Source organism: Abramis brama (genome assembly GCF_963993115.1).
Source record: "Abramis brama genome assembly, chromosome: 2".
Lineage (NCBI taxonomy): Eukaryota > Metazoa > Chordata > Actinopteri > Cypriniformes > Leuciscidae > Abramis > Abramis brama.
In genome coordinates, this window is record NC_139964.1 from 35,146,747 (window position 1) to 35,408,865 (window position 262,119).

The window sequence follows — 262,119 nt, forward strand, 5'->3', positions numbered from 1 at the left end:
GCAGTCTCCTCCTAGCCATAAGAACTATGTTATAAGTATAAAATGCTACAAAACGAACAGTATCATCATTATTCTTAAACAGTTTAAAAGACAATTTACTTCCTGCAACTCTTGCAAATCAGCCATTATTTCATCGATGTCAAGTTCTAATTCCTTTTCCATGTCCAAATCATTGGAGGCCGTTATTAAAGAATGCTTACCCCGGGTTTTTCTGAAGCGGAAGATCGTCATTGTTTTATAGCAGTGCATTAAATATATTTGTTGTCTTCACATTTGCTCAAATATCAAAAGAAAAACTCTACAGTAGTGTTTTCGCAACTTTAAAAAGAGGGGGGGAGGGGCTTTACCGTCACTCACAGACACTTTTTTTTTAAACACCCTCACAGCAGCATTTACAAATTTTTTTGTGCGTGTGTAGTTTGATGCAAATGTAATATAATACAAAGTAGGCTATGTTATAAATGTGGGAAAAAAAGAAAATATAAAAAACTTTGCAGGATTTACGATGCTGATCGTAGCTATACTCATCAAAGTCCGTGAATATTTACATTTGCTTACATTCACTGATAATATACAAATATGCTGAGATCAATTACATTTGAGCAGTTCGCCTCTATAGGCTATTTGTAATTAAGTTCAAAATCTCCCAGTTTTAATTGCAGAGAAGCAAGCTTACTGAAAACAAAAGAACAGATCAATTGAGATTATGGGGTCAATATAACATTTTATGTACCAGGGTTAATTGAAGCTGGGAGTCCACTGCCCACTCGTAAACTTGCTGTACGTTTCACCGAGTACATAACAATCACCTGACTGAAACGTAAAGTCGTAACGTTCAGGCAAAATTTGTTCTTAATGCTTTCGATATCTTATTTTATATTCGGCTTACAGTTAACTCATAACTTACTCGGTAGACACCAGAGACACATAGCTATACAAATGAATAAAATTGGGCTCGCCGTTCAAAAATAGTTTGCCAACTAGTTTTGTGGGGTTTGGTACGTAATCAACACGGCCATTATTGCGCGATTCCCTGCCGTTCAATTTCAGTAAAACACAGAAAACTAAAACATACAAATGCATTTTTTTTAGAATTAATTGTTCCATTTGCGAGGCAATGCCATACTCTTTCGGTAAACACGTAAGTTACCTCGGCGACTCTTTCGGTAAACACGTAAGTTAAGTTACCTCGGCGAAGTGCGATCCAGAGCCTATGCTCATCGGACGTCTATCCTCAGTCACGCAGCCTTGGCACCTCAGAAGAGTGTAAATAATTCCTAATTGATATTAAAATGAATGTGTCTACATCGGAGTCCTCACATATTGGAGATTGTCGCTTTTATAACCTTTAATAAACACGCATCTGGAGCAGAGAATAATTGATACCACTTAGCGCCTCCAGTGGACGTTTCACCCGAAAAGTGCAGTGAAACGTACCTGGAGGTACGTTTTTCAGGTTTTGCAAAAATGTAGCCAGAGTAACGTATTTCCAATGAGCCTGGGTCACCAAATATATTAAAAGATCATCCTTTAAAAAAGAAAGGGGGAGAAATAGGACAAAAGCATTTCAACCTTTAAAAATAAAATTGTCTTCAGAAGTCTGATGTCATAACTACAGGTGGCCCAACGGTTCAGGTTTACATCAGACTACTGCCTCTTTTCCTTTGGGTTCTCTGAAATCTGAAAAAGAAAGCATGATGTTACTCGAGAACAAGTCAGTTCAGTTGCCACATTCAAGAATGTTAATATACTAAACACAATATGATTCACTTTTTAAAAAAAGTGTGGGGGGGGGGTACTTTTTTTTTATTGTCCATCTTCGTCGGCCTTCATTCCTACTAAAGGAGCAATGTGCTCTGCATGCAAGCACTGACGGATGCAAGACATGGGCTATGTTTGCAGTGTAACTTTCTTGCTCATGTTCATGTCTCCTGCACTTCAAGAAATGTGTAAAATGACGTTAGAACTTTATTCAGGAAATTCGTAATAAACTTTACTAAAGCAATGTGCATTTTTTAAGTATGTAGATGCACCATTGTTTGAAACTGTGCTAGAGAAGTCAAGTAAGTATGTCAGGTGCTTCAACAAACAAGACTTCTGTATTAGGATACACCTATGTTTTCTCTCTAATGAGGAAGCGTTACACTACTGAGAAGTGCGCATGCAAAACCAAAATGGGTGTTTACTAATCAGTGGCCAATTTCAAACTACAATTAATGTTTTTTCAACCATTTTTCAACAGACTTGCTAAACCACTCTACCCCTAAACCAAGCCCCCAGTGGATTAGAGCAAATCAGGTAAAGCGGTTGAAAATGCCCATTGTGAATAGTTGCACTGCGAAGTAAATATAACTCTTTTCTTTCTAAGAATATTTCAAGACAACTCATGTATATCAGACAAAGGCAGTTTGAAATAGGTGATAAACCCCAAAAACTACTTGCACGACAATTAAAGCATTCTCAGGCAACTCGTGCAATACATAAAATAAAATCTGATAATGGGAAGATAATTGTTGATCCTTTGGAAATTAATCGTTGCTTCGCTGATTTCTATAGAGAAGTTTATGAATCAAAATGTGATACGAGCCTGGAAGCAAAAGAAGAATTTTTTTCTGATTTGGACCTTCCCATTCTTAGCACTGAAGCAAAACAATTTTTAGACAAAGAGATCACGCTGGAAGAAATAAATGAAGTAATATCTCAGTTACCTAATAATAAATCTGCAGGACCTGATGGCTTTAGTGCTGAATTCTTTAAAAAATTTAGGAATAATCTTGTACCTTTAATCCAAAGATTGATTAAAAATGCAACAACAGATTGTAAATTTCCACCAACAATGTACAGAGCGAGCATAATATTAATTCCAAAACCAGGACGGGATAAATTGCAGATGTCTTCCTATCGACCGATTTCCCTTATTCCCATTGAATCTAAGATTATAAGCAAAATTCTTGCAAATAGGTTGAAGAAGTACATTTGTTCAATAATTCATCAAGACCAGACTGGTTTTATGCCCAATAGGCATATATATTTCAATTTGAGACGGCTGTTTAGCATAATTTATAACAAGAAAAACTTAAAGACATGTGTAATTTCACTAGACGCTCAACGAGCATTTGACCAATTAGAGTGGAAATATATGATTGCTGTTTTAAAGAAATTTGGATTCGGTTCAGAATTTGTTAAATGGATTGAAACTATTTATGCGCATCCAGTAGCTTCTGTTATTACTAACCAAGACATTTCAAACTCATTTCAGTTATCTCGTGGCACACGACAGGGATGCCCTCTATCTCCTTTTTTGTTTGCCATATCGATGGAACCTTTGGCAGCAAGGATCAGGCAACATCTTAACATAGCGCCTATAATGATCGAGGGCAGACCCCAACATCTTTCACTGTATGCAGACGATGTTCTACTGTACATTTCTAAACCTGAAATGTCTATTCCACCATTACTTGAGCTTATTGAAAAATTTGGCTGTTTCTCTGGATTCACAATAAATTGGGAAAAAAGCGAATTAATGCCAGTCTCTGACGATCTAGATACAAATTTTTTAGCCAGCACCAAATTTAAAATTGCAAACAACTCCTTTAAATATTTGGGTCTGATGATCACTAAAAATCCTGAAATGTTATTAAAACTGAATTGGAAAAAGAAAATTGATCAGCTTAAAGATAATGTAATTTTTTGGAAGACTCTCCCCATGTCCATGGTAGGCAGGATAAATGCTATAAAAATGGTTGTACTTCCAAGATTTTTGTATGTATTTCAATGTATTCCTTTCTTTATCCCCCTTTATCATTTTAAACAGTTAGAATCTATTATAACCAGCTTCATTTGGGCCAACAAGACAGCCAGGATCAACAAGAAACATCTAAACAAACTTAAGGATCAAGGAGGGTTTGGGCTTCCCAATTTTAAATATTATTATTGGGCAGCTATATATTATTATTATTATTGGGCAGTAATAAATATTATTATTGGGCAGCCAGAATGGTTAGCAATTGAAGAAGCCTGTTGTAATAAGACTTCATTACCGGCTCTGCTTAATAGTCCCATTAAAATTGATGTCAAGAGTATCAACGGAAGCATAGTTATTTCTAATCTAATCAAGGTGTGGAAACAAATTAAAGTATATTTGAAAATTCCAGATATATATCTGGACACTCCTATTTGTAATAATCATGCTTTTCCTCCGGGGTTACACGATAAGCTGTTTTTTCAATGGAAACACATGGGTATAGTAACAATTCAAGATCTTTATAGGGAAGGTACATTCAGCTCTTTTGAACAGCTAAAACAAAACTATGCTATTGTTTCTGCACATTTTTTCCGTTACTTGCAAGTTAGAGATTTTTTTAGAAAGTACATTCCAAACTTTGAAATTTTGAATTTGAATCCCACTTTAGAGAGAATTGTTAATGTTAACCCTGGTATGAGTAGTAGTGTGTCAAACTTTTACAAATTACTGCTAGAAAATGTGGACAATAACACAGAGAAAATAAAACAAGACTGGGAGGAGGAAATTGGTCTAAACATTCACGAAAACATGTGGGATGAGTGCTTGAGTAGCATACATGCACGTTCTTTGAACGCTAGACACAATCTGATTCAGTTCAAGATAATTCATAGGCTTCATTATTCTAGTCAAAACTTCATAAAATTTATCCCACGATTTCTCCACTCTGTAATAAGTGTAAAATGTCAGAAGGCACACTGTTTCATTCTTTATGGTCATGTAGTAAAATTCAACCATTTTGGAAATGTATATTTAAATTTCTTTCTGAAGCAAACTCTATTGATTTGGAGCCTGAGCCTTGCACTGGACTTTTAGTAGCAGAGAATGCTTCTTGCAATAAATATCAGACACGGGCCATTTCGCTGTGTATGATGCTTGCAAACAGACTTATTTTGCAGATGTGGAAAGCAGATTCTGTACCCACTTTTGAGATGTGGGCTATAGGGAGCTGGGAAATATGTTGCACTTGGAAGAACTGAGATTAAAAGACAAACTATCCATTTTCATTAAGATTTGGAAACCAATAAGAAAATTCTTAAAGGTGGACTGAACAAGCTTTATGTGTATTATTATTATTTTGTTTTTATTATTTTTGTTTTACAACTACTTTAATTTAAAAAAGCTGTCTGATTATACATTATTTTAATTTCTGTTGTTGTCGCTCACTAAGATAAAAGATTGTATATGTTCACTCTTTGCTCATGTACAAAAGGTTTTTGCTCATGTTTGTAGAGCATTTGAAGAAACCTTCTACAATCATTGCAATATGGGGAGGGGGGTGTTCTAATTCAAGTACTCAGCTCAATGTAGCATACTGCTTAGAAAGTATATTTAGATATTTACATGTAGTTACTATTTTGGTGTCATTGTGCATGTTTGTTGTCTTTAAGAAAATCAAAATAAAGGGATTAAAAAAAAGAAGAAAAGAAAATGCCCATTGTGGTTTGAAAACGCCCCACTGATAGAGAAACACCCACTAGTGTTCTGCAGAGACACATGCCTGAATGATCTTGTGCTCATCAACTACAAATCACTGTTAGTTCAATGTCACTGTCTCCACCCATGTCTGCTGTTGGCTTTCATCAAAATTTCAATGCTGATCCAACACACTTTAAACACTGAAATGTCAATCTCAACCAAAATTATGGTTTGGATCAAAACTCAACATTGTATCAATGTTCCCATGCTATCTGTGCGATTTATTTCAACACTTTACTTACTTTGAAAATTAATGTATGTTAGTAGATTTAGTAACAATAAATAAAATGCAAGTAAAAAGCATGCTAAAAACAGAAATACATTATATGCACCATTGTTTGAGACTCAGAGAGTTCATGCATGTCAAACACACAAGACTTCCGTATAGGATGCACCTTGTGTTTTATCTCTAATAAGGAAGCATCAATTAACTACTGAGAAGCCCACATGCAAAACCAAAATGGGCGTATACCAATTAGTGCCAATTTTCAAACTACAATTGGTGTTTTTCAACCATTTTTCAAAAGTCTTGCTAAAATCATGAGGGCCCACCCCTAAACCAAACCCCCAGTGTATTAGAGCAAATGAGGTAACACCATTGAAAGTGCCCATCATGAACTGAAACGCCCCACTGATTGGGAAACACCCAGTAGTGTTTTGCACAGATACATGCCTGCAAGATATTGTGCTCATAAACTAAGACTCACTGTTAGTTCAATGTCACTGTCTTCACCCATGTGTGCTGTTCCCTTTCATCAAAATTTCAATGCTGATCCAACACACTTTAAACATTGAAATTTTGATGTCAACCAAAATGATGGTTTGGATCAAAACTCAATATTGAATCAATGTTACCATGCTGTCTGGGATACCTTTTCAGTCAGGATTTCGTCCATCTCATGGCACTGAAACTGCTCTTCTTTGTGTGGTTAATGACATTCTTTTCCATACAGTGAAATGGCTGATAAACTGTCAAAGGGGGGAAAGGTGTGATAAATGCATTATACAAAAATTACATACAACTTGATATTTGTAGTTGATATTCACTGAAAATCTTGCTTGACTGCTTGGCTGTGGTCATTGTATTTAAAAGTATGGACCTTCTGCTATAAATAATACATACTGCATTCCACAGAATAAAGAAAGACTTGGATATGTATCACTGGCCAACTTTATTAGGTACACCTGTTCAACTGCTCATTAATACAAATATCTAATCAGCCAATCACATGGCAGAAACTCAATGCATTTAGACATGTAGACATGGTCAAGAAGATCTGCTGAAGTTCAAACTGGGCATCAGAATGAGGAAGAAATGTGATTTAAGTGACTTTTAATGTGGTTTAGTTGCTGGTGAGAGACGGGCTGGTCTGAGTATGCGCATGCGTACTCAGAATATTGGAATGCGCATGCGTATTGGAATGCGCATGCGTCGCGTTTGAACGCGTTGTTGTCTTTGGAGCTCCACCGATTTGATTTATAATTCTTGATTTTCTCTTTAAACTCACTTACAACGAACATTTTCTACCTTTCCTCACTGAGAAGCACTGCTGCTCAAACCTCATAGTTACAATGCTGACTGTTGAGCAGACGCGTCTCAAGCCTATTAGTGATCCAACGCCGGATACTCTTAAAGGTTACTCCTGGGGATCACGGCTGAACGCGTCTTCTCCACACTCACTTACAAACAAATTTTTTTGTTTTTCGCCTATCGTGCGTCTACTCTACACCCATACCACTAAAAAGACGGATTATATCTAAGACTTCAGCCATAAATTAGTATTAATATTGATAGCATCACTGGTAGCGTCGTTGCTAACTTAACGTTACTGTCCATCTGTTAAAATGGCGAATATATCAGATGTAAGTAGTCTACCTTTTGGTGCAGGTGAAGACACATTTGAACTGCACGCACTGCAGTCTGAGCTGGAAGCTGTTGAGAAACAGATCCACGACCTTTTAGTGAGACAAGCCGAGCTGATAGACCGGTGTTTAGCTCTTGAAACATCACGCGCCGATGCACACAAATCAGTTATTAACGTTACTAACCCGCTGACTCCGACCTCGTCTACTCCGTGCGTTTCTCAACATCGGTCCCGAGTGCCGAGGTCGCGATCAGCCATGGTCTCGTTCACTCCGGCTCCAACACGCCACCACGAAGCCTGGATGGTTCCGCAGCGGAAGACGCGAGTCAGGTCTAGACCAAGAAGACTCTCTCCGACCCTCCCGGTTTTCGAGATATCCACCCAAAATCGCTTCTCCCCTCTTCGCGAAACAGAACGCGATGCTGTGATCATCGCCGATTCCATCGTTCGGCACGTACACGCTACGTTAAGTAAAAGTAAGGTGCATAGTCACTGCTTTACTGGTGCTCCTGTTTCTGAAATCGCTGCTCGCGTTCCCGAGATTCTGAACAGTGACGAGTGCGTCGGAACTGTGGTCCTGCACGCGGGAGTGAACGACATCAGGCTGCGCCAGACGGAGGTTCTGAAGAAAGACTTCAGGAATCTGATCGATACGGTACGCAGCACTTCGCCTGAAACAACGATCATAGTGTCAGGACCGCTTCCCACGTACCGACTAGGACATGAAAAGTTTAGTAGATTATTAGCGCTAAATGAATGGTTAATGTCATGGTGCAATGAGCAGAAACTGCTCTTTGTAAATAATTGGAATCTGTTTTGGGAGCGTCCTAGGCTTTTCCGTGCTGATGGCTTACACCCAAGCAGATTCGGAGTGGATCTTCTGTCGGATAACATCTCCAAAATGTTAAATACCTTTTGACTAGTAACCAAAAGTCCAAATCATAGTCTCTGCTGCACCAATTTAACTGATATAAATACTAGTGTTGAACATTGCATAGAAACTGTGTCTATTCCTCGTTTAGTGAGATCAAATAATAAATCTACTGCAGGATCTAGGAAAAATCTAATTGTTATTAAACCAGAAAATGTTGCTATTAGTAAACAAAAACAATTTCTAAAGCTAGGTCTTCTAAACATTAGATCACTCACACCTAAGGCAGTTATTGTAAATGAAATAGTCACAGATAATAGCTTCGATGTACTTTGCCTTACTGAAACCTGGCTTAAACCAAATGATTATTTCGGTCTAAATGAGTCTACCCCAGCAGGATACTCCTATAAGCATGAGCCCCGTCTGATTGGTCGTGGCGGCGGTGTTGCAACAATCTATAGAGATATTCTCAATGTTACTCAGAAAACGGGCTATAAGTTTATTTCGTTTAAAGCACTTGTACTAAATGTTACGCTCTTAGATGTTGGAAAAACATCCCGATTATCTCTAGCCTTGGCTACCGTATATAGACCGCCTGGGCCTTACGCTGATTTCCTAAAAGAGTTTGCAGATTTTCTCTCAGACCTATTAGTCAATATCGATAAAGCATTAATTGTTGGAGATTTTAACATACACGTAGATAATCCAAATGATGCGTTAGGGGCTGCGTTTACAGATTTATTAAACTCCTTTGGGGTCAAGCAGAACGTTACCGGACCAATTCATCGTTTTAATCATACACTCGATTTAATTATATCACATGGAACCGATCCAACCGATATAGATATCATTCCAAAAAGTGACGATGTCACTGACCATTACATGGTAACTTGCATATTACGTACTCCTGTAATATATCATGCTGCGCCGCGTTATCGATTAGGCAGAACAATCCTTCCATCCACCATAGATCATTTTTCAAACTGCTTATCTGATCTGTCTCAGCTGCTCAGTGAACCCAAACAAACAGATGAACTAGAGGAATTAACTAGCACTATGAGCACCATTCTCTCTGGAAAATTGGATATTGTTGCACCCATTAGAATAAAAAAGGTCAGAGAGAAAAGTAAAGCACCATGGTACAACAATACTACGCATGTTCTAAAGAGAGAAACCCGTAATTTAGAGCGTAAATGGAAACAAACTAATTTAGAGGTCTTTAGAATCGCATGGAAAGACAGTATGTCACGTTATAAAAAGGCCCTAAAAGCGGCCAGGGCTGAGCATCTCCGCAAACTAATAGAAAACAACCAAAACAATCCTAGGTTTTTATTTAACACCGTGGCTAGACTAACAAATAAACAGATGTCACCTGAACAAAATATTCCGTTACAGTTTAGTAGTAATGATTTCATGAAGTTCTTCACTGAGAAAATAGAAAACATCAGAACCACAATTGTAAACGTTCAATCCTCAATCGCGCCTTATAATTCAGCCTCAATTATCACCCCGCAAGAACAATTACAGTGCTTTACAACTATAGAACAAAAAGAGTTAAATAAACTTATCACTTCATCTAAAACAACAACATGTTTAATTGATCCTATACCAACTAAACTACTGAAAGAAGTGTTACCTGTAGTGGAAGAGCCTCTCCTCAATATTATTAACTCATCTTTATCTTTAGGTCATGTTCCAAGAACATTTAAACTGGCAGTTATAAAACCTCTCATTAAGAAACCACAATTAGACCCGCATAATATAGCAAATTATAGACCCATTTCAAATCTTCCTTTTATGTCTAAAATACTAGAAAAAGTGGTGTCCGCTCAACTGGGCTCTTTCTTGCAAGAAAATGACATCTATGAAAAGTTTCAGTCAGGATTCAGGCCGCATCATAGCACTGAAACTCGTTAAAATCACAAATGATTTTCTTTTAGCTTCTGACCAAGGCTGTATCTCAATATTAGTTTTACTTGATCTTAGTGCTGCGTTCGATACTATAGATCACACAATACTCTTAGATCGACTACAAAATTATACTGGTGTTCAAGGACAAGCATTAAGCTGGTTCAGATCATACTTATCTGACCGCTACCATTTTGCCTATTTAAATGGAGAAAAATCGATCATTACTCCAGTAAACTATGGAGTGCCGCAGGGATCTGTGTTAGGCCCTCTGTTATTCTCAATATATATGCTGCCACTTGGAAATATTATAAGGAAACATGGAATTAGTTTCCATTGTTATGCTGATGACACTCAAATCTATATTTCATCACGGCCAGATGAAAACGCTAAATTATCCAAATTGACAGAGTGTGTTAAAGATATAAAAGATTGGATGACGCACAATTTTCTTTTATTAAATCTAGAGGTACTAATCATCGGATCAAAAAACCACCCACAAAACCTCTCACAATACAACTTTAACATAGTAGGATGTCCTGTTACTTTATCCTCTACAGTAAAAGACCTGGGTGTTATATTAGACTGCAACCTGTCTTTTGAAAATCATATTTCATATGTTACAAGAACAGCCTTTTTCCACCTTAGAAACATTGCTAAGTAACATGCTATCAGTTTGTGATGCAGAAAAGTTAGTTCATGCATTCATGACCTCGAGACTAGATTACTGTAATGCTTTATTAACTGGTTGTCCTGCATCCTCAATAAACAAGCTACAGTTAGTCCAAAATGCCACCGCTAGAGTTCTAACTAGATCAAGAAAATATGATCATATAACACCAATTTTATCATCACTACATTGGTTACCTATAAAGTTCCGTATTAATTACAAGGTATTGCTACTGACTTATAAAGCCCTAAACGGCTTAGCTCCAGTCTATATAACCGATCTTCTATCGCCCTATAATCCATCGCGCTCTTTAAGATCACTAAATTCAAGGCTTTTGGTCATACCTAGGATATCTAGGTCCACCAAAGGAGGGAGAGCATTTTCACATTTAGCTCCAAAACTCTGGAATAGTCTTCCTGATACTGTTCGTTGCTCAGACTCGCTCTCCCAGTTTAAAACTAGATTAAAGACGCATCTCTTCAGCCAGGCATTCATATAATACTTTTAATCTTACAGTTAAATCCGACCTCTAGTTCATAAACGCCAGAGGAGAACTGGCCCCCGACTGAGCCTGGGTTCTCCCAAGGTTTTTTTTTTCTCCATTAGGTCACCTGATGGAGTTTTTCGGTTCCTTGCCACTGTTGCCTTTGGCTTGCTCAGTTGGGGATATTTGGGGATATTTAATTTAATTAATCAATCAACAATACTATTGATCAGCATTACCAAACGTGGACGTTTTCCACTAGAAACAAACATTGATGTATTGTTTTAATTTAATACTGTGAAGCTGCTTTGATACAATCTGTATTGTGAAAAGCGCTATATAAATAAACTTGACTTGACTTGAGTATTTCAGAAACTGCTGATCTACTGGGATTCATGCACAACCATCTAGAGAATGGTCTGAAAAAGAGAAAATATCCAGTGAGGGAGAGTCAGAATGGCCAGACTGGTTCGAGCTTATTAAAGGCAACAGTAACTCAAATAACCACTCGTTACAACCAAAGTATTCAGAAGAGCATCTCTGAACGCACAACCTCGAACCTTGAAACAGATGGACTACAGCAGCAGAAGACACTCCTGTTAGCTAACAACAGGAAACTGAGAAAACAATTTGCACAGGCTTTTGCATAGATATCATATAAAGGCTAGATGTCTTAAGGCGGAGTCACTTCCGGCATCACCGGTGGCCATCTTGCCACAGGGAAGCTGTGAATTAAGATGAGTGATCAGCACGCACACAAATCCTCTTATCTCGCTGAAATCTTGACGGATTTACAAACGGTTTGGTTTCTTACAAACGTTATTAACGTGGTTATAATTCTTTCATATGGAAGTCCATTGTTATAATTATTCATATGTATGCAGTGTCATGACTACATCTCTGACGTTTATAACAAACCAAACCGTTTGAAAATCGGTAGAAAATTGAGCAAGTTATGGTTATTTAAAAGTACATGCACCATGTTGCTAGTGAGCGAGCACCCTGTGGCAAGATGGCCGCCGTGTGCGGACATCGACCTCCATTGGCCAGCAGCATGGACAAGACATCTAGCCTTTATTATATGATCTATGGGCTTTTGCACAATTTGCACATACTTCCTGGTTCTTATAATGTGACCATATTAGACCAGTTCTGTCAACACTACATTGGCTGCCTATTAAACATTGCATACATTTTTAAATATTGCTGATTACTTACAAAGCACTAAATGGTTTAGCTCCGCAGTACTTGAGCGAGCTCTTAACGCATTATAGTCCTTCACGTCTATTGCGATCTCAAAATTCCGGCCAGTTAATAATACCTAGAATATCAAAATCGACCGCTGGCGGTAGATCCTTTTCCTATTTAGCACCAAAACTTTGGAACAGTCTTCCTACCATTGTCCGGGAAGCAGACACACTCTGTCAGTTCAAAGCCAGATTAAAGACACATCTCTTTGACCTAGCATACACATAACACATTATAGACTTCTATAATTCAATATTAGGCTGCATAGATTAGGTCAGCTGGAACCGGGAACACTTCCCATAAATCCTGATGTACTCGTTACATCATGAGAAGAATGGCATCTATGCTAATTTTAGTGTCTTTGTTTATCCCGAGGTTTCCCTGTCGGATCCAGGCCGTATCCAGATCTGATGAAGGACCTTCGCCTGGACCCGATGACAACGCAGTGCTGAAGTGCCAACTAGTCTCTCCCTATGGAGGATCCCTTTACCACTCTACAGATAAAGCGTTTTCGGGAAATTCGTTTTGCGTACCTACCCCGAAGTGGCAAAATAAAATAAAATTCTGTATCAAAATTTATAAGGAAAGACCAGTACTTTGTTTAGGCTTGGTTTGTAGGGAATTACAAACCTGCGCACATATATTCAAACGCACATAACTATAGAACCAATTCTTAATGCGCATGTGAACGCCATCAGTGTTTCTCACAGGTTTGTGTTTAAAGTCTGTGTAGAGAGAATGGTGTCTTAGCGGCCCCTAATTTAATAACAAATGATCATTGCGACGAATCAATCAAAAATAACTTTAGATGAAAAATAACTTTATTAAAGAACCGCTATAAAGCCAAAACAATCTGTTACCATAAATTATGTTTATCTCTGTAAAGCTGCTTTGAAACAATCTACATTGTTAAAAGCGCTATATAAATGAAGTGGTTGGAGGGGGGCAGTAGAAATTAGTGAACGGATAGAGAATTGCGTCGCGTCTGAACGTGTTGTTATCTTTGGAGCTCTATCGATTTGATTTATAATTCTTGATTTTCTCTTTAAACGAACATTTTCTACTTTTCCTCACTGAGAAGCACTACTGCTCACACCTCATAGTTACAACGCGGACTGTTGAGCAGACGCGTCTCAAGCCTTTTTGTGATCCAACGCTGGATACTCTTATAGGTTACGTCCGTGGATCACGGCTGAACGCGTCTTCTCTACACTCATTTACAAACAAACATTCTTTTTCGCCTATCGTGCGTCTACTCTACACCCGCGCACCACTAAAAATACGGATTATATCCAAGACTTCAGTCATAAATTAGTATTAATATTGATAGCATCACTGGTAGCGTCGTTGCTAACTTACTGTACATCTGTTAAAATGGCGAATATATCAGATGTAAGTAGTCTACCTTTTGGTGCAGGTGAAGATACATTTGAACTGCACGCGTTGCAGTCTGAGCTGGAAGCTGTTGAGAAACAGATCCACGACCTTTTAGTAAGACAGGCCGAGCTGATAGAACGGCGTTTGGCTCTTGAAACATCACGCGCCGATGCACACAAATCAGTGACTAACGTTACTAACCTGCTGACTCCGACCTCGTCTACTCCGTGCGTTTCTCAACATCGGTCCCGAGCGCCGAGGTCGCGATCAGCCATGGTCTCGTTTCCTCCGGCTCCAACACGCCACCACGAAGCCTGGGTGGTTCCGCAGCGGAAGACGCGAGTCAGGCCCAGACCAAAACTCTCTCCGACCCTCCCGGTTTTCGAGCTATCCACACAGAACCGCTTCTCCCCTCTCCGCGAAACAGAACGCGATGCTTTGATCATCGGCGATTCCATCGTTCGGCACGTACATGCTACGTTAGGTAAAAGTAAGGTGCACAGTCACTGCTTTCCTGGTGCTCGTGTTTCTGAAATCGCTGCTGGTCCTGCACGCGGGAGTGAACGACATCAGGCTGCGTCAGATGGAGATTCTGAAAAAAGACTTCAGGAATCTGATCGATACGGTACGCAGCACATCGCCCGAAACAACGATTATTGTGTCAGGACCGCTTCCCACGTACCGACTAGGACATGAAAAGTTTAGTAGATTGTTCGTGCTAAATGAATGGTTAATGTCATGGTGCAGTGAGCAGAAACTGCTCTTTCTAAATAATTGGAATCTGTTTTGGGAGCGTCCTAGGCTTTTCCGTGCTGATGGCTTACACCCAAGCAGATTCGGAGCAGATCTTTTGTCGGATAACATCTCCAAAATGTTAAATACCTTTTGACTAGTAACCAAAAGTCCAAATCATAGTCTCTCCTGCACCAATTTAACTGATATAAATACTAGTGTTGAACATTGCATAGAAACTGTGTCTATTCCTCGTTTAGTGAGAGCAAATAATAAATCTACTGCAGGATCTAGGAACAATCTAATTGTTATTAAACCAGAAAATGTTGCTATTAGTAAACAAAAACAATTTTTAAAGCTAGGTCTTCTAAACATTAGATCACTCGCACCTAAGGCAGTTATTGTAAATGAAATAGTCACAGATAATAGCTTCGATGTACTTTGCCTTACTGAAACCTGGCTTAAACCAAATGATTATTTCGGTCTAAATGAGTCTACTCCATCTGGATACTCCTATAAGCATGAGCCCCGTCTGATTGGTCGTGGCGGCGGTGTTGCAACAATCTATAGAGATATTCTCAATGTTACTCAGAAAACGGGTTATAAGTTTATTTCGTTTGAAGTACTTGTACTAAATGTTACGCTCTTAGATGTTAGAAAAACATCCCTATTATCTCTAGCCTTGGCTACCGTATATAGACCGCCTGGGCCTTATGCTGATTTCCTAAAAGAGTTTGCAGATTTTCTCTCAGACCTATTAGTCAATGTCGATAAAGCATTAATTGTTGGAGATTTTAACATACATGTAGACAATCCAAATAATGCGTTAGGGGCTGCGTTTACAGATTTATTAAATTCCTTTGGGGTCAAGCAAAACGTCACCGGACCAACTCATCGTCTTAATCATACACTCGATTTAATTATATCATATGGAACCGATCCAACTGATATAGATATCATTCCACAAAGTGATGATGTCACTGACCATTACATGGTAACTTGCATATTACGTACTGCTGTAATATGTCATGCGGCGCCGCGTTATCAACCAGGCAGAACAATCCTTCCATCCACCATAGATCATTTCTCAAATTGCTTATCTAATCTGTCTCATCTGCTGCCTGAACCCAAACAAACAGATGAACTAGAAGAACTAACTAGTACTATGAGCACCATTCTCTCTAGAACATTGGATGTTGTTGCACCTATTAAATTAAAAAAGGTCAGAGAGAAAATTAAAGCACCATGGTACAACAATACTACGCATGTTCTAAAGAGAGAAACCCGTAATTTAGAGCGTAAATGGAAAAAAAACTAATTTAGAGGTCTTTAGAATCGCGTGGAAAGACAGTATGTCACGTTATAAAAAGGCCCTAAAAGCGGCCAGGGCTGAGCACCTCCGCAAACTAATAGAAAATAATCAAAATAATCCTAGGTTTTTATTTAACACCGTGGCTAGACTAACAAATAAACAGAAGTCACCCGAACAAAATATCCCGTTACAGTTCAGTAGTAATGATTTCATGAACTTCTTCACTGAGAAAATAGAAAGCATCAGAACCACAATTGTAAACGTTCAATCTTCAATCGCGCCTTATAATTCAGCCTCAATTATCACCCCTCAAGAACAATTACAATGCTTTACAACTATAGAACAAAAAGAGTTAAATAAACTTATCACTTCATCTAAAACAACAACATGTTTATTAGATCCTATACCAACTAAATTACTGAAAGAAGTGTTACCTGTAGTGGAAGAGCCTCTCCTCAATATTATTAACTCATCTTTATCTTTAGGTCATGTTCCTAGAACATTTAAACTGGCAGTTATAAAACCTCTCATTAAGAAACCACAATTAGATCTTAATAATCTAGCAAATTACAGACCCATTTCAAATCTTCCATTTATGTCTAAAATATTAGAAAAAGTGGTGTCCGCTCAACTGGGTTCTTTCTTACAAGAAAATGATATCTATGAAAAGTTTCAGTCTGGATTCAGACCGCATCACAGCACTGAAACTGCGCTCGTTAAAATCACAAATGATTTACTTTTAGCTTCTGACCAAGGCTGTTTCTCAATACTAGTTTTACTTGATCTAAGTGCTGCGTTCGATACTATAGATCACACAATACTCTTAGATCGACTACAAAATTATACTGGTGTTCAAGGACAAGCATTAAGCTGGTTCAAATCATACCTATCTGACCGCTACCATTTTGTCTCTTTAAATGGAGAAAAATCGATCATAACTCCAGTAAACTATGGAGTGCCGCAGGGATCTGTGTTAGGCCCTCTGTTATTCTCAATATATATGCTGCCACTTGGAAATATTATAAGGAAACATGGAATTAGTTTCCATTGTTATGCTGATGACACTCAAATATATATTTCATCACGGCCGGATGAAAACGCTAAATTATCCAAATTGACAGAATGTGTTAAAGATATAAAAGATTGGATGACGCGTAATTTTCTTTTATTAAATCCAGACAAGACAGAGGTAATACTTATCGGTTCAAAAAAACCGCCCACAAAACCTCTCACAATACAATTTTAACATCGTAGGATGTCCTGTTACTTTATCCTCTACAGTAAAAGACCTGGGTGTTATACTCGATTGCAACCTGTCTTTTGAAAATCATATTTCATATGTTACAAGAACAGCCTTTTTCCACCTTAGAAACATTGCTAAGCTACGTAATATGCTATCAGTTTCCGATGCAGAAAAGTTAGTTCATGCATTCATGACCTCGAGACTAGATTACTGTAATGCTTTATTAGCTGGTTGTCCTGCATCCTCAATAAACAAGCTACAGTTAGTCCAAAATGCAGCCGCTAGAGTTCTTACTAGATCAAGAAAATATGATCATATAACACCGATTTTATCATCACTGCATTGGTTACCTATAAAGTTCCGTATCAATTACAAGGTATTGCTACTGACTTATAAAGCCCTAAACGGCTTAGCTCCAGTCTATTTAACGGATCTTCTATCGCCCTATAATCCATCGCGCTCTTTAAGATCACTAAATTCGAGGCTTTTGGTCATACCTAGGATATCCAGATCCACCAAAGGAGGGAGAGCATTTTCACATTTAGCTCCGAAACTCTGGAATAGCCTTCCTGATACTGTTCGTTGCTCAGACTCGCTCTCCCAGTTTAAAACTAGATTAAAGACGCATCTCTTCAGCCAGGCATTCATATAACATTTTAAATCTTACTGTTCAAACTACAATCTGGCCTCTAGTTCATAAATGCCAGAGGAGAACTGGCCCCCGACTGAGCCTGGGTTCTCCCAAGGTTTTTTTTCTCCATTGGGTCACCTGATGGAGTTTTAGGACACCATTAGGTCACTTGATGGAGTTTTCGGTTCCTTGCCACTGTTGCCTTTGGCTTGCTCAGTTGGGGATATTTTGGGGATATTAATTTAATTTTATCAATCAATAAATTTACACTAGAAACAACCTTGTTGTGTTATTTTGGTTTAATGCTGTGAAGCTGCTTTGATGCAATCTGTATTGTGAAAAGCGCTATATAAATACACTTGACTTGACTTGACTTGACTTGACTAGAATGGACTGGACAGATGGAACAGTTCATGCTTTAAGTGGGCTGTTTGCCCAGCACAACAAATGTTTCAAGTGGTTTCACCAAATTCAACTGAAAATGCAACTTTTAATGACTTCTGCAGTCTCAATATTATGCAACCCCTTCATGGCAAGCATCTTTAGTACTTAGGAGAACACCCTTTTTCTGTTATGACTTGCTTCGACCGAGATGTTTAACCAGACACCAGCTTCTGTCAGGGTTTCTGAGGAAATGGAATCTCAGCCTATTCCTTAATGGCCTCCAGATCAGTAATATTCTCGGGTTTGCGTTGCAAATGCCTTCAAATCCCACCAGAGATTTTCTATGGGGTTCAAGTCAGGTGACTGTGATCATGGCCACTGTAAAATCTTCCAGGACTTCTTCTGCAACCAAGCCTTGGTGGAATTTGAGATATGCTTGGGATCATTGCCCTGTTGGAAGGTCCAGTGACACCCAAGCCCCAGCTTCATCACAGATGGCATGACGTTTTCTCCTAGGATTTCCTGATAAACAAAAATTAATCCATCTTGCCTTCCACATGCTGCAGGTTTCCAGTGACAGAGGATGCAAAGCAGCCCCAGTGCATCACTGAACCCCACCATGCTTAACTATAGGCAGAGTGTTATTTTCAGCACAAGCTTCATTCTTCTTCCTCCAGACATACCGCTGATCCATAGAGCCGAAAAGTTCCAGTTTAGTTTCACCGCTCCACAGAACAGAATCCCAAAACTTCTGTGGCTTATTTATGATTTTGAGCAAATTGGAGCCGACTTTTCTTGTGCTTTTGGGTCAGTAGTGGTGTACATCTTGGAGTTCTGGCATGGAAACCGCATGCGTTTAGTACACGCCTTACTGTGCAAGCTGAAACCTCTGCCTGTTGCCACCAAGTCTTGCTTCAGGTCTTTTGCAGTCACTCAAGGGATTTTCTGAACCTGCCTTGTCAGAAATCTGTCCGTTGATAACTTCCTTTTTCTGCCCCATCCAGGTAGTGTAACCACTGTTCCTTTAACTTTGAATATGCAAACTATGCTTTCAATGGTGTCTCTAGGAGCATTTTGTGCCTTAGCTATATTTTTGTAACCTCTTTGTTTGTGAAGGGCGATGATATCTTCTATTAACCTTTTGGACCATTCTTTTGACTTAGCCATATTTCTAACATGCAGTCAAACATGACTCAACAAACCTAGCAGTTCAGATATGTCATGTGTTCTAGCTCAAGCACATCTGGTGCAAGTAATGAAGCCCTTGATTAGTTGCATTGGATGTTCTTGAGACGGCACCTGTTTTGCAGATGTGTGCTAATGTGAGGGATTCTGTTCAGGAGGTTAAATAATTTTGAGACTGCAGAAATCAAAAGTTGCATTTTAAATTGAATTTGGGGAAACCACTTGAAACATTTGTTGTGTTGAGCTATTTCAGTAACCTGTGTTCGATTTGTTCATTGCAAACAGCTGAAAGTCTGTAAATTTAAACCTGATTTGCAATGGGAGTTAAATAATAATTAACTGTATATACATATAATAAAATAAACACCTCAAATTGAAACATGGAGTTCGTTTGATTTTGATTTTTTTTTTTTTTTTCTAAAAATGGATAAATATAATAAAGATTATCAAAGTTTGTTTGCAACTCAGTTTGTCTTGAAATTGTATCAGATCTATTTGATTCATATGAATGTAGTATTATGCAGACAAGAAAGAAAAATGTTGCAAATCATTTCAACCACTGGGTGGCGGTGTAATGTTATGTGATACACAGACTGTCTAAAACGCCTTTTACAAACCTCAAGATTGAAATAAGTTCAAATAACTGACATTAATTGCAAGTGAGACAATTTATTTAATTTTTGAAAAAACAGCATCACGTTAAAATAATTATCTTTTCATTTTAGGCAATTATATAAGCATATGTTGAACAAAGTAGCTTGCTAAAAAAAAAAATATAATATGCAATAATATAACTCATATGTGAGTTCCGGTTTATGTAAAGTTAAGTAAACAACTCTGGTATGCATTTTAACATAGGAATAGCTGCTTGAAATCTTCTAGATTACATGTTCATGTTGCAAAATGTACTACATCATTCAATGCAAACACAAAACAAGACAAGTTATTTAACAAATGACTTTATGTTTATGGTGCATAACAATAATGCTTCACAAAGTATAAATGTCATTGTCCTAAAGGTTACATTTTGAAAAGTTGCACATTAGGGTAACTGGGCCATAAAATACTATTTCGTTTAATGTGTGTTTAGAAGTCATTGCATATATTTGTAAAATTATTCTTTATATTGGTAACATAATGGTTCACAATTTCTTCCTATATTTGGACAGAAAAAAAAGTAATATTGTAGATCAGAAAACATTTCTTTTTCTTTTTTTTTCAACATCCATTTGTATTTTAGTCATACAGATATTTCACTAAACTAGTAAGAAATATGACAATCATAACTGTTAAAGTTTTAAAGCAAAATTAAATCCATGATAAAAAGACAAAGACTTCCATCATTTCTTATTTACAGTTAGACATGTCAAATAAGGTCACATAAAACTTTAATCTATGTTTGTCCTAATTGGGATGAAATGCTTTGCTTTACATTATTTCACAGCTCTGAGAAAGCTTTATAAAAATATTTTTACAGACGGATGGGATGAGAAAGAGAATGATAGGATGATTGTGTATTTGGTTGATGGACTCCATGTCATTACAGAGGGAATGCATCACGTAGAAAAACGTATAAAAGCAGAGATGCCCACAGAGGGAGGGACATGCTGATGAGGCGAGAGCCTGCGCTAGACTTCATGGTGTAACGGCACCTGCCCACATTCCCAACCTTGTCAACTGCGGACAAAGTTACGGAAGTTGAACAACAGGAGGACTCATATAGACCCATCACACTGTCTTCCACTTCCTTCTGGGTAAAATTTCCACTGCCTTGCTGGATGGAAATGCTCTTGATGCCTGTGCCTTTACCGTCTGTGATGTTGACAGACAGTTCCCAGTTTGATGAGCTGCAAGAGGAGGTGTTGCAAGTACCCTGTACATCGACAATTTCACATTTTGGAGGTGTCAAGTCAGTCACCTGGGCGGAACAGTAAAGGATGAGTTAAAACAACAGCTTACTGAAGAATAACTTGGCATATAAATAATATTATAGATCCTTCAGGAATCATTCTAATATGCTGATATGGTGCTCAAGACACATTTCTTATTATCAATGTTAAAAACAGTTGTGCTGCTTAATATTTTTGTGGATTCTTTGGTGCAAAGTTTAGCAAAGAAGTGTTTATTTTGAAATAGTAGTCTTTTTGTAACAATATAACACATTTTTTTCCACTTTTGATAAATTTAACGCTGCCTTGCTAAATAAAATAATTAATTTCTTTAAAAAAAAAAAAAAAACTGATTGCAAACTTGTTGGTGTATGGTATATTAAATATTGGTTAACCACAATTTGTTTTGTGTGGAGAATTATTGGCTGCCATTGAAATGTACAAATTTAGAGATCTAAATGTTCCCTGTTTCTATTCATTATGTTAAGTTAATCATTTAGAATTTTTTTGTGGGCCTTATAAATGTAATTGTTTGATCTTAAGAACTTTTTTGTTTGCTTTTGTACACAAATATTTTTTATTTAGTGTTGGGTTGCCACTACTGCAAAATCAGTAGAGAATTTGACTGTAATGACTTTTGGTTTGTTGGGGAAAAAAAATTCACATTATAAATATAGCCTTTCTGAAACCATGTGAGGTTACCTTGGAGAGAACAGAAAGGCGAATGACAGCATAGTTAGAATCACTTCCTCCAGGTCCCTCTGCCTCGATGGTTAGCGTAACATCTGTGCCTGAGACCGTATCAGCAGGAGGAGTGAGAGACACTGTCCCTTGAGCACTGCCGCCACTCTGCAGATTAAGCCTGCGATGACAAAGAAACAGAACTGTGGATCAGAGTTTTGCTCTTGATAAGAAAAGCAATAAAAACTTGTTCGTCAATCATCACTGAGTGATTTGAAAAGTAAGTGGAGAAATTACGTTGATGGATGTACGTTGATAGGGATGGTTTTGTCAGTCCTTGCAAGAATTGTGTAGGTACCGCTTGGTCCATTGGTTGTAATAGTAAAATTTAGTTTAAATACTTGTCCTGGCAGCATGGAGCTGTCCGCTATTGCCTATAGATGGAGAGGTAAAACAAAAGAAGATATTCAATTCCAGTAAATAGCATTATTATTAAAAAAGATTTGTTCAAACAACTAGAGTGATGCCTACTGCCTTCTAAAGGAAGTATTCTAACTTTTATGGAACTTTATAAGTGACCGATTTCCACACGAGAGACTCGACCACAATAGATTTCAATAGATTTTTTTATGTTAGCATGTTGCTAGGCTAACAAAACAGTTCTTAAAGTTGGCATGACACACAAGTTGCAATAGTCTTTTCTTCCCTATTGTGATGTATATCCGAGTAATTAGCAAACACCATCGCACACCTGCAGGTGATACCCAGCAAACACAGAACGTTGGCACAACGTACCCAACCTTCTAACAACGTTTTAACAACATGGAAAAAAGGTTGCTATAACTAAGTTGTGTGGTGAAGGTTGTTACAGCTTTGTCTCAGTGTTGACACTGAACCACCATTCAGGGCCATTGCTTAAGGTTGTGCCTAAAGCCTGGAACACACCAAGCCGACGGCAAAGAACAAGCGCTGATGAAAGCCGACTGTGTTGTCGCCTCGGGGTAAAAAGCATCACTTGAACACACAGTCTAGATACCCCTTTTCCACCAAAAAAGACCTGGTTCAGAACTGGTGCTGGTTCAAAGTTGGTTCAACTTGCGAACCTTCTCAGAACCTGTTTGTTTTTCCACTGACTAGAGAGCCCAGCGAACGATGTCGTTACGTCACTGTGTACGTTGCCATAGGCTACGTCTTAGCTTTCCTAGAAACGCTTGCGCCAACTTCAAGCATAACAATTACAATGGCGGACTACATCATCTTTCTGCAAATGTTTCTCCTGGCTTTGCGATCCTATATTGGGGTCAGAAGAAGACGTTTAGAAAACATTTGTGCTGCTCGTCTGGATTACTATAGACGGAGGTTACGTTCCAGAAATAGTAGTTCGACAATAACCCTGCCCCCAGCTCCCGACGTAAGCATGACGTGGTAAAAGAACGGTTCTAGTCCAGCAAAGAGTTGGTGCCGCTTTGGAACCAATTTTCCAGGCCGAGAACCGGTTCTTTGGCTGTCGAAACACAAAGAACTGGTTCGCGAGTAGGCACCGGCTCCGGTACAGCATACCCCTTTATAAACTGTATTTTTATTAAACCAGGGGCTATCAAAACAGCAGGCTTGTGCAAAATTCAGAATTTCAGAATTGGCCTCCATTCAATTCATGAATTGGAATTTGAATTGAATTTACTCCGCCCCACAGGACGTTGAATTGAATTTGAATTGGAATGACAGGAAGTGGAATTAAATTCATGGCAATTCAAAGAAATTCCACACAGTCACACAACAGAAAGAATGTGTTGAGTCTCGCATGCATTCAGTGTTAGGAAGGTTACTTTGGAAATGTTATTGCTTACTGTTATTAGTTACCCAATATAAATGTGGTTTGGATTACTTTATTTGGACTTTGCAACTTTATCAATGCAAAGCAATTTTGTTTTAAGTTGATTAGTAACTAATTGAATTAAACATTTTACCTCAGTAATACAACTAAATACAATTACAATAAACTAGTCTGTGACTAGAGATAATCTAGTCTGTGACTAGAGCTTTTAACATTTATTGCTGGGGGAAACATATCCTTTGAATGTAACCTGTACAAGTAGTTCAAACTAATATCATTTGAAGAGTTCAGATGCAAAAGCCTCTAAGTGCCATCTGAAATTTTCTTCTAAAATTATACATTTTATCAAGCTCGTATATTTAAGTTCAGTAATTTCACTTAAATGGCAATGAAAATTACCTATTAATTGTCATTTAAGTGAAATTACTGAACTACGAGCTTGATAAAAAATGATCATTCTAGAAGAAAATTTCAGATGGCACTTTTTGCATCTGAACTCTTCATTTATAATGCAATCATATCTGACATATACTGTAAAGCTTCATTGTTAAACACTTCACTTAAAATGTGTATATGAATTTCTTTGAATTTTTATTGAATTGCAATTCTGCTTCCTGTAATTCAAATTCGAATTGTAATTCTAGATCCTTTTTTTGACATCAATTCAAATTCAAGAATTGAATTGGAATTAAGGAGTCATTCTCAATTCATTTCTGAATTGTCCACAAGCCTGCAAAATAGCATACCCTTCACAAACACTGGTATGCTGTTTTTAACAAAGTAGGCTAAATTGACAGACCCCGCTATAAAACTCAACTTCCGGTATGCTATTCTGACAAAGTATGCTACATCGACAGAACACCGGCACCAGCACTGCCTTGGTGGAAAAGGGGTAAGAGAGAACTACAGCCGACTGTTAGCTAGAATGCGTGTAAATGAGACAACTATCTATTTCTGCAGATATATTTGTCTATATTCGTCATTCAAAAAGGGAAACCGCCGAGGACCAATTTCAGCCGACGGTGCGGAACACACTGAGGAAACGCCTCGGTTACGACTGTAACCTCAGTTCCCTGAAGAGGGAACGAGCGTTGCGTCGAGAATGACGCTATGGGGAACGCTTTGCGTGATGACGTCTTGAAGCACATGTAAAATCAGTCCAATGGTGTGGCGGAACGTCAGAGGCGGGTGACGTCACGTACCAGGAAGCTATAAAAGCCGGCCTGAAACAGAAAACGAAAGCTTCGTATAGTCTGAAGTCGTGCTGACAGGCATGAAGGAGATATGGCAGGGCGACGCAACGCTCGTTCCCTCTTCAGGGAACCGAGGTTACAGTCGTAACCGAGGCGTTCCCTTTCAAGGGAACTCGCGTTGCGTCGAGAATGACGCTATGGGGAACGTCTATACCAACGCCTCCATAGCTACAAATGTCTGTCCTGTGTGAAATCTGGAGAGCAGCACTAGGAAGACAAAACATGAGACCCTGGAGCAGAGTCTAGATCCAAAGAGTAGAACCTGACGAAGGTGTGCGGTGAGGACCAACCTGCCGCATCACAGACGTCCTGTAAGGACACTCCTGATATAAGGGCCTTAGAGGCCGCCATACTCCTAGTAGAGTGCGACTGGACAGCCAAAGGAGAAGGCTGCCCAGCCGCCTCATAAGCAAGTGAGATAGCCTCAACCACCCACTTGCTCATTCTTTGCTTAGACACTGGGCCTCCCTTGTTGGGGGACCCAAAGCATACAAACAATTGATCACTTTTACGCCACAGGGCAGCTCTGTGGACATAAGCGTCTAACGCCCGAACTGGGCAAAGCAAATTATTAGCCTCCTGGTCCGCATTCTGAAAGGGAGGAGGACAAAAGGCCTGCAGAACAATAGGTCTGGCCACATTAGCGGGGACCTTGGGGATATAACCCGGTCTCGGATGAAGAAAAGCTTTAACCATACCCGGTGCAAACTCTAAGCATGACGGAGCAACCGACAATGCTTGCAGATCCCCTATTCTCTTGAGAGAAGAAATAGCGAGAAGGAAAAGAGCTTTCAGAGTTAAGAACTTCTCAGGAACCTCCTCAATGGGCTCAAAGGGGGCCAGGGAAAGGCCTTGCAGCGCAACGGACAAATCCCAAGGTGGCACCCTAGAGCGAACTGCAGGCCTCAGCCTCCAAGTGCCACGAAGGAAACGAGATACCAAGGGGTCTTTCCCCACAGACATTCCACCCAAAGGAATGTGGTAAGCACCTATAGCCGCCACATAAACCTTTAAAGTGGACGGGGTCAGGCATGCAGTGAACCGGTCCTGCAGGAACTCCAGAACTGTACCAATTGGGCAGTTGACTGGATCCAACCGACGGTCACTACACCAAGAAGTGAATACTCTCCACTTCAGGGCATAAAGTTTCCTCGTGGAGGGAGCTCTGGACTGTAGAATGGTCTCAACAACCTCAGTTGAGAGACCTGACTCTATGAGCTGGGCCCCCTCAGAGGCCAAGCCCACAGGTTCCACAGTTCTGGTCGGGGGTGAAAAACCGAGCCCCCTGCTTGGGACAGAAGGTCCCTCCTGACAGGAAGCTCCAGAGGATGCCCGTCGAGGAGGGACACAAGATCGGGAAACCATACTCTGCCCGGCCAGCGCGGGGCTATCAGAAGCAGGCAAACCCGGTCCCTGCGAACTCTCTCCAGAACTCCCGGGAGCAGAGCAACTGGGGGAAAAGCGTACAGACGTAGCCTCGGCCACGTCTGTACCATAGCATCCAGTCCCAGAGGAGCTGGATGCGTGAGGGAGAACCAAAGTGGACAGTGAGACGTCTCTCGAGACGCAAACAGATCCACTTGTGCTCCATATCAGCTCCACCACCTCGGGGTGGAGCCTCCATTCCCCGGGCCTCGGCCCCTGTCTCGACAGAGTGTCTGCTCCTATATTCTGAACCCCGGGGATGTAGGCTGCCCTGAGTGACAGCAACTTCCCCTGGGACCACAAGAGGATATGGCGTGCCAGATTGGATAATGGGCACGAGCGCAAACCCCCTTGGTGGTTGATATAGGCGACTACCGACGTGTTGTCCGTATGCACTAACACATGGTGTCCCCTGAGATCTGTGATAAAGCTCCTCAGAGCCCGGAAGACAGCTAACATCTCTAGGCGATTGATATGCCAGGAACGATGATGGTCTTCCCACAGACCTTGAGATGAGCGACCCTCTAGGATCGCTCCCCAACCCGTGAGGGAAGCATCCGTCGTTAGCAGTTTGCGACGACAAGGAGCTCCCAACACTGGGCCCTGGGACAGGAACCAAGGTTTCTTCCACATAACCAAGGCACGTAGGCATCGCCGCGTGACCTTGATCGTGCGAAATGGGTTGCCCCTCGGGGAAAACCCCCTGGTCCTGAGCCACCACTGCAGGGGCCTCATGTGCAGTAGTCCAAAAGGTATCACGTTGGAAGCTGCTGCCATGAGACCCAACAGTCTCTGGAACTGTTTGACAGTGAGTAGCTGGCCTAGCTTTACACTTTTCACAGCTGCAAGGATGGATTCTATACGTGGCGGTGACAGGCGCGCCTGCATCGACACAGAATCCCAAACCACGTCTAAGAAAGTGGTCCTCTGTAGTGGAGAAAGCACACTCTTCTTGGCGTTCAACCGTAACCCCAACTCTTTCATATGGGCGAGAACGACATCTCGATGTCGAACCGCCAACTGATGCGACTGAGCTAAAATCAACCAATCGTCGATGTAGTTCATTATGCGAATGCCCTGGAGGCGCAGGGGCGCCAGAGCTGCATCCACGCATTTCGTGAAAGTGCGGGGTGATAAAGCTAGGCCGAATGGAAGAACTCGATATTGGTATGCTTTGCCCCCGAAAGCAAACCTCAGGAACTTCCAGTGACATGGACGGATGGAAATGTGGAAATATGCGTCCTTGAGATCTATCGTGACAAACCAGTCCTCGGACCTGATCTGTGGCACGATCTGTCTCAATGTTAACATTTTGAACTTGAGCTGCATGACTGACTCGTTCAGAACTCGAAGATCTAAAATGGGACGCAATCCCCCGTCCTTCTTTGGAACTATGAAGTACCGGCTGTAAAACCCGGTTTCCCTGCTGGAGGGAGGTACATATTCTATGGCCCCTTTCTCTAACAGAGTGTTTACTTCCTGTTCCATAACCAGAACCTGCTCGGGGCCCACCAGTGTGGGCAGGACCCCCATAAACCGAGGTGGGCGTTTCTTGAATTCTATCTGATACCCTTTTTCTACGGTCTGCAGGACCCAACGAGAAACATTCGACAGTAGCTTCCACGTTGTCAAAGATTCTACTAGAGGTACCAGCCTCTCGAGACTGGTTTCTGGATTTTGTTGTTGTTGAGTAGTCGGTTCGTCGCCCTGTAACGGCGCACCGGCAGGGAACGACTGAACAGACTGCTCTAACACCCTCCTCAGAGGGGGCAGGCATCCCGAGGCCACTACGTTTCCGGTTGGCAGAACGGTCCCCTGAGGGCACCGAAGAGAGACGGGCACCGTAAAAAGAGGTGTTAACCGCTCTGCTTCGGGGGGGACTACCCTCATTCGTCCTGAGCCCTCGGACATCAGGACTTTTTCCCAGCAGCCTTCTTGGCGGTAATAACGGTCCGCAGATCCGTTTTACCCCTCGAAGACTGCTGGGTTTGAGAGCGCCCTCCGTGTCCCCGAGATTTTTGTGGGGGAGCACGGGAGGAAACGCTCTGTTTCTGAGTGGCACGGTGCTCAGCGTTCTTTTTAGAGGAGTGAGGCTGCTCCCGCTCAGCAGCCTCATAGAAAGAACGGCGGGGGAGAAGTTTCTGAAGTGCAGCTGCCTGTTTTGAAGCTTCTTGTGATTTCGCTACAGCACTATTAACTGCATCTCCAAATAAACCTGCAGTGGAAACCGGAGCATCCAAAAGAACATGTTTTTCTTTGTCCTTTATATCACTTAGATTGAGCCACAGATGCCTCTCAGTGGCCACCAGGGCTGCCATAGAGCGGCCGATGGATTTAGCCGTCTCCTTGGTGGCCCTGAGAGACAAATCTGTGGCTCTACGCAGTTCGGATACAGTGTCTGGACCAATACCCCCGCCCTCCTCTAAATCACCCAATAATTCTGCCTGGTATTCTTGCATTAATGACATGGTGTGCAAACACGCTGCAGCTTGGCCGGCGGCGGCATAAGCTTTATGAACCAGGGAAGATGTAAACTTTACTGGCTTGGATGGTAGTGCAGGAGCCTTCAGGGAAGATGCCGTTGCTGGAGAGAGATAGCTCGCGAGCGTCTCTTCCACCTTCGGCATCTCCCCATAACCATGCTCTTTATAATTGTGAATGGTGGAATAGTGTGATGTTTGTGCAGTATACACTCTATATGACACTGGTTTCCCCCACGATCTCCACACCTCGGTATTAGTTTGAGCAGTTTGGGAAAAACGGAAGGCTTCTGCGCTGAGGCTGTGCACGAGATGGCAGGAATCGTCGAGCTTGCTTTTTGAACGAGCGCCCTGCCGATCCTCTGGCCACTCAACAGATAATCGCTCGACAGCTCTAGTAACAACATCGAGCAATTCCTCAAACGCATGAGACTGAGGTGGCGAATCCTCAGACTCACCGTCAATACTAACAACGTCCAACTCCTCAGAGCTGGACAATTGCAGTATTGGTGCCTCTATCGGGGGGGAAGAAACCGCAACGCGTGCTTCCACACCCTGATGAGAGGCACTGGATCTATCAGTAAGAGGCTGAGATAAGGCAGAGCCCGTCTCAACATCCACTGATAGATCCATTTGCGAACCCCAGGTCTGAGATCGACGCCGTGCCTCGGCAGCGGCGGGACCCGAGCCCTGGGGAACACGATCCTGGTTAAATAAAGCCAGGCGGGATCGGAGCGCCATAATTCTGAATATATATAGATAGAACAATATAGACAGACAACACCAAATAACGTGGACAGATTTCAACGCAGAGCGCGACTGAAGACTCAGAAAGCTTTCGTTTTCTGTTTCAGGCCGGCTTTTATAGCTTCCTGGTACGTGACGTCACCCGCCTCTGACGTTCCGCCACACCATTGGACTGATTTTACATGTGCTTCAAGACGGCATCACGCAAAGCGTTCCCCATAGCGTCATTCTCGACGCAACGCGAGTTCCCTTGAAAGGGAACTTAATCGGCCGACGCACAAAAACTGCCCAACGGTTGGCTTGGTGTGTTCCAGGCTTAAGATGTCTGGATAACCACTGGACGACATATTTAGTCTCTGCCCTGAAGCGCGAAAATCAGCCTTTTAAATTTCAACTGACCGTTGGGCTCATGTGTCGTCTCATTCTTCATCAAGCAAGGATACGTCAGAATTGCGTTTAATTTACCTCAGCCAAATAAGATACGTAATTATTCAAACACAACCTACAACTTTCTTGTCTAATGTGACATTTATTTGAACATCTTATGGTCAGGTATGACAAATATTTAACTTTATGCCAAAAGTATGAAGCCAAAATTATTTTAATGATGAGTAATTGATTTCAGCACTCCTTGAACAGCGCAGCCTAGGCCACTTGTTGCACATTAATTTTTGTGGAAACGCACAGAGAAAAATAAAAATGTTTGTAACTGCTCATTTGTCATTTTGTCATTTTTACTCTTCAAAGTGTACACTTGCAGGTGTTGATTATAATGAATTTACTGTTAGGCCCTGTAGTGTGCCGGAGAAAGCAGGCGGAAGCGAGGATCTATTAGCAGGGTTTTAATGAAGAAACACATAGTACAAATAATAAAGAACACGAAGGACAAAGAAACAAAACCACGAGAAGGACCGAACTAGAAGCACCCATACATGTACAACAACTGACAAGGTAACCAGTGAAACACAAGGGCTATAAATACACAGAGACAAACAAGCTTAACTAAGTAACAAGGGGGCGTGGTTAATAAGAAACACCTGGGGAGACTAATAAACAAGAAAGACTACAAAGGAGTGCAAAACATGGCACAGAACAGGAAATAACAAAAGTGCACATCAGACAAGGGAAACACAGGACAGGAATCATGACAGGCCCATACATAATAATGAGGATAATGCAAATTGTAGCCTCTTTTTCCTATTTGTAGTGGAGATGCTGTTGTAGCCCATCCACCTCAAGGTTGTGCGTGTTGTGGCTTCACAAATGCTTTGCTGCATACCTTGGTTGTAACGAGTGGTTATTTCAGTCAAAGTTGCTCTTCTATCAGCTTGAATCAGTCGGCCCATTCTCCTCTGACCTCTAGCATCAACAAGGCATTTTTGCCAACAGGACTGCCGCATACTGGATGTTTTTCCCTTTTCACACCATTCTTTGTAAACCCTAGAAATGGTTGTGCGTGAAAATCCCAGTAACTGAGCAGATTGTGAAATACTCAGACCGGCCCGTCTGGCACCAACAAGCATGCCACGCTCAAAATTGCTTAAATCACCTTTCTTTCCCATTCTGACATTCAGTTTGGAGTTCAGGAGATTGTCTTGACCAGGACCACACCCCTAAATGCACTGAAGCAACTGCCATGTGATTGGTTGATTAGATAATTGCATTAATGAGAAATTGAACAGGTGTTTCTAATAATCCTTTAGGTGAGTGTATATCTAGCATAAAAAAATTAATTTGTCAGAACGTCGTCTCTCAGTTGCTGAATGTTGCGCAACAATGTTTCTACAGCCCTGTCGCGTCTTACAATTCTACGTTATTACAATGTTGCGAGCACGTAGACAGCGACGTTGCCGTGGGTGAAATGCAACGTGCCACAGATGTTGCCACAATGTAAATGTGTTTGCTGGGTAGGTGCGTGGGGAAAAAAAGACCAAATACTGTAGGTCAAAAAATCTACAAAAAACAAGGAACACCTGCACACTATCAGTACTTGCAAATGAGCATCAAAATTTATTAGCACCATTTCCTAAAACTAGTGTGCGGGAGTTCCTTGTTTTTTTGTAGATGTATATCCGAGTGAAATGGCTTTTCGAACAAGAACAAATGTAGGGCAGGACTTGATCGCATCTGTGGATGTTTGTGGTTTGCTATAGCTATGATATGTCATGCCAGTAAACACGTCTTCAGGTTCAGAGAAGAGAAGAGAAGAGAAGAGAAGAGAAGAGAAGAGAAGAGAAGAGAAGAGAAGAGAAGAGAAGAGAAGAGAAGTTATTTTGATAAAAGATTACAAACGTAAAAAATAAAAAAAAATATGAAAAATCCACGCAATTATTAGTGAATGCAACCCAGTGTTTTCCACTCATCCACCATGGGTTTATTGGATTAATTTTTTTTTTTACTGAACTTGGTGCAATGCATTCTGGAAATATCATGCCATTCTCTGTGAAGAATATATGCAATAATTCCTTCAAATCTAGATGAAAAGAGTTATCTTAGGAGGCATCATATCTGAAGAGACTGTATCTACCTTTTGGTAAAGCTCACTAAGTTTTATGACAAGGGAATAGGGTTGGGTATTGGTTTTATCCGATACCAGTACCTACTCGGTATTTTTCAAACGGTTCCGGTGCTTAAACGGTTCTTGAAACGGTACTTAAGAAAACTAAACCGCACACACTTTATCAAAAAAATAATACCTCTGTGTGTGTGTGTGTGTGTGTGTGTGTGTGTGTGTGTGTGTGTGTGTGTGTGTGTGTGTGTGTGTGATTTTCTGAAAAAGATTTTCTGATTTCTGATTAAATGAAAAATTGTGCCGTTTAAAAGGCTACTTTTGTAGCCGAAAACACTTGAGTTAAGATCAAAATTTTGTCTTCTCATATTATGACTTTTACAAAACAGAGAAATGTCTGACACTGAGCAGAAATATTTAACACACACAGTATATCCTCATATAAATATACTTGATATTGATATACATCATACTTGATATGCAAGATTTGCAGTTGGCATTAAAATACTAGACTAACCCGAAGAGGAACACTGGCAGCTGAACTTGAGCGTGTCAGAGGTTTGGGTTCTAATCCGCATTCGTAGTTTTAAAAAAAATAATAATAATAATAATTTTTAAACCGATTATGCTCATCAGTAGTTGTATATCAAGCAGGGACACTTTGTGTCCATTATATTTTGTGATTTCACCAGAACGAATAGATATGAGGCGCCGTCTAGGGCTTAAATCAAACTTCATTCACGCACATATGAAACCCTTGCATTAAAGGAACACTCCACCGTTTTTTGAAATAGGGCTTATTCACCTTCTTTCCTACATTTAGATAGGTGGGCAAATGCATTTTTGTCTCAGTGCATGCGTTGTTTTAGTTTGACAGGGTCGGCGCTAGCTTAGCTTAGCATAATGAATGGAATCCTTTGTTGCCAGCTAGCATGTCCTGAGTAAAAGTGATATAAAAAAAAACCCCCACCTAATTACTTCTTGTGGCCTGCATATTCACAACGAGTACAAATAGCGATGCAGATTAACACTAGGCGATTTCCTAGGCAGATATTGACTTATATATTAAGGACTATATTAGGGGGAAGCAAAGGGCGAAGCACTGCTACTTGGGCGTGATATCTCTGCGCCCAAGTAGCAGTGCTTCGCCTGTGCTTCCCCCTAATATAGTCCCAGGTCAATATCTGCATAGGAAATCGCCTAGTGTTAATCTGTATCGCTATTTGTACTCGTTGTGAATATGCAGGCCACAAGAAGTAATTAGGTGGGTTTTTTTTTTTATATCACTTTTTTCTCAGGACATGCTAGCTGGCAACAAAGGATTCCATTCATTATGCTAAGCTAAGCTAGCGCTGACCCTGTTAAACTAAAACATTGCATGCACTGAGACAAAAATGCATTTGCCCACCTATCTAAATGTATGAAAGAAGGTGAATAAGCCCTATTTCAAAAAACGGTGGAGTGTTCCTTTAACATATACTAAGTAGTCACACATACATGTTATACTGCTGAATGCTCAAACTAATACATATGAAATCATAGACTGTAAAAAAATATGGACGTAGTGTCCGTGACATCACCCGTAGGTTTCTGAAGAGCATTTTTGAAGCCTAAAGTAGGCGGAGCCGGCCGTCGCCATCTTGGCCTTGCGTCACTCCCGGATAACAGAAAATGGGCAAAGAGGCGGGGCGTGACGGGCTTTGGTGGAGCTGAGGAACCTGGCCATAGATATGAGCCTGGCTATCTGAAATCACTAGCTCGAGCCTCGACGTGATCGAGTTAGCTGATTATGTAAAGCCAATTAAAAGTTCCTATTTTTGCCCTTCGAAATATTATAATAGTTAAAAGACATGGCTACAAGTGAGACTGTGTATTGTGATTCTGTACTATTCTGCTAGTTGAAAATGTATTATGCACTAATATTACTTCGAGAGTGTGTGTGTGACAGTGATTTATGTGCATACATGTCAGTCACTCTTTCTTATGGTCCGTCAGTGCGGCATCGCTCAAGTTCGTAGAGAGCTTATTCAGTCCATTTTAAATTCTGATTTTGGCCACCTCTCAAATGGGTTAAACCATAGATATATTGCCTTTGAAGTGCAAGTAAATGCGCTAGAAAATCCGCGCTCATTCATGTGCATTTATAGCATGGACGGAGAAAGCGCCGACGCCTGCAGGATTTCATCTGACGGCATAAACATATTATAATCCATCTGTTCCGTGAGAGCAGAACGAACGAGCCTTTATTGACGTTTTTAAATTTGAAAACTCCAAAAAGCAACGAAATTGTCAGACATCCATTAGTGCATGTTCACAGAGGAAAACAACTGAAATACAGCTCTGGTTGTTCTCTCGAACGATACTCGACGACAACGACGGAATCCAAAGCCGTGGGCGAAGTAATGGGTGTATTAAATTGTATGAAATAATCCCGAAAAAAAAGCACAAACACTGCAGAGAAGGCAAGTTCAGCAGCTAACATTTACTGAGGTGAAGTGACGGCTAGTAACAGCAGACAAACGGCTAGCATTGACATCAGCGACAACCCACCTGTCACTCAAGTGGCCACACCCTTAAATTTAAATATTAATCAACTAAACGGATGAGTTATAAAAAAAATGCACCCCCCTCACAGTTGTTATGAAGGGCAAAATTAGCTGTATAGACCAAAGCCACATAGAGATCCAGGCTGTAAACATGTTTTTTTCTGCTGTAAAGTTGGTAATTTTAACATGGGGGAGATACAGATTTGACTCACTTCTGCAGCCAGTCCAAGTGGCCAGTCAATGAATTGCAGTTTAACTCACTTCCGTGTTGGTTTCAAGAGAGAGACGGGGAGGTTGCCGCTTGTATGAAATGCACAACGTCACATCTAAAGCCGCTCACGCACACACACGCAAACTCGACACACACGAGACGCGCGGAACTCTCCGCGCACATACTCATCTGAGACGCGAGCACACACACAAACTCTCCGCGCACATACTCGTCTGAGACGCGAGCACACACACAAACTCTCCGCGCACATACTCGTCTGAGACGCGCGCACATAATCATATAGACGGCGCCTCATAAATAGATCCGCAACGTATTGAAGCGCGCGTCCGAGTGAAGACAGTGCGGTGTGCGCGAGCCACAAGAGAAAACACTGTATCCGCGCCACTGATCGCAGAGGCAACGAGCACTTTGATCACTTGATTTAAAAAACACATTTCAGCGCTAGATCGTCTCTTTGTTAACAAACAAACTAAATGAATGCTCTGCTGGTTAACTGGAGATGTTTTATTATTGGATCATTCGTGCCGCGAGATGTTTTATAGGGGGCGGTAAAAAACGTCAGGCACCGAAATCAGGCACCGAAAGTTCCGTTCTTATTCGGTCTCGTTACTACCGTTTACGTCGGAACCGGTTCCCTATTGAAACCGGGTTTCGGTACCCAACCCTACAAGGGAATGTCATAATAGATCAAATAACAGTTTCAAAAATAAGTGTCATGTTCCAAAAAAGAATGCAGTTTGTACCTTGACAGTGACTTTGGACTGAGACATCTGTGTGGTGGTCTGCCTCTGGAACAGCCTGGAGACAGTCTTGTCTTTTCCTTTCAGCAATACCACAAACTCTCCTTCTGGAACTTCTTTCACAGTAACTAGGAAATCTCCACCACCCATTTTCTCTATGATTCCATTAGACACTTTGACCCCAGACACCTCCATGAGAGCGACCTCATGCACCTCTAGAACATCTGGACCTTTCTCTCCAGTCAGTGTTAGTAGCAGCTTAACCGGTGAGCCTGAATAAAGAGCATATAATCTTTTAACACTGCCATTCATATAACTTTATAAGAATCGATTCATAGTTGAACACAACAGTGGTTCAAACCTGCTGATGGACGCCCATCAATGACAGCATATCCAGGATGAGGTCCTTTGAATTCCTCCACAAAGTCATAGATGAATGTATTCGCACTCTGACCTGAAGAATGCAGATTCTTTTCATTTTAATTTTAATTTTATTTTTTACTGTCTACATTACAAAGGCCTAAAGACAGGTTGGCAAAGACGTCAGTCTTTTGTTTTGCATTGGTTTATTAAATGTGTACATGATGGCTCACCAATCACTTTTATGGTGTAGGACTGAGTTGTCGTCATGTCAATGTGCCACAGGCCCATCTCATTTTCATTTAATTTGATCCGTTGCAGGTTTCCTACACTCTGAATTTTTCCCAGAGGTCCGTTGGAAACAGTGTTAGATTGAGAGACACCTGCAGCAAGTGCATTAAAATAGATAATAGTGGAAAAACTTACTTTTATATCTTATATTGAAGCTGGGCATAATAACAATCGACAATCAATCAAATGAGTACAGCACAATCTAATATAATCAATTCACAAGTTTTTCTAGTGTTACATTTTTTTTCATTTTTTTTTTTTTTTTTTTTTCAATAACTTCTAACATTTCACTCTGACATTGTTAGTTTTACTCTAGTTTTCAGATTTACTAGCTATTGCCGTCCTTAACATTAGGAGAGATTATATATAGTCAGTGCAACGTACTGTTGCTGCCACCACACTTTCATGAGACTAAACCAAATTTTCATTTCATCTTCTGTTACAGATTTCATGTTTAGAGTTGTTTGCAGCCTGGTAAAACTTGCATGACACTATGACTTATCCTGGACTAAGATGAAATGAAGATCATCTAAATTAGTTGGGATAGCTGAAATTCAAAATGTTTGACAGCTTGTCTTAATTTAACAGCTAATGGGGCCTGTAAATTGTAAAATAAATGTATTGTCAATTAGTTAATTATTAAATTTGCAATTTAAAGTGCCTCTGAATTTACCTGTTGGGCTGCGTAGGTTGAATGTGAGGCTATTTCCTGTTATGTAGATGGTAGTGTTGGACACAGACTCATCCAGTAGGAAGGAGAAACTCTCCAAACGTCCTGGATTACTGGAGCGCTGAAGAATTGTCACCTGACAGAAAAAGAAAGAGTGTGCAAACATTTGCAAGGAAAAAACTTAGGCTTTATTAATTTATACCAGTAAGCTGTTATAACTGTTTTGTTTGTGAGATGTTTACAATTCAAAATATTTGGATACAGTTCAAAATTGCTATAAAATGCTGATCATACCAGGGCTGAAGTGGAGGTATCAACGATGATATCAGTGGCTTGAGAGATGCTGGATTTGGAGACCTCAATGGCTTGACCTCCAGAGGCCAAGGCCACGTCATAATACACCTGAAACTCTGACGACGCCTTCAATGCCCTTCTCCTCCTACTTGATGCTGTCATTAAGAACGACACCTGAAAAGAGAGGGGGAGAGATGGAAAGGTGGGAATCTAATGGAGACCTGGTGAAAATGTTGATGGCAAAGACTGAAACTAAATCAATGTTAGAGAGATTACCGTAGACTTGGTGCTGCGGATGAGGGCTGTGATGGTTTTCTCCAGGTATGTATCCTTTGGTGGAGCGTCGGTGAACACATATATATGCGAGGAGGAGGGAGCGCCTGTCAGAGCCAACTGTGGGAGAGACAGAAGGTTAGAAAGGAGAAGATCCAGGTAGAGTGGTCAATCAAAACTGATTCCTTGTAATGTTCCTGCTAGTGTTTTGACCAAACTAAGAATGGATCTTAATACAGTCAGTTTAGTTGTGGATGAAGGTTCACAGATTATCTATAATATTCATTGTAATATTTAATATTCTAATATTAGTTCTAACTAGAGACTATTGTGGTTGCTAATCAGATGATTGAGCTGATTGGCTAAAAGGCCACACAAAACAGTACCTGAATTCCTGACAGGCACATTTCTGGGATGTCTGCTCCTCCAGCAGCTGTGAGCTTGGAGATCTCTGATTTCATTATATCTGGGTCCGTGGTTCTTATTAGTGGTCCAAAGTCTGCAAATACACACAAAATTCATACAAATAGTATCTGTAAAAAAAATATATCACTTTTGCCATAATAAGAGTAAAAAAGTACATCATTGCTCTTTTCCAAATAGTGAGCTACCTACAGTGGCAACAATTTAAGGCACTATATAGGCACATTATCAAAATGAAGGCTGTTCCAAAAAGTACTGGTTACACTTTAGTTTAGGGTCCAATTCTCACTTTTAACTTCTAAACTATTGGCTGTTTATTAGTACTTATAAAGGACATATTAAATGCATTATTCTGCATGAACATATTCTACATCGCTAAATCCTACCCAATACCTATACTTAGCAAGTACCTTACTAACTATCAATAGCAGTAATTAAGAGTTTATTGAGGCAAATGGCATAGATAATCGTGAGAACTGGACCCTAATCTTGTGACCAAAGTACCTAATTTTGGTCAAATTCTAAGGCAGAATTGCATGTTTTCTTCACTGAGAACAACAAACTCTGTGGGGAAAAACTGAAGATGACGAACAAATGATGCTATTAAAATAAACCTATTTTAAAGCTGCAGTCCGTAACTTTTGGTGCTCTAGAGGTTAATAAACAGAACTGCATACGTCTGTTTATGTCTATGACGAGTCACGCAAGTAGTGGGCTACTCGGCTACTTGGCCCCCACCGGTCTAAAATAGTCAAAATATAAACACTTATTATAGGTGTTCAGTAGTGATTCAGAATAAGACAAAAACACGTTTTGGAAAATGTATTCATGATGTACTCGCTTATTATATAAATTTAGTCAATTTTGAACACAAAAAAAGTTACGGACTGCAGCTATAAATTGCATTCAGTAATGAAAAGTTTCAATAAAACAGTTTAGTGTAATTAAAAAGGTTTATTTTTACCAAGTATTTCTATGTGCTATGTATTCCAATGCTTAATGGAAACCCTTTTTGCACTCACCTGGATCATTAAACGGCACCAGAATATATTCAGATGGTTCATCTTGAGTTCCTTTCTTACTGTCAATGATGTTGAAGGTAACTCTCTTGGCTTCTGCAATGTCGTTCGCCATACTGCCTGTGGTGTCAATCACAAAAACCAGCACTGCAGATCGTGCAATACCCATCAGTCTGATGGAGGAAAAAATTATTATTCTGGTTAATGGATTTTTAAATGTGAACATTAATGCATTCTCATTACATTTATAGTGATATACATTATTTAGACTTACAAATTAGGAATGCCACATACACCACCATTCAAAAGTTTGGGGTCGATCTTATCCATATGCTCAGCAAGGCTACATTTATTTGATCAAAATACAGTAAATACAGCACTATTTTGAAATATTATAACATTTTAAATTACTGTTATCTGTTTGAATATATTTTAAAATATAATTTATTGCTGTAATGGCAATGCTGATTTTTCAGCAGCCATTAGTCCAGTCTTTAGTGTCACATGATCCATCAGAAATCATCTTTGTAATTGTAAAAGTATTGTAGAGTAGAAAACAGGTTGTTAAGAGAACATGACATTTTGCTCCCAGCTTTGCAAGTAATGATATCTCTTAAATGTTTAAGAAAGTTTGTCTAAGGATATATAAGGAATTTATTCCCATACCGAAGGTAGTCCTTGTTTCCTACAGCTCCACGTATGTCCTCCAGCAGCTCCAGGGTGGCTTCAGATGCCAGGTTCACAGCATTATTGTGTAGATTAGTATTATGGGAAAGGGGTTCATCTTTACTGATCCCACCTCGAGGTTTCTTGGTACTGCTGAGATCAGTCTCCCCACCATGGCTACATTTACCTTTCACACAAGCATAAAAGACAAACAATGAAATTGTGCGACATAAGAATATTTTTTTACGTATTTTTCTCTCCTTTTTTAAAAAGTTTCTTAAGTGGGGAAATGCAGATGATATCTTATTTTATATCTGTCAAAGACATTTTGAATTGTCTGTTGATGTTTTTTCAAATTTGGTAAAAGTTAGAAATGTTTTGGTTAATACATCCTCTGCTTATGTAACCCCTCCTTGCTCCGCTTCGAGTGGATGGCGGGTACACTAACAAGGACATTAAAGACCGCAGTCTCTAGTGTCAGTTGCTAGTGCACCTCTTGAGATCAGGGGAGTGAGGTTTACCTGCACAGCTCTCTCTATCTGGCCTCCGTTACACTCACCCCCCTAAACCTCACTCCCATCCGAGTCAAGGTACCAATATAACCCCTCCAATCCTACTCGCCCCGCCCCGAGTGGAACTTGAACCGGCGTCTAAGGCATTGAAGGCGGGCACACTAACAAGGATGCTAAAGGCTCTAGTATCAGTTGCTAGTGCACCTCTTGAGATCAGGGGTGTGAGGTTTACCTGCACAGCAATATTTTTCAGGGCCCGTATTCATAAAGAATCTTAATGCAAAGAGTAGCTCCTAGTGACAAAATTCTAAGACAATTCTTAGAAATGTGGGCGTTTACTCTTAAAATTAAAGAAAACATCCTAGTAAAGAAAAAAGTAATTCAGGAAGCATCTTAACCCTTAAAAGAGGTTTTAAGGTTAAAATTGTTAGGAGCACGGACGAGGACTTTTAAGAGGCTTAAGAGTTTCTTTAGCAGAGGAGAAAATGGCAGAAAGACGAAGAGGGAGAAGAAATGTGTTGCAGACAATGGATGACAGTGAGTTAATAAGACGCTATAGATTAGATCGTGCAGGGATCATGTTTGTGACAGATCTTTTTAGAGACACGCTAATATCTCCAGAACAGCGCAGAAATGCCATAGCGCCAGAAATGAAAGTAATCACTACATTACGATATTTGGCAACTGGGAAAATTCCATGTTTGATACATTAAAACCAACATTCAAACCACCACTTAAATAGACATGCCAACAATCAGTGTAATTGGAAAGAGTGGAACAATTTTTATCATTCTAAGCAATCAAATACCTTATAGGAAATTAACAGCATGGAAAATAAAAAAAGGATTTATATACACATATAGGCCTATAATGTGTGTGTGTGTGTGTGTGTGTGTGTGTGTGTGTGACTCTGAGAGAACGGTCAAATAGGAAAAATTACACAAAGTGAAGGCTTAGAATATACCCTATACTTAAAATCACTTTTTTTTTTCCTTCTTGGACAACCAACCAATCACAGTCTTCAAAAGATTGTGTCATACATAGCAACGGGGTCAACCCCGCCTCCTCACTAAGATAAAAGTTTTTGTCTTTTCCTTACTCAGAGTTGCTCTCAGATCGGTCCCGAATCGCTTTTAAGCTAAGACTCCTACGTAAAAGTTTTTAAGCTAAATTAAGAGTTTTCTGAGAGGATTCTTAGAATCTTTATGAATACGGGCCCAGTTGTTTACACATAACAACCTAAAACCACTCATTCTAAGAAGCTGATAAAACACCAACATTTGTTGTAAGTTAATCTGTTAGAGCAGTGGAAGTAGTTACTAATACATTTTTACTTCACCTTACATTTTTACAGTATATATGCCCATTTCTGGTATAAACCTATGTATGTTTCCTCACCTTGAGGTTTGTCAGAGGAGAACAAGCCCATGTATCCTGAAGTGAGGTACTTCCCATTCAGAATAGCAGGCAGCAGCTGGTTTGGACAGGTACCACTGGCACAGTCACTGCATGTTGGCATTGCAACGTCTGCACATGAACAAATACATATCTACAGCAGTATACAACACACATAAATCACAAACATGCACTTAATTTACTTATGTGCTGTTTAGGAACAGTCAACAGATTAATCTCATACAATATGATATGTACTCTCTGGTGTAACCTGTTATTATCAGTTATGCACCAGGGGCCGTATTCACAAAGAATTTTAAGGCTAAAAGTAGCTCCTAACTGGCGAATTTAGGAGCAACTCCTAAAAATAATGGAGATAATAAGAGTCACTCATAATTTTAGGACTCCTAATTTTTTTGACTAAGAGTAATTCACGAAGCATTTTAGCCCTAAAAGTAGCATCTAAGCCTGGGACAGCTTAAAAGAATTCGAGAGGACTCCTAACTCACTAAAACCTATTCACAAACCGCTTTTTGTGGCATTTCACGTTGCGATGTTTTGAAATGCGTATGCGGCGGCTACAGGAGCTTCCAATCGCGAGGGAACAATTTTGCATTGTAGGCATAACTAGGGATGCAATAACGCCACCAACAACATCCAAAACTAGGCTACTCATTGCATGTAAACTAATGGTAACGTTTCATTGCGAATCAAATTAAAATGTTCTTCTCTTTGCAAACGTAGGCAGAGGCATATAGTGACAGATTAATTCAATAATGTTGCAAAGATATTGCATCAATCCATATGTTTCATTAGGCTACTAGGCTATTTGTTTTGCCTTACTTTTTATTCATTTAGGCTATTTATTCAGTTATTCATTATCTTCCTTGTGTAGCGCACGCATTCTCAGACCTGTCACTCATCATCGTAGGGGAGGTGTTTGGAATCATTCCCGCGTTACAATCATCAGCCAATCAAGGTGGTCACTTCAGTCAAGCTCGTGCATGAGTAATGACGTCATCCATAGCAACAAAGACTCACTCTTAGTTTAGTTGTCATTTTTCTTTACTAAGAGTAGGTCTGAAAGGCGTTGTGAATAACTTTTAAGAGAAAACTCCTAGCTAAAATCTTTTAGTGCTATTTAGGAGTACTCCTAGTGGTAAGATAAAATGCTTTGTGAATACGGCCCCTGGTCATCTGTTCACTTATCTCTAGTTTTCAATTTAAAAAAAATATTTTTAGGAGCTATTAGGCTACACATGAACATTGGACATGTCAACACTGAAAGAATGGTGTAATCACATTTAATTTCCACATACGAGTCTCTCTCATAAATCACACCCACTGGCTTTATCTACCTGCAATATTCTCAATGTTGAGATCCGGTCTGATGAGGTTGGCATATGGACTTTTGTTTCCTAATTCAACCCAGTTACTGTGGCTGTAAAAATCCTGAAAAAAAAGAATTAAGAATAATGGATAACATAATATTAATGCTATTAAAGCTTACGTTATATTTAAGCTTAATTATTTTTATATAATTTAGCTTGAAAACACATCTTTTAGAGAAAATTGTCACAACCAGCATCCAAACATTTCTTATAATAAATTGTAATAATGAAACCATTTTCTTGGTAATTAAGAAAAGTTAATGCTTTATTTTGTCTATGGTTCTATATGAAATGAGACTGTTTATGTTTGTGCGTTCCTGTATTTTTAATATAAGTATATGTAGACAAAATGTATTAACTGGATGTTTAACATAATATTAATATTGAAAGCTTAAGTTTTTTTATTTGCTAGAGAACATTTCTTTTAAAGAAACATGTGACAACCATAAACAAAAGCATTTCATATAATAACTGTAAATGTGTTGACAAATTGTTAATGAGTGAAACCATGTTCTTGAGCAATTTTGTAGCAATATGCTTGTCATAGTCACTGACTGTATCTCCCTCTCACCCACCTGCAGTGTGTGACACACTCGCCCTAGTGTTTCTCTGGCAGATTGAAGGTTGTCAGTGCGGACATTCGCTTTTATGGCTGCAGTTCCCTGAATGATGAGGTTGCGCCCCTCAGCGAAGGCCTCATTATTGAAGTGGTGTGGTGCACTGGCCATGAAATCACGGTCCACAAATCCATTCTGCATGTAGATCTGATTCAGTGCCGTACGGAACTTGGCACCCGAAACCTCACCTGTGGCCGTGCCCAGACACGCACGCAGCAGCTCTTCAGGTGATGAGCCCTGTGTTAAAGTGGAATCATTTTAATTCAATGTATCATCATTTTGAGTAAAATGATGACAAACATTTCTCAAAACAAAGCTATTGTTTGTCTTCAGAAGAATCTCACAATTTCTATGGTATGCTTTTTATTGCTTTTTATGCCCCTACACAAACTCACCGTTGGATTGAATTCTTTTCCTTCTGAATCAGCCACTGCTTTACACACCTCCTTGATTTTTTCCATCACAGCAGAACCAGTAATGATCACATGGGTGTTTCCGCTACCCCTGACTGACACAAAAGCCTGCACCCTGGACACTAGAGTGATCAGGGCCACAATGGGTACTAATGACTTCATGATCATCTGAGTCAAGAAGAATAAAATTCAGCAATTTAGTTATGTTTGCTGTGCAAAAAAAAAAAAAAAGCTTTTCAAAAAAAGAAAAATGAAGAAAAAAAACTTTAAAAAAGAAAGAAAAAAAAGGGGGAAAAAAACTTAACCAGTAGACAAATTTAAGGAAAAATAAATAATTCAAATCTTTAGAGAGAAGTGAGCGGAATTAAGTTAAAAATATTACAAAATATATATTTTGTAAACTGTTTATATATAGGCCCATATTATCTATTTATATTATATATTATTCTAATATTTATGATGGATACATTACCTATGCTAAGGCAATGTATCCATCATAAATAATAGAATAGAATAGAATAGAATAGAATAGAATAGAATAGAATGTATATAATAGACCTTATTTCTTACCTTCTACATTCAAGGTACCTTCAATCTGTCTCGGTTCCTCCTGTCTGTCCCTTGATAATGGATCCTTGTTAGGCTCTGATGACATATACATTATGTCTTATCTCACAGTGTACAGAAGTTGTCATGCAATTAGACCTCAGCAAATGATTAACCATTATGGAGGAAAAATATTATTAAGGCATGGCTGCCTTTAAAATATTGTATCACATCTCACACACAAAAAGAATCAATCATACGCCTTCATTAAATATAAAATCCCCCCAAAAATGTAAACATCTACAGCAGTAATAAAACTAACCTGATGCATACTGTTGAGTGAGGCTCCACTCCATAAAACCACATTTGACCATTCACATAAAAACTTCTACATTGCTTAATTTTTACTTTGCTTTATGATTTTACCAGTAAAGAGTTTATCATCATCTTTGGAAACAATATTCACATTCCACAATAGGACCACACCTGTTCTCGCACATTGAGGTCCCAGAAACTTCAGGAAGTTCTTCAGTAAATACAATTATTGACCGTATGGCATTACAGGTTCAATGAATGACCCTTATGCATTTATTATGTAATAAATTATTGTGACTAACTAATTAATAGTCGCATCAATATTTATTCTTGTATTATTCACTTCCTTTTATTTAAAGGTTTACCAACTAAATTTTCCCTCATTAAAAAAAAGTTTTACACATAAACAAACTGTACTTTTGGAAAATATTGAAAATAATTGTATGGAGCAAATTAATCATGACTAGCTTCTTTATAAAGTGGCATCAGTTACTTTTCTTTTTTTTTTAGGTGTCAGTATAATAGCAACTCATATATTTTTTCACACTAATATCCTTAAATATTTTGTGGATGCACTTCATACTTCAACTGAACTCCTTAACTGAATATTGACTTTTAGGAATTAAAAAGAAAAAAATCTTAAGGTGAAATTTACAATGTTCACTTTGCAATGTTGTCAACAAAACTGAATCATTTCACTTTCAAAAAATGTATTACATGGTTCTTGATCCACACAAGTATCTCCTTTTCTTTTATAAATTATAATATGTCAGTAAATATTGTCATGTTTTGCTGGTCAGTAAACACTAAGACAGAGAATTCAAAATATATATTCTTTAATTAACTGACACTCAGTCAGGAGAATACAGGAACAGGAACAGGAATAAAAGACTAACCAAACATGCAACATTAATGCAAGACAAAACGATGGTTTACTTAACGTAATCCCGGTTCTTTGATAACAGAGTGAGGCAGGGCCGGCCCGCGGCATAGGCGGAATAGGCAACCATAGGGGCGCCAAAATGAGTGAACGAGTGATTTTTTTTTAATTTTTTTTTTTTTACTAATACTATTTTAAAACCATACATTCTAAATACTACCAAATAAAGCAAAAAATAAAAATAAAAAAACTCCACAAAAGCTTAACTAAGTCCCCCGGCGCATCAATTTTCCCCTGCCCAGCGAGTGCTTGAAGTGCGTCAGGAACAGAGCGCGCGCGATCAGTTCGTTGTTGGTAATTTGTTGCGTAGCGTCGCCTCTCGCCACATCCAATGTAGACAGCACTGCTTTTGTTTGAGGGTGCTTTACACACTCAAGCACCCCCGTAGAAACGGGCCTGGCAGCTCGCGCCAGGTCTAGACACGGTGAAAGTTACCTGATTGTGACGGATGGCCGAATTTACACGACTCATTATAAATTAGCTATATAGTCTGCAATAGATACAGTGTCAAAAAGAAGAGAAGAGGATAAAAGGGGATAAAGACAAAGGTAAAGTGATGGAATGAATGAACAGTTTATCTAATTGCATAGTAGTAAGATACTATTTAATGGCAGTTATTTTTACCTTAAACTTTATGCTAGCAGTTGTTCTGAGTTCTCCAGAGGTCCCAGACAGTGTGATTTTGTAACAATCATGTCAGTTTTTTAGACGCAATGTTTTACTCTTTGTGCAGTTTTGGGGGGATATATGGCTTTTTTTGTGCCAAAATTAGTAATGATATTTATATACAGGTTTAATAAAATAGCAATGTTTTATGTAAAATTCACATTAAAGGAGACATTTCTCAGTTTCATTCATGGTGAAAACATGAAACGTGCCATAGTTTAGTGGAAGATTGCTACCATCAACTGGAAAACAAACACTTTTGCTAGTGCTCAATGAATAGTTTGTGCATGAATGACATTTGGACGATGACATCACTGTTTTATCCAGAGTGCTATATATAAATTAACTAAATTAATAACTTATTTACAACAAAATTAAACCATCACTGAACTTAAAGCTGGACTATGACACTGATCTGCTGTACAGGAGAAGCAAACTGTTTTGCGTTATTTTCCTGTTATCACTGTAAAGCTGCCTTGAAATAATCTGTATTATAAAAAGCGCTATATAAATAAAGGTGACTTGACTTGAATGCTATAATGCTCTTGCTATTTGTGTTTAGGCTGTAATGTCGTGTATAGCCTATATATAATGGTAAAAGACTGTAAAAATGCTACAGTGAAAAACTGTTAATTGGTTAACAGAAAGTTTCCGTACTATATACGGTAAATAACTGTGATAGATCTAATGGTACATTTGATGTAATGTTCTTCATTTTTTTCTAATCAGTTATGTACATTAGGGTTTTATGTTACATTTAATGTTGTTAAATTAATGTTTATTGCATTTTAAAAATTTCATGTGTGTTACCGTGATGGTGTTTAATGTTTGTGTGAATGACACTGTGCAGCTTCTATAGTATTAACTTTCTTGTGGAAGAGCTGCTTGTGATGAGCTTTGATTGATCATGTGACTCTCATCACTGCTGCGATTGGTGGTTATCAGTGTATTATGGTACAAAACAGATATTAATACTTCAATAGGACGGTAAATTCACATTATATCAGATAATAAAATACGGTTTATTACTGTAAATTTTAAGTTAAGTCTGTAAAACCAATAACGGGTTGCTACCGTATTTTTGACGGTAAAGTTCTGGCAACCACAGCTGCCGTTTTTTTTACCGTAAAAATCACGGTTAAATTTTTTACAGTGTATGGAAGCTCCTGTGACACCACGTCTGTCTTTGACGTCATTATAGAGAGATTAATTCCCGTTCCTAGGAGGGGAGTGTTGGTGAAACAATTCTGGTAATCAAAGAACCCAGAATTATGTAAAGTAACCCATTGTTCTCTTTCTAACTTCGCTCTGACTTTCACTATGGGAGATATAGACCACTCCCTGCAAAACATATGCTATACATAACAATTATATGGCATGTGATAAGGATGGCTCAGACACATTTAGTCTATAAAACAGCACAAATGTATGCGGCATAGCCCAACTTGCTGCCGCACAGATATCCTGAACCAAAACTCCTCTGAGTAAGGCACATGATGTAGCCATGCCCCTATTGGAGAGGTCCAGCATCTATCCAGTGGGACAGTGGCTTCCCTTTGTGAGGAGTAGCCTTAGGCACAAACAGCTGGTCATTCTTTCTGAAACCTGCTGTCCTCTCCATGTACACATGAAGCACCCTTACTGGACATAACAAATTCAATCTCTTATCCTCCGGAGAAGAGAACGGAGGAGAGTGGAAAGTTCCGTAGTTGGATATCTATATGCCGAGTCCACCACTTTAAGTACGAAAGCAGGGTTAGGGCAAAAAGAAACCAACCTGCAAACAAGACAGGCTGATTGACAGGGCCTGTAAGTCACTCACACGCTTTGCTGTCACCAGCGCTACAAGCAGTCCCGTCTTAAGAGAGACATTTCAATGCTAATGCTCTGGGAGTATATCACCTTTAGCTTGTGGCTTGGATGCAATAGAAATTATTTATTATGTATTCATATGTATTACATTATACATTATACATATGTATTATGTATGCAAATCCCTGCCATGCTGGTGGAGAGGGTGATCACAATGTTTGCTTGCTTGGTAAACAGAGGTTAAACGCTGCATCCTCTTGTTTCCTGAGGGTGCTGGTTTCTCTTATTTTCTCTGGTCCGAACAGGCCTTTAGTTAGGTTGTATGCTGCGTCTATCGCCCAATCCTGACAGGTATAGCCATAACACTCTCTCACCTGACATGGCCAGGCCCATAACTCGGCCAAAGCCCTGAATCGCTCCATGGGAAGAACGGAGAATTAGATCGTCCATAACACATATTTCGTGCTGGGTTCTGCACTCCTGTGTCTAACTGTCGCCCCATCTCCTCCAAAATCACTGCCTTGTACGTTGACAGTAAAGCCATTGTGTTCACCGAACACACTGACTGCGCCACATTGGCCGGGAGCTTGCTCTTAAAGGGGCTACACCAATGGCGAGATTTGCCAATTTGCTGCCGCTCGTTTACACACCTCGTGCAGGAAACTGTCTGCCTGAGAGGCCGAGTCCATCTTGCTAGGGCGTCCAGACTGTTGGACAGGGAAGGGAGTGTTGTCTTCCTCTTCCTCGTCATCCATGTCTAAGTCGAGGAGATCAGAGTTAGCATCACCCTCTGAGTCCTCGTCACCTGGTCCTTCCTCCTCCTGTGCGAGAAGGCCATCAAACAGAGGAGGCATATCCAGGGAGTCGGCTTCCATCACGTCCGCCCAGCTCATGGTAGCTGGCGTCAGTAGCCATGGATGGTCAGTAGCCATAGATTTCGTGGCAGCTCCGTACAGACATGGGCCTTATTGGTTAGCCACCACCACTCTCAGCCTTCTCTCCAAGATTTTCCTCAGCATTGATTAGGGCTGTAGTCAAGACCACCTTTGTCGAGTCCAAGACAAGTCCAAGACCAGGACTAGTCGAGTCCAAGTCAAGACCGAGTCCAAAGAGGTTCGAGTCCGAGTCAAGACCGAGTCCAAAAAGGTTAGAGTCCGAGTCAAGACCGAGTCCAGGACAGGAAAAAAAAAAGTCTGCTAAAAAAATATAGGCTAGCCTATAGAAATTAAATCATTATGTAATAATGAAATAATGAATAATTTTAATTTTATTTAAAATAATTGACTAATTCAAAGAACAACAACAAAAAAATAATTATATAGGCCTAAAGGAGCACACACATTCGTTTCGACTGTCTGATCAGCCTTACATTCTGTTCCTGTCAATCATACACGCGATGTCAACCAATTAAACTGCATGAGGGAGGGCCGAGCCAACTCACACACACACACACACACACACACACACACACAAGAGATGCGGATAAACCGCGGATCGGGCGGATGACGTGACGAAAAATAATATTTTAGCCTACCACTCGTGGAATAGGCAAAGAAAGAAAGGTAAGAAAAAAAGTCGGAAAACTTTGCCCATTAGATGTGCAAGGCAAGCAGGCTAGTTTTCGGGGTGTTATAGACAATTAAAAATATGAATATTCACGTTGCACTAGCGGTGGACTTTCAGCAAGTTTATTTAAACATTTATTTTTTATAGAGCCGTTTGTGAGTCAAAAGAGCCGGCTCTTTTCAGTGAGCTGAGTGAAACGAGCCGGCTCACGAAAAAGAGCCGAAATGCCCATAGTTATTAGGTGGCCAGTGTTTCACTTTCCCTCCAATAATATTTTGTTTTAATATCGCGGCGACGTATGTGTGATTACTGGGAACATAATAAAGACACCTGGACTCGGTCGAGACCAAAAGCCATATTTGGCAAGACCAGTGGCCGAGACTGAGACAAGTCCGAGTCCGAATACCAGCGAGTCCGAGACAAGTCCGAGACCATAGAAAAGCGGTCTCGAGTCCGGACTCGAGTCCAAGACCGGACTCGAGTACTACAGCCCTAGCATTGATGCACAGTGGACGGATGTTTGCGGTTCCGCAAGCGACATTTGAGCATGTTTTGGGCCCATATACATTATGCACATAGTGTGATGGTCCCTGCCCTAGATGGTTGCTCCACATGACGATGGACACGGGTGAGATACAGCCTCCCTGCTCTTCGACTCATAGAGAAAGAGTAATCCCATGACTCGTCACAACACGCTGGTCTAATGGTTCTTGTAGGGTAGTTACTCCTTTTAATGGCTCGCATTAACGCGTGAAGCCTGAAGTTGACTTGACGCCACTGAAAATCGTACCGTTGTTATTTAATACGAGATAGTCCAAACAGAATAGCTTGCCACTATTTAGAATTTTGCGATGTCACTCAACACAATCCAATCCACTGATGTCGTTTTCGGTGGTGTAATCCAATGGCGGTCCGCCTGTTGAACAATTTAGCGAAATCAGAAACAAAGTCAGATGAGCTGAGAGAGCTTGTAGTCCCTCGAGGGAAGAAAGCGCAAATTACTTCGATAGGGGTCAACATGAGTGATATAGGTGGGGGCGGAGCCTGATCACAGGTTGACCTGTCTGTCAAAGACAGACGTGGTGTCACAGGAGCTTCCGTAGTAAAGTTTTGACTCACAGTCCTGCAGTGTGACTTCTTCTACTACAACAACCGTCAAATTGTTTCCTTTTTACAAGACAAGCCATGACCAAAATTAATGTCAGAGATTTCTTTGTAGCCACCATTTCAGTGGTTTGTCACCATCACCATTTGTAATGCAGCTCACTGTCACTGAACATGTCATTGATTGATGATGTAAAACTTCGGACTTGTTTTTAAAGCGTCTTGACTGTTGTACAGTCTGACAATAATGACAACTGAGATCTTACAATGTGACATGGCTTACAGCCAGAATCATGTTCATACAGTCTTACATGCAGCAATCGTAAAGGGCTATTATAAATAGTATAGTGTGCACCCAGCTTAAGGGCTTAAATAGACAAGAAGAGGTAATGAGGTAATAAACATCACGGGAATGTAATCAGTAACTACGGGAACAAACGGGCACACACTAGGAAACCTGGGATGAGTCTCAATCAGCTCCCTAGTTCAGTAGTAAGGGCACTGCAGGGAGTCGACAACTTAAGGGCTGTTTCAATTAAATCACGAAACTTAAATCACGTGAGCCATAACACATAATAGATGTTTTTAAATATACAAACAATTATTTTATTATATTTCAGCATACATCGCTAGACATGCAATAAACATAATCTAGCTAAGATTTATAATAATTTGTTTACAGCTGAAATGTTGCGGGTATAAATAAAAAACAAACTATTATCATAATACGTTAAATGACATTACAAGTAATGTCAGAAAGATATCAGCTCTCAGTAGTGATGATGTTGTACAATGTCACATTGCCGGAAATGAGTCATCAGTGTCGCAAGTGTAGTGAGCCAGGATCCCTACTGTCTTTACTAGTGCCCGAATTCGTGAACACGATATACTGATTCCCCAGCTCGGGAGCTGATTGAGACGCACCCTAGGTCAACTTACTATGACATGGAACACAGGCAAACAGGAACAGGGAAAACAGAACCAAAACACAATGAGCATAGAAATGCATGTTACAATGACCATCCTGCTCAGTTTTTGTCTGTATTTAGTTAAACATTTCCATGTGTCTTCTTAATTATTTTATTTTTTCATTGCTCTGCCTGGAGCTTCAAAATGTCTTATAATACAATCCATATGCATTGTTTAGCACTGTTCATACATTTAAAAAGCACACACATTCTGAACAGCTGTGTCGTCTGAAGGAAAACAACAATTATAAACAGCAGAATGTCATGTGATAGAAAGACAGAAAGTAACACCTACTCCGTTCTACAGTTTTTATCGCTTCTTTGACACACCTTCAGTACAAAATGATGTACGAGACACAGGAATGACAAAGGCAGAGGTGAAAAAGAGTTCATAGAAGAAAGTAACTAATGGACAACTAAAGATCATCTGGAGAAAAGGCTCGGGAGTTTGAGTAAGCAAATTTCAAAAAAGGTATGTTTCATTTTAGTCTATCCAGGTTTACTCAGATACTGCTTTAAATGTGAGCATAGGGGATCTCTAGACAATAGTGGCAGAATAAAAGTCAGAAAAGTCAACCTGAAAAACTTGTTTTAAGATAATGTCATTGTCTTGCATTTTATGGTAAAATTAACAGGGAATCTTGAAAAGAGTCTTCAAATATAAAAAAGAATTACGAAAAATACACTGAATAGTTCTGATTTAAGATATTTTAGCTCTTGCTCTGTGTTGTGGTGTTTTTACATACAATACAGTTCAAAAGTTTGGGGTCTTTTTTGAAAGAAATTAAAACTTTTTTCTGCAAAGATGCTTTAAATTAACCAAAAAGACAGTAAAGATATTTACATTGTTAAAACAATATACAATAAGTGCTGTGTTTTTTTTGTTTGTTTTTTTTTCCAAAAAATCTGGAAAAAAATGTCAACATTGAAAATAAGTAATGTTTCTTGAGCACCAAATCAGCATAGAATGATTTTTGAAGGATCATGTAAAACTGGAGTATGCTGATAATGTGTGGCCTTTGTATAAAAGAACAGATCTCCGTTTCAATGGAAGTATAAGATGCTATTTGTAACATTCTTTAATCATGCTAGAGAACATGAACATCATATTTTACACAAACTTGTGAAGTTCGTGGAGCTTTTAAGTGCCTCCTTTTTCAACATTTTCATTTAAATTAGTACACATTACAAATTATACACGTTACAAATTATAATGAAAAAAAAAAATGAAGCAAAATAGAAGCATAATGGAAGCAGACTACAGTGATCTCAAATTGTTGGACCCCATTGTATGTCATAAACAAAACCCATTTTGACCAATTGCTTGTCTATACAATCACTGAATTCTTTCAGCTCTTTGATTCTTTGCTCTTCCCACAATCCTTGCCATGTTTTCTTGTTGTTGTTGGAGAGGGCAGGTAGTGACATGCTCAAGTGCCCTGCATGGCAAACTACTTTTTTCAAGAGAAAAATGAGATCCATTGTCAGTCATGAATGAAACTGAACATCAACACCAACATTCAAAAAAATAAGCTGTTGAATGAACTTAAAGCAGCACCAGGTAACTTTTCAACCTTCATAATATATTTCCAAGACTCTTGTGATGGTACATCGACTTACAATAGGTTGAATGACACGTCTGCCATAGCCTGACGGGGTCTGTATCGTTTTTAATCGTACTTTTAAAGGTGCCATGTGTCAGAATTGAGGTAAAAATATCCAAAAAATGAGCTACACGCATCAAAAGAATAAGAAGAAATAAGGGCGATGATGTCATTAAAATAATGACAAGTTATAGTGCTGCAGAGATATCAACCTGAATTAGCATTAGCATTATTAGCCACGGCCCGACACGTGTCGTAATACCAGTTTCGGCCATGGGAGGCGGTATGCGGGCAACATAACCACCAGTCAAACATGCAATACACGAATAACTCGCATGGCTTGTGGGCGTACTTGAACCTGATGTCAATCGTGTGGAAAGTAGCCTACTGCCCACTACTACATTCAAATAAAATCTGATAAAAAAAGGTAATGAACCAGAGTAAACATTGGCACTGCTTTCCATCGCTGGAGACAACTAATGGACATGAAAGAAATGAGGTTCGACTCCGAACTTGCAACATTTCTTTTGGATTGGTAAGTAAGATGCTGTTAGTATTTCGTTAGAAGTTTGTTTTATATGTTTGTGTAGTTTTTTCGGGAAGTTATAACATAGAAATGTATCGAAGGCTGTTCGATAAACGTATATATAACGTACATAAATATAGTATTGTAATAGTACACATATATAGCACAATCTCTATAGCTCTTTTTTTCTTGCCAACTACGTGACCTATATTATGTTTATTAAATGGCTTTCCTGAGGTAAATCTGACATAATTGTTCTCCAACTGTGTTATTGACCTCTTCACTGATAAAAAACACTGAATGGTCGATTATGTATGAGGAATACATTTTGGTAAGTTGTAGCCTACTGTATCTTTCAACAGTGTTCGTGTTTTTTTACTATTAGTAGAGATGATCGGTTCACGTGCGCTAGGGATCTGTCGTGTAACATTTACAAGCGCCAAAACGGTATTTATGTAATAAAATTGACAGAATCTGAGAGCTGAGATTTTTTTATATCATAACTAACCTGCTCTGTCTAGTCTGTCGGTATCCGTGTCCTCTTTGCTTCGCGATTTTTCTGTGCGTGAGAAAATTGATGTGTGGTGTGAGAGCGTGTGAAAAGTGTCAATTGCGTGTGTCTCACAGTTAATGCGTGAGAGTTGGAAGCTCTGGTTACATTGGCGCTAGCTTGGTAAACATCAGCGAATGCTGTCTGTCAAATTAATGTAATTCAAACTAACAATAAAAATGTAATATGAACAAAACGAATATGAACATATTCACTGGTAAAGGTGAAGGGGAGTAGCTTGAAGATGTCATATTCATACTCTAGAGTAGACCAACTCACTTTCTGGAGGTATACTGCCCCCATCTGGTATGGAATGTGGAGTATGAATTAATTTTTTTTGACACAAGGCACCTTTAAACTTCGGGGTTCGGGTAGTAACCCGGTCACAAACGGTCACAAAGTAGGCTACCTCACTTCCCCCAACACATCCTCACATGCTGTTGGACTTGTACGTATATTGCTTATATTGTATGTCACTCGGACAAGATTTCTCTCGTTGGTGTGAGCTAAAAAGCACATGGCGTTCTTGTTGATGGATTAGTAACTTAGACATCTTCGGAGGCTAGCTGTGCTTGTTCGATGTCCGACGATTGTAACGTGTTGTGTTTATTCCACAATCGAACTCGTGTAACTGTCTGTCACACGTTCTACCGTCCACAGCATTACTTGATAGACAAAAATAGTACAAGAATGAGCATCAAATAGAAACAACCCGCTTACGGGGTGTTCGAGGCGCACATACAATACAGACTGCCGACAGTTAAACAGGGCGCGCGCAGCTCTTAAAGGGGACACACCTTATTTACACTACATTACACCTTACACCTTATTTACACTCGTTACAGCCAGAGCCATAGAGAGAAAGACTTGCGACACTCCCATAGACCTCCGTTGTAAAAAATGGCGGCGCTTTTAACCGCCTACTTCCGGGATTTGAAGATCGGATTAGTTCCAAACACTGTCATTTGGGTGTTGGACACCATTCACTTACATTGCTGCACGTCGAGTTGTTCCAGAGTTAAGTTGCTGAAATATCGACCTCTTTTGAATTGTCAACTGTCTATATTGTATCAGAGGCCCTTTGCGATGCTTATACTGGTCTTCATTTGTACATGCACAGCGTAATTATTTATATTTTATGTTGGTTGTTTCAACCAATTTTCAAGCACTGCCTGCTAGCTATAGTTAGCTAGCGCGACTTCGTCAGCTGTGACTGTGACAGTAAGAGTTCGGTAATGAATCGCTGCCACCTTTATAGCAACTTTTATTTAATTTAATTTTTTGGGATACACTAACTTTTCATTATGTTTTATTGTCTTGAGTGAAGCGGCTTGTGAGAACAATGCTGGACCTCTCTAGGATTGTTTATGGCCATCACCAGTCCTGTCTGTTTCATGGATCACCTGCCCCTGGTTTTTGTTTTTCTTGTTCACACACACTCACACAAGCACACATTTTTGTTGTCTGTCATTGTTTAATAAAAAATATTTTATTTGAAAACCTTCATTTTGTTGTAAAGTTTTCTTTCATCGAAGCAGAGACCAGGAGACAGTTGGGATCGCGTTCAACGGAAGTTATTCTTTATTGAGAACTCTGTTGTACGTTGCTGTAGTACTTCCAACATGATCTGACTGAGGGAACTTTACATGGTATCTTATAGGCAATTCAGTGGGCTGTCCTTAAAGGTGCTGAACTTACACACAGCCTTAGAGATGACTACTGAATCTAATCATCTAAAGACAATAGAGGCAATTACCCCCAACTGAGATAATGGTACCCCCCAAATTGTATAAACAACACATGGTCACGAGAACTAAGACTAGGTAAACATTCACACATAGTTCAACTCTTAGTAGAAAGATCAAAGACTAACAAAACCCCTTCAAAGGAAACTGTTAAATCTAATCAGTAAATGGATGCCCTCATGTTCACCTTGAATGCCCAATACAGTATAGTTCACCTTAGTTTTTTATGTGATGTTATGTAAGGAAATAGGATAAGCAGATCTAAAACATATTTGAAATAGATTCTTAAAATTTGTTATTCTTCAGTCCCCCGTTTGAGAGTTCTTAAAAACTCTCACAAAATACAAATTTGGACACTTAAAAGTTCATTCTTGTAACTTGAAAAAGTTACAGGCACAAGCATGATCTGTGTTGTTCATCTGTAATTGCATGCTGACACAGAAACAAAACATGCAATTAGGGTCCGTGAAGTCCTTACGATCCTATCAACAGTTTCTGCCAGACCTGTTTTCTCTATTATAATTCACCCTATTGTCGTTAATGGCTCGAGCCAGTAGCCCCAAGACGCACCTTTTCTCTTTAATGGCTCTTTGAGTCCCAGTATCACTCAGACTGATGGGATCAGCACACGAATGAATCGTCTATGCAATTTGCAATGCAATAGACTGTTATGCTGACTGAATTAGGATTGGCCAGACATTCAGTCTAGGGTGTTTTACCTAAACCTGTATATTTCATTTGCATGCTTTGTTCAACCTCAATGTAAGTCCCTCCCTCTTGGAAGGTATGTAACCTACAATGTATAATGTTTGAGTTAGACTTGGAAGAACACTACAGACAACACACAGCGAAGATCCAAATAAATCACTTCTGCTTATCCCAACGTCTCCTGGTTTGCTTTGAAGAAAGAAAAACTTTACAACAATTTGTATCAGCCATGCTTAAATTCGTTTTTAATCTGTTATAGTTTTGATAATGTGTATGGCTTAATCTTAAAATAATATTCTTAGTCTTAACATGATCATGTTTCACGTTGTGGTCCTGGGGGTGGCCACTTTCATCAGAAGAAGTGAGCTAGCTTCTAAGCGAATTCTGAACGGACCGCCACGGCAGACCTCTTTGCGTGATCACGAAGGTAGGCTAATGGCTGAATCAAAATTTATAAGCAAAATCACGGGAATCAATAGCCTAATACAGCCCAGTTGTGCTAAAATAAATATCATGAGACGTCCATCATCAGATGAATGATATGGAAAAGTTAAGTTAGAGCCGCTAAAGCCAGTGCTACTACCCATGCGAACATGAACACTAAGCTTTTCCCTCCAAAAATATAGCCTAAAACTTATCTCCAAATGCAAAACTGACATTAACAAAATGCAATAATGCAATAACAGCTGAAAAAGTACTTGGGTGTGTGTTTTATTTTATATTTACCGTTCAATAATGCAATCGCTGCTGTCTGTCCCATAGAAGAACATGACAGCCAGCGTATGTTTTGGAACTATTGGGTCTTACATGAACCACGTGACAGCCATAGCGGCGACATCAAAGAGTGTCGCAACTCTTTCTCTCTATGGCTCTGGTTACAGCTTCCATCCGACTGAACAGGGACCGGTATACAGGGGGGAGGGGATCAGGCCGTGAGTGAAGAGACTGCTCTGCCTGAGTGGTATTTACGACAGTAACGTTAAATACAAGTAGTCCACAGCGACTCTAGGGGTCGTTGTTTGACCAAAACGGAATTCCTACCTAGTGGGGCTTTAATTAAATAAAGGAAAACTTTTCCACGAAAATGAATGACATTTTTCCAACAAAATCTAATTTGTTTGAAATGATTTGTTGTAATCTTGTTGTTTGAACTTAAATTCATTTAGTCATTCCTGCTAGAAAAAGTTTTGTCAGGTTGAATACATTTAATTTTTGCCCTGCCTAAAATCGCCAACATTATCATTTTAGCTAATTTGACTATACAGTTATTTCCAATGATAGAAGCTACTAGTGTTCAGTTTAATTAAAACCACTTTTTACAGAGTAATATTGCATATTACACTGTAAAACCCAACAAGTTAACTCAACTCAAACCGATTGAGGAAACTGACTGCGGCAAACCATACTCATATGTATTTATTTTTAAACTTAAATGGTTTGCCGCAATCAGTTTCCTCAATCGGTTTGAGTTGAGTTAACTTGTTGGGTTTTACAGTGTAATATGCAATGCATGCAGAGTGTACTGAGGCCCACAGCCCTAAACTAAACACAGTCGCCACTTTTCTGCATAATGGTAACCACAAAAAAAATCAAAAACATTACAGGAAGTCCTCTAAGTTTCTAACATTAGTGAATATTAAACAGTAACATTAACTAACAACATCTTTCCATTTACAGAAAAACACATAAAATAACACTTTAATCCCTAAATTTACCCTCCTAATGCAGTCCCTTGCAAAGCATGCTGGGAACTACAGATCCACTGCCCAGTTAGTTGTCAACAAAAATGATTCATGTAGTTTTCACACAAATTAATTAAGTAAACTTCAGTTTTAAATATATTAGGTTGATTGAACACAATTAAATTAAGTTGTGACAAAATATTAAACAATTGGGTTACTTTTGCTTATTTTAATTAATTAAATTTAACAAGAGGCAAAAATCATTTTTTTGAGTGAAGATTGTCCACATGCTCAAGTGCCCCGCATGGCAAGATACTTTTTCCAAGGAAAAAAATTAGGAAAGAATTAGATCCATTATCAGTAATGAATGAAACTTAAAGGGATAGTTCACCCAAAAATGAAAATGCTGTCATCATGTACTCTTCCTCAAGTTGTTCCAAACCTGTATGACTTTCTTTCTTCTGCTGAACACAAAAGAAGATATTTTAAAGACTGTAATTAAACAGTTGCTAGTCCCCATTGACTTCCATAGTATTTTTTTCCTACTATGGAAGTCAGTGGGGTCCATCAGTCGTTTGGTTACCGACTTTCTTCAAAATATCTTCTTTTGTGTTCAGCAGAAGAAAGAAAGACATACAGGTTTGGAACAACTTGAGGAAGAGTAAATGATGACAGCATTTTCATTTTTGGGTGAACTATCCCTTTAACACCAACACCAAGATTTTGCTGAGGAATAATAACAGACAACCCTTATAATGGATGATGCAGGATGAGTGTATGATCTCACACAGTCATCATTTCTACTAAACCATTAATTATCATGCAATTTATGACTGTTGCAAGAGTGAGAGACGCGCAGTTTCTGTTTAATACAGTAATACTGTAAGCCTACCAATGAATCTCGATCCCAGCAACACTATAAATGTGTTGTTAAAGCCTTTTTAATGTTTTTAGACACTGTGAACTAATGTAAAATTTATGTGTTTTAAATACTAAGCAAGAGAATGTGTGAATTTGTTGGTAAACATTTTGGTTAGACTTGGTCTGTATGTGGTTTTTGGACTCAAGAACAAGATAAAAACAAAATATTGATAAATGCTTTAACTCAAAACGCTTACGATCATCCACGCACATGCATAAACTGATAACAAAAAATGTACATACCTCACGATGATGTTATTTTAGAGAGGTCTTGGATGAAAGTGTTGTGAAGTCAAAATAGCGACAGCAGAAACCTCACAGACAGGACTAACACAGTTAAGAGACTAAGACGGTTCGTTAGATAGAGTTTGCTCATCTGATTATCATTATTCACCATAGCTTCCTATTTGCTTGATTTCACAATCTCTACTTCTTTCTTCCTCCTTTTTGAAATTGTTGGTAAATTTTCTGTTGTAAGAAATGTATAAACTCTTTTAGTGATCTGCATTGAACTTTGTGATCTACTTAGTTGACTTAATATTGTCACTGTCAAAGTTACTGGGGTTTTTTGGGGTTTTTTTGCACAAAATTAGAGTACCAAATCTGCATAAGAATTATTTCTGAAGGATCATGTGATGCTGAAGACTGGGTAATGATGCTGAAAATTCAGCTTTGCCATCACAGGAATGAATTACATTTTAAAATATATTAAAATAGAGCAGGTATTTAAAATTGCAAAAGTACGTCACTGTTTTACTGTATTTTTGTATCAAAAAATGCAGCCTTATTGAGCATAAGAGACTTCTTTTAAAAAAAAAAAATCAGATCAAACTATAAAGACCCCCGGTTGAAGACCCCCATCTTAGAATCCTACAGATGTTAAACTTTAAGAAAGAAACCCATTTCAAACACACAAGGTTTCATTTGTTGATCTATGTGCTTCATTTCAGTTGTCTGTAATAAAATATTTTTTTCTCTTTTTTGTGACAGCAATGACTTCCTCATTACCTCCTAATTCCTCCCAATCGTCCCCCTCAGAGCTCCACTGTCCCCTTCTGCAGAAAATGATCTCTCACACCCTGAACAATAACACTCAAGTGAACCTGGCGGCGGTGAGTGTGCATGGTGTGGTATCCACTTTGGGAATCCTGGAAAACGGACTGGTGCTTTGGGTCCTTGGTTGCCGTCTTCGTTGCAAGACGGTTGCGGCAGTATGGGTTCTCAATCTGGCACTGTCGGACTTCCTAACCACACTAACTTTGCCATTTTTCACTCATTACCTACTGATGGGCCACAGCTGGGAGTTGGGCAGCCCATTGTGTGCAGCCCATGCCTCCATATTTTTCCTCAACATGTTTGTTTCTGCCTTCCTACTAGCTGTGATATCGTTGGACCGTTGTTTGTTGGTGACTAAGCCGGTGTGGACTCAGAACCATCGCACTGTGTCGGGAGCATGGAAGATCTGCGGCCTAGGATGGGCATGGGCGGCGGTTAACACGTTTCCGTATTTCATGTTCCGATCCGTCGTGCTTAAGAAGGACGGCCGCAAACTTTGCTATCATGATTTTGCACTCTATTCCTCACAGAGCACGCTGCATACAGACTGTAAGGCGCGTCAGGAAGCGACGGCAGTGTCCAAAGTGTTGCTGGCGTTTGTCGTGCCACTGGTGGTCATTGCTGTCAGTTACGCTTTCTTTGTTATAGAGCTGCAGGCTCGCAGGAAGAGGCTCGAGAGTAGACGGAAGAGTGCGAGCAATGGCAAACAGAAATCTTTGAAATTCTTCCGCAGCCTGTCTTCACCAGTCAGACAAAACGGCGCTCGACTCTCGCAAGGTTTCACGAAAATGGTCGTCACGGTGATCGCAACCTTTGTTCTCTGCTGGCTGCCCTACCACGCTTTCTGCTTGCTGGAGGTGACGGCTCAGTACAAGACAGAGATTGTGGATCTGGTGGAGGTGTCCTTACCTTACGTAACAACGTTCACTTTCCTGAACTCTGTGTTGAATCCAATTATCTACACTTTTAGCTGTCCAAACTTCTGCAGTCGAATCCGCCAAAGTCTAGGGGCGCTTTTTGAGGGGCTGGTGGAGGAAGCTGGGCCATTAGTGCTGGTTACTGGAAGGATGAAGAAAAAAGATATCTCGTCTCCCACTTTACTCAGCTCTCCAACCCCTCCCAGAGTTCCCCGCATCCAGCATGACTCCCAGGGCTCCATCAACCTCTTCGGCTTTAAAAGCTGTCCCACAGATGAGATCGGGAAAGACAACAAAATGTAAATTTATCATTAGGAATAACATTACCTGGTACTGATGACTGATGTTTCTTCAATGTGGACTACGGTCTGCTAACTAGAGTTCACAATCATGGGATAGCCTTATAAGCCTTTATATTTTTCTGTGTCTCTTTCCTCCACTGGGTTTGATTTAAGCCATAGTCATGCTGGATTACCTCTGAGGTTGTTAGGTTGTAATATTAAAGAGTTCTTGGCACTGGAATAAAAGCAAAAATCCCTCAATCACAGATGAAGAAACATGGCCCATATTCCTGTCTCTGTTCTCTCACATTGCTCAGATTACTGACTACAATATATACACACAAGATTTATGCTCATTTTAAATCAGGCCACACATGGGTATGGAAGGTGTGTAAAACTGGACTGCAGTTTCCCTCAATATACATGAATATTAGCCACAAAGAGATTACATGAAACCTTAATATTTGTCTTGAAGCTTCTCATCAGAATATTTAGTGATGTCTGAACTAGTCATTTTATCAAGAAAAAAAAACTCTTAACTATAATACAGACTAGACACAAAACTTTTAATTATATACCTTTTTTGTCAGGATTTCGCCCATCTCATGGCACTGAAACTGCTCTTCTTTGTGTGGTTAATGACATTCTTCTGTCCATGGATTCATGGTTAATAAACATCTTGATGCTTCTCGATCTAAGCTCTGCATTTGGCACGGTCTGCCATGAAATACTTATCTCTCGCCTTTCTGATATTGGCATCACTGGTTCAGCTCTTTCCTCGCTCATTTCCTACATCAGTAACAGAAAGTATTATATCACTATACAAGGATATAAATCTGCCATTGCTCCGCTTTCACATGGGTCTCCCTCAAGGTTCAGTTCTTGGTCCACTATTATTCATAATTTATATATATCCACTTGGTGACATCATACGCATTTACCTGTTAATCTTTTCTATTTTTATACAAACTGTTATTACAAATTATATTATCAGCATAACAATTCAAGTAAAACAAAGTTAAAAAAATTACATGAATTTCAGAAATTCTTAGTTTTGGTATGTCATGTTTTGTAGATCACAAAATAAAATGTTTTAAAGAATGTTTATGTTGTTCTTTTCCATACAGTGAAATAGCTGATAAACTGTCAAAGGGGGGAAAGGTGTGATAAATGGATTATTAAAAAATTACATACAACTTGTATTTCACATTTGTATAGTATATGGACAGCAAAGAACAGACTGAAATTTAAGTTGATATTCACTGAAAATCTTGCTTGACTGCTTGGCTGTGGTCATTGTATTTAAAAGTATGGACCTTCTGCTATAAATAATACATACTGCATTCCACAGAATAAAGAAAGACTTGGATATGTATCACTGGCCAACTTTATTAGGTACACCTGTTCAACTGTTTATTAAAACAAATATCTAATCAGCCAATCACATGGCAGCAACTCAATGCATTTAGGCATGTAGACATGGTCAAGAAGATCTGCTGAAGTTCAAACTGGGCATCAGAATGAGGAAGAAATGTGATTTAAGTGACTTTTAATGTGGTTTAGTTATTGGTGAGAGACGGGCTGGTCTGAGTATTTCAGAAACTGCTGATCTACTGGGATTCATGCACAACCATCTAGAGAATGGTCTGAAAAAGAGAAAATATCCAGTGAGGGAGAGTCAGAATGGCCAGACTGGTTCGAGCTTATTTAAGGCAACAGTAACTCAAATAACCACTCGTTACAACCAAAGTATGCAGAAGAGCATCTCTGAACGCACAACCTCGAACCTTGAAAGAGATGGACTACAGCAGCAGAAGACACAGTCACTCCTGTTAGCTAACAACAGGAAACTGAGGCAACAATTTGCACAGGCTTTTGCACAATTTGCACATACTTCCTGGTTATTACCATGTAAGAATTGATAAATTAGGAAATGCCGGACAGTCTGTTTCGGGGGTGACCAGACCCTGAGAGGACAAAAGGACCTCTCTGGAGATTACCATTTGAACTGGCCCTCGTGCACCATTGAGACGAAAGTCTCACCTCCGAATCATCTTAATCTACATCTCTTTCCCTCTCCCCTCACCCCCTCTCTCTCATGCTCAGATGATCACCTGAATTCACCCAAGAAATGTATAGTTTAATGTGAATGATTATCTCAAGACAAATGGTCATCCTATAGGCTACTAAACCTAAACTAATCTTGACAAACTCTATATTGCATTTAAAAGCTTAAACTTTAACACCGATGGAATTAAATTAAGTAATTCAATTTAATTTGGTTTATTTAAGTTCCTCTGAAAAGTAAACCTCTAAAGTATTTGATATGCTATCTAGTCAAAAATTCGGGAAAATTAGCTGTAAGACGGTTAAGCTAGAAAATTTTGCTTGGTTATCCGTGGTTGGGGATATGGCAAGACTGCAAAAACGATGGCAGAGTAATCTCTAAAATATATCCAACACACGGAAGATTCGTTCTCAGAAGGAGACGAGGAAGTGAAACACAAGCGATACTTGATTGACAGGAGCTGTTAAATGTGCCGAGTCTGCAAAAACGATGGCAGAATAAACTCTAAAACATTGTAACACGCTGGAGTAATACAAGTATAAAAAGGCGCCGTTGTAACTAGTTATGATCGCGTGCATCCTGATTTTGACCGTAAAGCTGTTCAAATATTTGAGGATACTATTCTGAGCAAACTAACAGGAAACCATCAATAATTCTGTGAATTTTCAAATTTGAAATTGTGCTTAAAGGTAGGGTTGGCAGTTTTTTTCTAAAAAAATGTTTCCCAAGTTTGTTTAAACTTTCTTTATATACCAATACATAATTAAAATGTAAGTACTCTGAAAAAGAGAGTATAAAAATCGAGTGTCTGTAGTCCTCTCAGGGCGCAATAAACACAGCTACTTATTTCCATTCGGAACGAATGAAATGATTGGCTGGGCGACTGTCACTCTCCCTCGCTACCATGGCTACCACCCCTGCTGCTACAGGAGCTGCCCACATGCGCGCACCCGTTTGACTCGAGGAGGGGAAGAGGCATGGAGAGAGGCACGGAAGCTAGGAAGAATCACAATAATGGCAGAGAAAGAGCAGTCAAAATTCCCAGTACCTGCATATACAGTCAGCCAACACAAAAAAAAGGAACTAGTAAGGTAGAAAGGTAGGCTACTTGTCACCGGAGTGTAACGTTAGTCCTCATCAGAGCCAACAGTGCTTTCATCGTGGAAGCTCTTACATGCAAAACACCGTATATGTTATGAATCTTACACGAAATTCACCTTCATCACAGTGTAACTGATGGTAATGGGAAAATGTGTATTAATGCAACCTGTTTTTAGCTTTGCCTTATGTTACTAGCTCGTTACCGAATCAAACTCAATATATTTTAAACTTTACCAGTATCGATATGCTAGCTTGATAGTGAGTACTAACAGCCATGTTAGTTGTTTATATTCATAATGATAAAGTTAGGTATTTTATTACATGTGATTCTGACATGATGTTACTATATGCACTGCGCTGCTCTCCACTCGGCGCTGGCAAACGTCCTCCAGCTGAGCGGTCGGCATCTCGCGTTCATGTGTTTTGGGGGCGTGGCTTTGGAAGGAGCCCAGAAGGGAGGGGGTGGGAGTGAATGAAATAAGTAGCTGTGTTTATTGCAGCCCTGAGAGGACTAGAGACTCGATTTTCATACTCTCTTTTTCAGAGTACTTACATTTTAATTATGTATTGGTATATAAAGACAGTTTAAACAAATTTGGGAAAAAGTTTTTTAGAAAAATCCTGCCTACCCTGCCTTTAACACATCGTGCACATAGAACACAGTTTGGTCGTTTGTGCTACAACATGCACATAGGCTAATTTAAAGTTTATTCTTTAAACACAGGATTACTTTACTGTAAGTGTATTTGAAACACTTAAGCAAAGGTGATATAGATGTTGTATTCTATTGCTTTGCTGTGGGTGTATTTGGAACACTTAGGTAAAGGTTGTAGATGTTGTATTCTAGGCCATGTATCCTGTGTAAACTGAATTAAAGGGGGGGTGAAATGCTATTTCATGCATACTCAGTTTTTTACACTGTAAAAGAGTTGGATTCCCATGCTAAACATGGACAAAGTTTCAAAAATTAAGTTGTACCTTTGATGGAGTATTTCTGTGCCAAAAATACTCCTTCCGGTTTGTCACAAGTTTCGTAAAGTTTTTTTCGAGTATGGGCATGTGTGACGTCAGATGGGGCGGAATTTCCTTATACGGGTCCCAAGGGCACTTCTCCCGGAAGGGCGCGCGCGCACCCGTAGACCAGAGCGAGAGAGCGAAAGCTCGCTGCAGTCACAGGACTTTGTTTGTTCCCTGCATTTCGACGATGATTGTTTTATAAACAAGGCCCAGTTCGACGCCGGATTTGCAGATCATCTAATGCTTAAGGATGGAGCAGTCCCAACGATAAAGGTTCACGGTCGTGCGTTGGAACCGCAGGCGGTGAGTAGAACTGCTTCAAATGTCTGTGTGTTGTTTCCGGAAAGACTCGGTACAGCCTATCTTTCTTTTATAAATATAATAAAACTAAAGACTTTTTGGAGATATGAAGGATGCAATACTACTCTATAGGTACTCAAGATTAACATGAGATTGACTGAAACTGAGTGTTTCGCTCCACCGCTAACTTTAAAATGGCCATTTAAAAAGACTAAATAATAAGAAAAGGTATTTGAAACCTAGCAAAGAAAAAAGAGAAACAGCGAATGTACATCTTATCAGCCCTGAGCCAAAAAGCCTTTTCATATTCAAATGTATTGACATGATAACGAGCAGAGATTTGACCATGCGTTTAGCATGTGCTGGCGGTTCATTGAGTGTTAACAACAACAGAGTCCCTCGTTGGCTTTCAGCCTGACCTGTGTTGCACATACAATGCACTGGCCAGTACAGCTGCAACTACAGGGCCAAATTTAAAATAAATCATCTTTTGAAAAACGAACACTTTTAAATAAGTTGTTCCAGAGACTCTTCAGAGACCAGAAGCAATATAATTTTATTTATATTCTTAAATATAATGTAATTGTATTATAACTCGACTTATAATATACATTATATTATAATTGCCAAGCAGGGCATTAATTGGAAAAGTGTGACATTTCATTGGTGTGCTACCCAGTGCAAAAGGGGGAGGGGTGTGCTTTTATTTTTTCCCTTTAAAAAACACGGCTAGGAGTGTGGCACAGGTAATAGCACATATAACCATCCTTGACTGGGGTGCACCAACTGAATTGAATCTGATAAGAGAAGTAAATTTACAAGGAGGGTGTGCAAAGCTAACATCAGACAGAAGTACCACAGCCTTTTGCAGGTCACAAAAGATCTGCACTAACTAAATGTGCGAACGACACCATAGCAAATGCTAAGCAGGCAACCCACAGATCTGGCTGTAATGAGAACAACTTGAAGTAAAGCCATGAGCATTGACTCACTGGAACTCATGACACTATGAGTGATAAAACCTCTGATTAATCTCTAATGCTCAAAAGACACAGCAGACTGTGAAGGCTGAACTGCAAGAGCAGCTTCAGGTGTCACACAATGCACTGAAACAACAGCAATAATTCAGACCTGGTCAATGAAACTCAGTTTCATATGACAACTGGAATTAAAATTGCAATGGACATGATAATGGAGCAAGTAAAATAACTCCACATGTCTGAATTTGAAGTTGTTGAAAATATCAGAATTAACTGTGGTTCTCTCTGCATTTGCTTCTGTCTCAGGCTTACTTCTGCAAATTCCTCGGAAGACGGATGCCAGGAGGGGCAGGAGCCCACCTGGAGCAAATCCAGGACAGCGGAATTGTTAGAACATAACCTGAGACTCGAGAGATGGGTGAAAAGACACTTCAAGAGGCCATTCACATCTCACAATAGTACATCACTGCGTAAATATGGCCTCCCAGTATTGAACTGGAACTAAATTTGCAACACAATTGTTATAGATTATATTCCACCCATCTCCTAGACATGAACACTGAACACACATCTCCATCACTACACCCTCACAGCATCATCACCTGGAATAGATCAAGTCTATCCAGGCTGAACACTACACATCATAAGAAGATAAAGTTTGACATAGAGTCCAAAAGTGTCACTTCACTAAAGATCTAGTGTCCATCGTCACACTAACAGATCCAGATAGCTTCACACACATAGGATGGTAAAGCCGATCCCATGATCACGGTCTAACAGAGACACACATAGCATACGCTATTCACAACACACTGCCAACTCATGGGAAAACACTGTAATACACATATGAATGGCTACAGTCACAAGTCAATGATGCAAATTACAAAGCAGAGACAGACCTGCTATTAAATTTCAAAATGTTTAAACTTTCTGATTGTTATTAGAGTGGTTGGAAAATCAGAGGGCCCCTGATTTGTCAACACACCACTAATAACAGAAACATCATAAAAAACGGATAGATCTGAAGTGTGAGCACTTCAATCAATTACAAAATTTACAATTTAACCCTGTCATCGACTGTGACTTAGCCAGCACACACACACACACACACACAAACAAACACACACACACACAAAACTGTTGAAATGAATGAACAATCTCCATTCTTGTATGCCTAAACATGTTCCAAGTCACTTCTTAGATCTGCATAGGTGGCTTGCATTGGAAGATTCATGATATATACATGCATTTCTTCCTAATTTGAATATTATTATTACTGTTATTACAAGATTAATTGATGCATACCATTGATTTTATTATTTAGGTTACACCGACCTCTTGCTGCATTCCCTTTGAATAATTCAGACCAATAATATTTTAATTCCACTACCATTTAACATCAGGGGTAGTGAAGAATTGGATATTTAAAATGAGACCATTCTACATGACCTTGAGAAACACTTGAGACCAGATGTACCATTCGCACTTGCTGACATGAACATAATATTTTATATTGAACATGAACATGATATTTTATATTGAACATGACATGATTTTGTTTTGTTGCATTATGTGTTCCTATGCATTTCCCTACGACTTTAAGTTCACAATCGTGAAATGGACATTTAAGATGCTTTTCAGGTGTCTCACACAACCAAGGAGAACCCCTTCATCCACTGAGGTCTGCCCAGACAACCGCACCGCTGGAGGTGACAGGATTGGTCAAGAAGGGTCAGATTATCATCATGGGGAAGGTGCCAGAGAAGCAGGAGTTTCTCCATGAAGGAATGACACGTCAACTGAACAAGTCACAAAGGTCCAGATTGACTCTACGAACTTTGCTCACATCACAGGATCACATGAAGAAAACCTGAATGCATTCATCCACCTGCTGGACTCAAGCAACATACACCTGGTGAGAACAGGTGTTCTGCAGGTGAACACAGCCCTCTGCAAGCTTCTAAAGATGTTAACATTGCAAAGACAATTTTTGGGTTACATCTCAAGGATTACAACAAACGTTTATCAGTGACTCCATAAGGACCCATTTGAATTTGACCCACGGAGTCAAGGAGGGAAAACTGTAAGAACTGATAAATTAGGAAATGCCGGACAGTCTGTTTCGGGGGTGACCAGACCCTGAGAGGACAAAAGGACCTCTCTGGAGATTACCATTTGAACTGGCCCTCGTGCACCATTGAGACGAAAGTCTCACCTCCGAATCATCTTAATCTACATCTCTTTCCCTCTCCCCTCACCCCCTCTCTCTCATGCTCAGATGATCACCTGAATTCACCCAAGAAAATGTATAGTTTAATGTGAATGATTATCACAGAGTATTTTTCATGTTTGGTATCATTTAAAATGTCACAGTGCGACTGGTACAAATGTCTCATTTTCAATAAGTAAAACAAAAGGTAATAAGGTTTTTAAGAGTTTAAAGATAACTGACTCTCAGCCTCATGTATTTCTTAATGTTGGGTTGCATCTCTTCTCTTTATTCCAGAGCATTTGATGTTTTGTATCGATTATCTTTGAAATGATTATGAAATTGGCATGATACATTTACCTGACATAATAAATTGTTACATTTGATTATTCTAACTGACTTTGATATTATTTTCATTGAATAGTTAAACGGAATAGTCAAACATTCACTCATAATTAATGATCCACAGATATCATTAAAACCTTTTCATTTATGGAGTCAGATGAAATAACGAGAGAATACATATTCAAATGTATTGCATTTAATAAAAAAATACTTTGCCTGGAGAAAAGGACAGTAACACGTTAAGACCTTCCGCGCTGGTCGGACGCCGGACTTTGGGCCGATTGAGCGCGAGCTTACAACCAGAACCAGGAAGTATGACCATATTAGCCCAGTTCTGTCAACACACTGCATTCACTGTAAAAAGTTTAACTATTATTTACTAAATTTTTTTGGCGAAATAAAGTAAATCTGAGTAACTGCATCTGGTACATTAACAAATAAAATTTAGTAAAAATAATTTAACATTTAAACATTTAAAAAACAATATTTATGAGTAATATTAACTGTTTTTATTTATGAGTAATATTAACTTTTTTTATTTCCTCTAAACCTTTGTAAAATAGTAGCCTATTCAACCACCAGTATAGCCTACGTTACATGACATTGGCCTTTATTGTCGATGAGTACAGCAATACAGCACATTTTACACTGTTTTTAACATGTATACAATATTGCCTACATTTAAACTCATTTAACAAACATTTTAGAAGTAAAAATGAAACATTTAAACATTCAGGTAGCCTAATTCAAGTGTAATCAATTGGTCTGTTAGCCAATATCCACCGGATCAGCGCTGGTTCTCGTGCCAGAGACGGACTCGTGCTCTGCGGGTGAACTTCAAACTTCATACCGCCATCCTGCATTTCACTCATAGCCGAAAGATACTGCGAGCAACTGACTCCATAACCTGCCAATAAACAAACAGTGACAGTTCTGAGGACATTTTATCATCCAAATTAATTATATTCATTATCATTAGGAATAAAGTCGTGTGTTTATGCAAGGCGTTTCAATCACACGAAAAGACAGGCGCGACTCTCGTTTAGGTGTCACATTACGCCTCTGTATGTTGTTTTGCATTAAATAAAACGATTTAAAGCACAGTAATGATTTTATAGATAAAATAAAATATACACAAACCTGAATTTCACAGAGGAAATGCACCAAATCTGCGACGCTGAGAAGAGAACTGTTGTTCTGGAGACTGGAGAGAGTTCAAACCATAGATATCATATAATAAAGGCTAGATGTCTCGTGCGCGCTGCTGGCCAATGGAGGTCGACGTCCGCACACGGCGGCCATCTTACCACAGGGTGCTCGCTCACTCGTAACATGGTACATGTACTTTTAAATAACCATAACTTGCTCAATTTTCTACCGATTTTCAAACGGTTTGGTTTGTTATAAACGTCAGAGATGTAGTTATGATACTGCATACATATGAATAATTATAACAATGGACTTCCATATGAAAGAATTATAGCCACTTTAATAACGTTTGTAAGAAACCAAACCGTTTGTAAATCCGTCAAGATTTCAGCGAGATAAGAGGATTTGTGTGTGTGCTGATCACTCACCTTAATTCACAGCTTCCCTGTGGCAAGATGGCCGCTGGTGATGCCGGAAGTGACTCCGCCTTAAGACATCTAGCCTTTATAGAGAGCCTAAGTCCCTCCCCTTCCGGTTGACCACCGTGGGACCTTACTTCGGAAAAATATTGTATAGTAGTCAATGGTGCGAGACAACAAATATTTTGATCTCGTTTGAATTGTGCCCTGAATTACACATATGATGTTTGTCAATTTAAAATATACATTTTAAAGTCAAGAAAGTCGCAGTTTCATGTAAAACTGTTGAGGTATAAGACTGTGAAAATGTGTAATTACAGACACTACAAACCCAAAAGGCGCACGTGTGACGTCATACCTTTTCTCTCAATGAATGAAGCTAACTTTACTGAAGCTAACGTCTGTCTGTTTCTATAGTCTTACGTTATAATCGTAACGTTACGCCGTCATGCCTGAGTGTTTTGTACCAGACTGCACACATACGAGCAACGGATCTTATGACGTACATAGTGCGAGACGAGAGATGTAGTTCATTGAGCGATTTTCACATAAAACTAAATGTTACTCTTCTGTTTTATGACAAACTGCGACTTCCTTGACTTTCATAATTATCTTTTAAATTGACAAACATCATATGTGTAATTCAGGGCACAGTTCAGACGGAATAAAAAGATAAGTTGTCTCTCGCCATTGACTACCATACATATTTTTTCCGAAGTAAGGTCCCATGAGCCGGAAGCGGAGGGCAGGGACTTAGGCTCTCTATATGGATATCTATGGTTCAAACAGCCCGCGCTCACTCAACCAGTCAAGTTGTCGTCACGTCAGAGGGTGGGAGGGGAGCATTGTTTTAATTGAGTAAACTTACTCAATTTCTTAAGAGTGTGTTAAATATATTAATAATATTGTTTTGAATTAAGTAATATTTTTGTTTCTTGAAACAGATCAGTTTAATTAAACATTCTAAAATATTTTGATAGAAATTTCACAAATATATTAAGTGTATTATAAAGAAATAATTGGTTAGTCAAATACTAAATCATTTTATTGAAAAAAACATAAATATATCTGTAAATTTTAGATGAAATTAACTGTTGGATTTTTACTCAATTATTTTGGTATGTATAACTCAAACAATCAAGTAAACGATATTCAGAGATTTTATTAAGTTAATAAAGTTAAATATTTCTGTAATATTTACTACGCCACAGAATTATTTTTTAGAGTGTTGGCTGCCTATTAAACATCGCATAAATTTTAAAATATTGCTGATTACTTACAAAGCACTACATGGTGTAGCTCCGCAGTACTTGAGCGAGCTCTTAACGCATTATAGTCCTTCACGTCTATTGCGATCTCAAAATTCCGGCCAGTTAATAATACCTAGAATATCAAAATCGACCGCTGGCGGTAGATCCTTTTCCTATTTAGCACCAAAACATTGGAACAGTCTTCCTACCATTGTCCGGGAAGCAGACACACTCGGTCAGTTCAAAGCCAGATTAAAGACACATCTCTTTGACCTAGCATTCACATAACACATTATAGACTTCTATAATTCAATGTTAGGCTGCATAGATTAGGTCAGCCGGAACCGGGAACACTTCCCATAAATCCTGATGTACTCGTTACATCATGAGAAGAATGGGATCTACGCTAATTTTAGAGTCTTTGTTTATCCCGAGGTTTCCCCGCAGCCTGCTGGATCCAGGCCGTATCCAGATCTGACGAAGGACCTTCTCCTGGACCCGATGACAACGCAGTGCTGAAGTGCCAACTAGTCTCTCCCTATGGAGGATCCCTTTACCACTCTACAGATAAAGCGTTTTGGGTCTGGAAATTAAAGCTCATGGGTATGGAAGGTATGGAAAACTGGACTGCAGTTTCCCTCAATATACATGAATATTAGCCATAAAGAGATTACATGAAAACTTTAATATTTGTCTTGAAGTTTCTCATCAGAATATTTAGTGATGTGTCTGAACTAGTCATTTTATCAAGAAAAAAAAAGTTGGGATCGCGTTCAGCGGAAGTTATTCTTTATTGAGAACTCCGCTGTACGTTGTTGTAGTACTTCCAACATGATCTAACTCTAATACAGTATGCATTGTAGTTATATACATTCCAAGGGGGAGGGATTACATAGAGGTGGAGACTCTGAACAAAGCATGCAAATTAAGTATACAGGTTAAGGTAACACCCTAGACTGTGAGGGTCTGGCCAATCCTAATTCAATCAGCATAAGGCTCCAAGAGCCATTTGAGTCCGAAAGCCATTTGCAGAACAAAAGGTGAGATTCTCAGTGAATCATTTGTGTGCTAATCCCATCAGTCTGAGTGAAACTGGGGCTCGAAGAGCCATTAAAGACAATAAGGAGAGAACAGGAATTGCAACTTTGCTGAGATCTTAACCTTAAAAGATTCTTTACCATGATGTTATGTACGGAAGCATATTTGAAATAGTTTCTTAAATTTGTAACCCTTCAGTATATCTAATCAGCCAATCACATGGCAGCAACTCAATGCATTTAGGCATGTAGACATGGACAAGAAGATCTGCTGAAGTTCAAACTGGGCATCAGAATGAGGAAGAAATGTGATTTAAGTGACTTTTAATGTGGTTTAGTTGTTGGTGAGAGACGGGCTGGTCTGAGTATTTCAGAAACTGCTGATCTACTGGGATTCATGCACAATCATCTAGAGAATGGTCTGAAAAAGAGAAAATATCCAGTGAGGGAGAGTCAGAATGGCCAGACTGGTTTGAGCTTATTAAAGGCAACAGTAACTCAAATAACCACTCGTTACAACCAAAGTATTCAGAAGAGCATCTCTGAACGCACAACCTCGAACCTTGAAACAGATGGACTACAGCAGCAGAAGACACAGTCACTCCTGTTAGCTAACAACAGGAAACTGAGGCAACAATTTGCACAGGCTTTTGCACAATTTGCACATACTTCCTGGTTATTACCAGAGTATGACCATATTAGCCCATTCTGTCAACACTACATTGGCTGCCTATTAAACATTGCATAAATTTTAAAATATTGCCGATTACTTACAAAGCACTAAATGGTTTAGCTCCGCAATACTTGAGCGAGCTCTTAACGCATTATAGTCCTTCACGTCTATTGCGAACTCAAAATTCCGGCCAGTTAATAATACCTAGAATATCAAAATCGACCGCTGGCGGTAGATCCTTCTCCTATTTAGCACCAAAACTTTGGAACAGTCTTCCTACCATTGTCCGGGAAGCAGACACACTCTGTCAGTTCAAAGCCAGATTAAAGACACATCATACTATGTCACATCATACACATTATAGACTTCATACACCACATCATACACATTATAGACTTCTATAATTCAGTGTTAGGCACAATAGATTAGGTCAGCCGAAACCGGGAACACTTCCCATAAATCCTGATGTACTCGTTACATCATAAGAAGAATGGGATCTACGCTAATTTTAGTGTCTTTGTTTATCCCGAGGTTTTCCCGCAGCCTGCCGGATCCAGGCCGTATCCAGATCTGACGAAGGACCTTCTCCTGGACCCGATGACAACGCAGTGCTGAAGTGCCAACTAGTCTCTCCCTATATGGAGAATCCCTTTACCACTCTACAGATAAAGCGTTTTGGGTCTGGAAATTAAAGCTCATGGGTATGGAAGGTATGGAAAACTGGACTGCAGTTTCCCTCAATATACATGAATATTAGCCATAAAGAGATTACATGAAAACTTTAATATTTGTCTTGAAGTTTCTCATCAGAATATTTAGTGTTGTCTGAACAAAAAAACTCTTAACTATAATACAGACTAGACACAAAACTTTTAATTATATACCTTTTTTGTCAGGATTTCGCCCATCTCATGGCACTGAAACTGCTCTTCTTTGTGTGGTTAATGACATTCTTCTGTCCATGGATTCATGGTTGATAAACATCTTGATGCTTCTCGATCTAAGCTCTGCATTTGACACAGTCTGCCATGAAATACTTATCTCTCACCTTTCTGATATTGGCATCACTGGTTCAGCTCTTTCCTCGCTCATTTCCTACATCAGTAACAGAAAGTATTATATCACTATACAAGGATATAAATCTGTCACTGCTCCACTTTCACATGGGTCTCCCTCAAGGTTCAGTTCTTGGTCCACTATTATTCATAATTTATATATATATCCACTTGGTGACATCATACGCATTTACCTGTTAATCTTTTCTATTTTTATACAAACTATTATTACAAATTATATTATCAGCATAACAATTCAAGTAAAACAAAGTTTAAAAAATTACATGAATTTCAGAAATTCTTAGTTTTGGTATGTCATGTTTTGTAGATCACAAAATAAAATGTTTTAAAGAATGTTTATGTTGTTCTTTTCCATACAGTGAAATGGCTGATAAACTGTCAAAGGGGGGAAAGGTGTGATAAATGCATTATTAAAAAAATTACATACAACTTGTATTTCACATTTGTATAGTCTATGGAAGCCATATGACAGCAAAGAACAGACTGAAATTTAAGTTGATATTCACTGAAAATCTTGCTTGACTGCTTGGCTGTGGTCATTGTATTTAAAAGTATGGACCTTCTGCTATAAATAATACATACTGCATTCCACAGAATAAAGAAAGACTTGGATATGTATCACTGGCCAACTTTATTAGGTACACCTGTTCAACTGTTTATTAAAACAAATATCTAATCAGCCAATCACATGGCAGCAACTCAATGCATTTAGGCATGTAGACATGGTCAAGAAGATCTGCTGAAGTTCAAACTGGGCATCAGAATGAGGAAGAAATGTGATTTAAGTGACTTTTAATGTGGTTTAGTTGTTGGTGAGAGATGGGCTGCTCTGAGTATTTCAGAAACTGCTGATCTACTGGGATTCATGCACAACCATCTAGAGAATGGTCTGAAAAAGAGAAAATATCCAGTGAGGGAGAGTCAGAATGGCCAGACTGGTTCGAGCTTATTAAAGGCAACAGTAACTCAAATAACCACTTGTTACAACCAAAGTATTCAGAAGAGCATCTCTGAACGCACAACCTCGAACCTTGAAACAGATGGACTACAGCAGCAGAAGAGACAGTCACTCCTGTTAGCTAACAACAGGAAACTGAGGCAACAATTTGCACAGGCTTTTGCACAATTTGCACATACTTCCTGGTTCTTACCAGAGTATGACCATATTAGCCCATTCTGTCAACACTACATTGGCTGCCTATTAAACATCGCATAAATTTTAAAATATTGCTACAAAGCACTAAATGGTTTAGCTCCGCAGTACTTGAGCGAGCTCTTAACGCATTATAGTCCTTCACGTCTATTGCGATCTCAAAATTCCGGCCAGTTAATAATACCTAGAATATCAAAATCGACCGCTGGCGGTAGATCCTTCTCCTATTTAGCACCAAAGCTTTGGAACAGTCTTGTAGGGAATTACAAACCTGCGCACATATATTCAAACGCACATAACTATAGAACCAGTTCTTAATGCGCATGTGAACGCCATCAGCGTTTCTCACAGGTTTGCATTTAAAGTCTGTGTAGAGAGAATGGTGTCATCTTAGCGGCCCCTAATTTAATAACAAATGATCGTTGCGACGGAAGCGAATCAATCAAAAATAACTTTAGCTAGAAAATAACTTTATTAAAGAACCGCTATAAAGCCAAAACAATCTCTGTTACCCATAAATTATACGTTTATCTCTGTAAAGCTGCTTTGAAACAATCTACATTGTTAAAAGGGCTATATAAATGAGGATGACTTGACAGGCTCATCGTAATTGGACAATAGAAGATTGGTTTGAGTCTTGTTTTCTGCTGCGACACTTAGATGGTAGGGTCAGAATCTGGTGTAAACAACATGAAAGCATGGATCCATCCTGCCTTGTATCAGCGGTTCAGGCTGCTGCTGGTGTAATGGTGTGGAGGATATTTTCTTTGCACACTTTGGGCCTCTTAGTACCAATTGAACAATGTTTAAACACCACAGCCTACCTTAGTATTGTTGCTGACCATGCCCATCCCTTTATGACTAGTGTACCATCTTCTGATGGCTACTCCAGCAGGATAACGCACAACCCAGGCTCATTGGAAATACGTTACTCTGACTACATTTTTGCAAAACCTGAAATACGTACCTCCAGGCCCGACAGGCAGAAAGAATAGTGCTGTGATCACGAAAGATGCTTCACACTGAAATACATAAGTTTAAAAAACGTCCTGATATCACGAAAATAACTAAATAAACGTGTCCGTGTCACGAATCTAGACTAAATTACGTGACCATTTCACGAACTGCCATGAGACTGGGTTGTTGTGGCACCTTAAAAGCGTGGAAATAATTACTAATTTATATTAAAATGAGTGTATACTGAGAAGTCTGAACATAATTGACTCATATTTTCGCTTTTATAACCTTTTAATAAACACGCATCTGGAACGGAGAAAAATTGATACCCCTTAGCGCCTCTTGTGGACATTTCACCCGAAAAGTGCAGGGAAACGTACCTGGACGTACGTATTTCAGGTTTTGCAAAAATGTAGTCAGAGTAACGTATTTCCAATGAGCCTGGGTTGATAACGCACCATATCACAAATACATTTTGAGAAATGACAGCAGCCAGATTTCATTAGCAGCAGTTGTTGAGATCATGTGAGAGGGGGGTAGAGGGATAAGAATGGGTAGAGGGGGGTGGAGGGGGCAGTAGAAATTAGTGAACGGATAGAGAATGGAGTGGACAGATGGAACAGTTTCATGTTTTAAGCTGTAAAAGAGTGAGGTCTGTGCTGTAACTGTATGAAACAGATGCTCTTAGTGGTATTAAAACTCCATATATGCGTCACTAGCAGCTTGCGGCTACTCTGGGACAAAGGGAATGAGGGAACAAGCTGTTTTGAGCGTATGTGTTCACTATCTCATTGTCATAAAAAATATTATCATGCTTAGCAAAAACGCACATTCATAATATCTTATTCTTTACATTGGGGTAGCTGAAGTTTATTCTTCAATAAATTCAAAATTAAGTTTATTCAAATGTGCTATTATACTTCTTTTAAACTAAATATAAGAAAGTATTTCAGTCTTTTTATGTACTTCTCAAAAATATACATAAAAATTGCACTTGATTTATACTGACAGAAAAGTCTAAGTATATTTGGCCTACTCAATCCTTTGATCGAGATATACTTGTATAATTATAATATTATAATATTATATAATATACAAGTATTCTACATATACTTGGCTTGTTGTGTGTACTCTTTTGATTGAGTAGCCTATTAAATAGTATTAACATATAATTTTACATACTTTCTTGTCTAATAAACTTAGGCTACATTGTTTTAAAATATTTATTTAAAAAGAAAACAAATATGTTCCTAATCCTGAGTATCCGAATATTTGTGTAGGCTAGTCCACCGGTAGAGTAAATAATAATAATAATTTGTTACATTTATATAGTGCTTTTCTTTGCACTTAAAACGCTTTACATATTGAAGGTGGGAATCTCCTCAACCACCAATGTGCATCATGTGACAGCAGCCATATATGTATATGTATACATATAGCCTATATTTATATATATATACATATATTCAAAGGTTTGGGGTCAGTAAGATTTTTTATGTTTTTAAAATAAGTATCTTCTGCTCACCAAGGCTGCATTTATATTGTGAAATATTATGACAATTTAAAATGACTGTTTTCTATTTTAATATATTTTAAACTGTAATTTATTCCTGTGATCAAAGCTGAATTTTCAGCATCATTACTCCAGTCTTCAGTGTCACATGATCCTTCAGAAATCAGTCTATGATGATTTGATGCTCAAGAAACATTATTATTATCAATGTTGAAAACAGTTGTGTACAAATTTTTTTTTTAATTCTTGAATAGAAAGTTCAAAAGAACAGCAGTTATTTAAAATAGAATATTTTCTAACATTATAAATGTCTTTACTGTAACTTTTGATAAGTTTAACTCATCCTTGATGAATAAAAGTATTGATTTATTTTATTTATTTCCCCACAAAATAAAATTAAAATTCTTACTGACCCCAAACTTTTGAACGGTAGTGTTTAATGTAACAAAAGCTTTAGATTTCAGATAAATGCTGTTCTTTTGAACTTTCATCATCATCATGTCCATGTTAACTGGGGACGCGCGCGTGCACGTAGACAGTTTTACCCGGAGTTCCAACACTATCTCACGACCAATTCGTATGAATTCGTACGAATGATAAAAAGATGGCTAATTCGTACGAATTCATACGACCTCACTCGTACGAATTTGTACGATTTGTCTAAACCCACGTGATGGGTAGGTTTAGGGGCGTGGTCAGGGGTAGGTCATTCGTATGAATTCATACGAATTGGGCAATTCGTCAAATATGTACGATTTTGCAAAAATCGTACTAATTCGTACGAGTGAGGTCATATGAATTAGTACGAATTAGCCACCTCGTAGAATTTGTACGTTTTCCCGTGAGATCGGGTTGGGAGTTCCAGCAGATGTTAAACGGCGACAGATTCATGCCCTATTTCACGGATCACCGATTAAAAACGAATATTTCACCAGTTGTATTCACTCACTGGTATGCGAATAAAGCGCTTTGTTTTTGCAGTGTAGGCTATAATTCCTGCGTAGCTATTTGACGCAATTTCAAAGAAGTTTAACATACTATCTAGTGTCAAGCTCAGAAACCACGCCTATGGGGCATTCGGTTTCATTGGATGAACAGACTTGTCAGCGCACTTCAGAAGACGTGTAAGAATCTTCTTCTCAACATTAGTGTATCATATTTTCTGTAGTGTGTTGTCATCAGTTCTAATCACAAATAACAACAGATGTAGATTAAAGTAAAGTAGCAACCTTAAAGGCTACCTTAAAGAAACATAAATTGCATAGCCATTTAAATTTTTTTCAACAAGTTGCATTTATTGATCTCAGGGACGGACTGACAATCTGTGCATTCTGGAAAAGTCCAGAACGGCCGTCCAATTAACCGAGGGCCGTCAATAATAACCAACTGCAGAACCGCAGAACCATACGTCATAGCAGTGTGAGGACGACAGCGCCAGCCTAACAGTCTGATGCCGGAAGTGGGCGGGGTAAAAGCATCTAAGGGGTGGAGATGGGTAGGTTTAGGGGTAGGTTTAGGGATCAGGGGGTGGAGATGGGTAGGTTTAGGGGTCAGGGGGTGGAGATGGGTAGGTTTAGGTATGGTATATGTAAGGTGGATATGTATGGTATCCACTTCCGGCACCAGACTGTTGGGCTGGCGCTGTCGTCCTCACACTGCTATGACGTATGGTTCTGCGGTTCTGCAGTCAGACCTATCTCAGGGCCGTCGGCACAAAATAAAAAGTGTAATAAAGCAATATGAACAGCCAACAGCAGGGGCACTAATACGATCACTTATATGCTACGTGTAACAAAAAAAAAAAAAAAACTGAGGAAGAAGAGTCGGCCTACTAGCCACTGACAGAAAGTTAGTTTTACAAAAGGCTTACCTATAGCCTACTGCACTTTTAAATTTGCTTACATTATATTTGAATAGTTAAGTTATAGTAGCCTATAGCAGTGGTCTCCAACGTGGTGCCTGTGAGTTGCCCGCTAAACACATTCTATAAATAGCCCCAACTTGCCAATAGCGATCCACTGTAAATCGGGGCTCCAGACCTTGACTAAATGGTATCATTTTGCGACCTTTTTTCATGCCGGTGCAACTAAACATTTGCACCGGCATTACCCAACTCTCTTTGATTATACGCTGTCATTTGCGTTGCATAATAAGAACCATCAAATGGCATGTATAATGACAGTATAACTGTGCATGTGCAGTATGAGTGTCATCACTCTCGCTTGTTTCTGACTGGAGAAAAATGACATGTTGCAACCATCCCCTGTTGCAACTGTCCCCGGTCTTCCCTACTTCAAAGTCTATACTTTGTCAAAAATGTGCTACAAGTATTGGACAAGTAAACTATCAGTATATAAGTTCACTTGTAGTATAGTTGCAGACTTGCAGTACAAAAGAAAAACTTTTAAAATGTCCGACTAGTTGTGTAAGTACTGTTACACTTAGATATACATATTTATTTTTTGTAAGGGTATTAAATGCTTATTATTAAGCAGCCCAGAATGGCAATTGTTGGTTGTTGCACCAGCCTTTACAGCAACCAGATTACAGACTGAAAGCATTTCTAGCATCTCTTTGAATGTGACATATAATTCCTCGAGATCAGAACAAAATGAACCATGCAAATCATAGGAATCCGATTTTTTCTTCATTCTTCCCTTCTAATCTTACATAACATTACTGTTTACGTGTGGGCTATGCATGTCTAAGTACATGCCAAAAACCTTCACCACAGAAGCACTGTTGTGGAATGTGAGTCTTACCCCCTACTTACTGAAACTGCTGCTTGTCAGGACATCTGGTCTTTGATCAAGGACTGATTTCAGAAGATGCATCCTGTTGACAATAATGAACAATAAAAATGCAATTTTCAGAATTTGGCTGCATGGGCAGCAAATGGCACAGAACATAAAACATAAAATTATCTATGTAAAGTGGGGGGGGGGGGGGGGTTTATAAAGCAATTTCAGGTAAAATATGAAATTGTCATGAACTCAGATGTAAATATTAAACATATTTAAATAAACAATACATATATAAATACAATTAAAGATAATGTCATCATTTCCAAAAATGAATAATCATGAATTTACATATCTTGTAAAATTATTATTGTTTTTTAAAAAAATCCTCAACAATATTTTTAGAAGGTAAATTACTTAATTTAGAATGACCCATGTAGATGTGAAAATGTAAATAAATGGTTTTGGGTGGAAATAGACAACGCATTCTCATCCTAGGGCGTCATATACTGACGCTTTTGAAATTTCTTCAATATCCGACGCAAAGGGCACCCTTTAGCGTCAATATGAGACGCCGGTTATGGGTAGGTTTAGGTCTGGGGTAGGTTTAGGGTTAGACCGCTAGGAGGCGCCTCCTAGACTCATATTTATCTGCGTCTCATATTGACGCCTAAGGGTGCCCTGTGCGTCGGATATTGAAGAAATTTCAAAAGCGTCAGTATATGACGCCTTGGGATGAGAACGGGCTGAAATAGAGGATGGAAAATTATAGACCACGAACATGAACGTATAAGAGGATTTTGCGAGAGAGCAGGAAACAGGATAAAGGATTAAATCAGATGTAAACCAGGAAAAGAATGAGAGATAAAACATTTCTCCTTATCTACAGTCTAATCACACAATGCTGGTACATCAACCTACTGTCTGATGAAACAAAATGAATATAGTTGTTTTAGGAATAAAAAGAAATGCATTTTTTTTGCCTTCAAAATTGTGTCACATTTTTGTCACATTTTTTTTGCCTTCAAAATTGTGTCACAACACAAAAGGTGAGATTATGGTATAAAATAACACTGAATATGGATTATATGTTTGGAGAATCAGTTTTCATTTAACTAAAAAATAAATTGAAGCTATCAGAATCAAGTTGTCTCATGATGATATTTTCTTGTATTATTGCGCCTGGCAATGGGAAAATATTCACTATAATAATTTGATAGAGCATACAGCAAAGGGGGGAGGAGACAGAGAACCTACATATGAATGAGTGAGAGAGAGAGAGAGAGATTGAGGGACCGTATTAAAAAGAAACAGACTGATGGAGAATGAATGAAAGAGAAAAAACATGAGTGAGGGAGAGAGAGAGAGAGAGAGAGAGGAGGGGTGAGTGATGTTCAGATGAAACACTCAATGTAATTGAGAAACAGAATCTAAACAGACAGAGTGAGAGGCAGAAACACAGAGCCATAGAAAAGCATTAATGCTCATCAGTCGTCACAGAGAAAAATGTCTATGGAAGCAGGCAGCATGGAAACCATCGATGTTCCTCAGGACAAGATTGTCAAAAAGGTACGTGACCTTTGAGACTTATGCTAATATGGAGCACAACTGATTGAAAAAGTAGTAAATCTGGCAGAATGACATTACAGTATACTATGTGTAACAAACATTATATGTTAATGAAAAAGACAGGATTGAAGTAAATAGGGGAATGTAGGTCTATATTACACTTAGGATATGACTTTCTGTACAGGCATATACATTAAAGTTTTGACAACAAAAAAAAAAATTTTGAACACAATTGAACCATTATTACAAAAATGTATAATATATACACTATTATATAGATTGATCGAAGTATTAAATATACTACCAATAAAAATGTTGGGGTGAGTAAGTTTTTTTTAATATTTTTGAAAGAAGTCTATTATGCTCACCAAGGCTATTAGATCATAAATACAGTAAAACAATATTGAAATATTCTTAACATTTTAAATGACATCGCTTTTCTGTTATAATACCATGTGATGTCAAATTTGAATTTCCAGCATCATTACTCCAGTCTTCTGCGTCACGTGATCCTCCATATATCATTCTAATATGCAAATTCACAAAAAAGCACAACATATGCAACTATTGTTTGAGAAAACAAGCATGTGCGAAACTGTACTTGCCTCAAAACCTCACAGTTATTGGTTTATAGCCTGTGTTATAACTAGTCCCGGTCTCCACAAATCATAAATGGAGCTCAAATTCGATCACATGCTCTCTGATCAACTGCTCTTTTGCTCCATGTTAGGGGTCGTTTAGGAAGAACATTGAAAAGCTGAGGAGATGGAGCACTTCTTCGGGTGGCGGCAGCTTCAAACGCCCGCCCAAAACCAAAACCCTCAGTCTGAACTCGCCCACTGAACCCGAGGCCGAGCCCTTCAGAGTAGAGAAGGAGCGCAGGAAACTCAGACCCATTGTGGCATCTGTCTTTGGTCAGGTATGAACTTCTGTGTCACAGGAGCAGTTATTCATGTTTATGTGCTGTGCTGAGCTGAACTGAGCTCATATTCTTGATTTCAACAAACGTTTTGGTCTGCTGAACTCTGGCACAGTTAATTAAGGATGATATTATGTTCTTTCACTACAAAGGTAGTGAACATCAAGCAGGAGTTCATGCAAAAGTGGTACTTTATGAAGTGCTTATGATGCAATTTACACTTTTGAGCAACGCCACTTGAACTGAAAACTGTCATACAGTTAGTATACTAAAAAGAGGCACTGGGATTGTTAATGCATGGTGGGAAACAACATTAGCAATGAGACAATGCTGGAGGACGGTTTATCAGCACCTATGCTAATATTCATTCATGCTTTAACAGTGTTTGTTATGCTGATGGCGATGGATACTGTGTACACTGTCCAAAATCTGTTCATGTGTGCTTCAAAGTCTGGATTATGTGCCGTTTTGTGGTTGGCTCGTGCTTTCTCTTTAATGTTTGGTGTTAAACGCATGTCTTTCTGTCTGATATTAATTTTCAACAGAAATGTCACTTATTAGCTTGTATGGCCGCATAGTTTTTCCAGGTTGGACCTCAGAGTTTGCCCCCAAAAAAGAGCCTATATATGAGCCTATTTTCTTCTTATAAACAATTTTGCCCAGATCAAATTTGATGTCTGATAAATTGTACTCATTTGTATTTAATTACACTGAAAAAAAAATGATTAGTTGAATTTAATCCATTTTTTTATCGTAAGTGGTTGCACACAATTGATTTTAGCTACATTTAAACAAATGCATTAAGTTGAACTGAAATTGATTAAGCTCAACTGAATGCATTTGTTTAAATGTAGCTAAAATCAATTGGGTGCAACCACTTACGATAATTTTTTTTAATTAAATTCAACTAATCATTTTTTTCAGTGTACTTATTGGGAGCTAAAATATTTTAAGTGGTCAGGAGGAAGGAGAAGGCAGCAGAATAAACATTTCACTATTGAGGATCATTGCAACTTTATGCTGAAAATTGTCAAGTAACACATAATGGCTCCCTTCCTCATTCCCTCACATTTACTCTTTCCAGTCAGCAGTTCGTTCAATCTTAAACCTTTCACACAACAACCATAATCATAATAATCATTTTCATACAAACTCGCTGCTTTCAGGGGATTATGGGGCTGTGCTGGAGGAAAAGGTGAAAGTGTATTTGGTATTATCTATTATTCATCATACTTCATTCTTTAAAGCTTGTATTCCCAAACATAATGAATGCATTGCATACCAAACTAGCACAGCTTTCCATGAAATCCCTTTATCTCACCTTTCACTCATCCACTAAGCTTGAGTGTGATTAATCAAACTTGTCATGAAATCAGAATTTCTCTCACCCTTCAAATTCTCTAACTGAATTAAATTGACATACTAACATTAATAAATTAAGAATTTCAAAATTGTCATTAACCCTGGCAAAAATAACATTGTAAAACAAAAGAAATGACTAAAGGCCCCGATATACTAAAGGTTAGAAAATTCTTATAATGAAACTAAAAGTAACAACAATACACTAAATATGATCTTTTCGTGTTATTAATAATAATAATATATAATCTTATGAAGAAAAACATAAGTCTGAGCAAGGGTAACTCATCTACAGTGTAGAGATTGAATCTTGAATATCATCAAAGAAAAACAGCAACACTGGGATGGAGGAAAGGAGGAAGACTGAAAGGCTGGGAGAAGAGAGTGAGGGATGAAAGAAAAAGAATAGGACAGGATTATATGGGTGAGATTAACGACTCAAGAGATCAAATCTGAAAACTGATTCACACAAGAACTCTCTTGTGAACACTCCAGCTTTGGCCATCGTAATAACATATCAGACACTAGATGTGGTGACATAATATCACACACTAAACCTAAAGCATGTTCCTTTTGCTACAGGATTTAAAAAAAAAAAAAATTCATTTGTGTAAGCAACATTATACCAGATGTTGAAATCACAATGTCACTGCCATTTTGCTCCATCAAAATTCACATTTATGTACAAGCAATTTTTGTCCCATGGGGTGATATTACAACTACAGTTTTCAGCTTTTTAAAAATGAAAATCACATTAGTTATTTTTGCTTTTTTCAAGTGCTTTATATGTACACTTACCTGCTATACTTTATTAGGTACATCTGATCAACTGCTCATTAATGCGAATATCTAATCAGCCAATCACATGGCAGCTCAATGCATTTAGGAATGTAGACATGGGGTGCGTCTCAATCAGCTCCCGAGCACGTGAATCAGTAAATCGTTTTCACGAAATTCGGGCACTGGTAAGGACAGTAAGGACCCTGGCTCACCACACATTGGGGCACTGATGACTCTATTTCCAGCGATGTGACAACATCCTCATTGTACAACATCACTGGTGCTTATGAAGAACAGCAGAACTGATATATTTCTGACATACTTGTAATGTTATTTAAAGTGCACTATAATAAATAGTTTGCTTGTTACATATACCTGCTACATTTCAGCTGTGAATAAATAATAAATGTTATTATGTTCATTAACTGTCTAGTGATGCGTTTATGCTGAAATATATTGAAATAATGGTTTATATTTTTAAAAACACACGTGTCATATGTGTAGTGAGTTGGCTCACATGATTTAAGTTTTGCGCTTCAGAACTTCCGTTAAGGAAACATAGTGAGCATCAATGTTCCCTGGTTTTCAATGCTCCCTGGTGAACGTTTCTGTGCCCTGGAAGGATTCTGTGATTGAGACAGCCCTTAAAATGTCCGACTACCTGATCAATGCCCCGACTACTGAACTAGGGAGCTGATTGATTGAGATGCACCGATGGTCAAGAAGATCTGATGAAGTTCAAACTGGGCATCAGAATGGGGAAGAAAGGTGATTTAAGTGAATTTGAATGTGGCATGGTTGTGGGTGCCAGACGGGTTGGTCTGAGTATTTCAGAAACTGCTGATCTACTGGGATTTTCATGAAAAACCATCTCTAGGATTTTCAGAGAATGGTCTGAAAAAGAGTATATATCCAATGAGTGGCAGTTCTGTGGGCGGAAATGCTTTGTTGAGGAGTGGGCAGAGAATGGCCACACTGGTTTGAGCTGATTAAAGGCAACAGTAACTCAAATAGCATCTCTGACTGCACAAATTTGAACCTTGAAGCAGATGGTAAGCTACAGCAGCAGAAGACACACTGGTGTCACTCCTGTCAGCTAACAACAGGAAACTGAGGCGACAATTCACACGGGCACACCAAAATTGGACAATAGAAGATTGGAAAAAACATTGCCTGGTCTGATGAGTCTCTGCTGTGACATTCAGAATTTGGCATAAACAACATGAATGCATGGATCCATCCTGCCTTGTATCAGCGGTTCAGGCTACTGCTTGTGTAATGGTGTGGAAGATATTTTCTTTGCACACTTTGGGCCTCTTAGTACCAATTGAGCATCATTTAAACACCACAGCCTACCTGAGTATTGTTGCTGACCATGTCCATCCCTTTATAACCACAGTGTACCATCTTCTGATGGCTACTCCAGCAGAATAACGCACCATATCACAAAGCTCAAATCATCTTAAACTGGTTTCTTGAACATGACAATGAGTTCATGATACTCAAATGGCCTCCACAGTCACCAGATCTCAATCCAATAGAGCAGCTTTGGGATGTACTGGAATGGGAGATTCACATCATGAATGTGCAGCCAAAAAATCTGCAGCAACTGTGTGATGCTATCATGTCAATATGGACCAAAATCTCTGAGGAATGTTTCCAGCACCTTGTTGAATCTATGCCAGGAAGAATTAAGGCAGTCCTGAAGGCAAAAGGGGGTCAACCTAATCAACCTATACTAGCAAGATGTATCTATAAAGTGGCTGGTGAATGTATATTATAGTTTTATCCTCTTCCCAGACCCAGATTTGCAGTCTTAAACTACAAAAAATCAACATAAAATATTAATTCAAAATATTAATCACATATAAAAGTACATTATTCTTAATACAGTGAAAAATAATCATAAAATATTTCAATATATATTGTGTTACAACCGTCCCTCAAATGTGGTGTGCGCTGCTAAAGCCATGTGTGATAAAATAAGAAAAACTTGTATTATTGTGTGTCATCTCCACTCAATCTATAATTTTGTCAACTGAAAAGTATGACAAATTAATCAAATATGTCTGTGAATTTAAGACACATCACATGCTAACAGCTACACAAACATTTAGCTTTCAGTTGACATCCTTTTTCCTCTCTGCTTCTATGTCTCCCTGTTGTCTCTTCTCATGTTTTGGCCTTAATCCATCGATAGCCCGCCAATATACAGCAGACAACCCAAATCTCCTCTATAACTCATACACATATACACACAAATTACAGAAGACGAGACGCTCTACATTTCATCATAGGTCAGTTGTCTGGCTGTCTTGCAATAAAATCATTTAATCCACCAATCAGAGGCCAGGTCTCCATGGGTAACCCAATTAGGAGCCGCTCTGTACAGCGTAGCCAGCTGGTTCTTTATTACATGTTTTAAACTTCCAAATGAAATTTTGTTTACAACATTCCCTAAGCCATTATAGTAATTTACTATTATGATATTATTCTAAGCAATTTTTTGTAAAAAATAAAAATAGGTGTATTTTATTTACTGACATTGTAGATATGTCCAAAATAGTTACATACAAATATGATCATATAATAACAGAAAACTGATGCAAAAGTAACTTTTTTCAGAGAAATACATTATCGTTTGAACATTTAAACACAAACAGAGTAACAAATAATAAATGCTGTGTTGTGCAATACGTACAGTATGTGACATTTTGCTATCTTACGGTCATGTGCCACTAAGAAGAGACTAATCTGCATATGCGTGTAAGTGTGAGTAAATGGGACATACAGAAAGTGGGTGTTAGTGTGTTAATGTACAAGACACCACAGAGTGAGAAATCGTGTGCTGTGCAGATTCACCCCTGCTGATCCATTAATCTAAAAGTAGAGATGCATTAGTCCACTGATGATCAAAGTCAAATGAAGGTTTAGAGTCAGGAACATTCTTTGATGCACCCGTTTAAAAAGAGATGGACTGACTCTTTGACGTCAGTGCCGTTTGCATGCATGCATGCACATAAATGCATACATGTTCACCATCTGTTTTTTACAACTACAAGTGTGTTATGTCTCCACAACAGCTGTTGTTTCCAGATAGATGGAGGGAATGAGAATAGCAGACTGACTGGTATCTCTAGCCTGTTGCCTGTGCAAATAAATTCATGAACGTCAATAGGAAAGCTAAATGCTGCCGTTCCAATTGGATGGGTATATAACAGTCACATCATAATTCACAATTAATTGGTCTTCTCTGCTTTATTCAGGAACATTTACCAGACTTTTTCCTTAGAGACTGTGGGCTAGGGTGACTACCTGGTTATTGCTCTGTTGCAGGACGTAGATGTGATTTTGCGGGACACATGTTAGAGAGACAAATGTATTACTATTACACTATGAAAATATTGATTTGGAAAGACTATTTGCAATTTACATTGGATGATGACTAGTTTTAAATTGCCAATAAGCTTTGGTAATTGTGACCGGCTCTGTGACTGGCACTCATTTTGCCCAGCTTCGAGTGATACAATGTAATGTACTTTACAGCAGTGCTTCTCAAACCTGTACTGGCAAGTAAAAGAGCCAATCGCTGATTGGTAAAGTCATTGCGTTAGTGCTACTGCCATTAGAAGGTCAAAAAATATGCTTTTTTTAACGCTATTTGAGCATAAGAAACAACATTTATGGGACATTTCATGTCAGATTTTGCTGATTTGCTGTGAGTTTGGCAAGCAGTTTTTGAGATTTCAGGATTCCCCCATTTAAATAGGACTTGGTATTGGATGGCGTTCCAAATATGACCACTGAGTGAACAGACTTCCCTTGAAAGGGAATTTGAACGTAGGCAGCTGACTTGTTGCCTCGCAACAATGACTTTGCAGGCAGCGTTTGCGCATGAAGGTACTTCACGAAACTGATTTCAGACAGACTTCTGAGGCAGCGTAACAGTTCTACAGCAAAACAGAGAGAGCTTTGCTACTAAGCAAATTTATATTACAATAGTAATTTCTAATAGTAACCAAACTAAGAAATTACTATTAGTAATTTCTCTATAGAAATTACATCAAAAGTGGAAAATGTTGGTCAAAAACATACATTTACACACAAACTGACCACCAACCGCAACTTTCAGACACCATCTTTATTTTTTTAGCATGTCACGGAATGGAACGTACAGGATTGTGGGATATCAGAGGCAGGAAGGTTTACATAAATGCTGCCTTCAAAAATCGATCAGACGAAGGTATCACAGGAGACAGGAAGTGAAGCTAACACTGGATTTAGACGTGCCTTGATGCCTTCCTACCTTGGAATGCATCCTCTGAAGGCAGCATATTAAAGGGTCATCGGATGCCCATTTTCCACAAGTTAGTATGATTCTTTAGGGTCTTCATGTAAAGTTTGTAACATACTTTGGTTAAAATTCCTCAATGGTTGTGTGAAACAACACCCTATTTACCCTATTCACCCAACAATACTACACATGTTCTAAAGAGAGAAACCCGTAATTTAGAGCGTAAATGGAAACAAACTAATTTAGAGGTCTTTAGAATCGCATGGAAAGACAGTATGTCACGTTATAAAAAGGCCCTAAAAGCGGCCAGGGCTGAGCACCTCCGCAAACTAATAGAAAACAACCAAAACAATCCTAGGTTTTTATTTAACACCGTGGCTAGACTAAAAAATAAACAGATGTCACCTGAACAAAATATTCCGTTACAGTTTAGTAGTAATGATTTCATGAAGTTCTTCACTGAGAAAATAGAAAACATCAGAACCACAATTGTAAACGTTCAATCCTCAATCGCGCCTTATAATTCAGCCTCAATTATCACGACGCAAGAACAATTACAGTGCTTTACAACTATAGAACAAAAAGAGTTAAATAAACTTATCACTTCATCTAAAACAACAACATGTTTATTAGATCCTATACCCACTAAACTACTGAAAGAAGTGTTACGGTAACACTTTACAATAAGGTTCATTAGTTAACTACATTAGTTAACATTAACTAATAATGAACTGCACTTGTAATGAACAGCATTTGTTCATCTTTGTTAATGTTAATTTCAACATTTACTAATACTTTATTAAAATCTTGTTAACATTAGGTAATGCACTGTGAACTAACATGAACAAACAATGAACAGCTTTATTTTCATTAACTAACATTAACAAAGATTAACAAAAACAGTAGTAAATGTATTGCTCATTGTTAGTTCATGTTAGTTAATACATTTACTAATGTTTAATAAAGGAACCTTATTGTAAAGTGTTACCAGTGTTACCTATAGTGGAAGAGCCTCTCCTCAATATTATTAACTCATCTTTATCTTTAGGTCATGTTCCAAGAACATTTAAACTGGCAGTTATAAAACCTCTCATTAAGAAACCACAATTAAACCCACATAATATAGCAAATTATAGACCCATTTCAAATCTTCCTTTTATGTCTAAAATACTAGAAAAAGTTGTATCCGCCCAACTGGGCTCTTTCTTACAAGAAAATGACATCTATGAAAAGTTTCATTCTGGATTCAGACCGCATCATAGCACTGAAACTGCGCTCGTTAAAATCACAAATGATTTACTATTAGCTTCTGACCAAGGCTGTATCTCAATACTAGTTTTACTTGATCTTAGTGCTGCGTTCAATACTATAGATCACACAATACTCTTAGATCGACTACAAAATTATACTGGTGTTCAAGGACAAGCATAAAGCTGGTTCAGATCATACTTATTTGACCGCTACCATTTTGTCTATTTAAATGGAGAAAAATCGATCATAACTCCAGTAAACTATGGAGTGCCGCAGGGATCTGTGTTAGGCCCTCTGTTATTCTCAATATATATGCTGCCACTTGGAAATATTATAAGGAAACATGGAATTAGTTTCCATTGTTATGCTGATGACACTCAAATCTATATTTCATCACGGCCGGATGAAAACGCTAAATTATCCAAATTGACAGAGTGTGTTAAAGATATAAAAGATTGGATGACGCGCAATTTTCTTTTATTAAATCCAGAGGTATCCAAGACAGAGGTACTAATCATCGGTTCAAAAAACCGCCCACAAAACCTCTCACACTACAACTTTAACATAGTAGGATGTCCTGTTACTTTATCCTCTACAGTAAAAGACCTGGGTGTTATACTAGACTGCAACCTGTCTTTTGAAAATCATATTTCATATGTTACAAGAACAGCCTTTTTCCACCTTAGAAACATTGCTAAGCTACGTAACATGCTGTCAGTTTCTGATGCAGAAAAGTTAGTTCATGCATTCATGACCTCGAGACTAGATTACTGTAATGCTTTATTAGCCGGTTGTCCTGCATCCTTAATAAACAAGCTACAGTTAGTCAAAAATGCCGCCGCTAGAGTTCTTACTAGAACAAGAAAATATGATCATATAACACCAACTGTATCATCACTACATTGGTTACCTATAAAGTTCCGTTTTAATTACAAGGTATTGCTACTGACTTATAAAGCCCTAAACGGCTTAGCTCCAGTCTATTTAACGGATCTTCTATCGCCCTATAATCCATCACGCTCTTTAAGATCACTAAATTCGAGGCTTTTGGTCATACCTAGGATATCTAGGTCCACCAAAGGAGGGAGAGCATTTTCACATTTAGCTCCAAAACTCTGGAATAGTCTTCCTGATACTGTTCGTTGCTCAGACTCGCTCTCCCAGTTTAAAACTAGATTAAAGACACATCTCTTCAGCCAGGCATTCATATAATACTTTTAATCTTACAGTTAAATCCGACCTCTAGTTCAGTTCATAAACGCCAGAGGAGAACTGGCCCCCGACTGAGCCTGTGTTCTCCCAAGTTTTTTTTTTCTCCATTAGGTCACCTGATGGAGTTTTTCGGTTTCTTGCCACTGTTGCCTTTGGGTGTCGACACAATACACGTAAAGTGCTGCCTTGGCGGACACTATACAAATGGCTGAAGGCGGAAATATGCTAATACAGGACAGTCCGTCAGTTGTCGTGGGCGGAGCATGAGCAATATGACATCATATTGCTCAGAAAATCCAAATGGCTTGATTATTGAGAGTGTTTAGGCTTTTTGAGGATAAAAAAGTGAATGGATTTTTTGTTGTATTCGTTGTATGGTGGTTGTGTCCACACACATTTATATTAGGGTGACCATACGTCCTCTTTTTCCCGCAAAAAATGCGTCCGGACGGGATTTCTAGATCAACCAAAAAGTCCGGGATTCGGCTTTTGCTTACAGTCGCCATTTTTGCATTGCTTTAGGTCCCTAACTTATGGCTATGAAAAGAAACTGTGTCATGAAAAAGGTGTTAAAAGCTAAACTATTATTATATCTTATTCTATTGTTACGGGCCAAACGTTGAATGTAAAGGATGTATTACTTTATGTATTAAAGTACAATAGTTGCAAGGTTGCAAGTATTTTTTGATGCATTCAGTATTTTCAGTGTTAGGAGTTTCCCCAAAGCGTCAGCCAGTGACACAATGTCGAGAGACCTACCTCGAAAGGGAACTATTAGTGTATGGTGTGCATTATAAACAGTGTTAAAGGAGTTGCCACATATGCCAGGCACTGTCTCGTAGTACATGAGTGAATTTCCAAGAAGGCTTATCTGTAAATCAGTATGATCAATGATTGCAGTAGGTTTTATCTTATATGTTGTATACTGATTGATAACTATGCTTCCATACACAGATTAACTTTTCCTGATATCTTAAAATATTCAACTTTAGCACAGATAAACAGTAGCAGAGGGGAAAAAAGGATGTCAACCAAAGGCTAAATGTTTGAAATGCAGCAGAATAGACATTTTCATCATAACACATCTTCAACTGTGGACTAATAACAGTGTATATACATGCATCACAGGAAATATATGGAAAGAGGCGAATTGCATTTCTTCTCCGTTTATACATTTTATGGGCTAATTTCTGGACGAAAGCAAGTGACGTTGCGTCATTTGAATATTTATTGTGATTGGCCAGTTTCTGATGTGTGCACTTGTCGACTGCTTATCTTTTACAGTCTATGCTGCTTATCCTTCACTCCCTGTTCCAACTTCATTTAAAAATGCTAATATAATTAGTTTTATTTGTGTACATACACACAATTTGCATTTGTCTACAAAACAAATTTTAAGCATTTACGGACTAAGCCTTTAGAACAAAACAACAAAATAACAAACACACAGGAAGTCGGGTGAGTCCAAACTTTGTCTAGTTTTTCTAGGCCTATTTAAATCTGTTTTTTTTTTTAATACTGAATTGAATACTAAATTCACACAATTCTGTACATTTCTCCCCACAATCACCATGCAATTTCCGCATGGGTCTCTATCACAAAAATGCTTGTTTGGTGCCTCTTAGTGGTTATCTTTCCATAATGCAGCTGCTGAGGGTAAATACAAAGAGTTGTGAAGAAAGCTAAATATATTGCTCTGTTATTCTACTGGATGTTAAAGATTCCTCTTTTATAAATAGTTCATAAGTAATTCATATTTAAATCATTCATATATTCATACAAGGCCACGCTGCACAGTCCACTGTATTAACATTGCCCTCTTGTGCTTGTTTTATATCTATTTTAATAAACAATGTAATATTATTGAAATGCTATTCTGTTGTATAACATGACAGACTTTAATTTAATCTTGAAATATCTTAGTTACAGATAAATAAAGTGAGAAAGAAATACTAGCTTGGTATCTAAAGAGATTACATAATACTGCATGTGGGACTGAATACAGTAATACCTTTTGGTCTAAAAACTCATCTTACTTCTGGGTAGGAGAGGTGAAAAGGCCAAGAGATCTCTGAAAAAAAAAAAATGTTTTACGCTCACCTAGGCGTGTTTAAACCCATCTAACCCCATAGACAGGCATACTTTCTTTTCCACCAGTGTTCACTTTTAATGTTTATCATAACAAGTCTTTAAGTCACTGTATGTTTTTTTTTTTTTTATCTCCTTCTAATTCCAAGAATATGATTTTCACAATCTCACAAACTGTCTAAATATGTTCACCATGTTTCATTTCTGTAACGTTATATGAGTAGAATATAAGAGTAGAAACGATATATAATCACATTTTAGTAAGACATAAGTAAACATTTGAACGGCTTAAAGGGTTTTTTGTTGTTGTTGTTGTTGTTGTTGTTGTTGTTGTTTACATAGATATTCAGTTAGTTGAATACTTTCATTTAAAAGTGTAATTGACCCTTCTCAGGGAGTTTAATGGACAGGCGATCTGACCAATCATAATCCGCCATTTTTGTCCGACAAAGCAGTCAGGAGAATTAGTAGATTAACGTTGGAGGATTTGAACTTGAAAAACGGAGTGTACTGATGTCTTTCCGCAATTCATTCATCTTCATTCATGTTTATTTGATGCTATAAATTAACTAGAAGGAAGTGATGATCAGTTCACGAGCAGCTTTAACTGAGGGACTACAGCGATCTATCAGACACATTAAAGAGCCACAAAACAGTATTTATTGTTTAAATTTCTTTACAAAATGACCAAATTTGAAAGGTGAGACTTTGTTTCATATCAAAAGTTACCTGGTCTGTCCTGTCTGCCAGCGCATTGTCAGTGTCCTCTCTGCTCTGCGATGTATTTTTCGCTGCGTGAGAATATGGTGTGAACAGTGGTGTAGTCTAGTTTTTTGTAGTGCGTATACTGTAATATACCGCCTCATACTCACCCATCCCAGAGCGTCACCCCATAAGCACCACCACACTCACTAAGGCATACAGTATGCATCGACATGAAATTGAGAGCATTATGAAATATTAGGTGTTATCAACATGTCAATTTATTATAAGCAACACAAGACTTTAACAGCCAATGACATTTACAGCTGGACTGATTTTCTACTGTTTAGTGTTAATCACCATCTAATTTAGCCAGTTAAGAGCTACATTTAGCCTTAGGTGTTATATGAATATGGTCCCTGAAGCACAGGTTTTATCAGCTGACAATTTTCAAAAAAAAATAAAAAAATAAATAATGAAACATTATAGGCACAAATACAAATTTACCTTTAGAAATGGTGTTTTAAAAAAAAAAAAAGAAAAAAAAAAGGTGTTATTGTTTTGGCAAGTTTACTGTTTAAATTATAACATGTATGAAAACTTGTGTGATATTCCCTTAAAATAACGTTTTAATAGATTTTATTATTATTATTATTTTAAAATTCATTTTACTGTGCAATTTCTTTCTAATTTCTTTGAGTTAGACCAAACTTTTATTTTGGTGGGTTGTAGACATTTGAGTTTCTGTGTGTTTTAATAAACTATTATTATTATTATTATTATTATTATTATTATTATTATTATTATTAGGCCTACTTGAAGTATACTCTACTGTGCAATAGTAATATATTTCTGTTATAATTTCTTCAAGTTATACCGAACTTTTATTTTGACAGGTTGTTTTGAAGACATTACAGTTTCTATGTGTAGGCTATATGAAAACGAATGAATGACGATAGTTTTGTCAAATTAAATGGTGAAATTCTCGTGCATTGACTCTCATAGCAGCTCTGCGATGAAAGTGCACATGTGTATCCTATCCTACATCATGTCTCAATACAGTGAAACGCTGAAAACACCACGAGCGTGAGTCACGCGTGCTTCAGTGTGTGTGTGTGTGTGTGTGTGTGTGTGTGCGTAGTGGAGCACACATTGAGCGCTCATTCCCAGAGACGCGTAGGTAGAACAATTGCAGTCTCTTTTAACTTTAATAATCACAGACACTAGTCCATATCATATCCCTACTTTTGATTTATTAATTCAAAAATAGCCAAATTCCGTGATGACGTTCTGCTTAGCAAGCTCCATTTGTGACTGGATTCCGCGATTCGGTGTCGCTTCGCAAACACTGACGGGGTGAATTTATGAATGAAAGTGTGAAAGTTCTGACACAAAACGAAGTTGTTACGTATCCTCACGATTTTTTAAGTGGGTATACGGAAATCCTTGGCCTTTTCTAGTGGGTATACGGCGTATACCTGCGTATCACGTAGACTACACCACTGGGTGTGAACATGGTGTGGCGTGAGAGCGGCGTGGCTTGTCGGACACAGCAACAGTAGCCTAACTAAAGGGGGCGGGTCTTTGCGAACGGTCAATTCTGCAATTTCTCTCTCTCAAAAAAAATCCTATCGTCAATGGCGCACAATGAATTCTGGGGGTAAGCAAGGACTTCGAAGGATTCATCTGTTGTATCCTTCATTGCACAGGAAACGAAGGACGCATTTGAAGGAGCCTTTGAATTGGGACTGCCTTAGTTGCACTGCAGTGATGCAATCGGCCTTCAAATTTTAAATAGTGTAATTAATTAAAAGATCAACAATATTTAACTTTATTTGTTATAAATATTTATAAGGGGGTGCCCCCAAAATGTCTGTGCACGGCCCTGGTGACAACTACACTCCATCCCTATTGCTGTTTGCTATTATAGCCTTGTCATTTTCCTGTCATTTTTACAAACATGTAGGCTACAATAAGTACTGATTTGACTTCATCTACCCATCCATTTATCCTCTCTTCTGACCTCCAACCCCTGACGCTGTGGCTCATCGCCTTTCTTAAAACCATTAAAACCTGAGGCGAAAAACTCTGGCTTGCCTCCCATTCAGTATATCGCAATAACTTTTGTGCTTTGTTACTTGCGATATGAAACAAAGTCTCAGCTTTTGAATTCTGTAAATTTTATTAAGAAATTCAAACATTAAATACCATTTTGGCACTCTTTAATGTGGCATGACAGATCAGTCGTTTGAGCAAAGCGGCAATGTGGAGCCCTCGTGAACTGATTATCTTTTCCTCTGTACTATAATTACAGCACAAAATAAACATCAACTTCAAAAGGCATGTCGAAAGATATAGATTGAGTGAAATAATCATGTCTCATGTAATCGCTCAGTCAGTGTTTGAACCGTGGAAAGACATCAATAAAACAACTTGTAAACAATGTAACTTAATGTTCCATTTACCTCAGAAAAGCCACTCAATGTCCATTTAAATGTTTATATTTCAAAAAACAAATAGAAACATAATTGTTATTATTATAACATTATTATTATAAAAACCTCCTAATTTAATTTAAATGTAAGTAACCTATACAAATCAGTTAATTTTAACCTTTAATATTAATGTACAACTAGGGTTCCCTGTATAGTTTACAGCATTTTTTGCGATATTTTTTTTACCTTGAGGAATTTAATCGAATCACAAGCTTGTGAATTGAAATCGAATTGTGAAATTTGTCAATGCCTACTTTGCCTAATTTGTCAATGCCTACAACTGTTGCCTTTGGCTTGCTCAGTTGGGGATATTTGGGGATATTTAATTTAATTAATCAATCAACAATACTATTGATCAGCATTACCAAACGTGGACGTTTTCCACTAGAAACAAACATTGATGTATTATTTTAATTTAATACTGTGAAGCTGCTTTGATACAATCTGTATTGTGAAAAGTGCTATATAAATAAACTTGACTTGACTTAAAACCATGTGATACCTGCTCTCTACAATCTTTCTACAACCCTACATTCCCTTATCAGCACTGCCAGCTGCATTGCTCTCACCATGTAATCTGGAATGCAGCGGATTATGAAGACCTTTCCCACCCCTGCCTGGCCCACCATTCGTTTCTCTCTCTCTCTCTCTCTCTCTCTCTCTCTCTCTCTCTCTCTCTCTCTCTCTCTCTCTCTCTCTCTCTCTCTCTCTCTCTCTCTCTCTCTCTCTCTCTCTCTCTCCCCTCATCCCTCCATCCCTCCATCCCTTTCTATTTTGTACCGTGCCAGAACATTCACTTTCAGTGCGATTAGAGTCTGTCACTAGTCAAAATGAGGATGTGAAATAACATGGCAAGAGAAACAAAGGGGAGGAAAGAACATGCAGAGAGAGAGAAAATAGACAACAGCTGCAAGATTCGAGAGCATCAGGATTAGAGCACTCAGAAAATCCTGGAAATACCATTTCTGGCTGAGGGAGCAGGTCTCGCTGATCCCAAAACATGGCGTGACTGTTTTTAGTGGTTTTAACATCACTACCCATGTTAAAGCAACTCCGCCCCCACTTGGGATATTCTGATGACGGGATCGTATGTCACAAAGTTTATGTAATAGTCTGAGGACAGGAACCAAGAGTGAGTGATAAAGAGGGAGGGGGAGAGACAGAGGGAGGGACAGAGATGACAAGAAAGAGTTGGAGCAGAGAGAATTAGAGAAATACAAATGATGGGAGCAAAACCATCTAAAAGAAGCAGTATGAAGAAGGTAAGATATCTGTTTTTAATTGAGCTTTTAAAAAGGGTGTTGATGTTGAGGTTACTATTTTTTGGAAGTTGTAGTTTAGTAGACTGATTTAGAAAACTACTATTCATGCATATTTGGTCTTTGGCAGAAAGTATGTATAGGTATTGAAATAAACTGTGTGAATTCAGTAAAAAATACTTATAAGTGTACAAACTTAAAGGGACAGTTCACCGAACTTTAAAAGTTTTGGGTTGGTATAATATTTTTTTCTCTTATGCTCTTATGCTTATGCTTATTACTGCCATCTTCAGTGTCACATTTTGCTGATTTAGTGCTCAATAAACATTTCTTATTATTATCAATGTTGAAAACCGTCGTGGAGCCTAATATTTTTTTGGAAACCTTGATACATTTTTTTCAGGATTCTTTGATGAACAAAAACTTAAAAAGAACTATTCTAAATGTCTTTATTTTCATCATTGTGATCAATTTAATGCATCCTTCCTGAATAAAATTATTAATTTCTTTTTTTTTTTTTAAAAAAGCTTAATGACCCAAACTTTTGAACAAGCATGTCTATGAAATGATAAATTGAAAATATTCAGTCATTATTTCCTCACCTTCATGTTGTTTCAAACATGACTTTATTTCCTCCATGCATTTTTATAGCATGAATGTCCAAGCTGCACTATTACAATGAAAGTGAATGGTGACCATGGCTGTCAAGCTAGATTTTTAAGATTTTTCACACAAAGCAATCGCATTACTTCAGAAGACTTGTAACATAGATAGAGGAGCACACTTCATATGCAGCACATTTATGATTTTATGGTGCTGTTTTGAAGCTTGTCTGCTCCTGATCCCCATCCACTTTCATTAAACTTCTCCTTTTGTGTTCCACGGGAGAAAGACTGACATTTTTCGGAGAACTATCCCTTTAACTGATTCTTTAAAAAAAAAAGACATTAGTAATTTATAGTATAGACATCAGCAGGATGATTTTTGACAGATAATTTTACAACATACAGCAGTGTAACATTTTCAGCATTAGAACTTGTCAGACTGCGATTTTTTTTTTGTCTGGTGCGTAATGAAATGGTACCTTCCAAAGGGGGGCCCGCCCCTGGAAGGCAGTGGGCTGCCATTGGCAACCGCCATGTTACGAAACAGCGGTGATGCGGCAGCGGAGGATGAGGATGATGAAGAGTTGGGGGACGGGCAGCAGTTTGAGGAGCCGATAAATGCTCTGGTTCAGAACTGTACACTGCTACACAACATCGTGGGCCCTGCCTGCGTCTTTCTCCGACAGAGCTTCGCCCTGTCTCAAATCGTATGTACACACACTTACAAACGCACCTTTCTTAGACAGTGCATGGTGAGGACACAGAAAATCAGTGTCAGAATTCCATCAGGGAATCTCATTATTATTGTCTGTCTTTTCCATTTTCAGTCAAATACCCAATTCCTTCCCATTACTTCCATAATGACTCCATCTTCTCACATTTTAGAGGATGCCGTGCAATGTTGTCAGTGGAATAGCTACTTGTCCAAAAGAGAGTCAAAGTCAGGTTATGTTGCCAAGTCCTTCATGCAGCATTTTTAAGAATACATGGTCATAAATTTAAATGCACTTAAAAGTAAAACTTCACATTAGAGTGGCCATAGACATAAATGCAATTACAACATTACTCTCAAGTGTGAACCAGTCATTTTTAGATCGGAATGTCTTTAATATATAGAAGAGACATTTTGAAGGATATTTACTTTTGCCCTTTTTGAGCACTTGAACTTAACTGAGACTTGAGTGTTTGTAGACGTTCAAGAGGCTGGTGTGTCGACCTTGATATATTGCAATATTTAGGTGTTCATTTTTATTTTGATTTTAGGAAACTAACAAAGAATTGCTCTCCTCAAAAAATCGACTGTTTCTTGTTTTTCACGGCATGTCTCTTAGGTGTTGAGGACTAGTCAAATACTGTTAAAATCAGATAGTCTAAGACTTTTACTCAAGTCGTATTGGAATTGGTGACTTTTAACTTGTATTTAAGTAATTTTCACTGCAACGTATCTGTACTTTTACTCAAGCATGGTTTTCAGGTAGCCTACTCTTTACACCTCTGCCTGAATGTGAAGACCAGTGAAGTTGTTTTGGGCAAATGAAGAAATGAGTAGTTTTGAAGATTGTAATTTAGATCCTGTACCCGAAAGTATTGATTAATGGGAGTGAGACTGTGTAATATCCTTCTGCTGTCAATATATTACATTAGCATAATGTTCTTTTTTACTCATGGGACAATCTTGGTTAAACCTCTTATGTCTTTGCTGGACCAGAAAAAATCATTATGCATTATGCATGCCTGCATGCAAAGAGAGGTGAAATTTCAACAAAAAAAATATTTTAAAAAAAATTAACTACCAATGGCTGTTCTATCAGATCCTTTTGTTAGTCTGGTGGGGATGCGGATAAAAATACAAAAACACAAAGATAAAGATAAAAAGTAGTGTGTTGTTTCATAGTAGCTTAATGTTTCATATCAGTGTCTACATCTGTCTGATAATCCCAGAATCCTTTTTGTGTTTATAAAAACTGGGCAGGGTGTAAGCTGCAGAAATTGCTCCAAAGACAAAACCGATGGAAAATTTCCCCGAAATTGTTTGTGACACATTTTATTTATTTAGCTTAAGCCTTTTCCCCCAAATAATATCACTAAGTAATATATATTCTAAAGTCTTATCTGATTATAGTAGGCTGAGGATATGCAATGCTCAGTGAGGCTGTTGAACAGACCATGTAAAAACCATATGGTTGTTCCAATGAGTGAATACATACCTGATTTTCGCAAAAAATACAATGTGTACTCCATTTGTTGCCTGGCAACCCAGACCCTTGTAATCTGTTCACCATAGTGACCTTATCCTACTGCTGCTTTCATCATGCTTGCCAATTCATGGTAGTAATCAGCCTAAATACTCCCCAGCTGTGTGAATATGTTCTGGCTGGCCACTGCCAAAACACAGGCTCAGTCAATCAGATCAAAATCTAAATCACTCAACCATTTGTTATTATCTCACTTATGTAATGTGTAAATGTTGTTTCAGATGAGATTTCAATTGCTCTGCTTGTTCTTTTTTTTTTACTTGGAGTTATGCTGATAATGTTTTAATGACTGAGTTTCTCCATTTCCACGAATATCTGACGACACGCAATCCATGTGTGTGCTTTTCTGTCCTTAGATTACTTCAGATATAATCCATAATATCATAACACTGTGATTCTTGATCGGTTTTGATTCAGGATCTTAATATTATCAAGGGGTGATTACCAAAACTGCACAAAATTTACTAAGAAATTTACTAAAATCATAGACAAACATTATATTAAATCCATAATTATATCCTAAGCTGAAACAGTCCCATACTTGCGGGATTTTGTGGATTTTTTTCAGAAGGACATGTCATAATGGTCATTCAGGATCAGATGAAAAATTTCCTGGAAAAGATAAGAGAAAATGCTATACATTAACGTTATGTGTAAAGCTCATTTTAAATGTGGGCACTCCCATACCTGTGATGACCAGTAATCAGAGCCTCGTGTGTTCCATTCATTCATTCGTTCATGCAATGGTGTGCAGATGATCAGCGACAATGACAGGTGTGCGTGAGGCTACCTGGTACAATGTACTTTGAGTGACAGTTCAACAAGCACAGTCCAAATGCAAAGCAGATTATAGGAAAGATTATAATACAGGGTTCCCACACTGTCTAACCAGTTTTTCTAGGATCATTTTTGTGATGTGGATCCACAACATTGGATGAGAAAAATCATTGCGTGTGTGTGTGCCTGTCTACGTAATCAATGTGCAGTGTGTTTGTCCTAATAGTTTGTCTCTGTATGTCTCTTTGAAATCTGTACTCACTACAGGACAGAGATCTACGGCCAGAGGAAATTGAAGGTACAGAAATATCCAACATCACTGATATGCTTTATTTCATTAAGAGCGATAAACCCTCCCACCAACCAAAATAATATGGTTCCTTCGCTTATTGACTTCTCTCCCTCTTTCCACATGGATTCTTGCCAATACCTCTCTCTGTTTATATATAAAAAATGACCTTCAGTCTCCTCTAAATCCCTTGGTAAGATACATTTAAAGCAGTGGTTCTCAAACCTGTCCTGGAGGACCACTAACACTGCACGTTTTCGTTGTCTTCCTAATCAAACACACCTGATTCAACTCTTCAGCTCATTAACCCATGTGATAATGAGCTGATGAGTTGAATCAGGTGTGTTTGATTAGGGAGACAACGAAAACCTGCAGTGTTAGTGGTCCTCCAGGACAGGTTTGAGAACCACTGATTTAAAGGAATAATTCACCCAAATAATGAAAATCATTTACTCACACTCATGTCTTTCCAAGCCTTTTTCTTTGTTCTGTGGAACAGAAAAGGAGAAATTCAAAGAATGTTCCATAGCTCTCATTCACATTTCCCCATATAAAAAAAAAATGGCAAATGGAATTGGTTCTTTCCTGTCTCTAAACTTTTTGACTGACCTGATTACATTTCAGTCTGCTCTCACACCTTAAAAGACAGACAGACTCTGCTTACTATATGATTTCATTGTCTTCTTATATAAAAAAAATGTTTTGGCTTAGGCTTTGCAAGTGCATAAGTGCGAGCAATTTTGGATGAACTATTCCTTCTACAAATTATATGAGTGCTGTACCTTTATCCTTCAGAATCCTCTTACTTGGACTGCCAGAGATTACATATTAATATCAACAAAGTCAGGAAGATGCTCTCTCTCTTAATTTCTCTGCCTTCAGAGCTGAAAGAAGCCTTTCGCGAGTTTGACAAAGATAAGGACGGCTTCATTAGCTGTAAGGATCTGGGCGAGTGCATGAGGACGATGGGCTACATGCCCACAGAGATGGAGCTGATTGAACTCAGTCAGCAGATCTGTGAGTGGCAACCTTATCATTATCATTATGCTTAGGCTAATTATCTCAGTTATACTCAAGAGGAGCATAAATATAACTTCTTACATGATCGTGTGCTTGTTCACTAGGTGGCGGTAGAGTGGACTTCGAGGACTTTGTAGACCTGATGGGCCCAAAGATGTTGGCTGAGACTGCAGACATGATCGGAGTGAAAGAACTGAGAGAAGCTTTTAGAGAGGTTGGTGTATCCAATAACTGTATAGATAAAGTATTAAACCCTTTATAATTAACTGAAATGTTTTGTGTTGCTTATGCTCACCTAGGTTGTGTTTATTTGATCAAACATACAGAAAAACTGTAATACTGTGAATATTAATACATTTTAACTGTTACAATAACTGTTTTTCTATTTTAAAATGTAATTTATACCTGTGGTGGAAAAGCTTGATTTTACTCCCATAGATATATATATACATAGATTCCTTATTAGCGGCCATTGTGATACGTAAGCCGTCCGCCATATTGGAGCGGTCAAAGTCGGTCCGTGAAACATTAAAAGTAAACATGTAGCCTAATATTGTATTAATACTTAATACTAAAAAAAAAACACCCAACACATTCTCACATGTGAAAGGTTATCCAATTTCTTTGGGAATTTAAAGGTGAACTAAGTAACTTTTTTACCTTAACCGAACAGCTTCGGAGTCATTGGAATAGTTTTTTCGGGTTGAATGGTAGTCGTCTCGCACCCCCCAAGCGCCTGTGAGCCGAAAAACCACCCTTGCAACTTTGGGCCAGCAGGCCGCCGACCTCAGCGTCAGGAAGTATTGTGTGATATCAGGTCTCGCGATGCAACGAATTGCTTTATGGCAAAAAAATCTGCTAAAATTCTGTCATTATTGCGCTTCCTCACGCTGTTCGAACCCGGATGAAGAAGATGTTTTAAAAAATGTCCCATCTGCTTTGATGTCGTTGATCTATAGTCTCTGGTATCTGAAAGTCGACCAACGAGTTTTTCGACAGTGTTGTCAAATATCTATTCCGAAGCTGTAGGGGGAGCTCTCCCTGTAGGGGGAGAAACCTGCGAGCAAAAAGCGAGAATACAGCGAAGAAATTCCCGAAACTGCATAGCCCTGCTTTAATTATTGGCGGTTTCACAACGAGAAGCTGCGCAATGTTGTGACATCATTGATTCTTACTGTGAATGACGACAAGCTGACCGTTGCAAGATGGTGGACGCACTGACGTGTCTGGAGCGGTCGAATGAGGACATTTTTTTATTAGGCTACTTTAATGCATCCTAATGCTGTTTCATCACTTTAAAATCTATAGCAGAAAATCACTAAAAAGCACCATAGTAGTCAATTAATTGTTTGGCTTACTGTATTCCCAAGTCTTCTGAAGTCACCTTTCTCTCTAAACTAATCTTTTAATTGATCTCTTTCTCTCAGTTTGATTCCAATGGTGATGGTCAGATCAGTCTGGCTGAACTGAGGGAAGCCATGAAGAAGCTGATGGGAGAGCAGCTCAACCACAGAGAGATTGATGAGATCCTCAGGGATGTTGACCTCAATGGAGACGGCCTGGTTGACTTTGAAGGTTAGAAGTGGAATTGTTCTCTTATAGATTCTTGAATTTTGAACTGATTCTTGCATGTGTATTCAGGTAAATCTTTATATACGTAGCCTATATTTATGTTAATAGCCTATATATAAAAGATACTTATGGTATGAGTAAATTCTATTTATATGGCATGTTGATATATATATATATATATATATACTATATATCACCTAGGTATGGTGAAGGCTATGTGATGATGTGGGACTATTTTAATTCCAAAGGCCAAGGGAACTTTATCAGGATGCATAGTATCCTGGATCCATGAAGTAACTGGTCTTTAAAAATAAAAATCTGCCTGCCTCTATGGGAATTTAACATAGGGGTGTCCAAACTTATGCACCCTGTATTTTAATGTATTTTACGATACATTATTCATTCACAAAGAAAATTGGTGTCCTTAAAGGTTGGATTTTTCCTAATTTTTTAAATTAAGGCATTAAGTTCAATTTCCAAAAGATGATTTTTTATTCCTCTTTTTAGTCAACTTTAGCATGGGTGTCTAAACTTATGCATAGCACTGTATATATAAAAGCTGTTCTTGCACTAATGTAGATTCAAGAGGATGCACTGCAAAGACATTTGCAAACCTGAAGAAGTACTTTGATAATTCAGCTGATTAATTGAAGGGGAACTTTTCGTCTCTTATTATTTCTGTTTAGTAGCCTACATTATGTTTAATGGATGACACTGCATGCATTCATTTTAAATGATAAATAAAATTTCCCTTAATCTTATGATATTAAAAAGCATTTTTTCATAACTTACTCCCCAGGCCAAACAGACCATTTATTTAAACTGAGGTGACTTACACATAATGTATAAAATAAAGTTCTACTCTCTGTAGAAGTTTGTTGTTGTTGTTGTTGTTGTTGTTGCATGGACAAACTAACTATTTTTCACCTTACCCTCCACAGAATTTGTCCGAATGATGTCTCGCTAACTTAGAGGACACATGACAAAGGGAGAAAACCATCAGTATGCCAACTAATGTGAAGAGTGAAATAATATGTGTCTCCTTTAATTAACTATCTTATGTAATTAAACCATACTCTTTCTCCATACAGAGACCTTTATTTCACACATTGGCTTGTTTTTATGACAAAGAGGAAAACTATGTTCCGACCAACTAACCATGACCTAAAAAGACTAAGGGCCCTATTTTAACGATCTAAGCGCATGGTCCAAAGCGCACGGCGCACGTTAACTTAGGGCGTGTCCGAATCTACTTTTGCTAGTTACGACGGGAAAAATGGTTGGCGCGCCAGGCGCATGGTCTAAAAGGGTTGTCCCTATTCTCATAATGAGTAATGGATGTGTTTTGGGATTTACGTGCGTTAAACCAATCAGAGTCTTATCTCCCATTTCCTATAAATGCCAGTTGCGCTCGCGCCATGGCAGATTCGCTACATGACGGAATTTGATAGTGGAAACTTCCGAACGCGTCTCCAGAGCGCAAACGGATCTGCTCATGCGCGAGGTAAAAGTGCGCAAGCAGACCATCTACGCTACGGGACAAGCCGGATTCCACCATATCTTTATGTACACAATATTTTACATTATAATCCTTTTATTTTAAATATTTGGCATGTTTGTGTGCTGCTGTGCGTCCCTCTGTGTGTAACAAGCAGAGTTGTGGACCCGCCTATAGGCGCACATTACTAACGCGCTCATTAAATAACAAAATAAAAATAAAAATTGCGCCATTGACTTTAGACCAGGTTTCAGTTGGTCAATGGCACAGTCTATTTCTGTTGCCTCAAAATAGCAACGCGCCAACAATGCGCCAGAACATACCTCGTTTTCAGACCAGCACGCCCATGGGCGCACAGATGGGCACACAGATGGGCACAAATGCATTTGCTATTTAAACAACGTGGCGCAGGACGTGAAAATGATAACTGCGTCAGGCTGAAACTAACAAAAAACACTTGCGTCGAGCTTGGCGCTGCATTGCGCCGGGTGTAAGATAGGGCCCTAGGTCAAATTAGACCACAACAATTTAACTAATTTATTAAAGAGGTTTCCTCTGTTCAGAATTGTAAGGGTACAGACCACAGTCTGTAGAACACATTATCTATAAAAGCATGTTATAAAAAATTATTTTAACTACTGACATATGTATACAAGATGTACATGTTCATTGTGGACTGACAATGCAAGGCAGATATTAATCAGTATATGTGTTTTGGAAAGTAAACCACTGGCTAATGGGTCTAGAGTTCCTGTATGATGCTTTTAGGGCATTGTTATGCTTTCCCTGTGGGAACAACAGGATATTGGAGCAAATGTGCACTCGGGACCATATTATATGTAATTCAGGTCACAGGCTAGAGGTAGCCCCACAAAGAGTAAGCTCGCTATTTCGAGGTATATGTACTAAAAAATCTATGGGTCCTGATGGAATTTCTGCTTTTTTGCTAAAGACTTGTGCAAATGAACTTACTCCAGCATTTTGCCCTATCTTCCAGAAATCTTTGGACTCACATATTATTCCATCTTTGTGGAAGAAATCTATAATTACACCTGTTCCCAAGAAAACTTGCCCAGTTGAGAATTGTGATTTTAGACCGGTGGCTTTGACTTCAAATGTTTTGAAAGACTTTTTGTAACTGTCTTAAAGGATCAGGTTAAATCATTCCTTGACCCATTTCAGTTTGCATATAAGGTCGGACGGGGCACTGAGGATGCTATTAACTGTATCACCCACTTGATGAATAGCCATTTAGAAGATTCCCAAGCATATGCTCGTTTTCTTTTTATAGATTTTAGTTCAGTGTTAAATACACAGTATTTTTCTGATGTTGACAGGTTGGCTGGTGTGACACTAATTCCTTGATTTTAAATGAAATGAAGACTGTTGAAATGATTTTTGATCCTAGATCTTTGGGAGACCATAACCCTGCAATAATACATGGTGATATTATTGAACAGGTTTCTTCATATAAATACTTAGGAGTTTATATGGACAATTCATTATGCTGGTCTTCTCACATCAACACTCTTTGTTCTAGACTGCAGCAGAGGCTATATTTCCTGCGAAGGTTAAAAGTGTTTGGAGTGAACCAGAGGATCTTGTTTCTGTTTTATCAGTCTGTATCTGTCATCTGTCAGTCAGCATCTATTTTAAAGCAAGCTAAAAAAAATTGTCTCTGATGATACACACATTTTACATGTGAATTTTAATTTGTTACCATCAGGGAGACGATTCGGGGTCTTGATGTGCAAGTCTAATCGTTATAAAAACTCTTTTGTGCCAACTGCGGTCAAAATTTTAAATAGAGATTTTCAAAATTGATGTAGGATGCTGCAAGTTTTTATTATTGGAATGTTGGAAATAACTGGCCATGTAATGTTGTCCAAGACAAATTTCCCAGGAATGGGACAATAAAGTATAAAGTAATAAAGTAAGTAAAGTATATTAGCATGCAAAACTGGATATCATACAACTCCATTATTGAACACAATTGCCATGGAGATCCCTTGTAAGAACCTGTTTCTGACACCCATGTGATCTCCCTTTGCATATGTTTGTGTTTAAACCAATGTTTTTTTCTAACTATCTGTTCTTGCCAACAGCACTGAACTACAAAAAAAATATTTAAATATTTGTATTGTTATTTCTGTATTCATAAAGATTGTAAATATTCAATAACTAATTCAATTAAATGGAATTCGTTTAAATCTCTGACTGTTGACTCTTATTTCTGAGCATTTGAATCTTGGTGGTAAAAAGCTGTGAATATACAATAATTACAATGCGAAATTACTATTCCCTTTGTCATTTACAAAAGCTAAGGCCAAGACAGATCTGCATAATCAAGTATTACTATTTCTATGAAGTAATTTAAATTAATACATTGATATTTCATGTAACGAGACTTCTAAAATGCTCTGTGAATTCTCTCTCTGTTTTGCCAGTTCTCTGCAGTGAAGAAACACATAGACAGGATGAATGAAGGCCAGTAGAGTCAGGACAGTCAAGATGATGTTCACCTACAGAAATACAATATCATTTACTGATTACAATAAAAGCTGTGAAAAAGCAAATGAATGATTATGTCCAATTTACAGAGGAAGAATTAATACTAGTTTAATATTTAGGCAAATGCTGGAAATTGTCTTTTGTATGGATTTCAAATTTGATGTGAAGAACTCACTTTTTATAGGCTTTTATTTAACCATAATCTATAGTCGCAGGTATTGTATGGAAGCCCATTTCTGACACGTAAGAAAAAAAAAACATGCTTTGGACATAAAAAGTCATACTAATGCCTTAAAAATGTAAAATTATGAGATGCACTGAAAAAATATTGGTGTAAAAACTATTCACAAACGGCAGGAAACACATTTGAATTAAACGTGAAATACTGAAGTAGAAAAACGTTTTCTTGTAAAATGTACTTCAATAATCTGTTTTATTTACATCTTCGAAAAATCATTTTTGACAGCGTACTAAGTCGTAAAAAAGGTTTAAATTATGAGATAAAAGTCATAATTTTTATTATTTTATGTCATAATTATGACATAAAAAGTGGAAATTGAGATAAAAATTATAATTCTGACATTAAAAAAAAAATGTCATATTTTTTTACTTTTTTTGTCATAATTATGATTTACCAGAGCATTTCTTTTCTTCCAGAAATTGACTTCATAAGCATCAACATCTAGTGGCCCCAAAAAAGTATTTCAAACCTTAAATGGACACTTATAATGTATTAATTCTAGACCTTTTCTCAGAACTAAGTTAACATCAACAGACATGTTCCACGTAAATTTGTGAACCAGAAAGCGTGACGATACTTTTTGTCTTCATTTTTACACAATAGTATCTCAGTATATTGTTTTGTCATTTAAACTTTTTTTTTTTTTTTGTGTGAAATGTTTCGCTTGTGCTATATATTTATTTAACACAATGACACTTGATTTTTTGTGTGCAAGAGTCTAGATACTTTTGGGGCCGTTGTGTGTATATGAGCCCTTTTCTAGCTGACATTGTGTTGTGGAAATGAGAGATTTACATAGAAGGGGTCTCCTCCAAGAACTTTGTTGAGGGCGAAGCAGGGATACTGCAGCAATGACACCACAGCTGATAGGGACATCACTAGCCCATACAGCTTTCCAAAATGGCGGGCCGGAAACCTGTAAGAAATTCGGATTCACTGCGCTCAGTCTGCCAGTCTAGCGACAATCGAGATATTAATATCATATTTACTTACGCTATGCTGATGAATGCAGCATTCCCTCCATAGAGAAAAGAGCGGTTAAGGACCTGAAGGATGAATGTGACGTACTGGAGAGGGAGGAACGGGATGCTTGCACTGATGGAGAACAAGAGGCACTGCAGAGAGGTGAGGAGGAGAGACAGAACGGACGAGCGCAGGTCTGCTTCCCGTTCTGACACGCCTGCGAAAAGATGTGGGAATAATAAATGGATCTCGTGTAAACGTGTTGTTAGAAGTCAGATCTTCAGGTTTCTCTGTCAGCTGACCTGGACCTAGGGGTTTTCTTTTGTGTCTGTCCATAAGCAGGCCATTCCAGGGAGCACAGAGAACTCCACAGAGCTGGGTGAAAGCAAACGCATTGGTGTACTCGCTCACTGAGAATGAAAAAGAGATCAAGAAATCATAACCTAGCAATTCTGCACCTATCACAGTAAGGCTTTTGAAAATGATCCTACCAGGTGAGTTACCAATACCATTCAGAATTGTCATGACAATTGAACAAAATCCCATTAAATTCTTGGATTTGATCTGGTGTAGCAAAATGTGGATAGATGCAGAATTGTAATTCGTTTTTGTAATTAATTAAAATGAACTTAAATTCATTAAAACTGTAATAAGTATAGTTTTTAATAATGCATTTCTTTTTTTGTTGTAAAAAATTACCCATAAAAATGGTTATACACAGCATATGGGATATTTCCAGAAATATAAGATTATATTAATAATCAGTTATAAATGTCACTGACAGAAATTATTAGTATAATTATTAGTATTTAATTTATATTATATATATATATATATATATATATATTAATATATTAATTATATATTATATTCATTTGTATCTATCTATATATTTATCTATACATCTATATATCATGGTTTACACAAGAATATTAAGCAACAAAAACTGCTTTCAACATTGATAATAATAAGAAATCAGCATTTTAAAATGATTTCTGAAGGATCATGTGACATAATGATGCTAAAAATTCAGCTTTGCTATCAATAAATTAAATTTTAAAATATTTTACAATAAAAAAGTTCTTTTAAATTGTAATAATATTTCATAATATTACTGTTTTTACCATATTTTTGAACACATAAAAACAGTGTGAGAATAAGAGACTTCTTTCAAAAACATTAAAAAATGTAATGATTTCAAACTTTTAACGGGTAGTGTATGTACACTAGTACACACATATTTAAAATTGATTAAATATTTAATATATTAAAATATAAAAGTTTATGGGGCATGGTGCAAAATCACTTCATTAGCCAAATGCTTAAATTCACTCCAAAATCTGATGTGTGATTGTGTTGAATTCCTCCTCCTATCATTCCAGTTCAAATTCCGGTTCCAGAAAGTCCTACCATTAACAAAGATTTACAGAATTTATTGAAAAGCATCATCGTAGTGAGAAAAATAATTGTTTACCAATGACTGGGTCTTGGTTGGCCAGTCTGTTCAGCATTGGATTCAGAGTTCCAATGAAGAAATAATGCCGAAGCTGCATGACTGACAGCCATATGAGGTGCCACAGGAAGAACCAGGACAGAACACAGCTCCTAAAACTGTCTACACACACACAAAAAAAATAACTTTATTTAAGTCAGCAATCGTGTTCCTCTTATTTTCTACCAAAGGAAGATCTATGACGGCCAAGCAGCACCATTCTCAGAGTTGTGTGTTTGCTGTAGTGAGTCGGTCTCCAGTGGCTCATCATCTGCACCTCTTCCTCCGTCTGAACTCGGGTCCCGCTTTGCCTCGTACTGCTCAACGTTGTAGCTATTTGATTTAGCACAGCTCATCCTGTATATAAGGATTTGCATTTGAGTTACTATGGATTAAGATTAAGAGAATGAATTATGTACTGTAAACTCTTAAAAATAAATGGGTAACACTTTACAATAAGGTTCATTATTTAACTACCTTAGTTAAAGGTCCCGTATTATGCCCCTTTTCACAAGATGTAAAATAAGTCTCTGATGTCCCCGGAGTGTGTATGTGAAGTTTCAGCTCAAAATACCCAACAGATCATTTTTTACAGCATGTTTAAATTGTCATTTTTTGGGGCTCAGAAAAATGCGCTGTTTTAGTGTGTGCCCTTTAAATGCAAATAAGCTGCTGCTGGACGACCCAGGGGGCGGAGCTTCATGAGCTCGCGCTCAGTCTCTCAGGACAATTTCATCTCACGGAATGATGATAATATCAGAAACTCTCAGTAACGGTGTTCATTTCGACCCGGAGTCGGACAATAATGCCTACAGAGTCAGAGTGCTGTATAGAGATGGAACAGGTATAGTTTAGTTAGTTTAATTACGTTATTATAACGTATTTGTCATCTGCTTGTATGTATCCATTATTTATTAATAGCCTACAAGTCTGCTGTTTCGGACCAGGTCCGAATGATGATCAAACATATACTGATGAGTTTAATAAAGTTTATTGTACATCACACAAAAGATGAAGCGTCAGTTTTACTTCAGAAAATCACCATAAGAGCTGAGTAAACACAGTAAGTTATAAGAAGTGCGCAAGTACATAAACGAATTTCGGTAGAGTTGAGGGAGCATTCCTGTGGGCGGAGGTTAGTCAAAAAACTGTTCTAGTGACGTCATTAAAGAAGGAAGTAGAGGGATGTAGTCCAAATGGGCCGTTCACAGTAGGCGACTTCTGTTAAATAAAATATCTCGCTTGGCATTGAACTTTGAGCTTTATAATTTTACAGATATTATTTATACTCTAACAACAACATTACACACTAACTAAAGTTTGAAACATGGGATCACGAAGAACGGGACCTTTAACATGAACTAAGAATGAACAATACATCTTAAGCATTTATTAATCTTAGTAAATATTAATTTTAACATTTACTAATATGTTATTAAAATCAAAGGTTGTATTTGTTAACATTAGTTAATGCACTGTGAACTAACACGAACAATGAACAGCTGTTTTTTTATTAACTAACATTAACAATACTGTAACAAATGTATCATTGTTACTTCATGTTAGTTAATACATTAACTAATGCTAACTAATGAACCTAGTTGTAAAGTGTTACCAATAAATGTTCTTTATTTGCATCAATGATGAAGAACCTTTAACATCCATGGAATCTTTCCATTGGACAAAAGGTTCTTTGTTGTGAAAAAAGTTTCTTAAGGCGAGACACTACAGGTGAATAGGGTAAAAATTGTAACTAGCAGATATCACCATGAAACTTTCCCAGTTGATTACCTAGATTAAGATGAGAAAAAGTTTTCTGTAATTTAATGTTTAAATATGCAAATTAGGCAATATTTAATTAAATATGCGCTAATTTGCATATATTTTAAAAAACGAAATCTGAGTATTGGATAAAGCCAGGTTAAAAAATATTTTTTCATTGTGTTCACATATTAGATGGGGAAAAAATTACAGAGGGATTTATGGATATCTACTTTTGTTATCCTGTAAATCAGAATATACTGTCAATAGCCTTAAAAAAATTATTTTCGCCATGTTTTTTGGAATAAAATGTTATAGAAATCAGGCTAGGAATAATATATTTACAAATCCCTTGGTAAATGTCTTCATAATATAACTAGGTACAAGACTGGAAATGTGGGTACAAACTAGGTACAAAGACGTTCAAATGAATGGCATATATTTAAAGTAGAAATATTCTGAAATAGTCACTTTTGATATAATGCATCTTTGCTAAATAAAATAAATAATTTTACTGACCCCAAACTTTTGAACAGTAATATAAACTCCGCTTATCGTTTCACTCACCCATATTTGTAGTCCGCTGGGATGGGATAGGGAATGTGTGATGCTGGCATAAGGAAGAGAGTCCGGAGGAGATGAATAAGATTACAGGTCGAGAGGAAGAGGAATGAAGAGCGAAGAGAGACCCCTTTCTCATAAAGCACCTTCAGAAATGGTTATACAGGGTTTCATGGATTGCAGTATGAACAGCTGATAAAAACGTTACGTAGGCCTATATATTTGTGTGTGTGTGTGTGTGTACTTAGTACCTTAATGATCAGAAAGATAACTGATGAAGAGTCAAAGGCCCCATTATAGACTGTAATAATGGTTGATCTATGAGTGACAAAAAGGTTCCCCACCTGTAATGAGGATAATTAATATAAGCAATTTAGCATACCCTTAATGTACTGCATGTATGAACTATAATCATTCATGAACATACCTGCATATTTGTCATTAGAAATAAAATCCCCCCTACAGCTATGAAGGACAGAGCAGGAAAAAGCAAAAAAGAGAGAACTGTTTGAGGAAAAAGAGAGGAAAATTAGTCACACCGAATAGGCCCATGATTATTAGTTAACTTTTTTCAGTCAGTCTTTACCTTTATTGGAGAATGCCACAATAAAAGTGCCGGTGGTATAAAGAAATCTACAAAACATTGATTATATCATTAGCATTAGTATTAAAAAGGGTATTAATGACCTTTTCCCTATCGCATATTTTAGTAATCATCATATTCAAAAATCCATCCTGTGAAAACATTACAGGCACTTTAAAACCTTTAAGAGGGCTCGATTTTCGTGATATCAACTTCAAATTTGGATCACAACTTGGTAAGCAATTTTACAGTCCAAATTTTGCACAATAGGGGAGACCGGGAACAGTTGCAACAGGGGATGGTTGTAACATGTCATTTTTCTCCAGTCAGAAACAAGCGAGAGTGATGACACTCATACTGCACATGCACAGTTAGACCCTCCCCCCACCAAGAAGACAGTAGACATATTCAGTGTTTTGGAGGTATGAAAGTAAAAATTTTCATGAGATGTATTTTTGTCATACTGTCCTGTCATTTTGTATGAATTAATCAAAACTTACTTAGTTTGAATTATTGTTTTGTTGACTTCCATGGTTAGCATGTGTCAAAGTCAGTGTGTCTAGCAGGCGTATGATGTTCTGTCATGGCTGATAGGGTTGGGGACGGTTGCAACAAGTTATAAATTGCATGTTTAATAAAAGTTTGTTGCATTGCAAATTGTTCAATTCTTCCTGTCTGACACTGAAATATGGAGAGATTGAATAGCATCTGTAACACCTGCACACTGAATATATGTAGGCCTATGTTCTACACATAAACAAACAAAACTCAATAACTGTTATTTGATAAATATGACTAAATAAATAAATAATTATTGTATAAATAAATAATACTATAATATTATAGTAGGCCTAAAACAGTTAATATTTTCAGAATTCTATGCTCATTGAGACAAAAAGCTAAAGTTAATTAGTGAAATTTAAGGTATTTTTTAACATGTTGCAACCGTCCCCTGGGTTGGGGTGAGCAACATCTGGCTTCTTCCATTCAAATAAATACTGTGAACGATATGTCATATGTAATCATCTTTAAATGGTATGGGTAATTAGCAGACAGATGCAAGTTTAATATATACAAATTTGGTTGGTCTAGTCCAAATAGTCTCTGAGTAACTGAGAGAAATGCAAAAAGTGTCGCAACTGTCCCCGGTCTCCCCTATATATTTTGTATAAAATAAAATAAAAGGTTTTGTTCAGTATATTTGCTTTACAGTAAACTTAAAATTCTATTACTTTTTTTACACTTTCATTTTTTGAAGCGCTCTCACTTTTGCAATAATCTTGAGACCAATCTTTGAGACCAACCTTAGGCCTGTATTCCAAAGCATTCATGATGAACTAAAACCAGATCTATGCCAAAAAATGGGGGTGACAGTTAACAGATTAAATGTTCAAATATTATAGTGGTGATTCAGTGTTCCCTTTTTATACGTTTTGAGAACAAGTAACTAACATTACACAACAGCTTAGATTTGCAAATATTTCCGGCAGTTCCAACGAATTTTACTTAGGGTCTGTTTTTTCATGGCTGCAATACACATAACAAAGCTCTGTTTTTGGAGTCCAGTCAAACGCCCACGATGAGTTCTACTATCTGCTTAAAGCACACCCCACTCACAATCAGATAAACTTCTTGCCTCCACTGCAAAGAGACACAGCAGTTTTAATTCTTGCCTGATCTTGCCTGTTTTACATCCTACGAGGGACTAACTCACATAGCCAAAAATCGCGTTGCCATCGTGCCAAAGTGGTCGAAGACAAATCCGTTGGGCAGAGTGAGAAAGTTGTTCATGAACGAGGCCACAGTAAAGACCAATGAGAAATTCTCATCTTGCAGACTGCAATCTAAAGCGAAAAACAGATAAGCAACGCACCAAAAGCATAAAATGAAGCGAACCATCTAATACATTAAAAGCAACCATTGTAAATGACCTCACCTGAGCCAAGTTCTCCACTAGCATTTGTCACATTGATGCATAGATCGCTGAAGTAGCCATCTGTCTTCAGGACAAACACAAGAGACGCCCAGCCAAACACGACTCCAGCGAAACACAAGCACTCCAGCAGTCCTGTAGCCAGAGTCAACTTGTACCTCATCCCCGTCCCAGATGATCCCTTGCACCCCAGCATCCTCTGCGTCCACACCGTCAGGGTCAGGAACACTTTTAGAACTATCCACTTGTTAGGAAAGCACACTGTATATGCTTACCAACATATGTGTTTAAATTAGCTGATCCATTTCTCTTGTTTGTCTGTTACAGCTTGCTCATATTTGACCAGAAACACACCATGCAAGCCAATATATGGTGGTAGAGATAAAGCTTGCCACGTGTTTGAACTAAATTTAAGTTGTGCATGCTCTTCTCAAGGGAGGGAGCTATAGATCTGCTGTTGAAAACAACTTGACAGCATTTAAGGTGCATGGATAAAGACCACTACAGGGAGGGATTTACTATTAATACTAGCTATTTGTGTGATCCCATTTATGCATGTTTGTTCGCAGCATCTTTGTATGCAATTCTCACCCTCTTTATGCATGTGTCTGAAGGTTATGTAAAACTGCAAGAAGACAAGACAGACAAAGCAATGTTAAAAGTCAAATTTTACCGGTGCTATTCCATGTAATCAATATAAAGAATTCTGCCAAAACACATATCTGTCATATTATCTACCAATGTACCCCTATACCCTCAAATAGGGCATTATTTGAAGGGACAGCAATTTTGCAGTGGTGTCTGAAACCATAGTGGACGTTATTGAGTGCACTCACTCAATCCCACAATGCACTGCAATAACGAGTGTACAGCCGATGTACACTCAACGGCTGTCAGAATTTGCTCACCCCTTTTCATTCACTCCTTCAAGTAAACTGTATTAATTAGTGGACTAACGAAGGGAATAGTGATTGAGGGTTTAGGGGGCGATTTCGGATTCAGCCATAGTAAAGTGTCCATCGTATGCACACTTCAGAATTACGCCGGTCATCCGGGTACTTTTCGCCTACTGTTTTTCGAATACTAAATTCGGACATACCACTCTGTTCGCATACTGTTTTTCCCATACTATACAGTAGGGAAGTATTTCCTTATTCACAGCAACCCCATCTTGTAGTTTTTTAACAGGAATGAAAGAAAGACTCTGAGGGATAGACATACATCTCTTCATTTGACACAAAAATCAGAAAGAAAAAAAAACGAGCTGTGAAAAATTATAAATGATCTGTGAGCTTTATACAGATTTTTACAGTGGATGTCAAGGAAAGTCAGTCCATCATGGCGCTGCTCTGAATAAGGTCTTTTGGGAGGGGACGTTAAAGATTACGCGGGTATATGGACTTTTTTTTATTATTATTTTTTTTAAAGATGTGCACTGATAAATCATTTATAATAAATACTGCAATATTCCATTTAAAAAAATAATTGTCCGTTTTTATTTCATGGCTCTTTAACTCAAATCAATGTCTCATGTCCACGTTAGGCTATAGGCTAGCAAAGAGACCCTGACGCAAGAGGTCTTATCACAATGATAATCACCGGCTGTACATTATCCCTTACATAATTGCGATTTAGCAGTTAAGACATGCTGCTGCAGACAGTGTCTAGTTTTCTTGAAATGTGACATTAGGTTAAAACTGAAGTTGATCACTGATGGCACACATGTTATGTAGACAGAACTAATCCAGATTAACATGTCTTCGCGCTCTAATCTCTCTAACAAGAACAACAGTTTTCCTCGTCCAGCGTTTTTACGGATAATATAAAATATATCCCAGACGTAATCATAAAAGAACGACAAATCAAATCAAATCAAAACCATCTAAAATTAAAAGAATTCTATTGACACCGTTTCCATTCCAGTTTTGACCAATAATAGCTAGACAAAGTCTATGGGCATCAGTCAAATAATCGAAATTCAATTTTAAATAGTTTCTCCATACAAAGTGGGTATGTTTGCGTAGACGTCTACTCACAGGTCTTCTGTCACATTGATGTGAATGACGGAATTGCGGAAGCCCAGCAAATTCCCGTTTCGAGCAGCAGTTCTAAACCTGTGCACGTCTACGCGCGGTCATGAGCCTGGCAATTACTCAAAGGTAAAGGTATAGCTTAATCACAAGTGAACACGAACATGTCTAGCTAATATGCATGGATATGACCAGGAATGGTTAAATGATGGACTTGCAGTTCCTGACCTACATCAACCCTGCCTGGTGGAATAGATAATTAAATCTTGTGGCCATCTGGCTCCCTCTTGTGGATTGACATTAAGCCTTTGTGTGTTTGAACGTGCTTGGCAGGTGTTAATAGACTCTAGTAAAACATAGGCTAGCCTACATTTGTTATTCGTGTAAAGGTGAAGCTCTGGATAAAATGTATTTGTGCCAGTGTGCAAAAGAAAAACTGGAAAATATCTTATAGCACAGATGCATGACACTAAACTGGAAAAGTTTCCTTTTACGGGCAGTCTAATAATTGATACTGAAAAGATACAGATAAAACATACTATAATTCTGAAATTGAAAAAAGTTCAGCACTATAGAATCTTCCAATAAGAACATATATATATATTGTCGCAGATTTTTCCCTAAACCTAACTAAGTCCTAGGTCTACCGGGGCCGTCTCCAATTGACGATCCCTAACGTCTCCAATCGACGCTTAATATATAGTCTACCTAACTAACTTGCTTCCCTAACTAGCTTTCTTCCTGCGAAGGGATAATTGACAAACAGACCTTAGCAAATGTCCTTTAAATGCTTTAATCACGGCCAGGAGATCTTCCCAAGCAGTTATCAGGGAATCTCCCCCAAGAAGATGCCAACAAATTCCATTGAGAATCCCACCAGCTAAAAGAATACAACAGTTTTTATAGAATAAGGAGGTATGGTAAAAATGTCATACTGCATACATAATTTCCCCACAATTTGATTGGTTTTCATAGACAAACCCTTCTGTTACCAGGTAAAGCAAACTTTGTTTTAATGATTACTTCATTGTTAATCACTAGATCTGTCTAGTTTCAATTCCCAAACTTGTTATTTATACACTCACACAACCAAAGTCAAAGGGGTATGGCAAAAATACAACATCCAAAAACACAGGACAGAACGTTTTAGTACATTGTGTTTCAAAGTGTTATCATGTTAGGCCTGAAAACAGAAGTAATGTTAGATGAAACATTTAATATACAGTTTACTATTTTATCTATTAAAAATCCAACACATCAAAAATGATTTAAAATAAATAAATCAATATATATATATATATATATATATATATATATATATATATATATATATATATTGATTTATTTATTTTAAATCATTTTTGATCTTACAGCATGGTAAAATTGTTAGGCTTCTCAGTGTAATTTACCTCTCATCTGAGTTTGGGAATAAAATACCTTTGCTTTGTAACATTTTCCCATCAGATCATCCATGTAAATCACATGGCACCACTGTAGAATCATCTGATGGACACTAGATGGAGCCAAGAGAGCTCTAACCAACCAACATCATGAGTCATTTGTGGTGCACCATCCAGAGTTTGATCAATTATTTCATACACTGCCACATTCGGCAGAAATAAACATTCTGCGACTGATCCTAACCTCTCTGCATCCCCTTCTTGTCAGCTCAATGAAAAACTGGTAATCAGCTCTTTCTTGGTTTTGCCACCTATATAGTCTGTCAGCCTTTCCAGCTGAGTTTGCATTCAGGTTGTGATGTAAATATAAACCTGTCTTACTTCAGCTGCTGGACCAGAGGTGAGGCACATGTCACCTGCCAGAACCCTCTATACCTATTTCTGTCCTGAGACATTGCGAACGATCCTAGATGGTCGCTTCCTTTCATATTTTTGATCTGAGTCTCAGTCTAGCTCCTCATTGGTGACAATCTATTTGATGATGTTGTATCTCAAGGACTTTTCAAGAAAGGCTGCATTATGTGTGAAATGCACCACATCTTGAATTTATACAGCAGAACTGGTTACATATTTAAGTTGAAGATTCTCCACTTGATGTTAAAATAATCTGCTTGAGCTCCAAACCAAGGCCTTATTGCTTTTTTGTTTGTTTTTTGTCAGTCCTTGAAATGGTCATGGATTCCACTCTGACCTTAATTGTGGCATTCTGAGAGAACATCAGGAACTATTCTAAGTAGACACAGAATAAACAATTGAACCAAATAGGCATTCACTACCGTTCAAAAGCTTGGGGTGTGGAAGATTTCATGCTCACAATGCTGCATTTATTTGATCAAAAATACAGCACACAGAAATATTGTAAAAATGTATTTCAATTTTAAAGAACTGTTTTATATTTTAATATATGTAAAATGTGATTTATTCCTCTGTTGACAAAGCTGAATTTTCAACATAATCACTCCAGTCTTTCACATGATCCTTTTCTAATATGCTGATTTGCTGCTCAAGAAACATTTCTTATTGTTATCAATGCTGAAAACAGTTGCTGCTTGATTTTTTTGTGTGGAGACTGTGGTACTTTTTTTTCAGGATTCTTTAAAGTTCAAAAGAACAGCATTTATTTGAAATAGAAATATTTTGTTACAATATAAATGGCGTTGTCACTTTTTTTTTATCAATTTAATGCATCCTTGCTAAATAAAAGTATTCAATTCTTTAAAAAAAAAAATCATATTGACCCCAAAATTTTGAATGGTAGTATATATTTAATGGCCTCAGACTACGTTGAGGCCTAAAATGGAGTATAAATAATGCAGAGGATTTGTAGAAGTGTGTCATAATAAAGATTAGATATTTGTATATTTGTTTTAGGGGTTTTTGGGGTTACATACCTATTTGCCTTATAATGCATTATAGAATCCTTTCCAAAAGCACAATCCAAAATTACCAAAAGATAGCAATTATGTAGCTTTGCATCATATTCATTATTATTACATATTTGATATGAGAAATGGAATATTAGCTGTTGCAGTGATCTTAAACCTCATTTGATTTGCTATTAAATTGCTTATGCTTTGGGCTAGTTTTTTTTTAGCAGCAAACAGCCCGGTGGCTACCAATATGTGAACTTTAACCGTCACTGATGTGAGACATCACATGGACAACTGTGGAATTCTCTATGTTGTAGCTGATGAAAGTTTTGTGTGCCCTAGGGTCAAGGGAGTTACCTATGAACATATGAGCTATATTGGATGACTCTGACTCAACCACTGAATGCTTTAACCACAAACTTCCATACTGACTGGTTGTGTCGAGGTCAGTTCTCAATGAACTGAGTTTTAAAATTAGCTGAGTTTGATTTCCTGGGTGGGGAACTCCTGTTCCTGTAATCTCCCACATTAAAATGAAAGGTTCAGATATGACTGATGCTTCACTGGCCCACAATGTCTGATCATGAGTCATCCTGGTTTAAGAAATATAGGAAATTAGTTAATTATTTATAACATTTGCCTTCAGCGTGTCAATTTCAAGTTTAAAAATAGACAGACAAAACACAGACAATTTTTTTTTAATCAACAGATAATATTTCATTGACCTTTAAAAAGCTTATTTGAAGGCATTAACCAGCTATCACAAACACATATCACTGTTTTGTTCTTTAATTACGCTGTAATTCTGTTTTTCAAACCTTCAAGTGACACATCCATCTATAGTGACCTCAGGAAGTCTTCTAAACAACAAACAAAAACGAGATTGACAGAGATGGACCAAGACATTAATAATTCACATGTTTTTGAATGCAATGTCAGTTCTGTGGTAACAAGTGAATTGATCCATCAACATTCTAATCAAACAGAACAGAAATAATCTCCACTGACTTCGCTACAGTCAAAATTGTAAATTACCCAACCTCATATTTTGTAGATCATCTTGAAAATGCATGTGATGGCTACTTAAAAGAATAATGATAATTCATACAAATCAAAAGACACTCAAGGCACAATTAATACTGCTTGAACCCTTGTAATCTGGCAATCTGAGGAACCCGCTTTAAGTGTTATTTGATTTTCATAGTAATCATACAGGCTAAATGGGCTAAATAAGAGAACTAAAATGAGGATATATGGAAAAAAAAAACAGAAACGCAAATAATAAACAAAAAGTATGAAAGAAATAAATATGACAGATTAATTTATTAACAAATGAGTGATTTTATAAATATTAAACTATGACTAAATTGTGCGAGAAAAACGTATAGTAGCCTACACAAGGTTATTTATTTATTTGTTGTGTATTTTATCAAAGCGTACAAGGTTATCTATTTATTGTTGTTTATAATATTTAAATTCTTTATATACATATATATTTTCCCCCATAAACTATTCATTTTTGGTGGAATTCCCCTAAACTCGTTTCCAATCAATCCAACACGAGGTATCACAGGTGTCGCGAAAAGTCGTTTCGAGGCATATTAACAATTCCTGATAATTCACACGACAACGAATAACTGCGCTTAAGTGCGTTTACATTTATAGGCCACATTTTTGCGGCGTGAAATTACGTTTTTCTTTCGCTCGCATTTAAAACAAATCAGACTCGTGTCCCCGCCCAAGCGGTGTCGGTGAGCTGAACTCCTGTTTCACAGGGGAGGGGTCAGACGCTTCACAGTGGGACGACGAGCAAAGAGAGGAGTGAACAAGGGGAGCGAGATAGATTGGTGGGTTTTTAAAAAGACTGCTTAAATTTGTTCATATCACGTTTCTTCTTTGTTTTGCTTCATCCAGGGGAAACGCGTTACAGGTCACGCGTTAGAAAGCGAGCTCATAAAATAGGACAGATGCATCTGGCGTAGCGTGGGGCTGAAACGCCCAAATATAGAGCAGCAAACGTTTGGAATTACAATCACTTCCTACCGCTTGGAAAATCTGAAACTGGCCATTGAGAAGCCCGTTTCGATAGGCCACGACCTCACATCGGGACTTTAACGAAACCAAAAACAAAGGTAGTCACTATGGAAACTCTTCTGTTTGTTCTGATCTGTCTGTTGGCTTTCTTTGTTGTCCTCTGGTTTTCCTTGTTTGGCCTCTTAATAGTGGAGTAGAACAAAGTTAGCCAGCTCTCCATGTTAGCAGGCTAGTGTAGTTAGCTGCTGTGCTAATCGAAATGGCACGAGCGTGAGGATCATTGGGACGGAGGAAGCTTGTTTTCCTGAAATTCCCTAAAGTTCATCTTTACATCGAGTGAATAGTTTTTTTCTATTATTGTAATGCTGGTTTCGTGAAAGAGACCCTGATAGCGGAGCGTTTCGGTGCCCCCCCCACCACCACCACCTTATTGCAGATATCCAGGATAACTGGAACAGATAAAGTTATTGGTTTTGAGAACTCTAAGTTAGTTTTATGGGCTTTAGTAAATATTATTATGATGTTCCTGTATTAATTGTGCTCATGTTAAAACCAGAATGTCTGCAAATGAATCCCGAAACTGATTTGCATTAGGATTAACGTAAGCTTCAGTGCCTCTTATCTATAATGTGACGATTTCAATAGTTTATACACCTCAGTGAGACTTTTCTTCCATTTTGCACTTTCAGGACCGTTATGTATTTTGATAGGGTTGTCGGTATGATTTCTACATGTGAATTGAAAGTGGATAGTAATGCATTTGTGGGTGAATAAATGGCAGTGAGTGTGAAATGTTCACTGCAGTGAAGTAAAACGGGTCAAGGCCCATTAACACACCTGAGTTTGCGGAAGTCACCTGACCATTATAAAAAAAATTGTTTGATAACGAGTTACAAAATATAGTAGCCAACGTATTTTATATATTTATTTTAAATAGAATTTAACGAATACGTGTGATTCTTAATGAATTACTGGCTTTAATGGAATTTTGAATATTACTTCCAATTGAGAATGAATATATTTGAGTTTAATTGTGATTTTTAGAGCAGTATATTGGCTCTATTCACATGTTTTGGATTCAAATATGGAGTATCACATTCGCACTTACTGCTTCACCTGAACTGGTCGGAGACTCACAGGTGCAACAAGACTATTTCTCCGGTTTACTTGAGTTTGACTGCGACTAGTGTTTTTTTTTTTTCCCAGAAGAGGGCGAAATTCGGGCAGTTAACTCATCGGGTATATGCAATAATCATTACGAAAAAAGTTTGGGAACCTGTTGAGTTAGTATTTTGAAAGGGTGTGAATGTGGGGGAAGGGAAAGGCGCGGTTCTCTCTGTGTGTGGGGGGGTGTGTGTGTGTGTGTGTTAACAGTGACTCTCATTTACACACAACCCGTGTGAAACAGCAGGTTAAACGGTGTGTGTGTGTGTGTGTGTGTGTTTTTAACCTCACGTCCAGTCTTAGAGTCCGATGAGAAGCTCAGCGTGAGTCAGTGCCGCTCATGATGCTTATCAGACCCCGAGCAAAAAGCCTCAAAGCAGGAATGTTTGGGATTTTTCATACCCGTCTACCTTGACCTGAGAGAGCCGGTACATGTGTACACTCGCCCGATTTGGGACCCCCCCCCCCCCCCGTGAGGGGAGGTGTGTCTTTGAAGACGACTCATGAGTCCTCAATGACGGGTAACCAAATAGTTTGACCGCTGTAATGACCGGCTATAATGTGAGCACCATGCAGGGTGTGTCTTTCAAGCGCGGAAGGACACAGCGCTGTTATTAAAAACACTGTTTAATCATTTCTTAAGTAACATGAATACAGTTACAAAATACAGTTAACATTTCATACATGTACGTAGAAGCATTGAATTGTAGTGTCAGTGCAAAAATAAATCAGTAAAGTGACTTACAAAGATTTTTATTAATTTAAAAAAAAGAACAAATCTGAACCTAATGCATTAAAGGTAGGGTTGGCAATTTCGGAGAGGCTAGCTTTGAAAGCATTAGATCCACCCTCCCTTCAGAGCGTCTCCAAAGCTGTGCCTCCTCATGAACGCGCACTGCAAAAGCAGACTCTGCAAAGCACGAGAGTGTGTTAAATTACCTCATGTCTCCAGTATTACAATAATATTGAATGTAAACAACTTGCAGAGCTCTGACTTGTACCACCTGACTACTTTGCAGATTCATTTAGACATTGATGGTGTTGACATAGAAACGCATACTCCGAGTCTGAGGACATGACCAGCTCTGAGCAGAGCGTCACAGGAACTGCCATCTCTAAATTACGGTTATGACATGGCGTGAACGCAGCAAAAGCTCGTTGTTTTGGTTCAGGAGGAACTGTAAAAGGTTGCTGCTGTTTGTTTGCGGCGCTCTGTGACTGTTTGTCTACGGCTCTGCATATCCTCATGGAACGCGCTGATGGCGTGTGACGTCTGCGTGAGCAGGGTGCACGGAGGTATGGAAAAACATAGGCTGACAGGCAGGTAGGACATCATTTCATTGCATTTGGACCTAATGCAATGATTGGAATTTTTTTTGGTCCTGAGACTTTAACAGAAGATATGTAATTTAAAAAATAAATAAAATTTATATAAATATTTAGACCACTTCTATGATTGATTGCTATCAGGATCTGAAGAGTTTTTCATACCAGTACAGAATAATTGAGCATTGTATTGCTGTATGCATCAATGCAAAAATTAGTGTAGTAACTTTGACTAGGAGATTTGAGTTTTTGTTGTTATTTTAAATGTTGAGAAGTTTTGAAAGACTAAAACAACTGTTCAGGACCTTGGCCATTAAGTGTGCAAAATTTTGTCTATGAAGTTTAGCTAAAATTACAGATCTTACAGAATAAATTCAAGACCTTTTGTAACTTATATTTATAACATTTATAACTTTTTAAATGCATATATAAAAAAAATATATAAAAAAAAATATATATATATATATATATATATATATATATATATATATAAATAAATATATAAATATTGTAACTGTAAAAGTAAGGTGTTCTACTTCATGTTGGGACTGTGGCTATTCACAATATGCTACAGCCTCATACCTTTTTGCTCAAAGGGATGGTTCACTCAAAAATGAAAATTCTGTCTGTCATCATTTACTCACCCTGTATGATTTTCTTTCTTTTGCAAAACATTTTTTAAAGATTCTCGTGCAAAAAACAGTTTTGGTGACCATAGACTTCCATTGGATGGACAATAGAACACGGATGTTTCTCAATCATCTTTTATGTTCCATAGAATATAATTCTATTTTATAATTACGATTTTAAATGATATGAGGGGGATTAAAAGATGACCATTTTCATTTTGGGTGAACTATCAATTTAAACATTACGTGTTGTCAATGGCAGCTTATTTAGCAATTAAAGAACAGGTTAGATGGTGTGTATAATCTTAAACCTCTTATCTTAATTTAATACATATTTGAAGAGAACCAACTAGCCAGTCTTGTACTTATTACTAGCAACAGCAGTCTCCAAAATAGATTTTTGTCATTTAAGTTGATCTCATCAAACCCAGTTTGTGAGTAATAAGTAATAACTGTTAAAGAGTTAGTTATTCAGATTACTGTTTTTTAGAAGTTGAATAGGATATGAAGGCTTCACTAAATAACAGAGTTATTCTTTCAAATGTATTGGGTAAGTCCTATGTACTCTTAAATTGTTCATATGATGATAATTTTCCAGTTATATCAAAAATGGTCTACTCCAATATATGAATTATATCTCTGTTGAACCAATTTGGCAAAATAAAAATGAATTGGTGCTTGTTCCATTGCATTTCTTGCAAAGGAAAGAGCTGTGTGGAGAGAAATGGTGCTAGTAATAGTTCTTCCAAGCAAGGAGTGCATGGTTTAAAAAAAGCACGTCCTCTTCTTTTCCCTTAGTGGTTACAGCACTATACTTTAGAATTTCAAATTCCAGGAAGTGACAGGAAAAGAAAAGACACTCCGCCCATAGTTGTTACCTTTTACCTGCAGTAACGTTCTCAGGTTGATGTTTAAAAAGTTACGTCACCGGCACTCCCATTTCCTGGTCTATGCGGTGTGACTGCAAGCTCTCTGAATAAGTAAAGGTTATAATGTGTAATGACTGATGGATGTACATGCTGAAAAGGTCAGTATGCTTCCCTAACGCTTTGAGATTTAAACACACTAAGCATGGGTAGTGGTTAGAGTTATAGTGGGTTAAAGCACATGGCTGATCGTAGATCAGTTGGCTGCGTGTGTACCAAAGTTCACTAAGCATTAGTTTGGAGCCAGGCCAGTGCTGATGGTGTTGCTCTTTTACATTTCAGCATTGCCTGAGTCAGCAGGAACCAAAAAGCGTGCGTGATGTTTGGTGAAATGGTACGAAAAATGCTCTCATTGGAATTCTCTCATTGGTATGTGAATTTAAATGGTGTTTTCCTACTCAACACCTGTATTGACTTTGTCTCAAAGTCACTCCATATAAAGGCACATCATAGTCGGCTTATTGTTTTTCTTCCCATAATCCACATATTTGGAGCAGAAGTCAGCAGCTGTTGTCTGAATTGCCTCCCACATGCATTTGATATGATGATCATATTTGACTGCCTGTTGCAGCTGCAATCTGTTATACAGCATGATCTATTTACTTGTCCTTAATGTGTTTAAACTGTGTTAAAGTTTGTCCTGTTATACTGTATCTTACTCCTGTTATACAGTATTATCTCGGCCCATGGTGTTTAGAGTTTGGATGGTCAGTGGCTTAGGTGTCTAATTCCTTTGCTATCCCATTAGGGGACGCAGATGATTAAGCACCTGACTAATTCAATTACACAGGCTTATGTCTAATACTGCCAGAGTTCTAGAATCAAGTGGTTTTGATGATGTGTTGATGATGTCACACAGGGTACTTTCTCTTTAATCCCACCAGAGCTCAGGGCAGTTTTGGTGCATAATGAATCACACTTTCTTAATATGGACTGGCATTTGAACAGATGTGTTTTTTTGGGGGGGTTTTTTGTTGCATAGTTCAGCACACTGTGTAGTGTACTTGTGGTGTTAAATCATGTTTTATGTGATTTGTCACCAAAGTTTCAGGGTGTTCTAGGTCAGATCTATTTAGAGAGTCGTCCCATGGCAGTTTTCTCCTTAGAAGACGAGAACTCTTGCAGTTGGTATAGCGTCCTGTGGAGGCCTATTTGTAATGCGCATAGGCTGTGTCCGAAACTTGAAAAATGCGGCATCCGTAGGTTGGAAGGCATCAATTAATGTTCAATGTTTGTGTAATATCCTGTCTCATATATATATATATATATATATATATATATATATATATATATATATATATATATATATATATATAGCATAATATAATTTTTTTTTTATAGGGCAATTATTAAAAAATATGCTTTAAAAAAAATATTTGCTTTGAATTAATTTTAGATTGCATTATGATGCATTACATCTACTAGAGACGTTATGACTATACCACTACACTACTTGTTTTGTGGACTTTATTGTGTCTGAGTTTGCAATGTGTCACTTCCTTGTGATTACGGTTAAGTAGTTGCATCCAAATTGTCATGAAATGGATATTCATCTTGATAAATATACTATGTTTTCTAGATGTCCCTTAATGATCTTATTGTGACAGAAAAATGCATGGATTAATCGTTCTTCTTTTTTAAAATACTTTATTTGACCTTGTAATATTTCATCAAAATAGTATACCTCAGTTTTCTGGAGAAATGTCAGTCCACTCTGGTAATGTATACTGGACTTCTCCAATAATTTCGTACACATAATGTACACAGGCCCCTTTCTTTCAGTCGACCGCAAGGTCATGTTCAGATCTGCCTCCATGCAGTCAACCAATGCATTGATCCAAATCGATGATCGTTTTTACTCGAATGTACATCACAATATGGAAGATATGTCAGTTGAGTTTTTATTTTGGCGGAAATAAACTTTACGAATGCATCTTATTGCAAATCTAGTGAAATGCTCTACACTCCCTAATCGTCAACTATGCAAATGTGAAAATGGTGCGTAACTGGTGCCCGCTACATTCCCAAATGCACGCTAAACTCAGCACATGCACAGATGGAGTTCACTGCATTCATTCACTGTGAATCGGTATTGAGAATCGAACCCGCGGAGCTGATCGGGTGAACAAAGTGCGTACTTATCGCACTTTCGATTTTAGTTTGTTTGACAGCAAATGCGCAAAACACGACATTTAAAGACCTTTTATGTTATTATGAGAAGTTTAAATGTATTTTCGGGCTGCCACAGTCTAGTTAATGAATGGGAAGCACTGAAATCTATTTGTGGTGGTCAATGTTGATATTTTGGTGGGGTGCCACAAATAAATCAATGTATGGGAAACATTGATATTCGTACCCAAAGATTACAATTAAGGCGTTTTGTTAATACTGCATTCAGCTGGTCATATTCGTGAAGAGAAAAAAAAAAACTTCCCTTCTGTCATCCCGAATAGGGTTTATTTTGTGACAATGTCCAGCTTACTGTACATCAGCGCACATTACAAACTACTTGCTATATGAACAAATGGACAGGAAATAATGATTCAAGTTAAAATGATAATGGGCTGAGACCACAGAGTGATACAAAAGATGTGACTCTAACACTGCATAAATAAATAAAAAAAATCTAATCAGAATCAAGTATTGCTAAGAGCTCTCTTACATATAGTTTAGACACTCCCTTCTCTATGAGTGCATCAGAAGTCTTTTGTTGTCTAAATGATGCATGCATCAGAGCCAAACGGTCTGAGATGTGAATGAGTCATCGGTTACACACACTTCAATCAGATGCTTTGGGAAAGAATGAGGACATAGGCCTATGTCATAGAGAATGCAACGAAAGAGCGACATATAAGGAAAAGGGAAGGGAAGTGTTTTCCAGTTATTTTCAAGCTGCCAGAGGAGCTGAGACAGGATCTGACATGCCACAATACAAGCTGGAATGTGTGTGTGTGTGTGCGCTCATTCCTCGCTTTCTACGAGAGTCTGTTTGCTTTGTGGGGAGGGAAGTCGAAGAGAGGTGGAAAAACAGTTTCAGTCCTAGTTGAAACTGACTGCTGCGTCTGTGTTTTCGAGGACAATGCGATCACACCCACCCACACCCCCCTCAGCGAACTAAAGTCACCACGGCATATGCACACCCCGCTGCTGTCCCTCTCTCAAACAATTCTCTGTAGTGGACACACATTTGCTATTGTTCTGTTAACCACTAAGCAGACAGCTGCAAATATTTCCTCTCTCTATCTCTCCCTGTCGTGTGCTGGGTTGAGTTAGCTGCCTGAGTCTTCAGTGGCTACAGCGCTCTGTGGGGCGGAGCTTTTCCTATGCTGCTGTTTTGTACATTTTTGGCCTTGACTCCCTGCTTGCTTCCATTTCAATCCCGCTCTCATGATAGCCACTGTGTGTTTTGGGGATTCTTTTTCGCTCTTGGATTGTTGTGCTTTTGTGGTCTCCTTAAAATAGTTTCTGACATGCACAGTAGTTTTTCTGTTTGTACTTTAGTGGATGCTTAGAAATTCTATTCTTATTTTTGCAGTGGCTTTGTTGCAGATGTAGGGAAGGTTCAGTCCCTGCAGATCTGTAGATAAAGGTTCAAAGCCAAAATTAGTCACCATGAAATCAAAACTGACAATTCTCAAAACTGACAATTCCTGGCACTCAAATGACATCACAGCAATACAGCATCCAGTCATTTTCCAATGGACAACATCAAGGTCTTTATACAAGGTCTTTGATTCAGTATTCCCTAGAGGTGTGGCGAGACTAAAATGTGTCTAGATTTCTTGTCGAGTGTGAGGGTGAAGTTAGGATTGAATATGCCACCGCCACGTTAACAGTACGCATCCACTGTTGTTTTGCTTTTTATAGAAATAAAAACCATTAATTCAGTTGGATAACGGTCGCTTCAATCCCATCCAGCTCATCCAACACGAGCTGCTGAGTCTTACGTAGTGCAGCAGGAATCTAAGTTCACTGATCACGTGAAGGAGAGTAAGTGACGAGAGGGTTCGTAGCACAACAACGAATTCACAACAAACGCGATGTCAATACCTTTTGAAAGCGGCTTCCTGATGCATGCAGATATCTCCCGATATGAAAGCTGTGTAGTTGTAACCACCTCTTAGCTTGAAGAAAATGTTGGTTTCTATTTGTACTTTGAATATTGAGAGAGTAGTTTGATTATGGTTGGACTGTTGTTTTATTTTTATTTATATATAGTTTTTTATTTCTATGATCAATTTGTGGAAAGGAGTTCAGTTGAGGTCAAAAGTTGTAGAAGCTCATAAATCATGTACAGTTCTAAGGTCTGAAGAGACTCGTACGGGAGAGAAGCCAGTCAGAGTTTGTGGCAAAACCTTTTACAGCACTTGAGTATTGTTGTCTTTTACTGCATATAATTCATACTCAAAGTAGAACTGAAATGACTGAATTATTGAAATGATTTATTACAAGATGATTAGTTAAAACATTTCAAATGCACCAGCAGACTATTTTTCTAGTCATGTATTTCGTAATTGAGGATTTCTGAAAAATTCTTTGTAAAAATCTCGTCTCGTTCTCGTGAGCTAACGGTCTTGTCACACACACCCCTAGTATTCCCATAAAGGTCCATCTGTTTTGGAGTGCTTTGACTGGTGTTAAGAGACTTGTGATCTTTATTTTAGATAAAGATCTTTTATTTTAAATTGTCTGCCTAAAAAAAAAAAATTCTGTCTTTCACTCACCAGTGTGACGTTGTTGTGTGGAAAACGACCGAAGATGTTCTGAAGAATGTTCATGCTGTTCTTTTCTATACAAACAAAGCATCAAGAAAAATGACTTAAGTACCCTAAAGTGGTCCATATGGCTCACGCTTCATAAGTCAGTTTTATGAAGACATTAAAACTGTCAATATTTACTCAACCTCATGTTTTTCCTGAAGCCTAAGTGTTCTGAAGCCATAAATTTGCTGCTGAAATATAAGTCCTTTATTCAGTGATAATCTTTCCATAACTTAAAACTATTGTCCCTCATTTGTGATTGCACATACTCGGGCTTAGTTCACAATTCTTTGTTCTTCGCATTTTGTTCTTTGAAAATGCGAAGATTGCAAGCTGTGTGGCTTGGAGACAGGATAGTTTGGCTGTCACTGGACATGCGTGAACGTGTCAACTTTTAAGCCTTTGATTTCTAACTGTTATACGGCTAAGTCTCCCCTAAAATGGGCCTGGCGCTCTCCCTGGTATTTAGTGGATTGTTTAACACAAAAAATGTATCACATTTCAAACACACAGAAAGGTATAGAAATTCTACAATGATCAAGAAAACAAAAAAGCACTGGTATCGGTTCTGTATCGGCTGATATTCAGATATGTTATGACAAAGGTATCGTTGCATCCCTGCTACTTTGTTAAAAATACTTAGATTAAGTGAATCAAGAAGTTCCTTTCTAAAGTATAAATCTGTTTTTTACAGTTCACATTATTTTTAAATTGAAATTTAACACACGTAAAATTTCTGCAGTGGCATTCTGCAAGTATTAGGGGTGAAATGATACATTATGTCGAGAATCGCAATATAAAAATGTGACTATTGTTGATGTAAACGGTATGATTTGCGATGGAGTTTGTTTTATCCAAGACTCAGCTTACTGTATTTTTAAGATATGATTCACCAAAAAATGTAAATTCTGCCACCATGTACTCACCCTCATGTTGTTTCAAACCTATGAGATTTTCACTCAATTTCCATAAACAAATGAGAGAGATTTCTGTCCCTCCATTTAAAGTCCATTACTCTTAAATTGAAAAGATCCCCCAAAAAATTATAAAGGCATTGTAAAAAATAATCAATCGAGTGGTCTAATCCTAAATCAAGCCTTTTGAAGAGACGCAATAGCTTTATATGATGAACAGATTTACAACGACGTACACTGGCGTCAAATGCTTGCATGACGTGTGAAAACAACATGAGTGAATGCAGAATTACATTTTTTAGATGAACTAACATTTACAGTTTATCGTAATAGTCATTTCGATTAGAACTGAACATTGATCATCTAAGCGCTGCCAGAATGGCACTCCTCAAAGTGAAGCGCAAATATAATTTAAATCACCATATCACATTTAGTTTTAGTAGTATGATTAGTCAAAGCATTTTAGATGGGTTATTCTTAAATGTATAGTGCAATAATAGCGGGAGAGGCGGGACATGGCGAGCACTGGGAGAGTCTGGGCACTCGGCTTCTGTAAGAGATCCAACAAATGCATGCATTGAAAAAAATGATAATTTCTGTGTCATTACTACATTAAACTACTATAATGTATAATAATGCAATGGGGGAATATTTGTGGGTACTGATAATAAAATAATACTATTTTAAGAATAATTAAAAAACCTCTCCTTTATTTTGGCTTAAAATATCACGATAGTATCGTGAGTTCAGTATTGCGATTTGTAATATCGCAATATTGTGATTTATGTATCGGTACACACACAGTCACCTAGTATTTACTAAATAAAATTTTATAGGCTAATTTTGGCCACCCTGCTCATCGCCATCAAAAAAATCCATATTGGTCATGGTTAACCACTACCAGATATGAGTTATAGATTATTCATGGTGCAGTAATGATGGCATAAGGATGAATAAATGTTGACGGAATAAATTTTTTGCGTGAAATACTCCTGTAAACGGTTACGTGGTTGTACAGGGTGGGCCATTTATATGGATACACCGTAATAACATGGGAATGGTTGGTGATATTAAAGTCCTGTTTGTGGCACATTAGTATATATTAGTACACACCACCCATCTTGAGGAGTTTGCCCCCTCACATATACTAATGTGCCACAAACAGGACTTTAATATCACCAACCAATTCCCATGTTATTACGGTGTATCCATATAAATGGCCCACCCTGTACTTTCATTTAGGTGAGCTTTGGGGGAATTTGGTTATCATGCTTGCCTATTTATTTATTTAAACTCTTTTTTACCATGTTGTTTTATGTTTTGATTATCTTTTGTAATGATGCATAGTAATGATTCATGGACGAGGGCAGGTGCAGCTATGGGCTCGTTTCTCTTTCACTTTGGCTTAACCGTAATAAACCTGAGAATTTGGGAAGTTCAATTATAAATGGTCGGAAATAGTCAGGTTCCCTAGAATAATCTCACTTTCTTCCCTTTATTGTCATTATTGTAAGCTAATTTACATTGCGCAAAGCCGGCATGCAGGCTTTTTCTAGGTACTTCTTCCAAAGAACCTTTTAAACGTCTCAACCTGTAGCTCAGATTGACTCCGCTACCCGTATATGACGCTGTGCTGAAATCAGTGCTCAGATCAGCTCTCCAGAGCTCAGTTTTTTTTCATCTGCTGTTCACACGCAGCATTTGCACCCCACCCAGATATAACTGGTGCTAATGAGCAAATGCAGCGTGGAGTCACATAAGTAGTTATTTATACACTATGCTACTGATATCACTGAGAGAGCTTCTATGTTTAACACAAAATAATAAAATATGTCCTCTGACCATCTCCAGCTGTTTTACGAAGCTTACTTTAGTTTTAAGGCATGCATGGTCTTATTTTAAAGCAAGTCAAGGGTGAAGTGAGATGCATTGAAGATAATACTTACAAAGAACGATTTTTTTTTTTAAATATCAGCATCGGATGTGTTTGAACAAATAAAGAGATTTATTAAAGCGTGAATGCTATTTTGATGGTTCGCCAGAGTTTTATTCTGGCAGTGCTGAGAATGTCTGAGCACCCAGCACTCTCATTCTCTTTATTTGTTTATGGTCTCCGTTTAACAGTTCTGTCTAACATAGAACTGTTAAACAAAGAAAGTAAACTGCATTTGAAAAAAGTATACGTTTGCCTTTCTATTACTAACTATATAAAAGCAGATGCTATAATACTTTCTAATTTACTGTCGGCATTCAGCAAAATCGCATTTATATTATATAAAAACATTTTTTGAATATCTAATAAACATTTATTTTCACAAACCTTGCAGACTTGGTTGAATCCAGCTGTGAGATCTTTCTGAAGTGTGTATTTGTAGTCAGCATCTACTGTGTATTCTGCGTCGGTCCATGCAAATTGAATGTGGACAGGAGTTCAGCGGTGACTGGAGATGCATGATCAACAAACTTTAAATCCTTGATTTCAAACTTTGCTGCGCTATGTTGCCCACTATGTCATATTCGTGTCATTTTCACTGTGTGCCGTGTGTAAAATTCTTCGTCTTTATTTGAAAAAATATGATTCTGAGCAACCAAACTTGCCAGATTACAGAACCAAGAAGTTGCCATCTATATGTGTATGTTTTTCCAAAGTTACTAGCCACTTAGCATTTTCACTGGCCACAATTTTGACATCGATACCATGGAGAAAAACTGCCATTTAGATGGTAATCTCGTAATTTGGCAGTCGGTATATTAGGCTGCTGTCACTTTAAGACCTGACGCACAGATCCATTATACTGTTACACGTGTGTTTTCTTTCTCAACTGTTTGTTCACTTAAAACATAACCGACTGTGTTTAAGTGAATGCTCACCAAGCATTTTGACATTATTTTGTGTGTATTTGACTAAGCGCAATAAGCAGAGAAACGGAACGAAATTTATTACTGAGTCGGCTTTATGTGCGTGCACTTTGAGTGTGATTACAAATCTGCAGGGATGAATAAGACGATGTGCAATCCCACGGCAAAACTCACTAACACCAACAGTGTTCGTCCGGAGTTAATGAAACGAGTGAGTGAGGGGAGGCGGGTTTGTGTGTCTAAGATAACGGCATCAGCCATCAGAAGTCAATATTGGTCATCCACTACAAAGTACCACAACTACGCCATGTTTTGTTTTGCCATTATTAATAATAAATAACAATAATAGTTTATTGGTTTTGTTATTTTTATTATTATTATGTATCATGGTAATACTTGGTGGTGTACTTTATTTTAATTATTCAGATCATTGAATATAAAATGTATTATGTGAATCATGGTACACTGGTGTTCTTTATTAATATTATTTATTATTATTATTATTATGTTAATCATGGTAATACCGTGGTGGTGTTTATTTTAATTATTCAATATTGTTGTATGTATGTGTATATTATATATTATTGATTTATATATTATTGATTTTTTTTTTTAGTTTTTTTTTTTTTAAACCTGTAGCATAGCATTTTAAGTATCTTGAAGCTCCATGATCTAGTATCTAAGGGGCATCATGGTACATTAATCGTTATGATTCAGTATCCTGGTATATCTGAAAGTACCATATTACTATTTATTTATTTGGACTATTTTAATTTTTTTTAATCAACTTGTATACTTGAAGTACTATATATCCCATCACTATAGATCCCATCACTGACTGTACCATGGTACTGTTGCTGTGCTAGTTAGTTTTTTTTGTGCTTAAGGAAAACCAACAACTCTGAGTTTGTTTTCAGTTGTCAGACAGTGAAATGTCCTCCAGAAAGGACAGCCCAGTAGAAAGGGCATTTGCGGCTTTAATTTATCTGCAGTGCGTTTCTGTGGAGCCCCTTTTGATTTGAATAGGCCGTGGCTCATTCCTTGTTGTGTCTGCACTCGTCTATTTGCCTCCACACGATCTCTTCTCACACAGCATCTGAATCACTCTCCTATGCGAGCTTGAAACCGGTTTGGTTTCCTCTGTGTTGTCGCTCAGAGGTGGCAGCGTGATCACGCCTGCGTCTGAAGCGCATTGTTAGCACCTGTCTTGCTCGCGCTCTTTTCACAGTTTTTACTTTCTGTCTGTCATGTTCTCTCTCTCACATTTCTTTTGTGTCTCTCCCTGTTACTGTTTCTTGATTTAGCTTGCCGCATGGGTCACATGATGCACACCACTTTAAGCTGTGTTTGTCTGTTTGACTGCGTGGAGCGCATGTTTCTTTTCTTTCTTTTTTTTAGGGCACTTATGGAGTGCGCAAGGCGCTCGATCTCATGATGAGAGTGTGTAACCCCTGTCCTCTTTCTCTCAGTGTGTATGGAGCAGTGTGAGAATGCAGCATCTCTCCTGGCCTCCGTGCGAGAGCAGGAGATGCAGTTTGAGCGTCTGACTCGAGCTCTGGAGGAGGAGAGGAGGAGCGTGGGGCCCTCCGGTACCCTACCCCGCCCCCTCCCCACCCTGCAGGTAACGCCCTCCCAGCCAATCACGCCGCAGCAGGGTTCCCCGCATCATCACCCTGCGATATCTCACCCATGCCGCATCACTCTGCACCAATGTGTCCTAGTTGGCACCTCAAGGAGCATGACGATTAACCCATCCTTCACTGTTGCGTTCAGTGTCACCAGAACCCACCATTTGCATCCTTTCCTCTTGTCATCATTCGCCGCCCATCCTTTGTCCTCTGCATCATTCTGCAGTTAATGGCGTGTGTGGCATCACAGAACGCTCTGAAGCCATACTTAGTAAAGCCATGTTTCCCTTGCATGTTGTTTCTTCATGTCCCCAATTTGTCTCTCACCACATCATTGAATGTCAACCCTGTAGGTTCTCACAAAACGCATGTCTGTACATCGCACATGTGTCATTAACCTTGTCTGTTTGACGTAGCGGAATGAATGTTCTTCACCGAAGAGGAATTTTCTCTCCCGTTTGCTCACTGTCCTCATGATGAATGTCTCCCTTATCACAGAAACTTTCTCAACACCCAAACCCCTTTCCGCTGATGTCTGTGAGCGGAGAGATAACAAACCGGTTTAGTAAGATGAGTCTCCCTTGTGTGTAGAGGATTTCAGAAAGCTCCGTCTTTCGGTGGAAGTTGCTCAACGTCAAGTATCGCCTTAATCTCAGCTTTCTCAGTTTACTTCACTGTAGACTAGAGGACTTCTTGGATTGGTTGCATGATCTTAGACACGCCCCCTCCTTTAAGGGCGTCGACTGTGCGCAAGCGAGTTGAAACTCTGAAAGTTTCATTCACAGCTAGATAGTTGCATACACAACTTTTATTTCTCCTTCACCTAAAAATGAACAATTTCATTTATGCACCATTTTAGTTTTTATTTATATCCTATTAATTTAATTAGCTTTTTTATCTTTTCATTTTAGTTTTAATTGTCATTTTTAGCATCAGTTTAAGTAATGTTAGTTCTTGAACTTATTTCAGTTAGTTGCTAACATTATCTAATATATGTTTTTAATGTAATTTATATTTTTACTGTATTTACAGAAACTCAGTTTTAATAATTTTAGCTAGCAGTAACGACACTAGTTTCAAATCTATTACTGTCTTACTGTCTATTATGGGGAACATGACAATACTTTGCAAAATGTCTAGGCTGTGCTTTATTATTAAATAATAAATGGGTCAAAAATTCATATAAAGCTGCAGTCCAAAAATACGTAGCAGAAGAACCAGTGCCATTTGACATTGATGTCAATCTTGGCGCAACACATCTTGATGCTCCACATTTGAATTCAACATGCTCCACACAAATGCGAATTATATTTGCGAATTGCATCAGTTTTAAGCAGCTGAGTAAATAACACTGTATTTATTTTTGGTAGAACTATTCCTTCAGGAAAAAAAAATACTCATTCTCTCTCTTACACACACACACCCCCACACACACAAAGATAAGAAGCTGTTCAGCAGTGTTTAAAAATGCCACCATCTTCTGTATATATCCTCTCTGTTGACATAGTTGTATAGATATTATGTTATGTTTCTACCTGCTGTGACAGGTTCCCGCAAGCCCGACTGTCAGCTAGGATTACCGTCTACTTTCACGGCTCCCTCTGTGGAGTGGGAATAGTACAGCAGCCCACTTCCCCTGGTTTACGCGTAGAGAATTTGCACTTTAAGTGTGAATGTGAATGGTGTTGCATGCCATTGTTGTGTACAAGCATGAGTAATATTATCCGGTAGCGGTCAACCCCCCCCCCCATCTCATTCCTGGCATTCGTTCATCCATGTATTCATCAATCATTCATTTCCGCAACCCTGTCATGTTTCTCTTGTGCGATGGTCTCATTAACTTAAGTTGTTTTTTAGTGTCTTCAGTGTTTATCCTTTGCATGGACATTCATAAGGTCATGTTTTTCATATGCTGTTGCATTTACTCAAGGTCCTGCTATAATCTGTGGTCGTTCTGAATGTTTAGCATTGTTCACCGCCTTGGTCATTGGCCACTTTCACGCCTTCCTCATCTGTTTTACATGTTTTTGTATCTGTCATCATTTCTCTCTCTGTTTCTCTAGAACGGCCGTGTCACTGGTGATGCAGAGTTAGAACGTCTCAAATTAAACGAGGGATACATAAACGGGACTCAGGTTAGTATGGGGTGTCCACAATGAACTGTTTTTCTGTATATTTCAGTTCTGCAAGATGACGATTATTTTATTTTAAAATCAAAATTAAATTATTATTAATTATAAATTACATATAATTTTAAAATCTTAATAATGAAATTATTTATTTATTATGATTTTAATATTGTATTAATTTAAAATATAATTATTGTTGTTGTTTTTTTTTCTTACCCTGCCACACATTTTATAAAATGGGTAATTTTTGCAAACATGTTTTTGTATGTGTCAGGAAAATAAACACATTTAACATTTTTGTTAAAGTTTTGTATTGAATAGTGATGTAATCAGTAATCAGTAATCGCATGATGTTTTCCTGTAGTAATATAGAAAACCCCGTTATACATAAATCACATAAGTTCATGTTTTTGCTTAGGCCACATATAAGATTTAGTTGTAATCCAATTGACGCGTGTAAGCAATCCTCTCTCTCTCTCTCTCTCTCTCTCTCTCTCTCTCTCTCTCTCTCTCTCTCTCTCTCTCTCTCTCATGCTATTTCATGTCTTGAGACTTTTAAATCCATTGCGCTCATTTGCTGTGTTTTTTTTTTTTTTTTTACTAAAAATGTTATATCTTAAAGTCAGGTCTCTCTCTCCCTCACTCCCTCCTTACCGTCAAGTAATAGTTGCATCGTTTTACTTTCTATTTTGAGACATCCAACCAAACTGCAACTTGCATAGTTTGTGAAAAAGGGATGTGCGCTCAACACGCACATATCTCCATATCTCTGTTTGTTCTGTTGACAGAACACTGCACATGCTGCGTGGTTTTGTTTTTCGGTATCGGATGAGTACGAGTACATGAGAGCAGCATTCCTAATAAAAACAGATTTACAATGAACAGGATGTAGTGTCAACACAGCACTGGTCCCAGGCCATCCTTTTTGTGGAATCCTGGGTGTCCTCTTGCGCATATTTTTACACTTAATTATTTTGCTTCTGTACTAACTTGCTATCGTCGTCATTGACATACACCTGTGATTGTGCCAGATGGTGTTTGTGTGACACTTCCTGTTCTTAGCTTATGCTCACTATTGTTCTTTGTTTGTGCGCCTGTTCTACAGTACAGGATGTTGGACCCTGGTCATATTGTTGAGTCGGTCACAGTCGAGGATCCCCATGAAGCGATTCCTATTATTTCAGTTGAAACTAATGACGATGGAACCACACGTCGCACTGAGACCACAGTAAGTTTGCTGTAGCCGTACAATGTAATTTAACTGGTGACATTCTGTCTAGTATGGCCTCATGTTTTTCAAGTTGGAAAGATAATTTTCACTTTCCCTTATCAGGTAAAGAAGGTCACAAAGACAACCACCACACGAACAGTCATTCCCTCAGTTTCCGACACACTTTCCCTGGATGGCACTGGTTCAGTCACTGGGATACCCGGTTATAATACCCCAATGGACCGTGTGTACAGGCCACCGGCTGGCCCCATGGACTACCCCACCTCTACTGTCCCCCGTAACTACCACTATGGACCTCCAGGTGGCTATGATGATTATCGCAGCGGCCATCCTCCTGACGCCTACACCAGCCTCAGCCGAGGGACACGCATGGATGATCGCTACAGGTCTGTGCCTTTCAAATCAGCATATTAGAACGATTTCTGAAGGATCCTGTGACACTGAAGACTGGAGAAAGTTAAAGTTTGCCTTGACAGAAATAAATGACTTTTTAAAAGATATAAAAATAGTAACACTTATTGCACTATATTCAAGTTTTTACTGTATTTTTGATCAAATCAATGCAGCCTTGCTGAGCATAAGAGACCTCTTTCAAATACACTAATAAAATCTTAATTATTTCTCACTTTTGACCAGTAGTGAAGATGTGCAAATGAAAAATGTATTTTTCTTTAGGCCTGTGGATGGCTACCGGACGCTGGACTCCGCCTACCGCACACACAGCCGGCCGCAGTTGGACCCGTACTCGGCCCAGCCCCAGGTAGGACGTATGGGCAGTGCTTTGGAGATCTCTGGCATGCAGCGCTTTGTCCCAGAGCCCTACGGCCTGGAGGATGATCAGAGGAGCCTGGGATATGATGAACCCGATTACGGCATGGGGCCGGCCATGCATTACAGCACAATGCCCCGGCTGGCACATCCACACCATGCACCACCTCCACGCCGGACAGGGTTAGTGTGTTCTGTTAAACATTAAGCAAATTTGGACAATTTATTAAGGTGGGGGAAAAAATCACTTAATATGTGCTGCTGCTTGTTTTGCGTAGGTCATATGAGGGCACACTGGATGGTGATATGAGTGGAGCTGGTGATATGTATTATTGGGCAGGAGGAGCTCCACTGGCTCAGGGAGAGAGAGGCAGCATGGCATCATTGGACAGCACTCTTCGTAAAGGCCCCGCCCCCACAGCATGGCGACAACCTGAACTTCCTGAAGTCATCGCTATGCTCAACTACCGCCTGGACCCTGTCAAAAGCAATGCTGCAGCTTACTTACAACATCTCACTTTTAAGAATGATAAGGTTAGTACACACTTACACAGGACGCTAGTCACAATACGTTGGGTAGCCCCGCCTACATAGCAGTAATTCATCACCTAGTGCTGGGGTTTGGCGCGGATGGCGAAGTCACTCATGGTGTAGCACACAAGTTCCATGCGCTTAGTCTTCTCTGCCTATCTTTGCAGGTGAAGTCAGATGTAAGACGACTGAAGGGGATCCCTGCCCTTGTGTCCATGCTGGATAACCCAAAGAAGGAGGTCCATTACGCAGCATGCGGAGCTCTCAAGAACATCTCATACGGACGAGATCCAGATAACAAGATAGCCATCAAGAACTGCGATGGAATTCCCGCACTGGTGCGGCTACTGAGGAAGACGAGAGATCAGGACCTTACCGACACTATAACAGGTACACACTCCTTAGCGCTGGAAATCAAGGTTTTATAATGTTACAGAAGATTTATATTTCAAATATGTGGTTCTTTTGAGCTTTCTATTCATCAAAGAATCCTGAAAAAGGTATCAGGTTATAATCCAAATCAGCATATTAGAATGATTTCTGAAGGATCACTGAAAACTAATAGCTTTACCATCACAGCTTTACCAAAACAGTTATTTTAAATTGGAATAATATATTTAACAATATAATTTTTTTTATATTTTTAATAGGGCTGTCAAAAGATTAATTGCGATTAATCGCATCCAAAATAAAAGTTTGTTTACATAATATATGTGTGTGTACTGTGTATAATTATTTTGTATATATAAATACACACACATGCATGTATATATTTAAGAAATATTTGCATACATATACTGTATACATTTATATATAATTTATATTATATATAAATATAATTTTTTTATATATAAATTACACATTTTTCTTAAATATATACAAGCATGTGTGTGTATTTATATATACAAATTTAATTATACACAGTACACACACATATATTATTTAAACACAAACTTTTATTTTGGATGTGATTAATCGCGATTAATCTTTTGACAGCCCTAATTTTTAATCAAATAAATACACATAAAGAGACTTCTTTCAAAACCATATAAAGTCATGTCCTTTTGAAATTTCCATTTCATGCCAACGTTAAACTTTTTGTGATTCAAACACAAGTGGTCAGACCAGATGGATTGTTGTAACCGATGGTTCGTCCTCTGACAGGTACGCTGTGGAACCTGTCGTCTCATGACTCTGTAAAGATGGAGATCGTGGACCACGCGTTGCACGCCTTGTCCGATGAGGTGATGGTTCCGCACTCGGGCTGGGAGAGGGGGAACGAGGGTGGAGAGGAGAGCTGCAAACCCAGACACCTGGAGTGGGAGACTGCGCTCACCAACACCACCGGCTGCTTAAGGTACACAACGTTAATGCATGTTTCGCTTTCACAAAGCAACATTTCTTATTTCATGTGCGAGTCAACTGTCAATAGTCAACCCTACTATTGGTCAGAGTGGACCTGTTCATGTTCCGGGATAGAGGTCATGTGTCAGGATGACAACAGTCCATGGCTTATTGTGGCTTTCTTTGTACTTGTCGTTAATTTACTTTATCGTTTTTGTGCACGAATCAAGGCCTCGCCTGTATTTTTGTGTTTTGGACAGTTCTGAAATATGTTTGTCTGACCAAATTTTAGTTAGGCGTTTCGTTTTTGTGCATTGCTCATTATACATTGTGATACAGCCTGGTTCATTGGTCCGTGGGTCGGATTGCTTTCTCGCCACAAGTGAACCGCTTCAGAGTTCAAGTTGGCAGAGACCACCTTGTCCAGGTTACCTCGTACCATTGTTTTTGTTTTTGGTTGTAAATCCAAGCACGATTGCCGTGTTCATATATACGCTTAAAAGAACCGTTCTAAGGGAGAAATCACTAGTTTCTGAAACAAACGCTTCAAACGAGGCAGGTGTGAAAATGCCCTTAATCAGCCTGGGAATCAGACGCATGACTTTGGTGATGCAGTTAAGCCACGGGAACACCGAGAGATGGGCGGAGGAAAGGATTAGGATGTGTTGGGAAGGGACAGTTTCATGATTCAGATTAATGAAAGACTTTATAGGGGGGAGGGGTGTGCCTCAGTGCTGCTAAAGCATTCCTGTCAAGAAAAGTTGTGTGTGAGGAAGCTGCATTTTGATATGGAAGAAAGACAGGAAGTGCAAAGGAAATGCTCTTGAATTGTGTGTGAGAGCAAGAACCTCTAAGGCTGTGAAAGAACCAGGACAAAGTTTGGACAAAAGAGAGAAATGTGATCTTTGAATCCACTTATTTCCCTTGAGTGCTTCTCTTTGAAAGTGTCCCTCGCTTCTCCCACTCGCCTATTAGGCTTTTAGAAAGAGCTCCGTTCAGTCGGAGGAGTGGTTTTACACCGTGATTACATTTAAGTAGAGCTAACACTGGCTTGCCTTTAACCCTCGCTTTCTCTTTCATTGGTCAACTTTCCTGATGCCATCTGTGTACTCTTGGTTAATATGTTTTAGGTGATGACCTGAAGCTAAAAGTTTCTGTGCATGCCAAACATTACTAAACATTAAACAGGCAGTGTCCTAATTAGTTGCATGACGTTTCGCTCTCAGGAATGTGAGCTCGGAGCGGAGCGAGGCCAGGAGGAAGCTGAGGGAGTGCTCTGGACTGGTCGACTCTCTCATGTACATCGTCCAGTCGCAGATCAACTGTAAAGATGTGGACAACAAGGTAACAACTGAACTGTGACCATTTAAGTTTTGAGAACTGCACTTTCACTGCTCTTTTATGACAGGACAAGCATGTTTCCGAGAAGAGCAAAGAGGGAAGGAAGCATTGCTGGTCGTTTTTATTAATACACACTGCAATTTTTAGCTGTTAGACCATTTGAACAGTAAATTTGTAAACGTTAACCTGCCTATTTATACTGGGCCAGTTAAATGAGCTCACACACTAGTCAAAATGCACTAGTATTTTAAAAATAAATTAATAACTTAAACCAATGTTGTACAATTATATACTACCATTCAAATGTTTGGGGACAGTGATTTATTTTTTAATGAATACTTTTATTTGGCAAGAAAGAATTACTCAAGTGGCATTTAAGGGTTCATATGAAGCTATTTTAAAAAGTTCATTATTTTGATTATTGGGTGTAGTAGAATAGGTTAACATGCTTGTTACATACTGTATATTATCGAGTCTCCTCTATTCCTAGTCTTTCAGAAACGTGTGGATTTCTAAAGCCCCTCCTTTCGAAAAGCTCTGAGTGCTCTGATTGGCCTGCAGACCCGGTGCATTGTGATTGGCCAAACATCTCAAGCATGTGTCGGAAATGTAACGCCCCTAAACATAATTGCGAGCTTCAGCTACCAAGGTTTTTAAAGCAATTGTAAACGCTCAGTAAATAATAATGCCGACAGTTTTACCATATCAGTTCGAGCCCAAGTCAGATTATGAAAATGCAGATGATCAAGCCGACTTTGCAAACACGACAACACTTCAATTCACTGAAACCATACCTTCTTTCTTTAAAGTTGTTTGTCTGAACAGAAGATTATTACACCATTTGCTTGAGCCTATATTGTCATATCTATGATGGCCCAAGATTTGTGCTGCTAGCGGTGCAGAAATGGCATTAAGTCCTGGTTTCACAGACAAGGTTAGGATTAAGCCTTCGTTCAATTAGAACATTTAAGTAGCTTTTATAAACGAGCCTTAGAAAAACACATTACTTGTGTGCATCTTGAGACAAAACAATGGCACTGACATATTTTAAGATCTGTCAGTGCAACTTGCTTTCAGTTGAAACGTCTCAAACATGCATTATAGTCTGGGACTATCTTAAGCCTTGTCTGTGAAACCAGGGGTTAGTGGATCATTGAGTGGAATAAGAATCTGCAAATTCTGAATATCACTATATAGTTAGTAGGATCAGCCTTTTCTTTGGTTTTCAACAGTTTTATAAAAATATTTCTAGTTGTCCTGCTTCAATCTCTACCAAATTATCTATTATTTGATCATGTTTGTTGTGTCTGTGTGCAGCTGATTGAGAACAGTGTGTGTCTGCTGAGGAATCTGTCCTATCAAGTGCATCGGGAGATACCAGGCTCTGAGCGCTATCAGGAGATGACTCCTGTCAATCAAGGCCCCGCCTCTTCCCAAAAGGGCGGCTGCTTCAGCTCCCGAAAGGGCAAAGGTGCGCCTCTGATTCATTTAAAGAAAAACACAGGCACTAGCTGTGGGCCGTGACCAATTAAAAGAAGTTAACTTGTTATCTTTGCATTCCCAGTACACAATCTCTGTGTCATGTAAACAAAGCCAAGAGGCCGTGCCTATTCCTAGTCTTTAAATCATAGTACACACTTTGAAGTCTGTTAAGCCTGTTTGATTTGTGTCAGATCATATAGAAGTTTGTTTGCACACGGAGGACATGAAGCATGCATGAATTGTGTGGTGTGCCTTGTTTGTGGGTTTGTTGCTAAATAATTGTATGGTGGCTGGGGCACTACTGCAATTTTTTATGCCAAAACTTTCCTCATTTTCTTCTGTATCTGTCTCTTCTGCTCTCATTCCGTACATCCTTTTATCCTGTAACAGACGAGTGGTTTTCCAAAGGTAAGCTTTTCTCTCTTTTTACTTTTTTCTTTTTTTTCTTTTCTTTTTTTTTTAAGTAAAGGCTTCGCTTTGCTATTATGGGAATCACTTGCATTTCACCTCATTGTAACCCATTATTAACCCTGTTATAAGTCAAAGTTCAGAAATTGGATGTGAAACGGGAAATGTTTTAAGAGAAAATAATTTATTTCTCATCCTGTTTCACATTCGTTTTATGAGCTGCACTGCTTTTGTAAAGTAAGAAGGCCTATTAAGGGGACCAGTCACACAAACAAGGTTTTTATCGATCGGAAGGAAATGGATGTATTATGACATTGGACACTATCACTCTGTTTTAAAACCTAGTGAGATACACTACTGCCTATATCGGCTGCTGCCTTCTAAGGTATCATCCAAACCATTCACGGAGCAGTTTTTACCACAAATATACAAAATAGCTGGCTATTCTAGAAAACTGGGAAAGGAGGGACGAGATCCCAAAACAAAATGTTTTCTGGAATCTGATTTTTGTTTCTTAATTGTTTGACTGGCCCTTTAAAATGCTTGCTGCATTTTATAACATTTTCATTAGTAACCACCAGAGGGTGCCAGTGCTCAACATTTCCAATAAGTCCACTCCTTACACACCTTCACTTTTAATGTTTAATCATGTAGACATTTTAAAAGACAATTGTCTGATTGTGCACATTGTCACTTTGGCATATACTACTGTGAAAACTGAGCCGTCTGCATCAAGTCTTTAGTTCATTTAATCATTACACAACTTGGGGCTTTCCCTCAAGGAATAAATGTAACCTTTGTCAGAACTGTCTTTAATAAACTCTTTGTCTAAAGAAAATCCCCTTTTTAAATCTTTGAAGACAGACTTTTGCTTCTGAATTGTCATAAATGACATCACTGTCATTAAATGACAGATTAGATCTGTCACTTCATCTCGATCTCGCTTGTTGCTCATGCCGTCTGCTTTGTTCAGGAAAAAAAGAGGATGATGGAACTTCAGATATGATTGACATTCCAAAGAGAAGCTCACCAGCCAAAGGTACAACGACAGTTGAGTCTTATCTCTGAATAGTTGGTAGTTAGATAATAGATGAAATAATGTAGTAATTGTGTTGTTTGGTAGGTTATGAATTGCTGTTCCAGCCAGAGGTGGTGCGCGTGTACACTTCTCTTCTGAAAGAGAGTAAGAACCCATCGGTTCTGGAAGCCGCCGCGGGAGCCGTGCAGAACCTGTGTGCAGGCCGTTGGACTGTGAGTACACGCAATAATGCAACAGTGTAGAACATACTGCAGCTTTAAGGGCTTAAAATGAACTTTTCCTTCCCAAAAAAAGCAGTTATGAAACAAAAAACTTATATTAGGGCTGTCAAGTGATTTAAATTTTTTTTTTATCTAATTAATCGCCACAGGTAATTAATCTAATCGCACATCAAATTTTGCTGAGAATTTACCCCCAAAAGATAGTCATTATAGTGTTAAATGAGAAAAGCATCAAATAGACATTACAAAAAGTAGGTTTAGAAAAAATAAATATATTTGGATTCAACATAGAATGTATTACTCAGACTTTTAGGCTTCAATGACCAATTTTAATTTATGGGAGAACTATACCTTTAATGTTTTTTTTTGTTTGTTTTTTATTAATATGGAAATGTGGAATATGGATTTATTTATTGTATTAAATGATATTCTAAATAAGCAACTAAAACTGCCAGTAGGTGGTGGTAAATGTCTAAATGAGTAAGTCATGAGTCATTTGTTCATTCATTTGATTCATTCAAACAGCTGATTCATTCAGGAATGAAGTAAATGCTCTCTTTATAAATGGGCCATTGAATCATTGGTTCACCCGATTGATTCGCTCAATGTTGATCATTTAGAAATTAAACAGCGCTGTGTGTTGCTCGGAGACGCACAACAATTCTGCTCTGGCTTTATAGGTAATATTTTCCTTGGCAAAATTGAGCAAAAGCAAACAATATTGTCTAAAATATAACACAATGTTAACTTCTTACTTATTGAACTGTTGTATAAAATCAATATCACATTTGCATTTTCACATTTATTCGGGACAAAGATGGCACGTGTGATATTGCTTAACTATATCACGATGAGGCATTTTTGCCCTGATATCTTGAATTTTAGGGGTATTCTAACTGCACTCTCTAGGCTCCATCACGCAGTGAGCTGTTGCCCTGCTTCATGTTCGTTACTAATCAACTTTTTGAAATCTAACCTTAATATTAATCAGAAGAATCAATGATTTTTTCCATAATCGAGCAGCCCTAGTCAATCACCATTTATTCCTTAATATTTGTTTGATTAGCTCCATGACGAGTGGAAATCTGTTTCATAATTTGATCTCTGTCCTTATTTTTGTCAGTATGGGCGATACATTAGAGCAACGATGAGACAGGAACATGGCCTGCCGATGATGACGGAGCTGTTGTCTCATGGGAACGACCGTGTGGTCCGAGCCATGTCTGGAGCTCTGAGGAACCTGGCCATTGACGCTCGCAACCGTGAGCTGTTAGGTGTGTGAGCCAATAATACCTGTTTGTTTGTGCTAGACCTCCTATTTGTGTCCATTCAGTGTTATTACCATCAAATTTGCCATATTTGTACAGTCTCAATAAATGAATCTTCCTCTCTCTGTGTAGGGAAGCATTCAGTGCCTAACTTGGTGGCCAATCTGCCAGGCAGTGGTCAGAGTCAGCCTGTGCGCGGGCTCTCGGAGGAGACGGTGGTGTCTGTTCTCAGCACTATGACGGAAGTGATCGGCTCCAGCGTGGATGCGGCCAAATCCCTGCGCAGCTCCCAGGGTATCGAGAGACTGGTGCTCATCAACAAAGACAGGTGTGTGTGTGTGTGTGTATCCGTTTTTGTGTTAATTGGCTGGTCACATTGGAGGAACCTGGAAGAGGAACTTTTTTTTTTTAAACTGCAAATGCTTTTTTTATGAGCCGTAGTTATATTGTTTCACAATCTGTATTTTCCCCCATATAGCAACCGTTCAGATCGAGAGGTACGTGGCGCTGGGCAGGTCCTGCAGATCGTGTGGGGCTTCAAAGAGCTCCGCCGCACGCTGGAGAAGGACGGCTGGAAGAAAACAGACTTCATGGTCACACTCAACCCTCCTAACAACACCCGTAGCAACGGGGGATACGAGGACAGCACCCTGCCGCTAATAGACAGGGGTAAGAACACAACATATTCCTGCTGAATGGCTTTTAATGTGTTTATCAGTCGAATGGACATGCAGGATGGACTTTGTGTCTCTGATCTGACTGTGTTTGGGTCTCTTTGTTAGGGGGCAAACAGGACAGAGACATGATTCCACTTAATGACATGGGACCAGGTAAAATGCACATACTTTATTCTCATACTTTATGCAAATACTCAAGGTCTAAAATGAGCTTTTAGACACATTTGCCACATTTGCCTGATGTATCTGCTTTAATTTGCACTTCAAAATTAAATACATTACTATATTATAACATGGTGAAAAAAAAAAAAAAAAAAAAAAATATATATATATATATGAAGTGTGTGTGTGTATATATATTTGTGTATATATGCATGTATATGAAGTGTATATATGCATGTATATGAAGTGTGTGTATATATGCATGTATATGAAATGTGTGTGTGTGTGTATATATATTTGTGTATATATGCATGTATATGAAGTGTATATATGCATGTATATGAAGTGTGTGTATATATGCATGTATATGAAGTGTGTGTGTGTGTGTGTGTGTGTGTATATATATTTGTGTATATATGCATGCATTTGCACTGGAAAATTTGGAATTTATTACAGTATCTATGTGTGAGATCAGTTACAAATGATCAATTTTGTCTGTGGCTCCAGACGCTTATTCTACGATAGACCAGAGAGGACGGAGAAACACTTTAGACGACACTCTGGATCGCTCTGACAGAGACGCACCTCAGGTAACGCAAACCTTCAAAGCGAAACGTCCACCCTTGTGCAGTAACACACAACAAACAACTTGTTCTCACTAACTTCCTTGCACACCAGACATCGTAAAAAACCCACACACTACTCAAGCTGAAACTTGTTAACCTACTGTAATTTCACTAATAGTACTCAGAGGGGTTCTCACCTCAACTAACTCTCTCGCACTCCCCTCTCCTCCTATTATCACTCGCCTCTTCTTCGATGCCTTTCTCTTATCCTGGTTCAATCTCTCTTTCTCTTTGACTCTCAGGGAGGAATGTATGGGGAGAGACGGGGCTCTTTGCCTCTGTTGGACTCTTATGATGGTTAGGCTACTCCCCTCCCCCCACTCAGTGCATGAGCACGCATGGTATGTGTGTCCACCTTCTGCATGGGCTTCATGTGTACATTTAAGTGTATGTGCGCCGCTCTGTGTATTTGTGGTTCTAACCCTCATTAACAGTATTTTGTTATTCTGTACTGCAGTGGAAATGGGTTTACTAATTTCCAGTGTTGGGGAAGCTTTTTTTGAAACTAGCTTTCTAACTGTGAGCTACTCCAAATTTACAGTTGAATTACAGTCTAGCTACAGGGACTGAAAAGTAGTTAGGAATACAAGCTTTTCTTGTTTTCATTTATTTTATGATTTTATTTTTTACAGTTAGAGCTATATTTATCAGGTGCAAAAACAAGGATCTCAGATCTTAAATTTAAACATTTACAAAAACACTCAAACACGAGTCTATTTCACTGCAAGAAGACCATGTAAAATGGATTTAAATTATATTTTAATTAATTTATGCATTCTTATAATTTAATATGCGTGTGCGTATGTATATATTTATTTATCTGGTGCTTTAAGCGAGGCTCTCAAAAAGATCAAATGTCCAGTCAGCTAGAGTCAAAAACAAATGACTAAGGCAAATATTTCATATACTGCACTGATTTACATTAATAAAAAAGCAAATCAGAAAACAGCTCAGCCAGTGTCATGTTTCATTAGTAGCGTCGTTGCTATCTGTTAGTTACTCCCCAACACTGATCTCTTCCCCTCATGTGTCCCACTTTGGTCACATGACTGTGGTTTTTATCTGTCTCAAAATGGGTGATGTGATTTGTGTGATATGCACAAATTCTCATCGCAGCTCTTTGATGACGCATTACTGTATCATTTTCCCTTGTTATTAGTGAACTAAATGATAGAGTACCACGCTTGACCTTCACGTCTCATCTGTTTCTCTCCACAGAAAAACTGATAGTGTGCATCACCCGCCGTGAGTTTCCTCCTCCTGCCTACTGTCCCTGCTGAGCCTCTGATCTCATCACTTACGGGACCATTGCCACTAATTGCAAAGACCCTTCTGTAGTTTTCAACATTCTCTAGTTGTCACTCCTACTCTTACTGAGATCAATGTGATTGAGAACAGCCACTACTTAAAATGGACACTACACAATTAATTCCTCTCTTGATTTTGGTCCATACCACTCCTTTGTTTTTTGTTTTTTTGTTTTTTTTAATAATGGAAACACTAGGGACTAAAATGTCTATTTAGTCACATGCCCAGCTTATCAAGCTTTATAAACCATTTCTTTTTTTTTATTGCTTCTGCATCTATTGGAACACTAGTATAGTATGGCAATGGTATTTTGATTCTTTTGCTTCATCCTGCTTTTGTGGTTCACATTGATAAAAAGGTAATGCCAAATTGCATCAGTCATATGTGGCCTGCAGAAAATAATGTATATAGAATATAAGTTGTATGTCTCGACTCATCGTGACGGACATGAGGCTTTTTTCTTTTTTTGATCATTGTTTTCTAAAAGCACTAGATATGACCACCAGTTCCCCTTAAGTTATCCATCTGTGGTTTTTGTGGATGGTCTCATTGAGTGTTCAGTCTCTAGGAAGAGGTTATTGTGAAAGCGTTGAAGCATTACAAAAGAGGCAGAGGGATTTTTGATTTGGGAGATTTATTTTATTTTATTCTTTTTAAACCAGTAGCATTCAAAGAACGATCTCTAGTGGTAGACGAGGACAGTCGTGCTCTATGGGACTCCTTGCATTGTGACAAGCTGTTTTGGGATTTATTTCCCCCCCACCTTTGGTTTGGTCTTGAAATTGTCACTGACAATTAGTTTCTATGTGGAAACTAAAGAGTTCCTCCCCCTTAGTTTTTTAATAAACACAATTAAAAAGCAACAGAAGAACTCTCGGAGACAAATTGTAGTCCTGGTCTTAGAATGGTGCTCCCACTTTTCAATATGTTGTGAATCGGCCCTGCTGGTGGACCCAGTTTGTGGTTTTTTTCACTTTTGTCTGAATATAAATGAATGTGTAAATATGACTGCATCTCACAAATCCACTCTGCATACTTGGAGTGCCTCGCTTGCCCGTTGCGTCGTGTGAGTGTGTTTGTGATAAGCGGTGAACAGGGACGTTCGGCCACCCGTCTGCCTCTTGGTTTCAGTGCCTGTCTGTGTAGAGAGGAAACGAGTGTACATTTGAGGATGTATATCCATTGTTTTTTTTCTCTCTCTCTGCAATCCATAAATACAGTGCTTGTTTCTTAGACTGCATATTAAAATGCTCAGTAAGTCTGTTGTAGATATTTACTGGATAGAAACTGAATAGCACTAGGGGTCAGTGGATTTTTTTTATTTTATTTTTTAAGAAATGTTTTTTTTCCCCAATGCCTTTTTAATCTCCTGTTTGCCAATTGTAATACAATTTTGCAAGACACTACAGTCAGTAAAGGAAAGTTTGGAGTCCGAAGACCAGAAATAGAGGAGGCTGTTCACAAGAACGAGGAATTAATCGATTGTTCAGTGTTGAGGGAGGCAGATAAATGAGCTTTTTAATCACAAAAATTGCATCTCTTTCAGGCAGGATTTAGCAAGAGCTCGGTTATTGATTCTAGCTTGATGAGAAAATAAGATAAAATAAAAGCACATTTAACTATATATACCAGAGAATATTTGTTAATTTTAATTATTATTTTTTTCCTCCTTTGGTTTTTGTCCTGTTGCTCTTTTCTTTTCTGTATTTTATGATTGGGGCTGATTTTGTTTTTCTGGGGTGTTGTCGGTGAATGCATATGCAATCATTTTTATTTTTTAAATAAATGCATTTACAGTTTATATCTTTTAATTAAAGACGAAAGGAAAAAATTCTTTGTGTCATGTTCTGTCAGTTAACATGCTGTTTCTCTGCAACACTTACATGTGGATCTTGATTCATAATTCCTATATTTCAACACTTTACCTTTGGTCTTAAACATTGCACCTTTCTTTCGTGGATTGAACATGTAACTTAGCAATACTGTTTTTAAATAAAAGAATGATTTTTTTTTTCCAAGGTTCTGACAGTGAATTTTTGTGTGATTCACAGCATTTTTGTACTTTAACACATTTAATACATAATACATTCATTTAAAATTCTTCACTTGAGAATGTAATGTATGAGATCAATTTGATAAATCCATTTTAGCACCTTATAGAGTTGCTGCTTTCTGGGAAATATGACAACAATATTTGAACCCCTGAAACTCCTATTTTCTGTAAAATAAATTTCAGGATTACAGAATTTTTAAGAGCTAAATGTTTTTTAAGGTTCCCACCATTTTTAACTGATGAATTTACATGAGCTTTCAGTCGTTCATGATTTATTGGATGTGGATTAAAGATGTTTTTTTTTTTTTTTTTACTAAAATTCACCTGGTAAAATATTTTAGAGCTTGGCATAACTAGAAATATACACACACACACACATATATATATATATATATATATATATACACAAACATAAGAATGCCCATTGAGTTTTAAGATTTTAATTTGTGACTTTTCCAAGTCTAGAAATCAAACACAAATTAGGCTACCTCACATATCCAGGTTTTCCAAGACTGTGGGAAGGACCTTTTTTCTCTCAAAGATATACAGGTTTTGAGAATATGAACTACAAATAGGAAATATGTTAGTTTTTAGTTGTTAAGCTTATATTAATGCTTGTTTTCTTTATTTTAAATCGTTTTATGTAACCTTGACCACTGGCTCCCTGGTTAAAGCTGCAGTCCGTAACTTTGTTTGTGTTCAAAATGTATATAATGAGCGAGTACCGTGTTTTTGTCTTATCCTGAATCACTACGGTACACCTATAACAGCTGTGTCCAGAATCAGGGGCTGCATCCTTTGAAGGCCGCGTCCTTGGAAGTGCGCGGCCGACGTGGCCTTCGAAGGACACACCGCACCGAGGCTGCGTTCCAGCCCAAAATTGTCATGCCTTTTTTACTCGCTAACTTCCCTCCGTCTCGTTCACTCGGATGTACGTCATTGCTTACGTTGCATGAGTGCCCTCTACTGGCGGAACCTTTGCAATAGGCTGAATTGATCACTTAGAATCCACCATGGGGTTGATTTTATTATTTATTTATTTTGCCTTATGAAATTGTTTAATGCAGCATTCTATATATATATATAGGTGTGTTTAAGTTGTTTTTTTTTAATAATTAATATATCATAGAGTGTTTATATTCGGACTATTTTAGATCGTTCGGGTCGTACCGCTGCGGAGTAGCCCAGTACCTGCGTGACTGGATACCTGTGTCAACATTTGGGTACCAAAATACGGGTTTCAGTTCAATCACATGCAGTTTCATGTCATCTATACATTACACATCCCATCGCCAAATCATAGAAACATTAAGTTAAGGCAGTTGTATTAATCTTATCAATACACAATAAATCAGTAGGCTATACAGAAAAACAGATTTCTAAAATAAGGGATAGGCCACAAATCTGTGAGTACAGTTTGTAAAACTGAACAGGTGATGTGTAATATTCAGTTACTGCAATAAACTGTTCCAGCGGGTGGAGTTTACTGGTACTGAATATTACACATCACCTGTGTAGGCTATACTCCATCAACTGGAACAGATTTTCACAGGAACTGAATATTACATCCAAATATTATTGTTGCGTAATCAGCATATTGTTGTGTAACTTCACCTACTGAAACAGTATTTACAATTTTTCACAGGAACTGAATATTACAAAAAAAGAACGATTTACAAAATGATTGCGAAAGCGTGCACGGATTATGAATTTGTTCACTGTTACCTTGTACAAAATGTAGCCTACATAGTTTATTTTTTCTGTATAGTTCTATTTTGTTAATACATTTTGCATTCTGTTTTGGCTTTCTCGTGTGTCCCTATTTTTGTTGCGTCCCTTTTGAGCCACGGGGCGAAACAGGTACGGACTGAAAAAACAAAGCTATGTATGGTTTACAAATCTGACTTTTTCTCCAGTACTTTTGGCGTAGGATATTTATTTCCGTCAAGGTCAGGCTGCGATGTCAAATGTATTCCCAGGAATGAGCGATACGCTTTCCGCTTTTAAAGTTTTATTAAAGGGGTGTTTGATTACGATTTCACTTTTTTAATTTATTTAGTGTGTAATGTTGCTGTTTGAGCATAAACAACATCTGCAAAGTTACAATGCTCAAAGTTCAAAGCAAAGGGAGATATTTGCTTTTAAAGAAATCGCTTTTTAAGGACTACAACAAACGGCTGGTTGGGACTACACCACATTCCTCCAAGGTTAGTGACATCACCAACCCTATAATTTACATAAACCCCGCCCCCGGAACGCAATTTATAGATTATAAAGACAGAATATGCTAATCAATGACTAGAAGATAACTCCACATCAGCTTCATAAATTCATCAACTAACCATTCAGAAATGTTGTCTACATGTTGTCACTTCTTTTTGAGTCTCTCCATCTTTGTCTGACTCTGGTTTGAACATAAAAGGCTAAAAGTTTTTTAAATTTTCAGTGCATGTGTGTGAGAGGTAAAAGGACATGAGCTGTTGAAGCTCCACCCTCTGTGCCGGGAGCAGCAGCTCATTTGCATTTAAAGGAACAGACACAAAACGGTGCGTTTTTGCTCACCCTCAAAAATGTACAATTTTAACATGCTATATAAAAATATCTGTGGGGTATTTTGAGCTAAAACTTCACATACACACTCTGGGGACATCAAAGACTTATTTTACATCTTGTGAAAAGGGCATTATACCACCCCTTTAAATAAGTAAGATATGGCGGCATTGTGACCACCTCACTTCATCTGCAAACCATGAGTACAAGCAACAAAAACCGATTGGTCACAGACACAACTCACATTCTCTTGCGTGTAACTGTAGTTTTTAAGTGTGCTGTTGGTATTTATTATGGATTTGTGTGTACGATTGTAACATGATTCTTCTCTGCCAGTGTGAACTTTTTAAACATATTATTTAGACTTCAAAATGAATCACATTACAATAGCTAATTGTACACTGCATATATTTAAAAATGTTAAAAATCGGCTTTTAACACAGTCATGCATTTTAACACTTTCTGAAAGAAATGCTCAAATAATCAAGTAAATTTCATTACAGGGCCTGGGGGGCTTAATGCTGCGGGTTCAAAAAACCCACCAAAGTGTTTATTTATGCTTGAATATATGTCTCATAGCATATGCAAGGCCTCTTAAACAAGGCTCTTGGACTATGAGGGAACTTCTGTTACTGTTGGGCTCTATGTGAATACAAAGGCTCCAAAACCTCTTATAGAAATATTGTCCCATGGTTTTATTTATTTGAACCACTCTTTGAGCTTCTTTCTTTATGTGAAAGGTATTGGAAACATAACTATTTTCTATAAGTTGAAGACTACATTTTAAAACATTGCCTAAATTATAAATTATCCAATAAATTGGGTCTAGAGAGAGTAATTGAGTATGTTTTAGTGCGCTTATGATTTAAAATTTAAAAAATTGAATCTGAAAACACTGAATCTTGAGCTGATAATGTGAGCAAAGTCTGCACTTCATACATGTTTAATTTAATATAGCATTTTGCAATTTGATAAGGAGAATATAACATATTGCGATTTCCTTGGAGATAATTGGCCCCAGGGCCTTTGCAACAGAACTAAAGCACTAAATAATTTTTACAGTGTAAACATTACACTGTCTCAAGATTGCCTGCATAATTTACTTTATTATGTGCCTAAATTTACTGGCACTGTTTTTATTTTTTCCGTGCCTTCAAAGGAATTTTCAAAATAAATGTAATAAAATAACAATACATTGTGTTGTCAAATTGAATGCAACAGTTTCTGCACAGGATATAATGGGGTAAGTTGTTAAAATGTCCCCTCGCCCCTCAAGGCAGTCAGTTGCCTTCAGAGATACATTCATATATTCCATTCATACTTTAATTTATATAATTTCCCTCAGCACTCGGTAGTAAAATCTCACTTAACGACATGTTTTCACACAAAAAGGAAACAACAATGCGTGCTGCGCTTGCTAACACGGCAGTTTACCGTGAGATTTGTAAAATCCTGGTAAACAAATATGGTTTTAATTATGATTAAAATATTAAACCGTAATACAAATAGTAGAGGATTGTATAGACTAGTATTTTTTCGCCAGACCGGTATACCATTTCATACTTGTAAGTAACCCTCAAAGTAGAGTGAGCTTGGTGACCCCTCTTTAGCGAGCCCTAGTGGCGGTTGGGAAGCACTGCAGTGGCACACAAAAATCATCAACGAGTCACACCAAGGAGAGAACAGATGCGGAAGAATTATTATGAATGTGTATAAACTTGTATACACAATTAAGTAGTGAATGATTCAACAATAAAATCGTAGTGAATGACTCAACATACTCGTTTAAGATGATCTCACATGGCGCTGGCGTAATGATGTAGGTTCACAAATCAGTGAGTGGATCTTTTTGGTGAATCGATTCAAATTATTCGAATCATTGAGATCAAAATCTCATCTCTAAAGCTACTGAGTAGCTAGAGCGAGAGTCGGTTGACATGAGATTGTTATGCAGCGGCTCACGTGTCCACATATCACCTGTGTTTGCGTATGTAACATTATTTGTTTATATAATATCGGTATATTAGCAAGTAGCCTATTGGTGAAGCACGTGTACTTAGCGCATGAAAACGCGGCGGAAATACTAGGGATATCAGGATCAGTTGACAGTTTGTGACCTTCGAGATCGAGAGTATGGCTGAAATGATACATGTATTTGCAATTTGATACAATGTTTTGAATTTAGTATAAAATTGCCCGATCAGTCCTCAAACTTTCAAACACAGTCTCATTGTCTTCTCTCTATGTTTATAGGCCTATCAAAGCAATGTAAAAGCCTCTACTTGTCCAAATGTTGGTTATTTTAGTCTACAGATTTTGGATCTGAATTGATAACATAAAATAAGTAAATGTATATCTCGAAAAATTGAAGAAAGTAGAATTTTTCTGGATCACAAACATCCTTTCCTTTTGTTTTGAAGTTTCTAAATGTATTTTAGACTGAAGTTGATGCCAGCATGTGGAAGTATCAGCATCCTGACTTTGCATTATTCCTACTTGGTGAACTTCAGAAGCAGCAGCAGGGAAGCATCTTCTGTGACACTCTTCTACAGGCTGAGGGTAAGAGCAGAGAGCACAAACACTGTGTCACTGGGAAAAGCTGTCAACTTTACTTGCATATATTGTAAACAAATCAAATGAAGACCTGGGGCCTGTTTCAGAAAGGAGGTTAAGTGAAAACTCTGAGTATGTTAACCCTGAAATGAGGGAAACTCTGTTTCAGAATGGGAGGTATGTTAAACCTGAGAAAGCAGAGTAAGTCAAACCTGTTTCAGAAAGAGAGGTAACTTATACTCCGAGTCAGTTACCATGGTAACTTACTCTGTGAACCTAACCTGGTCGGGAGCAGGTTTTCTTCAGTAAACCCAGAGTTTCTTTCGGTCTCCTCCCCTTTTTTAAAGAGGAAGTGGTGTTTAAACACCTCATTCATTCTTTCAGTACATTTTGATTAATAAAATTAATCTTTTATTAATAAATAAAATATTGCTTTTTTTATTTTTTAATAAGATGAAGTCTATATAACTCCTTAACTGGCAACTGAAAACACAGTAGTAGATTAGAGTTAGTTACATAATGTAGTTCTAAACAAATTCTACAGAATTAAACTGTGGCATTTACTGGAAATCACTGAACTGTTCATCTGTGCAACAGAAGTTGATGGACCGTCCTCCTGCTGTTCTTCCACACTCTGGGGGCGGGGAGAGATAAGAATACCCGTTTATACTTAGATTAAACTTAGATTCTATAGGCTACTCCACATAAAAAATGTGAAAAAATGTGAATGTGTAGATTGTTTGATGTGTAGACACATAATATTAACATTACCTCTGTAGGCCTCACTGTGGCAGCAGAAACTCTTTATCCCCATGTGATGAGCATTTGGTTGAGAACACTTTATAACACTATTTGTCATAATTTCTGGTGTATTGAGTAGGCGACTTACAACTGCCTGGGGTTCTGTTGGGACAGGAGGCTCCAAAAGACAGATATTACCATCAGAATCTGTTGGGACCAACAAAAATCCTAACCCAAAGTAAAATAAATGGAAATATCAAAAATAGCCTATATAAAAAATAACACATATGTAAACCTCTTACATTTTATGAAGGCCCTTGGATCTTTGGGACTGGCTCTGAAGTCCCTCCAGGAATTCCCTCAGCCAGAAATGCTGCTGCACTGCTAGACACTGGATGCTTTAGTTATTTAATATGTCACATGTTTGTAAAGTCAGGTAGCCTACACCCATACTATGCTCAAGCCTTACTTGACTGAATTATGTTTTTATATTTAAATTTCAGCTGCTGCCATGTTCTTTTAAGGCCTGCAGGATTGCACCTATGAAAATTAAAATTAGGTTGAATAACATACTGTTCTTCCAGTTTCACCTCTGATATTATAACAGTTGGGCAAGTTACTTGTATTACTAACTACAACTGACATCTTCAACAGTGTAATTAGATTAATGTAATGATGACTATCTTTAGAAATTATTGGTCTACTTATTACTAATTACTAAATCCCATGTCAACCTTAAACACTTGAACAATACAAGGAGAGACAAGAAACTGCACTTTTAATGCTTTCAAATAAACAATATTTGCATGAATTATTATTGAATTGACCAAAGTGTGTAGAGGGAGAAGGTTACATTAAAAATATACCTTTTAAAAATGTATGTTAAATAGCCTATACAGAATTGCTCTATAGTCTAATACAATTACATCAGATTTAACTTTAAATTACAGAAGAATTAAGAGTAATCCCTTTAATTAAATTACAGTATTTAGATTACTTGGTAATTAATTACACCCATCACTGTATAACAGTAATTAAAATGTGAAGAAATATGAAGACCTCTTTTTGTCTGGCGCTGTTGCCATGGTGACTCATAATATCTGTGCTCCATTGATAATGGCTTTTTATAGTTGTGGTGCACGCGCTTAACTCAGAGTCAGTCAACTCAGAGTTGATTGAACTAACTAATTTCAGCTGTTCTGAAACCAAGTTTCCCATCTCAGGGTAAGTCAACTCAGAGTTCAAGTTTTAACTCAGAGTTGGTTGAACCTCCTTATTGAAACAGGCCCTTGATGCCATGATTTCCACAGTCAGTAATTGTTGACAGAGCCATAGAAATTAATGTCTACTGTCATAAATGAATCCTACGCGTCGTAAAATGTTCTACTTTACACAAAAGCAGTTTAATCAGCACATCATTGACTTTGATTCAAATGCAACAATAAAATTAGCTCCAATAATATTTAACTTGATTTGATTTGTGTTTTTATTTTTTGGCAGTTGATTTGCCTGCTGGGCCATTTTTTTTTTAATTTTCAAATTTAAGATGTCATTGTTAGTTATAGACTTCTGTTATATTGTGGTTATTGAAAAAAAATTGTACTAAGCTTTTAGATTTATAAATTTAGCAGACACTTTTATCCAAAGCGACTTATTGAGGAATACTGCAAGCGATTCATCTTAGAGGCAATGAATTCGAGAATCGCTGGTACAAGCTAACAAATTTTGAGATGATTGTGTCAAGATTTTTTTCAGCAGGATGCAGTTAAGGGCTCACTGAAAAGATGATTTTTCAGCTGGTTCTTTGAAAATTGTCAGGGATTCAGCTGTCCGGGTAGGATTGGGAAGATTATTCCACAAGCAAGGAACCGTGGAACGAAAACAAGCTTTTTCTATTATCTAAAAATAATTTTCAATTCTTCAGGTGTCTGTGTTCCTGCTCACAGCTGTGTGTTAGCTGCTCTAAGCCCCATCTTCTCAAGAATCCTTTCCACTTCCCCTGCTCCACATGCGGGGCAGAACAGGCTTCTGAGCCTTGAGGCTGTAGGATCTCATGCCTTGCTGAAGCTAGTTGGGTTTCTGTACTCAGGGGAAATGGAGATCGAGAGTCGGAGCGAACATGAGGAAGTAATGGCTGCTGCCCACAGACTTGGACTTAGAAACCTTTTTGAAAAAAAGAGAGTGTGGGTTGACAGAGGAGTTGTGGATGTTGGGAGTTGTTGGAAAGAAACTGGTGTACGGACAGAAGACAGCGTGAAGAGCCAGGAAAGTGAAATCGTGTCTGAACCTTTGAAGATACAGAGCAGTACTGCTTCAGTGACTTCAGTGCAGCCTTGTGGCCTGTTGGGGCCTGATTTGCCACCACCGCAGTTTTTGGAAGAAGTTAGTCCAACTAGAGGTTTAAATTTGATCAGTAATGCCACTGTTCCTTCCATCGCTGACATGACAGAAGCATCGATATCAGACCATCATAAAACAAAGGCTAAGAAAAGGTGGAAAATGGCAAAGAGAGAAAGCCAATTAAAAAAATTAACTCGTCAACAAAACCAGATAAAGCTTCTTAATGTTGAAGGGACCAAATCAAACCAAACTGGAGCGGTGGAAAAAAGTAGGAATGTTTCAGGCAAAGACTTCCAAAAGCTTTTAGAGGCAGATAATGGACAAAAAACCACTACTACTGAACAGAAAGAGGCCAAACTGGACCAGCTTAAAGTAAAGATAAAACTGAGCAGAAGGAGTGGAGCTTGCTGGGAGAGTAACCTCCTCGTTTCCGTCCAGGGTGAGAGTGAGAAGAAGCCAGAAGAAGCGAAAGACTGTGGACCTCGAACTCAGGTAAGGATTTATATTCAAAATCTGTGTGCTATATTTGTTGCCACACACACACACACGCAATTGTTAAAACAGTTGTGGAGAAACCAGGATAAAAGAAATTCAGAATTCTTTGATAAATATAAAGTTCAAAAGACTTTTTACTCTCACTTTTGATCAATTTAAATGCATCCTTGCTGAAAAAAGTATAAATTTCATCATACAAACTATATACTGTATATATTTATGAAAGAAATAAATAAAATTGATCAAAAGTGACAGTAAGGACTCTTACATTACTATTCACCATGACAATACAATTTCCACAAAAATATCAAGCGCCACACCTGTTTTCAATATTGATTATAATAATAAGAAATGTTCATTGAGCACCAAATCTGCATATTAGAATGATTTCTGAAGGATCATGAGACACTGAAGACTGGAGTAATAATGTTGAAAATTCAGGGATAAATTCAATTTTTAAATATATTAAAATAGAGAACAATTACTTAAAATTGTAATAATATTTCACAATATTACAGTTTTTACTCTTATTTTTGCCAAGTAAAAATGCAGCCTTGGTAAGCCTAACTATGTTTTATGCTATATAATATGTTTTATAATTATAGAGACCCACTTTTCTACAGCAAAGTTTCCTTTCAATATGTTCTACTATGTTCCTTTCATAATCTTATTTTTACTTTATATCTGACTAAAGAGCTGCCCATCTAGTGTGATTCCTGGTCAAAGTCTTGGAACTCTCACCCCACAGACGCACCTGCCTATTTCACCCTCTAATTCCTCCACGCATGCCTCTTCAGATAAATGTCTTAGTACTCCACATCACATTTCTGTCTCTTCCCCTTTGGACATACCAACATTGTCTTCCAGCCCTCCCCAAGCAGACGAATCGGATGAACATATTGCAATGCTCTTGGAGGATATGTTCATGATGGGTTTAAACATCCTTCCGTTGGTGCCATTAGACAGAAATCTGAATGAGCAAGATCAGCTAGGTCCTCTTCAGGAACAAAAAGGTGGGCAAAAGGGTGCTGAGGCCTCTACTCAAGGTCCTTGTCTTTTTGTGCAAAGTTGTGAGCCAGAGATGAGGGAATCTGATGTTAGCAAGACAGCAACACCAGTTGGGTCTTCAGGACAAAGAGATGAAGGTAAAGTATTTGGTTCATGTTATTTTAGACTACGCATGTGTGCATGCATTATTTTGTGTGTGTTTTTGTTTACTTACTTTACTAATTGTTTTTTCAGACCACTCAGGCTTTCACGATCAGTCAAGATCCAATACGGTCGTGCTCCTGACTCAGTCACCTGAACAGGACCACTTGAACCAAGTTCAGAATCTGGCAACTGCGTCAAGAAACTCTACCCCCTCACTTATAGAAGGCTCGAGTTTAATCCCAAAAGCCACAGCTGTCCCAAACTCTGTTGCAACAGGTGAAATGCCTAGCCTTGTTATGACCAGCATACCCGATGATAGGCCAGATTTCAAACTACTACAATGCCTTTCCCCCCTTGAATCAGAAAAAGGAGACAGTGATGTTCCATCAAAACAAGAACCATCAGAACCATCAAAACCCTCACACAGGCAAGACTCTTTAACACAAAACTTTCCCCTGTGGCTTTCTGATTCACCAGCGGTATTGGACTTCCCTCTAAGCTCAATGGTTGATATTTCCTGCCCACATCCACAGCATGACCTCAACGCCTGCCAAAATCGATCATGCCCTGACCTTGCAGAATGGCAACAATTAAAGACTTCCTTTTCACACAATAATTTAATCAGTGGGAGTAGCTCAAACATCATTCAGCCTGGTATGAGCGATTCTAGTGAGCGTCCTAAACAGAGAAAGACGAGAAAACGGAGGATTGCAACTCAAAAGTCAAAAGCGAAAGGGGACACAGAGTGTCAAAACCTAGAAAATGGGGATCAGGTTCAACCGAGGATATCCAAATGTGATGAGCCCCACTGTGGAGACATTAAGCCATCAAATTCTGGCACATATGGAGTCAGTACCCGAATGACCAGTGCAAGCATGAGAATAGCTGCAGCTATGAAGAGAAGACGAGAAATTTCTTCACCTCTCAGTAAGAAAATGCCTCTGTTAGACGCCGCCAGTAAACAACATCTCACTGGTGTTGTAAAACGTGGTCGTGGCAGACCACCTAAATCCAAAATACCTCCTGTAGCTCACTTGTGTAACAACTTCACTTCAGGCCAAGATGATCGTGAAGTGGAAAAAACGAAGACAGACAATAAGATTGAACAGGGTAGTAAGCAAGAACCAAATACACATGAGGAGAAAGACTCGACAGAAATGGAAGAAGCAGATGTTAACTGCAATTTTGCACAGGCAACGCCGAATTCTGACTTTAAATATGTTGGCCAGGCGAAGGGACCAAGTATCCTTGATCAAATTTTCCACCAGGCTCTTTCAAGTGTTGCAAGTCCCGCATGTAATAGTTCTCTGAATTTTAATCAGCAGCTACCATCAAGCCTGCAAGACTCGTCTTTTAGCCTTCAAAAATTCCAAGGAGGGAAAAGTGATGATGTTAATAGTAAATTAGTGATGAATAGCAGTGAACAGATCAAAAAGGGCATTTGTGGGGAGAAAAAAGCAGAGATGTCTATGCTGATAAACGAAAAGAAAGACGTGGAGGTATCTGACAATCATGCAAGGTCACCGTTGTCATGTGGAGACATGCCAGATAATGTGAAATATTCAGGTAAAGACGGAGATATTTCCATGGAGGAGAACTCAAGAAGAACAGCCACTGTTTTACAGAATAGTGATTTCCAAAATGAGATGGGAAAAGACATTCAGGACCATACGACTGAGATTTCTGTCCTGTTAACATCTGAGGAGGACATAATGAGGGACGTCATGACACCTGATGAGGATATGGTTGATGCTGATCATGATTTTTCACCCAAAAAGACGGACTGTGTTGTTACTACCAATGAACTGACAGTGATGGAGGGAATAGAAATGAATTTCTGTTTGAATCCTGATATTACACAAGCAGAACATGTCAAAAATGCTTTGGAAACTACAGTTTCTAATGAGCGGTCATTTGAGATGACATCAGACAGTGAAAAGAAAGTTCAGGCAGCACATGGTGTTGACACTCAGGATATTGACTGGATGACCGATTGTTTGGAGAACAATGAAAAAGAGGATTTAGGTTGGAACAAAGATGATCAGATGATCGAAGAAACTGAAGTTCGGAGAGTACATACATTTGTAGAGGAATATGAGGGACGTTGGGAAACCACCAATGGGTCGGATGATGATGATATTGATGTGGTGGGGTCCCAATACAGTGCTGAGATGTTCGATGGACAGACCCTTTTGGAGGAAGAGGAATTGAGTCAAGGACACATTGCAAGTGCTAAGACTGCAGATGATCCATCAAAAGGAGGTAAAATTCCGAAATTTACATTTACATTGTTAGTAATAATAATCGATATTCCTGATCCTGCTGTTTTGTCCTCATAGCTTTTCCTCAAGGAATAAGCACAGATGCTCCTTCTGTCCAAACTGAAGGTTCAAACTTTCACAGCCCCAATGTGTGCAGTGAAGATGTCTCAATGGTGCTGTCCGTTGGGGCCGATTCAGAATCAAAAGATGACTGCCACTTAGATGAAGAAGATATTGAAGTAGATGTTCTAGGGGAGTCTGTAGAAGAGTTTCCATTTGAGCTTTTGGCAGCTGGACCGGTTGTCACTCTGCCTATTGAGGGTCTTCTGGACCAAGAGGACGAGTTGGATACCACTGAAGAAGAGGAGGTAGATGTTACTGGAGAAGAGACAGAATGAAATTTTATGTTGTTAACATCTTTCACAGTTTGAAGTCAATAGCAGATGTTTGAAAGTTCTCAAAACCTAAAGTTGAACATATCCAATGGTGAGAATTCTCTTTTTTGTCAGTGTGATGTTACTAAAGTGAACTGGCATCTTAATTTATTTTTGACCGTCTCATGTAAAGTTACATATAAAATTATGTAAATTAAAATAAATGTCTGTATTACATAAGTTCATATTACACTTTTTGATGTGTGGTTAATTTTTGTATGTTACCATAATTATTTGGTATGATTATTTTGGTCTGACTTTATTTGTATTACTTATCCTCTGATGTTATCTGACATTTTTTAGAAGAAATAAGAAAGCGTAAAGTATAACACAGAATAAAATATAACAATATACATTTCTCAAGGTAAAGGAACCTCAAAATATCAGGTAATTTGAACATTTGTGATAGTAAATATATATATTATATATATATATATATATATATCGGTAAGAAATTGTTTATTATGAGTGTGATTTCTATAAGAAATATTTTTTAATATATGTGTAATCACAACTGGAAGTCATAGGAATTGGTAAAAAGATGCGAGAGCTCTGGTAATAGCTTCACATTTTACCAATTCCTATGACTTCCAGTTGTAGCAAGTAAAAGAATAAAATACAGTTAAAATAAAGGAATAAAAACAATGTAGAATTTTTTGATTACACAAAAAATACTTCAAAGTAGAGCATAAATTCATTTACAACAGCAATGAAGGAGCAACGAAGCAAATGTAGCAGTGGTATTGAATGGAAAACTTTATTGTCAGCGGAAGTGACAATTACAACGCTGGATGGAAAGGATCCACGTGGGTACTTCCTCCGGTCCGGTCAAGCAGACACACACTGAAGGTTAAGCAAGCTGTCTGGGCTCTTTGTTGAACGGGACCCACGCGCTGTCCGGTGGGTTTTGAGTGAGGGTGAACCGAAAGGTTATCTGCCGAGATGGACCCCATGAAAGCGCAGCAGCTCGCCGCGGAGCTGGAGGTCGAAATGATGGCTGACATGTATAACCGGTATGAAGCTCTGATGGTTTTAATGTGTAAACGGCATGCTTTCTGTCAGATTACTGACGTTTTCGATATCTGACATCAGGAAAAAATATGTGTTTGTCTAGTAGACTACGTAACTATTTAATAGTATTTTGCAGATGTTGTAGTAGCTACAATTAGACTAGTGGCTATAGACATGCTACACGTTTTATAATTTCATTATTAGATCTTATTTAGACACCAGGCCTTGTTTAAGAACGCATAGCCTACTTGAATCGTTTATAGCACGATCAAACTTACTTGATGCGATAACCCATAATATATGTAACCTGTCCTACTGTGGTGTTATTCACTACGCCCGTCGTCAAAGTTCTTGTCGTTTTCGCAGTCACAGTTTTACATTCAGGTATTAAGCATGTTCACAGTCTTCCTAAATTTTTCTTAATGTTTGCCAATTTACAAATAATTCTATTTACCCTAGTATACAGTATGCCTACAAATCAAATGATCTTTTCTGGCCGCAGTTAGATATCAATATATTTTAGCAGTTAGATCAATAATGCATTGTATTTATTTCTGTTATGTACTGTATGTATGTAGTAGGACTTCAACTAACGGTTATTTTGATAATCGTTAATATGACAATTATTATTGATATGCACACATACACTGTCCGGCCAAAAAAAAGTCACTGTTTGGATTTAAGAGACAAATGCTTAAGAGTCAATGACTGAATTATTATTGCAGTGATGATAATATGAATGATGGAGTGTGTAGCTTTTCATTTCATAAAGAACCATGTAGGAAAACGCATCATGGCCATATTCCATGATGACAATGTCAAGATTCATCAGGCTCAAATTGTGAAAGAACGGTTGGAAGGGAGATTGAAGAATCGTTTTCACACATGAACTGCCAGACCTTAAATTCTTTGAAAGTCTTTGGGTTGTGCTGGAGGAGACTTTACAGAGTGCTGGACTCTTGCATTGTCAATACAAGATCTTGACCAAAAATGTATGCACCTCTTGATGGACATAACATCACAACATTTATTTCCATCAAGAGGTGCATCAATTTTTGGTCAAGATCACAGGGGTGTCAAACTCAGCTCCTGGAGAGAGAGAGGAGGATCCATTTTTAATGGATATCAATGGAGGAGAGGGCTTCACTACGCTGAATAAACAGCTTTTGTGAGGAAATATCTTATAATTTAATGAATCAACAGCCTGTTCGCTAATCTTCAACATGTTTTACACTAAACAATACTTTTGTTGGGAACTATATGTAGATTTTACCTTGAAAAAAAAGTACATTTTTGAGAGAAGGCAGAGTAGATATGTCAAGACGGGTTGGACTCCTTTAATAAGGGATGCAATTGTTAGAAACTACTTTCGACTGGTTCGTCTAATGTAGTTTATATACGGTGGATAATCCAGATTTTTTTTGATCCAGATCAAAACCAGGATTGGATTTTGTGATCTAAAACAAAAACAAAATTTCTTCTTTTGAGCAACCCATTTTCAAGATATGACCAATCCAATCAGAAAACTTTTGAACAACTGGGTCATGCTCTGTCATCTCATCTCTCCTGTCTTCTTTCCTCATGCAGAATGACCAGCGCGTGTCACAAAAAGTGTGTTCCGCCTCATTACAAGGAAGCAGAACTTTCAAAGGGGGAAGCTGTGTGTTTGGACCGCTGTGTTGCCAAGTACTTGGACTTGCATGAGAGACTTGGCCGTAAACTCACTGAGCTTTCCGTTCAGGATGAAGAGGTGATGAGGAAGGCCGCTGCGGGCACTGGATAAGACCCGACATAACCTCCAAGGGTGGGGCTGAAGGCCTTGGATGGGGTTGGTGGGCACTTTGGACATCCATTACGGGGAAATCAGGCAGCGTGGACATCAATATAAATATTATAACATGAGCAATATTGAGACAAATATTGATTCAATGTTAGATATGCCAAAAGATTCAGACTTTTGGAAGGAGGTGGGGGATACAGCCTGCCCCCAGGAGTTGTTAGTTTGTTAGCATGAACATTATTAACATCACAGGAATAAAACCTTATGTGGTTGGGGAGATTTTTTTGAGTGTTGTGAAATTGTGTCCTTGTGAAATCGTAGGTGACTTTTTTTATGTTGACACTGGTCATTGTAATTTCTTACGTTCTATGAGTCATTTTACAAATTGTACCTTTATTGCATAACAAAATTAAAATGTTTACCAATCTGTTTAGCTTCTGACCCTTTATTTATTTAAAATTAGCAAAAGAAAAATATAGTTTGTGTGTGTATGTATATACACTACCGTTCAAAAGTTTGAGGTCAGTAAGATTTTTTTAATGTTTTTAAAAGAAGTATCTTCTGCTCACCAAGGCTGCATTTATTTGATTAAAAATACAAACAAAGACAGTAATATTGTGAAATATTATTCCAATTTAAATCAGCTATTTTCTATGTGAATATACAGTAAAGTGTAATTTATTCCTGTGATCAAAGCTGAATTTTCAGCATCATTACTCCAGTCTTCAGTGTCACATGATCCTTCAGAAATCAGTCTGATATGATGATTTGATGCTCAAGAAACATTTATGATTATTATCAATGTTGAAAACAGTTTTTTACATTTTTATTTCATGATGCTATGAATAGAAAGTTCAAAAGAACAGCATTTATCTGAAATCTAAAGCTTTTGTAACATTAAACACTACCGTTCAAAAGTTTGGGGTCAGTAAGAATTTTAATTTTATTTTGTGGGGAAATAAATAAAATAAATCAATACTTTTATTCATCAAGGATGAGTTAAACTGATCAAAAGTTACAGTAAAGACATTTATAATGTTAGAAAATATTCTATTTTAAATACCTAACTGCTGTTCTGTTTTCAACATTATAATCATCATCATAAATCATAAATGTTTCTTGAGCATCAAATCATCATAGACTGATTTCTGATTTATTATTATTAATTGTGTGTATACTATGTATAAAACATAAATGTGTGTGTGTGTGTGTGTGTTTAATTGGGTCAGGGTTGTTACCCGATGGATGAGATTGCAGGTTTTTCAAGAGGATTGATTTAGAGTAACACCAACTGTTGGACTGTCAGTAATCTAAAAAGTCTTTTTGGGGAGATGTGTCACTGAATTCATCTTCTTTCACTGTCTAACAGTAATCTTCAGTATTCAATGGGACATTTCCTGTTCATTTGTGGAGCTTGGCAGACATGGGCTGCATCCAAAATCACATACTTCCACTATATACGGTCATGTGAAAAAGAAAGTACACCCTTTTGAATTATATGGTTTTACATATCAGAACATAATAAAAAATCATCTGGTCTTTAGCAGGTCTTAAATGTAAGTAAATACAACCTCAGAAGAACAACAACACATGACATATTACACCATGTCATTGTTTATTTAACAAAACAACAATCTAAGTACACACTATAGCTTGTAGAATGCAATAGCTTGTAGAACACCTGCGATAACTTGGAGTAATCATTTTCTGTATGAATTTATCAGTCTCTCACGTCATTCTAGAGCAATTTTGGCCCACTCTTCTTTAAAACGTTACTTCAGTTCACAGTTGCAGGCATTTGTTTATGCACAGCTCTCTTAAGGTACCGCCACAAAAGTTCAGTCGGGTAGAGGTCTGGACTTTGACTGGGCCAGTACAACACCTTGATTCTTTTCGTTTTCAGCCATTCTGGTGTAGATTCCCTGGTGTTCATTGTCCTGTTGCATGACCCAGTTTCAGCCAAGCTGTCGAACAGATGATCTCACATTTGACTCTAGAATACTACTGGTATACAGAGGAGTTCATGGTCGACTCAATGACTGCAAGATGCCCAGGTCCTGTGGCTGCAAAACAAGCCAAAAATCATCACCCCTCCACCAACGTGTTTGACAGTTGGTATGAGGTGTTGATATGCTGTATCTCCAAACATCTCCACTTTGGTCTTGTCTGTCCAAAGGACATTGTTCCAGAAGTCTTGTGGTTTGTTCAGATGCAACTTTGTAAATGTTTAGCTGTGCTGCCATGTTTTGTTTTTTTAGAGAGAAGAGGCTTTCTCCTAGCAACCTTTCCAAACATGCCATACTTGACCCGTCTTTTTCTAATTGCACCGTCATGAACTTTTAACATTTATCATGCTAACTGAGGCCTGTAGTTTTTTTCTTCTTTTTTTTTTTTTTGATTACTCTGAGCATTGCACGGTCTGACCTTGGAGCGAATTTTCTGGAACGTCCACTCCTTGGAAGATTGGCAACTTGAATATTTTCCACTTGTGAACAATCTTCCTTACTGTAGAAGGATGGACTTCAAAATGTTTGGAAAAGGCTTTATAACCCTATAAGCAGCAACAATTGCTTCTCTAAGATCATTGCTGATGTCTTTCCTCCTTGGCATTGGGTTAACACACACCTGACCTGAATGCTCCAAACTGACTGACTACTACTTACCCTCTTAATTAGGGGCCAAGCACTGAAGGTGCGGAGGCGCCTATTGTATCCATTGCCATTCATCTTCTTCTTCTTCCGCTCTGGAAGTCTATGGCAGCCCATAGAACCGCTTGCGGGAAAGTTATGAAATTTGGTGTAATATGTCATGTGTTGTTGTTCATCTGAGGTTGTATTTACCTAATTTTAGGGCTCGCTAAGGACCAGATGATTTTTTATTATGTCCTGATAAAACCATAGAATTCAAAAGGGTGTACTTTCTTTTTCATATGACTGTAGTAGCCTACGCAAAAAACGTGTTAAAAGAAGTATTTCCGAATTCACAGTAAAAAGAGTCAAAACGTACCCAGATGACCAACTACTTATGGCAAGACTGTTTTAAAAGTTATGGTCCTACTTCCAAAGGCACTTTTATATCAAGCTTTCTCATTGTATATTAAAAATGAGACTGCATAAATTAGTTTGGTATGTTGATAGAAATGTTAGCTTTTCCTCATTAATATCCTTTCACAAATATTGTGCAAGAGAATACAAGCAGGCTGTCTTCCAATTTGCTTATGTAATACTGTGAGCATAGCCGACATATCGAAGCACTATCCCTTTAAGAAAATGGGGAACTAGGGAGAAAAGACTTTCATTTCCTTCTTTGTTTTCTTAATAAAACCCGCACGCAACTGTTTCAAAGGGGAAAGTTTTATTAGAGACTCGATATAAGTTTCTTAACGTTGAGTTTTGATCATTTAAAAGACTTTGCAGTTTGTCGTTGTAGCGAAGTTCATCGTTACCAGTTTGGTGAGTTATATTTACTTAGTTAATGTGCTTCGCCCTACGACATCGTCAAGCTTCATTGCATAATATATTATACAACATTACCTATTAATGTTTTAAAATGTAGCGGTGTTGACATCGAATTAACTGGTTTTGTGCACCTGTTTTATTATTTAACACGACCCCAAACCCTTTTTTTTTTATTTATTAACTCCTAGAATAAATGTATGCAATGCATTGCTTTGTATAACATTACAGCCATACAATCGCAAAATTTTCATATTGTTCCCTCTCTTTGCTTCAGTTAGGCTACATTTATTTTGGTTTGTTGTATTTTTTAAATCGTCATTATCAGTGTTCTACCTGTCCTGCATCTCTCTTGTAGTTAGAGAGCAGTGCGGCCGCTAGATGGCAGCAGTGATCACTGAAGATAACGTGTACAGCGAGGCTGAAGTCAACGGCGCGCCCCCTGCTGGTGGAGATGATCACGTGCAGCTGCCCGGTCCTGAAGGAAACATTCAGGGACAGGTAGCTTGAGCTCTGTCAAAAGACACTGCCTTTACACGGCATGTAGCATGATATTTCTTCTGGTACTTTTGCTGTAATGACGACAAGACGGCTTGAATCTTTTTGTTAGCAGAGAAGAATCACCAGATTAGATAATTAACCTCTGGTAATTTAATGATTCTAGAAGTTTCTAGAACTGTGTTCTTCAATCAAAGCAACAGTTGTTTAGAGGGTAATAGAATATGAAATATGATGTTATTTTACACGCTCTACGTCTTTTGAATTCAATTAGTTTATTTTAATATAATTTCTTCTTGTCTTCTTGCAGCCTCCTTGTTTTTTCTTTTCTTTAAAGCTACACTGTGTAATTTTTTAAGTTGATTCTTAGCAAAAAACACTTTGTTCTTTCAAAATCATATGTGCTCATTAATGTGTAATTACTTCTACCAACTAATCAAGTATTCTCGTAAGCGTAGAATCTGCCATTTAGAATACATACGAGCGAGTCGCTCGAATGGCGGCAGCCATGTTGCGCCTCCATCTTGAAAATACATTAGCCAAAGAGGGACATACCTGGAAATTCAAGCTTCGCCTTTCGCGTTTTGACACTCAGTGGCACTGTGACGAATGCGATGGGGAAGATTACTTGCGACTGCCGGCAGATTTGAAATAATACGGCCACCGTAGGAGTTAAAACGCCCTCGGATTGGGAGGGGCTAGAAAGTAATATTCAGTTGGTAGTCATAAACAATTTCACCGCTAGATGGGAGAAAATCCTACACAGTGTAGCTTTAAATAGGCCTCAAATAGGAATCAAATATACTGAAATATACCGAAAGTCCAAAAGTCTAAGATTGTTAACAATTATTCTTATATATTTATTACAGTGTTTTTCTTTACAAATGATTGAATCAAACAGAATTAAAACATTTACACTACTGGTCAAGTTTATATATATATATATATATATATATATATATATATATATATATATATATATATATATATATATATATATATATATATTTTTTTTTTTTTAAATGTCATTTATTCCTGTGATGGAAAAGCTGAATTTTCAGCATCATTACTCCAGTTTTCAGTGTCACATGTTGCTTCAGAAATCATTCTAATATTCTGATTTGCTGCTCAAGAAACATTTCTTATTATTATTATCAATGTTGAAAACAGTTGTGCTGATTAATATTTTTGTGTAAACCATCATACATTTTCAGGATTCTTTAATGAATAGAAAGTTCAAAAGAACAGCAGTTATTGGAAATATTTTTATATATATTGTATAATATATTGTAATATAATATATTGTTACATTTATAAATGACACTTTTGATCAATTTAATGCATCCTTAAGTTTTAATTTCTTTTAAAAAATCTTACTGAGCCCAAACATTTGACCAGAACTATACATGATCGAAAACATGAGTGAAAAGTTGAATAAAAAAGTGGTCAATGCCATAAATGTGCTAAATACTGCAGAATCTCCAATAGTCCATCTTCACTTTACATCAAAACTTTTCTTTGTGTAACTTTTACAAAACCCTGACACTCATTTCCAAGTCGAATTTTCACTGTGGTCTCTGCCCTTTGGCCCTTTCCTCTACTAACAGGTGGAGGAGTTTCTCGGCCCACATCCTGACTACGACGAGGAGGAGGAGGAGCGCAAGTACTACAGACGAAAGAGGCTGGGTGTTGTGAAGAACGTGGTGGGGGCCAGTTGCGGAGGAATGATCATCTACAGTGTTTACATGGGTCAGCCATTGCGCATCACACACCACAGGCTGTATGATTCAGTCCAGCGATAACCTCATACTCTTCAAAGTCTGCGTGCGCCGTTTTATAAAAAGATTCTACTGTAAATACGACATTGAGTAGGACTCTACTTATGTCACACTGTTGTCTCAGTGGGATTTTATTATGCACTGTCTGCTTCCATGCAGTGCCAATGAATATGACATGCTTTGTGGATGGCATAATTGAGTGACTCTTCACTCATCTGGTCTTTTTTAAACACGCTCAAAGATGTCTCATTTGGTCTGAGACTGTGACATTGAGGAACAGCTGACGAATCTCTTGTCACATGCCATAAGTAAAAGAAGGATTTGGGAGTGTTGTGCCTGTTTCTTCACAAATTGTTTCTCTGTAGGTCTGTTACAGATGCAGTTAATTCTGCACTACGATGAGACGTACCGAGAGGTCAAGTATGGCACCTTAGGGCTGGAGGATATCGACAACAAAATGCTGATGGGCATCAACGTTACGCCTATCGTCGGCTTGCTCTACACACCGGTGCTCATTAGGTAGCATACTGACTGTTGTTAGTGTATTTCCTTGCATTTCTGTTTTGTTCGTAATGCTCTTCCGCTTTTCTCATTTAGTTTGGTTCTTTGGATGTTTGTTTGTCACCCACCAACACTGTTATTAGCAGCACTTCTTCATCTACTGTCCACTTAATGGTTGAGCTGTTTTGGCACCAAAGGTCTTCTCACACCCATGGTGCAAACTAAAAATGACTTTTTGATAATTGCAGTCCAGCACGGCCACTCTTTCACTTTTAATTGAAGTTTATTTCTCAATTTCTTCCTCAGATTTCTGGGGACTAAATGGATGATGTTCCTAGCTTCAGGCATCTATGCTCTTTTTGTTTCAACCAATTACTGGGAGCGATACTACACTCTTGTGCCATCAGCTGTGGCCATTGGTGTTGTCATTGTCCCGCTGTGGGCATCCTTGGGAAACTACATTACCAGGTGAGGGTGTTCAAAAGCGGTGCGTAGATCACACCAGCGTTCAAAGGATTTTAATTTTGGAGGAAATTAATACTTTTATTCAGCAAGGATGCTTTGAAATGCTTTGAAGATTTATAATGTGACAAAAGATTTCTATTTCAAATAAATGCTGTTCTTTTGAACTTTTTATTAATCAAAGAATCCGGAAAGAAAATTCTGTTTTAAACAGAACAATGTCAACATTGACAATAATAATTAAAGCTGCAAGCAGCATTTATCGGGGTTCAAGCAGTTAAGGCCTTTAAGGCATTTAAGCACAAAAGCATCAAAAGTTATTAAGATTTATTTAGCAAGCATGTAACCACTGACATAATAGATGGAAAAGACCATTTACAGCCAATACAGGCAGTTTACCATGAGAAATATATGGTTTTAAAGCTGTTTAACAGTTTTAGCGCCACCTATCATCCGATGTCCATAGAATTGTACAGGCCTGTTAATGATGTTATTTTACATATGCTCACCAATTTTTGTGAAGTTCTGAGTTTTCATTTAGGATTTATAGGCTTTTTAGTGTATTTTGCCACACCCATTTTATAAATGACCCTATTACAGCCATCCAAATGCAAAAGTTAAACTTTTTTTCGATAATTATTGATCTAGAGAGTCCAGAGAATTGTCCTAGACTGGTTTGGTTCCGATCGGGCAAAAAACCTAGGACTAGTTCGCAAAAGTAGGTTTTTAACATATTCGCGAATATTTAATGAACGGTTTGATTGACAGCAGTGGTTCTTGAGGCAAAGTTGTTCAGGATGAGGAGATCTATGAAATGATATACATTTTGTGACGAAATTTGTTACACCACGTGATTACAGAGCCTTAAAAATCGTTAGCGCCAACTAGTGGCCGATTTCTTTCAAAATTCTTACAGACCTCTAGGGGCTTGAGCCGAACATGCCCACCGAGTTTCGTTCCGATCGGACTTCGTTAACCTTGTTTAATAGGTGCTCAAACCTCATTGGCCAATGGCGGCCATGTTTTTCGACATACGCCAACATCCTTTTAGACATACATGACACCTTGGACCAAGACACTGCATACCAAATTTCAAGTCATTTGGAAAAAAGGTCAGGTGTCTATAGTTTTTTTTGTTTTATAGCGCCACCATGTGGCCAATCGATGCAATTTTTTTACTGTGACCTCAGATTGACCTCCTACACATGTGTACCTAGTGTGGTGAAGTTTACAAAATTACTTCTTGAGTTATAGCCATTTTAGTAAAATAGGCTCCTCCCACAACGATAATTTTGCACCCCCTAGCGACCCTGAATCGAAATTTCAACTTTTTTTCGATAATTATTGATCTTCAGACTCCAGAGAACAATTCTGCACTTGTTTGGTTCCGATCGGGCGAAAAACCAGGGACTAGTTCGCAAAAGTAGGTTTTGGACAAAATTCGACACAGCAGATAATTATAGCCATTTTGTCCGCCTTGAGCCAAGGATTCCAACGGTATAAGACACTTGATCCTGGGACAAACGGTCTAAGAGTTATGAGCGATTTTGAACTTTTGGTTGCTGTAGCGCCACCTATGGGCCAATCGGGGTCATACTCTGATAGGTTGTCCCCAAATTGAGGCCTACCATCTGGCCAGGTTTCAAGTCTCTAGGCCTTACGGTTTGTCCTGCACAATGCGTTTTACGAATCCTTACAATTACAATAGGGTTTCAGCATTTCATGCTTGAACCCCTAATAAATGTTTCTTGAGCAGCAAACCAGCATATTAGACTGATTTCTGAAAGATCATGTGACACTGAAGACTGGAGTAATGATGCTGAAAATTCAGCTTTGCCATCACAGGAATAAATTACATTTTTAAATATGTTCAAATAGAAAACAGTTTAAAATAGTAATAATATTTTGCAATATTACCATTTTTGAGCTAACAAATTTGGGGAGCAGAAGAGACTTCTTTCAAAAACATGAAACAATCTTAACAACCCCAAAATTTTGAATGGTACTGTATATGTCAATCATTTTAAGCATGTTTTTAGGCATTTGCAGTACTTTATTTTACTACTTAATATTGCAAAATAAAGCAAAACTAAAAGTGCAGCTGTGATGCATGATTTATTGTTACCATATGGATTAATGGCCATTTTTAAAATGTATCTCTTCAAGTTGCGGACACTGACCATAACATGAAAATAATTACTGGTATTTGTTTATTGGTATCGGGCAGAATTATAAAACTGGCGAATCCTTAGCTGTGTGTAATATTTTCAAAACAAAAAATTACCCTAGTTTTAGCAGGTACTGTAAGCCATTTGTTGGTTGATTTCTAATAGTGCAACATCAACTCAACCAATCAAATCCGTGCGTTGGTAGACTGGAAGTATTTAGGAAACCTGATTGGTCATTATTTTTCGGATTATTTAGCTAGCAGTTCTCAGCTCCTCACATTGTCTAAGCAAAAGCTCACTACTCAGTCATACATCTATTTGTATCTAACTTCCCACCTGTGTGCTTATCAGAATGGCCCAGCAGTACTATGAGTATGTGAACTATAAGGACGAACATGTCCAGGAGCAGAAGAAGCCCCCCAAAGGAGCCTTCCATCCTTACATCATCATTTTCCAGTCCGTCTTCTACATTGTTTTCCATGTGAGTTAAGATAAGCAGTTTCAAGGCACTCTTAAAATGTGTGAAAGGCTGTAAGCAGTAATAGTTAGCCTGTGATTAGTTGTGTTCTCGCCTTTGCCATCATAACTAAAGTATTTGTGTGTATTCACAGCTGCGTGCGTGTGTGTGTATATGTGTCAGATGCCGGCTGCATATGTGGGTTTGTGCATTAACATGCAGTTATTTATAGAGTTCACTCTCTGTCTCTCTTCTCTCCCTGCAGCTGAGTTTCGTGTTCGCCGAGTTCCCCATGGTGCTGTTCCTCAATAACTATCTGAATGATTACAATCACACTCTCTACAAAGTCACACAGTGTGGTAAAACTCTCTCTCTCTCTCTCTCAATGGTGTCCTCTTTTTAGCTTTACACGCTGACATTTTAGGTGCTCAGTATGACATTTGCATTGTATTAGTTCTAGTGTACTTTTGTGGAGTTTTGACATGCTTGATTCATGTAGAATCAGTCACGTAGAACTAGAACAGCTAAAAAAGAACTTTATAAAGTACTCAAGATTTTCAAAACTTTGAGACTTTTAAAAAAGTGTTCTTTTGTTGGATAATTCTGGAAGTCATAACTATAAAAAAAAATAGATGAAACTACCACACCAAGCATAAGCTCTAGATAGATAGATATATTTATAAGGGAGCAACAAAACTTAAAAACAAGAAAAACTTTGACACTGTGGAAAAACAATATCTCACCTCAACAGCTGTTGTTTGAACACCAGCTCTACAAGACTTGAAAATGAGTAACTCCGTGACAGAAAAAGAGCAATCTCCATGTGCAATGGCCCCAAAAAGAATGGACACATAAGCCATTCTTATTAATGTATGAATTACTGTACATAATTTATCATACCAAATGCTATTTGTTTATACACTGCCATTCAAAAGTTTGTCAGTGCGATTATGTAAGGGTTTTTAGAGAAGCCTGTTATGCTCACCAAGGCTGCATTTATTTGATCAAAAAACAGTAATATTGTGAAATATTGTTACAATTTTAAAGATCTGTTTTTTATTTGAAGAAATGTATTCCTGTGATGGCAAAGCTGAATTTTCAGCATTATTACTTCAGTATTCAGTGTTACATGATCCTTCAGAAATCATTGTATTATGCTGATATGGTGCTTCTTAATATTTTTTTGGAAACAATGATAAATAAATAAAAATCAGCATTGTTCATCAATTAAATTAGTATATTATGTTAAATATGGCCTAAAAGCGTCCAAATACTATAAATAAAGTGAGTTAACTGCCCATTATTTACATTCCTGAAATTCACTTCAGTCAAGTCCAATGTTTTTTTAACAATTCAAAAATCTTATCAAAACCATCTTGAATATGTGTTAGTTCCATGTGTTGATAATGAGAACATATCTCGCAAAATAAAATAAAATGTGTCAAGAATATTTACAGTCAGTTGGATCTGATGGGAAAAAAATCAGTCATTTGGCAATTATAAACTTCACACTTCTGACTTGCTGCAAACCAGGGCGTCAGCACATCTGCTCTTCAATGTTCTGCTGTGTCTGGCTCTTCCTGGCTCTCAGCAGAGATGACGATAAGGCTGTTTTTAAACCAGTATTTGAAATAGCAAAATAGCCAAGCAATCACGCCAAATCACCAGCAGTCACTTGCCATATTGTATAGTGAAAAACCTGAAAGATACAGCCTGAAGTCTATTAAACTTTATGCATCCAGACCAAATTTTAGTTTAACACATTTGCAGTCTTGTTAGATACATTATTTTCTCTTTTCTCATCCTCTCTCTCTCTCTCTCTCTCTCTCTCTCTCTCTCTCTCTCTCTCTCTCTCAGGAGCTGGTGGGAAAGGTGTGATAGAGAATTTCAATAAGACAGTTCTGCGCAGTTTGCCTCGCTCTCTGCTGCTCATCGAGGTGGAGAGTGTGCTCATGGGAGCAGCCTTCCTTGCCATGCTTATTGTAAGACTATCACTTTCATTATTATCACCATTATGACGTCTCTATTCTGTGCATGATCTTAAATACCCCCCCAAAATTAGGACTAAATCAGTGAGTAAAACACTAGATACAATTTATAGCCAACAGCAGTTTGACCTTGATAATCCTCTCACATAGACATTTCAAACTGAGCCAAAGTTTGAGGCCTTTTTTTTGTAAATATAGATTTTTTTAAAAAGGAATGTCTTCCCTTAGAAATGAAAATCTTTTATTTAGCCTCAAGTTATTCAAAATCCATAAGATTTTCTGGTAACACTTGACTTTTTTTTGTTTTATAATTACAAGCAACTAACACCAACCAAATCCTAACCATAAAGTACATATTGTTAATTAATATTACTCAGTACTTATTTGTTTAATTACACTGTTAACAAGGACACCTTAAAAAAAAGTGTGACTGATTTTCTTTTCTTTTTGAAAACTTTCCATGTAGTGAAAGTGAACGAGTCAATGACAATCAAGCTCCAAATTGACCAAAAAAAAAAAAAAGCATTATAAAATTATCATAGAAGTGGTACATATGACGCATGCAATATATTCCAAATCTTTGTGGGGTGAACAAACTGAAATTTGATCATTGTTCAATAAAAGGTACAGTATGTAATTTTTTTTTTTTTTTAATTAACAAAATTTAAATAATGATTCAATACACCATCACCCTGATTCACTATTGTAGTGCGATTATAAGTATTTATATTTCAGACCAAGCGGGATGTTTTTCATGCGAAATTGTGTACTTGCATCACTCGTTCGTGTATGTCTCGTCATATCCGTAAATAGAGAAAAGTTGCTTCGGCTTCATAGGTTAGTTGTCACAACGAGCGAGAAAGGTTGACATGGAGCAGCAAAATCTCCAACCTCCGGGAAATCATCTGTCTTAAAAAAACGCAGACCAGAGGCGAGTCTGCAGGCAAAAAGAGAACGTGACAGAGCTTGTGATGAAACCAGAATCAACATTAGTTTGGCTTTTCAGAGATGGCGAGAACGCGGCGCGGAAATAGCGCTTTTATCACTCAACAGGCGAGCAAGTTACACATACCGTAAACTCCCATATGTAGCTCTCTAACAGAGTTCATTGTAAAGCATTATCTGTTGTGAAGGGTCATTTCATTATGGTTGTTGTAGCGCTGTGCTGGAATTTACTTTCAAATAAGTACCGTGTCTATTAATGGGTATAGCTACGGTAAGTCAGCTAGTCAGCTTGAGATCCTTTCCATCTAAACTGGATATATTTTAGTATTGAATGTTTTATGAGCAGTAGGATAACCATATTCATCCGCACAGTCACACAGAGCCGAAGCACAACCAAAACAATGTTCTTCCGCAAAATACATGTCGTTTTGCTTTTTAACCGCTAGAGGGCCCAAAGTTACATAGTGTACCTTTTAAAAGTTGTAGCATCATATCAGGTTTGACATCAATTATGTTTGGTTTTGAATTTATAACTTTTTACATTTTTTATTTATTAATATATTAAATTAGTTTTTATTTGTATATGTTCCATTTTTAAAAAAAAAAATCAGTTTTAGTCATTTTGTTTTGTGTTTTTGTCATTTTTATTATTATTTTTATTTCTATATAGTTTTTTAAGAATTTTAATTAGAAAAATTTGCCTTGAGAACTAGCTGACATAAAATAAAATATAAAAAACTTATTTTATTTCAGTTGAAGTTTATTTTATTTTATTTTATTTTAAGCAACAAAAATGTTTTTTAGTTAATGGTTTTAGTTTAAGTTAACTATAATAACCCTGAATTAAGTTAACTAAAAATCTTGCCCTCGTTTGATATCAGCAAAATATATTTTGGTATGTTCCTCGCACAAAGTTATCGTGTGGTTTCAGAAGACTTGCACGAGTGTTCCACGTTAAAGATTTTTCATTTTTGAGTGAACCCTTTTAACAGTGTGCTTCCAATGTTCCCCAAATAGTTCCTGGTGTTGTGTGGAGCTGCATATCGGCCCACAGAGGAAATTGACCTTCGCAGCATCGGCTGGGGGAACATATTCCAGCTGCCCTTCAAGCACTTACGTGACTACCGAATCCGTCTGCTCTGTCCGTTCTTCATCTACTCTGGCTTTGAAGTGCTGTTCGCCGTGCAGGGACTCATACTGGTAAGAGAAAATAGACTGTGTATCTGTACGTTATTCAAATATACAGTTCAAATCTGAATACCAAAAAGTCACACAGTGTCCGCTCTCAGCACTGAATATTTTTTTTCGTTTTTTGTGTTCCCATTCTACAATATTAAAGGGTTATTTCACACAAAAATTCAAATTCTGTCAATATTTACTTCACACTCATGTTGTTCCAAACCCATAAGACTTTGGTTAATCTTAAAAACACAAATCAAGATCATTTTATTAAAAGCCCCTGGGAGGTTTCTGTCCCTCCATTGAAAGTCCAGGTAAAATATTCAAAAAGGTCATAAAGGCATACAATAAAATGAACCCTAATGAATAGAGCTACTTAATCAAAGTCTTGAAGAGATACGATCGCTTTATATGATGAACAGATTTAATTTAGGCTTTTATTCACATATAAATACACACAGAGCAAATCACATACGGTAAACATGGAAGTTAGTGTGATGCGTCACATGCTAGAACAAACCTCATTGGTTCAACGTCCACGTTTGGCATATGTATCTGTCAATCATTGTTTAGATGTAAATAAAAGCCTAAATTAAATCTGTTTGTCATATAAAGTGATCGTATCTCTTCACAAGACTTGAATTAAACCACTTGATTCATATGGATTTGTTTTATGACGCCTTGATGCAAGGGCGTAGATTTGGTTTGAACATTGGGGGGGTTGAAGTTTGGGAATGCCTCTTGATATTGTGATCATGGTATAAATATTGGGGGGGTTGTAATGCATAGATTTAAATATTGGGGGGGTTATCTCCCCCCCATCCCCCCCCACAAACTACGCCCCTGCCTTGATGACCTTTTTGAATCTTTCAAGTTTTGGTTATCTGGACCATCAACGGATGGACAGAAACCTCACAGGTTTCATTAAAAAAATATCTTAATTTGTGAAAATAATGAAAGAATTTTCATTTTTGGGTGAACTATCCATTTAAGCAACTACGAAAAGCAAGTAAACCAATTTGCCTGGTATTTAGGTTAATTATGCTATTAATTTAACAGCGCACAATCACTCATAACCTAAAACAGATTTTCTCTTTTTTTTATCCCTCTCTTTCTCAGTCATATGGAGTGTGTTCGGTCGGGATGGAGAAGCTGTGGTTGTTGGTTATGGTGTATGGTTTGTCTTCCTCAATCTGTTCGGGCCTGGCCCTGACGCTGCTGCGCTTTCCCAGGCCGGTTATTCTTCTGTCGGGAGCTTTCGTGCACTTTGTGCTAATCATAACCCTAATGTGCTGGTCGCCCCAACCCAGAACACCTAGCTATCTTCCGTATCTGTTGGTGCTCGCTGCCCTCTGGGGTCTGGGCACTGCTTTCAACAAGACTGGACTGAGCAGTGAGTACAAATGGCATTTATACATTCAAAACATACAGGAAGTAGCCATCTAGACTGATTCTGGGAGAGGTTAGATTGCAATCACATCAGTGAGATGACATTTAACATAACATTGTTGTGTGTAGTTTTGCTGGGGATGCTGTATGAAGACAAGGAGCGACTAGACTTTGTTTACACCATCTACCACTGGTGGCAGGCCATTGCCATCTTCATCGTCTACCTTTGGTCTGCACTGCCTATGCGAGTAAGGCTTTTATTTCCAAATAGGCCAAATTCATTATATGTTACTGCACCTTAATATGTGGAGATTTTTTGTTTACATATAAACACAGAATTAAAAATGAATGTTTAAGATAAAGATTCATTCAGCTGCTCGTTTTCTCTGGTCCCTTTCCAAGGCCAAGCTCGGACTCCTGTTGTTTGCTCTCATAGTGGCATCTTTATGCTACGTGCAGATGGAGCGTCGCCTGGCGAAGAAAATCCCGTTTAGGTTGCCACGGATTCCGCGCCCACGACACAAGGTAATTCAGCTATTGAAGCCGCCACGAAACGGACGTTTAAGTCCGATTATGGCATATATTCAAGTGAAATGGCTTCTGGAATGAAAAAAAATATGCTTGGCGGGACTTGATTTCATCCTTGGGAATTGATTGGTTCATATGAAGTTGGGTGTTGCTAACTAAATGGAGTCAGATCAGAATGCAAGTTTACAGTCAGGTGTGGAGGATATTAGTCAAACACAAAATGAAGAGAACAGAATAAAGTTTTTGATTAAAGATTACAGGTGCACATGAATTAAAATAAATAAATGATGTGCATGGATAAATCATATATAATAAACACTGCAACACTCTGTAAACAAGTGTGATTTCATGGTGACCTTAATGAGTCTGGGAGATTTATAGAGTATATTAAAAGAAAAAAAATATATTGTACACATTATTGTTAAAAGTTTAATTAATTTGTTCTGTAAACTCTATCCTCACTTTGTAAACCAAAAAAAAAAAAAAAAAAATGCTCTTACTGTGTTGTATTTTTGTTGAAGCAGAAATGTTTATTAGAAATCGTAAGTGTCTAAACTGTCCTTTTAGTCCTGTCCTTGACTACTGTGGTTAAACTTCTGCTTTTATCATTATTATACTTCCATATCGCTCTCATTGCTAATGTCTTGCATTTACTATCCCGTTCCTCAAAGGTCAAAGGTTACCGATACATCGAGGAAGAAAATTCGGATGAATCAGACACGGACCTGAGTGATGCTGACGATGATGAAAAAGAAGAGGATGAGAGAATGTTGGTTGAGGAGGACAACAACGCAGACGGCGATTCCCAGGGTTCACCGGGACCAGAGAGGAGCGGGGTTAGGGACCGCAGGAGGAGACAAGACAACGCTGCCTACGAGCAGGCCGGAGAGAGAGAGGACTATGTCCAACACACGAGGGACTAGAAAAGGAGAGGTGAAAGATGAGAGGAAGTTGTAAAATACTGAATAGCCAGATTGAAAGAGAAGCAATGGTACTGGAAACATTTCCTGCCTTTTTTTTATTAAATCCGATTTTCTTTCTTTGGAAAGAAAAAGTGTGGGCCACCGATGAAAAAATTAAGGTCAGAAAGTTGTCCACAGTAAAAAAAAATAGAAGTGATACAAGCATTTCATTGAAATGGGAAGTGAAAAGAGGAAACTGCTGATACCTTGTAAGGTTAGGTGGTTTGTTGCCATAGAAATGGATATTCTCTATTTTGAACTTGGTCAAGGTGGTGCACTCGAGTTGTGCATTTCATTCTAATTTTTATTTGTGCGCAGTAATTCTTCATCCACTTCATGGCTGTTTTCCTCATTGTAACTGAAGAACCAAATAGCTCTCCATTAAAAAGTGTTACATTTCATTTTCATATATGATGTTATAAAACCAATTTTAAATATTGTAATAAAGATGACAGAGATATTCTCTAAGATTTAAAATGCTGCTTTTAGAATGTTTTTAAGCAAGCTATGATGTGCTATAATATGAATATAATTCAAAATGATATAATTAAATTTAGTGTACAGCAAGTTTCTCTTTCATTTGCATTGGATGTAAGTGCTTTTGCAGTTATATTCTTAGAAAGCATGTTTTTGCATTTCACTGCTCTGCTTTTCCATTGGTTTTTATGTAAACACGGGCTCTATGGACTTTTGACCGTTGCTTCTGCGTCTCGCTCTGAAAGCAAAAATATGTAAGTTTAGTTCACACAAAAATTTAAAATTTGTCATCATTTACTCTCCCTCAAGTTGTTAAAAACCTGTATGAATTTCTGTCTTCTGCTGAACACAAGGGAAGATTTTTTTATTTTTTTTTCATACTTTTCAAAATATCTTATTTTGTGTTAAGCAGAAGATAAAAAAAATCATACTGGTTTGGAACAACATGAGGATGATAAATGATGACCAAATTTTAATTTTTTGGGGGAAAAACTAACACACAGCTGAAATGATTTTCTCAAACGGGTGATTTACTAATGAAACTAAAGCAAATTTAGTTTACCTAAGAAAGCTTAAGTAAACATAAATAAAATACACCAATAATTCTCTAGATGTGCTAACTTTGTACTAGTGGGCATTGTTTTTAAAGCACCTGACAGGAGACACACAACAGATGCATGACTGAACATAAATGTGTTTCGTATATTAAACCACGCATATGAATGTTTTATTGATGTGTGCTGACACACAAACTGAAAATTATGTCATCATTTCATCATATATTCATCAATAATATTAAACCTGCAGATCTGGACTGGACTTGTTTTTCTTTTCTTTCTTGTTTTTAACAAATTCATTGGTTTGTCAAGACTAAATTAGAATTTAAAATGTTACAAAAGTACATACCTTCTTTCTTTTCGAAACAGTTATTAAATATATAAATCATTAAAAAAAAGAAACTTCCACATGATTCCAGTAAAGCTGAATCTGCATTTATATTTGCATGTAATATTCACCCCAGCATAAGCCTTGTTATGTTTCTAAAGAATTTACTAGATATTATATATGGAATAATTCTATTCTTTTTATGGAATATTATAAAATAAATAAAAATACTGAAACACCAGCATTGCAGGTGTTTCATGTCAGTTGTTACGATATTGTATATAATCTGTAATATTGTTTTACCTGATTTTTTTATTCATTGTACTGGGGACAGTTACAATAATTTACAGTTGGTTAGTGGCCACTTACATGCCATCAGTTTACACGCAAACAGACAAAAAGACCAAATATGCTAGTTTGAGGTGAGTATGCATTTATTAGTCAACCGTCATCCTCCGAACGGTCTAACACACACTCCCATCTGTCCCCAAATGGCACTCAAACGTCACACGGCATGACATGTTCGCATATAAAGATATACATCTTGCCTTGATTTACTGATCTTGACTCCCCGGTGTCCTCCACTGTGCTTCTGTGCACTTCCCAATATGAGTTCATAAAAGAGCATTGATGTGTGTCTGTATATGCGTGTCATTAAACATTTATTTGTTTTTTTGTGTAGTACTAGAGCACTGCAAGTGGAAACTACGTGCAACCAGTAAAGGTTTTTAGAATTTGCCACACTGCACCTCATAAAGTGACTGCTGCTAGAATGATTGACACGACTCCTCTGCTTCCTCACTCTGCACACTTTCCATTTCCTTCCGGTTTTCCCATCAGGCATTATTGTTGGATTCTGCGGATGGACTGGATCTGAGGGGTCTGGCAGTGGGAGCCCCAGTCCTTCCAGTGCTGGTAGTCTCCGCTGTGCTTGTCACACTCCATAACGTACTGCTGTCCTCGATAGCCAGGGTACTCGTAACACACAAAGCTGCAGGGAAATAGAGGATGTGAGACAGATGGAGAGGTCAAAAAAAAAAAAAATGAAGCTAGGAAATGAGATGCAGCGACTGCATACAATATGACAGGGAATGTAAAAAAAAGTGTTTTAATAGAAGAAGAGTATCTTGAATCAAATTCAGCTGGATTCTAATGTGCATTAGAATTTTAATATTAGAGCTGGGCATTGACACAAATTTTACGATTCGTTTTCGATTCACAAGTTTGCGATTCGATTTTTGATATAGGTTAATTGGGGCCTATCAGGTACAGTACTTGGCATAATTTATAAACTATTATCACTGGCTTCCGGTAACGTCTGACCGCGCGTTCACAAGAGAGTCAAGTTTCTGGTGTAAGCGTAAGCTTAGGTGAGAATAGACGCCTCTCGCGATTCAAACAAATAGGGCTGGGCAACAAACTCAAGCTCCTCCGACATTTCTCTTTAAAAAAAATTCTCGTTTTAAACTTCTAATTTGTGATCGGTGTTTTGGTTTGCTCTACCCTCTGCACTTCCACGTTCGTCAATACGTCCGCCGGAACTATACTTGTATACGGCCCTTACCGGAAGCCAGTGATTACAGTTTATAAAGTTTATAAATAGTTTATAAATATTGATATTTTTCTTACAAAAACGCATCGCTTTGCGCCATTATTAACCCCCTGGAGCCGTATGGATTACTTTTATGATGGGTGGATGCTTTTTTTGGGCTTAAATCTCAGTTACTATTCACTCCCATTATAAAGCTTGGAAGAGCCAGAATATTTTTTAACATAACTCTGATTGTGTTTTGCTGAAAGAAGAAAGTCATGTACACCTAGGATGGCTTGAGGGGATAATTTTTGGGTGAACTATCCCTTTAAGTCGAAATGCAATGAATATGCAACATAGTGCATATATTTATCAAAACTCTTAAGTTAATTTTTTTCTAGCAGACTATAACAAGTTTTTGGACATTGAATGGCTTTTCTGAGGTAAATGTAGCATTACGTGACATTGTTTACAAGCTGTTTTATTGACGTCTCTCCGCGGTTGAACCGCTGATTGAGCGATTACATTAGACAAAATACAGATTTAGTTGGACTGTATCTTTCAGCATTCCTTCTGATGTTCATTCATGTTTATTTCATGCTGTAATAATAGTAAAGCCGAAGAGATGATCGTTTCACATGCAGCTTCGCTTGAACTGAAGGCGCTACATGATCTGTCGCGCCACATGAAAGAGCGGCAAAAAAGTATTTATTGTTTGAATTATGTAATAAAATTGACAGAACCTGAAAGCTGAGATGTTTCATATCAGAAATAACAAAGCACAAAGCTTATTGTGATATATTAGATGGGAGGCGCGCTACAAAGTTTGGTTCATTCATCAACTGAAAGCAATTCTTCAAAATGAGAATCGATTAAAATTGAGAAGATATCAATATTCTCAATATATCTATGTAATGAGTGAAAATAATCATAATTAGACTTTTGCTTGGAAATTCGCCATGCGAAACGAAAATTATCACTGTGTTAAAAGATCAGTTTCTGTGATGATGTGCACTGGAAGGTTGACATAACATCATTACATAACAGATGAGGCGGTCACAGGAAATGTATTGCCGTGATGCATGATGATCTCTATGATCTCTTATCTGACGGTATGTTGCACTGGACTGTTTTGTGAATGCAAAATCAATAACACTTCACAAGTACAAGGACTGGATACTATGGATTGTCAGCTAATGACGCTGGTCTCATCTGTGTTGCGTGTACGTGTATTGTCAGCGCAGCTGTTGAGCATGAGAAATGTTCAGGAGAACAGTAGTTTGGCACTAATGGTGTTTTGTTGAGCGTTACTCACGCGCCACTCTGCACATGCATGGAGCCCACTTGCTTGTCGCACCAGCCCATGGCCTGCAGAGACGGGTAATCGTCACACAGCTCTACATTGCGGCCCAGGAAGTTGTCCTTCTCATAGATGACCATGCGACTGCTCTGGTGGACCTACAAATGGAGAGAGAGATTGGAAGGAAATGGGGGGGGGGAAGCTTTAAAGAGATGGTTTTGATGAGAGACACCTGTTTGTTTGAATGAAGTCGAGCACTCCAAAACGGGTGTCCAACCAAGCTCAGTCCTGGAGGGCCACTGTCCTGCAGAGTTTATATATACGGTTTCTAACGTGTTCTGATTTTGATTTGCAGTTGCTAAGGTGTTTTTGCCTGTTGCTACGTGGTTATCCAAGAAAGTCAAAATAGTCCCTGGATATGGCTCAGCTCTGTCTTTCATTGTGAGCCTATGAGATTTTCTCTTTTCGTTTTATTGTCAGTCAGGTAAAACTCAGTCAAATTGCTTAGAAAAGTTTGAGAATAAAAGTTGAAGGCTCACACACTCACAGCGCTGCAGATGGGGCGCAGGGACATCATCCTTTCCACATGGTAGCCCAGACTGCCGCTGTAGGCATCCCAATGGGGATATTCTCCTTTTTCCAGGACAAACTGCTGCCCCTGGAAGTCGTGGTGCTCGTATCCCACCCAGCTGCACAGAATTAAAGAGAATTAAAACATTTACACTACTGGTCAAAAGTTTGGAATAATTAAGATATTTTTTAATGCTGCCTCTTCTGCTCACCAAAGGCTGCTTTTATTTGATTAAAAATATAGTGATATAGTAAAATATTATTACTATTTAAAATAAGTGTTTAGTATTTTAATATATTTTAAAATGTAATTTATTCCTGTGATGCAAAGTTGAATTTTCAGCATCAATACTCCAGTCTTCAGTGTCACATGATCCTTCAGAAATCCGTCTAATATGATGATTTGCTGCTCAAGAAACAGTTTTTGCTAGTTAATATTTTTTTGTAGAAACAATGATACAATACCATATATACAAATACACAACCGTTCCAAACTTTTGACCGGTAGTGTATAAAGTACTTACAATCGGTTTGGAGGAATATATGATTTCATTAAACCTTTCATAAGGTTTTGTTTTCATTAAAAAATAAATTCTAGGGTAGTAAGGTATTTAGCTTATATAATAAGCTAGTCTTTTTTGCTTTGATAACTAGCCTTTAACTTGTATTAAGTTAAGTAAATTCTTCTCCTAAAGGAAGCATGTCAAAGACAAGCCTGAAACTACATAAGTAATCTTGAGTTACGACAGCTCAGTCATTCTCATATTTTATTATTTCCCAAATCATCATCACATTTTACAAATCAACTCAGGATGAAACACTTAAAAGCTTTCAAACACATCTAAAAGCGTAATTTCTTTACTAACTGGCAAGATTTTGCAATCATTAACACAGAGTGGGCGACTCACGCGCCGCTCTCCACACGGATAGAGCGGATGTTGTCAAACCCACGCTCCTGGATGTTTCGGCACTCTGAGGTGAGTTCCTGACACTTGCCTTGGAAATGCTCCTGCTCGAACACGGCCACCTGACAAACACACACACGCACATGCCACAGTTCCATTATCTAATTTGGAAAAACTCTCTCTCCTATACACGAAACCACAGGCCTCCACTCCTTTCATTATGTCCTCTCTCTGTTGAATAATACAGAATTCTGCACATCTTGGACAAGAAGAAGTGGTAGCAACCATTCACAAAGCATTCATCTATGTAGTCTCAAAATCAATACCTAAGCAGAAGCCGCCTTTGTAGAATCATTGATGGTTTGGCGCCTTGTTTCTTACTCTCAGACAAAGAATCAATAGTTTGTTACTCATTCTTTCATTGTGCTTCTTACATTAGAGAAAGCGTGGAAAGGTTTTTACCTTAAAGCAAGGAGCCATGTCTATCCCAGACGTTGATGGGTTTGTTTGGATCTTGGTTACTTTGTTCATCTTCTTTCCTGCACAAAAGGGAAGGCTGAAAACTTCTCCAAATGTATTTTACTATAAAACAAACTTTGGGACATGCACAGTTGTTACATACTGACATATTGTATGAATGACATGCATTTGGGCATTTTAGAGAATTCATATAAGGACTGCTAATGGATCCCTATTTATTCCAAGTATTTATAATTGTTTATACAGTGCGTGCAGAATTATTAGGCACGTTGATTTTCTGATCATATTTTTTTTCCAGGCACATTTGACCAATTCCAAACCACATTAATCGTAATAACTACAATTAATTTTGTATTTATTCATTTATAAGTGATATATAATTGTTCATGAAGGCTGGAAATGAAAAACGCCTTATATTCAGGTGTGCAGAATTATTAGGCAAGTTTTCTTTTACAGATAAAATAAGCCAAAAAAGAGATTTAACTCAGACTGAAAAGTCAAAAATTATGAAATGCCCATGAGAAGAATGCAATACTAGAAATTGCAGTTAAGGCATGACCATTGGACAGTGAAATACTCATTGGGTCAGCAGGGTCAGACAAATACAGGTGGAGAAGAAACGACATGTTAACTTTAAAAGAATGAAGAATTAAGGTGAAGAATTAAGTGTGAAACCATCAGGAACCCTTTAGTTTCCAGCACCACCATTTTCCAGAACTGGAGTCTCCAGAAGAGCAAGGTGTCAGGGTCTCAGAGACTTGGGTTAGGTAAAGAATCCTAAAAATGTACCCCCTCTTAATAAGAATCACAAGCTGAAGTGTTGTGAAATACATGAAGACTGTTTTTTTATAGGCTTTATAGACAGACAGATTGAGAGTGACTCTTGAAGGACCAGCACCACATCCTCTTCTACCACTATTTGAATAATTCATCTTCCAGAATCTGACAGTAAGTTTTGGGAGTTCATTTTTAGTCCATCTCTGCAAAACGTACTTCAGGGTAGGAGATGGACTAAAAATAAACTCCCAAAACTTATTAAAACATATTCTGGAAGATGAATTATTCAAATAGTGGTAGAAGAGGATGTGGTGCTGGTCCTTCAAGAGTCACTCTCAATCTGTCTGTCTATAAAGCCTATAAAAAAACAGTCTTCATGTATTTCACAACACTTCAGCTTGTGATTCTTATTAAGAGGGGGTACATTTTTAGGATTCTTTACCTAACTCAAGTCTCTGAGACCCTGACACCTTGCTCTTCTGGAGACTCCAGTTCTGGAAAATGGTGGCGCTGGAGACTAAAGGGTTCCTGATGGTTTCACACTTAATTCTTCACCTTAATTCTTCATTCTTTTAAAGTTAACATGTCGTTTCTTCTCCACCTGTTTTTGTCTGACCCTGCTGACCTAATATTTCACTGTCCAATGGTCATGCCTTAACTGCAATTTCTAGTATTGCATTCTTCTCATGGGCATTTAATAATTTTTGACTTTTCAGTCTGAGTTAAATCTCTTTTTTGGCTTATTTTATCTGTAAAAGAAAACTTGCCTAATAATTCTGCACACCTGAATATAAGGCGTTTTTCATTTCCAGCCTTCGTGAACAATTATATATCACTTCTAAATGATTAAATACAAAATTAATTGTAGTTATTACGATTAATGTGGTTTGGAATTGGTCAAATGTGCCTGAAAAAAAAAAAAATATGATCAGAAAATCAACGTGCCTAATAATTCTGCACGCACTGTAATATTTATGTATAATTTTACATTGATCAATTTCTTTTACACAGCTCTCCAGAATACTTGATTCTGATAAGGATTTCATCTCTCTTGTATCACTTTTGTGCAAACTTTTTGCAGTGAACATTTGGCAATATATTGCTATATGCTCAGCAGTTCCCCAGGAAAGAAAAGGGAAGGTAATCATTCAGAAGAATAACCAGTGAGAAACACAAATTTGAGTTCTGAGAGAGAAGACATGTTACATAATAGCACAATATTTGAGCGAACTTGTCCATAGAAAAAAATACTTTGATTGCAGAGTAATTAAAGCCTGTTACTTAAATAATATATTGCATATTGCAACAGTATAGGCTACAGTATGTTCCAGCATTCTTTGCTTGGATGATTGTTTTCTGCATTGTAGGCTACTTATAGGCCTATATAAGAACTTCAAATGACAATTCATTTGATGTTGGCAAATTAGGCTATTTAGGCAATATCCCAAACACAACATTCAAGCTGACCAAGTTTGACTTGGCACTTAAATAGTTCTAATAGCTAGGCCTATTAGTTTTAATAGCTATTTTTCTTCTTAATTTACATTAAACACGCATTAAATCTATTACTCTAGCTTTATCTTACCTGAATCTCCGCCTGTCCTACTTTACAGTGATGCTCGTCAGTCCCGTTTGGCGAGGAGTTTTATGATTATTTGGCGCTTCTATTTTATAGCGACCATCACAGCTGGGTGCACGTCGCGACTCTGAAACTGGTGGAAGGACCAGTAAGGGAGTGGGAGTGTGAGTGAGTGAGTGTGTGTGTGTGTGTGTGTGTGTGTGTGTTTGGGTTTGGGTGTGTTTATGAGATCATTCTCTTTATTGTGAGTCCAGAGTAGTGGGGCATTTCGCGCCGTCAGCGCATTGGATTTGATGAAGCCGTGAGTGAGTGAGCGCGCGCGCGCCCGTGGTGCGTGTGAATGCAGACACATTGAACCGCACAATGGAGCTCAAGCGGCTGTATTCCTATCGGTCAGCACTGTGTATCGTATGGTACACAATGAGCGGCCTATAGGTGGAGAATACAGGGATTTCACCAACTGCATGAGTGGATGTCCTCTCTTTCAAACCTCCCAGAAACATATCTGTTTCTGTCTTAAGGTCACGACAGCTTAATCTTCAGAAACCTCAGTTTTGACAAATTCATAATTTAACAGATGTTACTTACTATATTTGGGAATAGTCATACCCCAAATACTGATTTATGCAGGTTGTTTTTTTTTTATTAAGTTTTGGAATTGTTTTTCTTTTCTTTTTCTATGTTCTGTATAAAACATAGAATCCTATTCAATGTGTTTAGTAATAATAGTAAGTTATTTAGTAGCAATTTCACTTAAGAAATGGAACTTTTTCAAATCTCAAGTAAAAATTAAGATAGGAAGTTTCTGTAATTCAGACAGATCTTTTCCCTCTATAATCAAGTTTACTAGTTGGAATGTCTTTATCCAGACTGTAGGATGTAGTGTCGGTATCATGCCTGCGCATGACTGTCCACACCTTATATGACCCACAGAAGTGTTAAGGTGATATGTGGTTCAGAAATATTAGCTTACTATTTACTGAATATATACAGTTTATAATGCATAGTTTCTATTAAATAAACATAGTAAGTGAAACAGCAGGCATTATGGACCTCATACTGTGTTGCATAATTCAGCAAGTTATCATCTTGGAGAGGCAGATATTGACATTTTGTAACTAAAAGTATGTATTCCACATAGGATTTTTGCAACATGCTTTAAAGATGGAATTATAAGGGTAACAGTATCACTCATTTTAATTGGTGCAGTTTTGCTGGCAAAATCACAGTTTGCAGCACGGTTGCCAGAGCTTTAACACATCATATGGACTGCATAAGCAGGTTAATGTACTTGAGACAAAAACTTTAATTGGCATCAAAAATAGCTGAAGATATGAAAAACAAATTCAGTAAATTCAGTGTATGTTTGGAAATTCGCCAAGTCTTTGGACTCAGAAGGTTTGGCTCTGGTGTTCCATTACATTGACAAATGCAATTTTGTTCTGTCAGTTTTAACACAACATACTGTAAGTGTACTGTGGCTGAATGCTAATGCAGTTGGCAAATGAGACAAAACCATAATGAACTTTAATCTGGCACCAATTGAATTAGTCTTTTACGAAAAATATCATAGCATTATCCAATGTAAAAGAGTGGAATATATGCCAATCTAAGCCTTCAGTTTGGTATGTGAGAGTTTTGCTGTGGTGTTCATCACCATCAAATGTGATTTTTCCTTTGGTTTACTTTCATCAGGTTTTATGTACGTCATTTCACAGTCTGGAATTTGTCCTGTGAAGGTGTCCAACACCTTGTAAAGTTTGTGGAAGCTCACCTTGAGTTTGAGAAAGAAGTATACTCCTCTTTCTTCTTTCTGTCTGTCTCTGTCTCTGTCTCTGTCTCTGTCTCTGTCGCAGTCTCTCTCTCTCTCTCTCTCTCTCTCTGTTTGATGATGGGGTGATTCTTTTCTGTGTGTGGGTTGGTGAGCTCAGCGAGTTTGTTTCTGTGGGCCTAATCCCCCCATGCTAGGCGCCAGCCTATAAAAGGGACACATGTTTGCTTTCAATACACACACTGACACACTGATTGAGACAGACAGCGGCTACTGACTAACACACAGGTAAGAGACTGGGGTCTGTGAGCAAAAACAAACTTAAGAGAAAGGCATTCCCACATTTCATTTGGTTGAAGTCTACAGCATAGAAACTCCAGCTTGTGTAAGAATATCTCGAACAGCTTTGACACATTAGTCACCGGTAGAAAGCAATTAATGTAATCCTTTTTTGAGCATAGCACTTTATACATTGTCAGGGTGAACTGTAACCTTTTAGTCATTTAACAGAAAAATGTATATAGAAAAGAAAAAAAGCTGTGTTGTGAATATGAAGAGAGTGTGTGAGAGAGAAATAGATAAGGTGAAATTAAATTAAAAAGTAGTTTATAAAAAAAAGGCAGTACCAAGTGATGAGTTTTATATATTTATTAAACACTGAATGCGCGTTTTAAATTACCGTTAATTACTTACTGGGGTGGCTGTTGGTTTAATTAAACAGGTTTATGTATAAAGCCTTGTGAAAATCTGGGGCCATGCTAATTTAATATCTTACGCAAATATTTTGTAGAAAAGGCAAGAATTAAATCAGTCAGTATTTCATGAGTATTTCATCAGATAGCTTAGAAGTCCTATTCCATGTTTCAGTTTTAATATTCGGCTTGAACGACATTATAATACAAACATTTTGTCATATATTTCTAAATGAGTAATCTCAGGCAAATTATGTTACGTATGAGCATTGCACATCTATAACACTTTTGTGAAAGTGTTTCAAAGTGAGTGGGTGAAGAATTGATCCAGGGGCTATAAATGTACTCGACTGGGATTCGTTAATTGCTTTGAGCAATATTTAGCACTTGACATCACTATATGTCCAACAATAGATATTTCCAGCAAGGAGGCTGCAAATTATTCACATTTCTCCACTCGTACATATGCTCTCTTATCGTAGTCATCATGTCCACTGGTGGAGAGAAGTCCAGTCCCGCCTCCCAGCCTGATGGGAAACCTGCTCAGACTAAAAAGAAAATCGAGATGGGTGTGGGAAACTACAAGGTATGTACCGCTACCATATTTACAGATGCATAAAGGTTGCATGTGAAGACTGATGAAATTGCAACCGTGAATGATAGCAAACAGCTGAGCAAAATTCAGTTTCCATAGAAATAGATGTGGGTGTTGTATGTATGCAGTATTTTAAGCTAAGCTAAACTAAAACTATCAACTTTAATTTATAGTTGCATAACAAGCAAAAATGACCTGGTTGGCTCCTCTCTTTCTTCTCGTTCAGATGTATGTGTTTGATCAGGAGAACTTCCAGGGCCGCATGATCGAGATCTCCAACGAGTGCATGAACGTGTGTGAAATGGGCATGGATAGAGTGCGTTCCCTCCGCGTGGAGTGTGGCCCGTGAGTCTTTCTGTGATACATATGAGCGACTTACCGACTGTTCTGTATTTCAACACTTCCTCCATTCTCTCTGTCCTTCTTTCTCTTCTTTAGCTGGGTGGGTTGGGAACAGATGAACTTCTGCGGAGAGATGTACATCTTGGAGAAGGGTGAGTACCCCCGTTGGGACTGCTGGAGCAACTGCCACAGGAATGACTACCTGCTGTCCTTCAGACCTGTCAAAATGGTATTCATCCCTTATATTCATTATACATGTGTATGAATGTTTTCATTTAGTTGATTTTTGCGAAATCGTCAAAACATTATTCAGTTTGTTTAATTGAGCCATTGTGCTCATTTGGGCAATGCAAGTTTGAATCCCATTCCTATTCTGTTCCTGTCCATAAAAGTGGCAAAAAGGCTAAAGGGAAAATTAAAAAAGAAAAAATGATTTTTAAAATCCATATTCATGGGTGTATTCGCTGCCACACTGAGTCACTGAGGCAATGCAAATTTGAATCTCGAATCTGGCTCCCAACATTTCCTAATCCCATCACACTCTTCTCCAATCATTTCCTGTCCTATCTCACACACACTGAATCCATAAAAGTGGCAAAAAGGCTCAAAATATTTAAATCCATATTCATTGATGTATTCACTGACACACTGAGCAATGGTGCTTGCTTTTGCAGGGAACGCAAGTTTGAATCTGGCTCCCAACATTTCCTAATCTCTTCCCACTCTTCATGTCCTATATCACTCGCTATATTCATAAAATTTAATTTTTGAATCCATATTCATTTATTAATAAATATTATACCTTAAACTCCTTGTTTGTGCTCCTCGCAGGACCCAGAAAAGCATAAGATCTGTATGTATGAAGTTGGTGAGTTCAAGGGCCGTAAAATGGAGATCATCGATGACGATGTGCCCAGTATGTACACCTTCGGCTTTACCGACCGCGTTGGCAGCGTCATGGTCAGCTGTGGCACGTAAGTGGTCTCGCATAGAAGAAATCTGAGTGCAAGTAGACTGTGATATCTGAACATAAAAAATAGATCTGTTAGAGAAATTTGAAGTCTGTGATCTTTAAGTCATACACTCACTTCCTAAATCCACTGAGTTTAAAGCAGAAGTTTGTAGTTTTTTATTTATTTATGTTAAAACACTTTCTCCTAGCCCTTAAAAAGTGTGTAAAATGTGGCACTATTAAAACATTTTTTGGCGGGACCAACCCAACATCACAGGAAAACATAATTATTTTACGAGGTGTCGATTTCGTATGAAAACGTGTGATTTTAAAAGCCCACTACTAAACATAACTGTCACTGGGTCGTAAGCAGATCATACGTATTAACCATCAGTTAACCAAAAAAAAATAATACTTACGAACTGCCATGAGACTGTTTTGGCGGGAATATCTGCTTGTAATAGCAGGCTTTCCGGAAACCTGTTTGAAAACAGTCATTACTTTGGCCTTGCATTACACAAATCAGCTTTATAGTTACGCCACCTAGATAAACTAACAGTATTAGTACTTCTAATATTTCAAACATTAAAATATGAATAAAATCATTTCCAGTGTGATCGTTTTTACAATATATAAGTAATTCATAAGAGGCTCTTCTCTATTTTGAATTCTGTTCTTCACTTTGATTTATTCTCTGTTTGTGGTGTCTGTTTGTCTTTCCTCTCACCTCTTGTTTCAGCTGGGTGGGTTACCAGTATCCTGGTTACCGTGGCAGCCAGTACCTGCTGGAGAAGGGCGATTACCGTCACTTTAATGAGTATGGCGCTCGTCATCCCCAAATGCAGTCCGTCAGGCGCATCCGTGACATGCAGTGGCACCCAGACGGCTGCTACACTATGGCCACCAAGTGAGGGCTAGGGAGGACGAGAAAGAGAGGGAACAGGGGAGAGAGAAAGAGAGGAGGAGGAGAAGATGAAGGAGGTGGAGGAGGGAGGGCCAGGAAGGAGAGGAGGAGCGCACCACCCGTATGAGTCATCCTGGGAAGGGAAAGGAGGAGAGAGGGCTTTGTAAGAAAAAAAGACAATAGACAATAGAAAATGTGGCTGCTGATATCAGATGATCTTTCCAAGCCCTCTTTATTCACTCTCCACTCTTCACCTCTTCTCCCATCTTCTTCGTTCTTCCATCTTCCTCCTCTTCCTCATCCTCCATTCACTTTTCCCCGGAGGAAATCAGTCCATCACAACGAGCCTTAACTGATGCCTGACTCGTGTGGGTCAGGGATGATGATTGACATGGGTGGGTTGGGGGCAGGGCGGTGGGTGGCAGGGGGAGGGGTGTTTTGACCTAAAGGCCATGTAAAAACCTCCACATCCTTTTTGGAATGGTAATAAAAGTGACACCTGTGACTGTGGTTCCCTGATATCACTGCTGATTGTCTCTGTCCATGCAGGCATTCACCCTTTACCATCAATACATCAGATCACATTTCCACTCTGACTAAAATGACTAACATCAGAACAAAAAATATGTCTCAAGTCAGAACACATTAACAGAACGGAGCACATTATTATAACACCGATTTAACAATGATTTAGTGTTCAGATTCTACTATTATTCAAGTTGGCGTGTATCCAAAGATAATATAGCCTGGAAATCCAGACCTAAATCTAAAAGATTAATGGTCTGGCATCGACTAATGAAAATCGCCCAGCTCGAGGGGCGGCACCAAGCGTGCATTTGAAAATCTCACTGCACGCAATTGGATAACACTACGACCAATCACAACAATAAAGCCCATACGCTTAGCTACCAGCGGAGCTAACTGGTAGATTAGACTCTTACCGTATCCGGTCGGCAAAACAGCAAAAACGTCCTTCTTGGAAAGAAACGATTCGAGCGGCGTCTTCTGTTCCTGTTTTAGATAAAAAGCCAAGTCTAACTCGTTCATTGTAGCGGCCAAATCTGTTTCAAACAACTGGTGTTCATCCATAGCCATCTTGCAATGTTTACTAATGACTTCGACGTCACAGCGCTGTTGTCATCTGTTTAGCCCGCCTATATCAGATAACCCGATGTGATTGGTGCAGCTCAGATCGAGGGGCATATTTAATGAGCATCATTACTCGACACCAGAGTAACTCGCTGAGCAAATTCAACTTGTGCTCTCGCAAGAACTCTGGATTACCAGGGTAAAGATAATAGTAAATGATCTGAAATTTTGCCAAAATGTTGTTCCCAGCAGTGAGGTAGGATTGCAATTTTGAATAATTTTATAAATTAATAACTTTTTACTAGGGATGCACCAATATGAAAATTGTATCTGATACCAATAACCGATAATTCTTAATATTTGAAAGCCGATAACCGATATATTGGCCGATAAATCTAAATCCAGATTTTTATATAATTTTTGAGAGCCTGGTTACAAAAACAAAAGCTCTCACCATTAAAAGCAAGTCCCACGAACACAATTATAATGTTCTCATAATTTTATGTAGCCATATGACAGTATTTAACAGTATTTTCCTTTTTGAAGTGATTTAAATCATATTTCAAGTCGTTTAAAAGCATCATGGCGAACAGTGTGCATCTGAAGTGTTTCAGCTGAAGGAAATTATCCATTATTTATCGGCTTTAATATAGTTTGGCCAAATTTTCTTGTCGGACCGATAACGATAGCATTAAAAATGAACAATTATTGGCCGATACCAATATGGTGGTTGATATATCGTGCATCCACTTTTTACAGTATGTATGAAATCCATTAAATAAACAAACAAAAATGTATTTAAATATGCTACTGACAAATCGCATAATGAATATATTATACAATGTTGTCACATGAACAACCAGTAACCAGAAAGCTGCATGTGTTTGGCTTATTAAAAAGAACAGAATCATAAGAGTCATTCATAAGGGGAAACACACTGGATGTGCTGTAGATTCAAGATGATGCAGCGCTACCAGTACAGGAAACTCCGACTCCATCCGACTCCATTGCGACTGTTAAAAAAGTACATTCCACATAGTATGAAATGTTTGTAGTATGAATGCAATCTGGACATACTACATTTTTCATGTTGTCATGTGACCTTCAGTTGCGTCGCCATCCACAGATCCTCTCCCATGAATTCATGGGATAGTAAAGTGTCCATTGAATGTGCACTTCGAAATCTCATGGAAAATAGTAACTTTTCGTGTACTGTTTTTATGAGTACTGTGAATTCAGACATACTATTATTGATTTCGCATACTCTTTTTCACCTGCTGTAAAACAGTGAAGTGCATATTCGAATGTAACCTATATGACAGGGCTCCTACCTTTCAGATTAATCTTTTGTTAAGAGAAAGGTTACAAAGAGAGTTACAGCAAAAATACATTTAATTTAAATTTGAGAATATGGTCATAAAAACTACTTTATGACACTTTTAATTAAAAAAAATTGTACATTATCCCATAAATGGAATAAAAACATACAAATATTAAAAGAACATTATGATATGACCCTTTAAATGGCTTAAATACAGCAATAATCTAGGGTTACTCTTTTAAAATGAAGATTCTGAGTCAGCTGTCAAGTCAATTAAACTAAGGTAATTACACAAGCTGATTATTATTAACATTTTTGGAGCATGTGCTGTGCGTGCACTGAAAAAAAAACTGTGTATGTTTTGTCTGTCTGTTCTTTGGATTGGAATGAAATTTAATAGCATCTTAAAATAAGACAGATATAGGCTTCTGTCATCATGAACAGAATGATTGTGGGTTTACACAACATCTGACCAATTTCTCCAGGCACATGCATGAGTATGTAATTCTAAAGCTTCCTGAATTAATTAATAATTTATTTGAAATCGACATCATCTTTCCCACAAGGCCGAAACAAATACACAAAGAGAATTATTCACCCCAGCTCCACACAAAATCCAGCCCTTTCATTGACGTCAGACGCCCCAAAGTCTTACTTACGTAAACATCTACAAACACACACACACCAGGCACCTTGGGAAATCTAGTAACTCCACATCTTAAGTGTGTGATCAGCCTGTCTCTCACACATTTTCCCTCCTCACACTCTGAGAGGTAATGAAGAGCAGATAGAGGATGATTCGGGACAGAGGCTGGAATGATTTAGAGGGAAGCTAGTTATCACACGGCTCAGTGGGATGCTAAGTTAATTGAATCTCACTCTTGTAGTACTACACGGCCACCACAAGAAGGTACTAACAATTAGATCACCAAAGAAGCAGTCAGTCCTCTTTTGCTCGTTTCACACATTTTTCTGTACTTTTCCACGCAAAATTAATATCTTGCTACTGGCAACAGTGGGGAAATACGTCAAGATGACGTCAACAACACCATGGCTTCACATCTACACACACATACAGTGCAGATGTGCAATTGTTACCTTAAGAAACAAATTCTTCAGTAATTTAATATCATATTTATCATCACTTAAATCAGATTAGCACATTAGTTTTTCTAACAAAACCCTTTTACAGTGCAATATCCTCTTCGACTAATGGGTTTTCTGTATTCCATTTAAACACATAAACACACAGAAAATCTACAGACATGTCCTTTGCCGTTTCATCTCTCTCCTGAACCACATGCATACAGAGAGCCTGCAAGAGCTGTGTGTGTGTTTGTGTGTTTGTGTGTGTGTGTGTGTGTGTGCGCCACGGCAGGTCTCTTTCTTGCGTCACGGCTGTGTTGTGAGTTAGCCGGGGGAGAAACGGTTCTTTTTATGGAACTTCCTAAAAAGTCTTTCCGCCGAGAGTGATGTAAGCTATTTGTCTTTATGTTTAACAAACGAGTGGGTGTGAACCTATCAGTGAGATAGAGAGAGTTAGAGAGAAAGTGACAGAGAGATAGTGGAGAATAGGCAAAGAGTGAGGACACCTACAAAGCTGCATATGTATCATAGATACATGTTTTACATACACTGTAAAAAAATAAAATAAAAAAATAAATAATTATATATATATATATATATATAATATATATAAATATATATATATATATATATAAATATATATATATATAAATATAAAGGTGAAAAAGTGTTACCTGAAAGATCTGTTTCTACCTGATCTGACTCCTAAAAAAGACTTGTAATGGTGTCTTCCGAATTTATTAGGTAATATTAGGTCATATTTAGAATAAAACTAGTAAGTTTAGATGTTAAATATTTTAACAGTACACTCTTTAACAACTTGTCACTTATCTGATGCATTTTTGATGTTTTTTTTTCTTTGATCATTTTGAGCACTTTGTTCTCCCTCCGTCTCCTCTCTTTGCCACAGCTTGTCCCCGTTTTGCCAGCCTCCTTCTCTCTTTCTCTATCTCTCTCTCTCTCTGGCTGATGGTGTCAGAGCTGCATGTGGATCTGCGTCATCGGTGAGCAGTGTCTGATTGACTGGGTTAAAAATAAAGAGCAGAGAGGGGTGAGAGTGTGTGAATGAGTGAGTGCATGAGGCTGAGAGGCCAGAAACTGCGTTGGGATGCTGGGGCAAGTCTGAGGAATCTGGGGGAAGAGCCATATGTGAATAGAGGGTATTTTTAGCAGGAGAAAATGAGTTAGTGTTAGATAAGAGTATAACAGTGCAAACAGGAAGATATTTGATATTCATAACCTCTATTTGGGGAAAAAAAATCTATGTGAAGTTTTAATCTGTTGGGAATAAAACCTTTGCCAAGAGGATGATTGGTAGATGTAGATTTTTTTGTGTGTTTTTGTTTTTATTACTTTTTAATGTCTATATGGCTACAGTGTAAAAAAAGAAAAAGAAAAAAAGTTGCTGCCTTGAATTAAAGGTATAGTGGAGGATTTTCTTTTTCCGGGTGGTTCATCAAGACTATTGGTCCTCCTAGTTGTCAATCATTCTGGTTATCTGTTTACGTAAGGCCGTCATACGTGCTCGTCGTAGTTTTCGCTTTCTGCGCATGCACACTTTCAGGTGTATATGTGTGGTGAGCTACGGTTTCAGCCATTCATTGAAGCTCGCCGTTCTCACCGGGTTTTTTCAAAATGTCTGAGGGTCGCAAGAGAAAAAGTGTCTACGAATTGCATGACAAGAAGAGAAAGGCCTCTGAAGAAAGAAACAAGACCAGAGTGTTTTTGGGAGAATATTTCACACGCTGGCGTGCGCTAAAAGCACAGGTTGGGCTTCCCACTGATGCCTCAGTCGCGAAGTTTCTACTCGACAGGTAAAGTTTGGCATGCTATTTGGAGAAATCCATTTAAAATCACTGCTAGTAAAAGTTAATGTAAGCTATGATTAGCGATGCTAGCCCTGGCACAAGTCACACACCGCGCAGACACGGTAAACATCTCAATTTGTCTAAAGTAGCCTTATGACCAAATGGTAAAAGGTATCACGCTGAAATGTTCTGACATAGTGGAAAAAGTGCAAATCTTCTTTTGGAAAGTAGGCTTGTATGAGCCATGCCGACAGCAACTTGTAAACAGAGCGTGCACGAGGAGAACTAGGCTCGTGCATGCTCTCTCGTGCACACGTTTAATAGGCGTTCCCTCTCGGGAGCAGGTAGAGTGTTGTGCATGTGCATTTTTTCAAAAAGTGGAGAGGGCGGTTCTTTTCTAAAATTCGGGAAAATCCTCCACTATACCTTTAAGTACAATTAGTTCCTTTCACCTTAAATTACATTAAACTGAATTAAAAAAAATTAGTTGAATCAATCAATCAATTGATCCTTCTAATTTATATATATTGTTTCACGTATTCAGTTGTGTTTGTTCTTAGTTTCATTTTCATGGACTTTTAGTTTGTATTAATTAGTCACATGTGTTTCTTTGCCTTTGTTTCTAGACACTGATTATTCTCACAGCTGCTTGTCATTTAGTTTGATTCCTCGATGCATTTAAGTTCCTCCCTGTTCACTCTCAGTTGTCAGTCGTTTTTCGTGTTTGTGTTTGTTTTACGCACACACTGTTACACCTTATGTATTTACCTGAGTTTACTTTATTATTGAAGACATTTCATATTGGAACCTGTGGACTCTCATCTTCATCTTTGTGACAGAATGACCGACCAAAGTAATGGATTATGCAGCGAAATTCGCTGTGATTGCCCAGAAGGGACTTGATTTTTTTTAGTTACACTGAACAGTTCTGTCATCGCACCTTTTGACGAAGAGACCCTGAAATCATTGTTTTGGATCGGGGCCAACTACCACCAGACAGTAGACCTCCCAGACACCCAGGAGGGACTGGAGAATGAAAAATGTGGCAAAAAACTACATTAATGCACAAAATGCCAGCCACAACTTTCAGATTGCCATTGTTGTTTTCCTTACGCTGAAGTCACGGAATCACATGCACAGGATAATGGACATCATAAACAGTGAAGGATACATGTTGCCTTGAAAAATCGATCAGATAAGGTATCTAAGAAGACAGTATGTAATATGATCATTGGATTTGGACGTGCCTTGCAGTCGTTCTACCTTCATTTGCTGCCTGTAGAGGCAGCATTTCTCAGCTTTCAGAGACAGCCTTATAGGCTACAACAGTTTAATTCATGCGTTTGTTTGCTTATATAATCTTTAAGCTATTAAGCTCATTTTTTAAGCTATTTTATTATTTATATTTTACATGAATGCTATTGAATTTAATAAATTCCAAAAAAGCGACTTCAGTCCATGTACATCAGCATATTCTTTATTCACTCTCACAATCAATTACATCCATTTTATTTATTTATTGTGATGCAACATTAGGCAAGGCAGTTTTATTCATATAGCACATGTCATACACTTTGGCAATTGGGCACAATTGGGCACAATTTACAATATACGCACAACTAAATATTTTACCTAGACTAAATTTTTACAGAATCAGGGGAATCTGATTAAAGATGAAAGATTATGAGAGCACATTCCCTTTATGAAACCCTGTTCTAGAGTAACAATAAGTCCCGGTAACACTTTAGTTTACGGTCCATTTCTAACTATAAATTAGTTGCTTATTAGTATGAATATTACTAGGATATTGGCTGTTTATTAGTACTTATAAAGCACATATTAATGCCTTATTCATGACCATATTCTATATCCCTTAATCCTACCCAATACCTACACTTAACACCTTACTAACTATTAATTATCATTATTAATTAAAGTGTGACTGAAGTCCCACAGTTTTTAACTAAAGTGTGGGACTTCCATTCCTATAGCCTCCATAGTGGCTACGTTCACAGTCCAAATCCAAATATTTGTTTATCTGATTGGAATCTGATCTAAATCATTGACTGTACACACTGTGCATCGCAACTGTTTAGATTCGATTTGTGTGTCCTGTGGCGCTTTTTCATTTTCCAGAATATCGGCATTGGTTTCTATAGCAATCAGGGCAGGGTGTGCACAGACATTTTGGGGGGCAGGTGCTCAAGTGAAATAAAGACACCCCTCTTATAATTATTTATAAAAATAAAGGTCCATATTGTTAATCATCTTATAATTAATTACACTATTTGAAATTAGTATAAACAAAATCCATCTTACCATTTATCAAAATCCATTTACACTGCAATTACAATTGCCTAAATAATGTTATGAGATTATTGCTCTAAATTTAACATTTTGAATACAGAAATATGTAATGTAGTGGGAAATGAAATGATAATGACATAAACCACTTACTAAAACCACTTACTAAACCGCGAGTAAGTGGTGGCAAATCATAATAAGTGAATCATACACTGTTAGACATTTTATCGTATATTTGCGGTAACTTACTGGCAGCACTATTGCCAGCAAGTTATTGTAAGTTCCCCTTTACAGTAGCTTACTGTAAATGTGTTTTATGGTATGATGGCCTTACCGCAATTTAATTTTACAGTAAGATGCCCTTACCGCAATTTAATTTTACAGTATGATGCCCTTACCGCAATTTAATTTTACAGTATGATGCCCTTAGCGCAATTTCATTTTACAGTAAGATGCCCTTACCGCAATTTAATTTTACAGTATGATGCCCTTACCGCAATTAAATTTTACAGTAAGATGCCCTTACCGCAATTTAATTTTACAGTAAGATGCCCTTACCGCAATTTCATTTTACAGTAAGATGCCCTTACCGCAATTTCATTTTACAGTAGTACGCCCATTTTACACTATTTTATTATTTATATTTTACATGAATGCTATTGAATTTAATAAATTCCAAAAAAGCGACTTCAGTCCATGTACATCAGCATATTCTTTATTCACTCTCACAATCAATTACATCCATTTTATTTATTTATTGTGATGCAACATTAGGCAAGGCAGTTTTATTCATATAGCACATGTCATACACTTTGGCAATTGGGCACAATTGGGCACAATTTACAATATACGCACAACTAAATATTTTACCTAGACTAAATTTTTACAGAATCAGGGGAATCTGATTAAAGATTAAAGATTATGAGAGCACATTCCCTTTATGAAACCCTGTTCTAGAGTAACAATAAGTCCCGGTAACACTTTAGTTTACGGTCCATTTCTAACTGTAAACTAGTTGCTTATTAGTATGAATATTACTAGGATATTAGCTGTTTATTAGTACTTATAAAGCACATATTAATGCCTTATTCATGACCATATTCTATATCCCTTAATCCTACCCAATACCTACACTTAACACCTTACTAACTATTAATTATCATTATTAATTAAAGTGTGACTGAAGTCCCACAGTTTTTAACTAAAGTGTGGGACTTCCATTCCTATAGCCTCCATAGTGGCTACGTTCACAGTCCAAATCCAAATATTTGTTTATCTGATTGGAATCTGATCTAAATCATTGACTGTCCACACTGTGCATCGCAACTGTTTAGATTCGATTTGTGTGTCCTGTGGTGCTATTTCATTTTCCAGAATATCTGCATTGGTTTATATAGCAATCAGGGCAGGGCGTGCACAGACACAGAAATGTAGTGGGAAATGAAATGATAATGACATAAACCACTTACTAAAACCACTTACTAAACCGCGAGTGAGTGGTGGCAAGTCATAATAAGTGAATCATTCTTTCAAACAATTTGTTCATATTGTTCTTTATGTCAACTTCATGAATGGGTAATTTGAATCATTTGACTTACCCGATTAGCAGGGGCGGTGCTAGGGCTGGCCCCGAATGTTTTTAGTAAAGCCCCGAATATTTTGTTACCTTGTCTTTCTCATAGAGAAGAACAATTAATCAGAAAAACAAATGTGAATAAGATTACAGCTGTCGCGATTACCTAATCTTGAAAAGTGCATATTACAGTTTTTTTCCCTTTGCATTAAAGGTACTTACAACGTGCTTTTGCAGCGTTGAACATTGTAGCCAATCACAGACATGTCTGTTGAACGCATTGGCCAATCAGAGGCCTTTAAATGAGTCGCTGTGCTGAAGATGTGCAGAGCTCACCGAGTTCTACACTTTCGCAAACCTGTCATTATTATTGGCAATAAACTTAAGATGCAAATAAGAGATTCACTGCAATGAATTTGATATTCTTGATGCACTCCATTACGCACCACTCTGTTTGTTGTTAGGATGTCTAAAAGTTCACCGGTCTAGCTCAATGTCAAAATGATTAAAGAAGGCAGGGCTTACCGTTCACAGAAGGGTGTTAACAGTGAACGAATGCCTGGTAAAATGTAAGTAGATTTGACAACTGTTTTACACTACCGACAGTATCCGGTGATGCAAATTACTCAACTTTTTTATTTTTTTATTAAACTTTGCCTTTTTTAATTGAAAATATGCTATCATTTCCTTGATTCATGTAGAGAGAATGTATGCATACTTAAAAATAAAATATTATTTGAAAATAGTTTAACTTGTTTCACTAATACAATAAGCCTTTCTTTTTTATTATTCCCTTAAATCGCTTTATAATTAATTAATTCCTTTAAAGAAAAATAACCAATTTTAGTTTGGGCTAAAGCCCAGAACATCCACTGACCTTAGAACCGGCCCTGCCGATTAGTTAAAAAGAAATGGTGTATTATTTAAGAGTGAAACATTACTATGTGTTGCTGAGAGACTCAACTTTTCTGCTTTGTTTGGAACTATTTCTGTTGGCAAAATAGAGCAAAACCAGCCAAAATTGTGGTTGTGTCTAAAAACAATGTTGTGTCTAAAAATGGTCAATTCATATAAATCAACTTATTGTTTATTGAACTGTTGTATAAAATTAATATCATATTTGTAATCATGCTGATATTCAAGAAAATAGTTTGAATGATTATCACCTGCTTGTGTAATATTGCTCAACTATATTATGTTATAAACACAAAATACAAGAACTCATACCGAGTAATTCATATCTTGAATTTTGGGGGCATTTTTATTAATTTCGGTGGCACTACCTTGCATGACGCTATTTTATGTCAATGCGAAACTACCATGCTTGTTGTTAAGCCTAATAGAGGGCTATTACCTAAGTTAGGCTGGCTATAAAGATGTTTTAATAGTTGTTTCATTTCACAGCAGTGACAAACAGTGCAGAAGTTTTGGAAAAACACAATCGTAACCTGGCCAATGAGACGTGGAGACGTGGATGCGGACGGCTGAGAGTGAGAGGGACTTGTGCAGTCTTGCAGAATTATTAAGAATAAGTTGTTTGGCACATGCTTAATTGAGAATTGATGCCACGGGCCAATTTTAAACAAAAAACTATAAGATACAAAAAGTCTTAGTCTTAGTAAAAAAGTTAGTCATCGGCCAAAAGGTCAGGTGCTTGCGCAGCACTTAGGGTCTATCTGTACACGTCTATCTGTAGGCTGTTCCAGTAAAGACAGGGCATTGGATCCAGGTGCAGTTTGACATTTATTATTAACAAAACAATCAGAAAGTAAATCCAGGCGGAGCATAACAAGAAACCAGGCAAAGAATTCCAGAAACTGCAACAACACTAACATCCACTAACTAACATCCACTAACTAACATCCACTAACTAACATCCACTAACTAACATCCACTAACTAACATCCACTAACTAACATCCACTAACTAACATCCACTAACTAACATCCACTAACTAACATCCACTAACTAACATCCACTAACTAACATCCACTAACTAACATCCACTAACTAACATCCACTAACTAACATCCACTAACTAACATCCACTAACTAACATCCACTAACTAACATCCACTAACTAACATCCACTAACTAACATCCACTAACTAACATCCACTAACTAACATCCACTAACTAACATCCACTAAGGACAACACCAGACAAAGACCATGAGAAACACTGAGGTATATACACTCAAGGTGAGATTGGCAAACAAGACACACCTGGGAACAATCAGGAACTAATCAACAAGGAAAACTACAAAGGACTACAAAACATGGCACAGAAGAGGAAATAACAAACAAAAGTCCACACAAGACAGGAATCATGACAGGTAGCCATATGCCAAAAAACAACAACAACAGCAACATGGGGTTTGCAAAACATCATCTTACATCATTATGTGTAGCATTCAACTATTTTTATTTTTTTTACAAATCATTGTGAAAGTGTCCATTCTGAAGTTTGACAGCCACATCCCTTCATCTAAGTTGGGTACCAAACAAGTACACCAGTCACTGCTACTCACCCTGATCCACACATCTACAACCCTTTCTTGCCCATCAGGACATGCAAGTTCTGCAACGACGTCTAACGTGTTCACGTTTATGTGGCATGTGAAATTCCAATTGGATAGGCACAAAAATCAGATTTGAAAGGACACTCTGAAAAAGGGTACTGAGCGTTAAGATTCCTCCAATCATTTTTTCTATGTGTGGTCTGTCTCCTCCTTAGGTCTCTGATATCACTCATGACTCGACCAATCAAATTAGAGGGCTGAGATTGTTGTATAAAAAACAGGAAATGACAGAGCTATGATCACATTGTCACATTCACAGAGAGACACATAAACACAATGTAGTGGTTCAAGCTGAGTGACACAAGCACAATTCCACAATACTAGCTGTTCTCACACACATGCAGGGTCATACAGCTCTAGCTGTGTCTGTACACAAAGATATCACACACTTTGCCCACACACAGATCACACACAGAAGGCAGTGAGCAAACTAACACTTGCATCCCTCTCCTTGAGTCTGACAAAGAGTCAGTGCAGAAAAGAAGGTGAGGAAGAAAAGAACGAGTGAGAGAGGAAAACAGCACGGTAGAGGAGGACAGTGAAGATGTCACCAGAAGATGAAAAAGCAAAACAAAAAAAAGTGAGAAAGAATGAGGCAGGAAGAGAGTTAGGAAGAATCACAAAAGGGATATGTCAGAAAGAGCTAAAGAGAAGAAATGTCCCTGAAAGAAAAGCAGAAAGAGGGAATCGCAGAGAGAGAGAGAGAGAGAGAGAGAGAGAGAGAGAGAGAGAGAGAGAGAGAGAGAGAGAGAGAGAGAGAGAGAGAGAGAGAGAGAGAGAGAGAGAGAGAGAGAGAGAGAGAGAGAGAGAGAGAGAGAGAGAGAGAGAGAGAGAGAGAGAGAGAGAGAGAGAGAGAGAGAGAGAGAGACTGCTTTTGGATACAACTGAAGTAGTACTGGACTGAAGGATGTGGGTCAGGGTTATGCAACAACTGCAAAAAGAACTAAGGAAGGGACGTGTTTGTTACGCATAGATGTAGGTGTAGATATATGCATCTACAGATAGGTGCCTATAGGCTGCCCATTATAGATGTCTCTAATCAAACACACCTGATTCAACTCATTAGACTCCAAGACCTCAAGGGTTATCCCTTGGATAAGGAAGGCATCAAAAATTTGCCGTGTTCGGGGTACTCCACTGGTAACTACTGATATAAACATATAGATACAGTGAGAGCCTATGGATAAAGAGAGATGCCTATAGATTTAAAAGGACATTTTGAAAATCTAAAGAACCATTTTCTACAGTAAAGAACCTTTTGTGGAATGCAAACAAATTCCATGGATGTTAAAGGTTCTTCATGGAACCACAGATGACAATAAAGAATGTTTTAAGAGTCAAGATAAAGGTAGATACTGAAAGATACCTATTGTTACGTATTCTCTGGCTTTATGTTCTGTGTGTTTTGTTTATTGGACTTTTAGTTCCTGTTTCCTGTCCTGTGTGCCATTTTTGTAGTCCTTTGTAGTTTTTCTAGTTGATTAGTTCTGTGATTATTCACAGGTGTGTCTTGTTTGCTAATTACCCTTTGTGGATTTAAACCCCAGTGTTTTTTGTGTTCTTTGTCAAGTCCTGTCCGAAACGGATTTACATTTGGTGCTGCTATGTCTTTTTTTGCATATGGAACCAGCTCTCCTTTGTTTTTGAGTTCATTGTAGGGATAGATTTACTAGATGTGTGCTTAGACAGGTGCCTAGATGTTAATATAGCTAGATTCATACAACTAATGAAATGTAGATATACATGTATGCATTCGTAGATGTATCTGAGCATATCTAAAGCATCATATCATCAATTGCCACATACAGTATGATAATTGAGTATATCATTACACTGCAGTAAAAATATGTAAAGACAACAGTAGTAACGACTTAAAGTTGCAGTTTAGCATTTTAGATAGAACAGTTTGATATAAAAAAAAAAATTGTTAAACCATGATGAGATATAAGGATAAAAACCACAGCGCAATGACACAGCCTTTAACAAGATATGCTTTATAAATACATCAAATAATAGATTCGCATTTTGCAGTACATAATTAATAAACCATCTCGCCCTGTACAAAGATCTGAGAGTGTCAGATGAACATTTGATAGCCTTTTATTCACGCTGAATCGCATGGAGGTCTTTTCATGCTTGCAGTATTCTCAGCATGGTGTACGACGGTGACACAAACCACAGTATGCTATATGTGGGGAAAAAAGCTTTTCAAATGAATTCAAAGTCACAGGCATCCGGCATTTGAACACAAAGCGTCTGAATGCGCAACTAGGCTGCTTTATGCGTTTTTTTGTTTGATTTTTTTTGCTTGGTTGATGTCATCACATACACTAAAAGAAAGGAGTCTAGAGTTGATTTTAGTATTGTGACACATTCAGTGTATTATGTGTACAGTCAGCTTACTGTATTTAATCTTGTACCTTTACCGTTAGTTTTACTCTGGCCGCCAAAACTCATAAGTATAGCTTAAAAACGTTTTGCAAAAAAATGACAATAATTTTTGTTCCCAAGAGGATGTCATAGCAGAATAATCACATACTATTAATCTTATTTTTGTAATTTATGGTAAAAAAAAAAAAAAAAGCAACGTGTTTGCAAGAACTTAACTGGGAATTTTATGTTAAAAGAATATTATGTTAAATTTAGTTAAAATAGTACTTAAATCTGTTTTGTCCCTTTATAATGCCCAGGCGGTAATAAGAAAGCCAAAAAAATCTGTAGCTCTGTTTCTGTCCTGTTTCGCATGAACATACGATGATGATCCTACCCCTAAACCTTAAATTAACCCACCTTACACTACTCTGTACTTTTGTGGGTGAGTACACTGCAAGATACTGCACATTGAAAGTTTACTACCAAAGTTCACTTATTAATGAATCAAAGTTCATGACAACTTTCTACAAGCTGAAGTAAATGCCATAGAAGGTTCACACAGTGTCAAGCACACAAAAACAACACATCAGCATGCTAACACACGACACTAAAATAATACAATAAACATTAATTTACCAACATAAGATACGACAAAAATCCTCAATTTACATAATGATAAGAAAAACAAAAAGAAGAAACAACCAAGTCAAAAACCAGCTGTCACAGAGAATTCAGAGAATATGGATTTTCACTGTAAATTATAAGATGACTTGCTCTTTATCACTTTAAAAACTGTATTTAACAGTATTTTAACAGAAATTCACCATTATCCAATTAACAAGTTTTTAGTCTAATTTTTACAGTCTTTTACCTTTAAAATTATGATTATTTTTTACACTTCAGATGTAGTTCTTCATAATTACTATGTACTTTCCATACGTCTGGAGAAATCTTAACTGAACCTAAACTTATTTTTATGATTTTTGTTTTTGTTTAAAAAAGTGTCTATCTTTCCTTATGTGGTGTTTTAAGGCAACATCCATACATTTCTAAGTGTCACTTAACGATTTAGTTTGATCGATTTCTGTATTGTAACAGAAATTGATGAAATCAGTAAATCATGGTCAGTGCACCCAGCTAACAAAAATATGTTCTAAGAACGTTGTGGGAACGTTGATTTGGAATGTTCTAAAAATGTTGAAATGTCCAGTTTGCTTAACGTTGCTGGAATGGTATTTTAATGTTAGAAAAACATTGCTGGAACGTTAGCATAATGTTGCTGGAACGTTATCTTAAGGTTAGCATAACGTTGCTGGAACGTTAGCATAACGTTGCTGGAACGTTAGCATAATGTTGCTGGAACGTTATCTTAAGGTTAGCATAACGTTGCTGTAACGTTAGCATAACGTTACTGTAACGTTAGCATAATGTTGCTGGAACGTTATCTTAAGGTTAGCATAACGTTGCTGGAACGTTAGCATAACGTTGCTGGAACATTGTCTTAACGTTTGCATAACGTTATCTTAAGGTTAGCATAACATTGCTGGAACATTATCTTAAGGTTTGCATAACGTTACTGGAACATTATCTTAAGGTTAGCGTAACGTTGCTAGAACGTTAGCACAACATTGCTGGAACATTCTTAAGGTTAGCATTACGTTCATGGAATGTTATCTTAAGGTTAGCATAATGTTAATGGAACGTTATCTTAAGGTTTGCATAACGTTGCTGGAACATTAGCACAACATTGTTGGAACATTATCTTAAGGTTTGCATAACATTGCTGGAACGTTAGCACAACATTGCTGGAACATTATCTTAAGGTTAGCATAACGTTGCTGGAACGTTAGCACAACATTGCTGGAACATTCTTAAGGTTAGCATAACGTTCATGGAATATTATCTTAAGGTTAGCATAATGTTTATGGAATGTTATCTTAAGGTTTGCATAACGTTGCTGGAACATTATCTTAAGGTTAGCATAACGTTGCTGGAACGTTAGAACAACATTGCTGGAACATTTTTAAGGTTAGCATAACGTTCATGGAATGTTATCTTAAGGTTAGCATAATGTTTATGGAACGTTATATTAAGGTTTGCATAACGTTGCTGGAACGTTATCTTAAGGTTAGCATAATGTTCATGGAACATTATCTTAAGGTTTGCATAACGTTGCTGGAACGTTATATTAAGGTTAGCATAACGTTGCCGGAACGTTAGCACAACATTGCTGGAACATTCATAAAGGTTAGCATAACGTTCATGGAATGTTATCTTAAGGTTAGCATAACATTGCCATAATGTTGCTGGAACATTAGCATAACGTTGCTGGAACATTATCTTAAGGTTAGCATAACGTTGCCAGAACATTAGCACAACATTGCTGGAACATTCTTAAGGTTAGTATAACGTTCATGGAATGTTATCTTAAGGTTAGCATAACATTCATGCAACATTATCTTAAGGTTAGCATAACATTGCAAGAACATTGGCATAACATTGCTGGAACATTAGCATAACATTGCTAGAACATCATCTTAAGGTAAGCATAACGTTCCTGCAACGTTCTTTCCCCCAAAATGTTATTAACAATACAACATTCAAAGAACATTAAAATGTCCACTTTCTTTCAAGTTAAAATGTTATTTTAAGGTATAAAAAAATTCTGCACCATTCGTCCAACTTAATTTTTTTATTAACACAACCATGTGAATTATAAGCACACACTTTTACAGCACATCAAAAAGTAGAAAATTTCATGATTATCATACATTTTAAACGCTACATTATAGCTTAAAAAACAACAACAAATATTTTCATATAAACATTTAAATGAAATGAAAACGGTGTTTAAGAGTTAGTTCACCAAAAAAAAAATTGTCAGTAATCACTCTCCCTCATGTTATTCTAACCCCGTAAGACTGCTGTTCATTTTCAGAACACAAATGAAGATATTTTTGATGAAATCTGAGAGCTGGCTCACTCCTCTACTAAAAGCGACCTGAGATTGAATGCATTGAAAAGCCCTCACACTACTCGTATACTGGGAGAGAGATAAGACAAAAGAGCTGCACGATTCATCTTTAAAAAAATGTGATCTCGATTCAAACGCCCACACGATCTGCTACCATTTCGTCTGTCTATTAAACCTTTGACAAAATCATATCGCAACATTTAAAGCTGTGCTGACTAGGGCTGAAACGATTAGTCGACATTGTCGACAACGTCGACAATAAAAAATTGTCGACAAATATCTTTGTTGTTGAGTAGTCGTTTGATCCCACGTGACCTAATGTAAGGGCCTGCAATATCGTGATTTGACCGCTACGGCGCTGTAGCGCTAGAGTGTAATGCAGCCGTTACAAATGCGGTAGAAGAAAACACAGCGCGAATTATGACGGAGTGCAAACGAATCCGAACCTGATCCGAACTAGCAAGGTGTGTGAAAGTTTCACAAAACTTCAAACCAAGAATATACTGTCGTGTGTAATACATGCAAGGCAAAACTTGCTTTTCACGGGAGCGCAACATGCATGTTAAAGCACTTAAAGAGGAAACACCCCGGCACGAGACGAGCCGGTGAGAGCTGAATGTTCTCCAGCTGGAGTTAAATAACTAGCAGTAAATCTCTTTTTAGAGAATGCAATACTACTAATACTAGCAATAATATTAACAATAATAATATAATTACAGTAATGTGATGATTTATTTTTGCATAGAATAAAGCTTGATCGAGCTTAGGAGTCAGAGCTGTTTTTATTATTGTAACACTATTAGGTATTACAGTCTTATCACTTGCCTGTATTTTGTTCTATATTCATGAAGACTTACACAAGGAGATGTTATGAAGAATATCATGTCAGTTACTTTTTTATTCTGTAAATTAAAAGGTGAATGAGTGTCTCTGTCAGCTCAGCTCAATTGTCATGTCATTTTTTATTCTTATAATAATAATAATTGTTTGCAGTTTAAGTTTTTCTGTAATGCAGCTTATTATTTTTTTTGTTTAGTTTTTCTATTGAAAGAGAACAGAATATTTAACCAATGCTTAGAGAGCATTTGTGTGTGATTTGAGTTGGACAGAAATCTGAAAACTTAAAGAGAATGACCTGTTTAGTTGCTCAAAGTTCATTAAAACAACCATTTCAAAAGCTGAAGTGATTTTCTTTTTTTATATTAGTTAGAATATGTATAACTCAGTGTTTTAACTAATTGAAAAAGCTGAATAATCGTTCCAAACTTAATGATTAGTCGGCGAAATAATCGACGATTAGTCGATTAATCGTTCTAATAATCGTTAGATTAATCGATTATCAAAATAATCGTTTGTTGCAGCCCTAGTGCTGACCCAGAGTCGTCATGAAACAGCTTCACAAACAATCTTTTCAACCTCATAGTATCATTATTTCTGTGATACAATAGTTCAAATTATCATAGAAGTACTTGGATAAAAGTTTCAATTTCAAATATAAACACTGATGTTTATGATAACGATCAAAATAGAGTAAAGCCCCAATCACACCTAACGCGTTTTTCCGGTTTGAAAAAGCGAGGAGCACAGCAATGCCTCAATCACACAGAACGAGCAGTGAACTGCGTTTTTTTGTTGCTAGGCAAACACTGAAACAGCTGTCCTGTCAGTCAAGTAAACGTCAAATCAGCCTTTTATTAACTTCGTTTATTTTCTGTTAACATTGTGGTAGTTACGATCGTGAAGTTGTTAAGCTCCTGGTAACCCGCGAGAGCACCACAAGTTTACCCTCCATCATCACATTCTCTGGTGTTCACTACAACGGAAGACCCGCCTCTCCATTCATTCGATTCGAGTTGATTTTATTTTCAACTCCAAAAACATGAGGCGCAGCCGGCGGTTAAACGCGAGGCGCCTGGGGCGCATAAACAGCGCGCAGAACGTGCACTGCCATAGGAAATCAATTGAAAAAAGGCGCCTCTCACTTCCAAAAATGCGTTAGGTGTGATTGGCCCCTTAAAATAACGCATTTATCGATCATATTGTTTCGCCACAAGATGGGGACAAGTGCCTGTTACAAAATGTATTTGTTATCGAATCATTTATTAAAGAGAATGTAGTACTAACTGTATGATGCTTCTGAAATAAGTCAGAAAGATGTGATGAATTGTTTTTGTAAATATGACTTATCTTATACATCATTTAGCCTATACAGTCTGTATTTAAGTGTATGATTTAACATTTTCTGATGGTCTAGTGTTAAAAAATAAAATAAAAAATCGCAATATCGAATTGCAATTCTTAAAAAAAATCGTAATACCAGCAGTATCAGCACCCAAGTATCGTGATAGTATCGAATCGGGAGATAGTTGTATCGTCCCGGCCCTAGAGTTCACTAGAGCAGCGAGAAGATGACGCATATGGGTCTCGATGTAGTGCGGAACTTTTGTGAACTCACTCAGAGGCCCACACATAAGAAAATTAATACATTTTTGCACACAAAAATTATTGTCATCACTTGATGAACTTGAGGTTGAGCCAGTCACTTGGACTATTTTAACAATGTCTTTACTAACTTTCTGGGCAGAAAAGGCAGAATGAAATTGCCTAGAAGACTATGGAGGAGTGAGCCAGCTCTCATATTTCATCAAAAATATCTTAATTTGTGTTCTGAAGATTAACGGAAGTCTTAAAGGATAATTCCGGTATTTAGCACTTTAAGACTCTTTTCTGGTTTGTTTTGGATGAACTAGAGCGGTGGACGATGGGTCCTGTCTCGACTCTTGACTCGTTTAGAGTCGCCTTTGACGGCTTCAGAGTCGCTGGCTACCGGCATGCACAAACATGTCCTTAAAACAACCCTTAACGTTCGTTGTCAAAACTGTGCAACTCACCGAGTGGTTAGTGGTGTTCATTGATGTTCCAAAACAAGTAGCGTAGCGAAATACAGTTTCTGTCGTGTTTTATTTGGCATTTTGTAAAATCCCATTGATTTCTGTTGGAGGACTCATTGCTCGTTGATATTACTGCGCTTCAGACTCAAATATCGAGCGGTTGTGAGGTATCTGAAAAAATAGTTCCACTATAGCAAATAACACGGATTGAAATCATACATTGTGCTAATATATTTGTTTTTAATCATCAACGAACACCACTAACCAGTCGGTGAGTTGCAGTTTTGAAAACGAACGTTAAGGGTTGTTTTAAGGACATGTTAGTGTATGCCTGTAGCCAGCCACTCTGAAGCGGTCAAAGGCGACTCTAAACGAGTCAAGAGTCGAGACAGGACCCATCGTCCACCACTCTAGTTCATCCAAAACAAACCAGAAAATAGACTCAAAGTGCTAAATACCGGAATTATCCTTTAAAGGATTAGTTCACCCTAAAATGAAAATTTCCTACTAATTTACTCACCCCAATGCCATCCAAGATATCCATGTTTTTCTTTCCTCAGTGGGTGAGAAATTATGTTTTTTGAGGAAAACATTTCTGGATTTTTCTTCTAACAATGTACTTCATTGGTTACCATCGTTTTTAAGTCCAAATTAATGCAGTTTCAAAAGTCTTTGAAGTGTTTAAACGGGCTGTACGCGATCACAGCTAAAGAAGAGGTTGTTATCTAGCGAAAAGATAGGTAATTTTTTTAAAAATATATAATTTAAAGACTTTTTACCTTCAATAGTTCAGATTGAGCTGATCAACAAATGGACAGGGAACTACGTCATCACGTTGAAAGGTCACAACGGCACCGGCAGAAGTACCGCCCCACTGTTTACAATGCGACCGTACGTAGGAGGATAGTTCAAATAGTATTGTTTGCTATTATATATATAGTAATAGTATTCAGTGAATATGAATAGTAAATGAATAACATTCTGATGAATATGAATAGTAGCTCAAATAGTATTGCCGGCGCGACCTTTCAACGTGATGACGTAGTTCCCTGTCCGTTTGTTGATCAGCTCAATCCGAACTATTGAAGGTAAAAAGTCTATTAATTATTAAAAAATTTTAAAATGACCTATCGTTTCGCTAGATAACAACCTCTTCTTCAGCTGTGATCGCGTACAGCCCGTTTAAACACTTCAAAGACTTTTGAAACTGCATTGATTTTTTGCTTAAAAACGATGGTCACCAATGAAGTCTGTTGTTAGAAGAAAAATCCAGAAATGTTTTCCTCAAAAAACATAATTTCTCTCCCACTGAGGAAAGAAAGACATGGATATCTTGGATGGCATTGGGGTGAGTAAATTATTCGGAAATTTTCATTTTGGGGTGAACTAATCCTTTAAGGGGTTGGAACAACATTAGGGTGTATAAATTACTGACAGAATATACATTTTTGGGTGAACTAACCCTTAAATATAAGTAGTGTGGGGGTGCCAAACTAGCACTGTGGTCCAGTCTCTTCGTGCTGTGATCCAGTCTCTTCATGCCCCATCTGGAAAGTGAACAGATTGACTGATGTTACTAATGGTGATTTATTATTTCATAAACATTTAATAATAACAGTGTGACTACTCCATAAATGTTAACCCTTAAGTTATTTAGGCTGTGCTTTGAGTACTATAAATATTAAACCACACAAGATTAAAATGTAGTTTACAAATGTTATACAATGGAAAGGTTCAATAACACATTGTAAAGGATTAGCTACACCTGAAAATGAAAACTTCTATCAATGAGGGGAAAAGTAAGATAATGTGCATCAAAATTCTTTACCTGCTAAACTTTTCTAATTTGTACTAATTTGCCATACTATGGAAGTAGGAATATAATACTTTCAATTGTATGACAATAGCAGCATTGAGAAATGTCTTCTGAAGCTATTATAATAAAATTATAAAAATCTATAAACCAGGGCTTGGCATTAACCCTGGTCTTGTAAGTTATTTGTCCTTTGGACAAATAAATCGTTCATTCACTTGTAAAAAAAAGAAAAAGAAAAAAAAGCAGCTTGTCCAGGAATATATATTTTTTTAAGTAACTTAAGGTTATTAATCGGTGTGTAACGTTAACAGTCAAGTTAACGTTACGTTACCTGCGAATTAAGCGGTTGCGTGACATTCATGTTAATACTAATGTTAGGCATAAATGGCATTATAAAACCCCAATTTGCCCTCCAGGTGGGCATTCCGTCACGTGAAAACTATGAATTAACCGTCCAGTGAATATTTTTAAGTTAATTACTTTTAAGATAATTTATAGTTTACTTCCATTCACATTGAAAAATTGCCAGCAAAACCTTTACAAAACCTCTAATCAACACATAAGATTAAAAGCCTAAACTTTACAGCTAAAGTCTAATCAACCTAACCTTACCTAAAGTAACGTTAACTTAAGTTAGTTAACGTTAGCCTAAAAGTTGAGATGCTAACTGACTTTTCCCGAAGACGCACTACACCATTTCTATAAAGTAAATATTCAACGGAAGCGTGTCATTTACATGAAAGAATGTGTCAGAAACATTTGTATGTACTATTTGTGTAATTTTGGTGACTAAACTTACCTGAAATTAGCGAAGACAACAGTGAGAGACGGAGCTGCTGCTTGTCGTCACTTGAGCTTCTCGTCAGTTGAGCTTCCCGCCCGTTTCTATAGCAACTCCAGTTCAAATCTGGTTCAAATGCAACTCGAGTGCGCGCGCCAATTAAAAGACGTAGAAGTCTCGCGTCATTTACATAAAAGAAGAATTGATGGAGGGAATTATTTGATAATCAGATAAAATATCCTGAAATGTGAGGTTAACATTTAAGTGTATAGGCTAGTGGCCATCACCAAACTGTAAACGGAATGAGTATATGAAGCATGAGTGTAAAACAATGTACAATTTATATAATAGGTTATAATAGGCTATAATATAATGTAAAATATAATAGCCTATTATATTACATAGCTTTATTGAAAACTAAACATGATATAAGGCATGAATATATTTTGTGAAATACCGGTATACACAATATGTAGGCTACACATTTACAGATGTAACATGAGGAACAATTTAAAAGATTTATGTTCAATGTATTTTGAAATAATATATTTTCAAAATGTATTTCAATATATTTAACAGTGCTTCACATATGTGAATAGCATATCTATCTATACATCTATAAATTATGGGAAGGTCTGTCTGTCTGTCTGTTAACAACATTTTCAAACTTGACAGGTTTTTTGCTACGGGCACAAGTAAGTGCAGTGTAAAGTTTGACATAGTTTGGATTAGAAATGTAAAAGATATTGTTAAATATATGGGTAAAAGAAGGTAATTGTTTAAAAATAAACATTCTGGCATAAACACTCTGTCAGCTACACTGTTTACTTCTGAATATTGTTTTTTATTCACAGCTTTTCTCAGAGTTCACTGTGTAGCCTGCCTGAATCGTGTAGTTAAATTTTCCTTGGTGCTTTCTTCCATGCATAAATAAAAATGTCACTGAACCTTTGCTGTGTAATTGTAACAATCAGCACTCAAACACACCTAAACAACAATTATTAAAAACACACACAAAAACTGATTTTGCACGGGCACTTTGCCATCATTTGTAGTAGCTATTCACACACTGTTTGCTCAAGCGTAGCGTTTTCTCTGAGTTCACTGTGTAGCCTGCTCCCTGAATCATCACGCTTACTCATTAGTGGATGTTCTGAATCTGTAAGTCAGCTATGCTGTTTACTTATGAATATTATATTTCATTCTGGTGTGCTTAACGTTATCACTACTGTGTAATAGTAGCTTATGCTATTCACCAACTAAACATATCCTATTCAATGCGTTCACAATTCTCTTTCACGGGCATCATTTGTAGTAGCCTTTTCACAAACTGTTTTTACTCAAGCGTAGCGTTTTCTCAGACTTCACTGTGTAGTCTGCTCCCTGCATTGTGTAGTTCAATTTTCCACATGTTTTATGTCATTATTTCAGGATCAGTATTTGCTTTCTACCATACACAAATAAAAATGTCACTGAACTTTTGCTGTGTAATTGTAACAAGGAGCACTCAAACACACCAAAACAACAATTACTAAAAACACTAAAAAAAAACTGATTTTGCACAGGCATTTTGCACTAGTTAATATTAATTTATTAATAGGCTATATAGTGCTGGTTTATTGGGGTGATGTTATAAACTACTGTGATGTTTAAAATGATTATATGGATATAGTCATTATACAAATCTAGTGATTGTAAACTAATGTTAAGAAGCGCACATTTGTTAACGAGTGTACTTAACATTGAGAATGTTCAGCAAACAACATGTTCCCAGAACGTTTTATGATAGCCTAAATATAACATTCAGAAAATCAACGTTATGAGAACTTTCATCCATCACAACATAACGTCATAAAGACGTTTCAAGAACCTTGTTCTAAGAACATTTTCTATCAACGTTATGAGAACGTTCATCCATCACAACATAACGTCATAAAGACGTTCCAAGAACCTTGTTCTAAGAACGTTTTCTATCAACGTTATGAGAACGTTCATCCATCACAACATAACGTCATAAAGACGTTCCAAGAACCTTGTTCTAAGAACGTTTTCTATCAACTTTATGAGAACGTTCATCAATCACAACATAACATCATAAAGACGTTCCAAGAACCTTGTTCTAAGAACATTTTCTATCAACGTTATGAGAACTTTCATTAATCACAACATAATGTCATAAAGACGTTCCAAGAACCTTGTTCTAAGAACGTTTTCTATCAACGTTATGAGAACTTTCATCAATCACAAATAATATCATAAAGACGTTCCAAGAACCTTGTTCTAAGAACATTTTCTATCAACGTTATGAGAACTTTCATTAATCACAACATAATGTCATAAAGACGTTCCAAGAACCTTGTTCTAAGAACATTTTCTATCAACGTTATGAGAACTTTCATTAATCACAACATAATGTCATAAAGACGTTCCAAGAACCTTGTTCTAAGAACATTTTCTATCAACGTTATGAGAACTTTCATTAATCACAACATAATGTCATAAAGACGTTCCAAGAACCTTGTTCTAAGAACATTTTCTATCAACGTTATGAGAACTTTCATCAATCACAACATAATGTCATAAAGACGTTCCAAGAACCTTGTTCTAAGAACGTTTTCTATCAACGTTATGAGAACTTTCATCAATCACAAATAATATCATAAAGACGTTCCAAGAACCTTGTTCTAAGAACGTTTTCTATCAACGTTATGAGAACTTTCATCAATCACAAATAATATCATAAAGACGTTCCAAGAACCTTGTTCTAAGAACGTTTTCTATCAATGTTATGAGAACGTTCATCCATCACAACATAACATCATAAAGACGTTCCAAGAACCTTGTTCTAAGAACGTTTTCAATCAACGTTATGAGAACTTTCATCAATCACAAATAACGTCATAAAGACGTTCCAAGAACCTTGTTCTAAGAACGTTTCAATCAACGTTATGAGAACTTTCATCAATCACAAATAATATCATAAAGACGTTCCAAAAACCTTGTTCTAAGAACATTTTCTATCAACGTTATGAGAACTTTCATCCATCACAACATAACGTCATAAAGACGTTCCAATAACCTTGTTCTAAGAACATTTTCTATCAACGTTATGAGAACTTTCATCCAGCACAAATAACGTCATAAAGACGTTCCAAGAACCTTGTTCTAAGAATGTTTTCTATCAACTTTATGAGAACGTTCATCAATCACAACATAACATCATAAAGACGTTCCAAGAACCTTGTTCTAAGAACATTTTCTATCAACGTTATGAGAACTTTCATTAATCACAACATAACATCATAAAGACGTTCCAAGAACCTTGTTCTAAGAACGTTTTCTATCAACGTTATGAGAACTTTCATCAATCACAAATTAATAATATAAAGACGTTCCAAGTACCTTGTTCTAAGAACGTTTTCTATCAACGTTATGAGAACTTTCATCAATCACAAATAATATCATAAAGACGTTCCAAGAACCTTGTTCTAAGAACGTTTTCTATCAATGTTATGAGAACGTTCATCCATCACAAATAATATCATAAAGACGTTCCAAGAACCTTGTTCTAAGAACGTTTTCTATCAATGTTATGAGAACGTTCATCCATCACAACATAACGTCATAAAGACGTTCCAAGAACCTTGTTCTAAGAACGTTTTCTATCAACGTTATGAGAACTTTCATCAATCACAAATAACGTCATAAAGACGTTCCAAGAACATTGTTCTAAGAACGTTTTCTATCAACGTTATGAGAACGTTCATCCATCACAAATAATATCATAAAGACGTTCCAAAAACCTTGTTCTAAGAACGTTTTCTATCAACGTTATGAGAACGTTCATCAATCACAAATAACGTCATAAAGACGTTCCAAGAACCTTGTTCTAAGAACGTTTTCTATCAACGTTATGAGAACTTTCATCCATCACAACATAACGTCATAAAGACATTCCAAGAACCTTGTTCTAAGAACATTTTCTATCAACGTTATGAGAACGTTCATCCATCACAACATAACGTCATAAAGACGTTCCAAGAACCTTGTTCTAAGAACGTTTTCTATCAACGTTATGAGAACTTTCATCAATCACAAATAACGTCATAAAGACGTTCCAAGAACATTGTTCTAAGAACGTTTTCTATCAACGTTATGAGAACGTTCATCCATCACAAATAATATCATAAAGACGTTCCAAAAACCTTGTTCTAAGAACGTTTTCTATCAACGTTATGAGAACGTTCATCAATCACAACATAACATCATAAAGACGTTCCAAGAACCTTGTTCTAAGAACGTTTTCTATCAACGTTATGAGAACTTTCATCAATCACAAATAATATCATAAAGACGTTCCAAGAACCTTGTTCTAAGAACGTTTTCTATCAATGTTATGAGAACGTTCATCCATCACAACATAACATCATAAAGACGTTCCAAGAACCTTGTTCTAAGAACGTTTTCTATCAACGTTATGAGAACCTTCATCCATCACAACATAACGTCATAAATATGTTCCAAGAAACTTGTTCTAAGAACGTTTTCAATCAACGTTATGAGAACTTTCATCCATCACAACCTAACGTCATAAAGACGTTCCAAGAACCTTGTTCTAAGAATATTTTCTATCAACGTTATGAGAACATTCATCAATCACAACATAACATCATAAAGACGTTCCAAGAACCTTGTTCTAAGAACGTTTTCTATCAACGTTATGAGAACGTTCATCAATCACAAATAACGTCATAAAGACGTTCCAAGAACCTTGTTCTAAGAACGTTTTCTATCAACGTTATAAGAACGTTCATCCATCACAACATAACATCATAAAGACGTTCCAAGAACCTTGTTCTAAGAACGTTTTCTATCAACGTTATGAGAACTTTCATCAATCACAAATAACGTCATAAAGACGTTCCAAGAACCTTGTTCTAAGAATGTTTTCTATCAACGTTATGAGAACATTCATCAATCACAACATAACATCATAAAGACATTCCAAGAACCTTGTTCTAAGAACGTTTTCTATCAACGTTATGAGAACTTTCATCAATCACAACATAACATCATAAAGACATTCCAAGAACCTTGTTCTAAGAACGTTTTCTATCAACGTTATGAGAACTTTCATCAATCACAAATAATATCATAAAGACGTTCCAAGAACCTTGTTCTAAGAACGTTTTCTATCAGTGTTATGAGAACGTTCATCCATCACAACATAACGTCATAAAGACGTTCCAAGAACCTTGTTCTAAGAACATTTTTTATTAACGTTATGAGAACGTTCATCCATCACAACATAACGTCATAAAGACGTTCCAAGAACCTTGTTCTAAGAACGTTTTCTATCAACGTTATGAGAACTTTCATCAATCACAAATAACATCATAAAGACGTTCCAAGAACCTTGTTCCAAGAACGTTTTCTATCAACGTTATGATAACGTTCATCAATCACAACATAACATCATAAAGACGTTCCAAGAACCTTGTTCTAAGAACGTTTTCTATCAACGTTATGAGAACTTTCATCAATCACAAATATTGTCATAAAGACTTTCCAAGAACCTTGTTCTAAGAACGTTTTCTATCAACGTTATGAGAACGTTCATCAATCACAAATAACATCATAAAGACGTTCCAAGAACCTTGTTCTAAGAACGTTTTCTATCAACGTTATGAGAACGTTCATCCATCACAACATAACATCATAAAGACGTTCCAAGAACCTTGTTCTAAGAACGTTTTCTATCAACGTTATGAGAATGTTCATCAATCACAACATAACATCATAAAGACGTTCCAAGAACCTTGTTCTAAGAACGTTTTCTATCAACGTTATGAGAACGTTCATCAATCACAAATAACGTCATGAAGACGTTCCAAGAACCTTGTTCTAAGAACGTTTTCCATCAACGTTATGAGAACCGTTCATCAATCACAAATAACGTAAAAAAAAACGTTCCAAGAACCTTGTTCTAAGAACGTTTTCCATCAACGTTATGAGAACCGTTCATCAATCACAAATAACGTCAAAAAAACGTTCCAAGAACCTTGGTCTAAGAACGTTTTCTATCAACGTTATGAGAACGTTCATCCATCACAACATAACGTCATAAAGACGTTCCAAGAACCTTGTTCTAAGAACGTTTTATATCAACGTTATGAGAACGTTCATCAATCACAAATAACGTCATAAAGACGTTCCAAGGACCTTGTTCTAAGAACGTTTTCTATCAACGTTATGAGAATGTTCATCAATCACAAATAACGTCATAAAGACGTTCCAAGAACCTTGTTCTAAGAACGTTTTCTATCAACGTTATGAGAACGTTCATCAATCAAAAATAACGTCATAAAGACGTTCCAAGAACCTTGTTCTAAGAACGTTTTTTTCTCAACGTTACAAGAACGTTAATAACGTTGTATGAACGTTCCGAAAACATTATTTTAATCACGTTTTGTACTAACATTTACACAACTTTTAAAGAACGTTAGTGAAAGTTCTGGGAACGTTCCCTGTTAGCTGGGCAGAGTGCATGACAGCTGTTTTAAAGAGAGCGTGAACAAATATGAGGAACACGTAGTGGAAGTGGCACTGTAAGTAGGCAGAGGAGAAAGAAAGACAGCGATTAACTAAACACAATGCTTCTGTCAAGACAGACAGGAAAAGTCTGACAGCTTGTCGTTCTCTTTTTGTCTGAAGCGTGACTTGACGTCTCTAACTAATTATAATCTTGTGTTGTCATAGCAGGCAGTGATGTAAAAGGCTGAAAAACTTTCCAGATGCAAATGGGTGTTTCTTTAACTATGGGCACTTTTAAATCCAACAAAAAAAAAAAAAAAAAAAAGTGTTAGTTCACATTAAACAATCTTGTTTTAATTTTAAAAAAGATTTGTTTCAATGTGATCTTCCTAAAAATATGAATGATTGCATGTACTGTAGAATCATTATGATAAACGTAAAAATCATTATAGCATTTGTTGTGTGAAATTGATTTTTTATCGTTACACAGATTATGCCTGTCCCTCAGTTCTGGTGTGATACCATAACCATAAAGGTTTTGCTACTAATAAAGGCTAGAAGTGACCTTATTTACTATAGGACCCAACAGTGCTGGTAAAGAGCAAGAATATGATGAAATATGAGACTTGAAGAAAATATGGTACGGGAAATATGTGGTCTGTGAAAAGTGGACAACTCAAGGGAAATATCACTTGCGAACAGAATATTTTCACTGCGAGTCATATCATATTATGCTATAGCCTTGTTAAATAAAAAAGGTTTACATTTTTTTTTTTTTTTGTGCATTTAATGGTGGTTTGAGATGAAAATGCAATTTGTTTATAACAGGGGGAGGGGGGGGGGGGGTCTTTTAGTTTTTCATTTAGTAGAAAAATTAAACTAGTGTGTTTCTAGTTATAGAGTTGTAAATGTGTTTCATTTTAGGCCAAGGGTGCCTGAACGCTTGAATTTAAGGTTTGGGTCTTTCTGTGACTCTACTATAACTTTAACTCTACTAAAGCCCTATAACTTCTTGTTTCTTATGCAATCATGGCAGCATTTTCATTATATTTTACAGTCTTCAAGATGATCCACTTGAGCAAACCTCAATGCTTTAGATAGCAGCATAAATCTTCTGCCGAATCTCTTGTGGACTCTTTGTTTTGAATAGCCCATCAAAAGTGTATAAAAGGGATTTCATCTAATCAGAGCAATCAAAGCACATTTTCAGAGGCCATATACTCATATAAGCCAAACTAATAAAGACATTTGTGTCTGCCATAGACATTCTAAAACACATAGATAACACATTTAGAAGTTATTTACACCTATAGACTGCATATGTGCATAAATATTCATGGTATTAATTGATGAGTGTAGGTGTGATGACAGTTTACATTAGCATGTAAGGCTCTTGATACTACCACATCAGAATTTTACACACAAAAAACAAATATGCGAATTTATACATGGATTAAGGTTCAAAAAACAAAATAAACGATGGTCAAACATTGATAATAAAGATATAACCACAAATTATGCACACAGGAGGATGAAGATTGAAACACTACTGGCACTGGTGCCAGAAGCAGCAAGACTTAAAGAGTTCAGGAAGGAAGAAATAATGAGCCAGTGAGGGAAAAAGAGATAAAGAGAGAAAGTAAAGGTACCCCAGGGGATTTTAACATTTGATTGTGGTTGTGCATCATTAGATTCTCCTGATGTCTAATTACAGTGCTATTGGCTTTGCTGTGATTCTTGTACCGATGCTGAGGGAGTTACTGTACAATGGAACAGAACAGTGATGGCTTCAGTATATGAAATTATGCCAATAATGTAGTATGTACATACAACATCCCTCACTGCGCCTCCATTTACTTGATAGACAACAGGAACTTTCATATCTTTAATTGGCTGAAATTATCATTCCTATATATTTCCATTTCCAGTGTGCAAAAAATACGTTTTAACAAATATTTTTTATAGATAAAAAATAGTTTTTTTTAAGAATCCAAACAACATTCAGCCCCATTTATAGTTTCAATGTATGGAGAAAATGAGAGATAGTAAATAGTTTCAGAATTTTTATTTTAGGGGAAAATTTCCCCCTAATTTGGGGATCAGACTCCTCCAAAACACCCCTTCGCCCCAAATTTGCTTCTATAACATGCAGAAAACCAACGAGGGTTGTGACGCAGGTCTCTTAACTTATCAGAGCTGATTTTATTCTGCTACCTCTGTGCAACAGGGCAAAGCAAATCTGTCATTGTATGTGGGCTGCCACTGTAGAGCACTCCCTTAGGGCACTACAAAGCCACTCTTGGAACACTACAGGGGATACAGCTTTCATGCATTAGGCTGCTGGCCCGCACACTAATCAAGCCTTATGCGCAACATCCCTCTAAGTGCAGTCCCATTTCACTCTTGTTCCACTATGAGTCATGTGTCGCTTCTCTCCCATGTTTTTAATTCCATAAACTCCTCCTTTCCAACCACACTCTGTACTTCCTCCTTATCCTACTCTTCCCCCGCCACTGTCTTTTTGTTGTTGCTTTTTCATTCATTTTCTTAGACGACTGTACCACGACCCAGATGCTGTCAGTCATGGCATTCACTTGGCTTACTGTTGGCGATAGGGTAATATACATGAGACATGAAAACCATCACACACACTCACGTCCAGCTGGTAGCTGTAGGTGGAGCGGGGAAAGCCTGTTCGTGCCAGTCATCTTGAGTTTTTGTGGAGGTGGAGGGGGAGGGAGGAAAAAGAGAGAGGTGTCCAGAACATGAATGAATGGAGGAGGCGCTAAACAACAACATGGACATCCTCGGGTCTACCGTCTTTCAGTTTGTCTGTCTGTTTATTACCAGGCTCTCTGATTCTGATTGGTCAGTCATGGTATTCTGAATTACCTCTGAATAATGACTAATGTCTAGTGCAGTACTGGATACCTGACCACTCACCCTGAAACCCTGTTACCTACATAGCCTAGATGTGCTCGTGTTTGCTCTCTTCATGGTCTCTACAAGAAACCTAAGAAGCAATGTAACTTAAAAACGGACACGTTGATCAATACTGATTGAGTTCAGTTTTCCTCGACAACACTTAATTTTCACATATAATAATTTCAACTCAAATCAATATTTCATGTCCATCTATTTGTTTATTTTGTGTCAGGGTCCTAATTACATTGTCTGGGTTTATTCTGGAGTAATGAACATCTGGCCTTAGATTATCAGGACAGGAATATACAGGAATGCAAGAGCATAAGAAGCACTTTTCACATACTGTATATACTTTTAATGAATCTAATATATATTGGATATGGGCCAGACAGTGTTATAGCATAGGCCTATACATACATTGCAAAAAGCTTTGGAGTAAATAAGGTTCCATTGGCTTAAGACTCCAGGAAGCTGCCCATATTTTGACCAAATTTGGTATTGGTTTTAATTTCCTTTCAGCAGTAAATGCCAGTAATTGCTTTAGTCTCCCATTATTATATCCCTAAACGATTATCTCAGTGTTAAAGCTTTATATTCTATATTTGAAGTCATGATTCTTATGTCTCTAGAGCATAAACAATGCGTTTGTTTCATTAATAATGCGGAGGACAACATAATCCAAAGAGACGCAGATACAAAGCCAAGAAACGAGCTGTGTGCCTCTTTCATGTGCCTCGTGCGCTCCTCCTCGCATGCTCGTCGTTCAGTCATTACCGGGCGCCGTGCCTGCGCGCTCCCCCGCCCTTTCCAAACTACGTCTCCACAATCGTAACTCTGAGCTAAGACGTCGAACTTCCCTCGGTCCAAACTGGTGCGCGAGAGCCCTCCCCTCCTCTCTCCGTCCCGCCTTTTCCGTTTGCCACCCTCGCTTGGGCTTGACCCGACTAGTGACGTAGGAGAGATTCCGTGGTGCCCACAGCCGTAGGCGCGCGCTGTGCTCGGGTATAAAATGGGCCCAGGACCCATCATTCGGCACTCTCTCAGTCGCTCCGACTCGGGAACCAGAGCATCAGCGGAGATAGCAGGGAATCAGTGGCTAAACTCCTCAGGCTAACTCGCTCTCGGCTTTGGTTCGCAATGGAAACATCAACTTTTACGCGGAGCCAACGCTCCTTTGCGCACAACTTTAAGAGTGAGTTTCTGCTTCTTCAATTTTCATCATTGATCTGAATGTGCTTTTTAAATGCTTAACTTTCTTAACTGTTCTAATGGAAATGTTTAGAAATGTTTATAATTTAGAATATGATCAAATTGGCGGTTGGAAATGTGCTAGGCTTTACGCAGGGACAGTTGGTTGAAATATATTATTTCTCTGGTGCTACGATGTTTTGCATTCATGTTTTAGTGCTTTATATTAATATTTTATTTGTACCAAGTGTACGCATGTATTAAAAAGTTAAATGTTTTCTGAACTTGGAAATGAATTTAGATGGAGAGAATAATGTTTGGAGTAATTCGATGTAAAAAAACTAAAAACTAAATTGTTGCATTAAATTTGTAAGTGACAATCTACAGTCATAAGTTCGAATTTAAAATTAAAACGTGAAAATTAACTTTAAATTTAGGAGTTGAATCTTATAATACCGTGTAGTAATGAGATAAATGATTTTCACAACTTACATGGATGGAAACAAATACGTTGTTATAATGAAGAAAACGTTTTAGTTTATCTGTAGAAAATTCGTTTTGAGAATCGTGAATTTTGAACATTTTTCAAAAATCAGTAGTCATTGTTATCTTTTGTATTTTATTTTCATGTATATAAAATGAGACTTACGGACCAGGAGAGCTGCCTTCTAGGCAGGAAACATGCAATGCGCTAATAAGACTTTGTGATGTGACGCGCTCCTCTCTTTCCATCAGGCGCGCTCTCGCTCTGGCTGGTTGTCTGGCTGGTCGTGGTAAAACCCGTGCCTGCGCTGAACTGCCCTCACCGGTGTGTGTGTTACCCGACCCCCATGACTGTGAGCTGCCAGGCGCAGAACTTCACCATTGTTCCCCACGGCATGCCCTTCGAATCCCAGCGCGTCTTTCTGCAGAACAACCGCATCACTGAACTGAGAGTGGGGTCTTTTGCTTTTGGCACACAGGTAAGGAAGTGTATACATATAATATCCATTTGAAAGATATCAGTCCTTTTGGTTGTGTAATTTACTAATTTTGTATACCTTCTCAACATCTTCACCTCATTACCTTTTCCTCCCTCTACCCTTTTCCTTTCCTTTCTGTCCATCAATTCATCACATACCAGGTTTTGTGGCTCTTCTCCAACAACATCACCTGGATTGAGGCTGGTGCATTCAGCGAGCTGCGCGATCTGGAGGAGCTCGATCTGGGCGACAACCCTCACCTGCACCGCCTTGAGGGTGGAGCTTTCCGTGGCCTGGAGAAGCTTCAGAGCCTCCACATGCACCGCTGCCGGCTAGCCGCCCTTCCCCATGACATCTTCCACAAGCTCTACAGCCTGCAGTTCCTCTACCTGCAGGAAAACCAGCTCCACTTCATCCAGGACGATCTCTTCGCCGACTTGATCAACCTCAGCCAGCTCTTCCTGCATGGCAACCGCATCCGCACTCTGTCCGAGAATGTGTTCCATGGCCTGGTCAACCTCGATCGCCTGCTGCTGCATGACAACAGAATCCGCCAGGTCAATCGCCGCGCTTTCCGCGACCTGGGCCGGCTGACCATGCTCTTTCTCTTCAACAACTCCCTGGCAGAGCTGCCCGGTCAGGCCATGCGTGACATCTCCTCCATTGAGTTCTTGCGGCTGAACAACAACCCCTGGGCATGCGGCTGCGAGGCTCGTCCCCTGTGGGAGTTCTTCAGAAGTGCCCGTCTGTCCAGCTCAGAGGTTCTGTGCGCTTCCCCAGCTCCTCGTCGTGGACAGGACCTGCGCTTCCTGAGGGAGATGGACTTCGCTCTGTGCCCACTTCCCGACCCCGGCTCCCTGGCTGGCTCCACCACCACCACCTTCAGCACCAAGACTCGCTGGTGGTTCTCCAAGAACAAGCCCGTCAGCACTTCCAAGGGTATCTATGAGAAAACCTCAGAGACCAGGGCGTACCCCTTAAATGGAGGAAAATCCCAACATCCCGCTATCACATCTACATCCACAAAGTATGAGCTTGGGGAGGAAGAGGCTCTGCTTCCCAAGCTTGACCCAGAAGAGTATTGGGCCAACTACGGCAATGAAGATGCGGGTATCACCTCCCTGCGCTGCTTCGAGCTTGAGTGCCCTCCCGAATTTGACTCTCTGCCACCATCTTCCTCTTCTTCTCGCTCCTCATCTTCTGTTCTCTTGCTACTCTCCATGTCCGTCTTGACTGTCTGCATCCATCTTCTGTTTGGCTGAATATGTCAGAAGAACCCTCTTCCCCTTAATTTTTTTCTCCTCTCTGGAGGAGGGAAAACCCTGTTTGCTCGATTTAACTCTTCAATGCCTTGATTCCTGTTTACCATCAACCTCACCTGTATCTTTGTTCTGTTCAGTTTGAGCCTCTAGTTCCTGGTATCTAGAGGGCACTACACTGATTTAGGATACAGTGGGTAAGCAGGGAACGTTGGGCAGTACAGGGCCTTAATGGAAAGTAATGAAAGCTGTTCACAGGGCTTGGCTAGTTAAGCAGATACTCGGTCCTTCTTTTTTGAGGACAAGTGTATTCTAAGCCATTTCTGTCACAGTCAGTGCAGACAGAGTATAGAAATTTCCATCTTATGTTTACGTACAATATTTGTATGCTTTTAGACTTTTCAGCCACTCTAAGTGCTTCTATGATAGTTGTAATTATAGCTTGTGATGTCACTGTGACACCCTCTTTCCAACAAGGCTATTGCTCAATTTTTTTCAGTAGTTACTGGTAACAATAGCATAATGAGCAAATCTTTTTATTCCCCTTGGGAGTGATCGAATGTAATATTTCCTCGATTATAACAGATGGGTCTCAAAACCATTCAGGGCTCGAAAAGCACAAAGGAACGGCGTGCAGCAACAAAGCAAGATAGACAAAGCATACTGAAGTGAGGAGTTTGAAAGTCTTACAATACAGCTAAATCAAGATAAGACACACAATGAGAGAGAGAAAGCACGCGCAAGAGAAAGAGAGACAGAGAGTACACACAAGAGAAGGCGAAAGATTTCATTACATCACCATCTAGCTATGACAGCAATTATCACTTGTGTAAATATGACATCTTGGCAGAGGGAGCTGTAAATAGCGCTATGAAAGGCCTTATGTTTGTCACTGTTCTGAACGGCCAAGAATGCCACTGTGAGTAATGTCTGTGATATTATTTCAATGGTCAGTGCATGGAAAGATCAATGGCACAAGAGTGTGCAAATGCTGTTGTTTTTATGTTTTTTATTTCTGTCAAAATACTGTTAACATGTTATGTTATTACTGTAAAATACACAACCTACATTGTTCCAAGACTTTTGTTCTTTTATTCTTCTGTTCAAATTCAAGTTTAACTGATTTTATCTGGATAACAGCAAATTCCATCCTTTCTCATTTAAAGTACTGATTTAAAATCAAACCAGTCAATCAACAGCTTGCAGCTAGTCAAAAAAGAATAGGCAAAATGCTAAAACTAAGACCAGAGAGAATCCAAGGCAAGGCAATATATTGAGGACACTGTGGAAAGAGGTGTTTCTTTAATAGTGAATTGACTACTTGGGGCAAAGCCAATTGGAATATCAGTAAAATGTTACTGACTGACAGATTGGTCGACATTCAGAATTATGTCTACCATTGGTCACTGTTGTGATGAGAGCAGGTGCAAATACAGACTGTTTGGGCTGCTCTTTGTGGGCATGCTGAAGACAATGGCTTTCTTTGCTGGTCCTTGCCTATTCCCTTTTCCTCCTCTTTCGGACTGCAATAAAGAATCGAAAGGCTTAAGGGAAAACAAACAGAGAGAGCAAGGACAAGAGGACAGAGAAAAGGAAAAGGAGAGAAAAAGAAAAAGCACAGAGAGCAGGGGTGGTTGTGGGCGGTAGAGGCGAAGAGATGGATGAAAAAGGATGGACATGCTGATAAAGAAGGAGAAATGCAATCTAAAGTTAATAAATAGGTAAAGATTTTTTTTGGTCAACTGTTAATTCTAGCAATATCCTGTTTTGTGTTTACCCTGAGACAGTAGAGAAGCAGATAATACTGCTCTTTTTGTCCCACAGATGTTTCCATGACAAATGTATGTCTTATAATTGTTTTTGACGTGTGAATGTATATCTAGCTGGACGGGTAAGGTCAAACTGCCTTGAGGTGCTCTCGAGCGACCATGTTTGTGAGGTCGCTCATAGATGACCAAAGCATTAGTTATACCTTTTTACCCAGAATGTATGCATTTGAATGTAAGAATGTGAAAAAATGAGCTGCTGAATCTTTTCACTAGAACACAAATTGACGGAAAGCATGACAAATAAATGAATGCTTATCTGTAGATACGAAACATCTTTGGTGTGGGCGTACTTTCTTTATATCTTCATCCAACGGCTACGACTCTACAGTACAATCTCACATGTGCCTTCTCTCCCTCGCATCTTTTAGTCTGACCTCCCTTGACACATACAGACAGACAGACAAATAGACAGACACACTGGTGCACACACATCTACTCCTCACTGCTTGTAAAGTTCTTTGAAGGCAACATCATTCACTATAACATGCAGTTACCATGCAACGCACTGGCCACCATTCAGAGCTTCAATTCATTTCAGAGTTGCAGAGTATGCAAGACGTGTGCACACTGGCCTATGCAAGTAAATGCACCCCTTAAACTGACAAAAAGATGCAAAAGGATGATGTTATTGGAAAAGGTATTCACAAAGCACTCCAGCTGTGCTATTGAATTGTTTTTTTTGTTTTTTTGTCAAAGAAGACTTCAGAAAGCCTTTCTTTCTCTTTCTTTCTTCTTTCTTTCTAAAGCTTTACTGTCTTTAGCAGATGGGTCTCACTGAAAGAGCAGCAAGATGCAGAAAGCTTGCTTCAGTCTCCCACCATGTGCAAAGGCAGGCTGTGCTTAACACAAATGTGAATGCACACACACACACAATCCCGGTGAGAGGCTCAAGTGCTTTTTCTCTCAATTCCACATAAATGTCCATAAAAACTACTGCCAGCAGGCTGTTTCATTTTCCATCCAATGCTTAATCTTCAGCCTGTTTGCATTACATCTAGCACTGATTGAAGATTAAATATGTCAGTGTCATATGAATTATGCTTTTGTAGACTCTGCCAGACTACGATTACTATATTCAACTAGTCAAACATCCGTCAATTGAGTAAACTGTTTATGGCCAATTATGATGCATGAGGCTATTTTTTGAATCAGGCCTTTGAATGCAAGACATCTGAATCTCGATGCCCCATTGGATGGAGTACAGTTGCGCAAATTGTCCCTTCACCATCCCACCCACCATCTGCATTCACATTGGCTGTCGGCCACGCTACTTAACAATGAGACACAATGAGTTGGCTAGCAATGGAGGGGTGGTGACCACGTCATATCACTGAATATTAGTTCAAGAATGAGTCATTGCATCGTATGGATGGGGGATATGTGTTAGGAAAACAGAAATGGGAGGGGCAACAACTTATTTTGTGTTTGTACGTGTGTGTGTTTGTGTGCAAATGAGTTTACCGGAAGTTGCTCATCACAATGAGTGTTTGGAGGTGTTGATAATCGCCCCCACGAGAAAGAAATGTCAAATAAATAAAGTTCCTGCATGGTACGTATCGACATTTACAAACAGACGGTTTTAGTGTGTTGTTCAGTGCATTTATGCAGAGGTGCACACTTTTGCAGAGCTGAAATCGCATTTTCTCTCTAACAAACATGATTACAAACTTATCACACATTTCTCATTTCTAGCTGCTGCAGGGATTTCATTCAGTATAAATTATCAATAATTTTAATACATTCCCACATCTCTGTCTAGCATGCAGTTCAGCACAGCTCAAAGCTCTCTTTCTTTATTACACATTCTGTTTTTTCACACTCTTTCTTCTTTCGGTCTTTCCGCTCTGTACGTCATCATCAGCTCTTCTCTCACCCATCCCTCACCAACATTTTCCAATTCACTCCCTCTGCTTCCTTACTTTTTCCAGCTCTTCTTGACAAGATTGCACGTCACCTTTATCTTCACATCACCCATCCCCCTTGACACTCCCCTTTTTTCCCCGTCTTTTAGATTTAATTACAGGTGTTCAGAGACAGGTGCTTTGTTAAACGATGAACCCAAGTATGGATTTGTAATTGATGCCCAGCATTTAATGATGTTCTCATTACCAGTAAAACTATCTGTTGAGTGATGAAAATAAAGAGTGGAGAGGGTGCGTCAACTCCCATTTATCCCTTAAACACATTGACAGGTTTTCATCTTGCATATTTTGATGTGCCTTCAAAATATGAGCACCGTTAAACTCATATTCCTCTGCGTAAATGGATGAAAGAGACAGTGGATGACGTTAAAATTTGAAAGGGTACCAAAAGGAGAGAGAAAGATAGAGAAAGACAGACTGCAAGAGACATCAGCAGGGCTGAAATAGTGTGTGAAGCGGTGAATAAAATGCAGGGAGGAGTGAGAGGAGATGTGAGAAATTTGAGTCACATTCTTGGCAGATTCCGGCGCCACAGACATTTGGAGAGTTTATGAATTGCGTATGCAAAGTCGCACACTTGCGCGGGTGCACACATACACAATCATTTAGCTCTAATCACACTTTCGCAGAGCGCTGCACTCTTCCTGCAGTGAGGCAGACGGTTTTCAAATGGAGTGCGTCATCGTTCTCATCACTGGACCGTGGAGGGTTCACGTGCCTCCACTGCCTGCATATCAATCTCAAACGCATACCTGCAACTTAACTGTCTGAGGATACTGCTTTCATGTGAAACTTAAAGCAAAGACCTTAATCCTAAACACTCACATTCACTGCATCCATAAAAGTCTGATTAAAGCTGTCAGTTAAGAAAGGCCTTTATGTGTACTTTATGTGTAAAACAACTATTTTATGAGGTGCCAATTTAATATGGTTTCATACAATGTGACCCCAACCAACCCCTAAACATAACTGTCTCTGGGGCATAAGTAGATTGTACAAATTAGATTATATTAATTAATACAAATTAGCCATCAATTCACCAAAGCATAAAATAGTTACGAATTGCCATGAGATGATGTTGGGAAACATCAAAATGGAACTTCATTAGTGACCTACTTAGAATGCTTTACATAGGCAGCAACTATCCATAATACACAAATAGTGTTCAACACATGAGACGACTTGGGTGTTAGCATATTGCTATGCATACTTTTAAATTATATAGTATTCAATATAGAACTTGCTTCTCCACTGAAGTGCATCATACAGAAGTGTAGTATAAATTCACGGACGTGAAATGTAGGATGGTATAGGGAGGAATGTTCAGTGTTGGAGAAAAATTACTTTTAAAAGTAATGCATTACAATATTGCATTACTCCCTAAAAAGTAACTAATTGCGTTACTTTTTCTCACCTGGGCTGGGCTTGCTTGTTTGTTTTTTACTAACAACAAAAAAAGTTATATTTTTGGCAAATGTAAAGGCCCTTTCACACCAAAATTGAAATGAATAAGCCTCAGGCTGAAAGAAATGCAAATTCACACCTGTACAGTAGAGGGCGCAGCTAAAAAAAACGTTCAGCTGTTTTGCCATTCTAGATTGAAGTATAGGATGCATGAGAAGAAAATTCAACACTTATTTCAGCAATATATATATATTATTTTTTTTTAAACACAAATGTGATGTTTATCTGAAGTCATTTTTGCTTATAAGTATGGTTGAAATGGATCATCGAAAGTCAGCAGCAGAAAAAAAAATAGATTAAATAAATAAAGTACATTTGTGTAATTTAATATATTTAATTATTGCAGGGTTCTGTACTATTCTTTAATATTCTGTAATATTCTCTCTGAATATCACTGTTTTTAAAATTTTGAGTAATACTGAATCTGTTTTTTTTTTTAGCAAGTGAGATGAGTAAATGCCTGCTCACTAGAACTATAATAACCATCATGTTTACACACAACACCTCTGCACTGACTAACGATTTCTCCCAACATCCAGTCAATAAATGGAAAAACAAAGTATTTGAAAAATATTATTTGAAAAAGTAACTCAGATAGTTTGTTGTAAATTTAAAAAGTAATGCATTACTTTACTAGTTAATTGAAAAAAGTAATCTGATTAAGTAACTCAAGTTACAACACTGGGCATGTTAATATGCATAACAAAAACCCTGCATTATTGGTCGGTGCAAAAGCAAGCCAATCAGCAGATCAATATGGTTAAGGTTAGGGTAAGTGTAAGACGGGGCTTTTGGTATTGGGGCCAAGAAATTTGTTATTTTCAGAATATTGTATGTAATCGAAACTACATCCGCCATTGCGATACTGTGTTTTTTCACATATGACTTGACATCAAATGCAAAAATAATTGACTCCACTGAAGTACAATTTAACCATGATGAACAACGTTCTTGGTATATAGGACTTGGTCGATTCTTCAACTATAACTTTAGGCTCTGAGGACATTTAAAACATAAACTTAACACTTTTCACACTCGTAAGTTCATTTAATTAGTCAAAATAACATCCAACATTGAAAATTAATGCATCAAAAGAAATTATGTCATTTCCACCACATCCCAAATTATGCATTGTGTTTAATTGATTTCTGTTGTGGAAATGACAATGGTGGAAATGGCACTTTTAACATTTTTGGAATAAAATGCCAGACTACTTTGTTTTGCCAGGGCTAATCTCCTAACGAGCATCTTGTGTATCCTAAATACAGAATATTTTGCACTTCTTGCATAATTTAATAAAATTACAGCTCAATTGAAAATGACCTACATTAAAATATTCTCTATTTACCTTGACATTTCTTTTTTTTTTCCGAGCATGCTCTACACTGACACTGTTGTCTCCTTGGCAACCAGGTACTGTAACAAAAAAAACAAAAAACTTTATTAGTAGCAAAATTATAGAAACCAAAGTTGAAGAAACGCCCACTCAGAATTTACAGTTCTTTGCCATTGTTCCAGTGTGACCTCTCCATAAAAAAGTATACTGCTTTTTGCATTATTTATCAGGGAGATGCATATTCGGACACAAGGTGTGTATGTGAGTGTGTGTCTTTTTTGTGCGTGCACTGAAGATAGATTAAGAGTGATAAAAAAATGGTTGCAATGGCAACCTACGCGCTTCGCTCCAAGCGGGATTCGAACCAGCATGGGAGGCGGGCACACTGACAAGGGCATTAAAGACTGCAACCTCTAGCATCAGTCGCTAGTGCGCCTCTTGAGGCCAGGGGAGTGAGGTTTACTCGCACAGCTCTTACTATCTGGCCTCTGTTACACAACTTCATCATCTGGAACGATTGACTCATTTGGTTTTACGCATGTGAAGTTTTTGGGTAGTTGACACGACATGTCAAGTAGCGAGGTCTTATCATGCTTGAAATATAATGTGAAATACAAGCTAAAATGGACGCAAAGGTGATGCATATAGCCAGCCGCCACAGAAGGTGAATACACATGTATTTCTGCAAAGCTAGATCAAGCACACTTGTTTGCATTAACTACCAAATCAGGATTCAAGATGGAACAGAGGAGATGAGATGCACGCTTTAATCTCTAAGGGGCCGTTCATACGGGATGTGCTCTTGCATTCAAAACAGCTAGATAGAGCAGACCACAGACGGCACAGAGACAGTCTACAGACATTTTTAAAAGCTGAACTATTTTTCACTTGACATGACATCTTATGACATGGCAGAAGACGCTAAAAAAAGGAAAATATCCTGAGATCCCGACTACTCACAGACAGCACCTAAAAAACACACTCTGTTATATACATATAAATTGTAAACCTAAATCTTAATGGGAAAAAAAGAAAAAGAGGTGAATGCCATCATGTTACTTCTCAAATTCCTATTTCTTTCGTCACTGCATGCTACTGGAAGAGTACTCATAAGTCCCTGATATTTGGCATTGAATCTAACAGTCTAGTGCTGTTGTTCTTCTTAATAGCGGCATATTTCTTTCGCACTGTATCAGGTGAGAAGAAAAGTATTGTGAGGAGAGTTTTAGTTTTGCTTCCCATCGACCCACACTACACTATTAATACATTTTCGCCAGACAGTTGATGACGAAACATATGAACAAATTAAGCGTCATCCATTTTTGTCCTACTCCTGGCAATCCTTTGATTCCGCATCCAGAGTCATAATCAGTCAGACCCCGGCACCCACTAATGCACTCATGTGAATAGCATGAACATCCGCCCAGCTTCTTTTCTTTCTTATTGTGTTTTGAATACTCAGAGCTTTTTGTGATGAAGTTATAGTCACATACTCACTAATTTTGTGTGATATCCAAAGTCTGAGACATTTCAGTGTTCAATATCATCTGCAGCAACCAACATCAATGACTCACGTCACAGACAATAAAGACAGAAACTAGATGTTTGTCTGCTGCCCTTGACATAATAAAAATATCGCTATCCCTCTTTATTTGAATTTCTGTAATACTGCTTGCATCCTTAAAATTATTAGAATATTCAAGGTAGTTTTAAATAAAAGTGATTTGGACTACTTTGTAATGTTTCGCATTAAAGTATTTCTACGTTTTATGTGACAGACCAATAGATTTGCAAACATGAATCAGTTGTAGCAAGTGGACAAAAATCTATATTTAATTTGGGCAGTGTTCTTTATTAAAGCTGCCCATAACCCTATAAACACTACTGCATCATATTTGATACAGAAAATATTTAGGGCCTCTAAATCATCAACATGATCAAAATATTGATGAAAAACCTGTTGTACACAATCTTCTCTGCCTTCCGTCATCTGATAGTTTATACTTTTTTACTGAGTAAAATACATTTATTATAATTTTCAGGTTGTGATACGTGGTAGTTTTTGCAGTGAAATCTTTACTGATTTTTAAATGTAAACTTAAGAATAAGTTTTATATTGTTAGTAATATTTCAAGATGTTTTCTATTTTTTGAAAAAAATCGATTAAGGCTATTAGAAGAATTAGGCTTAGTTAATTATCCATACATCGTTTTTAAGTCATGTTAAAATGTGAGCATGAAATATGATACACCATACTTTTGAGGAATGTTTATTTGTACATCTCTCAATCATCACTGTAATGTATTGCATTATGTTTTGCCCCCCACAATAAAAACTGCAGAGCTTTTTTCATGAAACTAAACATTTAAATATCATATTACTGGGAGATATATGATAACTGATGCATTTTATGTAAGTAGTCTGCAATACTGTAATAAAGGTCTTATTGATTTATATTACAAGCTATCAGAATTTCATCTTACGTTTTGGCCATAAAAATATCAGCAACTGCCCTAAATTGCATATTTTTAGCTTATGACCTCCATGTTCTCCTATATCATAGCATATACACCATAAAAACGCTTGTGTCAAATATGATACTAAACAAACAATTTATTTTATTTTTTAAAGAGGGTCCAAAAAATAAATAAACTTTTCCATTTAAAAAAATATATTTAATATGTCAGGATTTACAGAATTAATACTATTTTTATTAAAAGAGCTTTTTAATAATCATATGTCTATGGCCATATTTATGTCTTCCTTCCTGCATTCATTATCAAGTCTTTTAAATTTTCTGTCCCTCATCCTTCACTGCACGCACACTGTCGCTCTCTGCATCATCTTGTCTACGTCCTCCCTGCTGCTGTTTTCGTCATTCTATTCTCTTGTTTAAATTCCTGCCTCTTCTCCTTCTACACCCTTTCTCATGTCTCCTCTTCAAACTCTTTCGCTCTTTGTTCCAATTCCCGCCTCAGCCTATTTTTGCTCCTGCTTGTCTCGGCAGTGCGTAGAAGGATCTCAGTGAGTCAAAAATAAACCAGGACAGATGCAGAGTTGTGCCCTGGGACACGTGCGGATCCTCTATCATCCCTCTCAAGATGGCCGGCGATAATGAGTCATCCGCTGCCTCTCTAATCATCTGCCTGCCAGACTTTGCAATCTTAAAAAAAACACTAAAAAACTTCTAGATTGATAGATAATGTCGGTGGGGCCATCATGTGATGGTTTTTGTAAAGCATATACATTTAACCAGAAAATATATATTAAACACCCATTTGTTTGAGGCAGGAGATGGAGACACCTGGAATGTACTGCATTTTACTTTAAGGACATTGAATCCTTTTGCTTCAGCATCTGATGCTGACCATTTGTAGTTTTCGTGGGCTTCCGATGCCCTCAAGAGGTAAAAGTTTGCAACAGAGTTATCCAATGACCCATATTTGCCTCTGCTGCTCAATATGGTTTTTATTAATAATAACTAATCTGTTGATTAGGTCTATGGGAATGCTTTGTCTGTTTATAATCCGTCTGTTCATTTCATAACCGAGAATTGTGTTGCCTATATGCACTAAAGTGATTTAAAACAACAACTATAATAATTAAATAAAAATACTCAAATTTTGATAGTATATAAAAGTTTTAGCTGATGTGTATAAACTCATTGTTGTACAGATCATCAGTGTCAGTGATGGTTTTATCAATATTTTTTTTTTTTTTTTTTAATGTTTTGGATTAATTGTTAAAGTGCCCCTATTATGGATTTTTGAAAATGACCTTTCATGTAGTGTGTAACATAGCTCTAAGTGAATGAAAACATCCTGCAAAGTTTTAAATCTGAAAGTGCACCGTATATAAAGTTACTGTCTTTCAAAAGTAAGAGTCGACTCCGAGTCAATGAAATGAATTATTTTTCAAACAAGTCATAAGCCATTTTATTGTGACGTCAAGATGAAACATTAGCGTATTGCCCGCCCACTTATTGCGTGGGCAGAGACCAGAGGGAAAACTTGAACCTCAAACCGGCAGCTGATTCCTGTGGATGCTGGATAGCATCATGTCCAGAAGACGCTGTGCTCTACAATGTGAAAGTAAAGCCTGTTTTTTCCACTGCCCAAGGACGAGCATGTGAAGATTCAGTGGTTAAAATTCATCTTTACCACGATATCACAGCACTATAATCCTAAACTTTTATTGTGTTCCCTTTATTTTACTGAGGACTGCTTCTCAAATCTCAGAGTTCAATACAGCTTGCTCTTGAAAGATGGTGTTCAATATACTTAGTTTTGAGTTTTATATCGTGTAGGTCTCCTGCTAACTGGATAACTCACGTTATTACTGTCTTACTGAAATACTTCTGCTGATCAGTTGTGGGCCACGATTACCTAAAACTGTGTCTATTAATGCAGATTGTCTCACTACTTTGAGGAAATATTTGTTTTACCAACGTTTATGTTACATCAGATCATTTACTCTAGAGCTCGGCTAATGTATACATTGCATACATGCACTGTTATTGATACAGTTTCCACGTGTTCACTGCAATATATTAGAAAAATACTCTGTAAATAAATAAGTACAAGTAAAATAATCGGTTTGTTGATGGACATGCACTTGTTAATGCTGATGGAGAGGAATTACAGTTGCAACATCTCATATAATGTACCTCAAACTGATTAGTGTATCCGTCTCTATATAATATCTATGAGTGTATCACTGAAACGTCCTGTTCGAGTCGTCCTTGGGATGGAGGTTCGGGTTGAATAACTAGTTCTTCCAATGTTTCATCATCGGACTCGCGCTCGCTTTGATATGGTAAAATCAACGTCATTGTTCGTTACTGTGTTTAGTTAACGGTGTAGGAAGCCTCAGGACAAGCAGAGCTGACTTTATGGCAATGGGCGTTTTTGTTTTCCACATGCATGTACACGGTAGACCAATCACAACAGACCGAGCCGTCTGGCCAATCAGAGCAGAGTAGCTTGAGATTGATTCATCTGACGAGTTGTTTGAGAATCACTGAAAATGTGGTGATGTGCAAATATATATTATGAGAAAATGAAAAGTTTTTTGACCTTTGATGCATGTAAACTTGTTGTAGGAGACTCCAAAACAACATTAGGAAACTTTAAAATAGCATAATAGGGGCCCTTTAAGTTGCTTTTTTATTACTGGATATTGTGATGATGTACTGCATTAAATCCAATACGTAGTGGACGCATGCTTTTTTATTCCCCAAACAGTCTATTCTAAAATTTCATTAGAATTTTCCATTCAATCACAGTGCTGATTGCCTACATAATGCTACAACAGAAACTAAGCCCTAAACCTATACCCTAACCTTAGATTGGTTTGGGGGAAAAACACATCCAACCCGTATTGGAATTAATGCAGTACTCTCAGAAAAAATGTGTAATAATTGTACCTTAAGGAGGAAAACAGCTTGTCACTGGGGCAGTACCGTTAAAAGGCCATCTTTGTACCTTTTTCACCCCTAAATATTAGTACCTGAGAGTAGCAATACATACCTTACTTAAGTAACCTTTTAGGACTAAATAAGGTAAAAACAAATATGCCCCTTTAAGGGTACTGCCCCAGTGACAAGCTGTTGTACCTGTAAAGGTAAAAATTTTAGAAAAAAAAATTCTGAGAGTGTACGCAATCCAGGCTACAGCGACATCTGGGCTGCTTTCTTCTGGCCACAAATCTGTGATACACCTTCCCACAAAATGAGATACAAATTCTGGACACCAGAGGGCAGCATTGTTCAAATATCATCAAAGTATTTATACTGCATTTGAACACAGTGCAAAGTAAAAAACTTTTTTTTTAAGTGAATACAAAATAATTATATTTAAACAAAGCATATAGTAAGAAATAAATGTCTGAAATAATCAGCTGATCTTGTAGATTAAACATAAACAACAGAAATGATCATTTTGAAAACTGTGTAACACTGCAGGGTTTTAGCTTTAGGTTCATAGCAAATGCATTGATTAATCATTAATGCATTGACCACAGAATTACATGGCTTGTTATGCGAAAGGCAAAGAACACAAATAAGAAATTAAAAAGTATCATTCAGATGTAACTGCTTAAATTTCACTTCTGTAATATTGTGCCAAAGTCATGGCTTCGTGAACAAGGGAATGCATGAACTGATAAACTGTGTGCCCTGAATGTAGTGTAAGTTGCTTTGGATAAATACACTAACGCAAATTCATAGTGCCGTATGATTCAACAACAGCCTATTTTTTTTTTAGGGGCAGGGAACAAAATATGAGTGTTCTGACATACATTAATTATATTTTTTTTTGTGATAAATAATAGTTTAATTAAAATGTTATCATCATTTACTCACCCTTGTGTGGTTCCTACCCAGTAAGTGGTTTTGTCTGTGGAACACAAAGGGAGACATTTTTGACCACAGCTGTCATGCTTCAAAAAGTAACAAAAACACCATAAAAGTGGTAAATCATATTTAAAGTCATCTGATGACAAATAGTAGCTTTGCATGGGAAACAGACCAAATGTTCACTTCAAATCATTCATATCTCCTCCACAGCTATATCATTTTATTCTTCATTCTGCAAATACTGGCAACAAAGAGTGAGATTTTAAGTGTTTTATCAAGTATAATAAAACTTCATATACAGTTGTGAATTTTTACAGTTGTGAATTGTCAAAATTATTCAAACCCCATTTCAAAAAAGTCGTTTTCAATGAACAAATCAAACAAAAGTAATTGTAATAGTTCAGTACAACAAATGTTTCAAGTGATTTCCCCAAATTCAGCTGACAATGCAACTTTTTATGACTTCTGCGGTCTCAAAATTATTCAACCCCTTCATGGCAAGCATCTTTAATACTTTATTGAACACCCTTTTGCTGTTTTGACCTGCTGCAAATGAGATGTATAACAGACACCAGCTTCTGGCAGCGTTTCTGAGGAATCTTAACTCATTCCTCATGAGCAATGGCCTCCAGTTCAATAATATTCTTGGGTTTGTGTTCTGCAACCACCTTCTTCAAATCCCACCAGATTTTCTATGGGGTTCAAGTCAGGTGACTGTGATCATGGCCACTGTAAAATCTTCCAGAACTTCTTCTGCAACCAAGCCTTGGTTGAATTTGAGATATGCTTGGGATCATTGCCCTGTTGGAAGGTCCAATGACACCCAAGCCTCAGCTTCATCACAGATGGCATGACGTTTTCTCCTAGGCTTTCCTGATATGCAAAAATGAATCCATCTTGCCTTCCACATGCTGCAGGTTTCCAGTGACAGAGGATGCAAAGCAGCCCCAGAGCATCACCGAGCCCCACCATGCTTAACTATAAGCAGAGTGTTATTTTCAGCACAAGCTTCATTCTTCTTCCTCCAGACATACCGCTGATCCATAGAGCCGAAAAGTTCTGGTTTAGTTTCATCGCTCCACAGAACAGAATCCCAAAACTTCTGTGGCTTATTTATATGATTTATTCCTTTAACTTTGAACTTGCGAACTATGCTTCCAATGGTGTCTTTAGGAACATTTAGTGCCTTCGCTATCTTTTTGTATCCTGTTCCTTGTTTGTGAAGGGCGATGATATTTTATCTTAACTTTTTGGCCCATTCTTTTGACTTAGCCATATTTCTAACATGCAGTCAAACGTGACACTCAACAAACCTAGCCAGTTCAGATATTTCATGTGTTCTAGCTCAAGCACACCTAATGTAACTGATGATGCCCTTGATTAGCTGCATCGGATGTTCTTGAGACAGCACCTGTTTTGCAGATGTGAGGGATTCTGTTCAGGGGGTTGAATGATTTTGAGACTGCAGAAGTCATTAAAAGTTGAATTTTCAGTTGAATTTGGGGAAACCACTTGAAACATTTGTTGTGTTGTGTACTTTTGTTTGATTTGTTCATTGCAAACAACTGAAAGTCTGTAAAATTTGCCAATAAACCTGATTTGCAATGGGGGTTGAATAATTTTGATTACAACTGTAATATGACACTTGGAATATGGGCACACGAGTCATATGGATCACTTTTGTGGCGATTTTGTACTTTTTGGAGCTTTCATTTCAACATATCAAACATTTTTGGAAGATTTTAAATTTAAGCATTCATATGACATTTATAATGTATACCGCTTGGAAGAGGCCTTTGAGAGGAAGCTCGCCAAGTACGAGGGACTGGTCAGCGAGTATCGACAAGCCGGATGGAGAGCAAGGTGTCTCCCAATAGAGGTAGGATGCAGGGGCTTTATAGCCCGATCCCTGTCCAGAGCCTTCAGTCTGTTAGGCATTGATGGAGTGAGGAGGAGAAGAGCCATCGGAAATATCACAGAGAAAGCCTCAAGATGGCTATGGCTCAAGAGAGGAGATCCATGGGGGCAGGGTAGCTAGATTTGCCAACTGGACACAAGCTGGGGTCTGATCAGCCACAGCTGGGTCGCCTGGATGAGGGTGTATGATGTTGAAAGACCCGAAACACCCAATGATTCCAGGAACATCACTGAAGATGTGTCCAGTAGCATCAGTAGATGTATTTGCACAGCTATACAACTGTACAAAAAGCCTATACAGAAACATTACATGAGAGCAGAGGAGAAAATGAGAAAATAAATAATTTAAGTGAAGATAGTGGTGCTATTGAAACATGTGCATCTCACATTAATAATCATCCTCGGACTAAATGTTGATTTTTTTGTACATATTGTTTTATGGTGTGTACTTTACTCTTAACACCTTTTACCTATTTATTTATTATTCTCAGGTAAGGTAAAGAAAGTCAAATCTGACCTAAACCGTAAGCATTCAGAAAGTACTTACAATTTGGTCAGAAGACTCCTCTGTGGTATGTTCTCATTAAAAGTCTTCCAGCATCATAAATCTAAGTCTCAGTAGGCAGATTTTGTAATCAATTAAATTTATTTTAATTGGTTACTTTTCTTTTTATAATAAACAAAAATATAAAGGCAAATAGAACTTCATCGTTTAAGTATAAAATACAATAATCATGTTTTGAAACAAAGTAAGTTATGGGCTTCTTATCTTCTGCTTGGGGTTTCTTGTCCTCAGCTCTGGGCTTCTAGGCGTCAGGGGCACTGGCGTATCAGTATCCCAAGAGGCAAACAGTTCATCAGTCTTTTATACTTCTGTTGTTTACAACAGGCGTTAGGTTGACACTCCTCCAAAGTTTCCCAGATCCTTCTCCAGGCAGCTGCAAGCGGTCCACCTCTTCATGTCCTTGAACTCCAGTAAACTCAACTAAGATGGCTGAGTTCATTTAAAGTTCTAGGAGTCCTCTAGCGCACACACATAATCGCACTTTTCTGCTCCTCTTAACATGGGTTGGCACAGTCACATATACATACATAACCAATTACTGTACATCTATGCCAAAACAATATAAGCCATCTTTTACAAACAAAATAAATAACAACATTGAATGCAATGCATTATATCCAATACATTGGCTAAATATGTGTAACAAAAAGGCATCTATAACAAACAAGGAGGCAGGTAATTGCATTTTCTTGATATTATACAACAATATTTATACATAGAATGAGAGACACAAAAGAGTATACTGAGCACTATGAACATAGACATTTAACCTGTTTAATCCATTGACAGTAAAAGAAATGGACACAGCGATGGACATTGGATTCAACAGAGAAAAGTGAAGTCAATTAGAAGCACTCATTTCCTGATGGCTGAGCGTACTGCGCAGATTCAAACTGAGCTCGACGACGTAGATGTGACGTGAGCAACCCGTTTGTCTTCTAGTAGCTGTGCCAAGAGAAATCTGAATCATTCCCTTCCGAAACTTGCAGAGACGGAGAGTGTGAGTAGGAGGTGTCCATGAGCTAGGAGCAGGAGCAACTTTTAGTAGGTATTCTGATTAATTACTTTGTCATTTTGCCTCCACGTCCCCCCGATTGCCCGCAAGCTTCTCCTCCTGTCCATACGGTAATTTCTCTACTGTGCGACAGAGAGTCGCGCGGTTATGACGCAATCGTTAGCCTATTTTTACAAAAACTGCCATAACGTAAGATACAAGGTAATGGAGCCTTTTATACATTTTCGTGTTTCTTTAGAAATAAATAATGGACAAATAGAGTCTTTAAACGCCTCAGATGTAAAGTTATTCGCTGTCAAAGTGACGCCGAAATGAATGGGAGTCAATGGAATGCTAACAGCAGGTGATGGTCTGCTAATCAATGGCGGCGCCCGGGGAAGCTTCAGTTTTTTCTGAAAGATTACCCCCTTGGTTTAATCCCACCGGTCACAATCGTGACTACATTGTTTTTCTTCTTTTTGGAAGCTCTAAAAGTGTTGTTATTGGCTTTGGGCAAGAAATTCAACTTTTAAATGAAAAATAGATTGTCTTGATTAAAATGTATCAATGTCATGTGACTAGTGTGAAAGGTCACATGACCAGATCAGTTTACTTCCTGCTTGCACATCTAGAAGAAGATTTCTTCCTCAGACTACTACAAAAAGTAGTAGGCTATGTAAAACACCTTAATTAACAGATAGAACCATCATAATTTGTACATATATTCTTTAGAGGGTCATATATACTCCAGCATATATATTTTGCTCGTAAGACGTGTAAATTTGTTAACTGTCACAATTGTGACCGCTAGTATAACAGTGTTTCAATTGAAAACAAAGGTTTTGGCTGTTTGTGTCTGAATCCTAGTTATCAATTGTTTATTTTTACACAGTTTAAAACTATCAGATGTGTTGGACCTCCTAGAGACGTACGTGACCCCCCCCAAGTGCTGTGTGCAGCAAACAGAGGTAATTGAAAGTGACTGTGATAGTGATGGCTCAGATAGGGAGTACCAGGACGTAACGGCCCATTTGCCCAGGTAGATCATTGAATGGCGATGCAGATCTCGAGGATGAGACAGATGTTCATGAGAACCAATTGGTGTGCCCCACACATGACCACAAACAACCCTTTCTACAAAGTATGGCCCATCTTCAGTGCACTGAATGAGTGCACATCTCCCTGAAACTGGCCTAGGACAGGGCCAAAGTGTAGTCCTTGGTCTAGCCCATAGAGGTCTAGCCGAACAAGCGGAAGTTCCTTCAGGGTGTATCTGTGTACATGACAACCTAATATTTCACTAACTTAACCAACATAAAATCAAAGAGGGCATAAAGTGTGTGTGTGTGTGTGTGTTAGGGAGGTCTAAGGAGTAAAATGCATGTACTCAAATTTCAATAACATTTTTGAGTTTAAACAGGTTAATGCTGCAGCTGCACTAGATGATTTACACCCCAATTTGTTGTCACTTTACTTTAATCTGTGTCCTATATGTTTGTGTCTCATGTCTTGTTTAAAAATCATGTGATTATTTGTCAATGTGAAATTGTGTCCCTTTATTTGCTATTTTTTTATATTCTGTGATCAACATTAGTCATCTGCATTTCGATCTAGTCATCGAATTTTGATTATCCTCAATGGATTTGCAATTATTAAAATATATCACACTTGGATACATTCAGTCTGTCTTTAGTATTCATCTCTAGTCCCTTGTGCTCACCTTAGCATTACAATAGCTCAGGGTTACCATATGCATGTAAATATCTCATCGCATGACAATGGAATTCAATTCCCTTGTTGGTTTTGAAAGTAATAATGAATTTATAATTTCTTTATCTGTGAGTCCAGAATGTTTCAACATTTCTGATTCGAGGTTCCCTGTTGTTCAACTTAGGGATCATGAAATAAAATTGAGTGAACGCCCAAATTCAGAGTCTGTTTACAGGAATACATGAGTGTCTACTGAAAGACGGATTAGCATTTGTTATGATGAACTTGTTTGAAAGGTCACACACACATCATGTAGGATATATGGTGTGCATACCCCATTGCCAGACATAATACTGTATTCTAGTTGGCTACTTTATTTTTACACTTATTGTAATTTTGGCCATATCTAGGCATGTCAGAGAGTTGATGTTTTCCTGTATATTTGCCAGAAAATTACAGTCTAACCCAGGCATCTGTCAGGGTGCTCTTGTTTTATGTGTTTTGTACACTGAGCAGTAGATTTGTGTTATTTGGTCTAAAAGAGGTGGTGTGACAGATGTTGGTCAGATTTGTGGGGATATTAGAGTGGGTGGGGGAGACGCTTATCTGTAAAACTCCTGCTGTCCCTTTAATCCTCAGAGCAACACAAGCGTCTTGTCTGTCTGCCTCCCTCTCAGACACACGTATTTAATATGTCACTGTGTCACTTTTTATCCTTCATTAAGCTGTTTATGTCTGTCAGTTCATTACAGGCTAAAAAGTATTAACATGTAAACCGTTTGGAAGTCCTACCACTGCTCGTTCTTCTCACGTTCCTGTACACCAGCGTTCGTTCAGGTGTCCGTTACGTTCTTTCACAAACACCTGAGATTCGAATGAGTGAGTTTGACAAGTCCAGTCAAACGCTTGCGTCTTCTCATTGGTAGCTCCGGATGGATCGACAGCAGCTCTCGGCCAATGAGCTCACAGGAGGGGCGGGGACGTCAGACTGTTCTGGGAGGCTCGTGGATGTGGACTGGAGCTCGTGCCGCTGCGCTGAGCTGAGCTGGGTGAAAATACGTTAAACCTGTCGTTAGCTTTAAGCTACGCGAGCTTTATCAAGTCATACGCGACAGAATATAGATTTAAACGCTTATCGAGAGCGCCCAGATTTTATAAAGTCGAGTGTATAAAAAAAAAGGCAAAAGATTCATAGTTTGGACGCAGGCTAACTGGCTAAGTGAGCCGTCGGCAAGACCCCACCACCCAAAGATTGAAACGGAGATTAAAGCCATCATCTAATCTATTAAAGAGGATAACCAATGTCACACACACCAATCCTCTAAAGCAGCGACGCCAGTGAACTGACAGGTAGGTCGCCAGTGGTGTTATATTATTTCAACGTAAACACTGTTTTGAAGAAGAGGCTATATAATGCTAGCTGTCATGCTAATAGTCCTGCCCAGCTGTGCTACAACTAGTTATGATAATATGTCAATCGAACGCTTCCATGTTAACAATTTATTGATTTCCTTAAACACGAGTGATTTATTCTGTGCATGTATTTGCTGTCATTCCTCGTGTAGCAGAATAAGTCGTGTTTTCAAGGGTGTGACTCCAGACTGACTTTACATTGACATGTACTCGCTGCACTGTTAAGGTAAAAGCCTGGAATGAGTGTATTAAATGGCATTTTCGATTCGGTTGTACTGAGGCGATCGATCGAGGCCCCGTTGTGCCTCGCGCGACGCCAAAGCTCGGCGTCGGCGTCGCGCGGATTCATGTCAGGGCCTAAACACAGTGCAGCTGCAGCGAAACACACCCAAAAGATACACTCACCTCCTCAAAGTAAGACAACGCCGCACTGCTTTTTGATTTCTTTTAGCTCTTTAATCGTGTCACCTGAGCATAATGAGATCATGTTTATCAGTTCTGCACGTTTTGTATTTTAGTCATACGGGAGTCATTCTTTTTCATCAGATCACCTATTGTGATTTCAGTTAACAAAACCGTGCACAAACCAGGTTACATACAATCAGTGACTCACGTATGAATGAAAACGTGCTGAATTTGAGCTGTGCACGTGAAAATGTAGTCCAGTGTGTTTTTCTAGCATTACGCATAACTAGGTGTACCAGCTTAGGTCTGGTGTTTATCTTTACTTCCATTTGAAGTGCAGAGGGGTGTGACAGGGAAGACTGGAAAATGAAAAAGTTCAAAAGGGTGGCAGATGCCTCTCTCTCTCTCTCTCCCTCTCTCCTTATTGAATCAAAGTGAGGCTTTGCTTCACTCTCACCATGTGAAATTGGCAGGCATTTATTGGATTGTGTTAATGCAGGTTGCCTCAGTTGGCAGGAAGTGTAATGCCACATGGCTTTAGGTTTCAGTCATTCTGTTGTGTTAGTGGACAGTGAGGAGGAGGAGTAGAGAGGGAATTCACATAAAAGGGATTAATGAAGTGTACACTGTGTGTGTGACTTAGACCTGAAACATACTCTACACAAATACATAATTGCACATTCCCATACCTATGCAAGCATGACTTTGTGCTGTTGCATTTCGAAAAACGTGTCAGACCGCAATGCCTTATTTAACCCAATTCTTAAAAAAGATGTTCTAATCCTTCAGAAAACTATAATCTATTTGGAGCAAATCTAAAATTAATTCTCATTCATAAACATGTTTACAAAAATCAGCTCATTCTCATTCTAAAAATGACACTGCAACAAAAACCATGTTTATATGAAATAATTATAATTGTCATAATTATTGTAATTTTGATGTCACAAATGTTGACAGATATGCATACATTGAAAACCGCCAGATTGACTATAACACTGTGTCCTAACCAAATGCGACACATGATAAAAGGTATCTTTTCTAGGGGTGTAATAATACATCAAAATAGATTGGTGCATCAATCAAATGACTAACAGTATGCTGAATCGATGCAACCCATAACAAAATTAATATATATATGTAAAGGTATAGCCTAGTGAAAGACTTGTTTGACTGTTATAAAATGTCAAATTGTCATTGAGCTGTCATCAAAAATAGTATAAGTTTAAAGGGATGTAATGGTTCAAATTACTCATGGTTTGGTTTGTGTCACGGTTTTAGGTTCACTGTTTCGGTATGTGCTGTGTTCAGAAAAAAAAAGGATTTCTGTCAAATAGTCACTATAACAATAGCACAAATAAATACAATAGAGAAAAGATACCAATAAAATAAATGGTACTTTTCAGGTTTAAGGCCTTTACTTGACTTGGGTTAAACTTAAGCATAATCGATGTAAGTTTGTGGACGTCAGTTCACTCAGTGGTAATGATTTATATAATTTAAACATGCTAAATAGACGTTGACTGATAATGGATTTTACTGATAACAATAACTAGGTTGGAACGCACTGGCCGATAATCGATTAATCAACCGATTAATCAGGCCTACTGATTGAAAACAAACATAACACATATATAGTGCTGAACTTTATTACAGAAACTGTAACCATGAAAATGTACTGTACTTTTTAAATATAAAATATATATTAATTATACCTTGATCATTATTTATGTTAGTTCATAGTGCATTAACAATTGTTGAGAGATGCAACTTTAAAATGTAAAAATCTATTAGTAAATTTTGAAATTAACAATGAACATTAATTTTATTATACTTAGTTAAAGAGGCTACATGCGATTTTCTGAAATTTAAACTCGCGACTGACACCTGTGGCCAAAAAACGGAACTGCTCTTCCTTTCTGCTCGCTCTCGTACGTGCACACTTCACAAGTCATCCGCTGCAAAGAAGTCAACATTATGTTTACAGAGGTAAGAACAGTCAAATACATATATTGTTTGAGAAACGAAGTTTGTTTGCTGACTAGCGGTGGTGGCAGAGTGATCTGAAACGTTTAACATGAACGCGCTTGACGTCACATCCGCAGACAGCGCGCGAAAAATCCGACCCGACAGAAAATAGGAAAAATAGGATACAGGCTTATAGGTGCACCCACTGTAAGCTGACATGGTGTCAGTATGCTCATCAGGAGATGTTTGAGTCATACATGGTCAAATAAAAAGGCTATTGTTACGTTTATTTTGGGGGAAAAGTTGCATATAGCCTCTTTAATGTTACAAGTGGAAACTTATAAATTAAAATTAAAAAGTGCCTATTTCTCAACTTCCATAGGAATTAATTGAAAACTCTCGCTCTGCTCCTTGCCATTACGAATGCCGGTGCAGCCGTGTGCATTTTACTTTCGAATTAGCAATATATATATATATATGTGTGTGTATGTATATGTATATATATATATATATATATATATATATATATATATATATATATATATATAAAAAAAATAAATAATAATAATAATTATTATTATTATTATTATTATTATTATTAATTATATATATATATATATATATATATTAATTCTAATTTTTCTTATTTACAAATAGACTAGTAGACAATCTGGCTGTGAAAATGTTTCCCTGTCCATTAATGGGTGCACTACATTTTATAAGTCATATCAATATGACAGTGACACTAATGGAAGTAAAACCAATACACTGGTTAATGATTAATCTATGGTGTTCTGGTCTTGTGGATTCCTTGTTTTTTTCTTTCTCTTAACATACACACTGAGTCCATACCAAGCCTTTCCTAAATAGTAAATACTGGTCAAAATATCAGCCAGACTTTCCTGTCTGTTGCTGACTCAACTACATGATCCAGTAGTTCATACAGGCTCTCACAAAGGTTGGATGCCGATCTAGGGTCAGACTTCCCCAAGTGATCTTATGTTGTGTCTCAGTGTCTACAAACCAAAGCTGTTCAGATATGCAGCTCCACACTGACGTACTTTGGAGTGTTGTCCCTGGGACATGCAGGGTTACACAGCTATGGCAATTTTATACCAAACCCTGGGTCAGGTTACCAAATGTCAGGCATAGCTAAACTGATAACAAGGCTGTCTGAAATTGGTTTGAACTGCTTGGCTGAGCAGGTTTACTTCTGCAGATCTTAAAGAAAAGGTGTTCCAAAACGGTCCATAGACCGCACTAGACTTGTGCAGTTGTAAAAAAAAAAAAAAAAAAAAAATATATATATATATACACACACACACACAGTACTGTGCAAAAGTCTTAGGCATGTTAATACACCCGCCCCCCCAAAAAATGGTTTTAAGTCAGTTTTTTATATCTTTTTCTGTAGTGTGTCAGTAGGAAATATCAGTTTACATTTCCAAACATTCTTTTTGCCATTTATTGTAATAATCAAGTGAGATTTGTGTATGCACAACAACAGCCGTTATGATCTGATCTTACTATCATCGAGTCCGTCTGTGATTACATGAAGAAACAGAAAAAACGGAGACAAACTAAATCCAGAAGAACTGCGGGAACGTCTCCAAGATGCTTGAAGAAACCTTCCTGCAAAGCTACCTGAAAGCCGTTTTAAACGCAAAGGGTCGTTACACCATAGGCTATATTGATTTGAATTAACTAATAGATGTTAAATCATAAATAAATTCAATTTGTGATTTTTATTTTTGAAAGCATTGTCACTTTACAGCATTTTAACACAAGTGCCAGTACTTTTCACAGTACTGTAGCTTTGCAGGAAGGTTTCTTCAAGCATCTTGGAGACGTTCCCGCAGTTCTTCTGGATTTCGTTTGTCTCAGTTTTTTCTGTTTCTAATCACAGACGGACTCGATGATGGTGAGATCAGATCATCCTGGCTGTTGTCAGACTCCTTGTGCATACAGAAATCTCACTGGATTATTAATGGCAAAAAGAATGTTTGGAAATGTAAACTGATATTTCCTACTGACACACTACAGCAAAAGATATAAAAAACTGACTTAAAACCATTTTTTTTGGGGGGGGGGGGGATATTAACATGCCTAAGACTTTTGCACAGTACTATATATATATATATATATATATTTTGCATAATGCCAGCCTACGGTCTTCATTGTCTGCCTGGGAACGACATCTACATCAGTGGTTGTCAACTGGTTTGGCCATGGAACCCACATTTTCCCATGGTCATTATGCCACAACCCAATTTTTTTAGGAATTGGATTTACTTCCTATATACAAGAAACTTCTCTCAAAAATGAAATTTCTCTCTGTGAAATTCCTAGAAATCCAAAAATTCCAAATTGCATGAATGTTTTTCTATTAAAACAACAGCAAAAAAGTATTTGTATTGTCACACAGAGGATGCATAAGTGCGTGCATTTATTTAGCAACTACAATCTCAAATATAGCGCAAGTGGCTCGTGTCAGAACACAGACCGACTGAATGACACTTTCATGTAAGCAGAATATCTCAATTGGAGATCGTTAAACTGCAGCTTACTTGTTTGTCGGTTTTCAGGTCATCCGTGCATTCTTTTAACAGAAAAGCTCTGATTGGGGATTTAAATTCTTGAAATCTGGCAACTGTAAGCATGAAAGCTCGTAGTGGCTTATTAAAAACATTGTAATATTTTGTCTCCTCTTTTATTTGACAAAAACAAAGAGTGATTTAGGTCGTTTTTATTTTTTAACAAAATTTTAGTCTTGTCTTTTTCGTCAACAATAATGCATGTTGATATAGTCACAGTTATCGTTTAATGACGTTGGTGTCCATCTTATCGTCTCGTCTTAGTCATGGGAAAAAATGTCGTCAACGAACATTATACGTCATAGATTGAACGAAATTAACTTTACTGTGTATTAAGCGCTAAGGAAGCCTCTGGAGCTGAAATTCAGATATGGTAATAGGCATTTAATTTCCAACGCGCTCTGTAAGCGGTAGACCATAGCGCCAGATTATTTTAAAGGTTTAAGGGAGGGCGTGACGAAAAAAGTTTGAGAACCACTGCTTTAAGACCTGACAGAACTGTAAATCAGGTTTGGTTTCTTAAATTGTGTTGTGAGAACAAATAATATGATTATGATTAATATGGCATTTTAAAAGAATAGTTCACCCTAAAAATAAAAATCATCACATGATATCTTATATATATATTTTTAAAGCTGCCTTTTTAAGATTAGACACAGTAACAGGAGTCTCTTCCTGGAAGAGTTAGTTACTGTATTGAATTGCTATTCTGAATTGCACCTTCATCCCTTTATTTATTAATTAATGAGGACATCTGTCAGCCACCACCTAACTGCTGTTACTTTAACATTCTCCTCCTTTTTTCGCCCGTATTCATTTGCAGTGTCACATCTCTGTTGTGATTGTGTAGTTAAAAATGAACAATGTCATTGTCAGACAGACTAAGTTCAGTTTTATGGATAATCAAGACCCCATGACATCAAAGGTTTTACTTGACATTACAATGTGTACAGGTGCACACTTCAGTTATGACAGTATCACTGCGTACTTGCTTGTTTGTTTTGTTCTTTCATGATGTAGTTTGCAATACCCAGCTCTAGCATGTGCACAGACTGAACACACAAAGACAGAAAACCTTGAGGCTTTGCAAACATCCAGACATCACATTTGTTAACATAACATTTGGTAGTGAAAGCTTATGTGATGTCATCTC

The 262,119-nt window shown here is 37.8% G+C and overlaps 12 protein-coding genes and 1 long non-coding RNA gene across 39 annotated transcripts in view; 10 read left to right on the top strand and 3 right to left on the bottom strand.

The window, feature by feature from the left end:
* Positions 1 to 20,063: 20,063 nt before the first annotated feature.
* On the bottom strand, positions 20,064 to 60,125 carry LOC311075473 (von Willebrand factor A domain-containing protein 7-like). Its single transcript, XM_084102918.1, has 18 exons — positions 59,967 to 60,125; positions 44,641 to 44,715; positions 44,053 to 44,238; positions 43,616 to 43,894; positions 43,008 to 43,101; positions 41,653 to 41,781; positions 39,743 to 39,929; positions 39,080 to 39,249; positions 38,021 to 38,133; positions 37,638 to 37,754; positions 37,362 to 37,535; positions 37,071 to 37,203; positions 36,340 to 36,489; positions 36,108 to 36,200; positions 35,750 to 36,018; positions 22,278 to 22,414; positions 22,002 to 22,161; positions 20,064 to 21,328 (listed from the first exon to the last, which is right to left on the bottom strand). Exons 3-18 carry the CDS (start codon positions 44,236 to 44,238, stop codon positions 20,951 to 20,953), a joined length of 2,769 nt encoding a protein of 922 aa, XP_083959044.1. The 5' UTR covers positions 44,641 to 44,715; positions 59,967 to 60,125; the 3' UTR covers positions 20,064 to 20,950.
* Positions 44,722 to 63,178, top strand: LOC311075607 (prostaglandin D2 receptor 2). 2 transcript variants are annotated; one of them, XM_084103135.1, is made up of 2 exons: positions 44,722 to 52,459; positions 60,714 to 63,178. In XM_084103135.1, exon 2 carries the CDS (start codon positions 60,716 to 60,718, stop codon positions 61,997 to 61,999), a length of 1,284 nt encoding a protein of 427 aa, XP_083959261.1. In that variant the 5' UTR covers positions 44,722 to 52,459; positions 60,714 to 60,715; the 3' UTR covers positions 62,000 to 63,178. The 2 variants fall into 2 exon arrangements, with proteins under 2 accessions (XP_083959261.1, XP_083959260.1); XM_084103134.1 differs by lacking the exon at positions 44,722 to 52,459 and adding an exon at positions 59,495 to 59,577 and having other exon boundaries at positions 60,714 to 63,066.
* Positions 63,179 to 83,367: 20,189 nt separating this feature from the next.
* On the top strand, positions 83,368 to 110,119 carry cabp2a (calcium binding protein 2a). 2 transcript variants are annotated; one of them, XM_084103194.1, is made up of 7 exons: positions 83,368 to 83,534; positions 84,265 to 84,453; positions 103,798 to 103,828; positions 104,702 to 104,836; positions 104,944 to 105,053; positions 106,267 to 106,414; positions 107,353 to 110,119. In XM_084103194.1, the coding sequence occupies exons 1-7, from the start codon at positions 83,472 to 83,474 to the stop codon at positions 107,376 to 107,378; spliced, it is 702 nt and encodes a 233-aa protein (XP_083959320.1). In that variant the 5' UTR covers positions 83,368 to 83,471; the 3' UTR covers positions 107,379 to 110,119. The 2 variants fall into 2 exon arrangements, with proteins under 2 accessions (XP_083959320.1, XP_083959319.1); XM_084103193.1 differs by lacking the exons at positions 83,368 to 83,534; positions 84,265 to 84,453 and adding exons at positions 99,435 to 99,896; positions 100,987 to 101,205.
* On the bottom strand, positions 109,736 to 120,255 carry slc43a3a (solute carrier family 43 member 3a). Of its 2 annotated transcripts, XM_084103094.1 has the most exons (14): positions 119,991 to 120,223; positions 118,546 to 118,579; positions 117,958 to 118,153; positions 117,736 to 117,865; positions 116,025 to 116,071; positions 115,866 to 115,942; positions 115,690 to 115,782; positions 115,445 to 115,584; positions 113,334 to 113,473; positions 113,099 to 113,239; positions 111,927 to 112,034; positions 111,655 to 111,841; positions 111,457 to 111,577; positions 109,736 to 110,431 (listed from the first exon to the last, which is right to left on the bottom strand). In XM_084103094.1, the coding sequence occupies exons 3-14, from the start codon at positions 118,148 to 118,150 to the stop codon at positions 110,288 to 110,290; spliced, it is 1,521 nt and encodes a 506-aa protein (XP_083959220.1). In that variant the 5' UTR covers positions 118,151 to 118,153; positions 118,546 to 118,579; positions 119,991 to 120,223; the 3' UTR covers positions 109,736 to 110,287. The 2 variants fall into 2 exon arrangements, with proteins under 2 accessions (XP_083959220.1, XP_083959219.1); XM_084103093.1 differs by having other exon boundaries at positions 117,958 to 118,579; positions 119,991 to 120,255.
* A 4,299-nt stretch (positions 120,256 to 124,554) lies between these two features.
* Positions 124,555 to 155,603, top strand: ctnnd1 (catenin (cadherin-associated protein), delta 1). 22 transcript variants are annotated; one of them, XM_084102745.1, is made up of 21 exons: positions 124,578 to 124,661; positions 138,896 to 139,047; positions 141,118 to 141,189; positions 142,289 to 142,411; positions 142,517 to 142,800; positions 143,090 to 143,365; positions 143,461 to 143,716; positions 143,881 to 144,103; positions 144,878 to 145,070; positions 146,284 to 146,401; positions 147,716 to 147,869; positions 148,271 to 148,288; positions 149,262 to 149,327; positions 149,412 to 149,539; positions 150,672 to 150,822; positions 150,949 to 151,144; positions 151,295 to 151,485; positions 151,599 to 151,646; positions 152,163 to 152,245; positions 152,524 to 152,622; positions 153,500 to 155,603. In XM_084102745.1, the coding sequence occupies exons 2-20, from the start codon at positions 138,901 to 138,903 to the stop codon at positions 152,581 to 152,583; spliced, it is 2,787 nt and encodes a 928-aa protein (XP_083958871.1). In that variant the 5' UTR covers positions 124,578 to 124,661; positions 138,896 to 138,900; the 3' UTR covers positions 152,584 to 152,622; positions 153,500 to 155,603. The 22 variants fall into 22 exon arrangements, with proteins under 22 accessions (XP_083958858.1, XP_083958859.1, XP_083958861.1 ...); XM_084102739.1 differs by having other exon boundaries at positions 152,524 to 152,578; XM_084102744.1 differs by having other exon boundaries at positions 124,599 to 124,946.
* An 11,885-nt stretch (positions 155,604 to 167,488) lies between these two features.
* On the top strand, positions 167,489 to 168,262 carry LOC311075674 (uncharacterized protein). Its single transcript, XM_084103214.1, has 2 exons — positions 167,489 to 167,735; positions 167,813 to 168,262. The coding sequence occupies exons 1-2, from the start codon at positions 167,519 to 167,521 to the stop codon at positions 168,130 to 168,132; spliced, it is 537 nt and encodes a 178-aa protein (XP_083959340.1). The 5' UTR covers positions 167,489 to 167,518; the 3' UTR covers positions 168,133 to 168,262.
* Positions 168,263 to 168,939: 677 nt separating this feature from the next.
* timm10 (translocase of inner mitochondrial membrane 10 homolog (yeast)) lies at positions 168,940 to 171,388 on the top strand. Its single transcript, XM_084103270.1, has 2 exons — positions 168,940 to 169,181; positions 170,767 to 171,388. Exons 1-2 carry the CDS (start codon positions 169,111 to 169,113, stop codon positions 170,960 to 170,962), a joined length of 267 nt encoding a protein of 88 aa, XP_083959396.1. The 5' UTR covers positions 168,940 to 169,110; the 3' UTR covers positions 170,963 to 171,388.
* Positions 171,389 to 174,188: 2,800 nt separating this feature from the next.
* Positions 174,189 to 188,560, top strand: unc93b1 (unc-93 homolog B1, TLR signaling regulator). The gene is made up of 13 exons (XM_084102989.1): positions 174,189 to 174,411; positions 174,773 to 174,915; positions 176,520 to 176,661; positions 177,056 to 177,209; positions 177,498 to 177,659; positions 180,173 to 180,302; positions 180,544 to 180,637; positions 182,136 to 182,260; positions 184,229 to 184,411; positions 185,510 to 185,783; positions 185,909 to 186,027; positions 186,182 to 186,304; positions 186,979 to 188,560. Exons 2-13 carry the CDS (start codon positions 174,796 to 174,798, stop codon positions 187,228 to 187,230), a joined length of 1,878 nt encoding a protein of 625 aa, XP_083959115.1. The 5' UTR covers positions 174,189 to 174,411; positions 174,773 to 174,795; the 3' UTR covers positions 187,231 to 188,560.
* Positions 188,561 to 189,047: 487 nt separating this feature from the next.
* cryba1l2 (crystallin, beta A1, like 2) lies at positions 189,048 to 195,961 on the bottom strand. 2 transcript variants are annotated; one of them, XM_084103209.1, is made up of 6 exons: positions 195,780 to 195,961; positions 193,400 to 193,471; positions 192,941 to 193,059; positions 192,010 to 192,151; positions 191,478 to 191,620; positions 189,048 to 189,622 (listed from the first exon to the last, which is right to left on the bottom strand). In XM_084103209.1, the coding sequence occupies exons 2-6, from the start codon at positions 193,466 to 193,468 to the stop codon at positions 189,475 to 189,477; spliced, it is 621 nt and encodes a 206-aa protein (XP_083959335.1). In that variant the 5' UTR covers positions 193,469 to 193,471; positions 195,780 to 195,961; the 3' UTR covers positions 189,048 to 189,474. The 2 variants fall into 2 exon arrangements, with proteins under 2 accessions (XP_083959335.1, XP_083959334.1); XM_084103208.1 differs by having other exon boundaries at positions 193,400 to 193,476; positions 195,780 to 195,960.
* A 1,814-nt stretch (positions 195,962 to 197,775) lies between these two features.
* Positions 197,776 to 201,447, top strand: crybb1l2 (crystallin, beta B1, like 2). The gene is made up of 6 exons (XM_084099775.1): positions 197,776 to 197,832; positions 198,719 to 198,822; positions 199,058 to 199,176; positions 199,270 to 199,402; positions 200,005 to 200,147; positions 200,865 to 201,447. The coding sequence occupies exons 2-6, from the start codon at positions 198,724 to 198,726 to the stop codon at positions 201,034 to 201,036; spliced, it is 666 nt and encodes a 221-aa protein (XP_083955901.1). The 5' UTR covers positions 197,776 to 197,832; positions 198,719 to 198,723; the 3' UTR covers positions 201,037 to 201,447.
* Positions 201,448 to 216,954: 15,507 nt separating this feature from the next.
* Positions 216,955 to 219,079, top strand: LOC311078359. The gene is made up of 2 exons (XR_014605143.1): positions 216,955 to 216,987; positions 217,041 to 219,079. It is a non-coding gene; the product is annotated as an uncharacterized lncRNA (long non-coding RNA).
* Positions 219,080 to 234,031: 14,952 nt separating this feature from the next.
* On the top strand, positions 234,032 to 238,589 carry rtn4rl2a (reticulon 4 receptor-like 2 a). Its single transcript, XM_084099737.1, has 3 exons — positions 234,032 to 234,277; positions 235,009 to 235,235; positions 235,397 to 238,589. Exons 1-3 carry the CDS (start codon positions 234,223 to 234,225, stop codon positions 236,495 to 236,497), a joined length of 1,383 nt encoding a protein of 460 aa, XP_083955863.1. The 5' UTR covers positions 234,032 to 234,222; the 3' UTR covers positions 236,498 to 238,589.
* Positions 238,590 to 255,379: 16,790 nt separating this feature from the next.
* The window catches only part of zdhhc5a (zDHHC palmitoyltransferase 5a), a 39,782-nt gene continuing 33,042 nt past the window's right edge, over positions 255,380 to 262,119 (top strand). For both annotated transcript variants that reach the window (XR_014605116.1, XM_084107009.1), the window contains exon 1: positions 255,380 to 255,936. The gene's annotated coding sequence lies outside the window, so the exon portion shown is untranslated. The remainder of the gene's footprint in view (positions 255,937 to 262,119) is intronic.

Excerpts from the sequence above, each read along its gene's own strand:
- LOC311075473 (XM_084102918.1), bottom strand. The coding sequence starts at position 44,238 with ATGATCATGAAGTCATTAGTACCCATTGTGGCCCTGATCACTCTAGTG. Across the intron at positions 39,930-41,652 it reads CTCCTCTGACAAACCTCAAG|GTAAATGTAGCCATGGTGGG; the intron begins GTGAGGAAACAT and ends CTTGTGTGAAAG. Across the intron at positions 37,536-37,637 it reads TCCGCAGCACCAAGTCTACG|GTGTCGTTCTTAATGACAGC; the intron begins GTAATCTCTCTA and ends CTCTCTTTTCAG.
- cabp2a (XM_084103193.1), top strand. The coding sequence starts at position 99,855 with ATGATGGGAGCAAAACCATCTAAAAGAAGCAGTATGAAGAAG. Across the intron at positions 99,897-100,986 it reads AAAGAAGCAGTATGAAGAAG|GGGGGCCCGCCCCTGGAAGG; the intron begins GTAAGATATCTG and ends TACCTTCCAAAG. Across the intron at positions 106,415-107,352 it reads CGGCCTGGTTGACTTTGAAG|AATTTGTCCGAATGATGTCT; the intron begins GTTAGAAGTGGA and ends TACCCTCCACAG.
- slc43a3a (XM_084103093.1), bottom strand. The coding sequence starts at position 118,150 with ATGCTGGGGTGCAAGGGATCATCTGGGACGGGGATGAGGTACAAGTTG. Across the intron at positions 115,783-115,865 it reads TTCTAATGACAAATATGCAG|GTGGGGAACCTTTTTGTCAC; the intron begins GTATGTTCATGA and ends TCCTCATTACAG. Across the intron at positions 113,240-113,333 it reads AACACACAACTCTGAGAATG|ACAGTTTTAGGAGCTGTGTT; the intron begins GTGCTGCTTGGC and ends GTGTGTGTGTAG.
- ctnnd1 (XM_084102739.1), top strand. The coding sequence starts at position 138,901 with ATGGAGCAGTGTGAGAATGCAGCATCTCTCCTGGCCTCCGTGCGAGAG. Across the intron at positions 139,048-141,117 it reads GCCCCCTCCCCACCCTGCAG|AACGGCCGTGTCACTGGTGA; the intron begins GTAACGCCCTCC and ends CTGTTTCTCTAG. Across the intron at positions 151,145-151,294 it reads GTGCTCATCAACAAAGACAG|CAACCGTTCAGATCGAGAGG; the intron begins GTGTGTGTGTGT and ends TCCCCCATATAG.
- LOC311075674 (XM_084103214.1), top strand. The coding sequence starts at position 167,519 with ATGATCGAAGAAACTGAAGTTCGGAGAGTACATACATTTGTAGAGGAA. Across the intron at positions 167,736-167,812 it reads AGATGATCCATCAAAAGGAG|CTTTTCCTCAAGGAATAAGC; the intron begins GTAAAATTCCGA and ends TTGTCCTCATAG.
- timm10 (XM_084103270.1), top strand. The coding sequence starts at position 169,111 with ATGGACCCCATGAAAGCGCAGCAGCTCGCCGCGGAGCTGGAGGTCGAA. Across the intron at positions 169,182-170,766 it reads ATGGCTGACATGTATAACCG|AATGACCAGCGCGTGTCACA; the intron begins GTATGAAGCTCT and ends TTCCTCATGCAG.
- unc93b1 (XM_084102989.1), top strand. The coding sequence starts at position 174,796 with ATGGCAGCAGTGATCACTGAAGATAACGTGTACAGCGAGGCTGAAGTC. Across the intron at positions 177,660-180,172 it reads TTGGGAAACTACATTACCAG|AATGGCCCAGCAGTACTATG; the intron begins GTGAGGGTGTTC and ends TGTGCTTATCAG. Across the intron at positions 182,261-184,228 it reads CCTTCCTTGCCATGCTTATT|TTCCTGGTGTTGTGTGGAGC; the intron begins GTAAGACTATCA and ends TTCCCCAAATAG.
- cryba1l2 (XM_084103209.1), bottom strand. The coding sequence starts at position 193,468 with ATGAACAAAGTAACCAAGATCCAAACAAACCCATCAACGTCTGGGATA. Across the intron at positions 191,621-192,009 it reads TGCGCCCCATCTGCAGCGCT|GTCCACCAGAGCAGTCGCAT; the intron begins GTGAGTGTGTGA and ends CTCCATTTGTAG. Across the intron at positions 189,623-191,477 it reads ATGCATGTGCAGAGTGGCGC|CTTTGTGTGTTACGAGTACC; the intron begins GTGAGTAACGCT and ends ATTTCCCTGCAG.
- crybb1l2 (XM_084099775.1), top strand. The coding sequence starts at position 198,724 with ATGTCCACTGGTGGAGAGAAGTCCAGTCCCGCCTCCCAGCCTGATGGG. Across the intron at positions 198,823-199,057 it reads TGGGTGTGGGAAACTACAAG|ATGTATGTGTTTGATCAGGA; the intron begins GTATGTACCGCT and ends CTTCTCGTTCAG. Across the intron at positions 199,177-199,269 it reads CTCCGCGTGGAGTGTGGCCC|CTGGGTGGGTTGGGAACAGA; the intron begins GTGAGTCTTTCT and ends TCTCTTCTTTAG.
- rtn4rl2a (XM_084099737.1), top strand. The coding sequence starts at position 234,223 with ATGGAAACATCAACTTTTACGCGGAGCCAACGCTCCTTTGCGCACAAC. Across the intron at positions 234,278-235,008 it reads CTTTGCGCACAACTTTAAGA|GCGCGCTCTCGCTCTGGCTG; the intron begins GTGAGTTTCTGC and ends TCTTTCCATCAG. Across the intron at positions 235,236-235,396 it reads CTTTTGCTTTTGGCACACAG|GTTTTGTGGCTCTTCTCCAA; the intron begins GTAAGGAAGTGT and ends ATCACATACCAG.